The sequence below is a fragment of the Thermobia domestica genome, chromosome 17 (assembly GCF_964235325.1).
Source record: "Thermobia domestica chromosome 17, izTheDome1.hap1.1, whole genome shotgun sequence".
Classification (NCBI taxonomy): Eukaryota; Metazoa; Arthropoda; class Insecta; order Zygentoma; family Lepismatidae; genus Thermobia; species Thermobia domestica.
In genome coordinates this window covers 57,359,251-57,647,608 of record NC_137470.1, presented here as the reverse complement: position 1 = coordinate 57,647,608, position 288,358 = coordinate 57,359,251, and the positions used below count along the sequence as shown (strand labels likewise).

At 35.7% G+C, this 288,358-nt stretch overlaps 2 pseudogenes; one reads left to right on the top strand and one right to left on the bottom strand.

Annotated features, from left to right (window-relative positions):
* The first annotated feature begins 123,274 nt into the window (after window positions 1-123,274).
* Window positions 123,275-123,973, top strand: LOC145674593 (cytochrome c oxidase subunit 2 pseudogene; annotated as a pseudogene).
* Window positions 123,974-126,532: 2,559 nt separating this feature from the next.
* LOC145674029 (NADH-ubiquinone oxidoreductase chain 5 pseudogene) lies at window positions 126,533-128,269 on the bottom strand (annotated as a pseudogene).
* Between the last annotated feature and the right edge of the window lie 160,089 nt (window positions 128,270-288,358).

Here is a 288,358-nt window from a genome sequence, read left to right as displayed (position 1 = left end):
CGTAAGGTATTGGGGTGGTAGGATAGGATGGTATGGCTTAGCTGTAGTAGTGGGTATATATAACGAGCTGGCTTCTTGTATGGTAGTTGTAATAGTGTCAATAGTGGTGTATAAGGTCTCTTCAGAGGTGGGCTCGGTGAGATGAATGGTGCATTGAGTAATGTGATTACGGTACTCTTCCCAGTTAGCTTTGTCGTACCTAAAGCTAGTACGAGGCGGTACAAGAGAATGAGAGTTACGGACTGCGAATGGGTTGTAAATGACTTTAATTGGAGCATGATCACTGCCTAGAGTGTCTAGAATTTCAACTGTACAATGTGAGATGATATTAGAAGATGCAATGACAATGTCCGGTGTTGTATTCGAAATTGGGCGAGTGGCTTTCGGCAGATCTAATACAATACCTGTAGTGTGGGTCGTGATGAAATTGTGAAAGGTAGTTTTGTCGTGAAGTGAGCGGCTGTGCATATTGAAGTCTGCCATGATAAGGTATGTTTTGTAAGTATCTGATATATATTGTATAAATTGAGACGGAAGTGGATGACCTGGTCGTATATAGATAGTGGGCTAGGGTAATGATCACGTTTTTAAAGTAAATTGTGGTAAGCAAATACTCCGGCAAAGGTGCAGTCAGATAGTGATGTTGACGATATGGTAAGTTGGGAGAAAATCCAATGGCAACACCCCCGTTGGCACGAAGAGCCGGCGAGGGATTTTCGGCATGAAGCATCGTATAGCGCGGGATGCGACAACAGCGAGACTGCGTTAAAAAGGTTTCATTTAGCAAGAAAGCCGTTACGTGTTCTTCAAGAAGAAGTTGTTCAAAGAGAAGTTTGTTTTTCGGCAAAGAACGAATGTTTAGAAACAGAAAAACCAAAGCCATGATGAGGTTATGGGTTCGATATATTTTGTGATTTATGAAAGTGAACGGTGTTGCCAGAGTACGTAGCTGTGAAGGTGATATGAAACGTCGTTTTGGCTGCATGGATGATTTGTTGTAGTATGTGTGGTCGGATGAATTGATGTATGTTCTGTAGCGAAAGTGTTATGAAAGTGAGAAGTTGATCAAGGGTAACTGGTGATTCAAGCGGATGAGGTGTGTCAGTGGCCTGTGCCGGAGGTCGCAAAGGAACTATGAGTTCAGGATGTTCTTGAGCTGGTTCCGGTTTTGCCTTGCACTTATAGCTATACGTCGGGTGTTGTTCGTTACAGGTGGCGCTTTGCGGTGGCTGTTGGAGATTGGTGCAAGTTCGAGTGTTATGATGACCAGCACAGTAACCACATTTAATTGGATTCTTACAATCACTGGTGAGATGAGAGTTATAGGTCTGGCAACGTTCGCATCGAATCGGCATAGGAGCTGAAGATCTAGAAGGCTCTACTCGATGGATGTGATTGTAGATAGAGGCACCGTGTCCTAACAGCTCATCGATGGTGGCTTGATGTGGAGAAAGTACTCGAACCATATATGTAGGACCTCGATCGTTTCGAATCCTTAGCACCTTGTGGATGGTGTGTCCTTCATACTTGAGCTCGTCTTCAATTTCATCATCTGTGTAGGAAGGATCAACCCCACGAATGACGACGGAGAGCATCGGTGGACGTCTTGGTGGTGGAGGTTGCTTGCGCCTTGAAGTGGTAAGAGACTGAAGCTGTGCGTTCTTCCCAAAGATGTCAATTGGCACTTTGTTCTTGATAGTGCTGAGGAGTGTAGAATCACTAGTCTTGAGGATTATCCCATTTCTGGTGTGTACTATTTGAGAGATCGTAGCACGTGGCAGATATTTGCGTAACTGGATTGCTACCATCTTAGCATTGCTGAACTTAGGATCGTAGTCGGTAAGCAGCATGGAGTGAATTGGAGGTGAGCCGTCATCAGAGTTGGAGGTTCCTACATCCATCTGGTCAGACTCGGAAGCCGTAGTAGAATCCATGTGATGCTTCTTGGACGGTGGAGAGTGCTGTACTCTGTCGGCATAGGTGGTATGTTTGTCGGACGCTGGAGGCGATCTGGAGCGGATAAAAGCGTTTGAAACGGCTGAGGCAATGGACTCTGCAGAATCATGGCGTTTTTGACCCTTCGCTTTGCTGGAGCTGGCCGATGATTGGTCCTTGCGTGGTCGCACTTTCGTGTTATTCCCTGATGGGCCGGTTACCAGTAGAGGAAGACCTGCATGGGTACCTTTCCCTTTGTAGCCAGAAACTGTGCGCGGGTCCGCCATGGAAAATCTGTCCCTGGGCTACTGCCCAAAGTGTGTGTGCGTCGATGTCTGCTAATGGCTTGATGAAATGTGATGTTTGATGAAAGGTAGGACTACCCGTTTGGATAGTAGTCCAGGTGCAGATAGCTTCCAGTCAGACCTGTAGTACCGTTCGCCCTTGGCTGGATGAGTCTGACGAACGGAACTCGACAGAACGACGAGGAAAGAAAGCCGAGGATGAGGAGCAGGAAGGTATTTCCAAAAAGCAGCTGTTCTGACGTCTGGTACGTCACAGCTGATTGATCGATTAAGCAATCGATCGGAAGTATGTTGTAAAGTAGACGGTCACGGTCACGGTCACGGTAATGTTGTAGTTTTGTATAGAGTATCGGGCCAAAGCCCCTGACTCCATAAGTAGGACTGTATAAAAATATATAAAGATATGTTGGTAGTTAGTTGGAAATTACTATTGTTTTGTTATGGATGGAAGTCTACGTAAATAAATAATAGAGCTCTAAATAATTTCTTTTATATTTAAAATGATTCTCTCTGATAACGAAATATTATTTTTACAAGAAAGTATCAAATTGATGATTTAAATACAGCTATTGTATGTACTAACAGAAAGATAACAAAATTAATTACAATTTTTTATCTACTGCACACGTGTCTATTCAAGAGAGAATCTCTGAATCGTCTCAACAGAAGACTTTTACCCTGAGGCACCATCTGTGTACTTAAAGAAAAATGAAAGAGCTATTTTGACAAGAATATATTACATATTCGTTCGAACGTAGAAATTCAGTGTTTCGAAGTGCAAGCGGAAAAATTATAGTTTCAAAATAGTCAAACAGCCGCACTGAACTAACAACAGAAGCATAAAATAAGATGCACCAATATAAAATACACTTATAATACGATAATCAGCGGATGAAACAGCGCATCTGGTCCAAACAAAATTGCAATATACATATTAAATTATCATAATCTCCATTCAGTTATCAATCAATTGGTTTGACTCAGCTTTTCACCCAGAGGCGGATCTAGCCCGTGGCCGGGGGGACCTAGGCCCCCAGTTATTTGAGTGACAAAAATAATTCAAGCTATACTTATATATTTTTGAAATTTTATAGTAAACTCATAATATATACCTATCATAGACTGGGTTCTGGTTGCCCCCAGTTTTTAGCTTCTAGAACCGCCACTGTTTCCACCCTTCTCAATATTGGGCTAGACTTTTATTTGTACCATCTTTTCCCTATCCCTTTTAGGATTTTCACTTTTTGAGGGAAATTTTAGACTTTCAGTCAAAAAACTACTGCTTCCTTACTATTTTTGTAGGATCATGGTCCATACCTCGTTATCTTTTCTTTTTCACAATACAGCAGTTTATTTAATCGTGTCACTCGCTTGTCCGTATCACTAGCGGATCCAGAGGAATCATTTGGAGGGGGCGGTTCGCTTCCTGGAAGATGAGCGTAGCCTGAAAGTAACCAGAATTTCAATTTGCAAAAATGGGACACATATGAATCCAGATTGGGAGGGGGAGGGGTGTAAACTTGATTCCCAGATTATATTTTATGACCCGAATTTGTAAGTTTTTTTTAAAAAAAATGAAATTATATTCTTTCTCTAGATTTAAATTAAATACGCACTTCCGTTTCGGAGGAGTGGCGGTATCATGATTCACTTCACACTTAGTCACCACGATTTATCAGATGCGCTGTATTGGACAGTACTTACACAAAAGAAAGCGATATATTGACAAAGGTATTTATCCCGTCATCTGTTATCTGCCACGAAGCCTGTCCCATTTCTCCTCTCTGTATATAAATATAGCTTAACTTTGTTTCACTAAAGTGATCGCAAGAAAACATGAAGCTTGACATAAATCTATCAATTTCATTATCCAATAGAATGTGAGGGTATGTTCGGATCGTCGATCCGTATCCATGACTTTTTTCAGTGCCTCTCTGAGAGGGACATAATCTTTGATCTCTGGCGCTATGCGAAGAACATTTCCTGAGGGCGAGATGTTGAATTTCCGCTACGTTTCGTTTTTCACCATGATTTCAGTTTGTCAACATTGTTGACATTTTCTTAAGTAAGATTGCGGCTACATAAATCGTACCAAAATCTACTGATGTATCAAAGGTGAAGAAAACATTTCTATGATTGGTATAGAACCCAGGATTCATGAGGAGTTGAGGAGTCACTGACTGATAAACTTTGACACAAATGGAATTGTTCATTTTTCAAGAAAATCTCCCAACTGTGCTCAATTGATGTATTTAAAGAAGAATGTGTAAGGAATTCAATTTCTGGTACATCCAGGAATTTTTCACTTAAACAGTAGAGAGCAAGAAGACAAATATACGACATTATTACAAAAGTATAGACCTCTGTACATAGGGTATTTTGATTTGTTGGTTGAGTTTAACGTTCCACGGTAATGACATGACGGCTGAAGAAGATGTGCACTTACTGATTATAGTGGAATTCGAGCCACCTTTTTCGTTAAAATGTACTCTCACCGGGAATCGAACCTGGGACCATGAGCACCGTATAGGGTATTTTGTCCAAATATTTCTCTTTTGCAGTGGTATAATTGGGTACGTAAAGAAAAAAACGCATTAGACCAGATTAGGAACAGGGGGTTGGAAATTGGCTCTATTAGGTAATTTCGTAAAAGCAGCATTTAGAAACATGTATATTTATAGTTATAATTATACAACAATAAATCAATAAAAGTATATTATAGTAACCTTCGCTTAGGTGGGATTTCGCTCCCAGACCCCCAATTTGTTGGGAATACGGCTTCGCACAATATAGCAAATGCTTCTACGTGGTACTGTAGCATAATATTTCGCGTTCTCCCTTCTGTGTCTTTCATATAGAATTGGATTGAGCTAAAACGCTGTCACGAAATTCAAACACTTCACAAACATTTCAGTGAACCCTCACCTCTGTTTTTGCCCTTCTACGTTAAGTGGCAAAAAATGCTCAAATACATGTTTCATTATTTTAAATGAATAATCAAACTAGTAGCTTTCATATATCTAGCCGTAACTGATCCTGAGATATAGGCATCTTATAATAATAATAATAATAATAATAATAATAATAATAATAATAATAATAATAATAATAATAATAATAATAATAATAAGAAGAAGAAGAAGAAGAAGAAGAAGACAAAACGCTGAAATACGTATTAAATTGTTTTAAGTGAGAAGTCCATATACCAAATTCCATGTTTCTAACTTCAAAGATTCTTAGATATCTTACAATAATTGCAATCCCCGCCCTCTTTTCTTTCCACCTATTTCCCCATTTTAAGTGTCAAATTACTTTAAATGAGAAATCCAAACCCAAATTTCAAGTCTCTAACCTTAAGGGATTTGCAGAGATGACCATCTTATTAAAATAATTTCCACCCCTTCCCCCTTCCTTTCTTTGAATTTCCCCAAAAAAATCTTCCCTTAGTGGTACCCTAGATCACAAATCGTATCTACTGTCCGATTTTCAGTAATACATGGGCGAAATTTGTGTGCGTGTGTAAAATACGACATCCGATCCTAGTACACTCGCTTCTCAGTCAAATCCTCAAACGTCTAAATGACAGCGTTTGGCTTATTAAGCTAGAGATCCTGCATTGTCCTGTTTGAGGCAGCTCTATATCAGGGACGGATCCAGGACGGGCTTCTGGGGGGCGGTGGGTTGTATTACTGCTACTTAGAGCTACTTTTAAGAGCTCCAAACTCTGGAATGGCTTTTATTTATACATAAAATAAGAAAGTTTACTCTTCTGGGGGGTGATAGGCCCGATCGCCCCCCTGGGTCCGCCCCTGCTCTGTATACTCCCCAACACCCACCATACTCTTTAATGCACACTTATACACCGTCGTTTAGATTAATTAAATAATCGATTTAACTATATTATTCATTTTCAATATATAGAGTATAAGAGACAGGATTGTTCGCTTTAAGTGGAATCTGAACCATTTGTTGATTTTCTTTCTGCGGCTTAGTACATCAGCTGGGAACTAACCAGGAACTACACGTGCTGGAAAAAAAAAGTTATCCACTTGGGTATGAAAGGGCACATACAGTCCTTTAGCATTGAAGCCTTCGGAGGAACAATGGCAGAATCTCTTAGAAAGCTGAAATAGTCAGTGGAACGTCGAGATACTGGTAAAGAAAAGGACTTCGTTTGTGCGAAGTTGAGTGGAACAACGAAGTTCATGCACAGAAAGTCCTAGTTTATTTGCAAATTGAGGTTAAATCTTTTAAATTACCTCTCTTGTCGTCCTAGGTGAGTAAAAAACTACCTGAAGCTCTTTTAATGGACTTTTCTGCCGTTTTAGGTGGTTGTAAAATGAGCAAAAACCTTTGAAATCGCCTCTGCTATCGTCTTAGGTGGTGTGAAATGAACTGAAGCCTGCAAAATTGCCTTTTCTATACAATTTATTCAGAAGTGATTGTCTCGTTGTTCCTCCGGAGACCTTAATTTTATAAAGTAATACGGATTCTATTTCTTAAGTAATAATATACCTCTTCAGCAAGGACTTAATATTTTCCTGTGTCAAAGATAAGAAAAGGATTTTGGGGACATAGAACATATGTAACGTTACTCTGTATTTGTCATGTAGGGAAAACTTCAACTGGTACATCTTCAAGAAAATTAACAGGAAACAAATGAAAGAAAGGAAAGAATAGAAGTTGATTTGAAGTAATTTAGCCGAAGGATTCTACAGAAAATTACGATAACTTTTTTTCTCATTTTTCATTATTTAGTCCTAAGAAAAAACACCTTAGCACGTAAGAGAAATTATATCGTTCAATAGTTACAATTTCATATCTTCAAGACACAGAGCAGAGCAGAGCAGAGCAGAGATTTCTTGGCTGTTTTTGTGGTTGATTTAAGTACCGGGCTTGGGCCCTTGCCTTCCATTTGTGTTGTTGACTGTCGTTTGTTTTGCGTGCGTATTTGTTGTGAGAGAGGACGCAACTGTCGCGCTCCTCTTTTGCTGTTCCTATGTCAGTTTAGTGGTTGTGCGTTTTAGGGGTGCGGCATCTTGTAAGTTCGTCTTCTTGGGTTGGCCGTTCCTATGGTGGCTATGTGTTGGTGTGGTGAGGCTCTGATTGTCCTCCAGAAGTTGGCTGATCTGTGAATTCTGTAGTCATGTAGAAATGGGAGTTCCAAATCTTCATGTATTTGCTCGAGGCGAGTGTCTTTCGAGTGTCCAGTGATAGCCCTGGCTACTCTGTTCTGGATGACTTGTAGTTGGCTGAGGTGCGTTTTTGCTGCGTGTTGCCATGCAGGGTGGGCATACATCAGGATGGGACGAATGCTCATCTGATATATATGGCGTTTGGTTTTCAGGGTGAGGGATGGGGAGAGGAGTAGCGGTAGCAAGGCTTGATAGCGTTGACTGGCTTTCTTGGCGATGGAATGTATGTGGTGAGCAAATGTAAGTTTCCTGTCCAGTATTATTCCGAGGTATTTGGCATCATCTCGGTTCTGGAGGGGTGTTCCAGCCATGGTGATCCTGACGTGAACCCTTCTTCTGTTTCTTGTGAAGTTTACTACTGAGGTCTTCTGTTCGCTGACTTTGATCTTCCACTCTTCAGACCATCGGTGGAGAAGTTCGGCGTGTCGTCTGAGGTATAGTTCAGCGTATCTGATGTTTCCATGGCTGGCAAAGATTGCCGTGTCGTCTGCGAATGTTGCTACCGCTGTGTTGGGGGTTGTGGGAATGTCCGCCGTGTACATGGCGTAGAGGGTTGGGGATAGGCAGGATCCTTGGGGGACTCCTGCTAGGATAGGTCTGGAGGGTGTTAGGTGTCCTGCATGGGCAACACGAAAGGTTCTTCCTTGAAGAAAGGATTTGATGATTCTCAGAAGGTAGTGCGGAGTGCCCTGGAGCATCATCTTGTGAAAGAGGCCTTCGTGCCACACCTTGTCGAATGCTTTTTCTATGTCGAGAAAAAGCCCCAAGGTGTGGCCTCCCTCGTTGAATCTGTCACATATCTTCTCTACCACCCGTACCAGCTGCTGATCCGCGCAGTGTCCTTTCCTGAAGCCGAACTGGTGGTCCGGGATGATGTCATGATCTTCTATGAATTGCTGAAGTCTGCTCTGCAGTACTCTTTCAAACACCTTGCTGGTATGCGAGAGCAGGCTGATAGGGCGGTAGTTGGCCACAGCTCGTTAATTGTTCCTTTTCTTTATTTGTGTTAACAATAAACATGTTGGTTCTGTTGAATATTTGAGAAAGAATTATAACTTTAGTTTAACTTAGATAACACATTCCTTAAGTGTTACAGAAATATTTAAATTGTATTTTCTTACCTTGTCAAAAAATATAATTATTGTTTCTGAACCCAATACCGGCTGCTAAAAGTAAAGTGTGAAAATGTAAGAATCTAGTGAGCATCCGGAGAATTAAATTCACATTTATCACAAGAGGCATATTTATCATCATGCTTATAAGCTAACCCATCAGTTTAAAAATGGAACGTATCTAGAAGTATTAAAATAAGCTCTTTCTTGGCCAAATATATTATTTTATTATATAATAATCGTAGGGGCGTACCAGTAAATTTATCTTGGGGGGACCCAAGATTTTCTCAGAGTAACCAGAATTTAACATATATATTAAAAGAAAACCGAAAGTTTTGTTTCAAAATCTGAAAATAATAATAACTCACCATGGATAGACTACATGTATTATTATTATTATTATTATTATTATTATTATTATTATTATTATTATTATTATTATTATTATTATTATTGCTGCTATTATTATTATTATATTATTTTTACTTGAACCATTTTTTTTTGAGACTGGTCAAAATATGGATCTAGCGTCGAAGGAGATGTGCAAGTAAATTATTCACAGGAAAACTAAAAGTATTTTAGAAAGTCCATTTGTTTCTTTGTCTTCACGTATGTAAATAAAAGGTACGGTCCACCACACTAAACTTTTTCGTTTTAAATTCTTAAGCTAAACCATGTTATGCTGCAGTTATTATGAAACATTTATTTGGGAAATAAGAACAAAATTATCTTTGATAAACTTCAATCAAAGAAACAACTTCAAAAGTAAACTACAGTTTTTGGACCTTTTATGAAAATGACTATCATGTAATAGAATTATTTATTAAACATTTGATGACTTTGCGGCAAAAACAGGCGAAGTCCAAAAAATGAAAATGTAAAGGACAGTTTCCACTCATCCGATTTTCTTCAAACTTGGCACATATATAGTAAACCGAAAATAAATCGACACGTATTTTTTGTTTCTTTCGGAAAAGAGGGTAAGGGGGCAAAGGCCCCCTTCTCAAAAATGGGCCCTCTTGATTAAAAGGGCCACATGAAAGAAACGAAACTCTGCCGATGCAAAGATGACTTCACAGTAGGAAATACTGGTTTTGTGGTTTTTGCAAGAAATGGGTTGCAGGGACAATGTCCCTTTTCGAAATGACAAAGGATCAAGCACAATCCTTATGGAAATGGGATTGCGGTGGAATTGCTTTAAACCATGTTATGCTGTAGATATGGTGTTTCTGAGAAAAAGTCTCAATGAGCACAGTGACAAATCACTGACTGTTTGGCCACTACAGGGCCAATGTTTTCAAAACAGCCGAAGATAACGACATTCTGGTTTTCGGTAAAAATGACTAAAACCGTTATATGTTTTAGATGTTGTGATCCTGTGTAAAAGTCTTAATGGGAATAATCGCCTACCACTGACTGTTTGGCCACTAGGAGGTAACTTTCATGAAAGTAACAGAAGATGGTGATGTTTTGGATTTCGGTGAAAATGACTGAAACCGTGATATGTTGTAGATATTGTCATCCTGAGAAAAATACTCAATGGACATAACCACAAATCACTAATCGTTTGGTTACTACAGGAATACTTTCCTGATAACAGCAGAGTATAACGATATTCTGGATTTCGGTAAGATTGAGTAAAACTAAGATTTGTTGAAGATCTTCTCATCATGAGAAAAAGTCTTAATAGACACGTCCATCGAATTATTATTGTTTGGTCACTACATGCTCAGGTTTTTAAAACAGTCGGGTATAACGATATTTTTTGATTTCGGTGTAAATGAATGAAACTGTGATATGTTGTAGATGTCGTGACCCTGAGAAAAATTGTTTAGCGCTTTCCAAGGTTTTCCTTTGACCTACAAGATGAACATCTGAATGTTGCCTGTGCTTCTGTGTTCACATCCATTTTTCCGGTTGTGGGATCGGACTTTTCAGGGTTTCATACAATTTTACCGAAGTTCCGGAGTATCCTTACCTTCTGCTGTTTTAACCCCTATTTTTTGTCGTAAATTTTTTCGTATTCTTTTGTCGTGGGGTTTCACAGACCCCAATATTGTAGACTGTATCTATATTGAAAATTACCAGTAACAAATTAATATTACAATTTATAATGACCATCTTAGACTGTATCTATATTGAAAATGACTACTAACAATTTACTATTACAATTTACAATCACAACTAACTTAACCTAACCTAATATCGTAGATTGTATCTATATTGAAAGTCACGACTAACAATTTACTGCTACAATTTACAATGACCTCTAACCTAACCTAACAATTTATTATTTCGCTTAATATTTATTTAAAAAGCTAATTCTTTTCTGTTTTACAATTTAATCTTTATTAATGTTCAAAATACAATTTCACATTTGGTACATTTCAACCTATTTTTCATTATTACAAGAGAACTAAGTTTTCTCACGTTTATTTACATGTTGCAACAAATAACTGCTTGGTGCTCTGCACAAAAACGTTTGTTGCATTTTTCACAAACTATTCTACATTTTCTGTCCTTTTTCCTATCACAAAGATGACAACGCTTTCCTCTGTTTTCAGATGACGCTGAAATTGTTGAAATTCTTTCAGTTTTTGAGATTCCAAACTGTTTCATTGCTTCAGTCACTGATTTTGGTAACCGTGTTGACATCTCGCATCTTTGCTGCATGTAAGGCTTTACCATATCCTCGACAAGGCTGGTTATACGCCTCGCAGTGAGTTTATTGCATTAATCTGGATTTTGAATTTTGAAAATTATAGATGCATTCAGTGCAGAAACATCTATCTTATTGAAGAACACAGCTAATGGCCACATTCTTGTTTGCCGTTTTGTTGTCAATTATCTCACCATTTGGTCAAATTTATCCACCGCCCCATTGGTCTTGTTAAATCTGGCTTTTACTTACCTGTGTCAGATACAGCGGTATCATGATGCTGCGTGCTGAATAAAATCACAGCTTTGCATCTCTTAGGTGCATAACTTACGATCGTTAGGTCTCCGTTGAATCCGAAGACAGGTGTCAATGGACTACGAGATTTACTAGGTTGCATAAAGTACAGGATTTCACGTTTGTTCTTCTTCATGGTTCCAACGAGAGTGAGATTCTGAGTTAGCAGGAACTGAGCAAGTTCAACACTTGTAAAATAATTTTAAATAGTAATGTTCCTTCCACTTTTGAACAAATGTTTTGAATGTTCGATGACAAGGTTCTGAGCCAGATTCTTCTCCACAATACAGAGCTAATATTTTCGTCTGTTATAACAGTTCAAGGTCTCTTAGGTTCAGACATAATAAAGAACAAATAATTTCATCCGAAAACTAATTGTTTGGAAAACCAATTAGGCATACACTACACTACAATGATTGCTTACAAGGAGAGACGAAAACAGAGGTCACACTGGCAAATGAAGAAATTATTAACTTTTTCTTCTCAGGTTGGAAGAAATTGCGATCAACTAAGGTCTGTTATACATGACCAAACTTTCTGTTTGCTTTGCATGCCTCAAATTCTGGATGCCTGTATTCCTAATTCGATCAAATAACTTCACCAGTGGATGCAAGGTATATTCATTTGTAGATAACACAGTCCCATCTTCTAGATTGTCAATGATAAATTTGCCAGTCACACAAAGTTACGTCACTCCGCAATTTTCCAGTGATAATGTAGAGGGTAGGACTGTGCTACCTACAAATGAATATGCCTTGGATTTACCGGTGAAGACATCTAACTTGCCTAACTGAGGTACGGTCACTTGGTCGATTTGGTGGTAAACTAACACACATAAATAAGCTGAAAGAAGACAAACGTTCTCCCATCATCCTTATTTGGAAACATTCTGTGATTATTAGAGTAAAAGAAAAGTTAGAATCACAAATTTATAAATTGTCTTTTCCTAGTACTTTACCCCTGGCAACAGGCAATTCGCTCTAGTCCCTTAGCACCATCAACCAGTAACGGATCTAGGGGGTAAAATAGGGGGGAGGGGAAACCAGATTACAGTCTATGATAGGTATATCATGAATTTCCGCAAACCATTTTATTTTGAAAAATATATATAAATAGTAGCTTCAATTATTTTTGACGTTCAAAAATTTGAAGAGGTCTGGTCCACCCAGCCCCCGCTAGATCCGCCACTGCCATCAACAACAAAGTACAAACTATTTTGAATTCATTTTACACGAGGTTATTTGTCAGAAAGTCCCAGTAATAAATTTTAAAATTTCTTCATAACTATTAGCAAACTGACTCCCAGTTGGGGTCTCACAGACCCCACGACAGAAAAAGCAGGGTTGTTTACAAATAAGTAAGATAATTATGGCTTAGGCGAAAGAAAAATTTTTATAGTCATAAAATATACTGTAAAATTGAATTTCTGAAGATGTCAGAAACGTACTGTGTTTTAAGTATCAAAATAAGGAAGTAATCGAGCCGTATGACTCCTTGGGGTCTGTGAGACCCCACGACATAAAAATGGGGTTAAAAACTGCCAAACGGTCACTGATTGGTGGTTGTGTCTATTGAGATTTTTTCTCAGGATTACATCATCTATAACATATCACAGTTTCAAGCAATTTCACCGAAGTCCACGAAACGTTACCTCTTGTTCGGTTTAAGAAAGTGACCAGACGCTCAGTGATGGATGCTTGTGATTCTTCAGATTTATTTTAAATATCAGAATATCTACAACACATAACGGTTATAATTCCACCGAAATCCACAATAACGTTACCTTCTGCTGTTTTCTAAACTGTGGTGTTGTAGTGGCCAAACGGTCAGTGATTGGTGGTTGTGCCTGTTGAGACTTTTTCTCATGATCAGAACATCTACAACATATCACAGTCTCATTCATTTTCATCTAAATCTAGAATATCACTATCTTCGCCTGTTTTCAAAAAAGTGGTCCTGTAGTGGCCAAACGGTCAGTGATTTTTGGTTCTGCTGATTGAGACATTTTCTCAAGAATATTATATCTACAACATAACATGGTTTTAAGCAATTCCACCGAAATCGAATTTCCATAATGATTGTGCGGCGTTCTTTGTCATTTGGAAGGGGGCCATAGCCTCTGCGACCCTTTTCTCACAAAAACCACAAAAACTCGTATTTCCTACTTTGAAGTCATCTTTGCATCAGCAGAGTTTCGTTTCTTTCATGTGGCCCTTTTAATAAAGTGGGCCCATTTTTGAGAAGGGGTCTTTGCACCCCTTAACCAATTTTCCAAAAGAAAAAAATACGTGTCGATTTATTTTCGGTCTAGTATATATGTGCTAAGTTTGGATAAAAATGGACGACGAGAAACACTTATGAAGGTACCTCCTTTACATTTTCATTTTTGGGACTTAGCCTGTTTTTGCCCCAAAGTCTTTGTTTGTTTATGAGTTACCATCAAAATCGTATGAGTCGTATTTGAGGAAACAGTAGATAATAATAATACTAAAAAGGAAACTACTATTGTAAACATTTTGGTGATAGGTGATTAGGGAACATTATACACTTACTAACGACCTATGAACAAAATAATTTGAGTCGTTTTTATGAGAAAAACTCACGTACAGGAAAAAACTATCCTTGTGAGTTTTGTAGGGCAAATGAATTATGCCATATTGTTAGCTTATAAATGTGATATTAACAAAATCATCTTAGTTGTTTCTGGGAAAATTTTCCAGGACATTTACCACAAGAATAACTTTTTTTTTTAAGAGAAACGAGTTAACAGGTAACTCATGAAATATTTATTTACGAAATATGAACAAGATCGCATGCGTCGTTCTTGAGAAATTATTTCAGAAAACTAACTTACAATAATAAACTACCACTTCTGGATTTTTCTAGACGAGGTGACAGACATTCAATATTCGTTTCTCGTCTCGTAGAGATCATGAAATGTGATCACCATATCTCTGTTCTATAGTCTGTCAAAACTAAAAATGTTAAAAATAGAGAAAAAATAAGATCACTCTCAAATAATTAAGAAATAGTAATTAGGAATCAGATTTCTGGGCCTTCAGCATCTATGGCCTCGTTGACCCGTCACGTATAAGGGATGACTTCCCTCGGCGAGCAAACTATCCGGGGAAAGGGAAGGAAGATAGAATTGGGGAAGGAAGGAAGTGGGCTGGGACCTGTTTGTTAGATACCATCCCGGCATTTGCCTGGAGTGGATGAGGAAAACTCAGGGAAACCTCACCTAGGATTTCTGGCCTGAGAAAGCTTTTTCAATTTCTCGACGGAGTGACCCCACCGGGAATCGACTCCGGGACCGTAATCACGAGGGTGTTTTTTGGGAGTGTTTACTGAAATGCAAGTACGCTAGTAGTGGAAAACTAAGGAAAGACGAAAGGAACCAACAAACACGTGGTTTAAAATCAGATTCCGAGAGTGGATGGTGCTACACTTCAAATCTCAGACTCATTGGTTAATATTTCAGTTACTCGTTGAAAAGGCATCTAAGAGAGATGTAGGAGTTTAAAGATTATCAAACTGTGACTTATTCCATCAATAAAGTGCTCATACCAATCGGAATTCAATCGTATATCGTAGTTCATAGACATCGTGTGAGTGATTCAATAGTTTCATTTCTCTTCTGTAACACTGAGCAGCCGCTTTTTAAAATTCTAATCCAGCAAAGCATTGCAATTTCAGGTTTTGCTTGGAAACAGAGATTCTGATTCCATAGGTGTAAAGAGTTTGCATTATTTTATATTATTCTGCCATTCTTATTAATGATTAAAATGTAAAGGACTGTCAAATTCTGGGGATAATTGATCACTTGCCGTCCCTACTGATTTGACCCTTAAGCACACACACACACATACATACACATTGAACAAATTTATGACATGCAAGTTCCAAGCGTTTTGTTGAAATTACCTGTTTCCTTATATTCATTGTGATAATTTCGGTCAACAAATATAATTTCTTCAAAAGATGATGCAAAATCCCAAAATTAATTAAATGACAATTATTGCTTTCCAAAAGTATTTTTGTTATTTTTCCATTCCTAATATAGTTAAGATTTGGATTTTGGCTGGCCAGTTTGAAGTTCTTTCCTTATACTGTAATAAATAATATGAAATGAGAAGAATATTTTAAAAATGTACGCAAGTGTTTATTTGAACTAGCGACGTTTATTCCTATTGCATTCGTGCATTAATATCTGCAACTGTGTTTGGAACGCATTATGCACTTTTTGAAAGAGTACTAATGGACACAATATGTCTGTGACTCTGTAAATAGATTCTTAAATAATCTTAATGCAGAAATCCTTGTAGTAGGGAATCGAGTGGTTTGGAGCCTAGTGATTATTATTAATGGGGCGGTAGTCTGGAACAAGTAGGTTGTTAGAGATATTCTATCATGGAAGGAAGTAAAATTATTGTAGTTAAAATATCAGAGAGGGCTTGTAACAGTTAACACTTTCAATCCTAGGGTTATTTAAATTGGCAAAGTCCTGTGTCCTGGAGAAAATAAGGGTTACTTTTAAAAATCATATCTTCTTAAATTTTTACTCTAAATGGCTGAAACTTTCAGAAATAAAAGAAAAAGTACCAGTCTACTAGAATATCCCAGTTTCGGAACAAGAGCTATTTGAAAAATCATTGCAAACAATAACTTTGTTTATTGCAAAGTACTAATACTAAAGTTTATGAATGATAATGATATACATTCTTTAGTTCTCTTTATACAATGACTGAAAGATACTCTTGGATCAAATTGCCCAATAGATAATTTACAAAGCACTCAAAATTACTTTCTCAATAATAAAAAAGCATACAAAATTCATTTTTGGTTAGTATTTTAAATTTTAAATGGACGTGTCGTTCCCGAACGACACTCGAATTTAACGTAAGTTTACAGCCTGTCGTTCCGGAACTACAGTAGGACTGAAAGTGTTAAAAATCATTAACATATCAAACCAGGGTGAATCCAGCGGGTGAGCGATCGCCCCCAGAATAAGATGTTTTATTTTAAAAATAAAACCTATCCTTAAAAAATTCACCTTTGCATTATAAATGTAAAATTAAACCTATTGCCTTCGAACGACCACCCTCCAAACATTCGGCCTGCATATGCCCCTGTATCAAACTCTCTTTGTTTTCCATGCTAAATAAGGGACTTCCTTCAACTGAACAGAATTATTGTAAGAAATGTGAAACCGTGTAATTAACATATACAAATTAACACTTATGGGATTTATGGTAACTTTTATTACCATAGCGTAGTGTTATCTTTGACCGCTAATTTAGATCTTATAACAGGCATTTAAGACGTTTTTTTTTTTTTTTTTTTTTTTTTACTGGTCAAGTGAAGCATGGACCAAAGAACAACTCAGATGCGTTTTGGAACAAGATGCTGAACTTGGTGGTGCTCTTTTACTTTAAATTATTATTGTACTTAAAATTATCTGACCGTAGCATCCGCGCCGACTACGTGGGTGCTCCGGGGTCCAGCATCCAGCATCCAGTGTCCAACCAAGCAACGCACGCACCCTTTTCTTGCCTGTCTCTGCCTTAGTCAAAGGCAGTCCCCACAATAAAAATGGAACTATATTGTAAATAGAATCGGGCACACACCTTTATGACAGTGTTCATAAAAGGTTTTGACTGAAAGCAAATCAAACAAGAAATATCGAGACCCCCTGAGAACATAAAACACACCCCGCCACTGATATACACCTACATCAATTTCGGAATGTCGGCGCCGTTGGTCTGTAACTAAACTTCTTTTATAAAATTGTTTTGTGAGTACCGCAGAGTTTTGAAACATGGATTTTTGCATAGTAACTAAGAGAAGTCTTGACCCGACTACGGTAGGTCCCATAGTTTTGGAGCTATGGCACTTTAGGCTCGGTACAGACGTGCAGAAAAGTCTGTTGCGGGCCCGCAACAGACTCGAAGCAGACTCGTGCGGGCGTCTCAGCCCGACCACTTCACATAGACATAGAAAACAGCTCATTTTATTTTCAGCTGCAGTTGAATGAAGATGGAAATTGAAAAAAGAAAACGCTTTTTTTTGTATGCTTAGCCAGTAAAATCCTAAGTCAAAAATAGAGACGGTAGTGGGTTCATCCGTACGTAAGCTCACGACTGCTTAAAGGTGCATTTTCTTCCATGTTTATTGATTTGTGCAATGACGAAGAAAATTTCTTTAATTATTTTCGCATGAGCATCACTTCATTTGATGAACCCTTTTCGAAAATTAATGATAAAATTAAAGCAGAAGATACTTTCATGAGACTTGCGATACCACCAACTGACATGTTGGCTGTTACATTAATGAGTTGATTTGGAGTTTAACGTCCCGTTCGGCAGCAAGGCTATATGAGACGTGGACCTACTGATTAACGTGGAATCCGAACCACATGAGCTCCCGACGGGAATCGAACCCGCGCCTCCAACGCCAAAGCGCCTACGCTAACCACTTAGCCACGAAGGAGCTCTGGCTCTTACACTAAAGTAAGTTAATTATGTTAACTAATTATCGTTTGTAAGAGCACAGAAACTTAAGCATTCGGAGACCTAGAGCCTATTCATAGACATTTTTAGATGTTATTAGCGGCCACTGGCGTAGTTTAACAATTGCGTGACTAATTTCGATTTTTTGACAGTTGGTGGCTTTAAATTAAAAATGAGACATTTATTTGAAACTTCCCGAATATCCTGCTCAAGAGGGGGCGTTTCAATAATAGTTAATTTCCCTTTATTTATTCACAAATTACCGAAAGTGAGGATTCGCTTCAGTTAGAGATGTAAAATTCGGCATGTAAACTCATAATAAAAATAATGGAGCACAGATTTCAGCGTCTTTGAAAATTTTCTTTTGAACGGGAGATGGGGGATTTCTATAGTAGTGGGGTCCGGTGGCTCAGTGATAGAGTGTTCACCTCTGGTTCGATCCCAGCTTGCGTCAAATGGGCTTTGTGGTGCGAGAAGCACCGTGTGCGTGAGTTTTCTCGGGGTTCTCCCGTTTCCTCCCACTTTATTCATTCCACCATTTCATTCATTTATAATCATCATCATTGTTTCCTTTAGCTTACCCGGTATAAGCGTGCGACGTAAAACTCAAGGATTTTGTTTCATTCCTATAGTAGTGACATTTATATATTGAGAAAGTGTTCAATATGAGGACTCGCTTAGATTAGAGATGTGAAATTCTTAATGTAAACTCTTAAATAAAAATAATGGATTTAGTGTTTCCGAATAATCCATTTCTAAGGTGAGAAAAAGGAAAACATTTTTATAATTGTGACATTTAACGATAGAAGGTTTGAGGAAATCCAGAATATGTGTAGCACACCACAAGGAGGCAACGCAGCAAACGGAAGCAGAAACAGATGGGCTGATTATTTTGTAAGCAACATAGGTAGAGTTGCATGGCAAGATAACTTTAAGTTGTTCTTTATGTAAGAAAACATTCATTGTTATCTCTAGAATAGCAACGACGTGCACAATATTATCAATTGTACGAGAAACAAAACTATTTCTGTTACATCTCGAGCATGCTTTTTATTTTTTAACCACATGAGTACCCTGATGTTCAACAATTTTCGTGCTAACTCAATTTAAAAAAAGAAAAAATGGTACATTAACAAATAAAGACAACAATTGTCAGCCGAAAAACGATGTTTTTTCTTTCTTTTCTGTTCTGCTATTATGTTAATGGTTGTTTTGGACTTCAGCGTCCCTTTTGAGCACAGAGGCTATATAATACGTGACCTCGACCTAAAGTATAATGCAACGTACTTTATAAACAGTCGGTTCATTCCGGAGTGAGTGACAAGAAATCTCATCAAAGAAACTGCATTAACAATAAAGGCTTGTTCTCCAAGCGTATTTGTTTATTATCACAAAAAAGTATTCATAGCCTCGCTGCTGGAAAGGGACGCTAAACGAAAATCAAATGTAAATACTACATGAATATTAGATTTTTACATTGAAAAATAATAATAGTAGATAAAATTGCTGTTTTTCTTCTTCTTCTGTTTTTTCATTAAATTTCTCACATAAGGTTTCACTCACCTTATTCCATGCATCCTGTTTTTTTATTATTATTATTATTATTATTATTTCTATCTCTATACATTTCGCACTTTAAATTCTATATCGCCTGATATTTTTTGTACTTCGTTAATGAATAGTTCTTCATTCAGTTCTTCGCTTTTCATTTCTGCGAGCGCGGGGAAATCTGCACGTGTGGCTTGACTCATTGCCAGCAATGGTTTTCCGACCCGCTATACCTGTGCGGACTCGCTGCAAGCCAGCAGTCCCCGCAACTCAATTTTTGCCTGATGCGGGTCCGCAGCAGAGTCGTGAGAGAAAGTCTGCACGTGTGGCATGAATGATAAGAACCAATGTATTTCCGGCTCGCGCGGGTCAGCAACAGACTTTTCTGCACGTCTGAACCGAGACTTAAACTTCATTTTTTCATGTGTTCGGCAGCCTATAGCTCCAAAATGACGGATTTGTGCACCCAGGTTGGTCTATACTTTATGTCTTATCTTGGTGTCAGGAATCATCTCCCACGTTGTCGGTGTTATGTTTAAGCAACCTATATACAGAATTTAAATCTCCAACTTATGCGAATACTTGCACTGGGCAATCTGATGAAAGAAGCGAAATTTCAAAATATAGAAGGTCACCTTTAGAAACGGAATTTTCGAAAGCGTGGCAAACTTATTCCTTTATTTGCAAAATTTTACATCTTCAACTTAAACGTATTCTCATATCAGATATGTCTCAATAATAAAGAAAGGGACATTCTAAATATATTCAAATGATACCCGTCCCCCCGTCAGGAGCAGAATTTTGGAAAACGACGAAACACGTGTTACCTTATTTTTTTTTATCGAAGAGTTTATATGCAGAGTTACATCTCTAAAACTTCAGAGGTTAAAGAGATACACAATTATTGGCAATACATTTGATCCCCTCATCACCACCTTAGGATACATATTTCCAAAAATTATTCCTTGTTTGAGCTCTACCGTGGCTAAGCTGTTGTCGTACGTGCCTTTGTCGTGGGAGACACGGATTCGATTCCCGGTGGGAGCTTGTGTGCTTCTGATTCCATGTTAAAACTGTAGGTCTACGTCTCGTATAGCCTCGCTGCTAAAAGAGACGCTAAACTAAAATCAGATCAAATCAAATTCCTTGCTTTAGTGCCTAAAGAAATATTCTTTCTCAATTTGGCATTTATACCTATGATAATGGCCTGGACATATCTACTTGCGCATGGCGTGCGTATGGATGTACCTACCTAGGCAGTAATGAAATTTCTAAAATAGTTTACTTGTGTTCATATTCTGCTTAGTTTACGTTCTAGAAAATGACTTTTTCTTATAGCTTCCAATAACTATTTCACTATTAAACTCAGACAATATCTTGATTAGTTTATAGAGAACTCGGAAGTGATCTTTTACCGTGAGGATGAGTTTTCTTTGGAGGGAGTTTTCAGTAAACAATTATTATAAATTTGTTCATGGAGTAAATGTTGTAGTAATAATTGAAATGCAAAATAGATTAGGAAATTGGAACGAGAAAGATTAATTCAGTGGCTTATGCTTTTTATTATATTTTGTACTAGCACCAAGTACCCGCTTTGTTGGATTAAATTAATAAAAAAATAGTAATATGTTCCGTTAGTCATTCATTTTTTACTATTATTGAAGCCCTCTCTGATATCGGTCATTTTCTATTATTTTATTTATATCTCAGTCTCCCCTCCTTTAAGTTGGGGGGCTGAATTTTGATTTAAACAGCACTAGCATTGTCATTGTTCTCAGCGACATATCCCGAGAACCATGGATTCGACACTAATACCAGTCATTTTTGATCATTTTTATATCTCTTCCACCCCTCTCCAAGATGCAGCGTCAAGATGATATGACAAAAGCAATACCAAGTCCAAACCTCATTTATGTTGAAAATTTGATCCAGATCGATCGGGTTTTTCAAAAGTTATTAAGTCACAAACTTAGTCACTTTCAGTTTTATAAAAAAGACTAGCCTTTAGCTAGCTTAGGGCTCGGTCCCAAGGCAACCGTGTTTGTTCGACCTACAGCCTCTCGTCTTTTATGTATCAGCCTCTGCATTAAGAGCGAATTTCCTGCTTTGCTCGTAACATTTCTTGAATTTGGCCCAGCTGGAGGTTTCGCACTCTAGCACCCGTGTTTACTCGGCCTACGGAATCGCAACTTTTGAACTCACAATTCTACAAAATTCCAAGTTCTTTTTTCCTATTTCCGATATCTAAAAGATAATATTTTGTATCGCAAGAAAACGCACGTTTAAATATAAAGGTAGCCAAGAAAGTTTTGTCGCTTTTTCACCCACCACCTTCGAACATCGATATGTCACCAAAGACATACCTGGGATATCAAAATTAGTCCAAATTATCATCGATGACCTTCTACCAACGTTCTGGAAGACTTTAGATTCCATCGCGGTAGAACTTGGTGAGTCATGGCCCGAAGAAGATATCAAGTGCATCTTTCACCCCTACTAGGGATTTGAACTGGCGTCCTCCAAGGTGATTGTCTAAGGAATAGAACAGGTGAGAATCGGACGGTGCAATATCCGGGGAGTAAGGCGGACGCAATAGTGTTTCGCATCCAAGATTTAAAATGGTGTTCCGGGTCATCCTAGCCACATAAAGCTTATCTAGAGAAAGGAACACAGGTGTCTGTCGCGTTGCCTTCTAGTCCGGAGTCAGAATCGTGTGGGACACATCAACCCTACTTGTAGTGCTTCTCAAGCAGATGGAGGTACTGCCGAATGGTTTCTCCACTCACACTGAATTGTAGTCCCAGTTCCTCACATGTATGGCCACAATTTACCCCAATTGCAGCCTGAAGATCTTCATTTTGTACACACGTTGGTCTTCCGGCACGTCGTGTGTCTTCGAGTGTTTCGTCACCATCCTGAAACTTGTTAAACCACCGCTGCCCTCTCCGCGTAACCACGACACCCTCACCAAACACCTTTCACATCTTCCGCCTCGCTGTAGAAGAGTTTGACTCCAGTTTGAATTCTTACAAAATACAGGTCCGTATGCCCCTATGACGCTCTTTGGAGGTCCCATGTTCCCTTTGTTCTTACGCAAGTTCAAGGTGTAGCTTAACTGCCCGAACCACGTAGTATGTTGAATATACCCACACCAACAACTGACCCTCGCCTGAACTCCATTCGCATTCAACTCAAGGTGTGAGGAACCATTGAACACAGACCTCTACAAAAAGCGACTGAACTTTCTTGGTTACCTTTACAACATGGGAATTTCTTCTTCTCACCTTTTACACTCCTTAAAAAGTAAAAGAATATACTTATGGCAATTTTCATGAGGATTAGTTCCGAAAATCTGCAATCATGTCAAATGTAATAATTGTAGAACTACAAGGAAGTGCCCAATAATTTTGGGGTGTAAAAGGTGTCCCATATAAATAACATGGGAGAGATTTTTCAGTTCCCCATAAAACCACTCTACAGTTGGATTTTTTTTTATTTTTACTTGTTTACTTAGTTACGCTAACGTAAATGTACAAGCATGCCGAATTTCAAGTTTTTATTCCAATTACAAGTACCTAAAACATGAGATTATAGGTCCAAAAAACACCCATTTAAATAATATGGGGAAATTCTTCATCCCTCCTTTATACCCATAAAAATTAAAAATATTCTCTTTGGCAACTTTCCTATCGATTAGTCTCGGAAAGCTACAATCATTCTAAATTTCAACTTTCCACCTCAAATGTCAACCTTTAATTTGTGTCACCTAATGTAGTTTTATATATAGACAGGACTTTTTATACTCTTTCTTAGTTATTTCTCCGAGTGCTGCCTCAGTGTGTGGTAGGCGTATTTCTTTCATGTTATTGTATTATATAATCAGGGAAAGCTTCAGTTCCCTTGCAAAAAGAAGAGGGTAAAAACACTGTTGTTATAACTTACCTAGCGCTTCTACCTCAAAGTGCAACTAGTATCCAAAGAAGTAATCATATCCCTGTGAAATGTTTCAAATACATTAATAAATGTAAGACATTGAACAATTTGTAAGAAGAAAAAGTATTAAGACACGAACAATAGATTCCTTAACAGTTATTTCTTATTTGATGACTAACTATTGGCATTAGAATAAGTAGGAAAACCAACGCTAAGTATTTCTCATTTTAAATAGACACCTAGTGGGTTTCTAGGAAAGTTTTATGCTTCTTGCTCTTCATTGTATTATATCGTTCAGTTCAAGCAGTTGTTTAGTTTCATCTTAGTCTTTCATTTTATGGTGTTCAAAAACGTTTTTTTTTTAACCGGGCGAGGCGTTTTGGCTGTACACTCTTTATGCGCCAAATAGGAAATTACAATGCGATGTTGCCATTTACCTGGACTAACAACATAAGTGAATCAAGTTACTGCCTTCTACCTAACTTGTCGATGGTCATCCTCTATTTCAAACAGTAACTTCATTTACTTATGTTGTGGGTCCAGGTAAATGGTAACGTCACATTTTCATTTAACATTGGGCGCATAAAGAGTGTACAGCCTAAATGGCTCGTCCGATTTGAAAATTTCCTTCACTTTAATTGAATTTAGTTGAATTCAATTGAAAACATCATATTTGGAGACGTTTTTTCCTCTTACATTTTGTTGTAACTCTGATAATAACAGAGTTACCCTATGTCAGGGGACTTTTGAGATACCCTGTATACCTCGTCCTATGTAAATAGTGACTAATTACTCACTAGATATGAGGAAGATCTCCTCCGTGGCTAAGCGGTAAGCGTGCGCACCATTGGCGTGGGAGATTCGGGTTCGATTCCCGGTGAGGGCTCATGTGGTTCGAATTCCAAGTTAATCAGTAGGTCCCCTCTCACATAGCCTCGCTGCCGCATGTTAAACTCAAAATCAATTCAACTCACCTAGATATCAGCAATATTAGTTTTACTTGCCCATACGGACTGTTTCGCTAATAAACACTTTAAGATAGCCGTACGTGCAGCAAAATTTTTTTGTATTGCAGTAAAAAGCTATTGATTCTGACACCATACTGTTGGTGTAGACTAACACAGTGCTTTCCAACCTTTTTCGACTGACGATACACTTTAATAAACTGTCTGTGACATTGTGACACGCATGTTTGATATATTATGAACAATCATATATTTTATAATAGTGCAAGACTGTAAGTTTCTTTAAAGTGGACATTCTGGGTAGTACTGAGCTCATGTGGTTGAGGCGTTGCGTGGTACAGTCTGTCTTTAAAAAATAGATTTCAACAAATTATTAAATTCTAAATTTTCTATGGGCCACGGTGGCCCATCTTAACGAGGGGTGTGGAATCGGAGTAGAAATTGGTTGACATGGAAAAGTAGTAGAATACGACCAATTTTAGTATCCAGTCTATGGGTTTCGAGTTCGCTAAGATGAAAGGTGAAATATCGTTATCCCCCATTGGAATGAGGTTTGTGGAATTAGACTGCAAATCGATTGAAATATAAAAGTAATCGAAAACAACCAATATTAGTACCCAACCCTTTATTTTTCGGGATTGCTGAGTTTAACAGTGGACTCCCGATATTAGTTAAGTTCAAGTCCATCTCCCATTGACACGTGGAGACCGGAAGTCAGGGATCAAGGTGTGAAGGGGTGACGTTACATCTTTTTATCATTATGCTTTCATTTAAATAAGTACCATAAACGCTGAAAAGGATTAAAGTACAGGGTGTTTCAAAATGTATATCGATTATCTAAGGCTTTGTAGTATGTATTACATTTAACGTACAGTTACAAATGAAAATTCAGATGAAAAGCAACTCGTTACGTTTTTGCTGCAAGTGTTAAATATCCGCTACATTGGTAACACGGCACGCACCGAGTCCATAGGCGAGGAAGGCCTATAAACTTTCCTTCAGGATATGACAGAAAAAGCATTCAGGAGCTCCTCTGTGGCTAAGCGGTTAGCGTACGCGCTTCTGACGTGTGAGACCAGGGTTTGATTCCCGGTGGGAGCTCATGTGGTTCGGATTCCACGTTAATCAGTAGGTCCACGTCTCATATAACCCCACTGCTGAACGGAAGGCTAAACTCAAACAACAACAACAAAACACATTCAATTTAGGGAAGTTTCGTTGCAACTATACTATCTCGTGGAGATTTGTTGCCCACCCTAACAAACATTATGAATGTACACATTGCCACTTAGGTGAAATGTCGATTCATCACTGAAGAGGAGACAATTCAGATAATCTTCATTGTAATGCAGTAACATTTCGTTTGGAAAGTTGGCACATAAACCGTAGTTTTTAGGCTTTAGCTGTTGTAGCAACTGCAAACGATAGGGACGTAATTGTAAGCGGCTCCTTATAATTCTCCACACAGTGGGTTGTACTGTAACTACAGATTCAGTCATTGCATAATGTAAACAGAAAAGACTGTCTGCTCACCAGTCGCCATCTTTGGTACTAGCACTTTCTAACGGCAGACAGAGGAAACAGTTTATGCGCATGCGTGCGTACAAAACTGTTTGAGTTGTTCTTTCAGTTGATGTGTCCATCTTCTAATATAAATAAAATAAAGAGTTCGTGTGTCTGTTTGACTTTGTGCGGCATGGGGACCAGACCAGTAAACCGAGAGTTACCAAATTTTAATCACGGGTACTTGGTCCACGCCCCAGACCAAGATCAGGCTTCTCTTTTTTTTAATTCGAACCAGGGGGCTCATTGGGGACGTTTACCAGGATATGTAAAAGTACCGGTAGTAGAAAATGATCGATATTAATGTCGAATTCATAGTTTTCGAAGTTGCTGATATCAATGGTGAAACTCCGATCGTATTCACTTCCAAATTCATCCCATTGGGCTGTGGGCCGTTGGTCACAGAAGGAGGGGATACCGAGACAAGTAAATATAATCCAAACTGACCGGTATTAGTGTCAAATCCATAGTTTCCGCGGTCGCTGAGATGAATGGTGATACTTCTACAGGCGTTGACTTCCAAATACGGCCCCCATCGGCTGGGGGGCAGAGACGTTTTCTTTTTCAAAATTCGAACCAGGGTGTCTCAGGGGACGTTTAACAGGATATGTAAAAATAGTAGAAAATGACCGATATATTTTCTTCTTTCGTTGTTCAGTTTGTTTACATACCTATTTTAGCTAACTCATGCGAAGAATGGATATATCAGCTAGTTTTAAATAAATGTGAAAATGGAAAAGAACGGAAGCAGATATCATGATTGGGGCTACTCTCTTTTATTTCTCTAATAATGAAATATGATTTTTTCTATATTAACGAAAGTTCATTTCCGAATCATATCAGGAGCTGTACACTGCATCATATCAGGAGCACACACATTTACTTTCAACTTTATCTAAACGTATATCTCACTGTATCATATCTCACGGTATCATAGGAGCACACACATTCACTTTCAACTTTATCTCAACGTACGGGAGATTCTGTATGTTATGAAGTATCAGTTATGAAGTCAGCATTTCGTTGTAATTAAAACATGTGCGAATGGGGCAAAAGTCCGATCTTTTTCTGGGGCAAGAATCTGAATGCGGACTTTTGCCCCCAGCTCTCGAATTTGTAAATAATTTTATTCTTAAATTTAAATTCCAGTTTCTAACAGTAGACCTATTTAAATTCGTTTGCTACGTAGGCTTTCTTTAGCTTAACTAAAGTTATGTAGGCCTGTGTGGAGGTTAATTTTTGAATTTGGGCAAGCAACGCTCAACACTGTTTAGTTTACCGATGGCACCAAGGGCACTACTCATATTTCAGCGGTGTAAACAGATGCTAGGGTTAATAGTCAGTAGTGCAAACACATACTCGTTTGTATTGCTGAATCCATCTGTTGAGGTTTGAAAAGTGCTCTTGATGTCATTTCGTTCATCGGTGCTGAGAGAGATTTGTCCTTTGGTATTAGAAACACTACGAAAAAATATGGTTTAAATTTAAACAGATACCACATCTTTTTATGAAGGTCAAGAAAAGAAAAGAAAAAAAAATGCGTTGTCGCATTAGTTGGATGAATGTGCCATGGTTGGCTCTGAACTTACAATACACGTGTTTTTTTTTTCTGGGAGTGGTGGTAGTTTATTTTCTGATTCTTGTCAACAACGAACCTTTGTATAATTTCTTTTCTACAGGATGGTCCGTAAGTCTTAGTACAGTGGATTATTTTTTAAAAACATGATTAAAGCAAATCTGACTAGCGGAGGGTGGGCTTGGATAAAGGAGCTACCGATTGATGCATGCGTGGTGAATGGCGGCCATCTTGAATCCATGTAATTTTCTTAAAATGGGAAGATAGGCATGTGACACATCAATTAAGACTGTTTTTGCAAGGGAACACAGTCCCGCAAGCAGAAATGCGTTATCATGTCCAGTTCCAAAGTTATGGCGCCCCAAAGTTGACCGTTTTCTGTTTTCTTGCAGGAAGAGCGAGATGACACTGACGAAGCAGGAAAGAATTGAGATCATCCTAATGTCTGGGGAAAGAAGCAGTCGTGTGATTGCCCAGGACTTCAACGCGCACAACTCCAAAACACCTGCAATAAGCCACAACACCGTTAGCTACCTATATTAGGAAATTCAGTGTAACTGGTAATGTTGCCGACATACCACGATCATGTCCTTCACGAATCGCGACAGATGCGGAAACATCCACAATGGTGCTTGCTGCGAGTGTGAGAAATCCGAAGCGCAGCACAAGTCGATAACAGGCGTACCACGTGCTTCCGTGATGAGGATTCTCCATACGAACAAGTGGCATCCCTTCAAGCTGCAGCTTCTCCACAACCTTTCAGAGGATGATTCAGACCGGCGCATGGAATTCGCGAATTGGGATTTGTTACAATATGACTAAGATCTGCATTTCCCAGGCAGGATTCTCTTCACAGACGAGGCAAACTTTTATTTGGATGGGGAAGTGAATTGCCAGAACATGCGATATTGGTCGTATGCAAACTCACATGCGATCAATCCTTGCAAGAGGGTTACCCCTACTCATATCATGGTATGGTGTGACATATGGAACACGTCGATCATAGGACCCTTACTCATTCCTGGTACCGTAAATGGTGTCCAATATCTGGACATGTTACAGAAGTTGGTGTTTCCGTTGCTTCTCCGCCCTGATGCCATCTTGCCGCGATATTTTCAACAAGGTGGTGCCCCTCCGCAGTATGAGCTGTCTGTGCGGGAATGCTTGGATCTACATTTTCCTGGACGTTGGATCAGTCGCCGAGGCCCTGTAGAGTGGCCAGCCCGGTCGCCAGACCTCACTCCCTCGGATTTTTTATGGAAACACTTAAAACACCTGCTGTATCAGGAGAAGATTCGAGATGTTGCACTCCTACAGGGACGTATTCAGGACGCCTGTGATAGCATCACCCCTACTGTGTTGTTACGGGCTCAGGACGACTGGATTAAGAGACTCCGGTGTGTGCTACAATGCACGTGAAACATGTGGAGCATATCCTGTAGGTGGGACTTTCAGGCGTCATAACTTTTGAACGGGACATAATAGCGCATTTCTGCTTACGGGACTGCATTGCCCTGCAACAAACAGTGTTAATTGATGTTTCACTTGTCCTCCTTCCCATTAAAAAAACTGGATCCAAGATGGCCGCCATTCATCATGTGTGCATCAATCGGTAGTTCCTTTAACCAAGTCCGCCCTCCACTAGTCAGATTTGTTTTACTCATGTTTCTTTCCAAAATAATCCACTGTACAAAGACTTATGAACCACCCTGTAGTTTATCAATACGAGTCCTCCAACTCAATTCAAACAACAAACTGCGGCTTTTTGCCCCCGTTTACTCTAATATTCGTAATCAGGGGGGTTTCATGTGGACACCCTGCAATCAGGGAGGTTTCATGCATAATGGATAGAAAAAATGGTACATAGTAATCTATCTGTTCTGTATTTTAAGTAACTGTGCTTGAAAAAAGTTCCAAATAACTGTATCAACAAAAAAAGAAAAAGAAAAAGGAAGATAGAAAGAAAGAATAAACAAATAAAAATAAGTTGTACACAAAAGTACTTTGGAGTGGGGAAATTCTTATCCCTTTAAAATCGAACAGGAATGCACAGAAACGCGATTGTAATGCTGGCAGTAACATGGACACTAGATGGAAGACAGGACAGAGGAAATGCTGTGTTACAAAGGAAGGGATTTGCAATTGCACGCAAGTTATTAAGAAACATTTGTTTAAGAGGAAGATTGGGTAGACCTAAAAAGTCGTTGTTAACCTGAATCTCATTATCAAAATCCGTGTGTGTTCTCTATATCTCTTTCTCAAAAGTCCATATTGATGGTTGATGTTTTCTGACGAGTACCGATTTTTTCTGACGTGTAGACCCTATAACCATGACTCGGTAAATTCTGAGTCAACTGGATAGGGTTAGCGTATGCGTCTTCGGCGCAGGAAATCAGATTACATTACTACAGGAAGCTCATTTTCTTCGGATTGAACAATAAATTGTAGGACCATGTATCATTTACTATCAATTCTGAACAAGGCGCTAAAATCCATATCAACCGATCTAGAATAGTAGTGGTTACAAAAAACGGTTTTTCGGTTTCCAGTTTTCTCCAAAACCGGTTCGGTTTTCTCAAAAACTAGGTTAGTTTTTCATCCAAAACCAGTTTCAGTTTTTCCAAAGCTGGTGCTATTTACCACCAGAATAGTCTTTCGTTGTGTTCTCCGGAAACCGATTCCGTTTCCACAAAAATCGTTCCATGTGTTCGGTAAAAACCGAAACCGGCTTCAGTGAAAAACCAAACCGGTTTTTGGAGAAAACCGAAATCGGTCTCGGTGAAAAACTGGACAGTGTTTGGAGAAAACTGAAACCGGTTTCGATGAAAACCGAAATGTCTGTTTTTCGGATTTCGGTTTTTACAAACTGGTTTCTGTTTTTTTTTATTTAAAACAAACGGTTCTACCCATCCCTAATTTATACAGTGAAAATAGGGATCAATGGCTCACTGGTGGTTGTTCTGCTTGATGAATGGACTTGACTCTCTTATTAGATTTATTTAGATTTCCACCTATCTATGCATATGTGTCGGAAGTCGTAGAGAAATGTTGTTTTTCCGTCCGTCTCTTCACAGGCACCACAGCAAAAACGGTAAGAGATATCGGAAAGCGGCTTCTTAAAATCGATTCAGCGTCCCAAGAATACATTATATTTCTTCCTTTAACCTGCTATTTGAACCGGAAGTATTTGAAATAAACCAAACTTCCACCGATCACCCGCGGTATCACGTTCATACAGCCTTTAGCAGTTAATTTTTCGCTCAGCCACATGACACGGTCTAAGGGCAAGCACACTTCTCTTGCAAACAACCGTGAGGCGTAAATCCGTGTGAATGGCATGGTTGATTGTCGCTGCGATCTGCGGCATTTAGCAGTCATTGCACGGTGTGTGATTGGAGTTTTGGAGGTCGCCACACGCCTAATCACACGCAATAGCGGCGGAGCCTACTCACAGGAAGCTGGTTTCTAATTCGTCGCTTAGATGTGGTCGGCACAGGACTCCGTGCCGCATATCCTGTATAATACAATTCACAGTAGAAAGACCTACACGATGTATTTCTATGATGCGAAAAGCCGTGAACTTAGCGTATGGAAGGGCCTCAATGAACCCCTTACTACAATCCGTTCAGTTTCGGCGGAATAAGGCTACGCTAGTCAAGACATCACTTCTCGTGACTAATGAGACTAACGAGATAGTGTTGTTTGCTCTATGACGATGGGTTGCGCATTGACTTCGGCTCAATATACAGGGTGACCGCGTGACTATGTTACAAAATTTAAGGTATGATTCCTGACACGGAAACAAGAAAAAAAGTTCAAATAAACTTTTGTCCAGCGTACATAATTTCGGAGCTACAAGGTGCCGAAAGCGTGGGAAAATGACATTCAAAGCTCTATAGCTCGACTATGGTGAATGATAGAGCTAATGCGGCATGGTCACGTCAAAGACACCGAAGCTGCTGTATTCAAAAATGCTTAGGTCGAGATCGTGCAATTCGTGCACAAGGGATTCCCCAAAGGAGCGTAGGGATTCCCGGATAATCTGTCAAGAAAGATTGGTCGAAAAGGATACGGATGAATAGCTGTCCCAACTGCTAGCAATAATGCGTCTGTACTAAGTCGATATCTCGCACAAACACAAAATGGCGAACAGTTTTGTACGTGCCATATGTGGTTGCATAACGCGCACTAAATAATAGTGGGAAAATAAAAAGGAAAATATGAATAAATTGGTACAAATGGTAAATACATGATAGTACACTGTCCTGTTCGTTGTACGTATAGACGCGTTTAATAAAGGGAATAATCATGAAAAGTACTAAAATGTTATACAAACATCACACTAACATCGTTTTCTTCCATGTAGTTTTGTCATTGAAAGCAAGTAAAACTAAGGGGAAAAACCGAGGGATATGAGTGCTTTCTTCCAGGCAGAAATCTTATTTTATTTGAAGATACGAGCCGAGGATACTTTTTACGAGAGGGGGATTGTTCCTCCATCCCATGTTAATGTGACCACTGCCGGAGAACAACAGTAAAATATCCGTTTCTTATCATTAGCCGTAATGTGCGTTACCCGAACATTGAAAAAGAACAAGGAAAAACAATTTATCAGGACGTTTGTTTTAGTCGCTGCTTCCGATGTTTTGCAGGACTGATTCCGAGATTTTGTCTAGAATGCTTAACATGTCGTCATATTGTTATCGTTTAGAAGATATTTTGTTTTCACAGACGGTGTTATCACCTGAAGTACGCCACAGTTTGCAGGTTCGATCACAAGCATTTGTTCTTCCTTCTGTCGTAGAAAACAATCGAAGGTAAGGAAAGTATAAGACAACCCTACTAGAAGGCGTTGTGGAAGGTGGAAGGTCATTCTTCATGTGGTTTGTTCGTAGCGTACGAGTTCCTTAGTGTAGTTTGTGCTTTGCTTGTTCGAATGTGAGATCAAATGGAGTATTCGATAGCAGAACTTGCGGACATGATATTTGTATACCGTCAAGCAAATGGCAACAGTCGAGAAGCTGATAGGTTATATCGTCTGAAGTATCCACAAAGAAGACATCCAGCCCATACTATGTTTACCAGACTTTTTCAACGCTTACGAGACACGGGGAATTTACAACTTCAATACTACGACCAAGGAAGACGAAGAGCCACAATCACTCCGGACTTTGAAGAACAAGTGCTTGATCGTTTCGCCCAAGACCCAACAGTAAGTACCCGGAAAGTAGCACGTGAAATGGGAGTAGCACAAGATACTGTTTGGAAAGTAGTACACGAGCAACAGTTACACCCCTATCATCCGCAGAGGGTTCAGGCCTTACGTCCAACTGATTTTCAACCTCGCGTTCAGTTTTGTGAGTGGTTTCTCCAACGCTCTGTAATTGATCCGCAGTTTGCTTCCTACGTGCTTTTCATCGACGAAGCTTGTTTTACGAAAGACGGGATATTTAATAGTCACAATAGTCATGTATGGGCAGACGAAAATCCTTATGCAATTGTGGAAAGGGGTCACCAAGACCGATTCGCCATAAATATGTGGGCGGGTATTATCAGTGATCAGATAATAGGTCCATATTTACTACCACCACGATTAACTGCACCAATGTATACGAGATTCCTACAAGACATACTTCCAGAGTTATTAGAGGATGTCCCTCTCGGTGTTCGTCAACGGATGTGGTTTCAACATGATGGCGCCCCAGCCCACTTTTCAGCTAGTGCTCGAGAGTATTTGAATCAAACGTTTCGTGACAGATGGATTGGAAGAGGCGGTCCTTATAATTGGCCTGCACGTTCCCCAGATTTGACTCCACTTGATTTTTTCTTGTGGGGTCATGTCAAAACACTTGTCTATGAAACGCCTATAGACAACGCAGAAGAACTATTAGCACGAATACTCGCTGCCTGTGATACTATAAGAACAGCTCCTGGGTTGTTACAGCGGATGCGTCAGAACTTACTGCGACGCTGTAACGCCTGTGTTGAAGTAGAGGGACGCCATGTCCATCACCTATTGTAGGATAATTGGGAGATTTGTCTCGTTTACAGGTAATTGATGATGTTCTTGGCTGCATTCAATCCTGCTGTAAAATGTTGATTGAAGACATTATTCCCATTCTTGTGACTTTTGTTTTTAGGAAACAACCTCTTTTGCATTATGGTTGTTTCGCTCAGTTCTGTTTATTGGTTTTCAATGACAACAATACATGGAAGAAAGACTTTAATAGTGTGATCCTTTTACAACATTTTAGTAAATTTCATGACTATTACCTTTTATTAAAAGCGTCTGTTCAATAATAGGACAGCGTAATAACACGTATTTACCATTTGTACCAATTTATTCACATTTTTCTTTCATGTTTCCCACTCTTATTTAGTGCGCGTTATGCAACCACACATGGCACGTACAAAACTGTTCGCCATTTTATGTTTGGGCGAGATATCGACTTAGTACAGACGCATTATTGCTAGCAGTTGGGACAGCTATTCATCCGTATCCTTTTCGACCAATCTTTCTTGACAGATTATCCGGGAATCCCTACGCTCCTTTGGGGAATCCCTTGTGCACGAATTGCACGATCTCGACCTAAGCATTTTTGAATACAGCAGCTTCGGTGTCTTTGACGTGACCATGCCGCATTAGCTCTATCATTCACCATAGTCGAGCTATAGAGCTTTGAATGTCATTTTCCCACGCTTTCGGCACCTTGTAGCTCCGAAATTATGTACGCTGGACAAAAGTTTATTTGAACTTTTTTTCTTGTTTCCGTGTCAGGAATCATACCTTAAATTTTGTAACATAGTCACGCGGTCATCCTGTATATGAATCGACATCTGCATAAAATTAAAATGAAACTTAGAACTGAATAGGAAATTAATCTGCGGAACCTTTTTACTACAAACCAAACGCTGGAAAGTTCGCATCGTTCTGTATATTTATTCTTTTACTTCAAAATTTGATTTTTTTTCTGGGAAACGGACTTACTTCGTCCATGAGTGCCCATTTAAAAAGTCCAAAATTATTAGTTAAAGTGGGACTAAATCATCCAATTCTGTGATTTCTGTATCTATAACTCTGCTATGGGAAATCATAAATGTAGCAACTAATATATCAATAAAAATAAAGAAAGCTGTAATGAATTGCTAAATCCAATTGATCTTCATCTCGTTTTAAATTTTAAGAAATATAAAAAAAATTATAAAAGATAATATTCTATAGTTAACGCCTATGAATAAAATAGAACAAGATTAATGAACTGTGTCGTGCACCATCTGTTAAGTAAGTTTTGGAAACTACAACCATTTGTAAGGTACATTCGTAATTATTGCTGAACACTCAAGCTCTTAGAAATGACTAGAGTTGACTCGGACTTATTGGGGTAATAGAGGGGAGTTATCCACGATTTACTAAAAGTAAGGGTTAATCCAAAGGTAGGAACTAAAACGAGAAATATACACTACCTGTATATAATGAATAGAAAAATGCAGTATGGCAATTTACCTGTTTTCTACTTTCAGGAATTGTTTTTTACTAAGATTTCATATTAACTGCATCAACAAACAAAAAGAAATATTATAGGCAAAAACTGCAGGGATCTGATTTTTATCGCTTTAAAATCGAACAGAAATCCTCAGAAAAACGTTTTTAAAGCCGAAAGTAACAGGGACACTACGTAATGGACGGGACACAGAAAATGCTCTGTTAGGTAGGGACAGGGGCGGATACAGAAGGATCGGGGTTATTGCCCCCCCCTCCAAGAAGGGGAAACTTTCTTATTTTATATATATAAATAAATTCGATCCCAGAGTTTAGAACTCTTAAAAGTAGCTCTAAGTAGCAGTATTACAACCCACTGCCCTCTCCAAAACTCCGCCCTGGATCCGCCCCTGGGTGAGGAAGGGATTTGTAACTTCATCAGGCAGTAGCGTACGCAGGAGTTTATTTCGGAGGGGTCCCAAACTCAATATGAGGGTATTTAATATAAAAACTCCAAAAAAACTCTTAAAATTAGGCTAAATTTACACAAAAGTCAAAATTTGGGGGAGTCCAGACCTCCAGGACCCACCCCTTGCGTACGTCTCTGGCAGCAGGTTATTAAAACAATGGGGGAGGATGGGTCAGACACCTGAAAAATCATTGTCAACTCGAATCTCATTCTCAAATTCCAAGTCTGTTCCTCTCTCTCTCTAGTGTGTCTGCTGATGATACTTGCAATAGGTGTAAATATCTTTTTTTTTCTTTTTTGGCGAGCACCTTTTTAAGCTGCAACCCGGATAAGCCGCCACAGGTAAACCGTAGCCAACTGTATACTGTTTCTCCTTCGGCGCACGGGACCCAGAATAGATTCCCGGTTGGAGCTCATATGTTTCGGATCCCACGTTAAGCTGGAGGACGACGTCTGACATATTATCAGTTCTGAACGGAATGCTAAACTCGAAATCAACCAATCTAGGTAACGAGTAGAGGGAACAATAGCTCAGTGGGGTTTCTTCTGTTTGATGAATGAATTTGCAACTGTTATGACTTCCAAACTATACTATGCATAAGTTAAGTATCAGAAGTCTTTCAGAACGAGTATATCCGTCCGTCCATCCGACGTTCCATCTATCGACAGGTATCAGAGGAGAAACTGTAAGAAATATCGAGATGTTTTCTGAATCGTTTCATTAGCCAAAGAATAAACTCTATTTCTACCGTTAACAATCTATTTGAACCAGGTGTGGTTGAAATTAACCATTTCCGGTTTCAACGCTTATCCTCATAGAACAAATACGCTAAAAACATCGAGAAGCTTTTTTCTTTCAATCGGTTCAGAATCTCAACAGAACATACCATCATCATCCGCACGCTCTCCAAAAGGAAGTGGTTCAAATTTACTAGTACCACTAGTATCAATCTTGATTTTCATAGAAGTGCCGCGGTGGCTCAGTGATAGATTGTTCACCTCTGGAACATAGGGTCCCAGGTTTGATCCCAGCTCGCGCCAACTGAGCTTCGTGGTAAACAAATATCGTGTACGTGGGTTTTCTCTTGGTTCTGTTTCCTCCCACTTTCTTCATTCCACCATTTTCTTCATTTCTGATCATCGCCATCTCCTTTAGCTTTGACGGCATGACCGTGGGACGTAAAACTTAAAGATTTTATTTTATTTCTGTTCGTGAAATATTTAAGTTTTACGTCCCACGCATATGCCGGCTAGGCTAAAGGAGACGGAGATAATGAGAAATGAATGCAATTGTGGAATGAAGAAAGTGGGAGGAAACGGTATAACCCCGAGAAAACACATGCACTCGGTGTTTTGCCCACCGCAAGGTTCACTTGGCGAGAGCTGGAATCAAATCAGGGACCCCATGAAACAGAGGTGAACACTCTACCGTTGAGCCACCGCGGACCCGATAATGGATAGCGACAAGTGGTTTGTAACCATCAATTCAACGTCTCAAAAGAACATACGATCAACACAACATTCTGCCAAAATCAGAAATGGTTGAAATTTGCTAATAAATGAAATCTTTCAGCTTAACATCCCACGATTATACTCTTTAGGCTAAGTGAGTCGGATGAATTATGATGGAATAATTGGTGGAATGAGAAGGTAGGAGGAGATGGGAGTACTCCGAGAAAACGTATAAACACGATGCTGTCCACCGCAAACTTTCTTGACCGGGGATCGAACCAGGGACACCACATACCAGAGGTAAGCCCTGTACCATTCAGCCACCGTGCCCCGAAATTTACTATTGTTTCTGGTTTCAATATTTATTTGCATATTATTATTATTATTATTATTATTATTATTATTATTATTATTATTATTATTATTATTATTATTATTATTATTTTATTTTATTTTATTTTGGCAGGTTGTGCGTGCAGAGAATGAGCTTTGTCCCGACTTTTTTTCTTTCTGTTGAAATCAGAAGTGAGGTGAATCTACTATTTCTCGGTTACTACACTGATCGAGTAGTGAATGAAACGGAAGTAGAAAAAGACAGTTATATATATATATATATATATATATATATATATATATATATATATATATATATATATATATATATATATATATATATATATATATGGACTCAGTACCGCAGGAATTTGTTTCACCTCTGATTTTATTACTTTATTGCAATAGAAAGCGAAAGACATCTATTAGCACTTCCGATTTCAATGTGCCAATCTCCATAGAACAGAAAGCAGTATTAAATTCAGACATTTTCACCCGGAGGGGGAATATGAACTCCTCGGGGGGAGGGGAGCTTGGGTGAAGTAATTTCTACATTTTGTGATTGAAATTTTGAGTTTCTCCGGGGGGGAATGAATTTTCTTCGGGGGAGAGATTCCCTCCGGGCTACCCCCTGAATTCATCCCTGACAGAAAGAGCCAGAAACGTTGGGTAATGGCTTTCTGATATGGATCCAGCTTCCGAACTACTTCCAAGTTTGACAATTGAACTTGCATAGTTTGGAAGTCCGTCTGTCCTGTCGTCTGTCTGTTATATCATAGGAAAAACTGTAAGAGATACCGATAAGTGATTTCTCGTAATCAATTGAGAGTACCAAGACGCGCCCTAAGCTGGCCAAATGCTCAGGGGCGGATCCAGGGGGTGATCGGGGCGATCACCCCCCAGAAGAGGAAACTTTCTTATTTTATATATATAAATAAAACCCATTCCAAAGTTTGAAGCCCTTAAAAGTAGCTGTATGACAACCCACCGCCCCCCAGAAGTCGGTCCTGGATCCGCCCCTGCAGCTTGCAAAGAGAGAGAAAGAGAAAGGGTCAGTGGATGAACAAAGTAGATGGAAACATTGATCTCCAGGATTCAAAAGATGAAAATTTCAAGAGAATGTACTGATTATTTCATTATAATTCTTCCTTTACTATTATTCCTGGGGATTGTTGTTTACTTAATTGATTGTATATATACAGAAAGCTGTTATCTTTGATTTATAGATTTATTTGCAGATAAGACAATGTCATTCATTTTTCTGCACTTGAATATTCAAGGGAAGAAAAATGCAAGAGCTAATTCGGCTGTGGTAATTTTTCTCCTTTTCTAGATCTTACCAACTGATAACAGTTAGGTTGTGGTAATGGAAAGAGAGAGTTTTCTTTGTCGAGATCAAATCTATTGATAAGCGATTTAACGCTCATTTATATTCTTCTTCTTCTTCTTTTATTTCTTCAACAATGTAGTTTTCATTTAATTCCAAGAGATTTTATGAGAAAAGAAAACGTTTTTTTTTATGTTTAACTTTTCAGTTATATTTGGCGTCATGTAACTTTTACTTATCTTCTATTATTTTGAGTATTTTTGTTGTACAGGGTGTCCGAGAAGTCCTTCCCTGATTACAGAAATTGATAACTCAGGCTAGAAATAAGATAGAAATATGAAACTGGTGTTGAATTGTTTACAAACTATAAAAGTTTTTGTCTGTGTTAGGTTTGTTCTGTTTTACCAAGTCTCATTTTTTTGTTTTAGGTTTGTAGTACGTAAGTAAGAAGCCCGAGAAGCCATGCCAACCAACCAGGAGAAGGCACAGTGTGTCCTGTGGTACCATGAGACACGATCACCAACCACGGTGCAGAGACAGTTCCAGACAACATTTGGGAGGACTCCACCTGATGTCAAGAGCATTAAAGCCTGGTATGAGAAGTTCAAGAACACAGGGTCGGTTGCTGACCTTCGGAGGTCTGGCCGACCAAGACCCTCAGCAGAAACGGTGGAGACTGTGCGGCAGTCTTTTCTGAGAAGTCCTAAGAAATCGGTGCGCAGGGCCTCACGTGAATTACAGATGCCAAAAAGCTCTATCCATGACATTTTACACAAACGTTTATTGTTTCGTGCTTATAAAGAGCAACTCGTTCAGGCCTTGTTGCCCGACGACGGTTCACGTCGATATGACTTTGCGGTCGAAATGCTATCACGTATTGAGGATGATAATGGTTATCTCAGACGAATTGCCTTTTCCGACGAAGCGACATTCTTTGTCAGTGGAGTAATGAATCGCCATAATTTACGCATTTGTGGTTCAGAACCCCCCAGGGAGGTAAGGGAGTTCACCAGAGGCAGTCCAAAGGTGAATGTTTGGTGCGCGTTATTGCACGATCGAATTATCGGGCCATTCTTCTTCGCTGAGAATACCATCACATCTGCGGTGTACCTGGATATGTTGCAGCTGTATGCTGTTCCTCAGCTGCTTCAGTATCACCCCGATGTCGTTTTTCAGCAAGACGGTGCACCACCTCATTGGGGTTTGGACGTCCGTGCCTATCTCGATAGGACATTTCCTGGCCGATGGATTGGTCGTGATGGACCAACAGCTTGGCCTCCACGCTCTTCTGACATAACCCCATTAGACTTCTTTTTATGGGGTTATGTCAAGGATGAGGTCTACCGAACACGTGTACCAGATCTTGAAACCCTGCAGCAACGAATAACCACAGTCGTTGCATCGATCCCTCCAGTGATGTTGGCTAATGTGTGGATGGAAATTGAATATCGCCTAGATGTGCTACCAAGGGTGCTCATGTGGAAGTGTACTGATGTGACCAAAACTTTTATAGTTTGTAAACAATTCAACACCAGTTTCATATTTCTATCTTATTTCTAGCCTGAGTTATCAATTTCTGTAATCAGGGAAGGACTTCTCGGACACCCTGTATATTCCTTGTGTAGATGCTCAAGAATTTATTTCCTTCAGAAAGCAAAAAAAAAAAAAAAAAAGGAGCTTATTCTTCATTCATTCTAAATAATCTCTTTTTCATCAAAGCAGCTAATGAAAATGAAGCATATAGAGAGGACATCCCTCATAAATTTACGATTTCGGCTATAAACAGTGTTGCTAGTTCTGAAGATTAAAAAGTAGCGAGGTTGAGCTCCAAAAATAGCAGATTAAACTATTTGTAGCCCAAACATAAAACGAATCATTTTGCATCAATATACTTTTACTGATTGTACATAAAGCCTTATTAATTGAATGGAAACACCTGTAGTTGGAAATATGTCAGATGCCTGAGTTGACAACGGTCAGGCGGCGACCACAGTTTATATTTTATTTATTTATTTAACAATCACCAGATGCAGCTAAGAGGACATAGAATATAGGAAAGCCTGTTTGATGGGAGCATCCCATCGGCCAGGACCTGTTTTGTGGGTACAATCCCGGCATTTGCCTGGTAGGACTGAGGAAAAGCCTGGAAAATCCCTATCAGGAACGCAAACTGAGCAAAAGCCTAGTGTTGTGAGATCTGCAGACTGAAAAATACTAAAACAAGAATTGAACTAGTATCGAACATGTTAGATATCCCATGTCGTAAGCGTCGATGGGCAACCACCGTTGGGCAACTAGCGACATCTTGCTAAAAATTGGCGGCCCCGCAGGGACGATCTGCGGTGGCCCCACTTCCGTTTTGAAGACTATACCACCAGCGGCAGAGACGCGACGAAACGCCATTTACTTTATTCCCTTTATTTCGTAGTTCTCTCGTATTAACTTTCCAATGATCAGCGACAGTTCCCATCTAAATTCATACAATTATACACACTCATCTAAAGGTTTTCCACTTGGAGATATAGAGGTAGGGGTTACTCTTGACCCCCAGAGGTCACTTGAGAAACAATTCGACAGGAAAAAGTAATATATAATAATAACCGCATGCACATGACTGACGATAGTTTGTGTTGGTCCCTTCGCGTTTCTCCGCGACGAATCGAAGGAGCGCGGACCAAAATGAAGTTCTCGCTGCTACGCAGTGGTAACTTCAACACCACCACTCTAGTTATCTGATTTGACTCGACGAAACCCTGCTGCCAATGACACACTAGCTATATCGACGATTGACATTTACCGACAATTGTGCCACTAGGTGTTGGCGACGTTTAGCGCATGGGGTATAATATCATTATCGTTCATTGTGTAATAGAATACACCAAAAACAAAACTTTTATATTAAAAATAATAATGCGTGATTTCATATATGAACTAGCATTTGGCTAGCTGGAGGCTCATGTCTGGGGGCTCCTGGGGGAACCGCCCGGATGATCAGCCTTTGCATCAACAGTGAATTTCGTGAAGTTAATCTTCATATTTCCAGAATATGCCCATCCGGGAGTTTCGCCCCCACACATTGTATTTCCTCGGCCTACGCCCTAGCAACTCTTCAACCCACAATTCTATCGTTTCTCTTCCTATTTCAACTATCTAAAAGATAAGATTATTTTATCCCAATGAAACGCCCATTTAAATAGCATGGAAGTTTCTTCACCCCCCTTTAGACCTATAAAATTAAAAATATTCACTTTTCGAAATTTTCCTATCGGTTAGTCCTGGAAGGCTAGAATCATGCCAAATTTCATCATTCTAATCCTGCCGGAAGTACCTAAACAGTTTGGGGTGTAGAAGATATCACATATTAATAATATGGGAAAGATTTTTCAGTTCCCCATAACAGCGCTGTACGATTGGAAATTATTTTTTCGGATGATTCACCTAGGTAAGGCTAACAAGAACGTACAAGTCTACTGAATTTCAAGTTTCTATTCCAATTCTAAGTACCTAAAACATGAGATTATAAGTCAAAAAAAGGTCCATTTAAATAACACGAGAAAATTTTTCATCCCCTCTTTATACCCCCTAAAAATTAAAAATATTCACTTTTGGCAATTTTCCTGTGGGTTTGTCTGAAATGCTACAATCGTGTCAAATTTAATCATTCCATCCCTACTCGAAGTGCACAATAATTTATATCAGCTCATGTAGTTTTATATATAGTTAGGAAATGTACAAGTAGCAGTAGGGTATATATGTAGGTTCTAGGACACTTTTCCCCTCCAACCCCAAACCATCACAAATTACAAATCCGCCACTGACCATCGAACTTTAACAAAGAAGAATAGAACAAAGTAGATCGGATATTGTACACTGCGCACTGGCTTTTATGACATTTAAAATCAAAAACTTATATCTAAAACTTATAACTTATAGTGCTGTCTTTGATTGAAAAAATAGTTTTTTTGATCGAAATCGGATCAGAAATAGCTGAGTAATACGAACTTAAACTTTAGTATGTCTCATATGGTTGTTACATGTACATACACTTTCACCACACACATATACATATATTCAGTTGAGGAGAGCATGAGCATATATGTACATGAGATTTATAGCGCCTCTCTTTCCTTCTTCTCCTCACACTAACATACATATATATAAAATAGCCTTCTCATGCCAACAGAACATCTAGCTGCAGTAGACACCAGATGGAGCTGTTCTGACGTAATCCCACGGGATGGGACTACGCAATAACTATGACGCAATCCCACGGGATGGGACTACGCAATTGATACACGTCATATATCCTTCCACCTCCAGCAAGAGAGAGAATGACTTACATATAGCTCAAAATCATTTCCTCAAATAAAAGAAAGAAATTCACAACTCACAAATTGTACATGCTGTTCTCACTAGATCTTTTTTAGCATCAGTGTCTCCAACTCAATATTTTTTTCGGAGCGTTCCAGGATTTTAATTTTTCAAGATATCGCTTTAAAACATATCGGGATGAATTCACCCCATTACTAATAAATATGATAATTGTTAAAAGTGAGTTGGCAACACTGTCAGCCTTACCCCCAAATAACGTTAAAATTCAATAGTTCGGTCCCTAATTAAGCGATTTCAAAAATTCAAACGGCAAATGAATACTAATAACATAACCAATTTTATAAAATGCACAAATGGTTGCATAACTTACAGGATATGTATCCCTTTTTCAATATCTCTAGTAATTTTCATCATATCGAAAAATAAAAAAATACAACCATAATCACAATAAAGTTGTAAGACTTTTTTAAAGAACAACATTTTCCCGAAAACTCAAAAATAAACCCGTAAAAAATTCCCGAAATTTCGAATTTGCTATAACATCATCAAATATTAACCGATTTTCAAAATTCAAACGACAATCGATAGAGAAATAAATTGGCTATCTATCGAACGTTTTGTAGGTTGCATAACTCTAAGGATATACTTACAAAAACTCAAATAAATCCCTTATTTATACATATATCTTTAAAATTCAAACGGCATTGTGTTCTGTATATCCTAAGATCTTGATACTATAAAACACTTATACACTTAAAACATACTTAAAATTACAAGTTCGGATGTTGATAATGGAATCTTCTGCTAACCTCATTCTCAATAGGAAACAATGACTTCTTAAACTCTGTCCACTGTTCATAATTCAAGCTGAATAGACAGCCGTTAATATCGAAAACAACTTGAACTTCGGTCTGCACATTTTTTACAATTACATTGAAATTATTAGTAAGTATAAATTTGTTTTGAGGATCCATTCTATCCACTCTATTTTTTTACTTCTGACGACATATTTTCGATCACTTTTATTATTCTTTGGATTCACAAAACCGATCATCATTTAAAATTCACATACAGAACTCAACAGTTGGATAATTATCTTTTAAACCAGTGTATTTGATTTTTATTCTATCTTTAACGATCTCATCAATCATTTTATCTGTTAAGTGTTTTGTAAATCTAGGTGGAAGAAATACCTTAAACTCTTCACATTCAACTAAAATGCTCTTTCCAAACTTAGTTTTAATCTTTTCCATTTTCACGATCTTATATTCTGTATTTAATTCTAATTCTCTTAATCCAATAACTTGTTTTTGTTCAAGACTTCCAAGTTTATTTTAAAGCTCAATATGACTCGACATCGTATTTATTATATAGAAAATCAATGAACACTCTTCAATTTTTATCTTCACAAAATATATTTAATCATTTGAAGACTCCAAACGCCATCCGAGACACGTAGACGAAGAAGATAAGAAAAATTTTTCAGAAGTTAGGGGCATTGAATCAATGCCCCGTGTTCTCTTCATCATTTTTTATCAATTTCGTTTATGGAAAAATTTTCATAAACAATACAAACATACATTTAACTATCTAAAACTCTTCTACTACTTTCTCATTCTTGGGATCATATGTAATGTTCTTTTGTCCAATTAAAATCGCATAACATATAGTATTAGCAGCCACAGCTTCTGCAAAGTCTACTACAATCTTTATGTTTGTTCTCTCATTTGCCGATACATTCTTCCTCTTACTACAATTAATCACATACATTGGTCTGTTATCTAAAAACTCTTTAGGTTCATAGTACATTTCGGTATTGCCACATGTTATTCTCTTAAATGCAGTATAATCTTCATACATCTTAAAATAATCCTTGTTAGCAATATCTAAGTTTCTTGATTCTTTTGGAAACACCTCATTCCTCCCATTCTTAAGATAGATATTCTTTACCTTACAATGATCGAACTTACTTGTATCTGCTGTTTGTTTACCACTTCTATTAGTTTGGAACATTACAACTACGAAATCAGGCATATCAAATTGTCTAGAATTAAATTGAGTAGTAACATCAAACATTGATAAGTATGGAATGAAAACATGATTTTAGGTTCTTTAAGAATATTCAACTTTAACTTGTTTTCATAATTAGATTCGTATTCAACAATAGGCATTCTTATCTCCATACTTTTTATTGTTATTTTACCATCATGAGGAGCTGCTCCTGATCCACTCCATTTGTACAAGACATCGTTATTGTTGTTAGCTTTTGTAAATGTTATTCTCAATCCACCTTTCCACATAACCTCTTTATAATCACTTAGAAAGCCTGGAATTAATCTTAATGGATACAAAACACTAAAGTCCTTTCTTAGACCAAGTTTATCATCTGTTTCAAACCCTGCTTGTTTTAAATATTCAACTTCTGGTTTGGTAATCTTTAATGTTCCAATAGCGGTAGATGTTATTCCTGGTAGTTCAATCTTATCTATAACAACTCCATGCTTTCTAACCTCAATTTGAGAAAAGAAGAATAGTAAGAAGTTATCTACAAGTTTTATAGTATCATTTGCACCAAATGTTCCTCCAACTGATGCACCAACAACTTCAAAAGTCATGTGACAATCTGCTTTGTGTGGATGTATAAAGCACACCCCCACATCGAAATCAAACTCAATGTCTTTGTTACCTTCATTCAAATTATTAAATGTTCTTGTGTTAGCTTTAAAGCTCTGTAACTCGTAACTCTCAACACTATCCATTTATTATAAAGAAAATCTTGAAACAACGCTTTTATGGGATATACCCATAAAATAATCATACATAATAACATTTAAAAACTTATAATCCCCGTCCTAACTTAACCTTAGCATTCATAGCAGTACCAACCCCAAAAGCAGCCAATCGTTCACCAATTGACGCATCGCTACTAAATGCTCTTTTCCATGCTTTAGATTCTAGTTCCTTATCTGCAATATGTCTTGACTCTGTATCTTTATTGTCTCTGTAGTATATATCATGCTCTTTACAAGCCTCATCTAATGGGTTAATACCTTCATAACCTCTTTCTAACCTTTCTTGAAGCTTCATAAAAGGCCCGCAAAATCTGAAGCCTGGTATATGTAACTCCGGTACCCCCTTCATGTTTAAAATCTTATTCATTGGTCCTTTTCCAAGCTTCTCATCATTCCAGAATCGTGGTGGTAATGTATTTAAGATCTTAATCAAATAACCTATACCTTTTGGATCATTAGGAATAAATTGTGAAAGCTTATTATTAATCATACTCACTATACCAACTTTCTCATTATAACAGTTATTATTACCAGCCTTTTCTTCTCCATCTATAACTATTAACCGATCAATTAACTTTCTCACATCATCCATCCATACATACTCTTTAGGTATCTCTGTATATTGTTTAATTCCTTCTCCAGACATTGGTGTTTTCTTTCTTGGTGGTGTTGCAGGTAAAGATGGCTTAATATAATTATCCCAAATAGGCTTGAAAATAATAATGTACTTAGAACCTCTACTAGATGCTACTTTTTTTATCTCGATTATATTTTTGGAAGGCAGCATCTGATTCTATTATTATTTCCTTGTACTGTTCAAAATCGTCATCATCATAATCTTCAATGGTTTTATTAGTATTCATCGTTAACAATTCCCATAGACCTTCTGTTCCTTTATAAGTTTTACCATTAATTAACAAATCATCACCATTCACTTTAACTTCAGAATTTCCTACCTTATTTATTATTTTTCCATCTTCTTCTACACTTCTTATTCCAAATACACTATCATTTCTTTTACTATAATATTTTGTTGCAATCTTACCAAATGATTGGGATGTTGTTAAAGGCTCTACTCCTTCCACTTTGTCTTTAATTTGTTTTCTCATTTGTTTTATTTCTCCCGTTATAGGTGTATCACTACTACTTGGAGAACTATCATAAGTTATCTTTTTAGGTGTTTCTAGTAGACTAGGATCTATTGAAGCCGTCTTATGTACAACTGGAACAAGTTCAGTTATTAGATTTTTATTTTGTTCTGCTACTTCTTTGATCTCACTTCCCAAGTTTTGAATAGCATCAATTACAGGTTGTTCTTGTGTCTTAAATTTATCATATATACCTGCTCTTTCTATCTTCCAAGATTTGAAGCCCTTTATCAAGAACTCCTTTAACTTGATGTTCTTATTAATTTCTTTCTCATCCATTTATTATATAGAAAACGAACAAACGTATATACACGTTAATAAACGTCAATAAACGTGAAAAAACGTCAATAAACGTCAATAAAGTCAAACGTTAAAACGTCAATAAACGTGAAAAACGTCAATAAACGTAAAAAGTCAAACGTTTATAAAGTGTTTTATCTGGTTCCTATACTTGCCATTGTTTACCTACCTTGTCATATCAATTACTATAAAACCATAATTTTCTTGCCAACATTTTGAACATATCTCTTTAAATGTATCATAAGACATACCTCATCCAACAAACTCATTATACACATGTTTAAGATTAGTATCATCTTGTCTAAATATGCATAGGAAGTTAAAATTATCTCTTATAAGCTGTTTAGGTACTTTCGAATATGTTTGTGCAAGATAGAAACAGTCTAAATGTATATGCCTACGTCTTGTAAAGTAATTTCTAACAGTATCTTGATTCTCTAAAATGTAATCATCAAACACAACGACAGAGTATTTTTCACATTCATCAATAGGTACAATAGAATCATTACCGCTTAAGAACGTTGCTATTTGCTTCTTAAACTTTAGTTCTGTCTTTTCAAATCGATCTTTTAACTGCTCATACTTTGGCTGATTCATGCTTTTAGAATATATATAGAAGTAATTATTGTTTAACCAACCTGGCTGTAATAAAAAATTAAATAGCAAAAACGTCTTACCACACCCAGATGGACCCACTATAAGACATCGAATATCATCAGGTATAAGCTCTCCATTTCTTTTCTTAGGTGTTGTTTCTTTTATCATCTCTTTTACATCCCAATTAATAGTTTTCTTACTAATTTATTATAGAGAAAATCGTCTCTTTTATGATCTTATATCTTTAAGTTGTTCTCTGATCTTAAGGTTCCTGTGAACTCCCCCTTGTCCGAGCACTTCGCCTTTTCGCCACCAGATGCTCACTTTTTCATTTAGCAATCACTGCTGGTACCTCTACTGGGAAGAACTGAAAGATCGTACCGCTCAGTTTGAATGTGTCCAGGATATCCACACTTGAATTGGGCGGGGAGAGGAATCCAACAGTTTTTTTTTCGTGCACCTGCAGTCAGTCAGAGTCTATTTATACAAGCCGTGTTGTTCAGCCGCAGGGCAAAACCTCAACCATTGATGAGTAACACAAATCTTTCCTTTTTGCAGGTAGGAATAGAGTTTTGTACGAAAAACGGGAATTAGGTTGCAGAGAACGTCATTCACATCGCGTTGACAAATTATCTTTCGTACGTTTATCACATGAAACTCTTTTCTTTTTTTGATTATTACCAGAATATGAGATAAAAAGAACCTAAATGGTTCTTTGTATACAGACAAACAATACTAATATTTTCTTACATATCAGTATTATATGATTTTTTTTCTGAAGTGTATGATGCATGAAAAATTGACAAAATGAATTTTGACTTTTCTATTTGTCCCTATCCTTCTGAGTAGAGAGAATGATGTGGCGCAACTAAAGGGCCTGCAGGGCCCGCAACATTGAGAGGCCCAGAACAGAAAGAGGCCCATTTCAGTTTCGAAGTTAAACTTTATAATGTTAAGATGTTAAAAATTATGTGATGTTCCAACTATATCTCATTTTTACCTATGAAGACGGTAACATCTGAGCGATTATTTAGTAAATTAAATGCCAACAAAACTTTTACTGACCAGCGAAAACATTATGACCACTCGCTACTTTTTGAACGAAATCATCGGGCTGAGATAAGAGCTACAAGGCATAACACAACCGCGCGCCAAACACGACAAGAATCTCACTCGATTAGTCAGTGTGATGCTTGTGCCTTGAATGGGGAAGGACGACGATATATCAGGGTGACTAAGTGGCTGGGAGCTTCATTTCGGAAACAACGCGACTTGTCGAGTTTTCGCGATCTGCCGTGCTTATGTATTTCAAAGATGGGAAAAGAACAGTGAAACCAGCATCGAACCAAACAACAAAAAGTGGGACGACCACACCTCATTAAAAATGTCGGATGTCGTAGACTCTCAAATTTGGTATAGCAGAATAGACGAAAACTATAGCACAATATAATAATAATAATAATAATAATAATAATAATAATAATAATAATAATAATAATAATAATAATAATAATAATGTGCATTTTTTTGCATATGAGCAAGTTGTGACTCACTAGATAGAACATAGAAAGTCAAAACTGTTCTCTGTAAATTTTACGTGACTCATGAATGTGGAAAGAGGGGGTCCGTTTAACATTTTTGCGGAGAGGCCCATTCGTCCTTACTTACGCTACTGAGAGAATGTAAGGTAAAATAATAACACCAATATATATATATATATATATATATATATATATATATATAGATAGATAGATAGATAGATAGATAGATAGATAGATAGATAGATAGATAATCCTGGCGCAACAGTCCCTTGTGATCTGAGCCTGCAGCGGACTTATGTTTGTTAGTAGTAAGCACAACCACACCTAACGTCGCCGGCTGTCTAGATTGAAGTCCGCTATCTTTTAGTTTCCCAACTTTTCTCTCGATATTTGGTCAACACAGAAATGTTTGAGTGCCACATCGGGAATTAATCCCTGGACGATGCACACCGTATCACTTTCGCTAATCATTTGGTAAAATTCAGGTTAGGGTGGTACTGAATTAATTTTGGAATATGCCATTTCTCATAAAGTAAAGTTCAAAAGTATTGTGACATAATTAAAAAGCTCATTATCAACCACGTATTCTTGCCTCTAATATCTCTAAAAGTTTTCGAGTTATGTGTCAAAAACGGTTGAAACACTTGAAGTTAGTTTAGTAACTTGAAGAAGATAGTGGACTTATACATACATGATTAGAATTGCTCCAATTTTTATTTTTATTCTTCTTTCTCGTAAAGAAATACAAAATCATAATTTCAACCATTTTGGTACATTTTTCATAATTTGAAGCGCGAACAGCCGGTTTCTTTCCTTACGTTTTGAACTTGGGATTTATATTCTCCTTGTCACTTATCGTGAAAGTCATATAATAACATGGGTCACAAAGCTAGAATATCTTATGCGACAGAGGTAATGACAATTTTTGTCATTTCATCTCTCAAGATCTGTTAAATTTGACATTTATTGAATGATATCGGTTTTATAATACGAATAAATTTTTCGCAATAAGGTGCGTATAGTGGTCGTAAGAAATGGCAAAAGCTACCACTGACCTTTATAGTTTGACTCATGCTTTTTCGATCATGGTATTCCTCTTAAATTTTGCAAAGGACAGTATCATTTTAATTATCTTAACCTAATTTCCTAAAGCATCTCATTCGTACGCTAAAAGAAAGATTTCTATTTTTTATGTATAGGAATTCAGGGGATGCAAATTTATTCAAAATTCCTTTACAATTAAAGCCGCCTAAACAGATATTCCTTCGAGATTTCTGTATTTTGAAAACAATTCACGATTTCAGTTCTTTGTATTTACTTGTTTCCATGTTTATTTATATCAATACTGTATGATCAGTTCCCAGAATTATTTTAGTTCCCCGGTAAATCCATTTATAACAAGCTCCAAATACTGCTACAATTTTAATGTGGTTTCAGGAGAATCTGCATATCTCATCCTTTTGTTACTCTCTATATATTCATCCACTACGTAAACAAACATCAGTGAAAGAAAGAGGCTGAGAGCTAACATGTGCTCCGTGAGGAACGTTGTCATACCTTGCACTGATATATCTAGAGAGTCTAGTGTTGCCACGAGACGAAAAGAGACAAGACGAGACTTCTGGCTGTGTCGTCTCGTCTAGAAAAGATGTGTCCGTCTCGTTTCGTATCGAATGGTTCTGTCTCGTCTTGTGGCAACACCAGAAAGGCTGAGGCCCACAAAAGAGCTGTTAAACCAAGTGGTTAAAATTATAACTTTTAACCTAGTTTGGTTAACAGAGCACAACACAAAACACGACTGCAATCCTCCAGCAACGACTGCTTAGTTTCGACTGAACCCGTAATTACTTCGATAGGAACATTTGTCAATACCGTCAGTATAGACGAAAGGCAAGATTTCCCCATTTATTCTGATATCCTTTTTTCAGAACCCCTGGCGCCACTTCAACAAATAAGGAGGCCTATGTAACTTTCCCATTTAAAAAATGGCTTATCTTCGAATAACAGCATAAAAGGATAAAAAAGATAAATTTTATTGTCAAATTAGAATCTTTTTCCAAACTCAGTGTCGAGAAAGGCTGACACGTTTCTGTCTTGGTTCGGAACGAGAAAGACCATGAAACAATAGTTAGTTACTGATAAAATTGCCACTTCTACGCATACTTGTACTTCTATTAAATAATTTTTATACGTAGATATCTCCACCAGCCCCCGGAATAAAATCTTCTGAAACACTGATCTCAATGAACGCTTTATATTGTATTTGAATCTGGAGCACTATCACAAAATAATTAAACTTGAATCGATTGAAAAATGGAAGTGAAAGCTGTTTGTAAGAATCATTTTTAAAAAGTGCTTTAGGTATTAACTGTTCTTTGTAGGGTTTGAAACGTTGAATCATTTGGATCATTTGAAATAATAAAAGATGGTATACATTTCGAAGGCAAATAATTTATTCCGAGTTAATAAATTTTTAAGCAAATTCAGAAACTGTGTTTGTATTTTTCGAGACACGAGACAAGACGTTTTACGAAACGTTCGTATTGTATCGTGTCTCGCTTCAAAGAGTCCTGTCTCGTCTCGTTGCAACACTAAGAGAGTCTTACGCATTATCTTTCCAAGAAAATGAGGTAGAAACTTAAAAAGCACATTCAGTCAATTGTTATCATAGAATATACTATGGGCATAGCCGCTGATGTGTAGAAGGTGACACAGGCGGAATTTGTTTTTGGCGAGTTGGAGCCGTGGGGCTCTATTATTTGGATTGGAAACATTGGTTCAAAAATATTTTACATTTAGCATACATACATATACACATATCATACGCGCACACACACACATACGTACATGTGTGTTACATATACTTTAATTAATGTGTGGATCTAAGGACAAGGTCCGGTTCGCCCACCCAAAAACCGCCTCTGGGAGGTGGATTAGAAGCGCACCCCTGAAACATAGAATTATGATAATCGTAATCTTCTGAGATAGACTACCCCCCGAGGAACAAGTAAATAAATAAAAATAGTTTATTAATGTTTATCTTCCGTATACGATTAATTGAAAAATTTTAGTGTCTCAACAATGAGAGCCATATACAGGTGATCCTGCGTTCCTGGCGGAACTTCCCTAGTTGCGTACAAAATTTCATACTATAAACTCTTTTCGGCTCTCTCCCTCACGGTAGTTTTTTTTATCTATTATCTACTCCCTTGGAGTAACTGTTGCTCTGTATTTTCACGGGCTGGCAACCGTCAGAATGAATATCTTGGCTGCCTTCCCAGCTACCCAATCAGCATGCAATAGATACATGCAATAACAATCAAATCCCACACAAACTACTCTACCCATCAAATATTTTAACATGGAAAGTTCTTTTACGCAACGTATTTCGTTTGTTTAAAATGGAATAGACCTAAATACATCTTTTTTTAAATGTTCTTCTGGAGATTCGATAGCGAGACCGCTCACATCAAAAAATGAGAGAATTAGTGCTCTGACAGTCTGGTAGAAATACAACATGCCATATGTACATTATTGTGATTACATTGCTATTTATTCAATGATTATTTTGCTTAGAGTTTTCTTACTCTCCAGGGTACTCTTCAAGGATATACAATTACTCTTCACTTATGTCGCGAAAAAATATTCAGCTTGCAAATTTATTTCGAGAACTTCTCATTCCTTAATACATGTTTATACTCTCAATTTGTGCGTACAACCGACAAACTTACACAGAATCTCAACAGAGTTCAAATGTGAGGTGTCTGCTGTGAAACAAAGGTCAGTTATATGGGACGGGATTTTAGAGTGCAGCTCTAGGAACACTGTGGGCTTTTAGAGTGTAATTCTAGGAACGCTGTAGGGGGCCATCCCGCTCCACCTGAGACAAAAAAAAAAAAAAAGAATGAAAAGAAATCTGGCGGCACACAACTAATTCACACTGGTTACAAAGCAGGCACAACAAAGTTCTGAATGAAATATGTTCATTTTTTTGCACTATTCCATTTTCCGAACAATAACATTTACCGATGACTTGTTAGCCCCTCTACCACAGCCACCATGAAAACAAATTCAATCGGAATTTCGCCAGCTCGTTTGATCACGAATAATTATCGTTTGATCCCAAGCATAATGACGTATTACACACAATTTGGCTAGGGCTTGTTAGCCCTTGATAATCGGCATGTTCCATTCCATAGACATTTCAATCGTAAATAGGTAAGCAAAGTTTCGTTAGTTTCTGGTAGAAAGTATGACAGATAAAGTTGATTGTTTATTTAACAATGGTGGCCTCTAACAATGAAACTAACAACAACAACTGAAATCGACAAGTACCATTTCATAGATAACTCAGTGGTAATCCGATGGGTATGCCAAGTTTGGTCAGTTGGTGGTAGAAAGTGTGGCAGATAAAGTTGATTGTATATTTAACAATGGTGGCCTTCAACAATGAAACTAACAACACTCTGTGGAATCCACACGTACCATTCCCTAGATATCTCAATCTTAAATGGGTGTGCAAAGTTTCTTCACTTTCTGGTAGACAGTACGGCAGATAAAGTTGATTGTTTACTTAACAACGGTGGCCTCTAACAATAAAACTAACAACAATGTGTGAAATCGGCACGAACCATTCCAGTGATATCTCAATCGTAAATGAGTGTGCCAAGTTTGGTTAGTTTGTGGCAGAAAATATGACAGATAAAGTTGACTGTATATTTAATAATGGAGAAATCCAACGATTGTGTATTTAACAATGGTGGTCTTCAACAATGAAACTAACAACAATATGTGGAATCCACACGTACCATTGCCTAGATATTTCAATCTTAAATGGGTGTGCCAAGTTTGGCCAGTTTGTGGTAGAAAGTATGGCAGATAAAGTTGATTGTTCATTTAACAATGGTGGCCTCTAACAATGAAAGTAACAACAATAAGTGAAATCAACACGCACCATTCCATAGATATCTCAATCGTAAATGAGTGTGCCAAGTTTGGTTAGTTTGTGGTAGAAAATATTACAGATAAAGTTGACTGTATATTTAATAATGGAGAAATCCAACCAATGTTTATATAACAATGGTGGCCTTCAATAATGAAACTAACAACAATATGTGAAATCGACCCATAGCATTCCCTAGATATTTCAACTTTAAATTGGTGTGCAAAGTTTGGTCAGTTTGTGGTAGAACGTATGGCCGTTAAAGTTGATTGTTTATTTAACAATGGTAGCCTCTAACAATGAAACTATCAGCAATATGTGAAATCGACCCATATCGTTCCATAGATATCTTAATCTTAAATGAGTCTGCAAATTTTGTTTAGGTTGTTGTAGAAAGTGTGGCAGAAAAACTTGATTGTTTCTTTAACAATGGTGGCCTTCAACAATGAAACTAACAACAATATGTGAAATCGACTCATACCATTCCTTAGATATTTCAATCTTAAATGGGTGTGCAAAGTTTGGTCAGTTTCTGTTAAAAAGTGTGGCACATAAAGTTGATTTTTTATTTAACAATGGTGGCCTCTAACAATGAAACTAACAAAAATAAGTGAAATCGACACGTACCGTTTCATAGATATCTCAATGGTAAATGAGTGCGCCAAATTTGATTAGTTTTTGGTAGAAAGAGTGTAAGATAAAGTTGATTGTTTATGTAACAATTTAGAAATCCAAAGATTGTTTATTTAACAATGGTGGCCTTCAACAATGAAAGAACAACAATATGTGAAATCGACACATACCATTCCATAGATATCTCAATCGTTCATAAGTGTGAAAAGTTTGCTTAGTTTGTGGTAGAAATTATGACAGATAAAGTTAATCGTTTATTTAACAATAGAGAAATCCAACGAATGTTTATTTAACATTGGTGATCTTCAACAATGAAACTAACAACAATATGAGAAAACGACACATATCTTTCCCTAGATATTTTAATCTTAAATGTGTGTGCAAGGTTTGGCCAGTTTCTGGTAGGAAGTATGGCAGATAAAGTTGATTGTTCATTTAACAATGGCAGCCTCTAACAATGAAAGTAACAACAATAGGTGAAATCGACACGTACCATTCCATTGGTATCTCAATCGTAAATGAGTGTGCCAAGCTTGGTTAGTTTGTGATAGAAAGTATGGCAGATAAAGTTGATTGTTTATCTAACAATGGAGAAATCCAACGATTGTTTATTTAACAATGGCGGCCTCGAACAATGAAACTAACAACAATATGTGAAATCGACTGGTACCATTCAGTAGATATCTCTGTGCTAATCCGATGGGTGAGCCAAGTTTGGTCAGTTTGTGGTAGAAAGTGTGGCAGATAAAGTTGATTGTTTATTTAACAATGGCGGCCTCTAACAATGAAACTAACAACAATATGTGGAATCCACACGTACCATTCCCTAGATATCTCAATCTTAAATGGGTGTGCAAAGTTTGGTCAGTTTCTGGTAGAAAGTACGGCAGATAAAGTTGATTGTTTACTTAACAATGGTGGCCTCTAACAATGAAACTAATAACAATATCTGAAATCGACACGTACCATTCCCTAGATTTTGTAACGTCCATTAACCAGATTATATCCGTTTTTGCTTAATTTTTGAACTGTTTATTTTATATTTGATTGTTTTAATTTTATTAGTTGTATATGTTAACATTGGTGACGGTGGCGCCATCTATCGTTTTAGACACAAACTGTTTGGACGTTCTGAATAACCTTAAGCAACGTATCTTTTATATATTCTGTATCCATTTCACCATTTAATGTTATTATCATTTCTAATTGTTCTTTAAATGAGTTAATACAAGTGACAATGGTTTTATATTCATCTTTTCTTTTGCTTATGTTTAACTTAGAAGACAAACCTGTTATTATAGCACTTCCAGTTGCAAGAGATGTTGTTAATATTGAGTAAATTGTTACAGGTATAAAAATATTAATAAATCCAGTTGTTGCAGAAAGTATAACTGATAACCTGATCAAAGTGTAGTATGCATATTTAACAATTCGTTTTTTTTTCTCTTTTTCTTCTTTAAACTGTATTCTAACTTTTGAATGACATCTTCTATTAACTTGATTACTTTCTCTCTTGGAATATCTCTAGGTAAATCAAACTCATTCATTTATTATATAATAAATGGCTAAGGTATTTAAGTTAACGAGTGATACTTCTGTTTTAAAGAAGAAACTCCATTACGAATTAGACAGCAGTAGCAACTATTTAAGTATAGGACTAGTTGGGTTTTACAGTACATATCTAACTCCAAACATAACAACAGGAAAAACGGTTTCTCATATGGTGATAGATATGTTTTTATACCAGAAGGGCAATATAATATAAAATCACTTAATGAGTATTTAAAATCTCAATCCATCAACATAAAATTATCAGAAGATCATTTAAGAAATAGAGTTAAAATAGAAACTGATAGTAATGATGTTACAATTTTGGGTATAGGTACTGTCCTCGGGTTTAATGTTCTAGAATTTTTAGAAAAAAACGAAACACATATTGGAAGTAAGTTGCCAAAGTTTCATCCGTTTGATACTATAAATGTTCACTGTAATATAGCAGATGGTATGTTTGTTAAAGACACAGAATACGCACATAGAGAAACAGAAATTATAGCATCATTTAAAACAAATTCTGAGTTTAAACATAGTATCATTTACGAGCCTACTTATCCATTATTTTTAACTATATCTAAAGACAAGGTTGACAATTTTGAGATAAGGATAACAGATGAGAATGATTTCTTAATTGATTTTGGCGGAGCTACAACAACTGTACTTTTACAAACTAAGATTTTCTCTTAAATAAATAGGAAGATGTGTTCTATTAAAGGTTGTATGTTTAGCGTTCCTTACAACGAACTAAAGGATTTAAATATCGATCATGTATTAACAAAGAAACAACTTAGTGATAAATCTAATAAAATTAAAGAAGGTAAAGGAATGGATTTAACTTTAACTACTACACAAATGAAAAAGATTAAGAAAGAGCATATGGGTGGTTTTATTTTTACAATTCCGGCCATTCTAGCAGCTTTAGGAGCAGTTGGCTCATTAGCAGTTGCTGCAGCAGCGATTACTAAAACTGTACTTGATGCTAAGAAGAATAAACAAGAACTTGAAGAACAAAAGAGACACAATATGGCTATGGAAGAAAAGCAGGGAGCAGGTAAACCAAAGAAGTCAAAAAACTAAAACCATTGACCAACTTCGATATAGAGAGGTTGGTTAAAGAATTAAAGATAAAACGATTTAGAGGTGTATTTATGAGTGATGAACTTCCACAAAAACCCTATGTACATGAGTGTGGTATAGTTAACCTCGATAAATCAGAAAACATTGGTACTCATTGGATATGCTATTGGAAAGATAACAACATAAATACGTGTTCGATTCTTATGGTGGTGTTCCTCCTAAGCAGCTAGTACAATATCTTGGTATCAAAAACTTATTTTACAATGACGAACGAATACAAGACTTTAATTCAGTTATATGTGGTCATCTTTGTGTTGAGGTTTTAAATCTTCTAAATCAAGGGTATTCTTTTAGTGATGTTATGTATATGATTAAAAATGATTAAATATTATTAAGTTTAAGTACTTTTAGGTTTATATCCATAAAAGTTTTGTTTTAAGATAAATATGGAAGCTATACACAATAGATTTTTAGATTATTTTGAGAAGCATGAGGATGAACTATATGCACTAGATAGATTTAATTTTTATCAGTATTTTAAGTATGTTAGTAAGATAGACTTAAAAGATAAAAACAACGTATATACAGTTATTGATTTTTGGAGAATGTTAATACCTAAATTTTTGTACACAGAGGAAGAGTTGGTAAAGTTACGTCCAATAATTACCTTAAAGGAGTTGTTGTCAAATTATAGCTCTAGACCATTAAAATGCAGTAATTGTGGTTGTAAGTCATTAACAAAAGGTAGGAGTAGATACATTTGCGATAATTGCTTTATAGCGAATGGTTTTGTTTACAGTACTAATGAAGGAATGAGAGCTTGCGTAAGAAAACCATGGTATGATACTATAAAAAGATTTAAGTTGCAGTTATCTCGTTTGCAAGCTTTACAGGATAGAATTATTCCTGAAGATGTGTTCAAGGTGTTAAATGATGAATTTAGAGATATATCAAAAGATTTAATATCAACAAAAGATGTTTTAGAAGTACTAAAGAAAAACAAATACACAAAATATTATGATGATGTCTATTTAGTACACTATCACCATACCGATCAAAAACCATTAAACTTACGTCATATGGAAGAAACACTTATAAACGACTATGAAAAGTTACATGAGATCTTTATAGAACTGTATCCGAAAAGAGTATTGTTTATTAACTTAAAATGTGTTTTGTACCATTTGTTGAAAAAGCACGATGTTCATGTTGATATTGATTGTAAACACTCATCTAAACAAATAGAGATGTTAAAGAAATGTTTTGAAAAATTAGGATGGACATTTTCTGTATAATAAATGAGTATGGATATATTTGGTAATGTTAAAGATAGAAAAGATAATGATGATATTAGTGAAGAAAAATTAAAATTGTTGGAGAATTTAAATGATGTTGTTAGCGTAAGTCAACTTAGGTCAATAGAAACCCAATTAGAGAACGATAGAAAAAGATTTGAAGATGTATTAGAAACGTTACAAGACACATACGTCAAGAAAGAAGATTTTCAAAAGCTTAGGATGGATACTACTAAATTGATTATGCAGAAAGAAACTATACCCTTTTTATGTCGATTGAGAACTAAGAATGTTAAGGAGCCAATCTTTAAAATATTTAATCTTTCTAATGGTTACACATTTCTCTATAATGGGAAAAGAATACACATGAAATTAAGTTTGGATAAATAATTTTTAGACATATATTTAGGTAATACTTTGATTGAAAATATACCTTTTGGTTTTAAGAAGAATGATATAATAACGATTAAACCAAATAAAAATTCAGCTATGGAAGAAGGTCAGTTATTGTTTGTTGTAATGTATATAGAAAGAGAGGTTTCCTAAGGACGTTTGCTATATAATAAATATGGATGGTAACGCGTGGTTTAAGGGAAAGGTCGTTGCAACAATTTTAGAGTACAAAGACAACAAGAAAGCACTTGCTATTATAGACGATGAAGACAAACAAAACTTTACTAATATGGACAAGGGGGAGTTTTACCCCCCTTACAGAACGTTCATCCTCAAACAGTTTTTATCAACGAGTCTGGACTTTACTCTCTTGTGTTTTCATCTAAGAAGCCCCAGGCCAAGAAGTTTAAACGGTGGGTTACTAGTGAAGTGTTACCAAGCATAAGAGAGGTTTCCTAAGGACGTTTGCTATATAATAAATATGGATATTTTTGGTAATGTTAAAAGTATAATGGAAAAATCTGGAAACGTTTTTACATCCTGGGTTGATTTTAAGAATAAAAGATTGACTAATGTATCTAATGCTATCAAAACAAGATGTTGTAACATTAGAACAGCTTGAATCAGTGAAAGAAGAGTTTAATTTACTTACAAGAAAATAAATTGTTGAATTACCATGTCGATTGGCAGAAGATAATCTTGGGAAACCAGCCTTTTTTGTATATAATTTAGCTGTTGCCTACAAATTTCTTTATAGAGGTAGGTTAATGGATATAGAATCAAGTTTTAATTAACATTTTATAGATCTATTTTTAAATGACGCTTTATTTGAAAGTTTTCCATTACAATTTAATATACATGATCAGTCAACAATTAGACCAACCAAAGATTCTGAATTGAAAGAAGGTAAATTATTATTGCTTATTATATACATAGAAATTAAAGATGAAAACGAATCAAGTGATGATGACGATAATGTTAAAAGTATAGTATTAGGTAATGATAAATTTTAATTTTTTTGTTGATTTTTAATACAATAAATAATGATGATGTATTGTGTTAAGTGTAAGAAATTGACAGGTTCGGAGAAATATACCATTAGAATTGAACAAACAAAGAATGGAAGATATCTAAAGAAAGACATTTGTTCTGTATGTGGTGTTACTAAAACTCAATTCGTTAAAAAGAATGATTGACTATATGATGGTAAAGGTGTTAGAGAAGACATTATAGAAGAAATTCACAAACCATCTAGAAAAAACTTTGACAGATTAAGTGTAGTTATAAAAGGTATCGATGATCTTTGGCAAGCTGATCTTGTTGAAATGGATAGTGGAGTATTAAAAGGTGTTTTCAAATTAAATAGAGGCTATAAGTATCTGCTAACGATTATAGATGTGTTCTCTAAATATGCGTTTGCTGTTCCTGTTAAAGATAAGAGTGGTAAAAATCTTACAGAAGCATTTGAATCCAAATTAAGAACGAGAAAACATAGTAACTTACAAACAGATCAAGGTAAAGAGTTTTACAATAAAGAGTTTAAGAAGTTAATGGATTAAAATAAGATTAATCATTACTCAACCTATAGTGGTAAGAAAGCTTCTGTTGTTGAGAGATTTAATAGAACACTTAAACAAAACATGTGGAAGAAGTTTACAATACAAAGGAATTACAAATGGATAGAGATATTACCAACATTGGTTAGTGAGTATAATAATAGAGTACATAGAACAATTGGTTTAAAGCCTATAGAAGTTAATAAGAAGAATGAGTGAACAATATTGAAGAAAGTGTATAAGAAAGAATATAACGTGTTAAACCCAAATACAAATTAGGTGATTATGTCCGTATAAGTAAATCGAAAGGGTTATTTGAGAAAGGATATACAACTAATTGGTCAACAGAAGTATCTGTTATTAGTGAAGTTATTCCATCTAACCCGCCTACATATAGAATTAAAGATTTAGAAGAAGAGGGTGTACAAGGTAGATTTTACGAACCAGAACTATTAAAGACAAAACATAAGGATGAATACTTGGCGCAAAAGGTGTTAAGAAAGAAAGGTGATAAAGTATATGTTAACGGGCTAGGTTTTGATGATTCGCATAATAGCTGGATAGATAAGAGTAATGTTGTAGTGTAAATATAAATGTTGTCTTTTATGGAATAATAACCATAAAAGGCAAACACAAGCTAATTCAATGCTACTAAGCTATGTGAAGATGGTGGAAAAAGGTTTGATCACTGGTTAGAAAATAAAGAATCGGAAGAACTCATAGCATATATTTCCAGCGTCGGAATTCCGGCTGTGGAAATTATCAAAAATTGTAATACAACAGAAGAGAGCACTGGAGAAGAAATATGCACCTGCTCTTCTACATATCTAATAACAAAAGAAGATAAAGAAACAACGAGGAAAGAAATTTTATACATGGTTAGAAAATAAACAATCTAAAGAGTTAATTTCTTATATGAAATTAGAAGGCTTACATGCAAGCCAGCAAAACTCAACATATTATATAGAACCAAAAGGTATTCTTATATTCAATAAAACTTTATGATAACGAAATAAAGTTAAAAATAATAAATTTCTATATAATAAATATGAGTACTATGGATAGTTCACTTAGTTTAAATGATATTTGCTACTAACAAATTAAAGATGATTATTGGTACGGTTTGTTTGGTGACTTTAAACTAATTATTGATAAGAATACTGGTTACTTCATTGCTACTAAACTGTGTCAAGATGGAGGAAAGAGGTTTGATCATTGGTTAGAAAATAAACGATCTAAGGGACGAGTTGAATATTATGAGAAAAAGCATGGCTCCTGGAAAACCGGTGACCATTATCAGCCATTATGTGAGATTAGACTTAGTGGTACAGAAGCCAATAATGAAATATCAGGTACATATGTTTACAAAAAGATTCTTTTAGATATTGCAACTTGGTTGTCTGATGATTTCTATGATAGGTGTTACGATATTATTGAAGACTACTTCTCTAAAGACTTTAAACAATATAAGGATAAGAGCAAACGATTAGAAGCAAAGGCACAAGAGATAGAACAACAAATGAATCAATTACGTATAAACAATGAGAACCTAGAAAAAGAAAATTGACATCTTAAAACAATAGCAGCAGAACAAACAGAAGATCCACAAACAGTACATAAAATTATTATCCGTTACTCTCTGTGTTAGATGATTATGTAAGGGTGTAGTGATTTTGAAAGAGTTAATATTTGATATGATAAGATGGTGATAAGAATTCATTTGTTTGGGTAAAAACTCTGAAAATGATTAAATTAACATTTTATATATTAATATGAGTACTATGGATAATTCGTATAGTTTAAATGATATTTGCTATGAACATATTAAAGATAACTATTGGTATGGTATTTTTGGTGATTTCAAGTTGATTATAGATAAGAGTACAGGATATTTCAATGCTACTAAGTTGTGTCAGTTTGGTGGAAAAAGATTTGATAATTGGCTGAAAAATAAAGGATCAAAAGAGTTATTAGATTACTACAACAAACTTCGAAGTTCCTGGGATTCTAGGAACTTCAAAAACTCATCTTACACAGTAAAACTATCTGGTAACGAAATAAATAATCTAATATCTGGAACATATAATTATAAAAAGACATTTCTCGCTATTGCTTTATGGATATCACAAGACTTCTATGACAAACGCTATGATATTATCGAAGACTATTTCGTTTCTAATTTTAAACAAATTCAAGAAGACCAAGAAGAGCTGCAAACAGGATTACAAGAAATAGAACAACAAATGAATGAATTACGTATAAACAATGAGAAACAAGAAAAGGAAATAAATCATCTTAAAACAATCGCAGCACCATATAAACGATAATTCAAAAGATAATTGTCTAATCATATATAAGAAGAACAAACTTAATGATCCTTTCCCTTATTATGCTATTCGCTGTCAGAAAAGAAGCCTATATAAGCCTCTTAATGAAGCAGAAGAAAAATATCCGAATCATGTAATAATATACGAAAAGTTTAGAGATCCTAACAGTATTACGCTATTCAACCTAATGCAGCAAGAACTAGATATTCGTAAAGGTAAGGGTAATGAGTTTTGGACACCACTATCAGAAGAAGAATTGATTAACAGTATATATCGCTTGTATGATAGGTTATTATCTGATAATTAAGGTTATGACGTTTATGATATAATAATTAAGGTTACGACTTTTATGATATAATAATCATAAAAGTTAATTAGTTAAACATTAAACAAACCATCTGTTATAACATTGAATGCTAAATTCAATATACTACCTAAATCGGGATTATTATGATATTTTCTTATTATAACTCTCCAATCTACGCAATGTCTAAATAAATATATAAACTCTATAGAGAGGTGTTGATAAATTGAGATGTTATGCCAATTAACTCTGTCTTTGAACTCTGCAATAAATCCTTCTGTTAAATTTTGAAACAATGAAATTCCTTCCCAATCTACTTTGTCAGCGTAATCTCTTATAAGGTTTTCTGATAATTGTTGAGTTCCAGGTAAGCACTCCCAAGAAACTTTATCTGCATGTTTTCGTATAAAGGCTTCAGAGAGTTTGTTTCCATAAGATATAGCATCAAAATCAACTTTATCTATAAACTCATTAATAAATTCTTCAGATAGGTTTTGATTATACGATACTTCTTCCCAATCAACTCTATCTGCAAATTCTCTTATAAAGTCTTCTGATAAGTCTTGGCTTCCTGAAATAATCTCCCAATCAACTTTATCAGCTAATTCTCTTATAAACTCTTCTGATAACTTTTTCCATAAACATATTTCGCTCAAATTAACTTTCTCCTGATATTTGCGTATGAAATCTTCTGTAATGTGATCATAGTTATATTCCTCTTCATAATCATCATAACCTATAGATAACCATTGTTCATCAGTCAGTGAATCTAATATTTCATCAGACAAATTCATAACGTTTGCATAGAGAATGTTTTGTATGAGAAATAAGTTCTTTTCTTTAGTGGCTTTCTTGAACAAATGATCTAACATACCTATGGATACGCTAGAATTTATTTTGTCTTCATCATTATAGCCGCCAATATCTAAATGTTTACGTACACAATCAAATATAGGTTTGTAAGATAATATTTCCTTAGCACTAGTCATATTCACCTGTTCGTTTTTATTCTTAGATTTTTTTAAATTTATCTCATTTTTGCTGTTTTTCTATATATTAAATATGGATAAAAAATTTGATTTATTACATGATAGACTTAAACTAATTCATCATGATCTTAAACTCTTAGCAGCACTATTAGAGAAGCAAATACTGTTAAAGGAAAAAGAATTATTAATAATGCAACAAAAAACATCTGATTTGAGTAGTGATGATGAATATGGTACTGATGATAATGATGATGATGATGAGTAAGTTTACAAAAATGATTTAATTTTAATATGTGTATATGTAACTTTGATGGGTAATTCCCATAAAAGTCGTGTTCTAATACAACGCGTAATATGTAGACAATGGCAGGAGTGTATAATGTTAAGCGTTTTATTAGGATATATGGAAGTAAAAATAGTACAAAAATGAACAGAAATAATTTGGCGAACATAAAAATTGAGTATAGTAAGATTTTCTATATAATAAATAAGATGAGTAATTACAATAGATTTACCGTAATAGAGTTAAGACGACAATGTAAGGAGAAGGGGATCAGAAGATATTCCGGATTGAGGAAACATGAGCTAATAAACCTTCTTGAACAATATGATGATGAACAAAGCAGAAGACAGATTACAGATATATTCCCATTTAAACAAGAAATAATTGAAGAACCGAAACCAACACGTATACCTATAAAAGTAGAATTAGAAGAAACAGCACTGAAAAAGCGTTCACAAACTATTAAAGTTGAAAACATAGGTGGATATAAAGACCCAATAAAATTTTTAGATACAGGTGGAAGACTTGCTATTAACAAAATCAAAGAAGAATTAAAATTATACCCTGTTAAAGTAAATCTCGTTTTCATTTGTGACTATATTAAAGATAAAAAATACAAGAACGCAATTTTAAAACATCAAACGAAAGAATATTAGAATCAACTGACTTAAATGAATATATATATCTTATGCCAAAAAAAAGCTTCGTAGGGAAATGGAAGAGTTTGAAGGTAGAGGATCAGGATGGACACTACATCAAATTAAATACTTACAAATCAGATTAAACAAGTATGTACCATTAAGAGCTTCTTCCTATATTGAACTTCCTAAACCAATTAAAGATAAGAAAGCAGTGATTAATGTTAAAAATAAAGACAATAAATGTTTCTTGTATTCTATTGCAAGTTACTTAAAACCTGTTGAAATACATCCCGAAAGACCTTCACATTATAAACAGCTTATTAATGAGTTGCAAAAGAAGTATTGTGATAACATTGAATTTCCTGTACAATTAAAAGATATTCCAAAATTTGAAAGAAGAAGTAATATCTCCATCAATGTTTACAGCTATGACATGAACTATAATGTATATCCACTTCAAATCACAAAAAAATAAGCAGGAAACTCATATCAATTTATTATATGTAAAAGATGAGAAAAAAACAGTCATTTTTGTTGGATAAAAACCTATCACAATTAATAAGAAGTCAAGTGACAAAACATGAGGAAAAACTATACTTCTGCGATAGATGTTTAACGAGACACTTTCGAAATGAGAAGCAGTTGCAAAACCATATGCTATATTGTAAAGAGCATGAGGCTGTTAGAATAGAACTTCCAAAACCATACGACAATCAAATAGAGTTTCAACATTATAATGGATCATTAAGAGTTCTATTTGTGATAATTGCCGACTTTGAATGCATCTTATGTAAGTTAAAAATAGAGCATAATTGTAGTAAAACAGTAAAATATCAAAAGCATGAACCAATGAGTTTTTGTTACTATGTCAAATATTCAAATGGGAACTATAAAGCCCCTGTTAGTTATATAGGTCCAAATGCTGCAAAAGTATTTATTGAAATGTTACAAAAGGAAGCAATAGAAATTAAGGAAATATATAACAGGGTAGTTGATATGACCCCGCTTAGTGAGGAGGAAATAGAAGCTTATAACAGTTCGGTTACTTGTCATATATGTGAGAATAAATTGAATGACTTACTACCAGCCGTTGATAAAAAAAATAAATATATTAAGGCGATGGATCACAGATAGGATTTCAGCACACTCTCTTGTGAGACATCTATCGACGAAAAGAAAAGTTAAACTGCACATGGGACGCACCGCTACTGATGAAATGGCAAGGATGCGCAAGAAAAAAATAGTTCCTCCTACCGCGGTTCCTCCCATGTCAGTGGCCTTCAGTTCATTATTGAAAGCACATCGGGAAGCAAAGAAAGGGAAGGGGAGGAGATGGAAAAGGGAAGGAGAACACATAAGGCACAGCGGTGGAAAGGGACTTATTGCCTCGCCTTTGGGGGTTGTTTTTCTTTCTTTTTTTTTCTTCTTTTTACGTTTTTAGAAAGATACATCAGAAAACCTCTCTTCTGTTTCCCGTGGATATCCATTGAATTTGAAGTGTATTGTCTTGTAGCTGTTTCTTTTTGTGTGTGCGTATATGTGTATTTTGCGTAATTATTTGGATGTAGATTAGTGCTTTGGGTTCAGGGCAGTGCTGGACTGGCCACGTTGACTACTTAGCGATTACCAAGGGCCCAAGGAGCCCCACAGGGATCACGAGGGGCTTGGCCTGTAGGTCTTGGAAGAATTTTCGCGATCGCAAATGCTTTCTCTGAGTCAAAACTGTCAAAGTAACTGAAGTAACTTCACGATTACGTTTGTTTCAGTATTATTGTAACATTTTTTGCGATCTGTTTTGTACTATATATTTATTCAATACAGAAAATATGATTTTTGTCACTTACCATGCTTTGCAACTGACCTGTTAAGTTTACACACACACACATTATATATATATATATATATATATATATATATATATATATATATATATATATATATATATGGGACTTTTAAGGACCCGCGCCAAGGGCTCTTAACTTGGCAGTCCGACACTGGCTCAGGGTTCAAGCTTGCAGTCGAATAAGAATATAATATACTGCTAATAATTTTAATAGCTAATTTCTTTCTGTACATCAATAATTATCTCTCTACTTTATTCAATAACTCGCATATACAGGAAAATGAATACATGGATCAGAAAAAATTACAGGAGTGATAGATATAATATAATCGTGTCGATACACCTCGTCAGATCGCGTCAATAAGCATAGGGATACATAGATCTTATCTTCGGAACAGACCACTTTTTTTGTGTGTCTGTATTACGGTATTATTATTCGCTCAAAAACAACCGAGATGTAAGAAAGTCAATCAAGTTCATCAACTGTAATAAGTGGTAAGATTGAGAATGAATGATCAAAGTTCCTTGGCGACAGTATGTGAGAACATTAGAAGCTGTCGAGGTGTTTAACGTCATTATTAACTGTGTGAGATTCCATATGCAATATATAAAAATCCCATTTTCTCAAGGAGACTGAAATTCTAATTAGATGAGGTATGCTTGAATATTGGATTTGGTGCGATAACTCGAATTAGATTCCCAGTGTTAGTAAATGTCACCCTTACTCAAAAACACCCCTGGCTTTTAAAAGACGGGATTTCGCGAAATTCAACCTCTAAGGGGAAAAGAAAACTTTTTTGTTCTCCCATATTATGTCAGGCATGGAACTTAAAATTTTGCACATGTTGTGAGTGAACCTCCCTAGGTTTAGAAGAAGACAAAGTTATAGAAATGCTCTGTTATAGAAGAAAGTTGCAGAAATTTCTGCGTAATTACGACAGGAAACTTAATTCTAGACGTAAACAAACACATTTTTCACGAATGCAACTTTTACACAATACAAAAAAAAAAAGTCAATTTGCTATTCAGAAGAAATATCGTCCCTCATCGATTTTAACAGCTTCATTATAAGTAGGTACTGAAACAACAACATAATTAATCTAACTAAGTCGAAATTTCAACTTCGGTGACCCATAACTTGAAAGCCAACGCATTGCACACCATATTATTACATACACACTATTCTCGTCAAGCTCAACTACCATGTCAAGTTTAGTCAGTATTAGATGGGTTTGGGGCCGCGGGACTCAGTGGTAGAGCGTTCACATCCCACTGGTGCATGTGGTACTTGGTGAGATCCAGCGCTCGCCAAGGAAGCTTTGTGGTGCGTGCCCGTTTGTATGGGATTTCTCGGGGTTCCCTCGTTTCCACCCACTTTCTTCATTCTTCATTCCACCGTTTCATTCATTTTTCATCATCACCGTCTCCCTTAGCCTCGGTGCATAAACGTGGGACGTTGAACTTGATATTTCATTAGATGAGTTTGATCGATCGCGTACGATGTATACTATACTTTTGACTGATTTAAAAGACTAAATGAAGGACGAACAATAATAGTACATAAAATAACATTAAAACCTGACCACTATTTCTTACTTTACTAATACAGTAAACCCCCGTTAACACGAATTCCAAGGGACTGAAAAATCAGGAGTTCGTGTTAAAAAATTCGTGTTAACCGGGGATCAAAATTTTATTATTCGAATACATTTTCTCCATGCATACGCACTACAATATACAGACTATACATACCGCTATAGTATATTATGTATGTCATAGAAAACCCTAGAGATGGTATCGAGACGAGACTGAGTAGTCTCGGTCTCGTCTCGATTTCGAAAAGCATGTCTCAGTTCCAAATTCGAGACGAGACTGAGAGACAGTTTCGGGCTCCTCTCGATTTCGAAAAACACGGCTCGGTCTCAAATTCAAGACGAGATCTAGACTAGTTTCGTTCTGGGTACCATCCTCTGAAAAGTGAAAACACTACAGTAAGTTTATTATTCTATCTTTGAAGATTAAAAAAAAAAAGTTTACATTGCTACTACGTCCATCAATCCTATTTATAACATCAGTTTGCAACAACACAGAAAATTCACTTGAGGATAAAAGATTTTACATTTCAATAATACTGTAATACTGATTATAACTGTATTGCAGCTTGAAAAAATGTACTCACTGATCATTTTCTGGTGATAAATTCCTGGATATTCCGCTGTCGCAGACGGGAACGAAAATGTCTGGTAACCTCACGGTCAACTGTACTCATGGCTTCCGTCTGCCAAGCACCTGCATGTTCAGCGCTTGACGGAGGACAGAATCAAACCTCATAAGAGAGAAAAGATACCCGTTTCTGGTTTTTCTCTTATTTGTAAGGCAATTTTCGTGTGTATAAACACTGTATGACAAAAACTGATATCGAGTGAAATCTAAAATAAGAAAAATGATCTAAGAAAAGAAAACAAAGGATTGAAAGTTCATGTTAAATGGAAACATTTACTGACTCAAGGGACTAAAAATTAGTTCGCAATTCGTGCTAACCGAAATTCGTGTTAACCGATAAAACTTCCTATAAGATAACGTATAGCGATGCCGGGACCGAAATTTTGTTCGTCCTAACCGAGTGTTCGGTTTAAGCGAGTTCGTGTTAACGAGGTTATACTGTATTTTCTGTTTGACACCAAAAACTTTAGTAACTTCAACAAATAATTTAGCATAAAGCATACATGAAATATAATAATTAATGCACTATAAAATTAAAAATAATCCAAGCATTGAATATATTAACTCTATGGCCTATGGAACCCGAATGTTCAATGCGAATTTACAGAAGCTCTCGCTTAGACTACAATTTTAAAATAAATATTTTATAAAGTCTTCATGTAAATATGTGAAGACAATACAAAAAGGTTACACACCAAAACCTGTACATGCAATAAATAAAAAAAAAACACAGAATTTCAGTAACACTACAACAACGTATTTCGACTAAAATATTATAGCGTTTCAAATGGTACTTACGCCTTTAATAGTATCATTTCTACACAATTTACTGCAGAAAACTTAATTCTACATACAAATTACGTACTTTCTACAGAATGCAATATCATATATATATATATATATACTTCTACTTTTTTGTTTTTTTTTTTATTTCTTATTCTTAGCATCAGGGCTGTGCCGTGGGGGCGGGTCGAGCGGGACGACGGCCCCGGGCGCCAAAGTAAGGGGGTGAAAAATTCGGTAGAAAAAAGGAAAAAGATAGGAAAAATTGCTTGGAATATATGTATGGGGGCGCCGTCGTATATTCTCGTCCCGGGTGCTGATTTTCCACGGCACGGCCCTGCTTAACATCAATAATGTACTGGAGATCTCGAATTTTTAAGTTCCTTGTATGGCGAGGATCGATAATTTCAGGAAGCAAGCATTCCATATAAAATTTCTGAAGTTGCTGTTCCAATTTTTCTTCCCAGAACTTGTCACTACGAAGAATTTTTTGCACCAGCATTCCTTTTGGTGTCCAAAAGACAAAGTAACAATAATCTCGGCGAGTAATATGTAACTGTGCTTGAACCTAGTACATGAAGTTGTCATTGTCCTTAATACACATGCTACCATCAGGATTTATCGTGCAAAATGTAACCTTGGTTCTTACTGCCTCTTCTGGTGTCATGGAGCTTGCTGAAGACGGACATTTTACTTCTAATACAGAATCAACTCCAATAATACCATCTGGACTTGCGCCTAAATAGCACTTCTCGGCATCAATGAATAATCCGCAAGGATTTACCATGGTAGAAATAAGATATTACTACCATGGGATTTACCTTCATTCCATATTCTGCCTCGAACTGTTCTACAGCAAACGGCTCCTTCTCGATACCATACATCATTGCAGCGGTTCTGATATAGAGTATAAAAGGAATTTTATTATACTTTGGCAAGAAGTCGTCGATTTCATTTTGCAAATTCTGCCGAACGTTGAAGCTATAAGCCCTTTCAATGTGGATAACTATTGAAGGCTAGTAGTAAAATCAGTAATGCATTTTTGAAGCTAACGATTCTCTCTCTACCTCTCATTTTTTCAAACCGAGAATCAGCGGCAGAACATAATGATGGAGGATAATAATTGCCTGTCGAAGAAGCGTATACACATAGACGCATATACAATATACATTATATATATATATATATATATATATATATATATATATATATATATATATATACAGTGGCGTATTTACGATTTTGTTTCGGGAGGGGCTTTGCTAACTTTCGGGTGAGGCTTTGCCTGAAAATGTGAAAATTCTGCAAGATATTTCATATAATTTACTATAGTAAGTAAGATTTCTGGGGGGGGGGGCTTAAGCCCGGAAGCCCCCCCTAAATACGCCACTATATATATATATATATATATATATATATATATATATATATATATATAATATGCGAACCATTGGAAATGAGGGTTAGAAAGTGATGATCGAAGAAATTACATAAAAATTTTCCGGAATTTCACACATGAGGGTCTCTGCAATAGGCAGATTTCTAAAGAATTCTACCTACAATGGGGTGCGGATAACTACATGAAAAGATTATGTTCTTGTCAGGGTTTGTGTTCCTGGAACCTGCCAGCTTTATCTGAGGGTGAACAGAGGGTGGCTTTGTTGGCAATTGCTCGGTGAAATTTGAGAAGAAAGCGGGTAATGGAAAGGAAGGTGACTGAAAAGAAAAAGGACAATTTCCCTTCCGTTCTCTTTAGAAAGAGATGTTAAGGTCATTCACCTGCAATGAATGAAAGAATATGTAAATGGATTCATATTGCTCTGAAAATCATCACATCGCCTTTTTTAATTAGATGTTTGAAGCATAGCTCATTTTCTTTTTCCCTCTTTACTGCGGGGAAAATGTTTTACAGGCAATAATAATAATAATAATAATAATAATAATAATAATAATAATAATAATAATAATAATAATAATAATAATAATAATAAATACAAATAAAATTATATCTGCGAACACTGAATTGGTGCGGATACTCACGGTTGTTCGAAAACAATCTACATAACCGCTTCGGACAGATACCGGACACTGAGCACTCACAGGATATTCTTCGCGTAGAGGAAGAGAGATATTCCACACTAACAAAATAACAATAATAATAACAACCAGCCCTTTTTTCTGGCTGTTCGCAACGGTACGGCTTACTAGCACTTTTTGTGATTGAAACCTGCTTTAAAGAATTGAAAATATTAGAAATTAGTATGGGGAAATGGGAATAAATTATTCACTGACACTTCGTACAATGCGACCGTTTATTAAATCTAGTACAACTCAACATTTTATTGTTATCAACGTAGATTCTAAAGGTTTTAGGGACTCATCAGGGAGTGTACTATAGCTTGATTCCTTTTGCAAAGGCGACATTTTTTGGTTTCCCTTTTATTTATCCCCTTGATTTTTTTTTACATCCTTCGGAAGAAAATCAATTATAAAATCCGTATTTTTTTATCGAAAGTAAGTTCCTCAATCTAATAACACTTTAAAGAACATGAAACTTTACTCTGATTACATTCAAGTAATTTAAAATTTGATTGCGGAGAGCAATGAACTGTGATGGCATTCTCTCATCGATAAGGAAACCAGAAACTGTGAAACTTACGTCACCTGTACAGGTAATAGCAACTCGGAAGGAAATAATTGGAAAGGTTACTTTCAAAAGGATACGTATCCAGTTTGGCCGTTCATACATTACATACATTTTTGTCCTGGTTCATTTGTCAAATTCGACATATACAATCATTTCTTTGAAATGGATCTATTTGGGTTTGTAATAAACCTAATTCAATGGGAATGTCATTGACAGTTGTCAAATCGATAGGCATCTTAGAAACGAAGCAGAAAACACAAAAATGTGCTCACTGAACGATCAAAATGGATATATTCCCTATTGAAAGTTAACTCCTCAATTGTTGATATGTTTTCTTTGTAAAAAAATATTGGGTTCCAGAAAGAAAAACTAGGAGCTTATTGTAATATTACGATCTGATGACAGAATTACTATCACTAAATTATAAACATCTCTAGTTTCATAGCACATAGTTACGACATTATATTGACGCTACTTTAGACAGTACTCAATCTAATAATAATAATAATAATAATAATAATAATAATAATAATAATAATAATAATAACAACAACAACAACAAGATGGAATCGAATAACAGGCGCAAAGAAAGTAAAGAAACACGAAGGGCAGGACTATACTGATAGAGAATAACAAACTGGTAAAGCAGCGAAAATGAAAACAAGAGATAGAGAATACGGACAAATTTACACTGGTAAAACGAAACCTTTAGCCAGGGGAAGGAGAACATGAGGGACATAACAAAGTATAGTAAATGGTAACTATCAGGTCCCAGATTCCGCTCTCACCCAACAAACGTACACATAAAATTGAATAAAACACATATCTAACTTTTGTTTGTTAGCGGTAAAAATTGTCTACAAAGTTGAAAAATATTTAGTCTATAATAAGAAAACAAAAAAGTATTATAGAATATATTTGCCTTTTTTGCTTCTGTTCTTTATGCCAGTTTATTAAATTTTCTCTTCTTTTTTTTCTTTTGGCAGACAAAAACAATCTCGCTTTCTTCCTTTCTGGTGGCATGGTTTACGCTTTACTCTGCCCAATTCCCGGTCCCGCTCTCAGCTCTCCACTCTCAAATCGAGTTTGGCGCCGACCGCCACTTTACACCACCCGCATAAAGTCAAAGCAGAAGACCTGCGCGAGATGATATATCCTTCCGCGAGAAATATATGTCTTTCCCGATTTCGCCAACAGATGGCAGTATCGTATGCCGTTACATAAAAAGCCTGCAATTAGCTTCGAATTACTCTAATTACAGGCACAAATTCACAGTAACAATATAAATGGACTCATGTGTGTTATTGTTAAAGTGTATTCTTGACTTCTATCTTGGCACTTTATCATTTTTACCTTCTAAACATTACGAAATCTCCTAAGAATATTAATATTTAATTTTAATAACTTTTTGTTTATTACAAAGTAAATACAAATACTATTTTAAAAGTAGTAAACAAGAAAGCAAGACTGCATGATAAGTTATCAATTATCGTTGAGTTCATTTTCGTACTCGCTGTCTTAACCTAGATTTTTGAGTAATTCATATTCTGGCTATACTGTAATTTCTATGGATAGCAACACTGAAAATTCTTCTAATTCGTATTTTCGGGTGTAGAATAACATTGTCTATTATTGTGGTAAATTGCATTTCATTATCTCTTTTTACTTAGGAAAAACGAGCAAAAGAAAAACGGTGAGCTTTTGCATCATTTTTAGTAGTCTAGCCCCTTAAAGGGGAAAATACAGTTCTATAAGGATAGAGATGATATGAGTGAAAAAATAAAAGAATGGAAGCATGACTTAAAAAAGTGTTTGTATAAGATAAATAAAAATAAAGCAAAAGTAAGAGATCATGATCATTTAACTGGAAAGTTTAGAGTTGCAGCTCACAGTTATTGCAATTTAAACTATAAAAATCCCAACTTTGTTCCTGTATTTCTTCACAATTTAACTGGTTATGATACGCATTTGTTTATTAAGGAGTTAGCTTATGATACGCAGAAAATTAAACTAATTGCAAATAATGAAGAAAGGTACATATCATATGAAAAATATGTAAAAGCAGGACCAGAAAAAGATGGAATAAATTTAAGATTTGTTGATTCATTTAGATTTATGCCAAAGAGTTTAGGAGAGTTAACTAGTAATTTAAAACCAGAACAATTTGGAGAAACATTAAAGTTTTCCCGATTGATAAACTTGATCTAGTTAATACTAAAGGTGATTATCCATTTGAGTTTGTTGATTCATTTGAAAAATTAGAAGAACCCGTTCCACCATCTCCAGACAAATTTACAAACAGATTAACAGGAGAAAAAATGAGTCCTGAACGTCATAAGCTTCATGTACGAGTTTTCAAAGAAATCGATCTGAAGTTAGTGAGGGACTTAACTGAACATTATAACAAAACAGATGTCCTCCAATTAACAGATATATTTGAAAACTTTAGAGATATGTGTTTAAAGGCATATGGATTAGATCCTGCTTGGTATTATACAGCACCGGATCTATCGTGGGATGCAATGTTAAAGATGACTAAAATTAACTTAGAAATGTTGACTGATTATGATAAAATACTAATGCTAGAAAAGGGTATACGAGGAGGTATCTCACAATGTAGTAAAAGATATGTAAAAGCTAACAACAAATATATGCAAGATTATAATAAAGATGAGTGTTCAACATACCTAGCATATCTAGACGCAAACAACTTATATGGATGGGCTATGAGTCAACACATGCCTTATAAAGACATTAAGTGGATTAAACCTTACATAGATATAATGAACATTCCAGATGATTCAGAAACTGGCTACATATTAGAAGTAGATTTAGAATATCCGAGGTATTTACACAACAAACATTCTGATTTACCATTAGCTCCAGAAAACATGTGTCCACCAGAATCTAAACAATCAAAACTACTAACAACACTTTATAATAAGGAAAGATATGTAATTCACTATAGGAACTTAAAACTATATATGTCGCTTGGAATGAGATTAAAGAAAGTGCATAGAGTATTAGAATTCAAACAATCAGACTGGTTAAAGAAATACATCGATTTAAATACAAATATGAGAACGCAAGCTAAAAATAAGTTTGAAGAAGATTTTTATAAGCTCATGAATAACTCAGTATTTGGAAAGACTATGGAAAATATTAGAAATAGGCAGCCCATACAATTAGAGTGTGATCCTGAAAGAGTAGAAAAATTAATTGCAAAACCAAATTTTGATTACAGAACAATATTTACAGAGAATTTATGTGCTATACATATGAGAAAAGAGCGATTAACATTTAATAAGCCAATATATGTTGGTATGAGTGTATTAGAACTATCAAAACTATTAATGTATGATTTTCACTATAACACTATGAAGCCGAAATGTGGAAATAATATAGATTTATGTTATATGGATACTGATAGCTTTATATATGAGATTGAAACTGATGACTTTTATAAAGATATAGCAGAAATAGTTGACCAGTTTGATACGAGTGAATACGGGGAAAATAACATATACGGACTGTCACTAATAAACAAAAAAGTAATAGGTAAGATGAAAGATGAGAATAAAGGTAAGATAATGACAGAGTTTATTGGATTGAGATCAAAGATGTATGCTTATAAAGTAGAAAATAAAGAAGAGAAAAAAGCTAAAGGAGTAACTAAAGAAGTAATATCAAAGGAGTTGCAGTTTAATGATTATAAAGAAAGTTTATTTAAAAATGTAAAAACATATAAAGACATAAACTTCATTAGGAATTATAAGCACGATATATATAGCATAACCGTTCATAAGCTGGCACTAGATTCCTCGGACGATAAAAGATATATTATGCGAGATGGTATAAATACATTAGTTTGGGGTCATTATGGAATAGAGTAAAAGTGTAATTATGTATAGTGTAGTGCAGTGTAGTGTAGTGTAATTTTAGATGTAAGTTTTTATGATTTTAAATGTCATAAAAGCATATTCAATCTCATTTTGGGCTATTCTTCTTTGTTAAGGTACTATGGCTAGTGGTGGATTTGTAATTTATGACCGTTAGGGGGTGGAGGAGGAAAAGTGTCCTAGAACCTACATATATACCCTACTAGTAGCATTTTCTTAATGATAGAACGTACAAGACTACGTCCTTCGGGAAGGCTCTTTCGGGAGGACTTTTGTACAGAGTAGCCGTCTTGCCAGTCGTACCAACATGATTTTTTCTGTGCTAACACTAGAGTTCATGCTCTTTCCAGCAGAAGAACTTTCTGTCCTGCTGAAATACACAAAGTACTCTAATTTATAGAAAAACATGGAAGGCCTTTTAGGACATTACGTATTTCCGGAAGGGCATTAAGAGATATAGTCTGCAAATAATGAAAAGTGGCCCAAAAAGTATCATGTCGCCCAATTTGAAGTTTTGTTAGCAAGGGCACTTAAAAATAGCCCAATACGCTACTTGAAGCCCAATCTGGCAGCGCTGGATGTAAATTTATGATTTCTTTGATCTCCTAGATTTACTCTAAATATTTTCCCTCTTAAAATTCTTCTCGACCATATTTTCTATATTATTCTATATTTCTTTTTAGTTAGAACGTTATTTTATCTTCATTTTATTAAAAAATCTACAGTTTGGGAACAACATGGTGCCATTCGAAGTTCATCTAAAGCCTTTATTTGAATTCAGATATGGAAACATTTCAGATAAGAGCATTTCAGATAAGAGCCGCTCCTCAAAATTCAAGATAATTATCTTTACGGTTCTCTAGGTTGAACTGGCTATAGATAGGTATGGTAGTTGTGCCAAATACATCTTCCAGATTTCAAATATTTAGTTTCAAAATTTCACGGAATAGACATGGTAATTTTCCTTTCCCCCATCCTATGTTTTTTCCCCTCAAAAATCCTCAATGAGATGTCAAAATTTAATTGGCTACTATTTCTAAATTATACTTTTTGATTGGCTAAATCATCTTAATCACATTTTGGCCTAGCAGCTGTCCGCTGAATAGAGCCGAACAGCTAGCTATCTTCCCCTCCGAGCAGGCTTGCCAATCATACGATAATTTATCGTCATATGCAATAGTGGAAGCCTTAATGCTATATACGATAATTCCCTTGCAATAATATGTAAATATACGATAATTTTAGAACGTACACTTTTTTTTTCAGTTTTTCAACGGGGAAATAAATTGTAGAGGTGCATTAAATAATTATAAAACGAATACACTGAGCTTATTAACAGCCATTCCCGGTAAAATAAATCACTAAGTATTTGAAAATCAGCAAATGGCAACCCTGCATTCATTGTTCAAATTCAATTCCCTTTACAAGTGGTTGGAAATATTTTTATTGTCCAGAGTAATGCTAATAATTATTTTTAAAATGATGAGGATAGTGATGCAAATTTGAAGTTCGTAACTAAAGATTTGTAGAAAAGTTTATTACATATTATTGCTATTAGTAGTATTATAATTGTTCCTACAATTATCACGTGCATAATGAATATACGATATATATTTTTTTTTGTAATACACTATAATTTTAAAAATGAAAATTGATAATTGTGTTCTCTGAGGTTGGCAACTCTGCCTCGGGACTTCTCCAAGCATTCGAGTGTTAGCCTTCCTGAGATATGGAAGCACAATCAGCGTCCGGATCGAAGTTTAACAGAAAAGTGAATTTTAGATTTTTCTCTCTACTAAATGTTTAGTTGGAAAACGGTTTAAAGTCATTACTAAAACAACGACGTCTACAGTTATCACTGTAGGACAGTACCATTTTGAAATTACGCTAGACTTAACAAGATTTGTGGTTGGTGTGGGGCCGGTGCACACCCAGAATTTTTTGTTAGGAGGGTTCCAAGCTTGAGGTGAGGGGAATCCCATACTTACAAGCCACTACATCTATCTAGTATTGAATGGGTATTGTTCTGCATCCAAAAAGACGATAAGTAATTGTAAAATACTTCCACCTATATTTTCAAGGAGAAAAATGATAGAACTAGATTCATTTTATAAGAGAAAGATTACAGATGAAGTACAAGAGCAAATTTTCATGCTATATCAATCATTTCCTTGTTAAACAAGTAGAGTTTTGTTGAGAAAGTGTAAAATGTATGTTGAGTTAAGAAGTTTAGTGGGGTTTTGGGACCGGTGGATCCCCCATGGGTGCACCACTGGTGTCAGATCCAACTTTGTCCCTCCGCAATTTTACAAAGACAAAACCACATACATTAAGCACTTTTACGATCGTCTTCAGTTATTAGGACTAATGACGATATTTGTGGATAACATTTTCTCGCCGTTTAGTTATTGATAGAAAGTGCAATGAAATAAGGCTGATTAGAACCAATTTAAATTAGTCAAAACTTAAGAGCGAACACAGGAAGAAGTTGATTTTCTTGACCAGTTTTACACAGAGAAAAATCCATTCTCTGGATAGCGGTATATTGTACAAATATACGGTATACTCTGCTTACTATAGAAATCAGTATGGAGCATACGTTATCCGTATGCTACATAGGCACTGTCCTTAGGTGCTACATCATGCCGTTGCAGGATGTCTGACATCTAACAGTTTTCCGTATATCACATGTATATACTTATGTTACGTTCGTCAGCTATATGTTATATACGTCCATTTGTATGTGAGATCCTGACCGCCTACATTGTTTCATACGGAAAGTACGTATAAATGGAACACTTATACAGAAGGTATTATAAACATGCGTTTTCAGTTATACGTGTGCTGTACGTTAAGTCTAAAAACTACAGGAATTACGCATGTAACCTATCTTTTTAAGTACGCCACCTACAATATTTTTTCTCAGTGTAGATTTCCAAAGTATTCTATGTTACGCAAAGCCTTAAAGAATGTCTCTCTTGGACAAGTAGGCTATAATACCAGAGATAGTAAAACAATATTTTTAAACATCTTTATTACCACTTTTCTGAACCAGGGATAAAAGTGGATCTGAAAAGGTGGGGGGATGGTAGGTAGCGGCATGACGCCACGCCTATACCCTGCCTATCATTGACCATTGTAATATTTTTAGGAACTGGGAGGATGCCGTATATATCTTTTCGAGGTGGGGAAACGGTGTCCCCGAGCGTTCCCCCGCATTTTTATCCCTGCTCCGAACAGCAACAATATTTCCACACTGCTAAACCTAATATAATTTAAAGATTGGATGCATGGTAGCCATTTGCCAATTCTCAAATCGTTATTCATTTATTTTAGCGGGAATGAGTGTTGAAAGCCTCATTGTGTGTATTTTATAATTATTTAATTCTCACCTACAATTTATTTGCACATTTAAACAACTGCCAAAAAAAAGTGTGCGTTCTAAAATTATTGTATATTCATCTATCATTGTATATAGCATTAAGACTTAAATTATCATGTATCACGGTAAATTATAGCATAGTTGGCAAGCTTGGCAAGCATTGAAACCATCCAACTTCTAGTCGAATAATATTTTTCAATATACTTTTTCATGAAAGAAAAGAAGGAACTCAAAGAAGCTGCCGCACATAGCACATAAAATACTAGGCCTCTAATTTCTAACCGTGACAGTTTTCAAGACAGAAATCTTTTCTTGTTATTTTAAGAATTTTGTTAATTTACAAATTGCGATCACTACGAATACATTTAATCCAATTTTGTAATTCATTATTAATCAACGAATTACAACAGACTTAACTTTTTCACGTTTTGCCGAACTTGATGTGACAGTGCCATCTACTAAAGAATGAGTCAGAAAAAACCTGGCCACTTTCCTCCCTCCATATTTTCTAGTATATAAGATGAACATTGGCAGCACTGTGCATAAGCAAGGGCAGACTGTCGATCTTACTCACGAATAGATTGTCAGTTGTGAAGTGTGCATACTGTGGTAAAGAACGATGAGTCAGTTAGAAAAACGAAAACTAATTGTGAACAAATACCTCGAAAATCCAGGTATGTCCTTAAATAAATTAAGCAAACTCGTAAAATACCCTCGGTCTACTGTGCAAAATGTAATTAAAAAGTACGCACAAGATTTAACTGTTGAAAGAAAACCTGGCTCAGGTAGAAAACCGGGGACTAGCCAACCGAAGCTGGAGAAAAGGGTTACTGCATTGCTGCGTCAAAATCCTTATTTATCGGAAAGAGCAGTTGCTGGTGTGGTCAAAGCGTCCCAATCTACAGTGCACAGATTTAAGCAAGGAAAAGTTTACGATCTTTCAAAGTCCAAAAGGTACCTAACCGAGACGAAAAGCAAAAAGTGACGGCAAAATCCAGAGCAAGAAAACTCTATGATCAGTACCTTACTCAATATGGATGTTGCATTATGGACGACGAAACCTATTGTGTCGCTGATTTCAGTCAAATTCCCGGAAAGGAGTAGTACGTGGCGCTGAAGAGGGGAGATTTGCAGGATAAATTTAAACAACGGAAGGCATCCAAATATCCCAAACAATATTTGATTTGGCAAGCTATTTGTTCATGCGGTAAAAAAAGCAAAGCGTTCATCACAACAGGGACAATTAACGGCGAAATTTATACGAAGGAGTGTTTACAAAAACGCTTGTATCCATTTGTGATGTCATACAGTAACTCTGTTTTCTTTTGGCCAGATCTTGCTACCTCTCACTACTCTAAAGCAGCCACTGATTGTTATAAAGAAAAGGGTATCGTCGCAGTTCGAAGAGAGGCAAATTCACCAAATTGCCCTGAACTTAGGCCAATTGAAAAATATTGGGCCCACATTAAAAGAACATTGAAAACATCAAAAGGGAAGGCGGCTGACTTGAAAACTTTTCGTCGCAAGTGGACTGCAGCTGCCAATCAAATAACAGAAGAAGATGTGCGAACTCTTATGAAGCGGATTAAGAGTAATGTACGAGCATTTTTCCATAATTAGTTCTTTATAATATATTTTGTGTGTTTATTTTTTTTTAAACTTTATAGTCAACTAAAATATGCAAACGACCTTTCTTCTTTTCATTTCTTTACCTACTTTTTTGGTCAAAGTTACTGGCCAAGTTTTTTCTGACTCATTCTTTATGTTACTTGAGTACGACTTAGGGGCAAACAGTACTTAGTAGATGAAAGGGCTAGGAACAATTTGCGTAAATCACATTTCTATAATCACACCATCAAGCAGTAATGCCAACCCGTGGGAAAAATCCACTTTTGTGAGATTTTTACATTAATTTCTCGAAAACAGATAAAGCGAATTTTAGTCGCGATGGGCAATTATATGGGATTTTACATAAAGTCTAGTTGAGTTGACTTGAGTTGATTTTGAGTTTAACGTTCCCTTCAGCAGCGAGGCTATATCAGACGTGGACCTGTTGATAAACATGGATTCCGAACCACTTGAGCTCCTACCGGGAACAGGACCTGGATCTCCCGCGCTAAAGGCGCGTGCGCTAACCGCTTATTAATATAGTCCAGTCAATGAAGATGGTATAGAGGACATTGTCGGGAACATAATTTTTGACTGTACGGCTGTGTTTGGAGTAGTTAGGAGGTAAACATACTAAAATTCCCCGGACCTACAAGGTGAGCGAGGGTAGGAGGGGCGGGGAAGGTCAATTTTTGGGAAGGGTTTTCTCTTATATCTCGAAAACGGTGAGTCGTAGCGATTTTTTTTTTCAAAAAGAAAGCTGTGAAAATTTCCTACAAAATTGTTTCTACTTCTTTCTTCCCTATTCCCAATAGTTTTCGAGATATCCGCTTGCGAAAATCGCAAATTTTCACATATCGTTTCTTAAGGCAAACTTTGCATTTTAGTACCTCATCCCTTAACTTCAGCCAATCGATTCCCAACGGGAGCTCATGAGGTTCGGATTCCACGGTCAATACATTTACAATCCTGTAATAGTAGATCCCGTCTGATACACCCTCGCTGCTGAAAGGGACGTTAAAGTCAAAATCAACTCAACTTTGGAAAGGTGGACAGTGGAGGAGAATTTTCCTTTAAAGGCCCCTTATATTCAGGCATTAGGACTCGAGTCCAGTTTTTAACGCGAACTGTGTGACATTGCTAAAGAATCTGTTTAATTATAAGAGTGCTTTTATATTTCCTTAGAGTGATTCACTTTCGCTGTGACTACCGGTAATACTTGTAAGTGTTTTGTGTGTGATGGAGACATCCACGAATCTGCTGATGACGTTTTGAGAGTGTCAGAAAACGAGAACTCTTTTCACTTATAAAAGCAAGTAAGGAAAGGAAGGACAACAAGATCTCCCAGATACATGGTTTGAAATCCCTCCTAGTTCCTACTTCATGTCAGAAAAATTACACAACGACCCAAACCATTGTGGGTGATTTGAAGAGACATGTTGCATCAATAGCATCACAACCAACTGAAATAGTGAGTTTGGGATCATTACTACCAGATTCTGATTTCAAAACTAATGTTTTCTATGTGCTGATACTGTTGAGAATAAGGTAAAGAAACCCTGTGACAATCACACTGTCACGCAAAGATAGAACACTCCCTCTTTCCTCTGTCAGTTCATCCATAAAGATCAACGATGAAAAAGTTACAGTAGATCATTTCCTGCTTTTTCAAAGGATTTCAGTAATGAAAAAAAAGAATGAAGATTTTGAAGATATTTTTAAAGAATATGAATTGACCCCTTTCCCATTAGCCTTGTTCAATGAAGGTGGAACGAGAAAAGCCTGGGAGCGCAAGACGGTCAACCAACTCACCCCTGTACAGACTAAAGACCTCTTAGCACTCTCTTAGCACACTGTCTGAGAAATTGCTCCAATGGTGTCCCCGTGTTGGACAATGAGGAAGGCGACGCTGAAGAAAGAGAGTCCCTACCCATCCCTGAAGAGACAGAGTCCCTGGAAGACGTGTAAACTAAGGTGGAAGAAAATATAGATGAAGATATAGGTGCAAATATAGATAAGCAATACGATCCACCTCGTGAGCCAATTGCCGGAACTTCCAGTCCCAAGAAAACCAAAACAACAAAATTATCGTATGAATAGTTTGTCTATAAGTAGTAGAAAATGGATCGATCTGGGCCAGTTTTAGCCAACTCACAAGCCCCTGGGAAAATGACCACCGTGCACCGTGAGCCCACGGTCTTTTACGACCTCCATTTTAGGGGTGAATTCGTTCCCTTTTATGACCACTTTTTAGGGGGTGTATTCGTTCTCTTTTACGAGCACATTTTAGGGGGTGAACTCATTCCCTTTTATGAACACTTTATCAACCCTTATTTTAATATAGCAGAAATTACGAACACAAAGAAGAGAAGATAACACATAACACTACGTAACACACAGCAGAACAGATAACAGATAAGAATATGAAACATAGAAGGGGTGTATTCGTTCTCTTTTATGAGCATATTTTCCAACCCCTATTTCAACATGACAGAGACTACGAAACATGGCGGACATAGCACAGGGGGTGTATCCATTTTCTCCACCTCTAATTGAACATAGCAGAAATTACACTGAGAGTACGTAACACACAACATCCTCCATTTTAAGTTTGGACTCGTTCTCTTGTATAATTACTTTTCCAACCCCTATTTTAAGACAATGAATACCTATGTAACATAGCGATTGGATACGCTCTTTGAACCGATTTGGATGAAACTAGGCATATGGGGGTTTTCGACCATGCTGAGTACGAATATCATACCATTTTAGGGGTGAATTCGTTCTCTTTTACGAGCACATTTAAAGGGGTGAACTCATTCCCTTTTATCAGCATATTTTCCAACCCCTATGAACAAACAGCAGAACATCAGACTACGTAACATAACGAACATACAGAAGAGCAAATTGAACTCGTTAGCACATTTTAAGGGGTGTACTCGTTCCCTTTTTCAACCCCTATTTTAACATAGCACATAGCACAGCTAATAAAAGAACATGGTTTATTTCAGAAATTACACTGAGACTACGTAACACACAACATCCTCAATTTTCAACCCCTACGAACACATAACACTACGTAACACACAGCAGAACAGATAACAGATAAGAATATGAAACATAGAAGGGGTGTGTACCCTTATTTTAACATAGCAGAAAGTACACTGAGACTATGAACAGATAATACTTAACATAGCAAGGGTGTATTCATTCTCCAACACTTACGAACAAACAGAAGATCAGATAATACGTAACATTTCAAGGGTGAACTCGTTCCCTTTTCCAACCCCTATTTTAACATAGCAGATAGCACAGCTAATAAAAGAGCATGGCTTATTTTAACATAGCAGGCCTCCATTTTTAGGGGTGAACTCGTTCTCTTTTATGAGCATATTTTTCAACCATTATTTGAACATAACAGATAATACATTCGAACCCTATAGCAAAGATTCTTTTAAGGAGTGAACTTGTTTTAACCTATATTTGAACATAGCAGAGATGATTATTTAAAGAATGCGAAACTTCCGTGTTTTGTTATCAGTTACATAATAACTTCCGCCATATGTAGATAATTGTCATTACGTCATTTATCCGGATTTGAAAAAAGCATTGACCTAGTTTTCTCTTTAACAGACAATAACTTGTCATTCAACGATAGGAATCCCTGAACGTAATGTAATCAATCACAAAGGTATAAAAAAAAGAGGAGAATTCCCGAGGATGACTCATACTATTGCGCAATATGACGTAATCCTGTCAGACAGGTATAAAAGACTGACCGACATGTTTTTTTGTAATCATTTCATGTTTACCATGTGAAGCGTAAAGTTCAGATATTTTTTGTGTGTGTGCGTTTATATTATTAGTGTGGTTTATTAATAGTGTGGTTTTGTTTTCTTTTGTAAGTAAGACATTTTATAATAATACTATTAATATTATATTATAAAAACTCAGTTCAAAATTATTATAGTAACTTTGAAGAGTTAGTTTTTTTAAAAAAAAATGGCAACAAAAAAGGTCAAATCAAATATTATCAATTCTGATACTCTATTTAATAATAATTTAAAAAAAATTATTTTAAAATGTGATACTGATTTAAATGAGGATAGTGGATGTTTTTTAAAGAATAAAAGAAAAGACTGTTTAGATATATTACAACAAGAAAAAACTAAGACATCGTTTAAAGTAAATTTTTCGTTGGCTACAACTTTTGTAAAACCAGTAGATTTAGAAACATGTCGATTCTTTGTAAATAGTGGTAACGAAATTATTTTGCCGAGTACAAATTTGAATTCTATAATTGAAAAACTATTTAATAAAATTTTAGTTGAACAAGAAAATAGGGCAATTAAGAAATCAGGGTGGTCTTTATGTTCTGAACCAAACCATCACTTAGAAATTAAAATCAGTAAATATGATCCGCTTTCCGCTTCTTCTTTTATAAAATTACCTCAATGGATTTTATCCAAAAAGAAATGTGTTTTAAATATTCAAAATAATGATAATAGATGTTTTATGTACTGCATTCTAGCTGCGTTGCATCCAGTAAAAAAACATCCAAATCGTGAGAATAATTACATACAATATAGTAATACTTTATTACCATTATTTGAAAAAACCAATATACAATTTCCCGTCGAAGTAGAACACATAAGCAAATTAGAACATATGTATAATTCTGTATTTCCTAAGGAACAAATTTCCATTAATATATATGGCATTAACTATGATCATGAAACTATTTTCCCGTTACGTATAAGCGAAAACACATGTGTAGGTAAACATATAGATTTACTGTGTTGTGAAGAAAATTGCAACAGTCATTATTGTCTAATAAAAAATATCAATGCGTTATTGAAGAGTCATAAAGAGAAAACTTATGTAAAATTGCCTCAATGGATTTTATCCACAAAATGTGTTTTAAATATTCAAAATAACGATAATAGAAGTTTTATGTATAGTATTCTAGCTGCTTTATATCCAGTAAAAGAACATCCAAATCGTGTGAATAATTACATACAATATAGTAATACTTTATTACCATTATTTGAAAAAACCAATATAAAGTTTCCCGTCGAAGTAGAACACAAGCAAATTTGAACATATGTATAATTCCATATTTCCTAAGGAACAAATTTCCATTAATATATATGGTATTAACTATGATAATGAAACTATTTTCCCGTTACGTATAAGCGAAAACACAGCTGTAGGTAAACATATTGATTTATTATATTTAAACTCTCATTATTGTTTAATTACAAATTTAAATGGTTTAGTCAGACATCAGTTAGGTAGTCATCAAACATTTATTTGTAGACGATGTTTAATATCTTTTTATAACAAATCAAAATTAGATGAACATGACAAATTATGTAAAGAACACACTCCAACCAAAATTAACATGCCGAAACAAGGAGAAGTTTTAAAATTTCGAAAATTGAAATTGTTATTACAGAATGATGTGATAATAATTGCAGATATGGAAAGTTTATTAAAACCTATAAATAAACAAAGTGGATCTCATACAGTACAAATTCACCAACATATACCATGCAGTTTTGGTTATATTGTATGTTGGAGTAACAACTATATGAAATCAGATTTAGTTATTTATCGGGGAGAAAATGTATCGATGAAGTTTATGTCTGCTATGGAGAATGAATTAAGAAAAATCATAAACATATTAGATCAAGAAAAACCATTAATACCATTAAATAGTTCTCAGTTACAGGAGTTTAACCTATCCACTGAATGCTCAGTTTGTGATAGTAAATATACGAGTGACAATAGAAAAGTTAAACATCATAACCATTTAACTGGTCAATTTATTGCCACGGTATGCAACAAGTGTAATTTCCAAATTAAGCGTCAAAGTAATTTTATCCCTGTCTTCTTCCATAATTTGTCTGGGTATGATGCACATTTATTTGTGAAAGAATTAGGTTGCACCCCTGGAAATATTTTTGTAATTGCTGAAAGCACTGAGAAATACATAACATTCTCTAAGCACTTTAATTTTAATGGTAGACCTATCGAGTTACGTTTTGTAGACTTATTTAAATTCCTACCGTATAGTCCGGAAATTTGGTGTCAAAATTAAAACCTGAGCAATTTGTCTATACAAAGCAATATTTTTCTGATGAAAAGTTTCCTTTAATTCTTCGTAAGGGAATTTATTTCTATGAATACATAACAAATTTAGATACATTTAAAGAAACTGAATTTCCTGGAAGAGAAGCGTTTAGTAGCAAATTGAGTGGAACACAAATTTCCGAGACTGATTATCAATATGCAAAACTGATTTGGCGTGTGTTTAAATGTGAAAATTTAGGGGACTACCACGATCTATATTTAAAATGTGATGTACTTCTCACAGCAGATGTGTTGGAGAATTTTAGAAAGACATGTTTAAATGCTTTTTGTATTGATCCGATTAATTGTTTTACTGCACCTGGGTTGGCATGGCAAGCCATGTTATATAGAACAAAAATTGAACTTGAACTTTTATCAGATACCAATATGTATATGTTTGTAGAAAAATCGATTCGCGGAGGTATTACTCAAGCTGTGTTAAGGTATGTCAAAGCTAATAATCCTTACGTACATGATTTTGATGCGGAAAAAGAAAAATCTTATTTACTGTATATTGACATGAACAATCTCTACGGACTATCAATGATTGACTATTTACCATATGGTGGTTTTCGGTGGGAGGATAAAATTGACAACTGGGAAGACAAACATAAAATTATCAATTGGCCCACGGATAGTGAATGGGGATTTTTTTAGAAGTGGATTTAGAGTATCCAAATTATTTACACGAATACCATTCTGATTTTCCGTGTGCTCCAACTAATGAAGTTCCACCGAATGGTAAATATTCAAAATTACTATTGACACTTAAATCGAAATCGAATTATATCTTGCATTATAGAGTATTACAATTTTATCTAAAACAAGGTTTAATATTGGTAAAAGTACATAAAATATGATGGTTTCGTCAATCTAAATGGCTTTCATCTTATATTCAAGAAAATACTCAACGCCGTGCACATGCTACAATTGAATTTGAAAAAGATTTCTATAAGTTATTAAATAATTCTGTATACGGAAAGACTATGGAGAATGTACGAAAACGAATTGATATAAAATTAATTAACAATGAAAAAAAGTGTAAAAAATTAGTAGCGCAAAATCAGTTTGAAAATTGGGTAAAATTGGCTGATAATTTGGCATTGTTTCATATGGTAAAAAAATCGGTAACCCTTAATAAACCAATTTACGTAGGAGCGACAGTTCTAGAATTATCAAAATTAGCTATATATAACTTCCATTATAATATAATGAAACCGCGATATGGAGATAAATTAGAATTGCATATATGGATACTGACTCTTTCATTTACCAAATTAAAACTAACAATATTTATAACGATATAAAAGATATGAATGAGTATTTTGACACCTCAAATTATCCTGAAAATAATTCTTTATATAGCACACAAAATAAACACGTTTTGGGTAAAATGAAAGACGAATTAGGTGGAGTTCCTATGATTGAATATGTTGGTTTACGAGCAAAAAATTATGCTATAAAAACTGGTGAAAATAAAGAATTGAAAAAATGTAAAGGGATCAAGAAAAATATAGTTAAAGAACAAATTACGTTTGACGATTATAAATCATGTATATTTAAAAACGAAACGATCTATAAAACACAATTTGAAATTAAAAGTAAATACCATAATTTAACAACAAATCAGGTAAGAAAATTAGCATTAGATCCGTATGATGACAAAACAAAAATTTTAAATTGTAATATACACACTGTTCCTTGGGGGTATTATAATAATAAAGATGTAAAATGTACGATTTGTATATTGTAAATACGATATAATTTTTTTGGATATATTAGTATTAAAAAAAATGTCACAATCAGTTCGAGAACAAATAGTTGCAGAATTACATAAAAGTGCAAGACGAAACTATCCTCGAATACCCGTTATAAGGAAAGGGATTCATGATTTATGGCAAGCTGATTTAGTTGAAATGAATAGTGGAAAATTGAAAGGTCTAGCAAAAATTAATCGAAATTTCAAATATTTATTAACTGTGATAGATACATTCTCTAAATATGCTTGGGCTATTCCTGTGAAAAATAAAACTGGGAAAGAAATTACACAAGCATTTATAATGTAACCGGCTGGAGTTCGTGGTCCATGTTCGGGCTGTCATTTATTTGTAACCAACAGGTGTTCGAGTCGCTGTTCGGGCGTCATTTATCTGTAACCATCAGGAGTGCGTGGTCCATGTTCGGGCAGCTATTTATTTGTAACCGCCTGTAGTTCTGTTCGCTGTCCTCGGCTCGTGGTATTACCAATAAGTATACTCCTGATACTTTAACTTACCTGGACAGGACGACGAAGACCTCTCCAAGAAAGGTTACAAACTGTTTCCCAAAAAGCTCGTCGGTCTCAATAATATGAGCATTAGGCGCCGAGAGGTTCGGGCGTCTCGTCTCGAAAACCTTACGGACGATCAGACGGTCATCCAGACCATAACGCACACAAACATCACTCATACAAACAACGAAAACACACTGGATTAATTGACACTATACTTATTTATTAGAACACTATTTTGAAAAAAAAAATAAATAACGAAGAGAAATGAACACAACACTGGACACTAATAAATTTTGCCGCTGAAATTACGCTTTGCCCTTTTCGGGAAATAGAGCCCTTTCTATATATATATGATTATAATTCAGGTATCACTATAAATACTTTGCTCACACCATTAACACACTTGGGGGATTCGCACTGGGGAAAAGTTGTCTGGATCGTCCCACGATGAATCCAGTTGTTACGCTGAACAGTCCTGCAGCGTAAAAGTGAATCTTCAGCAAACACACAAAAGAAGATCTCCACAATGGAATACAGATATTGGAGGGCGCGTATGTAACATTTTAAACGCACAAGGTCTGAGGACCTGGGATTTCACTGATTGGGGCTAGCCGTAAGAAATCGTCCTTCACCGGCTAAATAGCTTGTGCCCCTTAACACAACTTATGTTTGAAGTTCAACGCGAGATGCGTGGTTTCATCTTCCAGACCTGGAGTCAAACTCCTCGAGCGTCCAAGCTCAAGCTACGGGTTGCAATGGTCAACGGAATAGTGTTGGCAGTTCATTTCAAAAATTACTCAGTTACTCACCTGTATGCACATACAAACAGAATACGGAAAACAATTTATGTTAATTTTAGTCAACTGCCCATAATGCACTAGACACTGCGATAACTTTGGCGTGAGAAAGTACAGATAACGGGCTGGAATACAACGCAGTTGGTGCCACTTCGGCTACTGGGACATCTGGTCAGCCCGTATTTCTCTAATCTATTGTAATGTTTCCATAAACGATTAAAGAAAGCACTTAATTCAGTTCCAAATAACTGCAGAATATATACTGTGCATATAATAAGTCAGGGAGAAACACTGAAATGGTTAGTCACTAACCAAAATGTTCTCAGCAAAAGCAACGTTTTAAATATATATATGAAAAAACGATGAAAGACTTCTTTGTCCAATTGTGTGGGAAAGAAGCAATTCCCACCAAAGAAAGAACTTATATGCGTTGCAGAATAAAGTATAAATCGAAAATAATAATCACTGTCTTCACGAAATATACAGGGCGTCCACAAAAAATCCTTCTATAACCTGGTAGCGGTTATATATGGTGTCTGAACGTGGAACGACCTGTCAAGTGCACACGTGGACAGGTTGAGAACCCTTGGTCGTCTGACGAAGTATGAATAAAATTAGGTCTTTCACCTGAAAATTTAAAATAAGTTAGTTGGCAACACTGTCATATGGTGTGAGACTTACGTGCATAGACGATGAATGGTTTTTCACCTGAAAAAGGGCTATTTAAAATAGTTAAAGAACTTGTTCACTCACTACAACATGATGAGGTTCCTGCATGAGCAATGTCCAATCCAAATGTTCCATAAAGTAATAAGATCCTCTTGAACAGTTGGTGCAGTTGGGTTTCCTTATCTTCCGTTTCTTCACATGTTGAAACCATGCTGTCTTCCTGTGTTGAGTATCCTCCGCGATTCTCCAACGATGAGTTGATGAGGGGAGAAGGGGAGTTTTTTTTTTTTTTAACACTGGTGTGAGAAACGAGATATGGTTATAACACCTGTATGATAACTTTTTTTTTTTTTTTTAAGTTCGCAGAAAGCGTTTATAGGGCTATTAAAATTCTTACCCTTTTTTTTTTTTTTAAATACAAATACTTTTCGTAAAATGTTTAAGTGTTCCGTTTCGATCACTTTATTTGATATAATATGAAGTAAATACGTTATAGGGCTATTTAAATGTTTTTTTTTTTTAAACACTAATAAATTCTTTTCATAAAATGTTTAAGTGTTCCGTTTCGATCACTTTGTTTGATATAATATGAAGTAAATACGTTATAGGGCTATTTAAATGCTTTTTTTTTTAAACAGTAATAAATTCTTTTCATAAAATGTTTAAGTGTTCCGTTTCGATCACTTTATTTTGTGTAATATGAAATAAATATACACACACGATAACTATTCATGAAAACATCGACTTAAAGAATTATCAAATATCTCAATAAAAATTAGTAAATATACTGATATCTGTATTTAAAATATCAAAATGTGAATGAATAAGCAAATAGCAAAACATATTAAGGTACTGAAATATTAAAATTATTATTAAAGTCTCGATATCACTATAATATATTTGAAAAATATCACAATCATTGAAAAAGTAAAATGAATGGAAATGTAAACACATGATAAACTGACAATATATAAACAAAATAAGGTTTTCACCTGTATGTCCATTTTTTTTTTTAACTGTGCCTCGTGTTGTTTGGCAGAAAAGAACGAAAAATCCTTTTTCAAAAATAAAAAAAATAAACTTAAGTGTCAAAATTGACGTTCATAGTAATCCCAAGAAATAAGCATGATTCTACATATCAAAGAAAAGATCGTAATTTCGTTGACATGTATGAAGAAAATTCGGCACGCCATAAGATCAAATGCCATCTGCTCGTCGTGAAAATCGAGACTTTAATTTAGTAATGCTCAATACAACAAATGATTTTATTCTGAAACAAAGTTATTATTAGCTTAAGCCTAAAATAATGGTTGTTGTTCACTTCCATAAACGTAAACATTGTAGGGTTACTAGAACATATGGGTATTATCTGCAAAAGAACTTATTAATGCAGCGTTGAAAACTATACGGTGTTGATCCAAGTTTTTCAAAGGTCTGAATCAAGGAAGTTGACTCACTAGTCCAAACATTCCTGAAAATAAATGGTCATTACACCATGAATTGACCAAAACCATAGGTGGGAAAAATGTGTAATACTACACGTACTTACACACACAATATGCCATCGACACCTGCGAGGCAAAAAAAAAAAAACTAGAAACGAGGAAGGCCTGCAACCCTAGGCACTTACAAAATTGTTTCTGCACAAAACTGAAATATAAACATTAATATTCAGTAAACTACGCGTATGTTCCCTGGAACATAACATACGTCTTCCACCTAGAAAAAATGTGTAAACACACAAAATACAAATGCTCTCGTAGCATCGTAAAGATATGTCTCTATAAGACAAAATACATGAGACCTACTAAGAGAAAAACATGAGATACAAACAAGAATATAGTCAACGACATTACAACTTTCTGGTTGGTCTGAAACATCCAATTAAATTCCCTACAAAACAGCTGTAACAAGCTTCCTTAGGCATCTTCGCTACAAAATTTTCAAAATGGTCTTATTAACATATTAAAATTCAGTCATCGAGCATATGAAATAATTGACAGAAAGTAATTCTCAAAAAACGTTATGGCTTCATACTGTCGGAAAAAAAGAAAATAAGTTTATTTTTCGGGATCTATATCAATATTTCTGAGACGGCTGAAACCTCATAAATAATGGGCCATGTCGATTTTTGAAGAAAATCATCCGTCATTGGCAGTATGGCTGAAACCTAAAGATTATATTCCAAAACCTTTGGCCATGTTGATTTCTGAAGGAAATCCTCCATAACAAAAACAATTTTACTAAAAAATTCCAAATAGTTTTGGGACATACTGTGACTAAAATATAACTTTCTGAAAATTAACAAAAGAAATTACAAAACCTTAACATACAAGTACACAATATAGTTACGATTCATAAACATTAAAATATTCACTGAAATGTTACTAGACATTAAAATATACTCTAAAAATCTAACCTAAGAATACGCATGCTTAGTTACGGGTTACTATCAAAATGAAAACGAAAATCTAAGATTAACACTAAAAAATAAATTTGAGATTGATTATGAATGTAGAATTTCATATTCTACGCATGAGATTACATACTAAGTTTCATTTACAAATACAGAAATATATACGTAACTAACAACTAAAAATTTTCTCATTCTAAGCATCTCGATATTTTTTTTTTCTGAAAAGAAAATCAAACATTAATTGTGAGTCATACGTATGATAACATGTTTAAGGATTAGGAAAGTGGGAAGGGATTCTAATTTTTTTTTTTAAATTTGAAAACAATAAAAATATATATATTATAACGCCAAAATATCTTCCCACTAGCTGGGAATACGGAACTGCGCCACTAGTTCAAGATTGCTTTTGGATAAATGCAATCTCCCTACGTATATAATGCGTTAATTATTTATTAAAAAATCTAAATTCAAACATCTGAAATGAAAACAAGAAAAAATTAATGACATTAAACTAATAGTAAGTCAGTGATAAGGTTTGCAACACTCATACACAGCGGACTGAGGTATGAAGTACTACACGGAGCAAAGACAAAAAGAGGAAAAGAATTAATCAGCTGTGTACCGTCCGTTATTCGTCGACATTAACAGGTGATCGAAAATGCAGCGATTATCTTATCAAAATAAAGAAAGAAAAACGTGTTATCTGCTCTTTGCTGAACAGTTAAAAGCTGGAAGCAAAAAGGAGTATTGAAAGAAATGCGTAATTCTTCTTTTCGTATCCAGGTGTTCTATCAAAAACTAAAAGCAAAAAGAAAGAAAATGAATACATGTTTATCGCTTAGAAATGCGTCGCTCGCCGAGGAGAAAAATTTGTATCAACACACAAAGTCTCGGTTACTTTTTTTTTCTTTTTCTATGATTACTGTTTCTACTTTGATAATTACGGTTTGTTCGTTTATTTCTACGATGGTTACTTCTACGTACAAATCTATGCTTAATGTCACACAAATTGCGGTTCCTGTCTCGTTTGTGAGAACTCAGGTTACGTGGCCGTGATTTACGACTTCTTTTGTATATGTTACTACCTTTTCGAGTGCGGTCTTGGTTCTGATTCCCTTTAAATTTCGTATTGTTTACGATCTGAACTTGGTATCTTTGCTTATTACAATAACTGTAACTTCGTTTACGCTTTTTCTCTCTATAGTTTGTGGTAGTTTGTTTTGTGCGCTTACGACCTCTGTCGTCTACAATCATATGTTCGTGGATTTCACTACTTCTGATACTACAAGTGGTGTTGCTAGATACTGAATGAATAAAATCATTATCGGATTTGTTACGAGGATGGTTTAGACTACCTGTCTCTGGTTGGAGTTCAGATTCCTGCGTTTCCTTTTCATTAGGAGTGTTAGTTTGTAGCTCAGGTTTCAATTCCAATGTTTTGTTTACACTAGGAATATCAGTCACTAACTGAGGTTCAAATTCCGGTGTTTCGTATTCAGTAGGAACATCTGACTGTAACTGGGGTTCACATTCCGGTGTTTTGTTTTCAGCATTTTCAGTTTGCTGACTATTTTCACGAAACACGTCCCGTAAAGCGTCTATCTTTTGACCTAATCCACTCTTTGACTCAACGAGATTCTCTTTCAAGCGAGCACAATTCTCTTTAAACTCAACACAGCTGTCTTTAAAATCAACTTTACTTTCCTTTATGTATCTCTCCATTTCTTCATTATTTTTATCTAGCTTTCGTTCTAACCTATCAAAATTCTCTTTAAATTGAGCAAAATTCTTTTTATTGTCTCTCATCGATTCTTCGAGAAGTGAACACATTCTAGTTATAATATCTACTTTCTGATGTTCCATTATGGACAAAAGTAAAATTTAAAACGTATGATTAGAATAAAATATATCACCAAAACATATGATTAAAATCACCTGAAAGAGATTTTTTTTTTTTTTCAGATTACTGGTACTAAGCTGAAAGAGAAATGATATATTAAAATATTAATCTTATATGTATATTCGAGCACCAACGGTCTCGATTCGGGTCGGTAGTTCGGGCGTCATTTATTTGTAACCGGTCCTGAGTTCGTGTCGCTGTTCGGGCGGCTTTTATTTGTAACCAACAGGTGTTCGAGTCGCTGTTCGGGCGTCATTTATCTGTAACCATCAGGAGTGCGTGGTCCATGTTCGGGCAGCTATTTATTTGTAACCGCCTGTAGTTCTGTTCGCTGTCCTCGGCTCGTGGTATTACCAATAAGTATACTCCTGATACTTTAACTTACCTGGACAGGACGACGAAGACCTCTCCAAGAAAGGTTACAAACTGTTTCCCAAAAAGCTCGTCGGTCTCAATAATATGAGCATTAGGCGCCGAGAGGTTCGGGCGTCTCGTCTCGAAAACCTTACGGACGATCAGACGGTCATCCAGACCATAACGCACACAAACATCACTCATACAAACAACGAAAACACACTGGATTAATTGACACTATACTTATTTATTAGAACACTATTTTGAAAAAAAAAATAAATAACGAAGAGAAATGAACACAACACTGGACACTAATAAATTTTGCCGCTGAAATTACGCTTTGCCCTTTTCGGGAAATAGAGCCCTTTCTATATATATATGATTATAATTCAGGTATCACTATAAATACTTTGCTCACACCATTAACACACTTGGGGGATTCGCACTGGGGAAAAGTTGTCTGGATCGTCCCACGATGAATCCAGTTGTTACGCTGAACAGTCCTGCAGCGTAAAAGTGAATCTTCAGCAAACACACAAAAGAAGATCTCCACAATGGAATACAGATATTGGAGGGCGCGTATGTAACATTTTAAACGCACAAGGTCTGAGGACCTGGGATTTCACTGATTGGGGCTAGCCGTAAGAAATCGTCCTTCACCGGCTAAATAGCTTGTGCCCCTTAACACAACTTATGTTTGAAGTTCAACGCGAGATGCGTGGTTTCATCTTCCAGACCTTGAGTCAAACTCCTCGAGCGTCCAAGCTCAAGCTACGGGTTGCAATGGTCAACGGAATAGTGTTGGCAGTTCATTTCAAAAATTACTCAGTTACTCACCTGTATGCACATACAAACAGAATACGGAAAACAATTTATGTTAATTTTAGTCAACTGCCCATAATGCACTAGACACTGCGATAACTTTGGCGTGAGAAAGTACAGATAACGGGCTGGAATACAACGCAGTTGGTGCCACTTCGGCTACTGGGACATCTGGTCAGCCCGTATTTCTCTAATCTATTGTAATGTTTCCATAAACGATTAAAGAAAGCACTTAATTCAGTTCCAAATAACTGCAGAATATATACTGTGCATATAATAAGTCAGGGAGAAACACTGAAATGGTTAGTCACTAACCAAAATGTTCTCAGCAAAAGCAACGTTTTAAATATATATATGAAAAAACGATGAAAGACTTCTTTGTCCAATTGTGTGGGAAAGAAGCAATTCCCACCAAAGAAAGAACTTATATGCGTTGCAGAATAAAGTATAAATCGAAAATAATAATCACTGTCTTCACGAAATATACAGGGCGTCCACAAAAAATCCTTCTATAACCTGGTAGCGGTTATAATAACAGTACTGAGAAAAGCAAACAAAAGCCCTAAATTTTTACAAACTGACAGGGGTGGAGAATTTTATAACTCAGAGTTTCAGAAGGCGATGAACCAAAATAACATTAAACATTATTCCACGTACAGTGATGTGAAAGCAAGTATTATTGAAAGATTTAATAGATCATTACGTAATTTAATGTGGAGAAAATTTACACTGCAGGGAAATTATAAATGGATTGGCATTCTGCCGGAATTACTACATAAATATAATAATACTATTCATTCCACTATTAAAATGAAACCTATCGACGCTATTAAAAAAGAAAATGAAAAACTTCTATTGACAAACATCTATTGCAAAAAGTTTTCTGTGATAAAAGGAAAAAGTAAATTTAAGATAGGTGAATATGTAAGAATTAGTAAACTTAAGTGTCCTGGTTTTGATAGAGGTTTTACACGCAATTGGAGTACAGAAATTTTTCGAATTGCTAAAGTTTTCTTCACTAATCCTCCGACATATCACTTAGTAGACTCAAATAATAAACCTATTGAGGGAAGATTTTACGGACATGAATTACAATTAACGAAATTTCCAAACAAATATTTAATTGAAAAAGTGTTGCGAAAGAAAAATAATAAGGCCTATGTGAAATGGTTAGGTCTGCCAAAAAGTGAAAATTCTTGGATTGATTTAAAACATACTATATTGTAAAAAAAAGAGAAGTCAAGAATTTATAGGTGAAGCATATCGTCACAAATATTTTAAATTCTAGCAATAGAGATGGAATGGAAAATTCCTTTTACATGTATGGTAGCAGGTCCTACAGGTTGTGGAAAATCATATTTTGTTAAAACATTTCTTGACCATTATAGTAAGTTATTTAAAAATATTGTATGGAGTTATGGTGAATGGCAACCGTTGTATGATACTCTTTCAAACTGTACGTTTAAAGAAGGTTTACCTCAAAATAATGAATTTCAAGCACATGAGGGTCCACATCTTGTTATTATAGATGATTTAATGCGTGAGTGTGACCATCGGATTGTAGATATTTTTACTAAGGGTAGCCATCATAGAAATATAAGTGTAATATTTATCACACAGAATATTTTTCATCAAAAAAAAGGAATGCGGGATATTTCGTTAAATTGTCATTATATTATTTGTTTTAAAAATCCTAGAGACCAAGCTCAAATTAATTATCTCGCACGACAATTGTATCCAGGTAATACAAAATTTATTCAAGAAGCATATCAAGAGGCAACTCGAATTGCACATGGTTATTTACTCTTTGATTTAAAACAAAATACTCCTGATGAGCAGCGAGTTCGAACAAATATCTTTCCAACAGATTCTTTTAATTATGTTTATGTACCTGTAAAAAAATATTAATTGTAATATGGTTTATATTCTAACAACTATTTATGCTTTAATAGCCGTAAAAAATGATTAGTAAGGAAAATGCACATATGTTAAAACTTTTAGCAAAGTCAAAACCGAAAGCACGTAAGGCAATTTTACAAAATGCAGATCCTGATTTAATTCGCTCTATTTGTGAATGTTCCTATAACGTATTACAGGGAAATGTTCCATTAAATAAAACAAGGATAAATAAGCTAAAAAATATAAAAAGGAACTGAGATATTTGGTGAAAAAAGGTCCGTCATTAAAACAAAAGAAAAAACGAATAATTATACAAAAAGGTGGTTTTCTTACTGCTTTGCTTGCACCTATTATTGGAGGTATACTATCTAGTTTAATTAAATAATTATGCAAAACGCACGAAAACTTATTTTAATCGCACCAGAAAAATTACATCATTATCAAACGATATCTAATCTTGATGATGAAATGAAAGAAATTTTAAATAATAAAAGTTTAAATGTAGAAGAAAAATGGACAAAATATAGAGAAGTCTTACAAAAATATTTAAATATAATTCAAAAACCGGCAGCAGTTACAACAACAGCAACTACTACCACTACTAAGGAGGAAGAAGAACAAGAGGACGAGGAGGAGGAGGAGGAGGATGATGATGAAATAATATCTACTCTCCCTGAAATTTGTAAACGTAAAGCAAGACCTTTATTACGTAAATTGAAACAAAATCCAAATATTCAATGGGACGATAATGGAAATGTGAATATTAATAATAAATTAATTCCAGGTGCAAATATAGTGGATTTGATATCCGATTTTGTTAGATGTCGTAAGAAAAATATTTCAGTTGCCGGCTGGAAACCTTTTGCTACATTATTAGCAAAAGCCAATATACCTTTAGAGTACATTGGTAATCCTCAACGAATAGATTATATTAGAAAACTAACAGAAGACGAAGAAGACGAAGAAGAAGATGGTCCTCCACCCCGTAAACGCAAATGGTGTACTTATAAGCAATAATAATAATAATATTCTATTGTAATCTATTGTTATTTTAAGTATATAGAAAGAAAGATGAATGAGCCCTACCTCAATTATTACATATATCAAGCAGGAGGTAATTATAACGTGTATAGAGGTACAGCATATCAAGAAGGTTATGGCATTGGTAGTTTTCTAGGAGGTTTATTTCGTACTGTATTTCCTTTATTAAAACAAGGTGCAAAAACTGTTGGTAAAGAATTAATACGTACAGGAATTAATGTAGCAGGAGATGTATTAGGTGATAATAGACCTATTGAAGAGTCTTTGCATGATCGATGGCAAGAAGCTAAAACAAATTTAAAAAACAAAGCTCAAAATAAATTTAATCAGTTGTTGGTAGGATCTGGAAGAAAAAGAAAGGAAGTTCATTTTAGTGGTGTGAAGCGGACAAAAAGATCCAAAGATATTTTTTGATTATGGAACAAAGTGATTTTTCCATATCTCACACTTCCTAGCAATAGTTCTATGGAATATTTTCCTCAAGATACTCTTGCTTGTTATACTACTAAATTATATCATCCTATTGTATTGGAGAAGGGAGTGTGGGAAACAGCTGTTGTTGAAGTACATTATGCAAGTTCATTTCAGAATGTTTCCAAATATACTAATAATATTTATTACCGTATCATGAATACAAAAAGCTGGAACATAACTAAAATCTTACCAGGACACTATTATCATGTTGATGATATTCTATCTCAAATTAATCATAAAAGTGATATATTAAATTTACAATTAAAAGTCAAAGCATCAGTGAAACGAATTGAGGTTAATAGAGTAATAAAAGATCAAGAGAAGCATATAGAAGTACGCCTATCTCCTGAACTAGCCCGAATACTAGGTTTTGATCATATTCAACAGGAAGATATTGCACTTGTTCATCATGCTCGTTATCCACCTGATTTACAAAAAGCGCTACCTACACTTATGTATATTTACAGTGATATTGTAGAACCACAAATGGTGGGTGACACCGTAGCTCCGTTGTTACGTATTATAAATACAAATATTACAGAGCATGGTATTAATAATGTACATAATTTTGATAATCCTCATTATGTCACTGTGCAACGTAAACAATTTGATCAAATTATTATTGATTTAAGAGATAGTACAGGTAATCCACTTCCTTTCCAATATGGCAGTGTATGTGCAAAATTACATTTTCGTAGACGTAATATGGTATTGTAAATTTTACCATGTGTGAATATTAATAGTAAGAAACGAAAATGCAGTGTGAGTGTATGAAATCAGAATTAGATTTATTTGCTGGTTTACCCACTCAAACCAGTATTATAGGTAATAAAATAGTTCCATATAAACCTGTGGCTTCAATAGCTGATAATGCACCAATAGAATTTGTAGTCCCCGGTCATGGGGATGACTATATTGACTTACCGCACACAATGTTATATGTTAAAGGTAAAATTACTAAATCAGATGGTTCTAATTTAACTTCTGCCGATAAGAAAATCGGCCCTGTAAATGATTTTCTCAATGCAATGTTCAGTGAAGTGCAATTATATTTAAATACTCAAATTATTTCCTACTCTTCACATACGTATCCATATCGATCGTATATTGAAAAACTACTAAATTATAATGCTGAAGCTAAAACAACGCATCTTCAAACATCAATGTGGTTTAACCCTGGAAAGGTAGCGTACGTAAAATTTACGTGCAGGTAGAGAATAATAGCCTCTCTTTTCCCCTCCCCTCGCTTCCACACCTCCGCAAGCCAGCAGTGCTTACTTGTGTTAGTTGCCGACTAGTTGGCGTCGGGTGTAAGTGGTCTCCGCGTTCTTTGTTCTGGGCGACTTTCTTTTTCTAAAACCTACACGTCAGTTTGACGTGTCGCTACCTTTAACCGCCTTTTTCGTACACGTAGATCTGACGCGTTGCTACCTTTAACGGGTGTTTTGTTGAATGCTTTGGTTCACTTTCGACTGTTTTCTGGGTGAAGACAGACACTTCAAAGACGAGAATAATGACAAACGTTTTGGACAATGAAGATGCAATATTGGCTGCTCTCGAAGAGGAAGAAGAAATTTCCGAAAATCTGGAAGAAGATAATTTAGAAGTTGAAGTCCATCCGGATTCTGATGAAAGGTGTTACGATAGTGATGCTGACCCCGAATACACACCGGAAGAAGGCGACTTAGATTGTGTAGAAGCAGTGAAGAACATTGAAATTTCTACTGCTCCAACTCAGCCTCGGGGAAAGAAAAAAGACAATTTTCTGAACGAAAGTAAAAGAAACAAAGACGAATGTTCCAACAATGTTGAGGAAAGATCTGCTGGAAGTGTTATCAAAGTACAAGAGGAAACATTGAAAAGCAAGAATGGGTTTGTTTGGAACACGACATGCCTAAAGAACAAGGGGAAGACACCGTCCAAAAATGTTATTCATTTACGGCCAGGACCCACAGCATCAAATAATTCCCGTCAAGCCACATCTTCTCTTGAATGTTTTGAACTATTTTTTGTGACGAAATTCTTGCGACTACTTTCCAATACACCAATGAAGAAATTGAGCAACAACGGAAGAAGTACAAAAGATCTGAAGGAAGCGTGAGGCATGTTTGTATGGAAGAGCTTCGAGCACTCTTGGGGATATTAATTTTATCTGCTGCCCTGAAAGACAATCATCTGCCCAGTGAAAAGATGTTTGATACGACCCTATGTGGAGATCGCTACAAGGCAACCATGTCGGAAAGGAGATTTAAGTTCTTGATAAACTGTCTCAGATTTGATAATAAAGAAACGAGAGAAGTAAGGAGAAAAGAAGATAGACTGGACGCCATATCTGATATTTGGAATATGTTTTTGCAAAGATGTCGAGATAATTACAAGGCTGGATCATACTTAGCCATTGATGAGCAACTTGTTCAATTTCGGGGTAAATGCCCTTTTCGAATGTACATTCCTTCAAAGCCCAACAAGTATGGTATTAAAATTGTGGTTATGTGTGACAATACAACCAAATGTATGGTTGATGCAAAAGTTTATTTGGGGAAAGGGACAGTGCCGCCAAAAACTCCTGCTGCAAACTATTTTGTGAATGACTTGGTGAAAACCATTCAAAATTCAAACCGAAACATTACCATGGACAACTGGTTCTCTAGTATACCACTGCTCAAAGAACTTCTCCAAAAGAAATTGACTGCAGTTGCAACTGTGAAGAGAAACAAACCAGAATTACCAGAAGAATTCACAGACAAGAAATTTCAGAATAGGCAAGAAGGATCTTCAATGTTTCTATTTCATGAAGATGTAACAGAAGTCTCTTATAAACCAAACTCGAAGAAGATGGTGTGCTTATTGAACACAATGCATGATGACGCCACTCTGAACGATCGCACAGGAAAGCCAGAGATCGTAATGACATATAATGCAACAAAAGGTGCGGTTGACACCATGGACCAAATGTGTCAAAACATAAACTGTGGTCGTAAGACACAGAGGTGGCCTCTTTATTTCTTCTATAATATGATAAACATCTCTCTGATAAATGGATATGTAATTTATCTTCACAACCATTTCAGAAGGAGTGGAGCGAATTCCAAACCAATGTCAAGGCAGGACTTCTGTATAGACCTGCACAAACAGTTAACAAGACCATGGCAAGAGGAACGACTGAGGGAAAGGACACTGAGTCGAGACTTGAGGATGACAATTGAGAAGGTTGTTGGAGACTATAGGAAATTACAGAAATCGCAACCAACAGCTGACCAAAGAGGAGCAAGAAAGTACTGTGCCTTTTGTGATGTAAGGAAAAGAAGAATGACGGATACTTACTGCGAATGTGGAAAAGCGATATGTGGGGAGTACCAGAAAAAAGTTTGCCCTGACTGCACCTAAATGCCAATGTGTTATATTGCTGTCCTTGTTTTCATTATACTTATTCAACATTGTATCCAAGGAGTAGATTTTTATAGATGTAAAATGTATACATAGTACGGTAAGTTTTTTTTTAAAAAAAGCACATTTGTAATTTCTTTTATATACGGTAAAATAAACAGACCTACTTATTAGATAGCCATTTGTGGAAACAAAACTATTCTTGTAATAGCAGAAAGTGTCCTGTTTAAGAAAAATAAAAAATAAAATATTTTAATAAAAACAAAATGATAAATAAAATAAATGTATACATTAAATATCACTCTTTTGTCCAGCGTTATGACCTACACGTCAATTTGACGTGTCGCTACCTTTAACGTACATATTGAGAACGCTACCTTTCTAGGGTTAAAGATACTGCAGGGCATATGGACAGTGTGGCCGATGCTAATGTAGGATTTAAACAACGTTCTCTTCTCACTGCTTTAAGTCAGTCATTTGAATTATTGGGCTATATTCATGCTGATATATTTAATCAGGAGAAATTTTTACTGAATGGTGTACAATTGCGTATTAAACTAATTCCAGCTAAACCTACATTTTGTCTAATGGGTGACGCAGATGCTGATGGAAAAGTTGTAATTACAGATGCAACATTGCTTGTGAAAAAGGTTGATGTATCACCGGCCGTTAAAATAGCACAAAATAAAGTATTACAAAATCCTAAATTTAGAATAAAATGTCCTATAACAAAAGTGCAGGTGAAGACAGAAACTCTGCCACAAGGAATTATGGATAGTACACTTCCAGATCTGTTTTCAGGCATAGTGCCTAAACGTATTATTATTGGTTTTGTTACTAATACTGCTTTCAATGGTACTTATCAAACAAATCCATTCAATTTTCAACATTTTAGTATGTCATTTTTTACATTGTATGTTGATGGAAATCCAATGCCCTTCAAACCTTTACAACCAGATTTTGATAATAAGCTATATGTACAAGCATATTCTACGTTATTTACAGGTTCAGGTATTTATTATTCTAATCAAGGTAATAATATTTCACTCGCTGAATATCCTAATGGTTATACTCTACTGGTGTTTGATTTAACTCCTGATTCAAGCGCAAGTGCTGCATTTCATACTAGTCCGCAACGGCAAGGAAGTGTACGTTTAGAGGTTCATTTTAAAGAAGCACTGCCATCTCCTGTAACAACAATTATTTATGGTGAATTCTCTTCAGAATTAGAAATTGATTTCCAGAGAAAAATATATATTAATTAAAGAAAATGTTAAATACAATTGAGCTTTATGAAGCATTACAACAAAATTTGCCTAAAGATCATTTTATTGGTGTGTATGCTGCTGATGAGTTACCTTTGTTTATTCATACATTTCCAGCCGCCATAATTATAAACACTGATTCTAGTGATAAGCCTGGTGAACATTGGGTTGCTGTTTATATATCTAATATGTGTGTGGGAGAGTATTTCGATAGCTATGGTATACCTCCCTATATACAACATCATATAAGGTTTTTAAAACGAAACTGTCTGTATTATACATGGAATAATAGACGTATTCAAGGTGATTTATCTCAATTTTGTGGACATTACTGTTTCCTATATTTAGCATGTCGTGCATCTGGTTATTCGATGCAGGATTTTTTAAACAAATTCTCACTCACTACTATTGATGCTAATGATATTATGCTTTATTCATTTATGAGAGTATGATGATGTTATTTTTTTAAACTCCGCCATTGCCGGTCCCAAGCCCTGGATGAGAAAGGAGGAGGGTTGGGGGTGTTCCTACCCCCGTAAAAGAAAGTAATGTTGGGTTGGAAACGAGTACACTTCTATTCTCTGCTATGTTAAAATAAGGGTTGGAAAAGGGAACGAGTTCACCCTGCTATGTTACGTATTCTTATGTCATTTCTGTTATGTTCAAATAATGGTTGAAAAATATGCTCATAAAAGAGAACGAGTTCACCCCTAAAAATGGAGGCCTGCTATGTTAAAATAAGCCATGCTCTTTTATTAGCTGTGCTATCTGCTATGTTAAAATAGGGGTTGGAAAAGGGAACGAGTTCACCCTTGAAATGTTACATATTATCTGATCTTCTGTTTGTTCGTAAGTGTTGGAGAATGAATACACCCTTGCTATGTTAAGTATTATCTGTTCATAGTCTCAGTGTACTTTCTGCTATGTTAAAATAAGGGTACACACCCCTTCTATGTTTCATATTCTTATCTGTTATCTGTTCTGCTGTGTGTTACGTAGTGTTATGTGTTCGTAGGGGTTGAAAATTGAGGATGTTGTGTGTTACGTAGTCTCAGTGTAATTTCTGAAATAAACCATGTTCTTTTATTAGCTGTGCTATGTGCTATGTTAAAATAGGGGTTGAAAAAGGGAACGAGTACACCCCTTAAAATGTGCTAACGAGTTCAATTTGCTCTTCTGTATGTTCGTTATGTTACGTAGTCTGATGTTCTGCTGTTTGTTCATAGGGGTTGGAAAATATGCTCATAAAAGGGAATGAGTTCACCCCTTTAAATGTGCTCGTAAAAGAGAACGAATTCACCCCTAAAATGGTATGATATTCGTACTCAGCATGGTCGAAAACCCCCATATGCCTAGTTTCATCCAAATCGGTTCAAAGAGCGTATCCAATCGCTATGTTACATAGGTATTCATTGTCTTAAAATAGGGGTTGGAAAAGTAATTATACAAGAGAACGAGTCCACCCTTAAAATGGAGGATATTGTGTGTTACGTACTCTCAGTGTAATTTCTGCTATGTTCAATTAGAGGTGGAGAAAATGAATACACCCCCTGTGCTATGTCCGCCATGTTTCGTAGTCTCTGTCATGTTGAAATAGGGGTTGGAAAATATGCTCATAAAAGAGAACGAATACACCCCTTCTATGTTTCATATTCTTATCTGTTATCTGTTCTGCTGTGTGTTACGTAGTGTTATGTGTTATCTTCTCTTCTTTGTGTTCGTAATTTCTGCTATATTAAAATAAGGGTTGATAAAGTGTTCATAAAAGGGAATGAGTTCACCCCCTAAAATGTGCTCGTAAAAGAGAACGAATACACCCCCTAAAAAGTGGTCATAAAAGGGAACGAATTCACCCCTAAAATGGAGGTCGTAAAAGGCCGTGGGCTCACGGTGCATGGTGGTCGTTTTCCCAGGGGCTTGTGAGTTGGCTAAAACTGGCCCAGATCGATCCATTTTCTACTACTTCTATAGTTTCAATGAATAGCTTAAGATAAGGTATTAAGTAATAACTAATTTCAAAGAAAATTAAATGTTATACGATCTTTATTCCTGAGAACTTGGCTGAAGTTAAGGGATGAGGTACTAAAAGGCAAAGTTGTCTATAAAAGTGAAGGAAAAAACCGATTTTTGAAAATTTGCAATTTTTCCAAGCTTATATATCGAAAACTATTAGGGACAAGGAAAAAAGTAATAGAAACAATCTTGTAGGAAATTTTGTCAGCTTTCTTTTTTAACATAAAAACTTTTTCGCTACGACGCACTGTTTTCGAGATATAAGCGAAAATCCGAAAAAAGTGACCTTCCCGCGCCCCTTCTGTCACCCCTCACCTTGTAGGTCCTGGGACTTTAAGTATGTTTACCTTCTAACTACTTCAAACACAGCCCTGAAGTCAAAAATTCTGTTCCCGACCTTGTGCTCTACACCCCGGTTTTGAGCTTTCATTGACTGGACTAATAGTTCATCGTCAGACAACAGAATTCTCTATGGAGGCGAAGGAGACTAATGACTCCTCAGTAGCTTGAAGTCAATGTTAATTGTCAAATTTTGTTACCGGAAAACGTATGCACGTTACTGTAGAAGTTACTCGTGATTCTCAAAAAAAAAAAAAAAATCCAAGACAGGTAAATAGTGTTCTGGTACTTAATAAATAAATTTTAAAAAAATACGGAAGAAGTAAAATATGAGATTAGAAACAATCAACTTAGAACTGACTGACGCAAACTGATTGTAGAGTAAAATTCTTCCAGTATCGTTACGTTCATTAAAAGATGATCTCACAAAGGTATGATGTGAATGCTAAATACTGCCAAAAATATACTTCTTTTCGTCCATATTTTCAATTTTCTCTTTCAATTAACGAAAATACTTAATCAAAAACTATTGGATAAATCCGGAGTTCAAAATTTACGAATAGGCTAGTTCACTCATATATTGAAGAAAGTGAGTGATATACAATATTTTTCATATTTTATATTAAATTTTGTAATTAGTTTACCGTGGGAAATTCAAGAAAAAAATAAAAATTTCTGCCTCTCGAGACGGGATTTTGTAATTTTTTAGGTTGGCATCAGTGCCATAAAACAGTGCAGGTTAAAGAGTTAAGGATGCAAGAACGGAGACAGTGATAATTACAGCTGCACTTATTCCTTGCGGGAGTGAAAAGGAAGGCCGGAGAAGTTTTTAGAAGGCGGCTTCTTTTTTGATACACTGAAAGAGATACTTCCTTATTATTTGAACTACAATAGAGCACAATAAGTCTGCGGGGACATTCAGGGAGCACACCAACACCGAGGGAAGTTTACCCTCTTGTCTCCTGTGGTGTTATCAATGAACAGAAGAGGTGTAAAAGACTGTTCGAAGAATAGAAAATAAAATATATACCTTACGACGCTGCTGTGGCTATTCCGTCATAAGATATGAAGAGATCTACTCGTAGTACGTATATATTTTCATATACGCATATAAAAACGTCCCAACGTAACTCTGGAACGCCTGGAGAAATTTCCACCAAACTTGATATACAGATGACTTACAATCTGAAAAAAAAAAATGTAGTGGGAATAAGACAATCCTAGTACCTTTAGAAAATCTGGTGAAAGAGTGGCATGTAAAAATAATGGAAAACGATCGATATTAGACTCAAATTCATAGCTTTTGGGACCTATGAGATGAATAAAGACATTTCCGATGCCATTTCAGTCCAAATTCATTCCTCATTGTTATGGGTGGGATGAAGGGGTGACATGTAAAAAAGTAATAGAAAACGACCGATATGAGTGCCGAACCCAAAGTTTTCGTGGTCGTTGAGGTGAACAGTGACATTCTTGATACCCTTTAAGTTCAAATTCATATTTTATGCCTATTCTAAGGGGAGAAAGAGTTCAAATAGTTTCCGTAAATCTATCTAATGCGAAGGACAGACATTTCAGCTAGTTTATGCATAAAATAAAGGTTGAGTTAGTATTATGTTTTAGAGAACAGAAAAATATCCATTCCAAACAAACTGACACGGTCTAAAATTAAAGAAAAAATTCTGTGAATAATGACCACTACCACTACCACTTTAATCTAACTTCTGCCCAAAATGGTCGTTGTTGCATCAATTTTACAATGTGATCTCATATTAGGTTTTAGTAGAATATCTGGTGCTCGCAGTAAAGTGCTTCCCGAATGCAGAACGAGATGGAAGCGTACTTTTATAGGAGAATAAAAGAGGTCTTACAATTAGATTTGTTTCTTAATTTTGGTTTTCTCTTGTCTGCTACTGTGAATTAAGGCAACCCGCAATATTTTGAGGCACTGAGCAGGTGGTTAGGCAGCCAAATCAACAGGGTGGTGTGTTAGGTTTTATACCCTACAACTGCATAGGAGCAATGTGATAGCTTGAAAACCGATCAATTTTTGAATCATCCGTCTCCGTTAGTCTATCGGGAATAATCGTGCGACGTTAAACTCAAAGATTTCATTTCATTTACATTTCCGGAAGTCGTCGAATTTACCAGTATTATTGCTTTCAACAGAGATTTTCATAGAGTAAAAAATATAAGAAATGTCGAAAAGCGGTTTGTTTACAATCGATTCAGCGTGTCAAGAATAGGTTCCAACGTCTCTGTTAACCCTCTATTCAAACTAGGGATGGCCACATTTTCCGGCAAAACGGAAAACGGAAAATATTTTTTCCGGAAACCGGAAAATTGAAAACGGAAAATTTTCCGGAAAATCGGAAGGCGGAAAATTTTCCGGAAAATCGGAAACGAAAAATTTTCCGGAAAATCGGAAGGCGGAAAATTTTCCGGAAAATCGGAAGGCGGATAATTTTCCGGAAAATCGGAAGGCGGAAAATTTTCTTGAAAATCGGAAGGCGGAAAATTTTCCGGAAAAACGGAAACGGAAAATTTTCCGGAAAAACGGAAACGGAAAATTTTCTGGAAAAACGGAAACGGAAAACGGAAAATGTGATTTCCGGAAACCGGAAAACTCTTTTTCCGGAAATGGCCATCCCTAATTCAAACCGAAAGTGGTTCAAATTAACGCTTTCTTGTTTCAGCCTTAATCTCCACAAAACAAATGTCGTAAGCGAAAGCGAGTAGGAATGTTTTTTTTTTTTTTTTAAATATGGATTTACGTCCGAGGAACAGGTTCTACAGGGGCGGACCAAAGCCAAATTTTCACCCGGACTAAGTGAATTTTTCGCCCCCCTTCCTAGTCCTAGCGTATATTTTACATTTTATTACAGTAATTTTAATATCTTAAACCCATTTTTCATAAAGAAAAATTAATACTTAAATCTATGATATAGCTCCGTTCTTTCTTCTACATGTCATGTCTACATTTGCTGATACAGAGTCCCCCCTAATAATGTGAAATTCCCTTCTTCGATTGTAGAATAGAAAAAAAAGACGATGTAATTGATGCTACTTTACAAGAATATAAACAAAAGAAAGTGGGTAGAAAAAACGTTATAAAATTTATTTTTGAGGCTCTTTTTGACGCCCCTCTGACTTTGGCGCCCTGGGCAGTTGCCTGGGTTGCCCCTGCCTTTGGTCCGCCCCTGAGGTTCTATCTTTAATCTTGTTACTCTATTGGAAACAGTAGTTATAGGTATATTACTTCAACTTTGAGTACTGAATTCCCATACTTTGGAAGTCTACCATAATTTAGATACGTTACAATTTTGACCACATGTACGTATAAGGAAGATGGGTATCTAATCCAGTTTTTTTTTCTTTTAATCGGTTGAAGGTATTTATTCAGCAGATGTTCTAATTAAATTTTAAGCAGGTCTGTCTATTAAGAATAGACAGGTCTGTCTATTAAGACAGTCAAATTTAGATTCTATTTTATTGATATAATCGGCAATACACTGAAAATGTGGAAGTAAAAGCTTTACAGGTGCACCACATGGCACTGCAACTCTCGATACGAAAATCAAATGGTCAAGACTCACGCCGCATGGTGTCGCTACAATCGGTAGTAAATAGAAATTGTTTATACTTATAAAAAACATTTTCCATTTATTCCAACAGAAGCACTGGTGATTACGATTGATTCTGAATTGCTACAATTCCTTATCTTGACAATAATGAATGGTTATTTAAATATGCTGTATTCAGAACTACAGAGTTTGTCCGGAAAGTACTAGAACTGAATATTTCCCACCAAAACGTGGTGAAGGAGGGGGATGCTACTACAATGGTTGGATGGGTGGGGGGTTTTATATACTAGCGAACAGTCGCCAGCAGTGATGCCAACCTGTGGGAAAAATCCCATATCGTGAAAGTTTTTCACCTTATTTTCTCGGAAAGGGATAAAATGCAGCATATATGGGATTTTTCTTGAAGATTGAAATTTACGGTTTATTCATTTAGATATTGTAAAAAGTGAGTAACACAGAGAAATTTAAGTTTTAATATTTCCTCTTGAAATGGGATTTCATATTGTTTCCGGTTGGCATCACTGGTCGCCAGTCGTCTCCAAGCCATCACGGAGTTTAGGTCGAGTTTAAGGTGAACCCATTTCAAGGTGCTTGTTATTTCCACGATGAATCGTTTGTTAGAGCAGCGTTACGCAGTGAAGTTTTGCGTCAAACTGGGTAAAACTGCGAGAGAGACCCATGACATGATCAAGACTGCTTATGGGGGTTATACCATGGGTCAATCAAGTGCTTGGAGTAGGGATGGCCACATTTTCCGGAAAAACGGAAAACGAAAAATATTTTTTCCGGAAACCGGAAAATTGAAAACGGAAAATTTTCCGGAAAATCGGAAAACGGAAATTTTTTCGGAAAATCGGAAAACGGAAAATTTTCCGGAAAATCGGAAAACGGAAAATTTTAAGGAAAATCGGAAACGGAAAATTTTCTGGAAAATCGGAAGGCGGAAAATTTTCCAGAAAATCGGAAGGCGGAAAATTTTCCGGAAAATGAAAATGTTCACTTGGAATAGTGACATTGGTCGTCTTACATTAAGAAATATAACGAAAAATGCTACGCGAAAACAACCTGTAAATGAGGCAATGATCTTCATCATCAAGTGCTAAAGAAACGCAACTCAAACTTAACAGTGGATAGGAGAGAAAAGGTCGAGTAAATCAGCGACGATACATTCCTTCCTCCTACACCTATTTGTACACTTGCTTAATCATGTACTTTTTTTGTTTGCGTGAGGGCTTGCAGATCATTCGTTTGCACCGGGAAATTCCCATCATGCGTGTGTTTCGGGGAATCCCTGATTATGCGTGTACCTGAGGGCAGAACTCTGGCAGTAGAGCTGGCAGTGTGTTATTAATATAACTGGTATGTTTATATTCCAACCATTTCTTCATTGCTTATCGTGATCACGGTGATCTGTCAAGGTCACAGATCCTGGGGGGCCGGGGGCAGCCCCCTCAAAGTTCATGTGGACCCCGCATTCTATTTATAAATATACAATATTTTGCACAATTTGAATTCAGTTTGTCTTAAAACCCTCATATATGCCTTCTGCATCTGAATGGATCCCCAAAGTTACAGAGAAATCGTCGCCCTAGATTGATTCTATACACTGTTAAAAATGGTTTCTTAAATTCGAGAAAATATTCCTCGTATTTGAGAGCATCCGTTTCTTACCTGTGCACCGAGTAATACATTCTTAAAAGTGAGATTTTGATTTTCTCAAATCATTTTGAGAAATAATGACTCAAATGCGAGGAATTCTGTCTCATTTCTAAGGGTGCAAATGCTTTCTCAAATTTGAGAAAAAAAGTATTTTTTCTTAAAATTGAGAAAGTAACATTTGAAGAAATGAGACGTATAACCCCAATTTGAGGAACACAATTCTCAAAAAGATTTGAGAAATATCTTCCTCAAAAGCGAGAAACGGTGCACAGAAACGGGGTTCTCAAATACGAGAAGACGAAAAAGGATATAAACCAAATATAAACATGCAAAAAAATTCAAACTATTAGTACACCCAGAATTTATATAAAATAAACACCTACAGTTATTCCATGAATACCATGATGACTTGTATTTTAAGTGCGTTAATTATTTCTACTACACACACAGTTGAACATTTTCCTTTTCATCACTGTCCAATTTCTCAAGACTTTTCTTTTTCATCGACGAGGTTTACTCGAGATTCCCCGTTTCCTCCAACATTATACCAACTTCTTGATAATTCAGATTGAAGAATTATCTGTCTACTTCAGAATAACGGCAACCAGTGGCGGCGATTGGACGTTAAAAGTGGGGGGGGGGCAAGTCATGATCTGAATATTTGTATATCAATGTTGATATACAAATTTCCCTGGTTGAAACTATAAACATTAATAGGCCATTTCAGAAAAGTGGGGGGCAGCTGCCCCCCTTTGCCTCCACTGATCTTCGTCCATGTCGGCAACAATTTCTGCTGGAGTGTAACGTCCGACGATTATGCTACGAAGCTCACGGAGACGTTATGATGATAATGAGCGAAAGTGCTGTAATGAAGAAAGTGAGGGAATCCCGAGAAAACCCATGTAAGATGTTTACTCACACTGCCCACTTGACGGAGGTGGAATCAAACTTGGGACCTCATGCATGCAGGTTAGTTCTACCACTGAGTCATCGCAGTCCAATATGCCTATTTCTCTACCATAAAAAATGTTGCCTACATGAGAAACACCATGTTCGTGGGCTTTTCCAGGATTCTCCAGTTTCTTCCTACAAGAAACGTACGCAGGAATTTATTTCGGAGGGGTTCCAAGTTCAATACGAAGACAAATTGCATTAAAATATGTAAAATTGCCCTTAAATTATAAAAAGGCATAAAAGTAGCGATTTCGGGGAAGGTCCGGAGTTCCAGGACTCAGCCCCTACCTTTCACCTTCTTCTTTACGGCAGGGGCATGCGACAGTTTCTGCCTCTCATAAAAGTGCTGAAACTCCACTGCTAAGGATTCAATTCAGATTGGAAACAAGGTCACAAACCCATGCAAAAATTGCCAAGAAACGTCCACATTTTCATTACACCATTACTATCCATCTCTATCCCTGTCTCTCTTAGACTTGGAGCACAATTGTCGGACGTTGGATTAAAAAATAAATGAAATTTTACTTCCCACTGTTGTGTTGGGTAGGCAAAAGGAGACGATGATGATGAGAATGAAAAAGTGGAGTTGAGTTGAGTTGAGTTTTGGGTTTAACGTCCCGTGCAGCAGCGAGGCTATATGAGACGTGGACCTACTGATTAACGTGGAATCCGAACCACATGAGCTCCCGCCGGGAATCGAACCCGGGTCTCCCACCCCAAAGAGAATGAAAAAGATAGTGGAATGAAGAGAGTGGGAAGAAATGGGAGAACCAGACCCGTATCCACGGGGGGCTAGGGGGCCGGGCCCCTCTAAACTTTGGCTGGCCCCGTAAAAGTTTCACGGTAGGCTTGCAAATGAACTATAATATGGTGGTGAAGTATCATATGATTGGGTCGAGCTCCCCCTAACTTCTACCTCCCCCCCAAATTTTGGTCTGGCTACGGGGTTGGGGAGAACCCCGAGAAAACCCATGCACACTGTGTTTATCCACCAGAAAGCCCACTTGCCAGAAGAGCTTGGAATCCTGGGATCAGAGCAAAGGCCTCATCGCACTAGAGGTGACCGCTCTACCACTGAGCTACCGCAGCCTCTACATTAAATTAAGAGCAAATGCGTTGGTATAGAATGCGTTGGTACAAAACGTTGGTCTTGTAAACCATTAATGAATAAAGATTCTAAAAGCATCAAGAGAAAGTACAAACTTATCTTTAGTCCCCAAAACTAATATTTTTATAAACTACCTCTTGAAATTAAAATAACCTGAATATTACTTATAATTTTAGTAGTTTTAAGATTTATTCTAATTCAAATATCTCACCTCCTATCAATAGGACTAATACTCATTGTCAACACTATTACTACTTGCCTAACTATCTCAACTATAAGAGAATCTCCTTGATTTTCTTACATTCTCTTCTTAGTTTTTCTAGGGGGCATATTAGTTCTATTTATTTATGTTACAAGACTAGCATCAAATGAAATATTTACCTTAACACCTAATCTTTTCCTACTAATTTTCCTAGTTCCATTGCTCCTAATTGTTATAATAATTATCGACCCCCTTCTACTACCAAATATAATTTCATTACCAGATCCACATCACTATACAACTAATTACCAAGAAATTCCTGGTATAAAATTTTATATAACATCAATCCTAATGAACACTATTATATTAGCAACATACCTATTTATTACATTAATTGCAGTGGTAAAAATTACTTCATTATATCAAGGTCCCCTTCGGCCTTCTAAATCATATGTCAACACCAATTCGCTTACATCACCCGCTTTTTAAAATTGCTAACAACGCCTTAGTAGATCTTCCAGCTCCTATTAACATCTCGTATTGATGAAATTTTGGCTCTCTTCTCGGCTTATGTTTAATTATTCAAATTGCCACAGGTCTATTCCTAGCAATACATTACGTATCAAGTATTGAATTAGCCTTCAATAGAGTAATTCACATCTGTCGAGATGTAAATTTTGGTTGGCTTTTACGCACCTTACATGCTAATGGAGCATCATTCTTCTTCATTTGCCTTTATTTACATGTCGGCCGAGGAATATATTATGGTTCTTATCTTTATCTCCATACTTGAAGAGTAGGAGTTGCTATTCTACTTTTAGTAATAGCAACCGCCTTTGTAGGCTACGTACTGCCTTGAGGTCAAATATCTTTCTGAGGTGCTACAGTCATTACAAATTTATTATCAGCTATTCCTTACCTAGGAACAATGCTAGTACAATGAATTTGGGGAGGCTTCGCCGTAGATAATGCTACTTTAAATCGATTCTTTGCTTTCCATTTTCTCTTACCCTTCATTGTAGCCGCTATATCAATAGTACATCTTCTATTCCTTCATCAAACAGGGTCTAACAACCCCCTTGGCCTTAATAGAAATCAAGACAAAATTCCCTTTCACCCTTACTTTTCAACTAAGGACACTATTGGCTTTCTAACTATAATAACAGCTCTAATATTACTCACCCTCTGAAATCCCTATATACTCGGAGATCCTGAAAACTTCACCCCCGCCAACCCTCTAGTTACACCAGTACATATTCAACCAGAGTGATACTTCTTATTTGCCTACGCTATTCTTCGCTCCATTCCTAATAAACTTGGAGGAGTTATTGCTTTAGTAATATCAATCCTCATTTTAATAATTATGCCATTCTTCCATACCAGAAAAATACGAGGCCTACAATTCTATCCCATTAATCAAATCATATTCTGAATTATAGTTAGCACAGTAATCCTTTTAACTTGAATTGGAGCCCGCCCAGTAGAAGATCCTTATATCTTAACAGGCCAAATTCTCACAGTCATTTATTTCGCTTACTTCCTGTTTGTGCCTTACCTCTCCTCTTTATGAGATTTCTTACTAAATAAGACTTAGTTCTTTGGCTGAGGATAAGCATATGTTTTGAAAACATACAACAGAGCAAAGCTCTAAGAACTTATTCTCAATTTAATACACTTAAATTAAAAGAGAAATAAAAAGAAGCTTTATACCCCCTAAAAATAAAAGATAATTAAGAGATAGAGGCAAAAAGCACTTTCAAGCAAGATATATTAATTTATCATACCGAAATCGAGGTAATGTTCCTCGTACTCAAATAAACCCAAAAGAAATAAATACTACCTTACAAAAAAACAAAATAGAAAAAATATCATGTCCCAGAAACAAGATACTAAATAAAGTTCTTATAAATAAAATACTAGCATATTCGGCCATAAAAATAAGAGCAAATCCCCCCGCTCTATATTCAATATTAAATCCGGAAACAAGCTCTGACTCACCTTCCGCGAAATCAAAAGGAGTACGGTTAGTCTCAGCTAAGCAAGAAGCAAATCAAACCAATGCCAAAGGAAACGTAATTCATAAAAATCATAACTCTTCTTGATAATAGCCAAAACTCAACAGTCCGTATCTTTCAGCCAAAAATACAAAAGATAATAAAATTAATGCCAAGCTAACTTCATAAGAAATAGTTTGTGCTACTGCTCGAAGACCTCCCAACAAAGAGTATGAAGAATTAGAAGACCAACCAGCAATTATTACAGTATACACACCCATACTTGTACAACACAAAAAAAATAACAAACCTAAAGAAAAAGTCAACATAACACTTAAATAAGGAATTCTTAATCATACTAACAAAGACAAAAATAAACTAAAAACAGGGGCTAAATAATAAGGATAGTAGTTAGATATAGTAGGAAATACTTGCTCCTTAGTAAATAACTTAATTGCATCTGCAAAAGGTTGAGGTAAACCACAAATACCTACCTTATTAGGACCTCGCCGAATCTGAATATAGCCTAAAACCTTTCGTTCTAATAAAGTCAAAAATGCAACCCCAATTAAAACACAAATAATTAAAATCAGGTAAGAAATCACACCTATAACATAATCATAATACATTATTACCTGGACTCAATTCATCCATTCTTAGATCCTAAATCTAATGCACTTATCTGCCAAAGTAATGACTATTATTTTTATTCTCTAACAATAAATATTATTAGTACTTGGTCCTTTCGTACTAAAGTACTACTTCCTAACTAAAGGATAGAAACCGATCTGGCTCACGCCGATCTGAACTCAGATCATGTAAGATTTTAAAGGTCGAACAGACCTATGTACTAAGCTTCTGCACCTAGACAAAATCTTAATCCAACATCGAGGTCGCAATCTCTCTTGTCGATATGAACTCTCAAAAAAAATTACGCTGTTATCCCTGAGGTAACTTAGTCTATTAATCATTAATAAAGGATCACAGAAATACTTAAAAGTAATTATATTAAGAAGAGTTTATTTTACCTTCTCGTCGCCCCAACGCAATAGTCAAATAGCAAATTTATTCATTACCAACTACAAAAATTAATATTTAAATATAAAGATCTACAGGGTCTTATCGTCCTCCTAAATCATTTAAGCCTTTTCACTCAAAAGTAAAATTCAATATTACAAATAAAGACAGTCTTCCACTCGTCCAACCTTTCATACAAGCCCACAATTAAAGGACTAATGATTATGCTACCTTCGCACGGTCAAAATACCGCGGCCGTTTAAAACCTCACTGGGCAGGTCAGACCTTTTATTTTAACAAAAGGACATGTTTTTGATAAACAGGCGGAGGAAATTTTTGCCGAATTCCTTTAATCATTCTCACCAATATACTAATAACACCATTATAAATTGTCTTAATTAATTTAAAACAATAGTACAATAATAAATTAAATGCAATAAAATATAATAAATAACTCAAATAAGTTATAACAAAATTACAAATGATGGCTACTTCTAAGCCCACATCTTTCATCTAACATAAAACCACATTATAAATAAACAAAAGTAAAGAGCAAATCCCCCTTACTGTTACTCACAGCAAAACTATAATGAACCAACCTCACAACAAGTCTAACTGTGGCTGAATTAAACCCAATTCTTGTACAACCAGATATAATAGAAACCGAAAGGCATCTCACCACTAAAATAAAATTCATAAATAATATGCCACCTACAATATAATAATACTTTAGCTCTTTCCATTTCGGGAAATAATTATATAATAATATTATTCAGTGTCCCCTGATACAAAAGGTACAACATCTCATGTTTTCTTCCTTCAAAAAAAATTTCATCTATTTAAACATTCCCTCACGGTACTAATTAACTATAATACTAACAAATTAACTCTATACCCTATACAATAACATCAATTAAAGTTGATTCACTTAATCTTAATAAAAATATGCATATATAATAAGTGTCTCCTTCAATCAAAATAATCTGAATTGCACAGAAACCTCCTCGATGTAAACGAATAGCTCAACTAACAAGCTCTATTTTGCTATTAATTCAATCTAGGTGCACCTTCCGGTACACCCACTATGTTACGACTTATCTCACCTAGACAAATGAGAGCGACGGGCGATGTGTACATATTTTAGAGCCATACTCATAATAGTAACATAACTAACATTACATTCAAATCCACCTTCATTTAAATAATTTCATAATAAAATCCGTATAAACATTCTATTGTAATCCATCTCCTCTTACTGATAAGCTGCACCTTGACCTGAAGTCTTCCTCAATAAAGGTAATGAAGGTCCTTGACCTCTCCCTAATACCTTCAACTACGGCGGTATACAAACTGCCGACAACAGTAAGTAAAATATATCGTGGATTGTCGATTACGGGACAGATTCCTCTGAACAGCCTAAAATACCGTCAAATCCTTTGAGTTTCAAGAACATAACTACTATTACCCAGGTATCACATTTTACATTAAAAATAATAGGGTATCTAATCCTAGTTTAAAAAATAATTTCATAGCTTCAAACATAGAACTCATTATTTTAAATAATAATTTCACCTAAAAATAAACAAAACAAGTTCTTCAATCTAAACTTATAACTATAGTTTAACCATCACCAATTCTTCCCTTCAACCCCCTCGTCTCACCGCGGCGGCTGGCACGAATTTCGCCGGGTCTCTTAAACCTTAACTGCTTCAAACATTAATTAATAAACAAAATCAAGTACTGCGACTAATAATACCTCATTATTTTACTTTAAGATCAATAATGCTTACTTCTTACCCAAAAGGTTACATGTACAACTAGTTAAACAAGAGAAGAAAAGCCAGGATAATACTTTACTGTTAATTCATAACGCTAAAATAAGTAATTATTAATTATACATTTAACCTAATTAATAAAAATTAGTATTAAATAAACCCTATTTTCCCCTTGTCTAGGATACAATTTTGTTTTTTTCCCCCCTCAAACAAAATTGTATCCTATACAAGTATATTTATTTTCTCCTTACACATATGCTGTAAAAACTAGCATATACTGGATACGTTAAGCTTATTAATATACCTTTAGCCGGTATCTCAGGCTAATTAAGAGGATTTAATAGATTTTCAAGTCTTAATTATTATTAATATATAATCCTTCTAAATTTAATTATCATAACACAATATTAATCTATTTAAATTCTCATATACCATTATAAATAATTATTAAATAATAAGATGCCTGATTAAAGGATTATCGTGATAGGATAAATCAAGTATTTCAACATACTCTTATTACACCTAAAAGAATTAAACTTTCACCTTTGACATCAAAAATCAACGTGCACCCTACACTAAGGTGTAGAAAGATAAGCTAAGATAAGCTAGTGGGCTCATACCCCGCATATGAAGATTACTCTTCTTTTTCTAATGCTCACTAATCCTAAGACTCTTTTATTTTCTAGAACACTTGTGTTAGGAACCCTTATTTCCCTAACCTCCTCATCATGATTTGGTACTTGAATTGGTCTTGAAATTAATCTCCTATCATTTATCCCCCTGATTTCAAAGACTAATAATCAACGTCACACCGAATCTGCTTTAAAATACTTTTTAGTACAAGCCATTGCAAGATCTTTACTTTTAATAGCAATCATTTTACTCTACATGGGTCTGCAAACTACATACTATTTAATCACTATTTCCTTACTTTTTAAAATAGGTGCAGCCCCTCTCCACTTCTGAATACCTGAAGTAATAGAAGCCATACTTTGAATAGACTGCATTATTTTAATAACATGACAAAAACTGGCTCCCCTTGGTCTACTTTCTTACAGCTTAAAACCTACAAATTTAATCTACCTAACCTTAACCTTATCCTTACTAGTAGGCTCAATTGGAGGCTTAAATCAAACATCACTACGTAAAATCATAGCGTTCTCATCTATTAATCACACTGGCTGAATACTTATAGCCCTACTATTAAGTGATATAGCATGATCCCTCTACTTCCTATTTTATGCCTTACTCTCAGCAATAGCAGTCACTCTCTTCGCAATAAACAAAATATTTCATATTAACCAAACCTTTTCTAATAAAATCGTTGTAACAACAAAATTAGCCATTTTTACTAGTCTTTTATCTTTAGGCGGCCTCCCACCATTCTTAGGGTTCTTACCCAAGTGAATCATCATTATAAAAACTGCTGAACAAATATCATTTATCATCCTCACCCTAATAGTAATAACAGCACTAATTACCCTTTTCTATTATATACGAATCGCCTATGCTGCTTTCATTATTAATCACCATAACCAAACATGAACATCTTTAGTGAAAAAAAATCAAGAAACATCAATTAGATCAATATTCATTATTACTTCATTAAGAGGCATAATCATTTTACCTCTAACTGTCAACATGTTTTAAACAAGACTTTAAGTTAAAAAAACTAATGGCCTTCAAAGCTATAAATAAAAGGCGATCTTTTAGGTCTTAGTATATTAACTACTACTCCGGAATTGCAGTCCGATATCATAAATATTGACTATAAAACCTAATAGGAGGTTTATTTAACCATAAATAAATTTACAATCTATCGCCTAGTGCTTCGGCCATCCTATTTAATTTCATTTGCAACGATGATTATTTTCTACAAACCATAAAGATATTGGTACAATATACTTAATTTTTGGGGCTTGAGCAGGAATAGTAGGAACATCACTAAGTCTTCTTATTCGAGCAGAACTTGGTCGGCCAGGTAGTCTAATTGGTGATGATCAAATTTATAATGTAATTGTTACTGCTCATGCTTTTATTATAATTTTCTTCATAGTTATGCCAATTATAATTGGGGGCTTCGGTAATTGATTAGTACCCTTAATACTAGGGGCGCCCGATATAGCATTCCCCCGTCTAAACAACATAAGATTCTGATTACTACCGCCCTCACTAACCCTACTATTAACAGGAAGAATTGTAGAGAGTGGTGCGGGAACAGGGTGAACTGTATATCCCCCTCTTTCTAGAGCTATTGCTCACGCCGGAGCCTCTGTCGATCTTTCTATTTTCTCTCTCCATCTAGCCGGTGTATCCTCAATTCTTGGTGCAGTAAATTTTATTACAACTGTAATTAACATGCGAACTCCTGGAATAACCTTAGAACGAATACCATTATTTGTTTGATCTGTAGTAATTACTGCTGTATTGCTTCTTTTATCCCTTCCCGTGCTAGCAGGGGCTATTACAATGCTCTTAACTGATCGAAATCTTAATACCTCCTTCTTTGATCCTTCAGGAGGAGGAGATCCAATTTTATATCAACACCTATTCTGGTTCTTCGGTCATCCTGAAGTTTACATTTTAATTCTTCCAGGATTCGGTATAATTTCACATATTGTAACCCAAGAAAGTGGTAAAAAGGAAACTTTCGGTGTTTTAGGAATAATTTATGCAATACTAGCAATTGGATTCTTAGGATTTATTGTATGGGCTCACCATATGTTCACTGTTGGTATAGACGTTGACACTCGCGCTTACTTTACTGCAGCCACAATAATCATTGCTGTTCCTACAGGAATTAAGGTATTTAGATGAATCGCCACACTTCATGGAGCACAAATAACTTATTCACCTTCAATCTTATGAACCTTAGGCTTCATTTTCCTTTTTACCGTAGGTGGCCTCACAGGAGTCGTACTTGCAAACTCATCTTTAGATATTGTTCTCCACGACACTTACTATGTAGTAGCACATTTTCACTATGTACTATCTATAGGTGCCGTATTCGCTATCATAGCGGGACTTATTCATTGATTTCCTTTATTTAGAGGAACAACAATAAACCCCACATGGCTAAAAATTCAATTCTTAGTAATATTTATAGGAGTAAATATCACATTCTTCCCTCAACATTTTTTAGGACTAAGAGGAATGCCGCGTCGATATTCAGATTACCCAGACGCTTATACTACATGAAATATAGTATCAAGTATTGGCTCATTCCTTTCTTTCATCGCTGTCTTAGTACTTGTAATTATTATATGAGAAGCCTTCGCAAGAGCTCGACCAGTAATCTTTTCGGATCAACAAACAACCTCTCTAGAGTGATTTCAAAACCTGCCCCCTGCGGAACATAGTTATGCAGAACTTCCCTTATTAACAAACTTCTAAGGTGGCAGATAAGTGCATTGGGCCTAAGCCCCAAATATAAGAATAATTGTCTTCCTTAGAAATGGCCATTTGAAATCAGCTAGGTCTTCAAGATGCAGCATCTCCTGTAATAGAACAAATAACATTTTTTCATGATCACACAATACTCATTGTGACCATAATTACAGTTCTTGTAGGCTATCTACTAGCCTCCCTTCTACCAAACACATATATTAACCGCAATTTGTTAGAAGGACAAACTCTAGAAACTATTTGAACAATCTTACCTGCCATTACGCTAATCTTCATTGCTCTCCCATCCTTACGACTCTTATATCTATTAGATGAAATTCATCAACCAGCAATCACTCTTAAAACAATTGGGCATCAATGATACTGAAGTTATGAATATTCTGACTTCTCCTTAACAGAATTTGATTCTTACATAATTCCTATTAATGAAATAAATCCCAATTCATTTCGTCTATTAGATGTAGACAATCGTATTGTATTACCTATTAACATTGATATTCGTATCCTAATTACCGCCGCCGATGTTCTTCACTCATGGGCCATGCCCGCCTTTGGTATTAAGGCGGATGCTACTCCAGGACGCTTAAATCAAGTAGCAGCCAACATTACACGCACAGGTCTATTCTTTGGTCAATGTTCAGAAATCTGTGGTGCAAATCACAGTTTCATACCAATTGTTGTTGAAGCCTGCCCTCACTCAGTATTCATTAAATGAATAACAAAAATAATACAAGAACTTTCATTGGATGGCTGAAAGTAAGCAATGGTCTCTTAAACCAAAAGATAGTAAAATAACAATTACTTCCAATGGAAAAATTAGTTAAATTATAACGTAAGCATGTCAAGCTTAAATTACTACCCAATAGTATTTTTCTATTCCACAAATATCACCCCTAAAATGACTTATCTTATTTATTATATTTTCCCTATGTTACCTTCTATTTGCATCTATTATATATTTTAATTCAAATACCCCCGATCCTTCCTTAAGTGACACTACTATTAAAAAAACAACTATAAATTGAAAGTGATAACAAACCTTTTTTCAACCTTTGATCCCTCTACTTCAATCATAAATATATCATTTAACTGACTTAGAACAGTAATTGGTCTTCTAATTATTCCAATCCCATTCTGATTCTTACCAGGACGACCAAACATTTTATGAAATAAAATTACCTTAACTCTCCATAAGGAATTCAAAACTATTCTTGGTCCTACTAGTTATCAAGGAAGAACTTTCCTATTTATTTCTTTATTCTCCTTCATCTTGTTTAACAATTTTATGGGCCTATTTCCTTATGTATTTACTAGCTCTAGTCACCTAACCTTCACATTAACTCTCGCCCTCCCTCTTTGAATAAGCTTCATAATCTATGGCTGAATCAATCACACCCAACACATATTTGCCCATCTCGTTCCTTCTGGGACCCCAGCCCCTCTCATACCATTCATAGTATGTATTGAAATAATTAGCAACATCATTCGGCCTGGAACTTTAGCTGTTCGATTAATAGCAAACATAATTGCAGGCCATCTCCTCTTAACCTTACTAGGTAATACAGGCCCTTCTTTATCTCTCTCCATACTCTCTCTACTAATAATTGGACAAATTGCCCTCCTAATATTAGAATCTGCCGTCGCAGTAATTCAATCATATGTATTTGCAGTTCTAGTTACACTATACTCAAGAGAAGTTACTTATGTCAGCACCACAAAATCATCCTTACCACCTTGTTGATCAAAGCCCTTGACCGCTTACTGGGGCCTTAGGCGCCTTAATTACAACTACAGGACTTACTAAATGATTCCATCAATATGACCCCTCTCTATTTTTCCTAGGCATACTAATCACACTACTAACTATAATTCAATGATGACGAGATGTAACTCGAGAAGGAACATATCAAGGATTGCACACTATGCAAGTTACATTAGGTCTTCGGTGAGGCATAATCTTATTTATTATTTCTGAAGTATTCTTTTTCGTCTCATTCTTCTGAGCCTTCTTCCATAGCAGATTAGCACCAACAGTAGAAATTGGATCCTTCTGACCTCCAGCAGGCATCGTGCCATTCAACCCAATACACATTCCCCTTCTTAATACTGCAATTCTACTGGCCTCAGGAGTTACCGTAACATGAGCTCATCACAGATTAATAGAGGGCAACCACACCCAAGCCACACAAGGCCTACTACTTACAATCCTCCTAGGCCTATATTTTACTGCTCTACAAGCATACGAATATTATGAGGCACCATTCACCATCGCAGATGCTGTTTACGGCTCAACATTTTTCATAGCAACAGGCTTCCATGGTCTCCACGTTATTATTGGTTCCACATTCCTAGCCACTTGCTTATTACGCCACCTTTTATCACATTTCTCTCCTACTCACCACTTTGGATTTGAAGCTGCTGCTTGATATTGACATTTTGTAGATGTAGTATGATTATTCCTTTACATCTCTATTTATTGATGAGGAGGTTAAGCCTATTTAATATATATAGTATATTTGACTTCCAATCAAAAAGATCATTAAATGAAATAGGCAATTAATACAGTCTTAACAACCGGTTTACTAACTATTATTATTTGTTTAATCGTCATAACCATTTCAACTCTTCTTTCTAAGAAAGTTATTAATGATCGAGAAAAAAACTCCCCCTTTGAGTGTGGATTTGATCCCAAATCTTCAGCCCGAATCCCTTTCTCCCTACGATTCTTCCTCATTGCCGTAATTTTTCTTATCTTCGACGTAGAAATCGCCCTTCTATTACCAATAACAATTACTATTAACAACACCAATACACTATCCTGATCTCTAGTTAGACTAGTATTCCTAGTAATCCTCCTAATAGGTCTTTACCATGAATGAAATCAAGGATCCTTAACATGAGCTGACTAACGGGACGGGATAATAGTTAACTATAATATTTGGTTTGCATCCAAAAGGTGTTGCTATCAACTTATCTCATAAGTAGGAAGCAAACGATTGCACTCAGTTTCGACCTGAGCCTTTGGCCTCTTGGCCCCTACTTGTTAGTTGAAGCCAAAAAGAGGCATTTCACTGTTAATGATATCATTGGGTTTATTCTCTCCCCAACTAAGGAGATGTGAAATTAATCAAGAAGAAGCTGCTAACTTTTATCTTTAGCGGGTTAGACCGTTAACATCTCTTAATATAAATAACATAACCCCCTTAGTATAAATATTACATTACCTTTTCGAGGTAAAAAAGAGAGTACTCTCAGGGAGTATTATTTAGGGAATATAATTCTTCTTAGTATCTTCAATACTATGCTTTCAATATAAGCTACCTAAATATACAAATATAAAGAAACAAAGGAAAATTGTAAAAAATAAAAAAATTAATAAATACATTTTAAATAAATTGTCTTGTGATTGTTGAATTAACATTGAACCGCCCCTAAAACTATTATATATGCCTTGAGCACCTAGACACTCTCTCCATCCTTGATCAATATTATTATAGTACACCCCCCCTATGTATAAAGGGAATTTAATAATATAATTTGTTGATAGGTAAGGTAAAAATCATATACTTCCTATCATTGTAGAGTTAAAATAAAACTTCATACACATTAAAGGCTGTCCAATAGAATAACTTGATAGTAAGATGCCAACTCACAAGCCTACAATACTCACAAGTAATGCACCTATTTTTAGGTATAAAGGTAAAACAACACAATTAACAGAAGGAAAAATTAATCAACTCAATGTTGCACCTCCTAAAATTGCTATTACTACTAATCCTAATATTCCCTTACACATAATTCAACCTTCATTATCACTAATAGAATGAATATTAGTACCCCCAAAGCCCTTACCTGTCAAATAAAATCTTAAACGCACCGAATAACATACAGTTAGGCCGGTAGAAAAAAATAATAAGAAAAAGCTGACTACATTAATTAAAGATAAAGAAGAAATCTCCAAAATTAAGTCCTTAGAATAAAAGCCAGCTAAAAATGGTATTCCACATAAAGCCAAATTAGCTACGTTTAAACAAGATAAAGTAAGGGGCATCTGACTTACAAGTGCTCCTATTCTACGGATATCTTGCGTATCTCCCACACCATGAATAATCGCTCCTGCACATAAAAAAAGTAATGCCTTAAATAAAGCATGTGTCAATAGATGAAAAAAAGCTAATACTGGAAATCCCATAGATAAAATTATTATTATGAGACCAAGCTGACTTAGAGTAGATAAAGCAATAATCTTCTTCAAGTCATATTCATAATTAGCACCAATACCAGCTATAAATATTGTTAGTCCTGATAATAAAAGTAATACATCGCCAGCATAAACACTTAATAAAACGTCTCTAAACCGAATTAACAAGTAAACCCCAGCAGTCACAAGCGTAGAAGAATGTACTAATGCCGATACTGGTGTAGGGGCGGCTATTGCCGCCGGTAACCATGCAGAAAAAGGAATTTGTGCACTCTTTGTTATTGCAGCCAAAATAATTAAACTAGAGATAATTACTATTTCATTATTATTTAAAACTCTATGCAAATAAAAAACATAATTTCAACTTCCATAATTTAGTATTCAAGCAATAGCTAATAAAATTGCTACATCTCCAATACGATTAGAAAGTGCGGTTAACATGCCAGCATTATAAGATCGTACATTTTCATAATAAATAACTAAACAATACGAAACTAAGCCCAATCCATCCCATCCAAGGAGAATTCTAATTAAATTAGGGGAAATAATTAATAAAACTATTGAAAGAACAAATATTAATACAAGTATAATAAATCGATTAAGATACCGTTCGGATCCTATATACTGCCCACTGTAATAAATTACCATTCTAGAAATATAAAGTACAAATCTTATAAATATAAATGACATTCAATCAAATAGAAGAGTTATAACAATTTTATTTCTATTAAAAGAAATAACTTCTCACTCAATAAATACACTATATCCATTAATTAAAAAGTTCAAACCTATAAGAAGTAAAAAAACACTCATTCTACTTAAAAGAGTAAAACTAGTTACACAAATTGAGAAAGGTCAAACCACGGCCTAAGGGTAATAAACCTTCTTTAGTTCCACAAACTAAAATTTTATTCTAAACTACTCAAGCACCTATAGCCATAGAAATCTCGGCCCGGCAAAAAAGATTAATAAATTTAAAGGTAATCAGTGTAACATCAATAATAAATACTCTCGTACACTTCCTCCTCAACAAGAATATAAATTAGAATAGGGTGTTCCATGTTGAGTATATGAATATAAATACAGTCTATAAGCGGCTCTAAAAAAAGATAGTAAGGCCAATCCTAACATACTCAACCAAGATCAACCAACAATTCTATTTAATAAACTAATTTCTCCTAATAAATTTAATGTTGGTGGTGCCGCCATATTAGCAATTCTTAATAAAAATCATCAAAGCCCTAGACTCGGCATAAAAGATAATATTCCTCGATTAATTAACAGTCTTCGGCTCCCTAAACGCTCATAAGAAATATTTGCAAGACAAATTCTATGCCACACAAAAAACTGCAAACGTGTGTCATTAAAACGATTACTGGTAACGAAAAGAGGAGGCGCCAATCTATGCTAGGTGATCAGTACAAAGTACCTTCGTATTACAGTTCCATAATAATAAATTACACTTTTGTAACGCTGTTTCTAACTACACAGATGACTTATGTATTCTTTGTTTCTGTACTTAAGCTATTTTGCACATTATAACGAATGGAGAAGGGTATAAAACAGTGACATGCCTCCCCGTTCTATTGTAATGTAGAAAACAACGTATCCTACGGGGCTCTAACCCGCCTTCACTTGTTATTGCTGCACTCGTTATTATGTGAATTGAGTATTGAGCTTTAATACATGTAGGAGGCAACCTGACTGCTATAGCCTCTATAACCTGTATGAGGGGGTCAGCGTTCTACACCCTAACGAATGTACTACAGCAACTTTTAGTCTATGGTAGTATGTTTACAATTCACCCAAACTTACGTTCGAAAGTTGATATGTATGATCCTCCTCGCCGCTGTCACATGACATGTATCCATACGCCACCTCAGTTGCATCACCTACTGCGTACTCATATCCATTCGCACTCTGCTACAACTGAAATCCTTTATCTCGTTTTCTGAATAGTAATTAAGCCCTAGCAATATTACTCCCTAGTAAAACATAGTAATATTATTTCGGTAAGATTGTTATCGTTATTTTTTAATCATCTATTATATTACAAATCACGCACTATTCCATTCTCATTTTTAAGAAGTGAGAAAATCTCATAAATGGGATCCTGGAAATTTGCCTTGAGCTCACAAATGAAAACACATTTGGAAATAATGAGACATTTTTCCTCAAATATGAGTAAACATTACTTATTTTGTTTTGAACATGCATTTTTCTCATTTCTGAGCAAGGACATTTTTAAGAGTGTAGAATCCACACGCAGTAGCATTGGCGGGAGTACACTACGTATTCCAACTGAGCTCAGGCGTTAGAACATCGGATTAACATTCAGAAGGCCGATGTTCGATTCGAGCACCCTATCGTCCCAATGGTTTTTTTTTTTTTTTTTTTTTCAAGTTTATTACTCAGTTACATCCGACCTGTGCCATAGACTTTTTAACCTTAAGATAAATTCAATTCTACTGATGTAATTCAATTTTACACTTTACCCTAGTGTTACCATCTTGCAACTATAAGCGTCACGAATTCCAAATACCGGTACTATTGACTATAAATACCATAGTATGTAGCACTACTTGAAACTAGCGCCAGCTATTCATATAATGATCTATTCCACATAATTCTCTTCGTAACTTTTCCCGCTAATTTCTCTTAAACTGAAGGACGATTCCACCTAGTCATCGATACATCAATTCAGTTCTCAATGCTGACTTATTATCTCTTTCTGTATGCATTTGAAAGTTTTACTTATTATTAGAGCAACCCAAGAGCATACAAAGCATAAAAAGCATAATAGCTATTTCCACATATGGTTGGTACCTTGAACATGGTTGTGGCTGTCTAAGGGTCCAGAAGAAACTAATTTTAAAAGCATAATTTTAGAAAATAAAGCATAAAGCATAATTTAAAAGATATAGCACAATTCTTTAAAAAAATCTCTTTAACTTCAAGTTTAACATACTGTATTAATATTTTTAAGAAACAATATTTACAATGCAAAATCATTGAGAACATAACAATGCGACAATGAAAAGCTTATTTTTATTTCTGTAACCTTTTTGGTCTAATCTTTTGACGTAGAGAAAAGAATACAGGAAAAAAAGAAGAAAACTTCCACCAACAATGAATAGTACACAAGAACTCCACACTATACTGTTATGTGTGCCTCTTGATTATTATTATTATTATTATTTCATAAACGTAGATGATAATCTAGGTGCTGCTACCTCTATATCTCAGATTATTGCTTCACCTGGCGCACGCTCAAATGCATCTAAAGTAACAGAAAGATCCCAGAAAAAAATGTTTTACAAATAAGGAAACATAGTAGAACGTAAGAAACAGAAAAGAATTCTGTCTTATCTCAGAGACCCTAAACCTTGTTCTTCCGCAAGAGCAGAGGTGCTTCATAGTAAATAAGTAATATGGTACCAAAGGATCTTCTTCCTTTGCCTTTCGTTGAAGCAATTCGGTTTCTTGAATTTATGAATGAAGTAGAACCAAGTTATCAGTCACCATCCAGGCAAACTGTGACTCGCCGTATTGAGGCCTTGTTTTCTAAGGAGAAGTGTGGCTGCGGAATCGATGGATTTGACAACAAATAGCTGGGCTTCGCAGGCTACGGAAAGTTATATTACAATCAGAGCCCACTGTATGCTTCCATCTAAGTTCAATAAGTTCAGTCCTTCAAATAATTGAAATAGAAGTGAGGCACTCAAGGGTAAACCTAACTCAGCACTTAGCATATGTTGCAGAGTAGTGGAACATTTTAGATAAAGTACATGCAATTGTCTATGACAATGCTAGTAATATCACAAGTGCGGTACGAGAACTTCCATATGCAAGCATACGTTGCTTTGCTCAGACCCTACAACTCTCTATAAATAAGGGACTTGCAATAGAGAAAATAGAGAAAATGTTAAGTGTTGTTAGTCGGATTGTTTCCCACTTTAAATATAGTACGTTGGCAACGTCAGAACTGGAAAAACAGTAAAGGTTATTAGGGTTGGAAGTACATTTCCTTATACACCAAGTTAAAACTCGGTGGAACAGCATACATGAAATGCTTGAGAGATTGATAGAACAAAGAAGAGCTCTTAACAATGAATTATCAGATAGAAATGTAACAAAGACGTCAGATTGCAAGAAGTTTAACCCTTTAAGGATGTACAAAATTTTAGACTTTCACTCAAACAGCTACTGCTTCCTTACTATTTATCGTAGCATCATGGTTCATACCTCGTTTTTCTCACGATAGGGCATACTTACCAACGGTACCACGGTATCATAAACCTTAACCGGAAAATCGAAAAAAACGGAACTTTTCTGAAAAAAAACACCCCTTCGTAACACTTGCGCCCCTCGGGCCCGTCCCCGGTTTCACGTAAGGATCTAAAAAAATTGATAAATACCCAAAGGTAGGTCTACACACAATCCTTATGCAAGTTTCAATCTGATATCTTGAAAGCTAAAGGTGTGAAAAAGTTTTGAAATTTGCCTTAAGAAAAAAAGTCACGTCCCTTCGCACCACTTGGCGCCGCCATTTGACCATCCGGTTCCAAAACGCATCTGCGGTGTTCTTTGGTCCATCCTTGACTTTGAAAAAAACGGCTTAAATACCTGTTATAGAACCTAAATAAGCGGTCAAAGACGGTAGTACGCCATGGTATATAAATATACCAGAACTCTTAAAAAGGTTAAACTTCCTACAGACTAGGGATGACCACATTTTCAGGGAAAACGGAATATAATTCTTCCGGAAACTGGAAAATTAGAAAGAAAAGACGGAAAATTTTCCGGAAAAACGGAAAATTTTCGGGAAAATCGTAAGACTGAAAATTTCCCGGAAAATCGGAAGACGGAAAATTTTTCGGAAAAACGGAAACGGAAAATTTTTCGGAAAACGGAAGTCGAAAAATTTTCCGGAAAAACGGAAACGGAAAATTTTTCCGGAAAAACGGAAACGGAAAATTTTCCGGAAAATCGGAAAACGGAAACATTTCCGGAAAATCGGAAGAGGGAAAATTTTCCGGAAAAACGGAAGACAGAAAATGTGATTTCCGGAAACCGGAAAACTCTTTTTACGGAAATGGCCATCCCTAGTTTGGAGTGGCACAAATAGTTTCGGGGTGAAAGAGAACAAATTGAAGATGAAATTGATTTCGAACATTTTTTTTGACTGCAAAGGAGTGGTTCATATAGAGTTTGTACCGCATGGTCAGACAGTGAATGGCGCATTCTACGTAGAAGTACTTGAAAGAATCAGAAAATGAGTTGCCTGCATCCGTCCAGCAATCGCTGGATCATGGAAGCTTCATCACGACAATGCGCTGAGCCACACCGCCTCTGCTGTCATGGACTTTCTGACCAAACTTGGCATCACACAGGTTCCGAAGCCACCCTACAACCCAGATTTCGCTCCTGCAGACTTCTTCCTCTTCCCCCGACTGAAAAGGGTTATGAAAGGACGGCACCATGGCTCGATCCAGGTCATTCAAGAGGCCGTAACGAAGGAGCTGAAGAGTATTCCAGTTTCTGCGTTCCAGGGAGCCTTGAGTGAGTGGCAGAGTCGTTGAAAACTCTCGTGTTGATGCAAAAGGGGAATATTTTGAAAACTATTAAGTCAATGTGTCAAAATTGTGAATACATATTTTGAAAAACAAAATCAGTCCTACTACTTTCCGGATAAACTCTGTATCACATTACAGTTAAGTTAGAACTAAGAGTATATTTGAAGTAGCAGATTCGTAGCTTTGCATCCCTTGAAAGACTAGATTCTTTAGAACGGTGGTTGGTAAATCTTTTCAAGGATACCGCCCACTTGCATGCAATTGTCCTGAGCGGCTCTCGTCAATTTACTCCCCCCTCCCACCCATGCACAAGGTGAACGTAAAACTTGGATGGAGCTGTCTAACAACTAGAGAAAAAATTCGATTCTCAAAATCAGCCTATATATGAGGGACTGGGGAAAACATAACGGTATGTCATATTTTCTTAACTTTCGAATAAATTGGGAAGAAGCTTGACTATTCCCATGCAATTCAATGCAATGACATACATCAAGCAAGCTTTTCCTGCAGGTACGTTTCACAAATAAAACTACCTAACTACTATTCAGTGATTCGATCGCAACCCATCTTACCTAACAAGCCAATTACAGCTACAGTGGCGTTTATCATTATGTTTTTCAGAGTCGCTCATATATATACTTATAAAGGGAAATGTTTTCCATAGATCGTTTTACCAGGGGCCTGCCCACGTGGGAGCCCACCAGGTCCAAACTTCCCCCAAAAAACTTCCGAACTCAACATAATTTGTACTTTCTCAATAAAACTACACTTGCTTAACACGGAAATGATTGATGTAGCATGAAAATTTGATCTTACACTTCATTTGTACTGTTTCTCTTCTAAAATCATTCTAGTTCTATCATTTACAACGAACTTAAAAACTTCCTTACTGAATTCTCTATGTCTGTCTGTTTGTTATTTGCGATTTTTCAATTTTTAAACCCTGCATTCGAGAGAGTATCAAAAACTATCAGAGAAAGTCATTAAATTTTTCGCGCCAATCTTACCGTTCCAGAGATATTGGCCAAAACAATGGCCGACTTCCAGAGATTTAAGGAGCCATATCTAGAGAGCCGTAATTTATAGGGAAATCATATTGGTGCTGATCAATATCTAAAAGGATGGTAAATATTTTGGTACCAAATAGTAACTGGTGGCTACTGTCCAACTGGCCACTGGTTTGGCCAATGGCCAGTTAGCCAGTGGATACAAATTAATATCGGTATCAAAATGTTTACCATTCTCTTAGATATTAATTAACACCAATACTATCTCTCCATGACTTACCGTTCCCGTGATATTCGCCAAAAATGGCCAATTTCTAGATATTTATGGAGTCATATCTCGGTAACCATAAGTTCCAGAGAGATGATATTCATGTTGATCAATACCTAAGAGGATGGTAAATATTTTGGTAACAAATAGTAACCGGTGACTACTGGCCAACTGGCCACCGTTCCCCACATATTGGCCAAGAAAGTTCGAATTTCTAGATATATATGCAACCATATCTCTAGAACTGTGAGTCATGGAGAGATGATATTTTGCTAGTTTTTGCGAGAAAGAGAAGAAGGTGCGGATAAAAAGATTTACTTCTACATCTAAGAACAATGACAGTTATCCTTCTCGCTCCATCTCTCCATTCTTTTTAAGTTCGTTCTGGCAATGCTCATGGAGCATTCTAAACTTTTTTTTTCTGAAAATATAGATGAGAGTATCTTATAGATATTTATCATGTCTTTAGATGCAGAATAATACCTGTTGAATAGTAAATAGACGTAGTGGCTTGTAGTATTCGGCCTTTCCTCAAAGATTGGTCCACTCCCAAAAAAAAATTTCTTGGTACGCAAGTAGTACTCGCCCCACCTGAGGCAAAATTTTCCGCCCCCTGGAGAGTGGCGAGCGCTGCCAAAATTTTGCGCCCCCGTGCGCCCGGCGCCCATTTTTGGGGTTACGTGGTATGACGTTATAGGGTCACGTGATGTTAGGCCATGCCTTTTTTGGGTTACGTGGTGTTAGGCCACGCCTTTATGGGTTACTTGGTGTTAGGCCACGCTTTTATGGGGTAGCTTTACCGAGGGGGGGCTGATTTTGTTTCCTTTTACGGCATAAAATTTTGAGGTTGTTACTTTTTAATGGAATACAGGTGTATGTATAGTTTACTTTGCGGTATATAATTTCAACTCTTGCACCCCCGGCGCCCCTAGGTCATATCCCGTCCGCCTTTATGGGGTAGTCCCACCAAAGGGATTTATTTATTTATTTTTTTACGGCATAAAATTTGGAGATTGTTACCTTATGATGGAGTACAGGTGTATGTATAGCTTATTTTGTGTTACTTGATTTTAACTTTAGCGCCCCTGGAGTGTGACGCCCGCTGAAATTTTGCGCCCCCGGCCCCTTTAGTTTACATAGTTTACGCTCCGCGTTTATGGGGTAGTTTCACGTATGGGTTTATTTTGTTCCCTTTTATGGGTATAAATTTGAAGAATGTTATTTTCTTTTTTACCTTATAGGATGCATATATAGCCTACTTTATTTTTGTTCCCTTTGATATGCCCCTGTGCACACCTTAGCATTACCTTTAGGATTACGTCATGGGGTCACGTGGTGTTAGGCTTTATGGGTAGACCTACCGAAGGGGTTGATTTTATTTTCTTTTATGGGTATAAAATTTTGGAGATTGTTATCTTTATTTCTTACCTTAGAAGTTGTATGTAATGGTTCGTTTCCTTTGATGAGTATTAATGATACAGTTTGGGGAATTATTACGTTATATGATTATATGGGGGTGTACTTAAAGTTATTTCCTTAAATTTGATAAGTACTTCGTGATCCATTTCGTTCCGCTTCAGAGGTGAACATGGATACCTTACATATGTTGATTATTATGTTATAGACATTGTATTCGTCCGAGTTCGACCTTGGTGTTAGTTTCAGGAAATGCTGAGTTTAACCTCCCCTCGCGACTAAGCGAAAATAATGATAAGAAATGGTGAAATGAGAAAACATCATAACCTTACTTGGTTGTGGATTGAAGCAGAGACCTCACACATCAGAAATAAGCGCTGAGCCACCGTACTCCATTGAGAAATTTTAATTTGTTGATTACTATGTTATAGACATTGCAATAGTCAGAGTTCGATTCTTGGTGTTAGTTTCAGGAAATGTTGAGTTTAACGTCCCTGCAAAACGATGATGAGAATTGATAGGACGAAACAGGGGAAAACATGAACTTACTTGACTGAGGATTGAAGCAGGTACCTCACACATTAGAGACAAACGCTAAGCGACCGTGCCCCATTGAGAAATTTTAATTTGTTGATTACTACGTTATAGAAAACGTAATGGTCCCGAGTTTGATTCTTGGTGTTAGTTTCAGGAAATGTTGAGTTTAACGTCCCCTTGAAACGATGATGAGAAATGATAGGACGAAACAGGTGGAAACATGAACTTACTTGCTTGCGGATTGAAGCAGAGACCTCACACATCAGAAATAAGCGCTGAGCTATCATGCCTATTGAGAAGTTTTTAATTTTGTGTGCGAGTAGTTTTTGCGTATGAAAAGAACATGAACAGATTATGTTACATTACACTTATCTGCTCGTTGTTACTCATAGAAGTTTGTTAGTGTGAAATTGCAGAATTGCTTTTACATCAGCACTTTTTCTCAGCTGACGGACTTTTAAAGCTCAACTTTACATTTATGTTAAAGACAGTTTCGTAACATATCGATGAGTGTTACATTTTTCATTCAAGTTTAAGGAAAATGAATCACATTTTAGATGTGTTAATTTGAATGTCGTAAGAAACTAACGAGTCAACGGTATGATGTCATGACCAGAATCGTGATACTAGATGTTCGTAACGATTGATGTGTAAGGAGAAAAAGGTTAATAATATCACAACCAATCAGATTGTTTCTTACATCACGTTTCGGCTCATGATACATGATGAAACATGTGTTTTCATTGGTTCTCTATGATTTCATTTATTAATTTCCTCGTTTCTGATTGGCTGATAGTGATGTGACTTTATAGTTGAACACGTTTCAGACATAAATAAAATTCTGAATTTCATTTTTCAAGTCCTACTTCCACGAAGATCTTGAAATTGAATAGGTGTACCTCTTGTGTCAGCGTGACTTTACTCCGTTCCTTGAATTTGAGGTAAGTTATTAAGAGTTTATCAACCGCGTTTCTTAATATCCGTGGAGTGCTTCTTAAAACGTATTACGCATGAGGATAACATTGTTATCACTGTTTTATTTAGCATGAAATATTTATTCTATGGGAGAACAAATGGAAGAATAATCATCACTTACTTAACCGGGGATCGAATTAGGAATCCCACACATTTGAAGTAAGCACGAGAAATGACATGGTTTGTTGATTTTGGTTTAGCGTCCCTTCAGCGTTAATGCTAGGAATACAGCTTAATGTTGAATCTGAGCGCATACTGGGTGTTGAACCCGGGCCAGAGATGCGTAACGCTAATCACTTAGCTATGAGGAAGCTCAGTTTCTGAAAGTTACCATTAACGTATACAAAATTTTAGTTTTCAAAAAACTACGCACGAATTTGTTCCCCTACAGCATGCCATTTAACAGTGAGACGTGGACCCTCAGTTTAATGTGGGATCTGACCTCCCGCTGAGAATCGAATTCGAGTCTTCCTTGCCTTAGCTAGAAAAAGCAAGCGCATGAGATTTTGTTTTCGTTTCATGTTCGTCATACGTTTCAAAGTTCAGTGTGAGGGACAAATGCTTACTACAATGATTCTCTCAGCACAGTTAGAGCCAATTTCATTCATTCTTTTTATCAATACAGAAACTTAGGTCAATTAATTACATGTTGATGTTGGCCTCGGGTTTTATTTCCAGTATGACGACAATAAAAATTTTTAACAGTAGAACTATTTGATATGTGATAATTCTTTTATGATTGATCGTGTAGTCATTTTGATACCGTTAAACGTGTTAGACATGTCTGATTTAGGAATTCAATTTTAATTCGTTCTTTTTTCTCTCGTTTTAGATATTTGTTTTCTTTGCCATTCCTTTTTTGTTTTACCTTACCTTTTTCCTATTTGAATATGGCTACTTCTGGGTTTACTGTTTTGCGAGAAATCAATAGACATTATCGGCGTTTTAATCTTGAAGGACGAATGCTGGAAATTCAAATTAATGCTCCGACCAGTGACACCGATATTGTTGAATGGGTTCAGACCTCCTTTCAACAGATGTTGGATTATTTATTGGAAAATGTCGACGAATCATAGATGGTTGGATTATCGATTTTATCTCAGGATGAAAAGAATAAGTCGTTTTATTTATCTTTTCGGCGTGCAAGTAATTTGACACTGGAGACTTTATGGGCTTCCTTTCCTCGCATCCTTCAAAGTAATGATAGTTTTCTCATGAACGAACCGTTCATTGTACATTTTCATCATGTGGATGTGCCCCGTGGTTTTGGATTGGTGCGTCAAGGTCTTTTATCAAACGACGAGTTACTAAAACGCAAGAATGGTATTTTACGTGTGAAAAACACCGACAAGTAATGTTTGGCTTATGCGATGATTGCTATTGGATTAAAAAAATATAAAGATAGAAATCAGAAACTGTACAATCAATATCGCAAACAGCTCAAGTTTGTTGTCATCCCAGACGTACTTGAACTTTTGTCTCGATCCTCAGTGAATTTAGACCATGGGGGATCCGTGGAAGAATTGCGACAATTGCAACGCTACTTGACAAATTATAAACTTACCGTATACACCAGCTTTTCCGGAGAGGATATTCTGTATGAAGGGCCTGGTGGCGAAGACAAGATTCCAATCAATTTAATGTGCATTAATTCTCATTATGACATCATTACGTCATTAACGTCTGTTTTTTCTACTAAGTACTATTGTGCTGCATACCACAAAAAATATGAACATCGTACTGCACACGTCAAGAACTGTTCAGTCAAATGTGAGAAATGATTGTAGAAACAGCCAAGCAGAAAGACCAATACGGAGAAGCAGTGTCCAGAATGCAATCGTGAATTTGATGGTGAAACATGCTTTACAAATGATCTGACTGTACCATATCATAAGAGCCAGCCAATATGCAAGATGGTAAAACAGTGTGCCAAATGTCTACGCATTTATTCGTTTGTCCATACAAGGGAAAGGGAACATCATTGCACAGATTATTTTTGTAATGTATGTCGTAAACACGTTATGTCTACCCACCAATGCTACATGAAGCCTGATACGACTCAATTAAAACCTGGAGTTCCATAAGTGTTACATGCCAAGAAGGATATGATTGTCTTTTATGATATCGAAGCCACACAGGATACTTTCTTCGATGAAAACACGTTCATTCATAAGCCCAATTTGCTGGTGGCCCAACAAGTATGTTACAACTGTATTCAAGATGGAGATATACATCATCCGTGTGAAGTTTGTGGACAGCGGGGAACATATTTTTCAAGATGATCCGATCAATGCCTTTCTTGCGTATTTACGTCAGCCACGACCCAACATCAAACTTATTGTATCTTTGGCACATAACTCTAAGAGATATGATGGTCATTTTATTCTTAAATCCTTAGTGGAAGAACATGAATTGAAACCTACTTTGATCTTGAACGGAGCAAAAATTTAAGCATGAAAGTGAATCACTTATCGTTTATTGACTCCTTAAATTTCATGCCAATGGCTTTAAGTAAATTATCCAAGGCATTTCATTTACCAGCGAGCAAAGGATATTTTCCACACTTTTAATACTACTGCAATTCAAGCGTATGTGGGAAAATTACCGGACATCCATTATTATGGTGCAGATGAAATGAAAGTCGATGAACGAGAGAAATTCATGACATGGTACAACGAACACCAGGACGATACGTTTATTTTCCAAAAAGAATTGGTGAACTATTATGTCCTGGACGTTAACGTACTTCGAATGGCTTGTATATCCTTTATGACCACTTTTGAACAAGAAACCCACGTCAATCCTTTCCTGGAGGCTATCACTTTGGAAAGTGCGTACAATTTAGTATTTCGACGAAATTTCTTAAAACCCAATACTATTAGCATTCTTCCTGCACGAGGATACCGTCACAGAAATAATCAGTCATGGAATGCTTTACAGTGGCTTGCCTACATGGAGGAAAAAGAGGGACATCAAATTCTGCATGCAGCAAAAGGGAAAGAAGTTTATGTTGCTGGTTTTCATCTGGAAGGCTACTACAATCATCCCGACACTGAAGAGGAACACGTGTATGAGTTTCAAAGTTGCAGAATCCATACCTGTACTCTATATGTCCCTACAGGCCGTGATCAGCCATTTATGAGAACTCCGAAGAAACAATGAACTATCGCTACGAGAGAACACAGCGTAAAATCAAATTATTACGATCCATGGGATATAAAGTACATGAAATGTGGGAATTTGGTCAAGTGTTAAAATCCAATCCAGCATTGGCCTCTTCTTTAAGCACACATCCTTATACTAATAAGACACCACTAAATCCAAGAGACAGCTTCTATGGTGGCCATGTTAATGCCATTAAATTGTGTCACGTCGCAAATGAAAATGAAGGCGAAGAAATTAAATTTTTGGATATCGTTTCACTGTATCCTTATGTAAATAAATGTGGACGGTATCCAATAGGGCACCCACGAATATATCTACAGGGAGATCCAGAAATGTCGGCCATTCAAGATGTAAACGGATTAGTGAAGTTAAAGATTTTGCCTAGCAGAAATGTGTTTCACCCAGTACTTCCATTTCGCTCAAATAAGAAGTTGTTATTTCCACTTTGTGCTGCCTGTGCCACAGCATTAAATCAAGATTCTGAATGCACGCATCCCGACAGTGAAAGAAGTCTAACAGGAACGTGGGTGTCCTATGAAATTCAAAAAGCCATTGAACTTGGGTATCAAGTCATTGAAATTTACGAAATTTGGGATTACGACATCACCGTATATGATCCAGGAATCAAGACTGGCGGATTATTCAGCGAATACATTAACACATTTTTGAAATGTAAGCTAGAATCTTCTGGATGGCCCGCCAATTGCGTCACCGAAAAAGAAAAGCAGCAGTATATTCAAATGGTACAACAACGTGACGTCATAACTTTGGATGCAGCAAATATAATGACAAATTCAGCACGTCGTAGTCTTGCAAAACTCTGTTTGAATGCCTTCTGGGGACGACTCGCTATAAGAGACAATTTCAGGCAAACGACCATCATTAACGGCCCCAAAGAACTGTATCAGAAATTAACAGCTCCAGATATAAAAGTCAACCAAATTTTACCTGTTAATGATTCGTTGTTATACCTTTATTGGCAGTACGAAGATGATGTTCCAGTACAAAATCACAATGGTAATGTTGTCCTTGGAGCATTTACAACGTGTCAAGCTCGTCTGGAACTCTACAAATATTTAGAATTGCTGCAAGAAAAAAGTACCATATTTCGATACAGATTCCGTGATATTCACGCAGCGACCATCAGAGCCCACAATAGAACCAGAAGTATTTCTTGGTTCAATGTCAAATGAACTGGAATCAATTGGACCAAAAGCATACATTAAAAAATTCGTGTCTGGTGGCCCAAAACAGTACGCCTTAGAAATCTACAACCCCGACACGAAATCAACCAGTTACGTAAGCAAAATTCGTGGATTCACACTCAATTATACAGCAAGTCAAAAGTTAAATTTCAATAGTCTGGAGCAAATGATCGTTTATCAATCCAGTGAAAAAAAAATCTCCATTAGCACGCCACACAAAATTTACAGAACCCACGATCATCAGCTTGTCACAAAACCTGAAGAAAAGAAGTACAGTTTCAACTATAAAAAACGCCGATTAATACCAGACACATACGAGATATTGCCCTATGGGTATAAAAAAAAAGCCAGAACAGAATAATAGCCATATCTTTCCCTAATCCCACCATCACCTCCCAAAGATGGGCAAAGAATCAACACGGGACATGCTTCAACGATGCACGAACGGAGACAAACTCAGATGACATCACCTTGCAGAAACCAGTGGAGAAAAAGAAAAGGAATTCAGGTACGTCACATTTGCTATTCTTTTTCTCACCTCACTTTCTCTTGATCAGTTAGTTTATGTTCTTGTTCGATTTAATAATCTGTTTTTCTTCTTTCACAGGAAACATATTAACATGTATATTCATATGTTTTATTTTCTCTTTACAGAATTTGTACCCGTCACGGACACGTCTTTCTTTGAAGAAATATAAATGCACACAAAAATGGAGAAAAAGAAATTCTGTATTCTATTTCCCATGCTAAAAATAAATGTACAGAAACATGAAAAAAATGTAATTCTGTGTTTTATTTCACATCCTAAATCAAATTCTTTTTCTGTACTGCGATTTCAATTTCTTTTTTCTGAATCAGTTTACCGGTAAAATAAATTTTCTGAAATCAATGTTTTGCGGAAAAAAATCAAACTAAATTTTTGTTTCAGAACTCTTTTTCGTGTACGAAATAAAAAAAAATGTGTACAAATAAAATTCTGTTTCAGAAAATTTTTTGTGTACAAAACAAAAACTGTTTCAGAAAAATTTTTATGTACAAACAAAATTCTGTTTCAGAAAAAAATTTTGTGTACAAAACAAAAATCAGTTTTCGTCACGAAACTGCTCTGACTAAATGAATCGATTCATTCTGATAGTGTTGGCAACACTGGAAAATCTCGCTAAGTATCGCTCAGGCACTGAGTTACAGCGAACACAACTAGATTCGAACCAACAACCATAAACATCTGGTTCATCTCTAAACACAGCCAACTAAACAATAAGATTATGTTTATACGTTTTAATGTCAATGCTTAGCACTGAGTCAGCAAGGTTTCCTTCAAGGTCAAAGTCGTACACGAAGTAAAAAAGATGACAACACAGACCTTCTATCTTTCTATATGAAACATAAACCTAGTGTGAAAACTGCTCACACCGAATTATGTAATGTAACATAACCTGTCCATGTTCTTTTTATACGTGAAATTGCTCGCACCGAAGTTGGCATGGTGGCTCAGCGCTTATTTCTGATGTGTGAGGTCTCTTCTTCAATCCGCAAGCAAGTAAAGTTCATGTTTCCACCTGTTTTTTCCTATCATTTCTCATCATCGTTTCAAGGGGACGTTAAACTCAACATTTCCTGAAACTAACACCAAGAATCAAACTCGGGACCATTACATTGTCTATAACGTAGTAATCAACAAATTAAAATTTCTCAATGGGGCACGGTCGCTTAGCGTTTGTCTCTAATGTGTGAGGTCCCTGCTTCAATCCTCAGTCAAGTAAGTTCATGTTTTCCCATGTTTCGTCCTATCAATTCTCATCATCGTTTTGCGGGGACGTTAAACTCAACATTTCCTGAAACTAACACCAAGAATCGAACTCTGACTATTGCAATGTCTATAACATAGTAATCAACAAATTAAAATTTCTGAATGGAGTACGGTGGCTCAGCGCTTATTTCTGATGTGTGAGGTCTCTGCTTCAATCCACAACCAAGTAAGGTTATGGTGTTTTCTCATTTCACCATTTCTTATCATTATTTTCGCTTAGTCGCGAGGGGAGGTTAAACTCAGCATTTCCTGAAACTAACACCAAGGTCGAACTCGGACGAATACAATGTCTATAACATAATAATCAACATATGTAAGGTATCCATGTTCACCTCTGAAGCGGAACGAAATGGATCACGAAGTACTTATCAAATTTAAGGAAATAACTTTAAGTACACCCCCATATAATCATATAACGTAATAATTCCCCAAACTGTATCATTAATACTCATCAAAGGAAACGAACTATTACATACAACTTCTAAGGTAAGAAATAAAGATAACAATCTCCAAAATTTTATACCCATAAAAGAAAATAAAATCAACCCCTTCGGTAGGTCTACCCATAAAGCCTAACACCACGTGACCCCATGACGTAATCCTAAAGGTAATGCTAAGGTGTGGGCAGGGGCATATCAAAGGGAACAAAAATAAGGTAGGCTATATATGCATCCTATAAGGTAAAAAAGAAAATAACATTCTTCAAATTTATACCCATAAAAGGGAACAAAATAAACCCATACGTGAAACTACCCCATAAACGCGGAACGTAAACTATGTAAACAAAAGGGGCCGGGGACGCAAAATTTCAGCGGGCGTCACACTCCAGGGGCGCTAAATTTAAAATCAAGTAACACAAAATAAGCTATACATACACCTGTACTCCATCATAAAGTAACAATCTCCAAATTTTATGCCGTAAAAAAATAAAGAAATAAATCCCTTTGGTGGGACTACCCCATAAAGGCGGACGGGGTATGGCCTAGGGGCGCCGGGGGCGCAAAAGTTGAAATTATATACCGCAAATTAAAACTATACATACACCTGTATTCCATTAAAAACTAACAACCTCAAAATTTTAAGCCGTAAAAAGGAAACAAAATACCCCCCCTTGGTAAAACTACCCATAAAAGCGTGGCCTAACACCACCTAACCCATAAAGGCGTGGCCTAACACCACGTAACCCAAAAAAGGCATGGCCTAACATCACGTGACCCTATAACGTCATACCACGTAACCCCAAAAATGGGCGCCGGGTGCACGGGGGCGCAAAATTTTGGCAGCGTTCGCCACTCTCCAGGGGGCGGAAAAATTTGCCTCAGGTGGAGCGAGTACTACTACACATCTACCAAAAGAAAACAAATAAAGAAACCAGGGGAAGGTTAATCGATTTATGATTTGTTTTCCGAAAATCATTAGAGAAACATTGGATAACTAACCATGCAGGAATATAAATCCATTTTGGACGAATGATTTTAACTTTGAGGCAAGGTATATTTTTATATAAAGCTAACCAAGAAAGTTCTGTCGCTTTTTGTGGAGGCCTGTGTTCAATTGGGCTTCACATCGTAAGTTGAATGCGAATGGAGATAAGATGAAGGTCAGTTGTTGGTGTGGGTGTATCCCCAATATACTACCTGGTTGTGGCAGTTCAGTTACACCGTGAACTTGCGTAAGAATAGAGTGAACATGGGACCTCCACAGAGCGTCATAAAGGCATGTATGCTGTACGAGTTCAAACTGGTGTCAAACGCCGCTGCAGCGAGGTGGAACATATGCCAGGCCTTTGCTGAAGGCGTCGTGAGTACGCAGGCAATGCAGCGGTGATTTAACAAATTTAAGGACGGTGACGAAATACACCAAAATGTATCATATGCGCGAAGACAAACACATGTACAAAATGAAGATCTGCAATCAGCAATGACCAGACATGTGAGAAACTGGGACTAAAATTCAGTGTGAGTGCATAAACTGTTCGGCAGCACCTCCATCAGCTTGTGAAGCACTACAAGTGGAGTTGAGGGGTTCCACATGATTTGACTCCGGGCCAGAGGGCAACGCGAGCAGACACCTATATTTCTTTGCTGTCTTGTCTGAAGAAGGGGCCATTTTCGGGCAGGTGTTGACATGTGATGAGAAGTGTGTCCTGCACGAAGCACCAAGGCGTCATCATCATTGGTTAGCATCCCATGAACCGCTTCAAAAACAGCCGAAACCAGCACTGCACAAGACGAAGGTCCTCTTGTGTGTTTGGTAGACTGCTCGCGACATCGTGCATCGGGAACTGGTACCAGCTGGTCAGAGAATGAATGCAACTGTGTACTGTCAGCAGTTGAACCGTATTCAAGAAAAGCTCAAAACTCTGGAGCCAACACTTCTCAATCACAAAGGGGTCCTCCTGTTACAGGATAACGCTAAGCCCCACGAGGCTAGTTGTCCCGGTACACCTTTCTACGCCTTGGATGGGAAACACTATTGCATCCACCTTACTCTTCGGATATTGCGCCGTAGGATTATCATCTGTTCCATTCCTTGGACAATCACCTTAGAGAATGCCAGTTCAAATCGCTAGTAGAGGTGCAAAATGCACTTGATATCTTCTTCGATTCACAGCCCAACAAGTTCTACATCGATGGAATCTATGGCCTTCCAGAACGTTGGTAGCAAGTCGTCAACGCGGATGGGGATTATTTTTGATCTTCCAGGCACCTCTTAGATGACATATCGATATTGGAATGTGGTTGGTGAAAAAGCGACAGAACTTTATTGGTTACCTTTATACTTCTAAGAAACTCGATTTTTGCTTCAAAAGAATAACACTAATGAAGAATAATTTCAACAAAATACTCTATTTGTGGGAGGGAATAGTATCATAATGTTATATAAAGGAACGAACAGATAGTCATGAATACAAACACCCAAAAACATATTTTCGATATTAAAAAGTTTACTAGCATCTTTTATCTTTGTTCGGAAGTATTGAAATGAGCTGTAGTAGCACGATGTTATGTAACCTTCCATGCTATTGTGTATTGTTGGTTGCATAAAGGCTTAGCGTTCAAAAATTTTACTCGATAAGTGCACTCACTCGTTGTAGTTCAATGGGTTGTCCATAAGATGGCGCTGCGGATGCTATAGTTTTAGAATAACTTGTGTGACTTACGTAGCACAGAAAACAAGTTTGTTCGATTTCTCAGCTTAGCAAATGAAATCGAAATGATTGAAATTCAAAGTCCCACGATTATGCCCTGTAAAGCTAAGAGAGACGATGATCAAGGCAAGTGAATGATGATTGAAAGCTTGGTGGAATGAGAATGTGGCAGGAAAAGGGAATACCAACGGATATGATGTTGTCCACCACAAACTTACTTGGTCGGGAATAGAACCAAGGATACCATGCACTCTACCACTAAACCACTGTGCCCCCGTTAGTAGAGTAGGGTAAGGTAGGGTAGAAGAGCAGAGTAGCTTAGCTTATTAAAGTAGAGTAGGATAGGATATGTTAGAAGAGATAAAGTAGTTTAGATTACTAGAATATGTTAAGTTAGTCTACATTAAGTTAGTAGAGGAGAATACAGTAGAGTAAGGTAGTATGACGTAGACTAAGTCACGGTTGCAGTCAAAGGTGGCCTGGCTCCCAAAATTTTCCCTGCCTAACAGGTCTTCATGCGCCACTTTGTGCTCTATTATTACACAAAATACAATTTAAATATTTGTAAGAGATGCATTATTTTAAATTCGTTTAACAGGGGGGGGTGCCCACGATAAAAAAATATCGACTTTCACTAGTCTCCCGAACAACGCATTTAACCGGGGTTATGTCCCGATACATTGCTGGCAGCACCGAGGCCTGTACTTAATAACAGTACCAGTATGGCACGATGCACGAAACGGTGAAGGTAGAAGGGGTTTATGGACTTTCCACCACACGACGATGTGCCCAACAGGCCTCGTGTAGTACGTGGCCAATCGGAAATTGTGAATACAACACGACCCCAGCCCTTTGGAACTCCTATACAATGCCCGCCATCAGAGCAGCAATGACATAGGACAATCCCTCAGTGGAGAGAAGTTTGGCCACAACTTCGGTATCTAAAAAGCAGTTTCCAACATCATCTGGAAGAAGTTTGCATTGTAAACGCGTTACAAAGCATGCTGAAATCACAAAATTCTATGAAACATAATTCGACTATTTTTATTGTTGGCAACGTTCTGTGGTCCATTTAAAAAATATGTGTGTAAAAAACGAGCTACGAACGTGTGATAAATAGAGAAACGTCTAAAAGCTAGCACGTGAAAATAAGATTGATAACTCAATGAGAAATAACAGAGAAAATATATATTTTTTAAGAGTGTGTTTGTGTATTTTTATCGAATCAAATGAAATGAAATCTTTCAGTTTAACTTGAAACGAGTATGCTTTGTATTCTAAGGGAGACTATAATTAAAGCAAGTGAACGATGATGAAATAATTCGTGAAATGAGAAAGTGGGACGAAACGGGAATACGTCGAGAAAACTCAAGGGGAACGATGTTGTCCACCACAAACTTACTTGGCCAAGGGTCGAACCAGGGACCCCGCGCACCAGAGGTAAGAGCTCTACCACGAAGCCACCGTGCTCCCATTGTGTATCTTTGTTTTTTCTATTACTAGAGAAAAGATAAATGGATATTATTCAGTTTTAAATTTAATCGGGGCTACTGAGAAACACGGGCTCACAAATTTGGAAAAGTTTAGAAGAAATAGCGCTACTGCACTACAGTTGTGCAAATTGATATGATTTAAAAATGCATGATTTAAGAGAAGTTATACAATATTGTGATCTCATTACTTTTTGTAAAATAAATAAAAGGGATATTTTTTCGTACTTTTTATACGCCAGAGGGCACGGTGGATCAGTGGTAGAGTGCTTACCTCCGGTGTGTGTGGTCTTTCGTTCGATCCCCGGCCAAGTAAATTTGTGGTAGACAACATCGTGTCAATGGGTTTTCTCAAGGTATTCCCCTTTCTTCCCACAATCTTACTCCACCAAATCTTCGTTAAAACGAAAGAATTTTGTAAGCTCGATATCCTTTTATATGCTGTTTTATTAATGCTTTTGAGCGACAATATAAAACAAGAAAAAATAGTGATCGTGGAAATAATCGACTTCCATATGTCAACGATTTACAATTTTTCATTGCTCCTATATGCTCACAGAGGGATTTCTGAATGCCTATTCGTCTGTTCACTTATCCATTCGTTCGTTCGTCTGTATACACTAAAGGCCATAGCATTCAATATATCTAGGGCGAATTTTAAACTTAGGGTTTTATAGGATTCTATAGAAGCATTTTTCGAATATTCTTTCTACCATCAAGAGCAAGTACTCAAGGGTGAAAAAAAATTACAATTTTCTCGGGAAAGTCTGTACGGATTTTGTTCATATTTCATTACTTACTTCATAATGTGACATAAACCATTTTTCCTGGGAAAATCAGATTTTGTCGGACGTTTCTCTTCGAAACTTCTCATGTAATTTTCTTTACATTTCATAGATGCATATGTCGTTAACAACATTATAATATGGCATAAACCGTTTCACCTGGAAAGTCCACAAGAGGTACAACACTCTTGGAGATGTCTTAATCAGGTCATTTCCTCAAAAACCGCTCAGCCAATTTTGTTCACTTACATAAATGTATATAGAAATGAAAGTCACTATGTTTGTGACTTCGCACCTCTTGGACCACCCGATCAATCTCCATCAAATTTTCAACTTAGATGAGGTTCGGTCCTGGGATGGCTTTTATCATTTCACTTTGACGTTGCAACTTGCTGAAGGGGAAATATTTTAAAACGATCGTAAATATCCGATATTAGTGTCGAATCCATAGTTTTTGTGTTTACTGAGATGAACAGTGACACTTTTGATGGCGTTTAAATCGAAATTCAACCCCTCAACAGAGCATGGGGAGATACAAATGATGGAAAATGACCGATGTCAGAGAGCGTTTATGTAATAGAAAAAGTGACTGACTAACGGAACATATTACTAATTCTTCTTATTTTAATTCAGCGAAGCGGATAATTGATGCTAGTCAATATCGAATATTTCCGTCATTTATATACAATCCATCATTTTCAAAGTAAAAATGCCATTTTTATGATGGCCCATATTAAAACTACGCACAGAATGAAAAGATTTTTTTTATACTATACTTTCTGTGATTCATATTTCCAGTAATTTTTATTTACTTTTTTAATTATTAAATACAGTTTATATAGGTGGCGCTACATTCCCAAGATTCTGGAAGAACAATCATATTGCAATCGTTTGCATTTATATATTTTCGTCCCTTCTAGAAATTTGCAGGTTTAATGCACTGTTGGGAATTTCTCATTCGCATTTGCATTCGGAATAGATGGAGGCACAACTGATTATTTTGCATATGAATTGCATGACACAAGCAGCCAGTACTACGGAGACTAGTGTTTCTCGACTGTCTAGTTACGACTTTATTTTTGTTAGTAGCAAGAGAGCGTATATTGTTAATTTAAGTTTGAGATGGATAAACATATCTAACATTAAAAATTATATTTAGCCTCATTCCAGAGTAGTTTGCGTCAACACAACGACAATTTTGCGTTTTACTTTGCTATAATCATGACAGGGACTATAATTGTTTGTTGCATGTTTTGCATTATGTAAAGATCTGCAATTTTTTGGAGGACCAATATGGAATGAGGTACATGCTATCCTTATTTCGTACGAGGCAAAAAAAAAAAACAACGTAATAAGCTAGCTTACTGTAACATTTTAAATTTTCTACGCAACTAGTGTGTTTACAATAACACAATAGTTTGGAAATAATTCAAAATAATCCAAGAAAACGCCAATGAAAATATAAAATGGTTTTAGCAATACAATATCCAATGTTAATTTTGTTTGGAAGGATCCAAAATGGCGGATAAATTGACCGTTAGTTTTCTTTATATAAGTATTTCTTGATTTAAGTCGAACAGAGAGTTTCAAATTCACACAAAAACACTAAACAGATAAAATCAATAGTATATTCATTTATTGAAAACAAATAATTGCAACTAAAATTTGCATTTCTTTAGTCCGTATTTGATTTATCTTATTTAAGGCGTTGCACAACACTGGAACTCTCACTAAGATCAGAGAACATATTAGTTATAAAAGTAGAAATGACGCTTTAGAGTTAGACAAACATACTGATCCAAGGAGCCTAACCTCTCTTGTGTATGTTAATGTGCTAGCTAGGACCAAGTGTAGCATACGCATTTGTGAGCACAGCACACGTACAACACTTAGAGGGTTGACGGAAGTTTTCACTTTCGGAGGGCAAACTTGCTTTTTGAATCTCATTAATAATCTTTTCTTTCATTTTCATCTTCATTTGGGCTTCGGCCCTAGGATTCATCATCACTATGGCGGACTCTGGCAATTCACTTGGACAATCGAATCTTGGTCGACATTCTGGCTTACCTCAAACTCTTCATACTAATCCAAGCACTTCACTATCACAACCGGCATACCGAGGACCATCCACTCGCACCCGGCATTTCTCGTGGGGAAACGAGCCTTTGCCAAACGCATCTAAAGATCGGCATCCATCTAACGAGTCTACACAATCTGCGAAACGTATACGGTCCCGTTCACCTCTCGCTTCAATGGATATCGAGGTCGATCCACAGCACAACACTACTGCGGTGTCTTCAAATCTTGTTTCAACACAAGCTAATATCGAACTTCATCACTTCCTTCTTACTGACTACGACGTTAAATACACAAATCCAAAAATGATCTTTCTTCAAATAATGAAGTACGTTCCTCGAGTACGAGACACCCTAGCTCAAATAGTTAAGACCAAAAATGGCTATATTCTTAAATCGAAGGATCCTAATTTTGGAATAACTATACGGAATAAAGCTTCTTACGAAATCTTTGGTAAGAATGCTAAACTGTCAAAACTAACGGACAAACGACAGAAGCAGCCTCCGCCACCTAGAAAACCGCCTTTTCTATCAGTTGTGATCAAAGGTGTTTCACCCGATCTGACAGATGCAGAAATTCAGGAGGAACTTAAACAAGAAGGCATTTCAGTTGACAAATGCATTCGCATAAGAAATAATAATGGCCCGACATATCTAGTCCGCATTCTGTCACAGCGACAAGACACAATTGATTACCTTCTTCGTTTTGGTGCACCTATATATAAGCGAATCCATCGGGTTGAACCGTCTAAGACTAACGGACCATTACCGATTCGCTGCGAAAAGTGTCAGATATACAATGACCACAATACAGCCAACTGTCCTAATCAACCGAAATGTGGCTATTGTTCGGGGCTCCATGACACCAAAACTTGTCCTAATCTCAAAGGGCCACCTAAATGCAACACATGTGGTAGTGGACTTCATCCCACGTACAGCTACCGTTGCAAAGCTAAACCAGCACCAGCACCTGAACGTCCAGAATTAACTGTGCCATTAAAAACAACAGACACTACAGTTCAACCCAATCAGTCCATATTACCTCCACTCACAGTAGAAGATTTTCTCCGCTTCACCAGTTTAGTTCTTCAAAACATTTTTCCATTCCAGAGAGCCCATATTACGCAACATATCATTTCTGCCGCAAAGTCAATTTTTCACATAAATCTTCATGCCACCTACTCCAACAATTATGTTCACTTCCATGTTGGATCTCTGGAAACTGCAGTCTAAATTCATATATATACTTTTCATTATGAAGATTAGTTTTCTCTTTGTTAATATTCGATCATTTTTCAACATAGACGTTTATTAGAAGCTCTGTTACTCGAGGAACATATCAATGTATTTGCACTCAATGAAACAGCGTTGAAACCAAATATATTAGCTCGCATTCCTGGATATCTACTACTACGTCATGATTATCATGACCACATGGCTCGTGCCCAAGGTGGAGTCGCAATAGGACATTCTCCAAAATATCCGATTAGAACATATACCCCACAAGCTTTCGACAATATCCCGGAATACCTTCTTTGTTCCATATACTTCCCATCAATAACCATAAATTTCAGCACAATCTATATTAGACCACGCCAACCTATACCGATAGAATATTTCAGATACATAGCGAATACCCTTTCCAATATCATTATCATGGCAGATATTAATATCCACAGTCGGAGTGCTCGAGAGAAAGATGAATTTCAACAGTATATAACTGATCATCATCTTTATATGCATGTTCTTCCTAAGCACACCAGGCCTATAAGCCAAACTACACCAGATGTTGTCATTACATCTCTGAATCTCATAAATAAGTGCCAGCTTGAAGTGCTTGATTCTATTGGTAGTGACCATCATCCAGTTAAATTAACGTTAACATATGGACTTCCAGCTCGTCCTGTTATTGCGCCTCGCTCTGTCTTGAGATACGATAAGGCTCATTGGCCTGAATTCCGACAAGAAATTGAGGATACTCTTCATAATGTAACACCACCTACGAATGATATCGACCTCGCTTCTTGTCTCAATACTATAACTACTGCAATACAACATAGCTCTCAACATCACATTCCAATAGAACAAGTTCATTCTTATAAACCGAAATTGCCTCCAAGCTACCTCGCACTTGCACAGAAGGCGCGACAACATCTTCGCGATTATTATCGAACAGGAAACCGTGAATCTCTTCAGCACCACCGTCAATGGCAACGCACAGTTAAGAACTATCTGGATGCATATAAACGCAGGAATTGGATTAAAACCTGTACCAACTTGTCTGAGGATGCACATCCTTCTCGATATTGGAAGCGTTTCAATCAACTTTCTGGAAAGAACACCAAAACTACCTATCCTCTCATTGACCATGGCACACCTCTGTTTTCGGATCAAGATAAAGCAAACGCCTTTGCTACTCAGTTACAGTCAGTATTTACTCCCTCTGCCGCTTCCACACGTTCAGAACGGATAAATATATCTAGCATCCCTGCTCTGCAGCCCTCCACAGAGCATGTCATAGATCCGGAACATCCTCTTACAGCACCTATCACCACTGCTGAACTTCACACCGTACTAAAGAGGAAAAAGAATACAGCACCAGGAATAGATAACATCTCTTACCGTCATATCCAAGAAGCTCCACAATCATTACTGGTCCTCCTTGTTGCAATCTTCAATTTCATCCTACAAACTGGTTACTATCCACTGGAATGGAAAGTATCGAAGGTCTGCATGTTTCACAAACCAAATAAGCCTATACATTCTGTCAGCTCATATAGACCAATCCAACTTACTTCAGTGTTCAGTAAGCTACTAGAGAAAATTCTCGTGTGCCGGCTTCATTCATATCTGGAAGAACGCAACATACTACCTATTCATCAAGCAGGCTTCAGGCCACGTTTCTCAATTAATGACCAATTGCTTCGCCTTAGCACTATAATCACAAACCAGTATAACAAAGCATTCCCATCATGTCTTATACTCATGGATTTAGAAAAGGCTTTTGATAAGGTTTGGCATAATGGACTAATTCAAAAACTTCAGTCACTCAACCTTCCTATGTGCTATTTGAGGCTCATTCATTCTTTTCTTACACATCGTATTGCTTACGTCACTGTTGGTAATGTGCTCTCTTGGCCTATATTTCCGTTTACTGGAGTTCCTCAGGGATCAGCTCTTAGCCCCTTACTTTATATACTTTATTCTTCCAACATACCTCCAACTTAAACTACCATATCCCACATGGCTCACCTATGAATACATCTCCTTTCCGAAAATTACTGAACATCTGGCAGAACTACGTATTAGATACGTCAACTCTCGCATACACACAGGTCATCCGCTCTTTTTAGACATCCTTCACTCCGACGCTCTCACCGACTCCACCTTTCGGTACAAACTTTCACCATTAAATATATTTATATCTATATATATCAACAACACGCACCTGACACCGGACGAACGAGAAATCTACGACATTTATTTCATTGGTGATCATATTCCTCATCTTTTTCCATTATTGCACAGAGATCCTCACCATTAACAAGGGCTTCCACCTGTGTTCATCAGTCCCGAGTCGCCCCGGGACAGAAGATATAACCCTGCATCTGTCTGATTAACACATTTATGTTTGTGACGTTCTAGCACTTCATCTCATTTCTCATCTTCATTACTTTACAATTTCTCTGGCCACATGTTGCACCTATTCCTTATCTTTGATTCTCTTGCACTATATCATATATATATGTTTTTTGCACTATATCATTATGTACTGTTACAGTTATTCTAGTTATATATATTATGTTTATTAGCATTAATAAAAATAAATGTAAAATGTTGATATGAAATTAAATGATGACGAGTTCACAACCCTCTTAATAGATGTTCCACTTCAGCTGATAATAAAGAATACCTCATAGCCCATCCCCTACCTTTTATTGCACCTATTTTTGTATATAAGAATCACATGCCAAAGAGAGGGCGTAACCCTCTGAGCGGCAGGAGGATAAAATCTATTACCCACAGACTCGAATTCTCTCTAAGAGTAATTATAATGTCTCTTCCTCCTTAACTAACAAAAAAAAAAATTAGAGTTAGACGTTCCAACGAAAACGGACGAATATTACACCGGTATCTGCACACATCTCCATTCATTGCCTATGGGCCACCTGATCCAACTCACCATCCTAAAGCAGGCGGAGAACCGGATGTGTTGGACATAGTTCTAAGCAAAGATACCATCTTAGCTACACGTCCTTACGTGATCTCAGCACTGGATTCAGATCATGATCCGGTCCTTTTCAAAATTTCGCATCATCATATCTCCCGTCCTGCACCCGCTCATATCTCCCGAACTACGAACTGGGATGTCTATAAGCAGGAATTAAACTCTTTACTCGACATAGCCGCTCGTCCAAATTCTCCTGCGGAAATTGATCAGGTGGTCGCCCATCTCACACTTGCTCTACGTACGGCTGACTCCCTTAGCACATCAATAATTCCTGACTCGCAGTCCGATCCACACTGTGACTCTCCAGTACTTCGTCTTTATATCCATCTCAAACGCTGGGCTCGAAGTACTTGGCAGCGCACTAGACATCCAGTCTACAAAACACTATGGAACACCTTAACGTGCAAAATCAAGACAATCACTAGAAGACAAACCGAGCAGTACTGGGAGACACTTTTTCGTGGGGTCACACTTAATGACACTAAAATCTGGCAGTATTCCCGCCTTTTCCAGCGCCGAGAGACTTCTCGTCAAACTCAAATACTGGTCCGCATGGGGTCATACATAACGACCAAGGGCAAGCAGACCTATTTGCTGCATCTCTAGAGCGCCAGTTTACACCTAATGCGACTCCTGTCGTTCCTCACATTCGGCAGGACGTTCGGGCCACTATGCGCATGCTCCATTTTCAACCAATACTTCCCCTGCCTGAGGTCGTAACACCAAGGGAAGTTGAACGTCAAATTTGTCACTTGTCCAACAAAAAAGCGCCTGGAGTTGATCAGATCCTCCCAGAACTACTGAAACATGGGACACGGAAGCTACTCCTCTATCTTGCTGCTTTATTTACAGGCATCCTTCAGGTTTGCTACTTTCCTCGTGCTTGGAAAGAAGCGAAAGTCATTCTTCTCCCTAAACCAGGTAAAAATCCGACTCTCCCAGAAAACTATAGACCAATTAGACCTATTATCTCATGTGAGCAAACTCTTCGAACGAGTGCTTCTCGCCCGACTTCACGAGCACGTCACCACTCTAGATATACTCCCCCACCATCAATTTGGTTTTCGTGCTAACCACAGCACAACAAGCCAATTAGTGAGGGTAGTCGACCATCTGACTACCTCTTTTAATCGACGACAATATATTGTAGGTGTATACCTTGATATCTCGAAGGCGTTTGATAAAGTGTGGTTACCAGGCCTCATTTATAAACTTCGCTTACAGGGTTTCTCTTTACCTTATCTCAATCTCCTCACTTCATACCTCTTTCATCGCTTTTTCCATGTCTCTGTGGGACAGACAAAGTCTGCTCCCAGAGCGGTCCCGGGTTCGATTCCCGGTGGGGTCACTCGGTCGAAAAAGTGTAACACGCTTTTTCAGGCCAGCCACCCTGAATGAGGTTTTCCTGGGTTTTCCTCATTCACACCAGGCAAATGCCGGGGTGGTACCTAACTTATAGGTCCCAGGCCGCCTCCTTCCCTCCCCAATCCTTTCTTCCTTCCCTTTCCCCGGATTGTGTGCTCGCTGAGGGACGTCATCCCTCAAATCGTGACGGGCTAAATGGCCTTAGATGCCGAAAGCCCAGAAATCTAAATCCTAAATCCTAAAGTCTGCTCCCAAACCAATTCAAGCTGGTGTGCCTCAAGGCGCGGTTCTTTCGCCTCTGCTTTACACCTTATACACCGCAGACTTACCCATTGTGCCACACTGTTTTCCTGCAACATACGCCGATGACACTGCTTTCTTTACGAACAGCAGCAATCTTCGTCTTTGCTACCACTACATGAAGCGCCAACTCAACGTCTTTCAACGTTGGGCTACCATCTGGCGCCTAAAAATCAACGCGGATAAGAGCGTTGCAGTCTGCTATAGCAAAACACGCAGCAGAGCCATCCATCGTTTATACTATGACAACATTGAAGTTCCGCACCGTCTGCATGCTAAATACTTGGGAGTTATATTAGATCGAGGCCTTACTTTTGGTCTTCATATCAGGGACATTAAACACCGAGCCCTTCGAAAATTGTCTGCCCTCTATACTATTCTGCGTTGCAGTGCCTTAAGTCATGAAACAAGACTCCACGTCTTTAAAATGGTAATTTTGTCCACAATCACCTACGCATGTCCAGCATGGCAACTTGCGGCACTCTGTCACCTGCGCACGATCGAGAGTGTGCAAACCAGGGCAGCTCGTATCATAACAGGCCATGACCGATATACGCGTAACCGTCAACTTTTAGAGGACTTAAACATATATCCTATCCGGGACGTGTTACATCAACACCATACTCGTTTCTGGGCCAACCTCCCCCGCCACGTCAACCCCGCTATAGCAGCCATTGGCACAGCGCATACACACCGACGAACTTACAGGACGCCACGGTTGTAGCATAACTATTTACCCACACTCTCCCCCTCACTGCGACAGTTGGAGCTGAAGGTCACATGACGTCGTCGTATCTCATATTCTAACTCACCCCCCACAGGTTTATTCATTTTCTTTTCTATAGCTGTCATCGAGTCAGGGACTTTTGTCCGATACTCGACACAAAACCACACTTTCAAGCTAAGCTAAGCTAAGCTAGAGTTATATATATAGATACTCTCGATCGATATTACATTCGATCTTAACAGCTGTGACGTACCAGTCGTCAGAACAGCTGCATTTTGATATCCTTCCTGTTCCTCATCCCGGGCTTTTTTCTGCGTCATTCCTTTGAGCACTACTCTCCAGACTAATCAAGCCAAGGGTGTGTAGTGCTACGGGTTTGTCCAGAGAACTGTTCCAACCTTGGTGGCTATCCAAACGGGTCACCTTACCTACATCATCTTTCATAATCATCACACACTGCATCTCGTTCGTTTTTCAATCTAGGGGCTTCGGCCCGCTTCCTGCTCTCCATGGCGGATCCACCTCAGATCACTGGGGCTTCGATGGATGGTCGGCATGGCGGACTACCTCCAGTATTCCTCGCCCCACTGGCTCAAGCCACAAAGGTGGAAAAGCGAAAGGATAGCACACGACATCGCAGAGCTTCTGAACGCTCAACTGCCTCCACCATCTCGAACGCCTCAAGTCGATCGCGATCGCCAATTCATTCCGAGAGCTATGCTGAGCGTTTAGTAAATTCACCGCCTGCTAAGAAACAGCATCTAAGTCAAACACCTTCAGTTGTCATGGACGCCGAAATTGCTCATTCTTCATCGTCATTTCGACATCCGAACAATCATCAAGTCATCCCACCAGGACCAGAGCTTCATTGTTTTCTTCTCCAAAACTTTGATCCGAAATACGACAATGTCAAGTACGTAGTTCTTCAACTTCGTAAATACCTTCCAAGTATCAATCTTACTCAAGTCGTTAAATCTCGCAACGGGATAATCCTTAAATCCACAGATCCACACTTCGCTACTACCATCCGCAACAAGGCATCTTTTGAAATCTTTGGAAAGAACGCTAAGATGGACACACTCAGTTCCTCTCGCCGTAAACAACCACCACCTCCGAAAAAGCCTCCTCTTCTCTCCGTTGTTATTAGGGGTGTTGATCCCACATACACGGACGAAGAAGTTTTCGAAGAGTTGAAATTGGAGGGCTTCACCATCACGAAAGTACTTCGCATCCGAAACGATCAGGGGCCCACTTATATGATGCGCGTCTTAACATCTTCGCAAGAGACAATTGACACCATGCTTGCACACGGTGCTCTGATCTACAAAAGACGTCATCGTGTGGAACCTTCTCGGTCATCCCCGCCACTTCCGCTTCGCTGCGAAAGGTGCCAAGCATATAATCAGCATACCACTGCCAACTGTCGCAACACTGCTATATGCGGCTACTGCACAGGCACTCACCCTACACGTACGTGTCCAAATTTAGAACTTCCACCCCGTTGTGCTACGTGCAACGAACAACATCCTACCTATAGTTACAGATGCAAAAGAAAACCTCAACCTGAAACTACTCGCCCTGAATTGGTAGCACCCCTCAGAACCCATGATTCGTCAACCAACACTGATTTCCCCATTGATTCAACTCCCGTTACTATAGATAAACTTCTCGCATTTACCACACTTGCCTTGCAGAACATTCACCCTTTTATCCGTCCACACATCCTCCAACAAATCATCCACGCTGTCCGTATCATCTTCCACGTCTCTTTCAACGCAACATACTCTAATACCGTTGCTCATTTTCATACGTCACATCTTCCGACTTCTTCTTAACAGCCAACTCTTACTGCATATCATCATGGCTTTAGTGTTTCTCTTTCTTAATATCCGATCCTTTTTCAAAAACAAACTTCTCTTCGAAACGCTTCTACTAGAAGAAAAAGTTAATGCATTTCTACTCAATGAAACCTTTTTCAAACGATCGGATACTAGCCATATAGCACGCTATAACATCCTCCGTTGTGACAACACCATTCCCGCTCAGCGAGCAAACGGTGGAGCAGCAATCGGCTTTTATCACAACCTTCCATATAGACGTCATTCTAGCCCAATTCTCAATCTCCCTGAGCACGTAATAACTACATTATATTTCCCGAGTATAGCCATCACACTCATTACTATTTACATCAGACCAGGTCATCCGATTTCTCTTAATCTTCTACAAGATATATCCAATACATATAAGCATTACATCATCATGGCAGATATAAATCTTCATAGTCGTTCAGATAACGAACGTACCATGTTCACGCAATTTGTTGGTTCAAATACAACAGGCATCATTCATGCTTTACCATCCCCATCTCGCCCTGTTTCTCAGACAACTCCTGATATAGTAATCACAACCAATACTCTTGCTTCCCATTGCACCGTTGACGTTCTAGCACTACTTGGCAGTGATCACGCACCTATTAAGCTGACGTATCGTCATACCCAGGCCACTAAATCTGCTCATCTACCACCTCCACGGCCAACACTTCGATACGATAAAGCTGATTGGCACAAATACCGCGACTACATCTCTCAGTCTTTACAACATCACACACCACCTGCTACAGAAGAGCAACTTTACGACAGCATCACTACTATAAACTCGACTCTTAGCCGTGCCTAACTGTATATTCCGACTACTTACTCTACTCCCTATAAACCACATCTTCCACCTCAATACTTATCCATGATTCGTCGCTCCCGTCAGCTATACCGTGATTACCTCCGTACTAGAAACCCTGAAACCCTCCATCATCACACTCAACTACAACGCACTGTTCGCAATTACATCAAAGCGTGCAAACTGCGGAATTGGGTTAAGACCTGCAATAATCTCAACGAAACCAGTCACCCAACCAAATTCTGGAAACGATTCAATGCTCTCTGTGGCAAGTACACCAAGCCTTCTTACCCTCTTCTTCATAATAATGTACCACTCCAAACTGATCTGGAGAAAGCTAACGCCTTCGCAGACTATTTGCAAGATATTTTTACACCTGCAGCATCCTCCACTCGCATCACTCCACATCCAACAAATCGCCTGAATCTCGCATCTCCTCACTTACAGCCCGACGTCACTCATTCCCTTCCGCCTCATCCTCTTACTACATCTGTTACTACCGCTGAAATCCTGGCTGTTGTTAATCGTAAAAGAAATTCCGCCCCAGGCTTTGATAATATTACATATCGCCACATTAAAGAAGGTCCATTATTGCGTCTCAATCTTCTTGCACTCATCTACACATTCATCCTTCGAACCGGCTTTTTCCCGACAGACTGGAAAACTTCCAAAACACTCATGTTTCTGAAGCCTAACAAGCCTCCTAGTGATACATCGTCTTACCGTCCTATCCAGCTGACATCCACTTTTAGTAAAGTCTTGGAGCGCATCATCGTTAAAAGATTACATCCCTATCTCGAAACTAAACATCTTCTTCCCATTCACCAAGCAGGATTTCGCCCTTCATATTCAATTAACGATCAGCTTCTTCGCCTCACCAGTCTCATCACCTCCCATTATAATTCCATCAAGCCATCTTGCCTTCTGTTGTTTGACCTGGAAAAAGCCTTTGACAAAGTTTGGCACCTGGCACTTCTTTACAAGCTCAATCATCTTAAACTTCCCGTTGCTTATATTCGTTTCATCTATCACTTTCTGGTTGGTCGCATATCTTACGTCTCCATTAATGGGCAGTTATCTCATCCCATTTTTCTTTTGTCGGGTGTACCTCAAGGTTCAGCTCTCTCACCTCTTTTATATATACTTTTTTGTAGCAGATTTTCCTCCACTTCCTCCTGATATATATCTTTTTCAATATGCAGATGACACAGCATTGCTGGCCTTAGGAAAGACTATTCGCCAGATAAATCAGGACCTGCAGGAAGCTATTAACCGTTTCACTCGCTGGTGCACTAAGTGGAGTCTCTCTATAAATGCGACCAAAACACAAGCCATCACTTTCATTCCACCACGCAAACGCTCCAAAGTCCACAGAAACCCATCATTGCTTTCTCTTCACGTTCATGATACTCTCATAGCTCCTACTCGCAAAGTTACCTATCTTGGCATAATCTATGATACACATCTCACATGGAAACCATATCTTCAGAAGATCGTGGCCAAAGCTTACCAACGTTTGAATCTTCTCAAGCGCCTCACCGGCACTACCTGGGGCCTTAAACCACATACAGTTCTCAATACGTACAAAGCTTTCCTGCGCCCGGTTCTTACGTACGGTTTTCCTGCTTGGATTGCTGCTCCACCCACCTTTTACGAAAAACTGCGCATACTAGAACGTCATGCATTCCGAATCGCACACCGCATACAGCTCCCCAGTCCGACCCGAGCACTATATTATCTTATCACTTTTCCAAGCATCACACACCATATTGAATCTCTTAGGCTGAAATTCATCACTGTCCGATATACCTCTCACCATCCTTTACTCATGGATACTATGCGTCATCATGAACTCCACCCTGTCCGTACTCGCTATGCCCATTCTCCACTCAGTCTGCTTTTCACTTTATACCGCTACACTCTACCACCTGACCATCCGGATTTGTATCTGCTCGAAGACTACCAAGTCCATACTCATCTACATCACATCTTTCCATCCTTCACTGCACGGTGACACCTCTTGTTTCTAACAGGGCTCCCTCCGTCTTCATCAGCCTAGAGATGCCCCTAGGCAGAAGATAACACACATTTGTCTTACTAACATACCCTGTGTTGTCCTGTGTATCGCACATCGCTCCATCTCTCATTCTCAATTCCATCAATCTGGTAGTCTAACTTTCACTTAATCAATAGTCATATACCTGTATAGTAACGTTTTACTCTTTGTCTACTTATATACTTTATCTCATCCTAATTTTTGTGCTTAAATTTTTCTCGTGATTTGCTCTATTATCTCACTTAGGTATATTTCTATCATTTCCTTTTTTATGTTCAGTCCAATAATATGCTATGTTCTTTATGTTATGTTCTTTACATTATGTTCATATATTAATGTAGAACTCCTCCTACCATTTACATATGATTATGATCGCAAAGGTCATAATGTCCTAGTTCTGGAACCAAAATAAATAAAAATTAATAAATTCCTCTTAGCCCAGCCATGCCTTCTTCCTCTACCACAATTCCTCAAATTCTCTCACCTCAGAGAGGGTGTAGCCCTCTAAAAAGACGCTAGCCTATGGCTAGCAAAAAAAAAAATAGAGTTATACACATCATCGAACCTAGCCTAGCTGGGAAGTGTTAATGTGCCCTCGAGGATATTGTGTAGCACACGCACAATTAAGACCAGCACGCATACGCTCTCTCTAGGATTGACAGTACTTTTCAGTGCTGGAGGGTGACATCTTTCACCATCTCATTTTTTCTACATCATTTTGTCTGATCATTGTTGTTTTCTTCTCATATTGCACTGGCTTCGGCCATTCCGCAGTCTTCGCGATCCGTGGGTGTGTCCCCTCTGAACTCAATGGAATGCAAGGGGACCAAACCCAGAACGGGTCCCAATTCTCAGAAACGATCAGGTGATACACTGCAATCGCAAAGTCAGAAAAAACAACCTCGATCATGTTCTCCGTTCAGTCAAGCATCTGAAAGTGACCTCTATGAACAAGCTATGGACATCGCTTCAAACAAACCTCCAGCAACCTTCAATTATCTTCTTACTAATGCTGACACCAAATACTCTAACCCTAAGCATATCTTAATCCAACTCATGAAATACTACCCGAGAGCCAATGTATCAGAAATAGTCTTCACTAAAAACGCAATCATCATTCAATCTCCAGACCAAAACTTCGTTTCTACAATCCGGAACAAAGCAGGCTTTCACATTTTTGGTGACAAAGCAAACATCCAAGCACTCTCACAAACCAGGAAAAAGCTACCACCACCACCTAGACGACAGCCCATGTTCTCAGTAGTGATAAAAGGCGTTCCACCAGGCTATTCAGACGAAGAAATCCTAGACGAACTACAACTCGAATGTAAATGAAGTACATAAATGCATCCGCATCAAGTGTGAATCAGGCCCCACCTATCTTGTACGAGTTCTTACACAATCCAAAGACACAGTAGACGATCTGCTTCAAAATGGTGCCTATGTTTATCGCAGACGCCACAGGGTTGAACCATCTCGCACATCATCCCCACTTCCTATACGCTGCGACCGATGCCAGACATATGCCTCACACCTAACGAAAAATTGTCCTAACTCACCCCGCTGTGGACACTGTAATGAAGACCATATAACCAACAACTGTCCAAACCTTAAAAAAACACCTCTCTGTAATACTTGCCATCAACAACATCCAACCTACAGCTACAAATGCCACCAAAAACCTGCTCCACCAACTGACAAACCTGAACTCTCACTCGCAAGCCGCACTACCGATTCCACTACAACTCCTACAAACTCCTTAAGAGAACCCGTAACAGTAGAAGACTTGCTTCGCTTCACGACGCTCGTTCTACAAAATATCCATCCTTTCTTACGCCCTCACATTCTTATGCAGGTCGACCAAATCGCTCAACAATTATTTGGCATACAACTGTCTGCCACTTATACAGGTCCACATGCTCACGTTTCTATAACATCTACCAAAACAGATCCAGAATGGCCATCTCTGTAAATACAAAATCCATCCAAACAACCTTTCTCATGTTATCAATTACCATGGCAGTCACCTTCCTCTTCCTTAACATTCGATCTCTTGTCACTCACAAAGCAGTTTTTGAACAACTTCTCCGAGAAGAAAAAGTACAGGCTTTTACTCTAAATGAAACTTACCTCAAACCTACCGATTATATCCGCATTCCTCAGTTTCAATTACAACGCCATGACTGTCCTAGACCTTATCAACGAGCGAATGGTGGCACAGCAATTGGAACCTATCATACTATTCCCTTCCGTCCTCATACTTTCCCAAATCCACATGATCTCCCAGAATATTCCATAGTCACACTATATCTTCGAACAAAAATCATTACTCTTTGCACCATATATATTAGACCAGGCCACCCTATTCCCTACGAATTTTTTCAATACATCGACAACACGTTCAGACATTATATAATCATGCAGACATCAATATTCATAGTCGTCCACAGACAGAGAAACATTTTCAAAACTACATTTCTAATATTCTAGCTGTCGACTACCATCATCTCCCATCGCCATCACGTCCAATAAGCAATACCTCACCCGACATAGTGATCAGTACTCCTTCTCTTACTATTCACAACCTCCGAGTTCTACCACCTTTCGGCAGCGATCATGCTCCGATACTCCTTGATCTTCTTATCACCACACACCCCAAAACACAACCCCCACCAATTCACATCTTTGATTACACTCATGCGAACTGGACTAATTTTCAAAACGATCTCACAACCTCATTGCAAAATCTACAGGAGCCCGCTAGTGAAGAAGAACTATATAACCTTGTGGACCAAATCACAACATCCCTTGACACAGCCACCCAAACCAACATCCCTCTTCGTACACGTCATCCGCACAAACCTCCAATACCTTCACAATATCAGTCTATCGTTGCAGCTTCTAGACGCTCTTTCCGTGACTTCCAACGTACACGCAATCCTATATCATTAGAACACCATCGTCGCTGGAATCGCATGCTCCACAATTACTTAGATGCCTACAAACGAAAACGTTGGATCTCAGCCTGCAACACTCTATCCACTACCTCGCACCCTACCAAATTCTGGCAAAAATTTCATCAGTTAACTGGCAAAAACCGTCATACTTCATACCCTATCATCTCCCATAACAACCCTCTTCAAACCGATACTGACAAAGCAAATGCTTTCGCCTCTTTCTTTCAAGACATTTTTACCCCAACCGCACAACCACTTCATCCAAATCTCACCCGCCGAGTGGAACATCTCGCAAACCCGCACGCTCCTCACCTCCAACCCAATCTTCACCACCAACTTACCGCTTCTCCTCTTAACGATATCATAACTCCTGAAGATATCTCCTCCGCCATCCGATCAAAACGAAACAAGGTCCCCGGCTTTGATCACATTACCTATAAACTCATCAAATCATCTCCTCCCATCCTCTTTTCACTTCTCGCAATCATCTACAACTTCATTCTTTGCACCGGATTTTACCCTCCCCAATGGAAAATCTCCAAAACTCTCCTTTTCATATAACCAAACAAACCTCCTACTGCACTCTCATCATACCGACCAATCCAACTAACATCAGTCCTAAGCAAAATCTTTGAACGCATTCTAGTTAGTCGTCTGCATACTCATCTTTCCGACCATAATCTCATACCTCTACATCAAGCCGGCTTTCGACCACATATTAGTATTTCTGACCAGCTTCTGCGCCTCACCACTGCTATAACAAATCATTATAATACCTCAAAACCATCTTGTCTGTTACTGTTTGATCTGGAGAAGGCTTTTGACAAAGTTTGGCATGCCAGCCTCATCGCAAAACTTCACTCCTTCAATCTTCCTATCTCATACATCCGATGTATACTTTCTTTCCTTTCTAATCGCATGACTTATATTAATATCAACCAATCCCTTTCCTATCCGATCTTTCTTCACTGTGGCGTCCTTCAGGGATCTGTCCTTTCACCTCTTCTATACATTTTATATGTCGCCGACATTCCCCCTCTCCCACCAAATGTCTCAGTATACCAATATGCAGATGATACCGCTTTTCTTGCCACATCTAATACTGTTCAAAACATAAATAAAACACTTCAGCAGGCAATTGACGCCTTTACCTCCTGGTGTTCCAAATGGCGCCTCACCATCAATTCACTCAAAACACAAGCTCTTATTTTTCTCCCACCTCGCTGCCGCTCACGCATCCATCGCAATCCTTCACTTCTTCACCTTAATGTAAACGGCACTTTCATCCGCCCATCATCACAAGTTACCTACCTTGGGATCATCTTTGATTTTAAACTCAGTTGGAAACCTCAACTACAAAAGATACGATAACAGGCAACGAACCGCTTAAACCTCCTCCGAAGGCTAGTGGGCACAACCTGGGGCTAACATACCGAAACAGTCATTACGACCTATAAAGTATTCCTGCGACCTGCTCTCACACATGGCCATATTTGCAGGATTTCTGCCCCTGATGAACTATATAATAGACTCGCCATCTCCGAAAGACTTGCTCTCCGACTTGCTTATCGTATCAAACTACCAGCACCGACTGCCGACCTCTATCGCCGAATCAACTTTCCAACAATACTTCCACACTTAGAAGCACTTCGCACTAAATATATTATAAAAGTCACTGCAGAAGGAAATCCGATATTCCTTGACACCTTTGAACAGGATATCATACATGATACGCCCCCACGTCACCAAGCCACTCCTCTAAAACATCTTCTCACTTTATACCATAACACACTAGACGACGATGACCCCCAAAAGGCCGACTTTGCCATCTATCATCCACCTCATCTTAGTCCATGCATTTATCCATCTTTGCACTAGTGTTCCATCAATGTTGCTAGCAGCGGGCTTTATCTGTCTTCATCAGCCCTGTGACGCCCCAGGGCAGAAGATAACCATTCACTCGTCCATACTAACATTACCCTCGTGTTTGTGACGTCTACCTGCACTTCACCTCATCTCTCATAAAAAAATAAAAAATTAAAAAAAATAAAAATAAAAAAAACTAAAAAAATAAATAAATAAAAAAGATGCCCAAAAATAAGAATGAAATAAAAGAAAAGAAAATAATGCTCCAAACCCTCAGTGGCAAAGATGCCCATAAATAAGAATGAAATAAAATAAAATAATGCTCCAAACCCTCAATGCCCCCTATAAATAAAGCAAATTCCCCATATTTATAATCCTCGTCCCGAAGAAAGGGCGTAACCGTTTGACCGGCTTAACCCCCAAAAAATGTAGAGTTATCTTAACTACGTCCATTTCCATACATCTCCACAAGAGACAGCCGTTTAACTCTGTACATTATGGATTTAGTCTTTCTCTTCCTTAATATCCGCTCTCTACCCAAGAATAAAACTCTATTTGAAGCACTTTTACTTGAAGAACACGTCTCAGCCTTCTTGTTGAACGAGACATTTCTAACGAAAACCATCTCATGTAACATTCCTCGTCATACGCTTGTACGTCACGACAACAGAGCACCAGCATTACGGGCAAATGGAGGCGTAGCAATAGGTTTTCGAAATCACATACCTCATCGCAATCACATTTGTTCCATCCCTCACCTCCCAGAGCATATAATCACTACCTTATATTTCAAGTCTATCATGATCACCTTCGCTACTATTTACGTTCGCCCAGGTCATCCTATTCCACTCGCATTTTTTAGTCACATATCTCACACCTATAAAAATTATATCATCCTCGCTGACATAAACTATCATAGTCGCACTCCTGCTGAACGCATACAATTCTCAGATCATATAACCACTCACACCACTGGCATTCTCCACATTCCTCCGACTCCTACTAGACCTGTATCAAATACCACACCTGACATTGCTATCACTTCAAATACACTTGCTGCTAAAATCACCCTTACAGTTCTGGACCTACTCGGTAGTGATCATGCCCCGATCAAGCTCTCATATCATATGGGAAATGCTCGACCTCACGATGCACCTCCGCCAATTCAAACTCCACGTTTCGACAAAGCTGATTGGAATCATTATCGCAATTATCTTACCACTGCCGTAGCTCATTTGCACCCTCCCAGTTCATCAGATGAGCTTTACACACATATTGAAACGATCACTTCAGAAATCACATATGCATCAGAACTGTTCATTCCCACCACCAGCTCCACCCCTTATCAGCCTAAATTACCTCCGCATTACCTCACTCATATCAAAAGTTCCCGGCAAGCTTATCGGGAATATATAAGAACACGAAACCCCGAAGCTCTTCAACTTCACCATCAACTGCAACGTTCAGTCAAAAACTACATTCAAGCATACAAACGCCGTCAATGGATCAAAACCTGTAATAACCTTACTGACAATGCACACCCTTCACGTTATTGGAAACGTCTCAACGCACTCTGTGGCAAGTACAGCAAAACCCCATATCCTCTCATCATCACGCACCATCTGACCAAGCTAAAGCAAACGCCTTTGCTGACTATCTACAAGACATCTTCACACCATCCCGTCATGACCACATTTTTGCTCATCCAGTCGATCATGTCAACACCGCACATCCTATCCTTCAACCAAATCTCAATCATATTTTGCCGGAGCATGAACTCACAGCTCCAATCACTGTTACAGACATCACAACAGTCGTGCAGCATAAACGAAACTCTGCTCCTGGTTTTGATTCCATCACATATCGTAATATCAAAGAAAGTCCTATTTCTCTACTTCTTCTTCTAGCCTCTATTTACACTTTTATTCTCAGAACTGGCTTTTTCCCCGCTGAATGGAAGATGTCCAAAACCCTCATGTTTCCGAAACCAAACAAACCTCCTAGCACAGTCTCTTCCTACCGACCTATACAACTTACTTCCACTTTCAGCAAAATTCTTGAGCGCATCCTTGTCAACAGACTTCATCCATACCTCCACGCACGTAATCTCATTCCTTCTTTTCAAGCCGGATTCCGCCCGTCTTATTCCATTAACGATCAGCTTCAACGTCTAACAACTCTCATTACAAATCACTATAATTCCGTTCGTCCATCCTGCCTTGTTCTGTTCGACCTAGAAAAAGCATTCGATAAAGTCTGGCACCTTGCACTTATTTTCAAACTCATCAAGCTTAAATTGCCCATGTCTTACATTCGCTTCATTTTCACTTCTTGGCATGCCGTATCACATATGATAATATAAACAACCTTCTATCACATCCTATCTTCCTAAATTCTGGTGTCCCAAAAGGCTCAGCTCTGTCCCCTTTGCTGTATTTACTGTTTGTTTCCGATTTTCCTTCTCTGCCAGACGACGTGTATACTTTCCAGTATGCAGATGATACAGCCTTCCTTGCACTTGGTCGCACCATCAACCATATTAACCTCATCTTACAAGAATCTATGAATCGTTTTTCACACTGGTGTCATAAATGGCACCTCACCATAAATGCTTCGAAAACACTGTCCATAGTATTTCTGCCGCCACGCAAACGCTCCAAGACCCACAGAAATCCATCACTTCTTTCTCTAAAAATTCAAGATACAGCGATCCGTCCATCCAAAACTGTTACTTACCTTGGTATCGTTTTTGACCACCATCTCACCTGGCTTCCTCATCTTAATTACATCAAAACCAAAGTATATAATCGTCTGAATCTCCTTAAACGTCTCACTGGCACAACCTGGGGCCCCACCTCAATCATGGTTCTCAACACATATAAAGCATTTCTCCGCCCTGTCCTTACATACGGTTTCACCGCTTGGCTCTCAGCTCCTACCTCGTACTACTACAAACTTGCAACATTTGAACATCATGCCTTCCGCATTGCCTACCGCATTTCTCTTCCCAGTCCGACTAGATACCTATATTCACTCATTACTTTCCCTACATTACTTTACCACCTTGAATCTCTTCGCCTCAAGTTCATCACTGTCCGATATATGCAGCAGCAACCACTTCTACTCGCCACTATGCACTACCTTGCCAATTCATCTGCTCGCCCTCGATATTACCCTCTCCCTCTCAATTTGCTGTTTACATTATACTGTTATACCTTGCCACCAAATCATCTCGACCTAGAACTATTGCAAGATCATCGATTGCATGTCCATCTTCCTCATATTTTTCCCTCGCATCAAGCACAGTGATTACCCTCTGTACCTAACAGGGCCTCCCTCGTCTTCATTGGCCTAGCGTCGCCCCTAGGCAGAAGATAACCCGCATTTGTTCTGCTAACATTCCCTACGTGTTGTGGCGTCATCTGCACTCATTTCATCCCTCATGATCATCTCTGCAAATAATATACTTTTAATCAACTTGTTCTGTAATCTATAATGTATGTATTGTGGCAGGACTCGATTTTCGAGGAAAATAATTTGTATATTTTTATTTTATTTTTATGTTTATGTCACGAAATCATTAATTAAGGTTATGGGAATTAAATGTTGTATATGTGAGTAAATGCAAGCTGCACAATCTCGCTAATGTTCGTGTCAGCAGTTTATTGTAAACACATGTGTATAAGAATGTCATCGTTGAGAGTCTGGCAATGTAGGAAGGAAATGTTGACAATGTGTCTTTCCTCACATTAGCCAGATTCTAGAAATTGTATAAAGTGAATCTGTAGGATTTCACGAATTTCATGAGATTACGGATGTACGGAGAATTGCTTAGAATCGGGAAATCAGAACGTGTCGAGGGTTGCAGTTTTGAGTTTTGACACATGGAAGGAATTTGTCTCTCCATGTGAAAACGGTGTTACACGTGCCGCAGCAGACGAAAAAGCAGACGATGGTAGTTGAACAACGCCAAACAAAACCGGAGGACGAGAAGGTTTTGAGAGAGTTCAAGGAGAGTGCTAAGAGAGTTCTGAGAGATCAAGGAGAGATCTATGAGAGTTCGAAGACAGTTGAGATTGAACAATTCTTGGAAGTCCATGATTAAGTTACCGTGATCATTCTGGGTTCGAGTTTGGAGAACCACGTTCTATTGAAGAATCAGCCAGATGATAGGAGGAGACAACACTTTGTATTCCAAAACATCATAACGACGCAGAACTTCGGCAGAGACTTGCATTGAGAGGAGCCATACCTCAATGCTCATTTTCGTTTTCCATCAACAAGGAGTTTCAGCTTAAAAGGAGCAGAGTTCGACGCCAGAACGACGTGGGAATACACCAGTTTTATCCAGGTATGTGTGGCACCGAGTCAGAATTCAAAGGCTCAATACTTGATCGTTCTGTACCTGTCTGGCAAATGAATCTGAATATCCGTCATAACTAATATTCTGAGATCTTACAGTTCACTTATAAGCTTAACGAAATACAGTGTTTTATTTTAAATGAAGTGGACGTATCTTTATTTAACTAATCCCCACATGAAAAACCTCTCACAAGTTAATCTTATAGTTTGTCCCACTCATTCTAGATGGTGAGTGGAAGGCGCCTAGTAGCACTCATCTTTGCATCCCCAATTAGGCACAGAGTGGCTAGGTTGTCATGGTGCAGATGCGTTGGGTTAATTTCCCAGTTAAAGAGTTTAAGCGTTTGTAAATTTAAACAATCGTAAATTTAAAAACCCTCCCTACCCGCCCATTTATGGTCAAGTATGTAAAATTAGTAACTTATATATTTGTAAATGAAACCCACCCATCCCACCCTCGCTTCGATTCAGTATAACAGTATAACAAGTGCGACGACTGAGTTCGATTCTCGTCTATATAACAGAAATGTGCATTAGTGATATTTTTATATTTAAATAACGTATTACGTTCATCAAACATAGTAATTTCATGGTAGGTTGTGTTATAATCTTTAGGTTAATAATAATAACACATATAGTGATAATATTACAAGTCTACAACAATAATAATAAGAGAAAAGAAAAATAGTGAAATAATTTTGTTGTTATGTGTATTCAGAACGTATAGAACGTATATAGCACACAGAACGGGATGCATGTATCAGACAGGATCTGATGAGCGGACGACGATTGTCGCTCAAGCGATCAACACGAGTGTAGCCGAGTAGACACGACGGCACACGATTACGTCAAGAGCCGCACGGATTATTTGCTCCGTTTCGAAGTTACGAGCAGAGCAGGCAGAATAACAAAGACAAAACAGTTGTTGTATAATAGATTAAATATAACCTACATTAATCTTAGAAGTAAACTATTTAGTATTTAATTAGTAGTAAATAGTAATAGGTTATTGCAATGTTGTCCTTAAAGAACAATCACAAGGTGCATTATCCTGTTCTTAAAGACAATGGAAAACCTGCGACGATGTTCAGTAAATCAAGGTACTATTCCTTAGATTTAGGAGTTTTAAAATATTTTGCGGAATATTATCCGACATACGACGAAACGAAGGAACAGATGTTTAGAGATAACGTTCTGGGTAGAAGATATAAGAACTATTAGATGATTGAATTCTCAGAGAAGAATTTCAGCGTTGATGATTTGGTAGAATTAGGATTCAGGAGACACTTTTTGTCTATAATTACTGGTATTTCAGAGACAAATACGTTGATACGAAACGCTATATTTTTTGCGATCAAAGAGGATCAACTAAAATATAAAGTATGTGCGTTATTCACTAGTGGTGCTAGTCAAGAACTGGTGAATCAATGGCTTGATCGTTTTAGGAATAGATTTGTCTGCACTCAGGCAGTAAAAATCTCAGATTTTATTAGTACCATAGCGTTATATGAGAAACAAGCAAAAATCGTAGTGGCAAGTGATAAATCGATGCTCGATTTAGTAGCTTTTGCATTGTTCTTTAAACAACGGACACCTTGGCTATCAGCCTAGAGATGACCAAGAAAGTAGAAGAATTTTGTGTATAGATATTAGTATTATTATTATTAGGTAGATATATGTATAGGATAAGGATATATTATTAGTAATTATTAATGTTTTAAGTATTTAGTTTGGTTATTAATTTGATTATAAGATATTTTGTTTTAGTAATAGAGGACATAAGTATATGGGTAGTTATAGTAGTATTATTAATATTGGAAGAGGAAAATCTGACTATCAATTGGTTTTATTGCAGTATGTCTTTATGGCATATAGTTTTAATGTAATTTTAATAGTGACGTAATAAAGAGAATAATAGTAGGTAAGACTATGGAGAAAAGAAAAGCAAAACAAAGGAAATGAAATATGAATGATTTTGTGATTAGTTTTTGCATTAGGATTTTAGATGTAAGAAAAGGCAAGAATGAAAAAAAAAAACAAGAAATGAATGATGCAATTGAAGTAGATTTAGTCTAGACATAAGTTAAAATTAAGAAATCCTGATAATTAGGCCAAACCTTTCATTAGGGGAAACTCTAATCAGGAAGGAAATCCCATTCTCTTCGAGTTAAAATTGGGCGATTACCGAACGTCGATGAGAATATTTTATTTATTATGCAACATAAGTCTTCCGTGAATGTTGAAAAGAGACACAGGAGTTGACTCGTACATCACGTGAAAGCCGTGCAATTTTTTTTTTTGGTGGAGATATCCTTCATTTTTAGCTAGTCCCTTAGCGTAAGATTAAAATTAAGATAGAAATAATTAGTGAGTAAATCATTCGACATTTTAGGGAATACTAGGATAGTCAGAAGAGAGAGAGATGTTAGTATTGCATCTAGAATATAGTAGAAATAGAAGATAGTTATATTCTTCTTGTTATAATATAAAAATTGTCTAGATTAATCGATTCAGTTGTATTAGTTAGGAAGAAAGAGGAAAAAGAGTTGGATTTAGGAATGTGAGTATTGAGAAGAAGGAAATTTTAGTGAAGATAGATTTAGAATGTAAATAATCATAGACGGTAGACGTAAAGAAATAACCACCAGTAGATCTATAACATAGACTATAATTAATAATAAATGTGGATAGAGAGAAGAAGAGAGAAATAATAAATAATGAATAATGTTTAATAAGTAAATAAGAGTAATAAGATAGAAGTAAATAATGAGTTTATAGAATAAGCATGCATCGACGAATAGATATATAGATAAATATGTATGCATATATTAGCGCTAGGAGTACTCCATGAGAATATAAGAAGTAGATATAGATATATATATATGAATAAAGCGCAAGAAAAGAAGAAAATGGAGAAATGTTATCGGGGACATGCAGAGGATTTTTCCTGCAGACGAGAAGCCCTGAACAGGTTTAGTACTGATTCGAGTTGGAAATATGAAGTAGTTTTAGACTTTCTTCGATAGTAATCCTTCTCACACGCTATAGGCCCTGTCGGCAATTGTTAAAATAATGTAATAATTTAATATGTTAATGTAGAAATAAGTATAGTATAATAAGTTAAGAAGATTAATAGTAATAAAAGTAAGATGAAGTGTTAACCTAGTGTAATTGTTGCGGAATGGCCATCCTAGACAATGTAAGTAGGCAAATAAGTAAATGAGTAAATAATAAATAAATAAATAGTCTATGGTTATGATCTAAGAGAATAAATAGTCACGTCTTCGATATTGAGAAAAAAAAAGAGGAATCACGTCACGATAATTCTATCAAAGTTAGGTATGGAGAAGAATTAAGTTTTAAATTTTTGAAAACCGGTCAGATTTTGTAAAACCTTGTATATAGATAGTTATAAATATGCTAACTGTAGCCAATTGTTGATTGAGATGATACGGCAAGTCAGGCTGCCGTATTTAACAACCAAAGCCTTCAGGATTTTTAGGAAATGGAAAATCCATCATTTTTCTGAATCGCAATCAATTTTTGTATGCAGTTAACAAGTGTTAGGGATAATAATAATTATAGGTTAAGAACAAGTAAATAGACATAGTATTTAAATAAATATATATTCGCGTGTAAATTTTTTTTTGGTACTTACCCATATAGATAATCCAGTAAATAGTCCATTGTGTAATCCTGTGTAATGTCCATAAAGGAATTATATCCATTTAAGTATATATCACATATTAATCAATAACATTTTCACTTTTAAACATTTTATCACTTTATAATATTTTTAATTTTTAATATATCACATTTTGAATATTTTAATCACGAACGGATATGCCAGATTGGTAGAGTAATGGTTGAGTACTAGTATGAATTTTGAATATCGGTAACACTACTACAGTGCAAGAGATCCCGCACGCAATCCCACGAATAGATGTCAAGAATTGGAACATTTTAGTGAATCCCAATAAACATTCGACGTAGATAAGAACATTCACGTACATCATGTGAAATAGTGGTTTTGTAAAATAAAGTGTTTTAAAACGAATAATGTAATAATTGCAATGGAATATTAGCACTCGATATTATCCAGTCAACGGTGACGCGTGAACAGAAAGGCAGGAAGTTAAGTTAACCTTGACAAGCTTGATTGAAAAACTGTTGATCTTGCAGTTACCATCCTGGAAGTAGATTCAGGATATCCAATGCCCTGCGGCAGGATTTTCTTTCCGTTCATGTTAAAATGTCAGTGAATAAAATTTTCATGAAAATAAAACAATAATATTTTCAAGTTTTACAGTGCAAATGTGAATATATTAACTGACTATGTTCTAAAAAACTATGTTATAAGTTTTTGTTTTAGATTTCCATTCACATAGCGGTGGATGTTGAACCATTACTGATACGGCCAATAAATTCATTGGTTGGCACGTATGGACAGTCAGAGTAATGGAAGTTTTGGTAATATGACACTCTAAAAGCGTTGTCGCTAAGAGGAGATAACTCAAGAGTACTTGCAAACTAACATATATGTATTTCTGAACAATCACTCTTGACAAAATGTGATGTGCAAGTATTTCAGAAGAAACTCGCTAGATGTCGCGAGGATATACTTTGCTACATTACATTTGAAATATTGTATTTTATAATTTTAGGAATTAAGAGAAAGATTAAAAATTCAAATATATATATATTTTTGAATAATTTTAGGTGAAGGAATATTGATTACTATTTATATAATTATTTTTGCATAATAATACATATTTTATTTCATTTCAAGTTTATATTTATCTTTCAATATGGTTTCAGTATATATCATGTACAGGGTGTTTATAGAAAATCGCCCTCTTACGATGTCGAATTTGGTTTGCGGAGCAACCAAAGTTTTAAGGGGAGGCCATGTGGCAGGACTCGATTTTCGAGGAAAATAATTTGTATATTTTTATTTTATTTTTATGTTTATGTCACGAAATCATTAATTAAGGTTATGGGAATTAAATGTTGTATATGTGAGTAAATGCAAGCTGCACAATCTCGCTAATGTTCGTGTCAGCAGTTTATTGTAAACACATGTGTATAAGAATGTCATCGTTGAGAGTCTGGCAATGTAGGAAGGAAATGTTGACAATGTGTCTTTCCTCACATTAGCCAGATTCTAGAAATTGTATAAAGTGAATCTGTAGGATTTCACGAATTTCATGAGATTACGGATGTACGGAGAATTGCTTAGAATCGGGAAATCAGAACGTGTCGAGGGTTGCAGTTTTGAGTTTTGACACATGGAAGGAATTTGTCTCTCCATGTGAAAACGATGTTACACGTGCCGCAGCAGACGAAAAAGCAGACGATGGTAGTTGAACAACGCCAAACAAAACCGGAGGACGAGAAGGTTTTGAGAGAGTTCAAGGAGAGTGCTAAGAGAGTTCTGAGAGTTCAAGGAGAGATCTATGAGAGTTCGAAGACAGTTGAGATTGAACAATTCTTGGAAGTCCATGATTAAGTTACCGTGATCATTCTGGGTTCGAGTTTGGAGAACCACGTTCTATTGAAGAATCAGCCAGATGATAGGAGGAGACAACACTTTGTATTCCAAAACATCATAACGACGCAGAACTTCGGCAGAGACTTGCATTGAGAGGAGCCATACCTCAATGCTCATTTTCGTTTTCCATCAACAAGGAGTTTCAGCTTAAAAGGAGCAGAGTTCGACGCCAGAACGACGTGGGAATACACCAGTTTTATCCAGGTATGTGTGGCACCGAGTCAGAATTCAAAGGCTCAATACTTGATCGTTCTGTACCTGTCTGGCAAATGAATCTGAATATCCGTCATAACTAATATTCTGAGATCTTACAGTTCACTTATAAGCTTAACGAAATACAGTGTTTTATTTTAAATGAAGTGGACGTATCTTTATTTAACTAATCCCCACATGAAAAACCTCTCACAAGTTAATCTTATAGTTTGTCCCACTCATTCTAGATGGTGAGTGGAAGGCGCCTAGTAGCACTCATCTTTGCATCCCCAATTAGGCACAGAGTGGCTAGGTTGTCAGTATGGTATGTTCTTTCCTATGTCTTGTATACCCTTTGCCTCACTGATAATTATGGTCGCAAAGACCATAATGACCTGACATCTGTAGTAATTGTTAAATAAAGTCTCATAGCCCAACGCCCGTCATTCCACATCCATATAATTCATATGCAACCCTTCCCTTAAAGAGGGTGTAGCCCTCTACAGGGTAGCTAGTCTGCGGGCTAGCATAAAAAATATAGAGTTATCTCCCCTGGTCATGGCACTTCATTTCCTGTTTCTCAACATTCGATCACTCATGCAACATTAAATCTTATTCCAACAGCTTCTGATAGAGGAAAATATTCATTGTTTTTTGCTAAATGAAACCCATCTTACGCCTCGCTTAAACCCGCACATCTCATGCTATACTCTTCTTCGCCATGATAATACCGCACCCGCTCGTCGAGCATGCGGAGGTGTTGCCATCGGCTTTTCACCATCCATTCCATATCGACAGCATTCTATTTATCTAGCTCCTCTTCCCGAACATCTCATCACTACGTTATATTTCAAAACCCTTAACATCACCGTTGCTACAATTTATGTTCGCCCTGGTCACCCCATACCATATCCTTTCTTTCAATATATCTCTCATCATTTTCATACTTATGTCATTTTAGCTGATATTAATTTTCACAGTCGTACTCCCTGTCAACAGGAACATTTTCGAACTTACCTCACTACCCATACTACAGGTTTCTTTCACGATCTACCACAACCCACACGCCCTGAAAGTGGCACAACACCCGATATCGTCATAATGTCCTCCAATCTACTCACCCGGCATACACTTACAGTGTTAGATCCCCTAGGCAGTGACCACGTCCCTATTGTTCTCACTCTGACACCTACTCCGCAACGCGCTCCTAGTCCAGCACCATTAATTCGCACGGTACCTCGCTTTGACAAAGCTAACTTGTCTGCCTACTGTGTCTGCCTACAAACACAGTTAGATTGTATCACCCCTCCTACAACAGAAGACGAAATGTATCACTCTCTTGATTCTATAACTGGCGCCATTCGTACTGCTTCTGCACAGTATATTCCTCAGAGCACTCTTCATTCCTTTCGTCCACCTCTTCCCCCACAGTATCTTCATCTCATCTATCGCTCTCGCCAACATTTTAGAGATTTCACTCGTACTGGCAACCTTGAAGCACTCCGCCTCCATCGTCAATATCAACGGATTGTGCATAACTACCTTGTCGCCTATAAACGCCGTCAGTGGATTAAATCCTGCAACCAACTTAGTATCACATCTCATCCTTCCAAATTCTGGAAGCGATTTCACCGACTAACAGGCAAAAGCCCTTGAACTTCCTATCCACTTCTTGATCACAATCAGCCACTCCAAGATGATCTCAGCAAAGCTAACGCCTTCGCCTCTTATCTGCAAGACATCTTTAGTCCTCTCCCTCCTGATCCTACCTTGCGTCGTCACCCTACAGACAGGTTACAGCTTTCTTCTCTTGCACTCCAACCCCATTCCACTCACACTCTCCCTCCAGATTCTGCCCTTACATCACCTATTACCGTCGAAGATATTCACCATAGTCTCCGTGGCAAACGAAACTCTGCACCCGGTTCCGATCGCATATCCTACCGCCATATTAAAGAAGCACCTTATGTCCTCTTTTACCTTCTGGCTACCATCTACACGTTTATACTGCGTACTGGATTCCTACCGACTCCTTGGAAAACCTCTACCACGTTAATGTTCTTGAAACCTAACAAACCACCTCATGCAGTCTCTTCCTATCGTCCAATACAGCTTACACTCGTTTTCAGTAAACTACTTGAACGTATCCTCGTCTCCCGTCTTCACCTCCATCTTTCAGTACGTAATCTCATTCCACTTCACCAAGCAGGCTTCCGTCCCCAATTCAGTATTAATGACCAACTCCTTCGCTTAACCACTCACATTACAAATCAGTTTAACTCTAATCAACCGTCCTCTTTAGTTCTATTTGATTTAGAAAAAGCCTTTGACAAAGTTTGGCATCTTGGTCTTTTCTATAAACTGTTTTCCTTTGATCTTCCTCTCTGCTATATCCGTTTTATTTTTCATTTTCTCACTTGTCGCCTTAGCTATGTTTCCATCAACAACCACTTATCGCATCCCATTTTTCTTCATTCCGGCGTTCCTCAAGGTTCATCACTCTCTGCCCTTTTCTATCTGCTCTATGTGGCGGATTTTCCCAATCTTCCTCCCAACATCAATCTCTATCAATATGCTGACGATACGGCGTTTCTTGCTGTTGCCCCAACCATTCATCAGATTAACCGTACATTACAAACAGCTATCGATACTTTTCTTTCTTGGTGCAGATACTGGCGCCTCAAACTCAATGCCGCTAAAACACAAACCATCATTTTCCTTCCGCCTGGCAAACGAACTAAAGTGTACCGCAATCCAGCTAACTTTCACGTTCATGTCGATCATGTTCCCTTGCAACCACAGAATACAGCTACCTATCTTGGCATCACCTTCGACCGGCATCTCAAATGGTCGCCTCATCTGAAGACCATCTGTAAGAAAGCCTATAATCGAATTAACCTCCTGCGCCGCCTAACCGGAACTACCTGGGGACTCACTGCCCACACACTCCTTACTACATATAAAATGTTCTTACGCCCCGTCCTCACCTATGGCTTTCTTGCCTGGATATCGGCCACCCCATCATTCTACGCTCGCTTGCAAATCCTGGAAAGACATGCTCTTCGTCTTGCTTTTCGCATTCGCCTTCCCAGTCCTACCCGAGATCTTTACAATCAAACACCTTTTCCGCACATCCTATACCACCTCCGAAACATTACGTCTTCGCTACATCTCACAACGATATCAATTTCACCACCCTCTGCTTTTCGATACAATGCATCAGTGCGCTCTCATCCGACCCCACACTCCACTCCGTCACTCTCCCCTCTCACTACTTTTTACACTCTACCGCTATACTCTCCCCCCTGACAGCCCCGATCTCATTCTCATCAATGATTTTATCACCGATACAGCCCCACCATGCATCATTCCATCATTTGCACAGTAGTCCTACTGATCTACAAGGGCTTTCCACTGTCCTCGTCAGATTCGGAGCTGCCCCCGAATCAGAAGATAACCTGCATTTGTTTTACTAACACAACCCGATGATGTGATGTCTAGTGCACCTCACCATCATCCCTATCATCCCACCTCAATAATGATTATGGTTAATGGCCATAATGTCCACAAACTCTACACGATGTAATTATTTCCCCACTCCTATGATGAATGAATAAATAACTGCTACCAAGTTATAATTTGCTTGTAAAATATAAGATTTAATAAAGTTGAATGAAACTCTAGAAACACACCCATCGTTCTCCACTCCTAGCTATTCCCTGTAACACACTTCCCGATATAAAGGGCGGTACCCTTTGGATGGGTGCTAGTCGTAGTCGGCTAGCAAAAAAAAATGTAGAGTTACATACTTTCCAGAGCTTATCTCTACAAGGCTCTGAAGCGTTACCTGGTAAGAGGTGACGAGTTTTGATTTTCCTTCCTTTTCCACATCCTCGGCCTTTTACTTTGTCATCCCGTGGCGTACCGTTTCGTCAGACTGATCCAGCCAAGGGCGACCGGTACATCAGGTTTGGCGAGTGAACTGCTGCATCTTGACTACTATCCGAACGGGTAGTCAAACCTACTATATCTAATATATCATTTCATCACCGCACTTTACATTACATTCACCTACACTGCCGTATTCACACCATTGGGCAGCCGCTCACGGACGGACCTTTTCATGGCAGACTCAGGCTCAGTCGGAGGTCGTAAGAACAAGGGAAAACACCATGGACTACCACAAGTTGTTAGCGGACACTCCGAGAGCTCTACGAAGGTGAAACTGCGTAAGGATCTATCTTCAGCTCGTTCTAAGAACACAACCAAGCATCATCTCCAACGAATGGACTCAGTAGGATCGATTGACTCAGCAGCATCTGTAATCTCTCATTCCTCCATCCGATCAAGATCACCGCAAACATCTAACAAGAATATTAGCTACGCCACCCGTCTTCAGCATTCTCCTCCTGCGAAGAAGCACCACCTGGATTCAGCAACAGACTCAGATTCAGGACCAATGGATACCGGAGCCACCGGATCCCACACCGACAATCAGCAGCCAGCTTCCACTCACTCGATGCTTCTCACAAACTTCGATTCAAAATTCAACACACCAAAGATGGTAGCTGTCCAACTTCGGAAATACCTGCCAAGGGCATCCATTGCACACATCATCCACACCAGAAATGGCATTATATCGAAGACAACAGATCCATCACTGTTCAGCACGATCAGGAACAAGGTACCGATCGACACTTTTGGCAAAAACGCGAAGTTGGAAGCACTCAACACACCTCGAAGGAAGCAACCTCCACCTCCACGACGCCCAGTTCTTCTTTCCGTAGTCATACGCGGAGTAGATCCCTCGTATACAGATGAAGAGATACAGGAAGAACTGACCCTGGACGGACACACGATCACCAAAGTAATTATGATTCGCAACGACCGGGGCCCTATTTACATAGTTCGAGTGCTCACCTCACAATAAGAGACTATTGACGAACTGTTAGCATCCGGAGCATCCATCTATAACCACACACACCGAGTAGAGCCTTCACGGTCTACCCCACCTATGCCAGTACGCTGCGAACGCTGCCAGCTATATAATTCACACCAGACGGTAGACTGCAAGAATACTAGTAAGTGTGGATACTGTGCCGGACCTCACAATACCCGAGCCTGTACCAATCTTCAACTACCTCCGAAATGCGCTACTTGTAATGAGCAACATCCAACGTACAGCTACCGATGTAAAGCGAAACCAGAACCTGCTCAGGAACATCCTGAATTGATCGTTCTACTGAGGCCTCCGGCCCAGCCACAAAACACTCCGCATCCGCTCAATACTCCTGTTAATCTAGATCAATCCGAGCCAACGGAAAACTCCTCCGCCACCTCTTCGTCCACCACTTCTCTCAGTAGTTATCCGAGGCATTGAACCCGAACTCACTGACGATGAGATCTTTGATGAGCTACGATACGAGGGCCTGGAAATCAAAAAATGTATTAGAATTCGTAACAACAGTGGCCCTACCTACCTGGTGCGTGTTCTGACCGACCAGCAGCAAATAATTGATCATCTTTTGGCTAACGGTGCTTACATATATCGCCGCCGCTACAAGGTAGAGTCTTCTCGCACGCCTCCACCGCTTCCAATACGATGAGAGAAATGCCAAACTTACAACGATCATTACACCCATAATTGTACGAACACCGTCAAATGCTGGTACTGTAGTGGCAATCATCTGACCTGAAATTGTCCCAATTCAAGCGCACCTCCTCAATGCACCACTTGCCCTGAAAAGCACCCTACATACAGTTATCGCTGCCGTGCCAAGCCCACACCTGCACCTGATAAACCAGAATTAGTAGCACCCATCAAAACTTCCGATGACAGCACCCCACCTGCAAACTCACTGACACATCCAGTCACAGTCGAAGACCTCTTACGATTCATAACTCTAACTTTACAGAACATCCTGCCATTTCTGCGCCAGCACGTCCTCAATCAAATCATTCACTCCGCTAAACTTCTTTACAATCTCACATTACACGCCACATACAGTGGATCCAACGTCCATTTCCAAATTCAACCCATTGAAACGGCTGTTTGAACATGTTCCGTAGTATCAGTACTATTTTCATACTACTGGTCCACACCATTATGACTTACAATTTGTTATTTTTGAACATAAGATCTCTTCTCACGCATCAAGTACTGTTTCAACAACTTCTTCTGGAGGAAAGCATCACCGCTTTTGCTCTTAACGAAACGTTCCTGGCTCCCTATATACCCTGCTATATTCCTAAATACGTTCTCCACAGACATGATGGTGCTCGCCTATTGGCTTGCAATCTCGCATTCCCCATCGGTCTATTATCCTACCTCCGGCTTTTCAGTTGCCCGAATACAATTTGTTCTCTTGTATCTCAGGAATCATACTATAGCTTTTGCAACAATCTATGTCAGGACGAGACAGGATATACCATATCAGTTTTTTCAATACCTCTCTGACACCTATCGTAAGTTCATTATCATGGGAGACATCAATTTTCACAGCCGGCCTCAACACGAAAAACAACGATTTTTGAATTTCCTCACGCTTAATACGACCGACCACTTCCATGTACTTCCTCGGCCAACTCGCCCCTCTAGCAATACCACACCTGATATCGTTATATACTCTAAAACACTCACCTCTCACATCAATATTGACATTTTGGATTCTTTGGGGAGCGATCACATTCCTATCGAGCTGTCTCTTGCTACAAACACTTCTCCACACCATACCATACCGAAGAGAAAAGTATATGTGTATCATCAGGCTAACTGGCCAGTGTACCAAGCGACCATCACCGCAGCACTTTCTGATACTTTAGAGCTAACATCACAACATGACCTCGACACTGCCGTTCAGCATCTCACTCAGACCTTACATACGGCTGCCGATCAACACATTCCAACCGCATATATTTCCCCGCACAAACCGAAACTTCCTCCACGATACCTTTCTCTCATAACTGCAGCTCGGCGTGCCAATAGAGAATACACCCGAAGCCGTAACTTAGAAGCACGTCGCCTCCATCGACAATATCTTCGCATCACTCATAACTACATAATCGCATACAAACGCCTTCACTGGACCAGAACTTGTAATAAACTCAACGAAACATCCCATCCTACCAAATATTGGAGATACTTTAATCAACTCGTTGGCAAATTTCAAAGGACACCATACCCGCTCGTTGTAAACCATCAAACACTCTCTTCTGATCAGGACAAGGCCAATACCTTTGCCGCCCACTTCCAAAATATCTTTACTCCCTTACCTGGCTGGCATACTCCACAGCGTTTACTTGCAGAAATCGATCGGTTATCTGAAATCGTGTTATCCTAACTTAACACATTTGCAACCACATCATAGTCACGCTCTGGAACTAAATAATGCACTCACAGTACCCTTCCAACCGCCAGACATCCAGTCCACTCTCCTTAAAAAACGAAATGCTGCACCAGGCTTTGATGGGCTTACCTATACTCTCATTAAAAACGCTTCTCCTGTTGTCTTCACCATCCTCAGTTTTAATTATACATTTATACTCGGTACTGTTTTTTCCCATCACTTGGAAGTACTCAAAAGTATTACTCTTTCCTAAAGCTAATAAACCACCCTCGGACGTTACCTCTTATCGACCTATACAACTGACGTCTACGTTCAGCAAAATATTTGAACGTATATTAGTGCTGCGTCGTCTCCACGATCACTTAGAGACTAACGCTTTTCTACCATTGCATCAAGCTGGATTTCGCCCCAATTTCAGCATTCTGGACCCCCTGTTACGTCTCAGCACCTCTATATACAATCAATCCAACCAGGGTCATCAATCATGTCTGGTTACATTCGATCTAGAAAAGGCATTCGATAAAGTTTGGCACCAGGGTCTTATATACAAGTTATACTCTTTCCAACTTCCTCTCTCTTACATACGAACTATACACTCCTTTCTCACAGGGATATTCATCTACAGGGTCCCCACTTACAGTTTATCACCATATAAAAGTGGGATATGTATATCTCTATAAAATATGTACGAGGAAAGAACACTAATTTTTCCGATAAAAATGAGCAAAATATTCCCTCAAATTAAGCTGAAATTCGACCAGTGCCGACCTTAAAATTAATAACCTCATAATTTTATATTCATCTACAGGGTCCCCACTTACAGTTTATCACCATATAAAAGTGGGATATGTATATCTCTATAAAATATGTACGAGGAAAGAACACTAATTTTTCCGATAAAAATGAGCAAAATATTCCCTCAAATTAAGCTGAAATTCGAAGAGTTCCAACTTTAAAATTAATAACCTCATAATTTTATATTCATCTACAGGGTCCCCACTTACAGTTTATCACCATATAAAAGAGGGATATGTATATCTCTATAAAATATATACGAGGAAAGAACACTAATTTTTCCGATAAAAATGAGCAAAATAATCCCTCAAACTAAGCTGAAATTCGAAGAGTTCCAACTTTAAAATTAATAACCTCATAATTTTATATTCATCTACAGGGTCCCCACTTACAGTTTATCACCATATAAAAGTGGGATATGTATATCTCTATAAAATATGTACGAGGAAAGAACACTAATTTTTCCGATAAAAATGAGCAAAATATTCCCTCAAATTAAGCTGAAATTCGACCAGTGCCTACTTTAAAATTAATAACCTCATAAATTTATATTCATCTATAGCATCCCCAATTACTGTTTATTACCATATAAAAGTGGGATATGTATATCTCTATAAAATATGTACGAGGAAAGAACACTAATTTTTCCGATAAAAATGAGAAAAATATTCCCTCAAACTAAGCTGAAAAACGACCAGTGCCAACTTTAAAATTAATAACCTCATCATTTTATATTCATCTACAGGGTCCCCACTTACAGTTTATCACCATATAAAAGTGGGATATGTATATCTCTATAAAATATGTACGAGGAAAGAACAATAATTTTTCCGATAAAAATGAGCAAAATATTCCCTCAAACTAAGCTAAAAAAACGACCAGTGCCAACTTTAAAATTAATAACCTCATCATTTTATATTCATTTACAGGGTCCCCACTTACAGTTTATCACCATATAAAAGTGGGATATGTATATCTCTATAAAATATGTACGAGGAAAGAACAATAATTTTTCCGATAAAAATGAGCAAAATATTCCCTCAAAGTATGCTGAAAATCGACCAGTCCCAACTTTAAAATTAATAACCACATAATTTTATATTCATCTACAGGGTCCCCAATTACTGTTTATTACCATATAAAAGTGGGATATGTATATCTCTATAAAATATGTACGAGGAAAGATCACTAATTTTTCCGATAAAAATGAGCAAAATATTCCCTCAAATTAAGCTGAAATTCGACAAGTGCCAACTTTAAAATTAATAACCTCATAATTTTATATTCATCTACAGGGTCCCCACTTACAGTTTATCACCATATAAAAGTGGGATATGTATATCTCTATAAAATATGTACGAGGAAAGAACACTAATTTTTCCGATACAAATGAGCAAAATATTCCCTCCAATTAAGCTGAAATTCGACCAGTGCCTACTTTAAAATTAATAACCTCATAAATTCATATTCATCTATAGCATCCCCAATTACTGTTTATTACCATATAAAAGTGGGATATGTATATCTCTATAAAATATGTACGAGGAAAGAACACTATTTTTTCCGATAAAAATGAGCAAAATATTCCCTCAAACTAAGCTGAAATTCGACCAGTGCCAACTTTAAAATTAATAACCTCATAATTTTATATACATGTACAGGGTCCCCAATTACTGTTTATTACCATATAAAAGTGGGATATGTATATCTCTATAAAATATGTACGAGGAAAGAACACTAATTTTTCCGATAAAAATGAGCAAAATATTCCCTCAAACTAAGCTGAAAATCGACCAGTGCCAACTTTAAAATTATTAACCTCATAATTTTATATTCATCTACAGGGTCCCCACTTACAGTTTATCACCATATAAAAGTGGGATATGTATATCTCTATAAAATATGTACGAGGAAAGAACACTAATTTTTCCGATAAAAATGAGCAAAATATTCCCTCAAACTAAGCTGAAAATCGACCAGTGCCAACTTTAAAATTAATAACCTCATAATTTTATATTCATCTACAGGGTCCCCACTTACAGTTTATCACCATATAAAAGTGGGATATGTATATCTCTATAAAATATGTACGAGGAAAGAACACTAATTTTTCCGATAAAAATGAGCAAAATATTCCCTTAAACTAAGCTGAAAATCGACCAGTGCCAACTTTAAAATTAATAACCTCATAATTTTATATTCATCTACGGGGTCCCCACTTACAGTTTATCACCATATAAAAGTGGGATATGTATATCTCTATAAAATATGTACGAGGAAAGAACACAAATTTTTCCGATAAAAATGAGCAAAATATTCCCTCAAATTAAGCTGAAATTCGACCAGTGCCTACTTTAAAATTAATAACCTCATAAATTTATATTCATCTATAGCATCCCCAATTACTGTTTATTACCATATAAAAGTGGGATATGTATATCTCTATAAAATATGTACGAGGAAAGAACACTAATTTTTCCGATAAAAATGAGCAAAATATTCCCTCAAATTAAGCTGAAATTCGACCAGTGCCAACTTTAAAATTAATAACCTCATAATTTTATATTCATCTACAGGGACCCCACTTACAGTTTATCACCATATAAAAGTGGGATATGTATATCTCTATAAAATATGTACGAGGAAAGAACACTAATTTTTCCGATAAAAATGAGAAAAATTTTCCCTCAAATTAAGCTGAAATTCGAAAAGTGCCAACTTTAAAATTAATAACCTCATAATTTTATATTCATCTACAGGGTCCCCACTTACAGTTTATCACCATATAAAAGTGGGATATGTATATCTCTATAAAATATGTACGAGGAAAGAACACTAATTTTTCCGATAAAAATGAGCAAAATATTCCCTCAAATTAAGCTGAAATTCGACCAGTGCCTACTTTAAAAATAATAACCTCATAAATTCATATTCATCTATAGCATCCCCAATTACTGTTTATTACCATATAAAAGTGGGATATGTATATCTCTATAAAATATGTACGAGGAAAGAACACTAATTTTTCCGATAAAAATGAGCAAAATATTCCCTAAATTAAGCTGAAATTCGACCAGTGCCAACTTTAAAATTAATAACCTCATAATTTTATATTCATCTACAGGGTCCCCACTTACAGTTTATCACCATATAAAAGTGGGATATGTATATCTCTATAAAATATGTACGAGGAAAGAACACAAATTTTTCCGATAAAAATGAGCAAAATATTCCCTCAAATTAAGCTGAAATTCGACCAGTGCCTACTTTAAAATTAATAACCTCATAAATTTATATTCACCTATAGCATCCCCAATTACTGTTTATTACCATATAAAAGTGGGATATGTATATCTCTATAAAATATGTACGAGGAAAGAACACTAATTTTTCCGATAAAAATGAGCAAAATATTACCTCAAATTAAGCTGAAATTCGACCAGTGCCAACTTTAAAATTAATAACCTCATAATTTTATATTCATCTACAGGGACCCCACTTACAGTTTATCACCATATAAAAGTGGGATATGTATATCTCTCTAAAATATGTACGAGGAAAGAACACTAATTTTTCCGATAAAAATGAGAAAAATATTCCCTCAAATTAAGCTGAAATTCGAAAAGTGCCAACTTTAAAATTAATAACCTCATAATTTTATATTCATCTACAGGGACCCCACTTACAGTTTATCACCATATAAAAGTGGGATATGTATATCTCTATAAAATATGTACGAGGAAAGAACAATAATTTTTCCGATAAAAATGAGCAAAATATTCCCTCAAACTATGCTGAAAATCGACCAGTCCCAACTTTAAAATTAATAAGCACATAATTTTATATTCATCTACAGGGTCCCCAATTACTGTTTATTACCATATAAAAGTGGGATATGTATATCTCTATAAAATATGTACGAGGAAAGAACACTAATTTTTCCGATGAAAATGAGCAAAATATTCCCTCAAACTAAGCTGAAAATCGACCAGTGCCAACTTTAAAATTAATAACCTCATAATTTTATATTCATCTACAGGGTCCCCACTTACAGTTTATCACCATATAAAAGTGGGATATGTATATCTCTATAAAATATATACGAGGAAAGAACACTAATTTTTCCGATAAAAAAGAGCAAAATATTCCCTCAAATTAAGCTGAAATTCGACCAGTGCCAACTTTAAAATTAAAAACCTCATAATTTTATATTCATCTACAGCATCCCCAATTACTGTTTATTACCATATAAATGTGGGATATGTATATGTCTATAAAATATGTACGAGGAAAGAACACTAATTTTTCCGATAAAAATGAGCAAAATATTCCCTCAAATTAAGCTGAAATTCGACCAGTGCCAACTTTAAAATTAATAACCTCATAATTTTATATTCATCTAAAGGGTCCCCACTTACAGTTTATCACCATATAAAAGTGGGATATGTATATCTCTATAAAATATGTACGAGGAAAGAACACTAATTTTTCCGATAAAAATGAGCAAACTATTCCCTCAAATTAAGCTGAAATTCGACCAGTGCCAACTTTAAAATTAATAACCTCATAATTTTATATTCATCTACAGAGTTCCCACTTACAGTTTATCACCATACAAAAGTGGGATATGTATATCTCTATAAAATATGTACGAGGAAAGAACACTAATTTTTCCGATAAAAATGAGAAAAATATTCCCTCAAACTAAGCTGAAAAACGACCAGTGCCAACTTTAAAATTAATAACCTCATCATTTTATATTCATCTACAGGGTCCCCACTTACAGTTTATCACCATATAAAAGTGGGATATGTATATCTCTATAAAATATGTACGAGGAAAGAACAATAATTTTTCCGATAAAAATGAGCAAAATATTCCCTCAAACTAAGCTGAAAATCGACCAGTCCGAACTTTAAAATTAATAACCACATAATTTTATATTCATCTACAGGGTCCCCAATTAATGTTTATTACCATATAAAAGTGGGATATGTATATCTCTATAAAATATGTACGAGGAAAGAACACTAATTTTTCCGATAAAAATGAGAAAAATATTCCCTCAAACTAAGCTGAAAAACGACCAGTGCCAACTTTAAAATTAATAACCTCATCATTTTATATTCATCTACAGGGTCCCCACTTACAGTTTATCACCATATAAAAGTGGGATATGTATATCTCTATAAAATATGTACGAGGAAAGAACAATAATTTTTCCGATAAAAATGAGCAAAATATTCCCTCAAACTATGCTGAAAATCGACCAGTCCCAACTTTAAAATTAATAACCACATAATTTTATATTCATCTACAGGGTCCCCAATTACTGTTTATTACCATATAAAAGTGGGATATGTATATCTCTATAAAATATGTACGAGGATAGAACACTAATTTTTCCGATAAAAATGAGCAAAATATTCCCTCAAATTAAGCTGAAATTCGACAAGTGCCAACTTTAAAATTAATAACCTCATAATTTTATATTCATCTACAGGGTCCCCACTTACAGTTTATCACCATATAAAAGTGGGATATGTATATCTCTATAAAATATGTACGAGGAAAGAACACTAATTTTTCCGATAAAAATGAGCAAAATATTCCCTCAAATTAAGCTGAAATTCGACCAGTGCCTACTTTAAAATTAATAACCTCATAATTTTATATTCATGTACAGGGTCACCAATTACTGTTTATTACCATATAAAAATGGGATATGTATATATCTATAAAATATGTACGAGGAAAGAACACTAATTTTTCCGATAAAAATGAGATAAATATTCCCTCAAATTAAGCTGAAATTCGACCAGTGCCAACTTTAAAATTAATAACCTTATAATTTTATATTCATCTACAGGGTCCCCACTTACAGTTTATCACCATATAAAAGTGGGATATGTATATCTCTATAAAATATGTACGAGGAAAGAAAACTAATTTTTCCGATAAAAATGAGCAAAATGTTCCCTCAAATTAAGCTGAAATTCGACAAGTGCCAACTTTAAAATTAATAACCTCATAATTTTATATTCATCTACAGGGTCCCCACTTACAGTTTATCACCATATAAAAGTGGGATATGTATATCTCTATAAAATATGTACGAGGAAAGAACACTAATTTTTCCGATACAAATGAGCAAAATATTCCCTCCAATTAAGCTGAAATTCGACCAGTGCCTACTTTAAAATTAATAACCTCATAAATTCATATTCATCTATAGCATCCCCAATTACTGTTTATTACCATATAAAAGTGGGATATGTATATCTCTATAAAATATGTACGAGGATAGAACACTAATTTTTCCGATAAAAATGAGCAAAATATTCCCTCAAATTAAGCTGAAATTCGACCAGTGCCAACTTTAAAATTAATAACTTCATAATTTTATATTCATCTACAGGGTCCCCACTTACAGTTTATCACCATATAAAAGTGGGATATGTATATCTCTATAAAATATGTACGAGGAAAGAACACTAATTTTTCCGATAAAAATGAGCGAAATATTCCCTCAAATTAAGCTGAAATTCGACCAGTTCCAACTTTAAAATTAATAACCTCATAATTTTATATTCATCTACAGGGTCCCCACTTACAGTTTATCACCATATAAAAGTGGGATATGTATATCTCTATAAAATATGTACGAGGAAAGAACACTAATTTTTCCGATAAAAATGAGCAAAATATTCCCTCAAATTAAGCTGAAATTCGACCAGTTCCAACTTTAAAATTAATAACCTCATAATTTTATATTCATCTACAGGGTCCCCACTTACAGTTTATCACCATATAAAAGTGGGATATGTATATCTCTATAAAATATGTACGAGGAAAGAACACTAATTTTTCCGATAAAAATGAGCAAAATATTCCCTCAAATTAAGCTGAAATTCGACCAGTGCCTACTTTAAAATTAATAACCTCATAATTTTATATTCATGTACAGGGTCACCAATTACTGTTTATTACCATATAAAAATGGGATATGTATATATCTATAAAATATGTACGAGGAAAGAACACTAATTTTTCCGATAAAAATGAGATAAATATTCCCTCAAATTAAGCTGAAATTCGACCAGTGCCAACTTTAAAATTAATAACCTCATAATTTTATATTCATCTACAGGGTCCCCACTTACAGTTTATCACCATATAAAAGTGGGATATGTATATCTCTATAAAATATGTACGAGGAAAGAAAACTAATTTTTCCGATAAAAATGAGCAAAATGTTCCCTCAAATTAAGCTGAAATTCGACAAGTGCCAACTTTAAAATTAATAACCTCATAATTTTATATTCATCTACAGGGTCCCCACTTACAGTTTATCACCATATAAAAGTGGGATATGTATATCTCTATAAAATATGTACGAGGAAAGAACACTAATTTTTCCGATACAAATGAGCAAAATATTCCCTCCAATTAAGCTGAAATTCGACCAGGGCCTACTTTAAAATTAATAACCTCATAAATTCATATTCATCTATAGCATCCCCAATTACTGTTTATTACCATATAAAAGTGGGATATGTATATCTCTATAAAATATGTACGAGGATAGAACACTAATTTTTCCGATAAAAATGAGCAAAATATTCCCTCAAATTAAGCTGAAATTCGACCAGTGCCAACTTTAAAATTAATAACCTCATCATTTTATATTCATCTACAGGGTCCCCACTTACAGTTTATCACCATATAAAAGTGGGATATGTATATCTCTATAAAATATGTACGAGGAAAGAACAATAATTTTTCCGATAAAAATGAGCAAAATATTCCCTCAAACTATGCTGAAAATCGACCAGTCCCAACTTTAAAATTAATAACCACATAATTTTATATTCATCTACAGGGTCCCCAATTACTGTTTATTACCATATAAAAGTGGGATATGTATATCTCTATAAAATATGTACGAGGAAAGAACACTAATTTTTCCGATAAAAATGAGCAAAATATTCCCTCAAATTAAGCTGAAATTCGACAAGTGCCACCTTTAAACTTAATAACCTCATAATTTTATATTCATCTACAGGTTCCCCACTTACAGTTTATCACCATATAAAAGTGGGATATGTATATCTCTATAAAATATGTACGAGGAAAGAAGACTAATTTTTCCGATAAAAATGAGCAAAATATTCCCTCAAATTAAGCTGAAATTCGACCAGTGCCTACTTTAAAATTAATAACCTCATAATTTTATATTCATGTACAGGGTCCCCAATTACTGTTTATTACCATATAAAAGTGGAATATGTATATATCTATAAAATATGTACGAGGAAAGAACACTAATTTTTCCGATAAAAATGAGCAAAATATTCCCTCAAATTAAGCTGAAATTCGACCAGTGCCAACTTTAAAATTAATAACCTCATAATTTTATATTCATCTACAGGGTCCCCACTTACAGTTTATCACCATATAAAAGTGGGATATGTATATCTCTATAAAATATGTACGAGGAAAGAACACTAATTTTTCCGATAAAAATGAGCGAAATATTCCCTCAAATTAAGCTGAAATTCGACCAGTTCCAACTTTAAAATTAATAACCTCATAATTTTATATTCATCTACAGGGTCCCCACTTACAGTTTATCACCATATAAAAGTGGGATATGTATATCTCTATAAAATATGTACGAGGAAAGAACACTAATTTTTCCGATAAAAATGAGCAAAATATTCCCTCAAATTAAGCTGAAATTCGACCAGTTCCAACTTTAAAATTAATAACCTCATAATTTTATATTCATCTACAGGGTCCCCACTTACAGTTTATCACCATATAAAAGTGGGATATGTATATCTCTATAAAATATGTACGAGGAAAGAACACTAATTTTTCCGATAAAAATGAGCAAAATATTCCCTCAAACTAAGCTGAAAATCGACCAGTGCCAACTTTAAAATTATTAACCTCATAATTTAATATTCATCTACACGGTCCCCACTTACAGTTTATCACCATATAAAAGTGGGATATGTATATCTCTATAAAATATGTACGAGGAAATAACACTAATTTTTCCGATAAAAATGAGCAAAATATTCCCTCAAATTAAGCTGAAATTCGACCAATGCCTACTTTAAAATTAATAACCTCATAAATTTATATTCATCTATAGCATCCCCAATTACTGTTTATTACCATATAAAAGTGGGATATGTATATCTCTATAAAATATGTACGAGGAAAGAACACTAATTTTTCCGATAAAAATGAGCAAAATATTCCCTCAAATTAAGCTGAAATTCGACCAGTACCAACTTTAAAATTAATAACCTCATAATTTTATATTCATCTACAGGGACCCCACTTACAGTTTATCACCATATAAAAGTGGGATATGTATATCTCTATAAAATATGTACGAGGAAAGAACACTAATTTTTCCGATAAAAATGAGAAAAATATTCTCTCAAATTAAGCTGAAATTCGACCAGTGCCAACTTTAAAATTAATAACCTCATAATTTTATATTCATTTACAGGGTCCCCACTTACAGTTTATCACCATATAAAAGTGGGATATGTATATCTCTATAAAATATGTACGAGGAAAGAACACTAATTTTTCCGATAAAAATGAGCAAAATATTCCCTCAAATTAAGCTGAAATTCGACCAGTGCCAACTTTAAAATTAATAACCTCATAATTTCATATTCATCTACAGGGTCCCCACTTACAGTTTATCACCATACAAAAGTGGGATATGCATATCTCTATAAAATATGTACGAGGAAAGAACACTAATTTTTCCGATAAAAATGAGAAAAATATTCCCTCAAACTAAGCTGAAAAACGACCAGTGCCAACTTTAAAATTAATAACCTCATCATTTTATATTCATCTACAGGGTCCCCACTTACAGTTTATCACCATATAAAAGTGGGATATGTATATCTCTATAAAATATGTACGAGGAAAGAACAATAATTTTTCCGATAAAAATGAGCAAAATATTCCCTCAAACTAAGCTGAAAATCGACCAGTCCCAACTTTAAAATTAATAACCACATAATTTTATATTCATCTACAGGGTCCCCAATTACTGTTTATTACCATATAAAAGTGGGATATGTATTTCTCTATAAAATATGTACGAGGAAAGAACACTAATTTTTCCGATAAAAATGAGAAAAATATTCCCTCAAACTAAGCTGAAAAACGACCAGTGCCAACTTTAAAATTAATAACCTCATCATTTTATATTCATCTACAGTGTCCCCACTTACAGTTTATCACCATATAAAAGTGGGATATGTATATCTCTATAAAATATGTACGAGGAAAGAACAATAATTTTTCCGATAAAAATGAGCAAAATATTCCCTCAAACTATGCTGAAAATCGACCAGTCCCAACTTTAAAATTAATAACCACATAATTTTATATTCATCTACAGGGTCCCCAATTACTGTTTATTACCATTTAAAAGTGGGATATGTATATCTCTATAAAATATGTACGAGGAAAGAACACTAATTTTTCCGATAAAAATGAGCAAAATATTCCCTCAAATTAAGCTGAAATTCGACAAGTGCCAACTTTAAAATTAATAACCTCATAATTTTATATTCATCTACAGGGTCCCCACTTACAGTTTATCACCATATAAAAGTGGGATATGTATATCTCTATAAAATATGTACGAGGAAAGAGACTAATTTTTCCGATAAAAATGAGCAAAATATTCCCTCAAATTAAGCTGAAATTCGACCAGTGCCTACTTTAAAATTAATAACCTCATAATTTTATATTCATCTACAGGGTCCCCACTTACAGTTTATCACCATATAAAAATGGGATATGTATATCTCTATAAAATATGTACGAGGAAGAACACTAATTTTTCCGATAAAAATGAGCGAAATATTCCCTCAAATTAAGCTGAAATTCGACCAGTTCCAACTTTAAAATTAATAACCTCATAATTTTATATTCTTCTACAGGGTCCCCACTTACAGTTTATCACCATATAAAAGTGGGATATGTATATCTCTATAAAATATGTACGAGGAAAGAACACTAATTTTTCCGATAAAAGTGAGCAAAATATTCCCTCAAATTAAGCTGAAATTCGACCAGTTCCAACTTTAAAATTAATAACCTCATAATTTTATATTCATCTACAGGGTCCCCACTTACAGTTTATCACCATATAAAAGTGGGATATGTATATCTCTATAAAATATGTACGAGGAAAGAACACTAATTTTTCCGATAAAAATGAGCAAAATATTCCCTCAAACTAAGCTGAAAATCGACCAGTGCCAACTTTAAAATTATTAACCTCATAATTTTATATTCATCTACAGGGTCCCCACTTACAGTTTATCACCATATAAAAGTGGGATATGTATATCTCTAAAAAATATGTACGAGGAAAGAACACTAATTTTTCCGATAAAAATGAGCAAAATATTCCCTCAAACTAAGCTGAAAATCGACCAGTGCCAAATTTAAAATTAATAACCTCATAATTTTATATTCATCTACAGGGTCCCCACTTACAGTTTATCACCATATAAAAGTGGGATATGTATATCTCTATAAAATATGTACGAGGAAAGAACACTAATTTTTCCGATAAAAATGAGCAAAATATTCCCTCAAATTAAGCTGAAATTCGACCAGTGCCTACTTTAAAATTAATAACCTCATAAATTTATATTCATCTATAGCAACCCCAATTACTGTTTATTACCATATAAAAGTGGGATATGTATATCTCTATAAAATATGTACGAGGAAAGAACACTAATTTTTCCGATAAAAATGAGCAAAATATTCCCTCAAATTAAGCAGAAATTCGACCAGTGCCAACTTTAAAATTAATAACCTCATAATTTTATATTCATCAACAGGGACCCCACTTACAGTTTATCACCATATAAAAGTGGGATATGTATATTTCTATAAAATATGTACGAGGAAAGAACACTAATTTTTCCGATAAAAATGAGAAAAATATTCTCTCAAATTAAGCTAAAATTCGACCAGTGCCAACTTTAAAATTAATAACCTTATAATTTTATATTCATTTACAGGGCCCCACTTACAGTTTATCACCATATAAAAGTGGGATATGTATATCTCTATAAAATATGTACGAGGAAAGAACACTAATTTTTCCGATAAAAATGAGCAAAATATTCCCTCAAATTAAGCTGAAATTCGACCAGTGCCAACTTTAAAATTAATAACCTCATAATTTTATATTCATCTACAGGGTCCCCACTTACAGTTTATCACCATACAAAAGTGGGATATGTATATCTCTATAAAATATGTACGAGGAAAGAACACTAATTTTTCCGATAAAAATGAGAAAAATATTCCCTCAAACTAAGCTGAAAAACGACCAGTGCCAACTTTAAAATTAATAACCTCATCATTTTATATTCATCTACAGGGTCCCCACTTACAGTTTATCACCATATAAAAGTGGGATATGTATATCTCTATAAAATATGTACGAGGAAAGAACAATAATTTTTCCGATAAAAATGAGCAAAATATTCCCTCAAACTATGCTGAAAATCGACCAGTCCCAACTTTAAAATTAATAACCACATAATTTTATATTCATCTACGGGGTCCCCAATTACTGTTTATACCATATAAAAGTGGGATATGTATATCTCTATAAAATATGTACGAGGAAAGAACACTAATTTTTCCGATAAAAATGAGCAAAATATTCCCTCAAATTAAGCTGAAATTCGACAAGTGCCAACTTTAAAATTAATAACCTCATAATTTTATATTAATCTACAGGGTCCCCACTTACAGTTTATCACCATATAAAAGTGGGATATGTATATCTCTATAAAATATGTACGAGGAAAGAAGACTAATTTTTCCGATAAAAATGAGCAAAATATTCCCTCAAATTGAGCTGAAATTCGACCAGTGCCTACTTTAAAATTAATAACCTCATAATTTTATATTCATGTACAGGGTCCCCAATTACTGTTTATTACCATATAAAAGTGGGATATGTATATATCTATAAAATATGTACGAGGAAAGAACACTAATTTTTCCGATAAAAATGAGCAAAATATTCCCTCAAATTAAGCTGAAATTCGACCAGTGCCAACTTTAAAATTAATAACCTCATAATTTTATATTCATCTACAGGGTCCCCACTTACAGTTTATCACCATATAAAAGTGGGATATGTATATCTCTATAAAATATGTACGAGGAAAGAACACTAATTTTTCCGATAAAAATGAGCGAAATATTCCCTCAAATTAAGCTGAAATTCGACCAGTTCCAACTTTAAAATTAATAACCTCATAATTTTATATTCATCTACAGGGTCCACACTTACAGTTTATCACCATATTAAAGTGGGATATGTATATCTCTATAAAATATGTACGAGGAAAGAACACTAATTTTTCCGATAAAAATGAGAAAAATATTCCCTCAAACTAAGCTGAAAAACGACCAGTGCCAACTTTAAAATTAATAACCTCATCATTTTATATTCATCTACAGGGTCCCCACTTAGAGTTTATCACCATATAAAAGTGGGATATTTATATCTCTATAAAATATGTACGAGGAAAGAACACTAATTTTTCCGATAAAAATGAGCGAAATATTCCCTCAAATTAAGCTGAAATTCGACCAGTTCCAACTTTAAAATTAATAACCTCATAATTTTATATTCATCTACAGGGTCCCCAATTACTGTTTATTACCATATAAAAGTGGGATATGTATATCTCTATAAAATATGTACGAGGAAAGAACACTAATTTTTCCGATAAAAATGAGCAAAATATTCCCTCAAATTAAGCTGAAATTCGACAAGTGCCAACTTTAAAATTAATAACCTCATAATTTTATATTCATCTACAGGGTCCCCACTTACAGTTTATCACCATATAAAAGTGGGATATGTATATCTCTATAAAATATGTACGAGGAAAGAAGACTAATTTTTCCGATAAAAATGAGCAAAATATTCCCTCAAATTAAGCTGAAATTCGACCAGTGCCTACTTTAAAATTAATAACCTCATAATTTTATATTCATGTACAGGGTCCCCAATTACGGTTTATTACCATATAAAAGTGGGATATGTATATATCTATAAAATATGTACGAGGAAAGAACACTAATTTTTCCGATAAAAATGAGCAAAATATTCCCTCAAATTAAGCTGAAATTCGACCAGTGCCAACTTTAAAATTAATAACCTCATAATTTTATATTCATCTACAGGGTCCCCACTTACAGTTTATCACCATATAAAAGTGGGATATGTATATCTCTATAAAATATGTACGAGGAAAGAACACTAATTTTTCCGATAAAAATGAGCGAAATCTTCCCTCAAATTAAGCTGAAATTCGACCAGTTCCAACTTTAAAATTAATAACCTCATAATTTTATATTAATCTACAGGGTCCCCACTTACAGTTTATCACCATATAAAAGTGGGATATGTATATCTCTATAAAATATGTACGAGGAAAGAACACTAACTTTTCCGATAAAAATGAGCAAAATATTCCCTCAAATTAAGCTGAAATTCGACCAGTTCCAACTTTAAAATTAATAACCTCATAATTTTATATTCATCTACAGGGTCCCCACTTACAGTTTATCACCATATAAAAGTGGGATATGTATATCTCTATAAAATATGTACGAGGAAAGAGCACTAATTTTTCCGATAAAAATGAGCAAAATATTCCCTCAAACTAAGCTGAAAATCGACCAGTGCCAACTTTAAAATTATTAACCTCATAATTTTATATTCATCTACAGGGTCCCCACTTACAGTTTATCACCATATAAAAGTGGGATATGTATATCTCTATAAAATATGTACGAGGAAAGAACACAAATTTTTCCGATAAAAATGAGCAAAATATTCCCTCAAATTAAGCTGAAATTCGACCAATGCCTACTTTAAAATTAATAACCTCATAAATTTATATTCATCTATAGCATCCCCAATTACTGTTTATTACCATATAAAAGTGGGATATGTATATCTCTATAAAATATGTACGAGGAAAGAACACTAATTTTTCCGATAAAAATGAGAAAAATATTCTCTCAAATTAAGCTGAAATTCGACCAGTGCCAACTTTAAAATTAATAACCTCATAATTTTATATTCATCTACAGGGTCCCCACTTACAGTTTATCACCATATAAAAGTGGGATATGTATATCTCTATAAAATATGTACGAGGAAAGAAGACTAATTTTTCCGATAAAAATGAGCAAAATATTCCCTCAAATTAAGCTGAAATTCGACCAGTGCCTACTTTAAAATTAATAACCTCATAATTTTATATTCATGTACAGGGTCCCCAATTACGGTTTATTACCATATAAAAGTGGGATATGTATATATCTATAAAATATGTACGAGGAAAGAACACTAATTTTTCCGATAAAAATGAGCAAAATATTCCCTCAAATTAAGCTGAAATTCGACCAGTGCCAACTTTAAAATTAATAACCTCATAATTTTATATTCATCTACAGGGTCCCCACTTACAGTTTATCACCATATAAAAGTGGGATATGTATATCTCTATAAAATATGTACGAGGAAAGAACACTAATTTTTCCGATAAAAATGAGCGAAATCTTCCCTCAAATTAAGCTGAAATTCGACCAGTTCCAACTTTAAAATTAATAACCTCATAATTTTATATTAATCTACAGGGTCCCCACTTACAGTTTATCACCATATAAAAGTGGGATATGTATATCTCTATAAAATATGTACGAGGAAAGAACACTAACTTTTCCGATAAAAATGAGCAAAATATTCCCTCAAATTAAGCTGAAATTCGACCAGTTCCAACTTTAAAATTAATAACCTCATAATTTTATATTCATCTACAGGGTCCCCACTTACAGTTTATCACCATATAAAAGTGGGATATGTATATCTCTATAAAATATGTACGAGGAAAGAGCACTAATTTTTCCGATAAAAATGAGCAAAATATTCCCTCAAACTAAGCTGAAAATCGACCAGTGCCAACTTTAAAATTATTAACCTCATAATTTTATATTCATCTACAGGGTCCCCACTTACAGTTTATCACCATATAAAAGTGGGATATGTATATCTCTATAAAATATGTACGAGGAAAGAACACAAATTTTTCCGATAAAAATGAGCAAAATATTCCCTCAAATTAAGCTGAAATTCGACCAATGCCTACTTTAAAATTAATAACCTCATAAATTTATATTCATCTATAGCATCCCCAATTACTGTTTATTACCATATAAAAGTGGGATATGTATATCTCTATAAAATATGTACGAGGAAAGAACACTAATTTTTCCGATAAAAATGAGAAAAATATTCTCTCAAATTAAGCTGAAATTCGACCAGTGCCAACTTTAAAATTAATAACCTCATAATTTTATATTCATTTAGAGGGTCCCCACTTACAGTTTATCACCATATAAAAGTGGGATATGTATATCTCTATAAAATATGTACGAGGAAAGAACACTAATTTTTCCGATAAAAATGAGCAAAATATTCCCTCAAATTAAGCTGAAATTCGACCAGTGCCAACTTTAAAATTAATAACCTCATAATTTTATATTCATCTACAGGGTCCCCACTTACAGTTTATCACCATACAAAAGTGGGATATGCATATCTCTATAAAATATGTACGAGGAAAGAACACTAATTTTTCCGATAAAAATGAGAAAAATATTCCCTCAAACTAAGCTGAAATTCGACCAGTGCCAACTTTAAAATTAATAACCTCATAATTTTATATTCATTTACAGGGTCCCCACTTACAGTTTATCACCATATAAAAGTGGGATATGTATATCTCTATAAAATATGTACGAGGTAAGAACACTAATTTTTCCGATAAAAATGAGCAAAATATTCCCTCAAACTAACCTGAAAATCGACCAGTCCCAACTTTAAAATTAATAACCACATAATTTTATATTCATCTACAGGGTCCCCACTTACAGTTTATTACCATATAAAAGTGGGATATGTATATCTCTATAAAATATGTACGAGGAAAGAACACTAATTTTTCCGATAAAAATGAGAAAAATATTCCCTCAAACTAAGCTGAAAAACGACCAGTGCCAACTTTAAAATTAATAACCTCATCATTTTATATTCATCTACAGGGTCCCCACTTACAGTTTATCACCATATAAAAGTGGGATATGTATATCTCTATAAAATATGTACGAGGAAAGAACAATAATTTTTCCGATAAAAATGAGCAAAATATTCTTTCAAACTATGCTGAAAATCGACCAGTCCCAACTTTAAAATTAATAACCACATAATTTTATATTCATCTACAGGGTCCCCAATCACTGTTTATTACCACATAAAAGTGGGATATGTATATCTCTATAAAATATGTACGAGGAAAGAACACTAATTTTTCCGATAAAAATTAGCAAAATATTCCCTCAAATTAAGCTGAAATTCGACAAGTGCCAACTTTAAAATTAATAACCTCATAATTTTATATTCATCTACAGGGTCCCCACTTACAGTTTATAACCATATAAAAGTGGGATATGTATATCTCTATAAAATATGTACGAGGAAAGAAGACTAATTTTTTCGATAAAAATGAGCAAAATATTCCCTCAAATTAAGCTGAAATTCGACCAGTGCCTACTTTAAAATTAATAACCTCATAATTTTATATTCATGTACAGGGTCCCCAATTACTGTTTATTACCATATAAAAGTGGGATATGTATATCTCTATAAAATATGTACGAGGAAAGAACACTAATTTTTCCGATAAAAATGAGCAAAATATTCCCTCAAATTAAGCTGAAATTCGACCAGTGCCAACTTTAAAATTAATAACCTCATAATTTTATATTCATCTACAGGGTCCCCACTTACAGTTTATCACCATATAAAAGTGGGATATGTATATCTCTATAAAATATGTTCGAGGAAAGAACACTAATTTTTTCGATAAAAATGAGCGAAATATTCCCTCAAATTAAGCTGAAATTCGACCAGTTCCAACTTTAAAATTAATAACCTCATAATTTTATATTCATCTACAGGGTCCCCACTTACAGTTTATCACCATATAAAAGTGGGATATGTATATCTCTATAAAATAAGTACGAGGAAAGAACACTAATTTTTCCGATAAAAATGAGCAAAATATTCCCTCAAATTAAGCTGAAATTCGACCAGTTCCAACTTTAAAATTAATAACCTCATAATTTTATATTCATCTACAGGGTCCCCACTTACAGTTTATCACCATATAAAAGTGGGATATGTATATCTCTATAAAATATGTACGAGGAAAGAACACTAATTTTTCCGATAAAAATGAGCAAAATATTCCCTCAAACTAAGCTGAAAATCGACCAGTGCCAACTTTAAAATTATTAACCTCATAATTTTATATTCATCTACAGGGTCCCCACTTACAGTTTATCACCATATAAAAGTGGGATATGTATATCTTTATAAAATATGTACGAGGAAAGAACACTAATTTTTCCGATAAAAATGAGCAAAATATTCCCTCAAACTAAGCTGAAAATCGACCAGTGCCAACTTTAAAATTAATAACCTCATAATTTTATATTCATCTACAGGGTCCCCACTTACAGTTTATCACCATATAAAAGTGGGATATGTATATCTCTATAAAATATGTACGAGGAAAGAACACTAATTTTTCCGATAAAAATGAGCAAAATATTCCCTCAAATTAAGCTGAAATTCGACCAGTGCCAAATTTAAAATTAATAACCTCATAATTTTATATTCATCTACAGGGACCCCACTTACAGTTTATCACCATATAAAAGTGGGATATGTATATCTCTATAAAATATGTACGAGGAAAGAACACTAATTTTTCCGATAAAAATGAGAAAAATATTCTCTCAAATTAAGCTGAAATTCGACCAGTGCCAACTTTAAAATTAATAACCTCATAATTTTATATTCATTTACAGGGTCTCCAGTTACAGTTTATCACCATATAAAAGTGGGATATGTATATCTCTATAAAATTTGTACGAGGAAAGAACACTAATTTTTCCGATAAAAATGAGCAAAATATTCCCTCAAATTAAGCTGAAATTCGACCAGTGCCAACTTTAAAATTAATAACCTCATAATTTTATATTCATCTACAGGGTCCCCACTTACAGTTTATCACCATACAAAAGTGGGATATGTATATCTCTATAAAATATGTACGAGGAAAGAACAGTAATTTTTCCGATAAAAATGAGAAAAATATTCCCTCAAACCAAGCTGAAAAACGACCAGTGCCAACTTTAAAATTAATAACCTCATCATATTATATTCATCTACAGGGTCCCCACTTACAGTTTATCACCATATAAAAGTGGGATATGTATATCTCTATAAAATATGTACGAGGAAAGAACAATAATTTTTCCGATAAAAATGAGCAAAATATTCCCTCAAACTAAGCTGAAAATCGACCAGTCCCAACTTTAAAATTAATAACCACATAATTTTATATTCATCTACAGGGTCCCCAATTACTGTTTATTACCATATAAAAGTGGGATATGTATATCTATAAAATATGTACGAGGAAAGAACACTAATTTTTCCGATAAAAATGAGAAAAATATTCCCTCAAACTAAGCTGAAAAACGACCAGTGCCAACTTTAAAATTAATAACCTCATCATTTTATATTCATCTACAGGGTCCCCACTTACAGTTTATCACCATATAAAAGTGGGATATGTATATCTCTATAAAATATGTACGAGGAAAGAACAATAATTTTTCCGATAAAAATGAGCAAAATATTCCCTCAAACTATGCTGAAAATCGACCAGTCCCAACTTTAAAATTAATAACCACATAATTTTATATTCATCTACAGGGTCCCCAATTACTGTTTATTACCATATAAAAGTGGGATATGTATATCTCTATGAAATATGTACGAGGAAAGAACACTAATTTTTCCGATAAAAATGAGCAAAATATTCCCTCAAATTAAGCTGAAATTCGACAAGTGCCAACTTTAAAATTAATAACCTCATAATTTTATATTCATCTACAGGGTCCCCACTTACAGTTTATCACCATATAAAAGTGGGATATGTATATCTCTATAAAATATGTACGAGGAAAGAAGACTAATTTTTCCGATAAAAATGAGCAAAATATTCCCTCAAATTGAGCTGAAATTCGACCAGTGCCTACTTTAAAATTAATAACCTCATAATTTTATATTCATGTACAGGGTCCCCAATTACTGTTTATTACCACATAAAAGTGGGATATGTATATATCTATAAAATATGTACGAGGAAAGAACACTAATTTTTCCGATAAAAATGAGCAAAATATTCCCTCAAATTAAGCTGAAATTCGACCAGTGCCAACTTTAAAATTAATAACCTCATAATTTTATATTCATCTACAGGGTCCCCACTTACAGTTTATCACCATATAAAAGTGGGATATGTATATCTCTATAAAATATGTACGAGGAAAGAACACTAATTTTTCCGATAAAAATGAGCGAAATATTCCCTCAAATTAAGCTGAAATTCGACCAGTTCCAACTTTAAAATTAATAACCTCATAATTTTATATTCATCTACAGGGTCCCCACTTACAGTTTATTACCATATAAAAGTGGGATATGTATATCTCTATAAAATATGTACGAGGAAAGAACACTAATCTTTCCGATAAAAATCAGCAAAATATTCCCTCAAATTAAGCTGAAATTCGACCAGTTCCAACTTTAAAATTAATAATCTCATAATTTTATATTCATCTACAGGGTCCCCACTTACAGTTTATCACCATATAAAAGTGGGATATGTATATCTCTATAAAATATGTACGAGGAAAGAACACTAATTTTTCCGATAAAAATGAGAAAAATATTCCCTCAAACTAAGCTGAAAAACGACCAGTGCCAACTTTATAATTAATAACCTCATCATTTTATATTCATCTACAGGGTCCCCACTTACAGTTTATCACCATATAAAAGTGGGATATGTATATCTCTATAAAATATGTACGAGGAAAGAACAATAATTTTTCCGATAAAAATGAGCAAAATATTCCCTCAAACTATGCTGAAAATCGACCAGTCCCAACTTTAAAATTAATAACCACATAATTTTATATTCATCTACAGGGTCCCCAATTACTGTTTATTACCATATAAAAGTGGGATATGTATATCTCTATAAAATATGTACGAGGAAAGAACACTAATTTTTCCGATAAAAATGAGCAAAATATTCCCTCAAATTAAGCTGAAATTCGACAAGTGCCAACTTTAAAATTAATAACCTCATAATTTTATATTCATCTACAGGGTCCCCACTTACAGTTTATCACCATATAAAAGTGGGATATGTATATCTCTATAAAATATGTACGAGGAAAGAACACTAATTTTTCCGATAAAAATGAGCAAAATATTCCCTCAAATTAAGCTGAAATTCGACCAGTGCCAACTTTAAAATTAATAACCTCATAATTTTATATTCATCTACAGGGTCCCCACTTACAGTTTATCACCATATAAAAGTGGGATATGTATATCTCTATAAAATATGTACGAAGAAAGAACAATAATTTTTCCGATAAAAATGAGCGACATATTCCCTCAAATTAAGCTGAAATTCGACCAGTTCCAACTTTAAAATTAATAACCTCATAATTTTATATTTATCTACAGGGTCCCCACTTACAGTTTATCACCATATAAAAGTGGGATATGTATATCTCTATAAAATATGTACGAGGAAAGAACACTAATTTTTCCGATAAAAATGAGCAAAATATTCCCTCAAACTAAGCTGAAAATCGACCAGTGCCAACTATAAAATTAATAACCTCATAATTTTATATTCATCTACAGGGTCCCCAATTACTGTTTATTACCATATAAAAGTGGGATATGTATATCTCTATAAAATATGTACGAGGAAAGAACACTAATTTTTCCGATAAAAATGAGCAAAATATTCCCTCAAACTAAGCTGAAAATCGACCAGTGCCAACTTTAAAATTATTAACCTCATAATTTTATATTCATCTACAGGGTCCCCACTTACAGTTTATCACCATACAAAAGTGGGATATGTATATCTCTATAAAATATGTACGAGGAAAGAACACTAATTTTTCCGATAAAAATGAGAAAAATATTCCCTCAAACTAAGCTGAAAAACCACCATTGCCAACTTTAAAATTAATAACCTCATTATTTTATATTCATCTACAGGGTCCCCACTTACAGTTTATCACCATATAAAAGTGGGATATGTATATCTCTATAAAATATGTACGAGGAAAGAACAATAATTTTTCCGATAAAAATGAGCAAAATATTCCCTCAAACTAAGCTGAAAATCGACCAGTCCCAACTTTAAAATTAATAACCACATAATTTTATATTCATCTACAGGGTCCCCAATTACTGTTTATTACCATATAAAAGTGGGATATGTATATCTCTATAAAATATGTACGAGGAAAGAACACTAATTTTTTCGATAAAAATGAGCAAAATATTCCCTCAAATTAAGCTGAAATTCGACCAGTGCCAACTTTAAAATTAATAACCACATAATTTTATATTCATCTACAGGGTCCCCACTTACAGTTTATCACCATATAAAAGTGGGATATGTATATCTCTATAAAATATGTACGAGGAAAGAACACTAATTTTTCCGATAAAAATGAGCAAAATATTCCCTCAAATTAAGCTGAAATTCGACCAGTGCCTACTTTAAAATTAATAACCTCATAAATTTATATTCATCTATAGCATCCCCAATTACTGTTTATTACCATATAAAAGTGGGATATGTATATCTCTATAAAATATGTACGAGGAAAGAACACTAATTTTTCCGATAAAAATGAGCAAAATATTCCCTCAAATTAAGCTGAAATTCGACCAGTGCCTACTTTAAAATTAATAACCTCATAAATTTATATTCATCTATAGCATCCCCAATTACTGTTTATTACCATATAAAAGTGGGATATGTATATCTCTATAAAATATGTACGAGGAAAGAACACTAATTTTTCAGATAAAAATGAGCAAAATATTCCCTCAAATTAAGCTTAAATTCGACCAGTGCCAACTTTAAAATTAATAACCTCATAATTTTATATTCATCTACAGGGACCCCACTTACAGTTTATCACCATATAAAAGTGGGATATGTATATCTCTATAAAATATGTACGAGGAAGGAACACTAATTTTTCCGATAAAAATGAGCAAAATATTCCCTCAAATTAAGCTTAAATTCGACCAGTGCCAACTTTAAAATTAATAACCTCATAATTTTATATTCATCTACAGGGTCCCCACTTACAGTTTAGCACCATACAAAAGTGGGATATGTATATCTCTATAAAATATGTACGAGGAAAGAACACTAATTTTTCCGATAAAAATGAGAAAAATGTTCCCTCAAACTAAGCTGAAAAACGACCAGTGCCAACTTTAAAATTAATAACCTCATCATTTTATATTCATCTACAGGGTCCCCAATTACTGTTTATTACCATATAAAAGTGGGATATGTATATCTCTATAAAATATGTACGAGGAAAGAACACTAATTTTTTCGATAAAAATGAGCAAAATATTCCCTCAAATTAAGCTGAAATTCGACCAGTGCCAACTTTAAAATTAATAACCTCATAATTTTATATTCATCTACAGGGTCCCCACTTACAGTTTATCACCATATAAAAGTGGGATATGTATATCTCTATAAAATATGTACGAGGAAAGAACACTAATTTTTCCGATAAAAATGAGAAAAATATTCTCTCAAATTAAGCTGAAACTCGACAAGTTCCAAGTTTAAAATTAATAACCTCATAATTTTATATTCATCTACAGGGTCCCCACTTACAGTTTATCACCATATAAAAGTGGGATATGTATATCTCTATAAAATATGTACGAGGAAAGAACACTAATTTTTCCGATAAAAATGAGCAAAATATTCCCTCAAATTAAGCTGAAATTCGACCAGTTCCAACTTTAAAATTAATAATCTCATAATTTTATATAAATCGACAGGGCCCCACTTACAGTTTATCACCATATAAAAGTGGGATATATATATCTTTATAAAATATGTACGAGGAAAGAATACTATTTTTTCCGATAAAAATGAGCAAAATATTCCCTCAAACTAAGGTGAAAATCGACCAGTGCCAACTTTAAAATTAATAACCTCATAATTTTATATTCATCTACAGGGTCCCCAATTACTGTTTATTACCATATAAAAGTGGGATATGTATATCTCTATAAAATATGTACGAGGAAAGAACACTAATTTTTTCGAAAAAATTAGCAAAATATTCCCTCAAATTAAGCTGAAATTCGACCAGTGCCAACTTTAAAATTAATAACCTCATAATTTTATATTCATATACAGGGTCCCCAATTACTGTTTATTACCATATAAAAGTGGGATATGTATATCTCTATAAAATATGTGCGAGGAAAGAACACTAATTTTTCCGATAAAAATGAGCAAAATATTCCCTCAAATTAAGCTGAAATTCGACCAGTGCCAACTTTAAATCTAATAACCTCATAATTTTATATTCATCTACAGGGTCCCCACTTACAGTTTATCACCATATAAAAGTGGGATATGTATATCTCTATAAAATATTTACGAGGAAAGAACACTAATTTTTCCGATAAAAATGAGCAAAATATTCCCTCAAACTAAGCTGAAAATCGACCAGTGCCAACTTTAAAATTAATAACCTCATAATTTTATATTCATCTACAGGGTCCCCACTTACAGTTTATCACCATATAAAAGTGGGATATGTATATCTCTATAAAATATGTACGAGGAAAAAACACTAATTTTTCCGATAAAAATGAGCAAAATATTCCCTCAAATTAAGCTGAAATTCGACCAGTGCCTACTTTAAAATTAATAACCTCATAAATTTATATTCATCTATAGCATCCCCAATTACTGTTTATTACCATATAAAAGTGGGATATGTATATCTCTATAAAATATGTACGAGGAAAGAACACTAATTTTTCCGATAAAAATGAGCAAAATATTCCCTCAAATTAAGCTGAAATTCGACCAGTGCCAACTTTAAAATTAATAACCTCATAATTTTATATTCATCTACAGGGTCCCCACTTACAGTTTATCACCATATAAATGTGGGATATGTATATCTCTATAAAATATGTACGAGGAAAGAACACTAATTTTTCCGATAAAAATGAGCAAAATATTCCCTCAAATTAAGCTGAAATTCGACCAGTGCCACCTTTAAAATTAATAAACTCATAATTTTATATTCATTTACAGGGTCCCCACTTACAGTTTATCACCATATAAAAGTGGGATATGTATATCTCTATAAAATATGTACGAGGAAAGAACACTAATTTTACCGATAAAAATGAGCAAAATATTCCCTCAAATTAAGCTGAAATTCGACCAGTGCCAACTTTAAAATTAATAACCTCATAATTTTATATTCATCTACAGGGTCTCCACTTACAGTTTATCACCATATAAAAGTGGGATATGTATATCTCTATAAAATATGTACGAGGAAAGAACACTAATTTTTGCGATAAAAATGAGCAAAATATTCCCTCAAACTAAGCTGAAATTCGACCAGTTCCAACTTTAAAATTAATAATCTCATAATTTTATATTAATCTACAGGGCCCCACTTACAGTTTATCACCATATAAAAGTGGGATATGTATATCTCTATAAAATATGTACGAGGAAAGAACACTATTTTTTCCGATAAAAATGAGCAAAATATTCCCTCAAACTAAGGTGAAAATCGACCAGTGCCAACTATAAAATTAATAACCTCATAATTTTATATTCATCTACAGGGTCCCCACTTACAGTTTATCACCATATAAAAGTGGGATATGTATATCTCTATAAAATATTTACGAGGAAAGAACACTAATTTTTCCGATAAAAATGAGCAAAATATTCCCTCAAATTAAGCTGAAATTCGACCAGTGCCTACTTTAAAATTAATAACCTCATAAATTTATATTCATCTATAGCATCCCCAATTACTGTTTATTACCATATAAAAGTGGGATATGTATATCTCTATAAAATATGTACGAGGAAAGAACACTAATTTTTCCGATAAAAATGAGCAAAATATTCCCTCAAATTAAGCTGAAATTCGACCAGTGCCAACTTTAAAATTAATAACCTCATAATTTTATATTCATCTACAGGGTCCCCACTTACAGTTTATCACCATATAAAAGTGGGATATGTATATCTCTATAAAATATGTACGAGGAAAGAACACTAATTTTTCCGATAAAAATGAGAAAAATATTCTCTCAAATTAAGCTGAAATTCGACCAGTTCCAACTTTAAAATTAATAACCTCATAATTTTATATTCATCTACAGGGTCTCCACTTACAGTTTATCACCATATAAAAGTGGGATATGTATATCTCTATAAAATATGTACGAGGAAAGAACACTAATTTTTGCGATAAAAATGAGCAAAATATTCCCTCAAACTAAGCTGAAAATCGACCAGTGCCAACTTTAAAATTAATAACCTCATAATTTTGTATTCATCTACAGGGTCCCCACTTACAGTTTATCACCATATAAAAGTGGGAAATGTATATCTCTATAAAATATGTACGAGGAAAGAACACTAATTTTTCCGATAAAAATGAGCAAAATATTCCCTCAAATTAAGCTGAAATTCGACCAGTGCCTACTTTAAAATTAATAACCTCATAAATTTATATTCATCTACAGCATCCCCAATTACTGTTTATTACCATATAAAAGTGGGAAATGTATATCTCTATAAAATATGTACGAGGAAAGAACACTAATTTTTCCGATAAAAATGAGCAAAATATTCCCTCAAATTAAGCTTAAATTCGACCAGTCCAACTTTAAAATTAATAACCTCATAATTTTATATTCATCTACAGGGACCCCACTTACAGTTTATCACCATATAAAAGTGGGATATGTATATCTCTTTAAAATATGTACGAGGAAAGAACACTAATTTTTCCGATAAAAATGAGAAAAATATTCTCTCAAATTAAGCTGAAATTCGACCAGTGCCAACTTTAAAATTAATAACCTCATAATTTTATATTCATTTACAGGGTCCCCACTTACAGTTTATCACCATATAAAAGTGGGATATGTATATCTCTATAAAATATGTACGAGGAAAGAACACTAATTTTTCCGATAAAAATGAGCAAAATATTCCCTCAAATTAAGCTGAAATTCGACAAGTGCCAACTTTAAAATTAATAACCTCATAATTTTATATTCATCTACAGGGTCCCCACTTACAGTTTAGCACCATACAAAAGTGGGATATGTATATCTCTATAAAATATGTACGAGGAAAGAACACTAATTTTTCCGATAAAAATGAGAAAAATATTCCCTCAAACTAAGCTGAAAAACGACCAGTGCCAACTTTAAAATTAATAACCTCATCATTTTATATTCATCTACACGGTCCCCAATTACTGTTTATTACCATATAAAAGTGGGATATGTATATCTCTATAAAATATGTACGAGGAAAGAACACTAATTTTTTCGATAAAAATGAGCAAAATATTCCCTCAAATTAAGCTGAAATTCGACCAGTGCCAACTTTAAAATTAATAACCTCATAATTTTATATTCATCTACAGGGTCCCCACTTACAGTTTATCACCATATAAAAGTGGGATATGTATATCTCTATAAAATATGTACGAGGAAAGAACACTAATTTTTCCGATAAAAATGAGAAAAATATTCTCTCAAATTAAGCTGAAACTCGACAAGTTCCAACTTTAAAATTAATAACCTCATAATTTTATATTCATCTACAGGGTCCCCACTTACAGTTTATCACCATATAAAAGTGGGATATGTATATCTCTATAAAATATGTACGAGGAAAGAACACTAATTTTTCCGATAAAAATGAGCAAAATATTCCCTCAAATTAAGCTGAAATTCGACCAGTTCCAACTTTAAAATTAATAATCTCATAATTTTATATTAATCTACAGGGCCCCACTTACAGTTTATCACCATATAAAAGTGGGATATGTATATCTCTATAAAATATGTACGAGGAAAAAACACTATTTTTTCCGATAAAAGTGAGCAAAATATTCCCTCAAACTAAGGTGAAAATCGACCAGTGCCAACTTTAAAATTAATAACCTCATAATTTTATATTCATCTACAGGGTTCCCAATTACTGTTTATTACCATATAAAAGTGGGATATGTATATCTCTATAAAATATGTACGAAGAAAGAACACTAATTTTTTCGAAAAAATTAGCAAAATATTCCCTCAAATTAAGCTGAAATTCGACCAGTGCCAACTTTAAAATTAATAACCTCATAATTTTATATTCATATACAGGGTCCCCAATTACTGTTTATTACCATATAAAAGTGGGATATGTATATCTCTATAAAATATGTACGAGGAAAGAACACTAATTTTTCCGATAAAAATGAGCAAAATATTCCCTCAAATTAAGCTGAAATTCGACCAGTGCCAACTTTAAAATTAATAACCTCATAATTTTATATTCATCTACAGGGTCCCCACTTACAGTTTATCACCATATAAAAGTGGGATATGTATATCTCTATAAAATATTTACGAGGAAAGAACACTAATTTTTCCGATAAAAATGAGCAAAATATTCCCTCAAACTAAGCTGAAAATCGACCAGTGCCAACTTTAAAATTAATAACCTCATAATTTTATATTCATCTACAGGGTCCCCACTTACAGTTTATCACCATATAAATGTGGGATATGTATATCTCTATAAAATATGTACGAGGAAAGAACACTAATTTTTCCGATAAAAATGAGCAAAATATTCCCTCAAATTAAGCTGAAATTCGACCAGTGCCACCTTTAAAATTAATAACCTCATAATTTTATATTCATTTACAGGGTCCCCACTTACAGTTTATCACCATATAAAAGTGGGATATGTATATCTCTATAAAATATGTAGGAGGAAAGAACACTAATTTTACCGATAAAAATGAGCAAAATATTCCCTCAAATTAAGCTGAAATTCGACCAGTGCCAACTTTAAAATTAATAACCTCATAATTTTATATTCATCTACAGGGTCCCCACTTACAGTTTATCACCATATAAAAGTGGGATATGTATATCTCTATAAATTATGTACGAGGAAAGAACACTAATTTTTCCGATAAAAATGAGAAAAATATTCCCTCAAACTAAGCTGAAAAACGACCAGTGCCAACTTTAAAATTAATAACCTCATCATTTTATATTCATCTACAGGGTCCCCACTTACAGTTTATCACCATATAAAAGTGGGATATGTATATCTCTATAAAATATGTACGAGGAAAGAACACTAATTTTTCCGATAAAAATGAGCAAAATATTCCCTCAAATTATGCTGAAAATCTACCAGTGCCAACTTTAAAATTAATAACCTAATAATTTTATGTTCATCTACAGGGTCCCCACTTACAGTTTATCACCATATAAAAGTGGGATATGTATATCTCATTACCATATGTACGAGAAAGGAGACTAATTTTTAGGAAAAAGATGAGCAAAATATGAGACTCACTGCTTTGCTGAGGTTTGCTGGTAGACTAACCAGTAATCATCATTCCAATCTAGTTTCTGTCTTTCTATACAATACATGATTTCGGCTAAATTAATATTTTCCATTGCACAAAACGAGATATTATTTCCAAATTAAAATTCATAATTAATTTTCAGTACATACAGAAAAAGCTTTTTAAATACAATACTTCCTAATCAGAATTCGCAAATGATGAGAGCTACTCCGTGGCTATATGGTCTGTGTACGCTTCTCTGACACGGGATATTCTGTTCGATTCTCGGTAGGAGCTCATGCAGTTTGGATCCAACTTGTCATATAGCCTCGCTGTTGGAGAGGTCGCTACTCAATCCAATCGAACATGATGTCTTTCGACTACTAATTTAACATTAAATTTAATAGTTGAATATTAGTACTTCCCCCCACACACACATGGAGATTGTTAGATAGATGAAGTCACACCTTTAGAATTACTCACGTTTTGATATTAAAAAGAGAAATATAACATGGCTTTCAATAGGATGTGAGCAATTTTCGAGAAACTGAAAATGTCACGCTATTTATAAAAGAGAGACAAAGCAAGAGAAGGGGATGAAGGAAGGTTAGGGCAACTAAAAGTATTGTTACTTCTAGACATACTTTCGGGCACTTGGTTCTCTTCGGTCGAATATAAATAAAAATGTCCCCAATAGCAAAGATAAATAACTTTTCACTTTCGTGAAGATCACTCCTTCAACAAATAATGTCCAAGTACAGCTTTTTGATATTCTGTTTTGTCCCACGCTACATATGCAATATTTTTAGGAGAAATCATAACCAGCATAGAGGCTAGAGGTGCCTAGAAGGTATATTGAATATAAAAAGTAATAATCCTGACTTTCAACAAGATACTATCTCTATATCTGTCTGATATAACTGAGCCAAAAATTGCGTTTGAGTATCGAAATTTAGTGAAAAGTTATTGCAAATTCGAGCACCTGCTGCTTGTTATTTTAAGTATTTCCTCAATATCACAAGCACTTGTAGCAAAATGTGTTCAGAAAGTCCCTATTTTTGTCACGTGACTTAATAATTACTCGTGAAAAATAAAATGTGACAAACCACAATACATAGCCTAATGTTTCGTTCTTTGTGTATTATTTCAAACCTCAGATTGTACACATATTTAAATTTAATTGACATAATAATCCTATTTCTCCATTAATGCTCACATACTAAGTCTAAATAGCACAATCATTATACCGCTCGTTTTAGTGTGCTCGCTTTCCACCCATAAAAGTTCTAGTTCAATCAAGGGTACCAGCTATGTTGAATACTTTTCAACATTTTATTATATCTCTTCATGATGGGGACTGTACGAACACTTACTTTGAAAACTTATGTAGGTTCTACACAGAACATACCTAACCCCAAAAATTGAAATGACACCCATTTGCAGAAAATAGGAATAAACACATAATAGTTCATGTTAACTTGTAGTATTCCATTAAATCATTTCTCAACCTTTTGTGGTGTGGCTAGTATAAATCTTTCCCAGATAAACGTTAACTTAAGGTATATTACCACAAAATATGGAATAACAATGAATACCTGACATTTAAATAATGTATGAGCTCCTCAGTGGATAAGCGGTTAGCGTACGCGCCTTTGGCGTGGGAGACCCGGGTGCGATTCCCGGCGGGAGCTCATGTGGTTCGGATTCCACGTTAATCAGTAGGTCCACGTCTCATATAGCCTCGCTGCTGAACGGGACGAGAAACTCAAAATCAACTCAACTCATTAATTAATTTATTTAACGAACGACTCAATCGTTTTACTGAGCTCTTTTGTGACTAAAGGGTTAGTGTACGTGTCTTTGGCGTGGAAGACCTGGGTTCGAATCCCGGTGGGATTCATGTGGTTCGGATTCAACGTTAATCAGTAGGTCTCGTCTCATATAGCCTAGCTGTTGAAAGGGACGTTAAACTCAGAATCAACTCAAGTTATATAGTTATACTATGTGTATAAGTATCATGTCTATTACTGTCAGAGGAATTTATATAATAATTGACGCAACTTCCTACTTAATAGTGTGTTATTTTAGTGATATTTAAACTAGTAGAGTTTCGAAAATAATTGATATTTAATTGTTTCAATTTCGTATAACATACAAGTTTGTTTACTTTTTCTTTTTACTTTCTGCTTAATTCTTTATAACTACGCTTCCTCACAGTGAAATATCCCTCATATAATGAATATAAGAACTTTGAGTATGGAAAACATACAATTCGATGGGATCTTTACACTGAGAGAATGAAACTTTAAAATAGAACAAACTTGTTTATTTTCTGAACCAGTATGGAAACTCTTCCGACTTAGATTGGTCAAATCACTGGTTCATAAGTTGTCAAACAAATATATATATATATATATATATATATATATATAAATTAATTTAAAGGAACGAATGGATTTGGTTCAAAGTGTATTTAATGAGTTAACAGTTTAAACTTCATTTGAAAAAAAAATCTGAAGTAAGATTGGGTAGTTCTCAATTCATTTTAATAAGCAGTTGGATGTTTGTAACAACATAGAAACCAGTCGTTTGGAATAGTTTAACTTTGTTTGAAATAACCTAATCTGAGTTGAATTGGAGGATAGGGAGTTGTGAGTAGGTAATGTTTGGACCGAATTTGATTACTGTAAGTTCGGAATTAAATAAATTAAGGTCTATATTATTGGAAAGCTTCGTGATAATATGCCAAATATCATAGCTATGCCAAATTCATGAAACAGCTCCAATCATTTGTAACAACCCATGTTATTCCCATATAACATACACCTGCAAACCATCCCATTTTTAGAAAAATTCAATATTTAGTATACTAAATAACTATAACTATTTTAATAAAACATTAAATTTATACTATTTTCCGTGATCAATTGTAGTTGCGCAAAAACACAGATCCATTTGCCTGTAATGGTAAGTACGGCATTTGGATATGAACTCTAAAAAGGAGGACAAAATATTACTAATATAAAGGGGACATGTAAATAGGTAATAGTGTAAAGCAAAAAAAGTGGGGGCAGCAATTACCTCCACGCCCCTAATCGCCGATGGACAGTACACCTGTTAATGATATTCCCAATTTAACTGAATTTTAAGACATTGATGAGGAATAATTTTAGTAGTATTTAATATATATACGCTTTTTTTAATAACTTCACTTCAGATATACAATTAGTTTCATTATATTTACATTAACTGTTAGTCATCCAACGATGCGTTCAAACATAGAAAATTCACTAGCAGTCATTACATTGGCCATCAACTTAAATTAATTGGTTTACAATTAAATAAATAAATTTTAAAAAAAACAACAACTTTATTATATTTAATTTGAACATGTGGTTTGGTCCGCTCATTTGAATCATACATTTTTTAATTTAAAAGTTGCTTTACATCGATCAAAAGTGTCTGCTTACTGTGTCAAAAGGTTTTCAGTAGACCTTACATTGAATGCTGTAAATTTCTTATATCTTATACAGTAACATGAAAGGCGGACATAGGGCTTATTTTGAAATTATACACTGAGAAAAATGTATGTGGAGTACGTAAAAACGTAGGTTACATGTGTAAATCCTGTAGTTGTTGGACTTACGGTACAACTAAAAACGTATAATAAAAGTATAACTAAAACATACTTTCCGTATAAATGTTTCAAATAAACGTACTTTTTGTACGAACAAAAAACTGTATATAAGCGGTCATGATCTCACATAAAGATATACGCATGTAACAAACAGCTGGCGTATGTAACATACGTATACGTATGTGGTACATGGAATACTGTTAAATGTCATACTTCCAGAAACGACATGATGTAACATCTAAGTGAGGGTAGTCTGTAGCATATGGATTACTTGTGCTCCTTGCAGATTTCCGTAGTAGACATAACGATTCCGTATATTCATACAATATACCGCTGTAAGGATAACGGACTTTTCTCAGTGCATTACTTAATAAGAATATGCGTCCGGTGAAGGGGAATGTTAAAAGCTAAACAAATTTTCTATATATATATATTTACAACAATGAGGAATATCACATTCGAATCGATAAGTGTCAGTAAACTAGACAAATGTTTAAAAGGAGGATGAAAAACAGAGCCGTAGCTAGAGATTACGGCGCCCCTACACTCATCTTATCAAGTTGTTCCTTTTTTCTTTTTTTATTTATCTTTTTTTGGCAAATAAGAAAAATAGCTGTTATACTACGTTAAATTTTTATCAAGCTGCTTGCACAGACAATTGAAACAACAAACAGTTATCATTCTGTATTCTTTTACAAATAAAAGCTGTTTTCAGGAGGCTTATTTTGGTCTTTTTGTTGAACTTCCAAAACTGCCTTTGGCTGTACAGAAATCTACTTTGAGAACAGTTATGAAAATTTACAATACTTACGTTTCATACTATCTATAAGAATTGAAATTTTAATATGTTTGGAACTATGTGTCTTAAAAAATGTTCTAAATGGGTAACAGTATCAATTTCCAGTAATAATTGTAAACTTTTGTAATTTTATTCTGTATGTGACCACATAAAGAAGATTTTAATTTAGATTGTTTTACAGTAAAAAAAACTTGTGAAATGTTACGGAAGCTCCGAAGGGACCTTCTCTGCGAATTTCTTAATATTGATCGATAAAGGTGAAGAATATGTTTAATGTCTGTAGTTGAAATCCAAAATATAGTTTGGCTACTACATATGCTTAAAATTATAGTACTTACTTAATTTCTTAATGACTAAAAATTTTGAATTTAAGGTTACTTATTAGTAATAAACATACAAAATATGCACACACGTTATATATAAAGTGTGTGTGTACTTTGTATGTATGTAGATAGATAAAAATATCACACAAGTAGATAAGTAAGAACAAAAAAGTCCTGGCGATACAAGTAGTTAATGGAGAAATGATCCCAATCGTGTCTTCACTATTTGCATTTTCCCATTTTGCCTTATGATACTTATCACAGGAAACGTCAACCAAAAATTGGTACTTAATGACTTCGTAAGGCAAAACGGGAATTCCCCTTTCGTTTTACAATAATTTTCATATATTGGTAGCCCTGCTTTAGCAAATATAAATGTAATTAAAATCTTCAACAGAAGGATACTGAAAAACTGGAAAGAAATAGGTTTCATTGAAAAAGATGGTAACAATGTAATGGATTCGAAATCAGAACTTAGAATTAATGATAACAGAGTAGGGGTGAAATGGCGAACTTGGCCCACCATCAAAATTTTGACCCATGAATCCGACCATTATTGCTCACGAATCCGGATTTTCGACACCGTACTGCAATTCAAGGGAACAAATTTATATCTAATCAGAGAAAAAAATAAAAAAACGAAAAGAAAATGAAAGAAAGAAAGAAGAAAAGAAAAACGCCATAAACATAGTCCTACAAATTCCGGATTGCGTGTTAGTTTTTGTATGTAGAACAGTAGAATCACTTTTAACATTATGAACATTACATGTATTTTTTTTTTTACCTCAATATCAATCGTTTATTCAGCCTACAGAAATAGAATTGAAACTCCTTGAAAACAACTTAACTTGGATAAGGAACGCAGAAAATTTTTGAAGAATGAAAAAAATCTTCACCGACGCTCAATACTTATGCGTAAAGAAAGACAAATTAAAATGATAGTTCTCATAATTAGGGATGGGCACGAGCGAGTTTTCTTTGAAACACGACTCGACTCGAAACAGACATCTTTGAACTCGACTCGAGAACTCGGCTCGAAAAATTTCCTCGAACTCGACTCGAAACTCGACTAGAATTTGGTTCAAGTTTCGAGTAGAGTCGAGCAAGAAGGAGCCAAATCGAGCCGAATCGTTTGTGTAGTTCAAGTACTCTCTTCAAATATCATACATACACAATACAATTATTATCAATGACACTACTACTACTACTACAACTTATAATAATAATAATAATAATAATAATAATAATAATAATAATAATAATAATAATAATAATAATTATTATTATTATTATTATTATTATTATTATTATTATAATGGCCGCCGTCACTCATTGGTAGGGCGTTCACCTCTGATGCATGGGGTCCCGGGTTCAATCTCTGCTCCCGCCAAGTGATCCTTGTGGTAGTCAAACACCGTGTGCATGGATTTCCTCGGGGCTCGCCCGTTTCCTAACACTTTCTTCATTTCTCCATTTCATTCATTTCTCATCATCCCCATCACCTTTAGCCTAGCCTACATAAGAGTGGAACGTAAAACGAAGATTTATTGTTATTACAGCGTTTTTGCTTCGCAATCGGAAAGTCCCATGCTCGAATCCAGAGTTCAGTATCGTGACTGAGGTTTTCCAGGGTTTTCCTCAGTTACATTAGGTCAATGTTGAGATGGTACCTTAAAATACGGACCCTAGCCGCCATCCTTCCAATTCCTTTCCCAATGTTGTTATTATTGTTGATTTGTTGAGTGCTCCACTGTAAGATGGCCTCTGAGATTGTATCTGGTAGCTTAGTAATAAAAAATTAAATATATCTCTCATTCACTTAATTCTGCAAAAGATGGCTGATGGTGGGCATGAAGTCATACGTTCCCAGGTACATATACACTACACATGTGATGCGTTAATAACGGCGTTATTTATTTAGTAGCAATTTTTATGTTCGGGCAGTTTTCAGCAGGAAATATTCACATAGTCAGATTGTGAAATTTGGAAAGTGTCCCGACCAACTTGACGCTTATAGTATTTACTGCTTTCAAACCAGGCCCGTAGCCAGCATGCTTTATAAGGGGGAGGGTGAAGAAATGAAGACTGAGGGGACAATGACCAAGACATCAAAGAATAGCATAAAATTGTACATTTATCTATTATTTACAGAATATGTGTTTATTTTTAAATTATCGCAAGTGTAATTTTGGTTTCATTTTTGGAAGCGTAATACAAGCTCTTTGTGAGATACTTTGTTTCATATTAATATTGAAAATGGAAGTATTTATTTTTCTAACATTACAACAAAATTATATTAAATCAATTTTAGGTTATATCAATTCAAAATAGAAATATATATTTTATTCAACGTTTGCACTAAATTTTCTACCCTCCAAAATAAGCGGGACACTGCAGTTTATTAATATTCACAACTAACATTATGGACTATGATACTGTTGTTTTGAAGTGCACCTGGTATCGTTGGATGCTTGTCATGGTAGCAAAAATAGGTTACTGTTTGAAAGTCATGAAATGGATAAAAACAATGAAAGATATTTGGGACATCTAGCGAGAAACATGATTTTACACAGAAATGAGTAGAATTCGTAAAGTTGAATTTAATTTTGTAAATATAATCGGAAGAATTTAATTGGTTTTGATTCAGTTTGAAAATTCTCTTCAGCGTCACTTTTAGAGGGGAAGAAAAGTATTTTATGTGGGGGCAGGACCCCCTTCTAGGCCCTCGCTGGCTACAGGTCTGTTTCAAACAATCCGAGACTCAAGAACATTTCGAGAGTATCGAACACTTAGAGTGTCTCAAACATTTCCATAGTCTCGAAGTGTCTCGAACAGTTCGACTCTCGAACAATTCAAGTGTTTGAAATTTTCGAGAATCTCGAACATTTCAAATGTATTCAAAATTTCGAAAGTCTCAAACACTTAGAATGTCGCAAATATTTCCAGTATCTAACACTTTAAGTGTCTCGAATATGTAGAATCCTGAACATTTCAAGTGTATTGAAAACTTAGCGAGCCTCGAACACTTAGTGTCTAAAACATTTACATAGTATCGAATCCTTCAAGTGTCTCGAACATTTCGAGTCTCGAGCACTTCAAGTGTCTCCAACATTTCGATAATCTCGAACACCGAGTGTCTCGAACATTTCGATAGTCTCGAACCATTAGAGTGTCTAAAACATTTTTATACTCTCGAACTATTCAAGTGTCTTCAACATTTCGAGTCTCGAACACTTCAATGTATTGAAAATTTCGAAATTCTCGAACACTTCGAGTGTCTCGAACATTTCGTGAGTCTCGAACCATTAGAGTGTCTAAAACATTTTTATAGTCTCGAACTATTCAAGTGTCTCCAACATTTCGAGTCTCGAACACTTCAAGTGTATTGAAAATTTCTAGAATCTGGAACACTTCCAGTGTCTCGAACATTTCGAGAGTCTCGAACACTTCGAGTTTCTCAATCATTTCCAGTCTCGAGCCGAGTGACTTGAAAGTTTCTAAAATTTAAAACACTTCAAATGTTTAACATTTCGAAAATTTGGAAAGTTCGATAAGTAGATAAAATTATTTTTTAACCACGAAACGGTTTAGAAATTTTATTGAATTGTTATTTATTACTCGATTGAGCTCCTCCGTGGCTAAGCGGTTAGCGTACGCGCCTTTGGCGTGGAAAACCCGGGTTCAATTCCCGGCGGGAGCTCATGTGGTTCGGATTCCACGTTAATCAGTAGGTCCACGTCTCATATAGCCTCGCTGCTGAACGGGACGTTAAACTCAAAATCAACTCAACTTATTACTCGATTATCGGAACAGCCCTATTTAATGTGACATAATACATGTAGAAAATTTCTCCCTTTGATGATCTTCTAGGGGCAACTATGGAATGGTAAAATCCTGCGTCCATGGTAGAATGAAATGCGTTCATGATAATATTTTCAATTTACGGTAGTTATCAGGAGGCATGGAACCAGCCACAGAGCTTTGGGGTGGACATGAATATGTTAGGGGGAGCAAAGTCATTAAAAATTCTATTACAAATATCTAAATTGTGTTTTTTGTATTGAGGTCTGGAGAGACCATGAAAAGTCTCGGGGGGCCAGGCCCCCTAGCCCCTCTCTGATTTCGGGTTTGGTTATCAGTCAGTATAGTATATTGAAGGAATATTAAAGTTTCATTTAAAACTGTTCTTTCATGTGCAGAAGTGTTTATTCATCTTTTCTCTCATTCATGTAATAAAAATAGATATAGGTAATATTTAATGTGTTGGAAATTAACCAAACACTCATGTTGTTCCATCCTCAAGTAGCAAAATAAAGGAAGAAAGAAAACAACTCCTTCCCACAGCTTGGTGATGTAAATATGGAAAAACTGACCGCCAAAGAAACTGCGTGTAGTGGGGCGTGGTCAAAAGTGATTAGCAGCTAGCATTTTACTACATGAATCAGACGGTCAGGTGGAATAAATTTCCTTCAACTTCACCGAAAGAGAACTTAAACAAGGGAAAAGAGAAATGTATAGTTCCATAAATCTATCAACCAAATGTCCAAATGTAGAAAATCAATTTGAATAGACAGCATAGACATCAATGTATACGGTTCACATAAAGAGGAATGAACAGCTGTAGTTTTCAAGAGATTACATTGAATAGATAGATTCTTATTCCACCCTTCTCCCGCCGACTACTTACATCTACTGGGTTTCCTGATGCAAGAGCAGTGATGACAGTTGGAGGGAAATGTTATTTCATATCGGCTGCGAAGAGGACATTCTCATCTATTCTATTATGTTTTGAAATTCATTCATTTTATCCAATGAACATGCTCTTTCACGAACAATTCTTCCACTGACTCATCAAAAGGTTGACGAACTTCGCCTACATCTAAGCAGATATAAGCGGCAAGTACATGCCAGAAGGAAATGACGAGATAAAAGTCGGCAAAGACACAATAAAACAGATGGATCTGCTACCACGGATTCCTGCTGCGAATTGACCGTGAGAAGACAACAAGTAATTTCCCTTTGCTACAAATATTTCTAGCACCGTGACATGAATTTGAAGTTTCAAAAACAAATATGTTGCTTTCAATATTCAATAAACATCATATTAGTAGTTATATAATAGTTTAATTGAAGGTCAATTCCGAACTTTCTTTTAACAGCCTGTTCATCAATTTATACATTATAATTAGCATACACATATTATTATCATCACATATTATTATACTATTTATATCTACTATATATTCATTTTCCATATTTCACTATTATTAAAAACCATCTTTATGCCATTGTAATTCGTAAAAAGCTGTTTTAATAATAGAAATTAGAATCTTTATTTCAATTCATATACATATAGGCATCATACAATAATCTATTAGACACGGTTTCATAAGACTGCTCATTATGTTATCTGATATATTAATTTTACACAAAATATAAAAGTATAAACTACAATTGGTAGAGCTTTGACGTTTAATTCGAGGCACACATATTTTAACGACACATTTTACTATAATCCATATTAACTAACTCACAAAATATCTTCTTTACTATATAATTTATATCAGTTTCTTTATCCAATAACGATTTGAAAAATTTAAATTTCATGTATATTTTAATTTTAGTATCTGAGGATACAGACTAGTGTCAAAATTTCCCTTGTACAAATACTATGTAACGCGCTGAGGTGTAACAATACAATAGCGGCGCATTACAGTTGGAGACACTTGAAGTGTTCGAGACTCGAAATGTTCGAGATACTTGAAGGATTCGATACTTTATAAATGTTTTAGACACTCAAGCGTTCGAGACTCGCGAAATTTTCAATACACTTGAAATGTTCAGGATTCTACATATTCGAGACACTTAAAGTGTTAGATACTGGTAATATTTGAGACACTCTGTGTTCGAGACTTTCGAAATTTTCAATACATTTGAAGTGTTCGAGATTCTCGAAAAATTCAATACACTTGAATTGTTCGATACTATGGAAATGTTTGAGACGCCCTAAGTGTTCGATACTCTCGAAATGTTCTTGAATCTCGGATTGTTTGAAACAGACCCGTAGCCAAGGAGGGGCTAGAGGGGATACTGCCCCCACATAAATTACATTTCTTCCCCTCTAAAAGTGACGCTGAAGAGAATTTTCAAACTGACTCAAAACCAATTAAATTTTTAACGATTATATTTACAAAATTAAATTCAACTTTACGAATTCTACTCATTTCTGTGTAAAATCATGTTTCTCGCTAGATGTCCCAAATATCTTTCATTGTCTTTATCAATTTCAAGACTTTCAAAGAGTAACCTATTATTGCTATCATGACAAGCATCCAATGATACCAGGTGCACTTCAAAACAACAGTATCATAGTCCATAATGTTAGTTGTGAATATTAATAAACTGCAGTGTCCCGCTTATTTTGGAGGGTAGAAAATTTAGTGCAAACGTTGAATAAAACATATATTTCTATTATGAATTGATATAACCTAAAATTGATTTAATATAATTTTGTTGTAATGTTAGAAAAATAAATACTTCCATTTTCAATATTAATATGAAACAAAGTATCTCGCAAAGAGCTTGTATTACGCTTCCAAAAATGAAACCAAAATTACAATTGCGATAATTTAAAAATAAACACATATTCTGTAAATAATAGATAAATGTACAATTTTATGCTGTTCTTTGATGTCTTGGTCATTGCCCCCTCAGTCTTCATTTCTTCACCCTCCCCCTTATAAAGCATGCTGGCTACAGGCCTGGTTTGAAAGCAGCAAATACTATAAGCGTCAAATTGGTCGGGACACTTTCAAAATTTCACAATCTGACTATGTGAATCGTTCCTGCTACGTTCCTGCTGAAAACTGCTCGAAATTTTACATTACTGCTAGGCAGGGGTGTAACCAGCAGGTTTATGTAGGAGGTGCCCGTCGTTCTTGAAGGGAGCTAGCTACAATGTACAAAAAGAACGTGTTGCAGTTAGTATTTTTGAGGCCTGAAAAAAAACCGGAAAATTTAGGTTTCCTTCCGGAAAGATAAAAACACTGCTTTTTAGCTTTTCTTCTTCTTCTTCTTCTTCTTCTTCTTCTTATTATTATTATTATTATTATTATTATTATTATTATTATTATTATTATTATTATTATTATTATTTTATTTATTTATTTATTTTTGCTTTTTCTCCATAAATTATATTCCAGGCAGTTTTTATCATGTTTAACCAAGAACAAACATTATACCTTTGTGCATAACTATTTCAATTTTAGCCCTTGTACACAGAACCTATCTATAAAGATAACCAAGGAAGTTATATCGCTTTCTCACCCACCACCTTCGAATATCGATATGTCACCAAAGGGCTAAGACGTACCTAAAAGATCAATCCCCATCATAAAATAGTCCCCATCAGCATCGATGATCTTCTGCCAACGTTCTGGGAGGCCATGGATCCCATCGCGGTAGAATTTTGTGGACCGTGAAGCGAAGATATCAAGTGCATTTTGCACCTCTACTAGGGATTTGAACTGGCGTCCTGTAGGGTGACTGTCCATGGTAGGTATGGTATCGAGACGAGACGAGACGAGACTGTGTAAGTCTCAGTCTCGTCTTGGTTGATAAGTAGCGATCTCGGTCTTGATCTAGTCTCGAGTCAAAAATCGCCGTCTCGGTCTCGGTCTCGTCTCGGTCAACAGATGCTTGTCTCGATCTCGGTCTCGGTCTCAAAGGCCAAGTCTTGGTCTCGTCTCGGGTCTCGTCTCGAAGGTCTCGAAATAAATAGTATGAATTAAAATTGTGAAAGTATTATTATCGTACAGTCTGTTGTTTCCGCTTCTTACTTTTTGCCTTCATTCTTGGCTTAGAATTATGGTATGATGTACCTCTTCGTAGCTGATTTGCTAGCGCTAATTCTTTCGATGTGTGTGTTCCAGGTTCAATCATCAGTGGGTATAACATACTTGGGACAAAACCCTAATAGTAACTCATATTTCACTTTCAGCAATAGACTTCGTCTCAAATAGTCTCAGTACTACCTATACAATTAACCTCTATTAAATGAACTCTAGTACTATACAGTAGTTTATTTCCTTCCTCTCAATCAGAATTGTTCGATACCTCCTAACGGATAACGCAACACATAACAGCACGATTGTATTTAATAGCACCGAAATTGAAATTTTACAATTTCTCAGTTATTATCAAAAACATTCTGCTTTGATTGCCATTTTAAAATCAGAATATAACGTTCATTATCTTAACAAATAGAGTAAATTTTTACTACCATATATTTTGTTTCAAATTGATCAAATGCTTTATTACCGTTTCACCTCCCAGTGTTTAGTTGACACTTTAAAACAAGCACTTCCTTAACCTTATGGTGGGATCTACGGCACTTATCTTTGCTATCTGTGGTCTCGAGTTGGATCACCAAACAAGTTAGATTCAAAGTCTTATGTTTCGTATAGTTCGCGTCTCACTTTAAGTACATTCTGTTTCTTATACAAGTTTATAATGTCGTAATGTATTATATAAGGATATATCCAGTGCCATAACATAGATTAAGCTTATTCCTGAGTTCTCAGCGGTGCATGTGATCTTTATTCGAGAAAACTAATCATGCGTTCATTACGCTGAAATTTTATATTGCTTGAAAATTACTTGCGAAACATGGACATACATATTATGTAAGTATATAGGTAATTCAAGCTATATGTATCTATTTTCTCTGTCCCGGCAAAACAAGTGATTCTTACTTCCTAATTTTCTTATGTATTATTTTTTTCGCTGCACGAGTTTCGTTAAATTTTGGATCTGTTTTCACCCTACCGTACCTAGTAAAAGTTATGTATACCTTTACATGAACTTTAGAGATAGACTATGCTAAGTCATTTTTTGGTCGAAATTGAGTTAAGGATACGTTATTAATAGACTATGTTCTTTCTAGTGGTGAACAATGTAAGTCAAAAAGCATCCTATTACTTTGTAACTACTTAGTATAGTTTGAAAACAGTCCTATAGGTCTTACTTAAGAAACTGGGTTTTCGCTTCTCTTGTAAAATTACGAAATTATGACTTGGTTTAGTTTACCTCTGAGGTCCAGATATAATAAAATCATAGCCATAATCATAATCAACCATTGACAATCCACTGCTGGATGAAGGTCTTTCCAAGTCTTCTCCACAACTATCTATCTTGAGCAGTTCTTTTTCAGGTTACTCCCCAGTTGTTCTTGATTTCGTCAAACCTTCTTGTATAAGGACGTTTCCTAGGCTGTATTTATCTCGTGGTATCCTGTCTAGAATATTATTTTTGTCTATCGATCATAATTTCTTGCAATATATCCAGCACAGCCCATGTTAAAAATTCTTCAATTAGTACCAGTCATTAGTTGCCAAATAATTCATTTCTATATATTTGGCCTACAAATAGTTCAAATCCGCTACTTTTGGAGCAAATACACGCTACTTTTTGATCTTCGAATCTGGCAACACTGACTCAATGATTTAAATTAACACAATGTGAGGACCTCCATTTGGTCTAGCTGCTAGCACGCCTGACTTCGGTTCGGTGGTCCCGAATTCGATTTCCGGCGTGGGTACAGTTGAACGACCGAAGTGGTTCGGATTCCATTATTATCATTAGCTCCACGTCTCCTTTAGACGCCCTAGCATAATCATGGGACGTTAAACTGAAACAAAACAAACAAAAAATCAACACAATATGTATTACTAACTGCAAGTCCTTTATTGCATATAGCTATATGGTATGGATCGAGTTTGAGGTGATCGGTGGTCAAACGAAAACAAGTGAAATGTAACTAGGATGTATTTAGAACTTTTAATTAAGCAAGGTTTTAATGTAAAGTGTGGACCAAACCTAGGGCTTACAAGGAACAACCAATATTACTGAAAAGTTATGTTACATTTAATTTCAGTTAGAATTTGCATTTACATGTATTGCTGGAACGAAAACTTCGACATTAATATTATAAATAGCCCAAGCACTATGAAAAACGTCATCTTTTGAAAACATTCTTCACCATAAAACAAATTACGAGTTATTAAAATATTTTGCATCTTAGTTACATAGTTACATTGTTTGCACTTATTTAGAATAATATTTAGAAATTTATTTAAGTTGGCAACACTGCTTAAAATAATGGATCTGCGACTTGTAATTAAAACCACCAAAAATATTGTTGTAATGTTATAGAAGCAACACAAATCCATTATTTTAAGCAGTATAACAATCACTATCCAAGTGTTTGGTATCTCTGAAACGGTTTGAAATAACAATCGTTGTAAATGACATCATGATCCCTTAAGTCTTTTGGAAGCATCTACATGATGAGAAGTGATATGTCAGCACGTTTTCGAAGTAAAGTCTTTAGAAAAGTTAAATTTTTCATTTCTTGTAACTTTGTTCCTTCATTCATTCGAAATACATTATAATAATCATAGTATTTGACGCTAAGATACAAATCATGAGCATTGCACCGTCTATGCTATTACAGTTATAAGAGGTCTCCAAAATGTTGATGTTAGTGATACTGTATTATCTTTTGTTACACTGAATAATGTATGTGGTATTAAGTTTTTATTTAATATCTAAATTAGAAATAGGTAATACCTTACATAGTGCAATTTGAGAAAATACAACTTTATTATGCGTTGGTAACACTACTTGTTTATATATACGCGTGGATAAAAGGGAAGGGCTATAGGGGCTATATCCCCCCTTAAGGCTCAGGTATACACTGAACACAATGAGCTTCAATCCTGCTTTACACTGGATAAAGAGGCAAAGTATGGATTAGCCCCTCCCTTGATCATATCCTGGATCCGCGCCTGTATATATATATATATATATATACAGAGAGAGAGAAATTACATACAACGGCAGTGGATTTTGTTTCGGGAGAGGTTTGAGGAACGGGTAACAAACATTTGTGTCGTACGTGCAATGCGAAAAAATGATTACAAATTTATTTCGGGAGGGGCTTGAGCCCGATACCTACCCCCTAAATATGCGACTGTACATCAGTCAACCGTTCCCATATTATCTCATACAGCAAAGAAACAAATTTTGAGTAAAGGCAAAATAACTATCAATATTCGAGACGAGACCGAGACTGACCAAGGTCTCGTCTCGGTGTCGTCTCGATTTATAGAGGTTTGTCTCGGTCTCGGTCTCGTCTCGGTATGTAAAAGTCCGTCTCGGTCTCGTCTCGGTATATAAAAGTCCGTCTCGGTCTCGGTCTCGGTACCATCCCTAGTCCAAAGAATGAAACAGGTAATAAACGGACGTTACAATGTCCGTGAAGTATGGCGAATGCAATACTGTTTCCCATCCAAAGCGATGAAAGGTGTCACGGGTCATCCTAGCTACGTGGAGCTTAGCGTTGTCCTGTAACAGAAGGATCCTTTTGCGATTCAGAAGTGCTGGCTCCAGAGTTTTGAGTTTTTCTTGAACACGGCTCAACTGCTGACAGAACACACGTGCATTGATGCTGTGACCAGCTGGTAGCAGTACCTGATGCACGATGCCGCGAGCAGCTCACTAAACACACAGGAGGACCTTCTTCTGCGGTCAGGACAGTGCGACAGAAGGACAGTGCTAGTTTCGGCTGTTTCATGGGGTGCTAACTAATGATGACGGGGCCGTGGAGGTTCGTACATGACCCACTTCTTATCACATGTCAAACCTTGTCCACAAATAGCTCCTTCCTAAGACGAAACAGCAAAGAAACACAGGTGTCTGCACGCGTTGCCTTCTGGCCCAGAGTTAAATCATGTCAGACCCATCGACAAAACTTGTAGTGTTTCCCAAGTTGATGGACTTGCTGCCGAATTTTTTCTCCACTCATACTGAATTGTAGTTGCAATTCCTAACTTGTCGGGCCATTGTTCGCTTCAATTGGTGTCTGAAGATCTTCATTTTGCACATGTGTTGGTCTTCCGGCACGCGGTGCGTCTTCGAGTGTTTCGTCACCATCCTCAAACTAGTTAAACCACCGCTGCACTGTCCGCGTAGTCACGAAACCCTCGCCAAAGGCCTGGTGTTTGAGGGAATATTTTGCTCATTTTCATCGGAAAAATTAGTGTTCTTTCCTCGTAAATATTTTATAGAGATATACATATCCCACTTTAATATGGCGATAAACTGTAAGTGGGGACCCTGTAGATGAATATAAAATTATGAGGTTATTAATTTTAAAGTTGGCACTGGTCGAATTTCAGCTTAATTTGAGGGAATATTTTGCTCATTTTTATCGGAAAAATTAGTGTTCTTTCCTCGTACATATTTTATAGAGATATACATATCCCACTTTTATATGGTGATAAACTGTAAGTGGGGACCCTGTAGATGAATATAAAATTATGAGGTTATTAATTTTAAAGTTGGCACTGGTCGAATTTCAGCTTAATTTGAGGGAATATTTTGCTCATTTTTATCGGAAAAATTAGTGTTCTTTCCTCGTACATATTTTATAGAGATATACATATCCCACTTTTATATGGTGATAAACTGTAAGTGGCGACCCTGTAGATGAGTATAAAATTATGAGGTTATTAATTTTAAAGTTGGCACTGGTCGAATTTCAGCTTAATTTGAGGGAATATTTTGCTCATTTTTATCGGAAAAATTAGTGTTCTTTCCTCCTACATATTTTATAGAGATATACATATCCCACTTTTATATGGTGATAAACTGTAAGTGGGGACCCTGTAGATGAATATAAAATTATGAGGTTATTAATTTTAAAGTTGGCACTGGTCGAATTTCAGCTTAATTTGAGGGAGTATTTTGCTCATTATCGGAAAAATTAGTCTTCTTTCCTCGTACATATTTTATAGAGATATACATATCCCACTTTTATATGGTGATAAACTGTAAGTAAGGACCCTGCAGATGAGTATAAAATTATGAGGTTATTAATTTTAAAGTTGGCACTGGTCGAATTTCAGCTTAATTTGAGGGAATATTTTGCTCATTTTTATCGGAAAAATTAGTGTTCTTTCCTCCTACATATTTTATAGAGATATACATATCCGACTTTTATATGGTGATAAACTGTAAGTGGGGACCCTGTAGATGAATATAAAATTATGAGGTTATTAATTTTAAAGTTGGCACTGGTCGAATTTCAGCTTAATTTGAGGGAATATTTTGCTCATTTTTATCGGAAAAATTAGTGTTCTTTCCTCGTACATATTTTATAGAGATATACATATCCCACTTTTATATGGTGATAAACTGTAAGTGGGGACCCTGTAGATGAACATAAAATTATGAGGTTATTAATTTTAAAGTTGGCACTGGTCGAATTTCAGCTTAGTTTGAGGGAATATTTTGCTCATTTTTATCGGAAAAATTAGTGTTCTTTCCTCGTACATATTTTATAGAGATATACATATCCCACTTTTATATGGTGATAAACTGTAAGTGGGGACCCTGTAGATGAATATCAAATTATGAGGATATTAATTTTAAAGTTGGCACTGGTCGAATTTCAGCTTAATTTGAGGGAATATTTTGCTCATTTTTATCGGAAAAATTAGTGTTCTTTCCTCGTACATATTTTATAGAGATATACATATCCCACTTTTATATGGTGATAAACTGTAAGTAAGGACCCTGTAGATGAGTATAAAATTATGAGGTTATTAATTTTAAAGTTGGCACTGGTCGAATTTCAGCTTAATTTGAGGGAATATTTTGCTCATTTTTATCGGAAAAATTAGTGTTCTTTCCTCGTACATATTTTATAGAGATATACATATCCGACTTTTATATGGTGATAAACTGTAAGTGGGGACCCTGTAGATGGATATAAAATTATGAGGTTATTAATTTTAAAGTTGGCACTGGTCGAATTTCAGCTTAATTTGAGGGAATATTTTGCTCATTTTTATCGGAAAAATTAGTGTTCTTTCCTCGTACATATTTTATAGAGATATACATATCCCACTTTTATATGGTGATAAACTGTAAGTGGGGACCCTGTAGATGAATATAAAATTATGAGTTTATTAATTTTAAAGATGGCACTGGTCGAATTTCAGCTTAATTTGAGGGAATATTTTGCTCATTTTTATCGGAAAAATTAGTGTTCTTTCCTCGTACATATTTTATACAGATATACATATCCCACTTTTATATGGTGATAAACTGTAAGTGGGGACCCTGTAGATGAATATAAAATTATGAGGTTATTAATTTTAAAGTTGGCACTGGTCGAATTTCAGCTTAATTTGAGGGAATATTTTGCTCATTTTTATCGGAAAAATTAGTGTTCTTTCCTCGTACATATTTTATAGAGATATACATATCCTACTTTTATATGGTGATAAACTGTAAGTGGGGACCCTGTAGATGAATATAAAATTATTTGATTATTAATTTTAAAGTTGGCACTGGTCGAATTTCAGCTTAATTTGAGGGAATATTTTGCTCATTTTTATCGGAAAAATTAGTGTTCTTTCCTCGTACATATTTTATAGAGATATACATATCCCACTTTTATATGGTGATAAACTGTAAGTGGGGACCCTGTAGATGAGTATAAAATTATGAGGTTATTAATTTTAAAGTTGGCACTGGTCGAATTTCAGCTTAATTTGAGGGAATATTTTGCTCATTTTTATCGGAAAAATTAGTGTTCTTTCCTCCTACATATTTTATCGAGATATACATATCCGACTTTTATATGGTGATAAACTGTAAGTGGGGACCCTGTAGATGAATATAAAATTATGAGGTTATTAATTTTAAAGTTGGCACTGGTCGAATTTCAGCTTAATTTGAGGGAATATTTTGCTCATTATCGGAAAAATTAGTGTTCTTTCCTCGTACATATTTTATAGAGATATACATATCCCACTTTTATATGGTGATAAACTGTAAGTGGGGACCCTGTAGATGAACATAAAATTATGAGGTTATTAATTTTAAAGTTGGCACTGGTCGAATTTCAGCTTAGTTTGAGGGAATATTTTGCTCATTTTTATCGGAAAAATTAGTTTTCTTTCCTCGTACATATTTTATAGAGATATACATATCCCACTTTTATATGGTGATAAACTGTAAGTGGGGACCCTGTAGATGAATATAAAATTATGAGGATATTAATTTTAAAGTTGGCACTGATCGAATTTCAGCTTAATTTGAGGGAATATTTTGCTCATTTTTATCGGAAAAATTAGTGTTCTTTCCTCGTACATATTTTATAGAGATATACATATCCCACTTTTATATGGTGATAAACTGTAAGTGGGGACCCTGTAGATGAGTATAAAATTATGAGGTTCTTGATTTTAAAGTTGGCACTGGTCGAATTTCAGCATAATTTGAGGGAATATTTTGCTCATTTTTATCGGAAAAATTAGTGTTCTTTCCTCCTACATATTTTATCGAGATATGCATATCCGACTTTTATATGGTGATAAACTGTAAGTAGGGACCCTGTAGATGAATATAAAATTATGAGGTTATTAATTTTAAAGTTGGCACTGGTCGAATTTCAGCTTAATTTGAGGGAATATTTTGCTCATTATCGGAAAAATTAGTGTTCTTTCCTCGTACATATTTTATAGAGATATACATATCCCACTTTTATATGGTGATAAACTGTAAGTGGGGACCCTGTAGATGAATATAAAATTATGAGGTTATTAATTTTAAAGATGACACTGGTCGAATTTCAGCTTAATTTGAGGGAATATTTTGCTCATTATCGGAAAAATTAGTGTTCTTTCCTCGTACATATTTTATAGAGATATACATATCCCACTTTTATATGGTGATAAACTGTAAGTAAGGACCCTGTAGATGAGTATAAAATTATGAGGTTATTAATTTTAAAGTTGGCACTGGTCGAATTTCAGCTTAATTTGAGGGAATATTTTGCTCATTTTTATCGGAAAAATTAGTGTTCTTTCCTCCTACATATTTTATAGAGATATACATATCCGACTTTTATATGGTGATAAACTGTAAGTGGGGACCCTGTAGATGAATATAAAATTATGAGGTTATTAATTTTAAAGTTGGCACTGGTCGAATTTCAGCTTAATTTGAGGGAATATTTTGCTCATTTTTATCGGAAAAATTAGTGTTCTTTCCTCGTACATATTTTATAGAGATATACATATCCCACTTTTATATGGTGATAAACTGTAAGTGGGGACCCTGTAGATGAATATAAAATTATGAGTTTATTAATTTTAAAGATGGCACTGGTCGAATTTCAGCTTAATTTGAGGGAATATTTTGCTCATTTTTATCGGAAAAATTAGTGTTCTTTCCTCGTACATATTTTATAGAGATATACATATCCCACTTTTATATGGTGATAAACTGTAAGTGGGGACCCTGTAGATGAATATAAAATTATGAGGTTATTAATTTTAAAGTTGGCACTGGTCGAATTTCAGCTTAATTTGAGGGAATATTTTGCTCATTTTTATCGGAAAAATTAGTGTTCTTTCCTCGTACATATTTTATAGAGATATACATATCCTACTTTTATATGGTGATAAACTGTAAGTGGGGACCCTGTAGATGAATATAAAACTATTTGATTATTAATTTTAAAGTTGGCACTGGTCGAATTTCAGCTTAATTTGAGGGAATATTTTGCTCATTTTTATCGGAAAAATTAGTGTTCTTTCCTCGTACATATTTTATAGAGATATACATATCCCACTTTTGAATGGTGATAAACTGTAAGTGGGGACCCTGTAGATGAGTATAAAATTATGAGGTTATTAATTTTAAAGTTGGCACTGGTCGAATTTCAGCTTAATTTGAGGGAATATTTTGCTCATTTTTATCGGAAAAATTAGTGTTCTTTCCTCCTACATATTTTATCGAGATATACATATCCGACTTTTATATGGTGATAAACTGTAAGTGGGGACCCTGTAGATGAATATAAAATTATGAGATTATTAATTTTAAAGTTGGCACTGGTCGAATTTCAGCTTAATTTGAGGGAATATTTTGCTCATTATCGGAAAAATTAGTGTTCTTTCCTCGTACATATTTTATAGAGATATACATATCCCACTTTTATATGGTGATAAACTGTAAGTGGGGACCCTGTAGATGAACATAAAATTATGAGGTTATTAATTTTAAAGTTGGCACTGGTCGAATTTCAGCTTAGTTTGAGGGAATATTTTGCTCATTTTTATCGGAAAAATTAGAGTTCTTTCCTCGTACATATTTTATAGAGATATACATATCCCACTTTTATATGGTGATAAACTGTAAGTGGGGACCCTGTAGATGAATATAAAATTATGAGGATATTAATTTTAAAGTTGGCACTGATCGAATTTCAGCTTAATTTGAGGGAATATTTTGCTCATTTTTATCGGAAAAATTAGTGTTCTTTCCTCGTACATATTTTATAGAGATATACATATCCCACTTTTATATGGTGATAAACTGTAAGTGGGGACCCTGTAGATGAGTATAAAATTATGAGGTTATTGATTTTAAAGTTGGCACTGGTCGAATTTCAGCATAATTTGAGGGAATATTTTGCTCATTTTTATCGGAAAAATTAGTGTTCTTTCCTCCTACATATTTTATCGAGATATACATATCCGACTTTTATATGGTGATAAACTGTAAGTGCGGACCCTGTAGATGAATATAAAATTATGAGGTTATTAATTTTAAAGTTGGCACTGGTCGAATTTCAGCTTAATTTGAGGGAATATTTTGCTCATTATCGGAAAAATTAGTGTTCTTTCCTCGTACATATTTTATAGAGATATACATATCCCACTTTTATATGGTGATAAACTGTAAGTGGGGACCCTGTAGATGAGTATAAAATTATGAGGTTATTAATTTTAAAGTTGGCACTGGTCGAATTTCAGCTTAATTTGAGGGAATATTTTGCTCATTTTTATCGGATAAATTAGTGTTCTTTCCTCCTACATATTTTATAGAGATATACATATCCGACTTTTATATGGTGATAAACTGTAAGTGGGGACCCTGTAGATGAATATAAAATTATGAGGTTATTAATTCTAAAGTTGGCACTGGTCGAATTTCAGCTTAATTTGAGGGAATATTTTGCTCATTTTTATCGGAAAAATTAGTGTTCTTTCCTCGTACATATTTTATAGAGATATACATATCCCACTTTTATATGGTGATAAACTGTAAGTGGGGACCCTGTAGATGAATATAAAATTATGAGTTTATTAATTTTAAAGATGACACTGGTCGAATTTCAGCTTAATTTGAGGGAATATTTTGCTCATTTTTATCGGAAAAATTAGTGTTCTTTCCTCGTACATATTTTATAGAGATATACATATCCCACTTTTATATGGTGATAAACTGTAAGTGGGGACCCTGTAGATGAATATAAAATTATGAGGTTATTAATTTTAAAGTTGGCACTGGTCGAATTTCAGCTTAATTTGAGGGAATATTTTGCTCATTTTTATCGGAAAAATTAGTGTTCTTTCCTCGTACATATTTTATAGAGATATACATATCCTACTTTTATATGGTGATAAACTGTAAGTGGGGACCCTGTAGATGAATATAAAATTATGAGGTTATTAATTTTAAAGTTGGCACTGGTCGAATTTCAGCTTAATTTGAGGGAATATTTTGCTCATTATCGGAAAAATTAGTGTTCTTTCCTCGTACATATTTTATAGAGATATACATATCCCACTTTTATATGGTGATAAACTGTAAGTGGGGACCCTGTAGATGAGTATAAAATTATGAGGTTATTAATTTTAAAGTTGGCACTGGTCGAATTTCAGCTTAATTTGAGGGAATATTTTGCTCATTTTTATCGGATAAATTAGTGTTCTTTCCTCCTACATATTTTATAGAGATATACATATCCGACTTTTATATGGTGATAAACTGTAAGTGGGGACCCTGTAGATGAATATAAAATTATGAGGTTATTAATTTTAAAGTTGGCACTGGTCGAATTTCAGCTTAATTTGAGGGAATATTTTGCTCATTTTTATCGGAAAAATTAGTGTTCTTTCCTCGTACATATTTTATAGAGATATACATATCCCACTTTTATATGGTGATAAACTGTAAGTGGGGACCCTGTAGATGAATATAAAATTATGAGTTTATTAATTTTAAAGATGGCACTGGTCGAATTTCAGCTTAATTTGAGGGAATATTTTGCTCATTTTTATCGGAAAAATTAGTGTTCTTTCCTCGTACATATTTTATAGAGATATACATATCCCACTTTTATATGGTGATAAACTGTAAGTGGGGACCCTGTAGATGAATATAAAATTATGAGGTTATTAATTTTAAAGTTGGCACTGGTCGAATTTCAGCTTAATTTGAGGGAATATTTTGCTCATTTTTATCGGAAAAATTAGTGTTCTTTCCTCGTACATATTTTATAGAGATATACATATCCCACTTTTATATGGTGATAAACTGTAAGTGGGGACCCTGTAGATGAATATAAAATTATTTGATTATTAATTTTAAAGTTGGCACTGGTCGAATTTCAGCTTAATTTGAGGGAATATTTTGCTCATTTTTATCGGAAAAATTAGTGTTCTTTCCTCGTACATATTTTATAGATATATACATATCCCACTTTTATATGGTGATAAACTGTAAGTGGGGACCCTGTAGATGAATATAAAATTATGAGGTTATTAATTTTAAAGTTGGCACTGGTCGATTTTCAGCTTAGTTCGAGGGAATACTTTGTTCAATTTTATCGGAAAAATTAGTGTTCTTTCCTCGTACATATTTTATATAGATATACATATGCGACTTTTATATGGTGATAAACTGTAAGTGGGGACCCTGTAGATGAATATAAAATTATGAGGATATTAATTTTAAAGTTGGCACTGGTCGAATTTCAGCTTAATTTGAGGGAATATTTTGCTCATTTTTATCGGAAAAATTAGTGTTCTTTCTTCCTACATATTTTATAGAGATATACATATCCCACTTTTATATGGTGATAAACTGTAAGTGGGGACCCTGTAGATGAGTATAAAATTATGAGGTTATTAATTTTAAAGTTGGCACTGGTCGAATTTCAGCTTAATTTGAGGGAATATTTTGCTCATTTTTATCGGAAAAATTAGTGTTCTTTCCTCCTACATATTTTATCGAGATATACATATCCGACTTTTATATGGTGATAAACTGTAAGTGAGGACCCTGTAGATGAATATAAAATTATGAGGTTATTAATTTTAAAGTTGGCACTGGTCGAATTTCAGCTTAATTTGATAGAATATTCTGCTCTTTTTTATCGGAAAAATTAGTGTTCTTTCCTCGTACATATTTTATAGAGATATACATATCCTACTTTTATATGGTGATAAACTGTAAGTGGGGACCCTGTAGATGAGTATAAAATTATGAGGTTATTAATTTTAAAGTTGGCACTGGTCGAATTTCAGCTTAATTTGAGGGAATATTTTGCTCATTTTTATCGGAAAAATTAGTGTTCTTTCCTCCTACATATTTTATAGAGATATACATATCTCACTTTTATATTGTGATAAACTGTAAGTGGGGACCCTGTAGATGAATATAAAATTATGAGTTTATTAATTTTAAAGATGGCACTGGTCGAATTTCAGCTTAATTTGAGGGAATATTTTGCTCATTTTTATCGGAAAAATTAGTGTTCTTTCCTCGTACATATTTTATAGAGATATACATATCCCACTTTTATATGGTGATAAACTGTAAGTGGGGACCCTGTAGATGAATATAAAATTATGAGGTTATTAATTTTAAAGTTGGCACTGGTCGAATTTCAGCTTAAATTGAGGGAATATTTTGCTCTTTTTTATCGGAAAAATTAGTGTTCTTTCCTCGTACATATTTTATAGAGATATACATATCCCACTTTTATATGGTGATAAACTGTAAGTGGGGACCCTGTAGATGGATATAAAATTATGAGGTTATTAATTTTAAAGTTGGCACTGGTCGATTTTCAGCTTAGTTTGATTGAATATTTTGCTCATTTTTATCGGAAAAATTAGTGTTCTTTCCTCGTACATATTTTATAGAGATATACATATCCCACTTTTATATGGTGATAAACTGTAAGTGGGGACCCTGTAGATGAACATAAAATTATGAGGTTTTTAATTTTAAAGTTGGCACTGGTCGAATTTCAGCTTAGTTTGAGGGAATATTTTGCTCATTTTTATCGGAAAAATTAGTGTTCTTTCCTCGTACATATTTTATAGAGATATACATATCCCACATTTATATGGTGATAAACTGTAAGTGGGGACCCTGTAGATGAATATAAAATTATGAGGATATTAATTTTAAAGTTGGCACTGGTCGAATTTCAGCTTAATTTGAGGGAATATTTTGCTCATTTTTATCGGAAAAATTAGTGTTCTTTCCTCGTACATATTTTATAGAGATATACATATCCCACTTTTATATGGTGATAAACTGTAAGTGGGGACCCTGTAGATGAGTATAAAATTATGAGGTTATTAATTTTAAAGTTGGCACTGGTCGAATTTCAGCTTAATTTGAGGGAATATTTTGCTCATTTTTATCGGAAAAATTAGTGTTCTTTCCTCGTACATATTTTATAGATATATACATATCCCACTTTTATATGGTGATAAACTGTAAGTGGGGACCCTGTAGATGAATATAAAATTATGAGGTTATTAATTTTAAAGTTGGCACTGGTCGATTTTCAGCTTAGTTCGAGGGAATACTTTGTTCAATTTTATCGGAAAAATTAGTGTTCTTTCCTCGTACATATTTTATAGAGATATACATATGCGACTTTTATATGGTGATAAACTGTAAGTGGGGACCCTGTAGATGAATATAAAATTATGAGGATATTAATTTTAAAGTTGGCACTGGTCGAATTTCAGCTTAATTTGAGGGAATATTTTGCTCATTTTTATCGGAAAAATTAGTGTTCTTTCCTCGTACATATTTTATAGAGATATACATATCCCACTTTTATATGGTGATAAACTGTAAGTGGGGACCCTGTAGATGAGTATAAAATTATGAGGTTATTAATTTTAAAGTTGGCACTGGTCGAATTTCAGCTTAATTTGAGGGAATATTTTGCTCATTTTTATCGGAAAAATTAGTGTTCTTTCCTCCTACATATTTTATCGAGATATACATATCCGACTTTTATATGGTGATAAACTGTAAGTGGGGACCCTGTAGATGAGTATAAAATTATGAGGTTATTAATTTTAAAGTTGGCACTGGTCGAATTTCAGCTTAATTTGAGGGAATATTTTGCTCATTTTTATCGGAAAAATTAGTGTTCTTTCCTCCTACATATTTTATAGAGATATACATATCCCACTTTTATATTGTGATAAACTGTAAGTGGGGACCCTGTAGATGAATATAAAATTATGAGTTTATTAATTTTAAAGATGGCACTGGTCGAATTTCAGCTTAATTTGAGGGAATATTTTGCTCATTTTTATCGGAAAAATTAGTGTTCTTTCCTCGTACATATTTTATAGAGATATACATATCCCACTTTTATATGGTGATAAACTGTAAGTGGGGACCCTGTAGATGAATATAAAATTATGAGGTTATTAATTTTAAAGTTGGCACTGGTCGAATTTCAGCTTAAATTGAGGGAATATTTTGCTCTTTTTTATCGGAAAAATTAGTGTTCTTTCCTCGTACATATTTTATAGAGATATACATATCCCACTTTTATATGGTGATAAACTGTAAGTGGGGACCCTGTAGATGGATATAAAATTATGAGGTTATTAATTTTAAAGTTGGCACTGGTCGATTTTCAGCTTAGTTTGAGGGAATATTTTGCTCATTTTTATCGGAAAAATTAGTGTTCTTTCCTCGTACATATTTTATAGAGATATACATATCCCACTTTTATATGGTGATAAACTGTAAGTGGGGACCCTGTAGATGAACATAAAATTATGAGGTTTTTAATTTTAAAGTTGGCACTGGTCGAATTTCAGCTTAGTTTGAGGGAATATTTTGCTCATTTTTATCGGAAAAATTAGTGTTCTTTCCTCGTACATATTTTATAGAGATATACATATCCCACTTTTATATGGTGATAAACTGTAAGTGGGGACCCTGTAGATGAATATAAAATTATGAGGATATTAATTTTAAAGTTGGCACTGGTCGAATTTCAGCTTAATTTGAGGGAATATTTTGCTCATTTTTATCGGAAAAATTAGTGTTCTTTCCTCGTACATATTTTATAGAGATATACATATCCCACTTTTATATGGTGATAAACTGTAAGTGGGGACCCTGTAGATGAGTATAAAATTATGAGGTTATTAATTTTAAAGTTGGCACTGGTCGAATTTCAGCTTAATTTGAGGGAATATTTTGCTCATTTTTATCGGAAAAATTAGTGTTCTTTCCTCCTACATATTTTATCGAGATATACATATCCGACTTTTATATGGTGATAAACTGTAAGTGGGGACCCTGTAGATGAATATAAAATTATGAGGTTATTAATTTTAAAGTTGGCACTGGTCGAATTTCAGCTTAATTTGATAGAATATTTTGCTCTTTTTTATCGGAAAAATTAGTGTTCTTTCCTCGTACATATTTTGTAGAGATATACATATCCCACTTTTATATGGTGATAAACTGTAAGTGGGGACCCTGTAGATGAGTATAAAATTATGAGGTTATTAATTTTAAAGTTGGCACTGGTCGAATTTCAGCTTAATTTGAGGGAATATTTTGCTCATTTTTATCGGAAAAATTAGTGTTCTTTCCTCGTACATATTTTATAGAGATATACATATCCCACTTTTATATTGTGATAAACTGTATGTGGGGACCCTGTAGATGAATATAAAATTATGAGTTTATTAATTTTAAAGATGGCACTGGTCGAATTTCAGCTTAATTTGAGGGAATATTTTGCTCATTTTTATCGGAAAAATTAGTGTTCTTTCCTCGTACATATTTTATAGAGATATACATATCCCACTTTTATATGGTGATAAACTGTAAGTGGGGACCCTGTAGATGAATATAAAATTATGAGGTTATTAATTTTAAAGTTGGCACTGGTCGAATTTCAGCTTAAATTGAGGGAATATTTTGCTCATTTTTATCGGAAAAATTAGTGTTCTTTCCTCGTACATATTTTATAGAGATATACATATCCCACTTTTATATGGTGATAAACTGTAAGTGGGGACCCTGTAGATGAATATAAAATTATGAGATTATTAATTTTAAAGTTGGCACTGGTCGAATTTCAGCTTAATTTGAGGGAATATTTTGCTCATTTTTATCGGAAAAATTAGTGTTCTTTCCTCGTACATATTTTATAGAGATATACATATCCCACTTTTATATGGTGATAAACTGTAAGTGGGGACCCTGTAGATGAATATAAAATTATGAGGTTATTAATTTTAAAGTTGGCACTGGTCGATTTTCAGCTTAGTTCGAGGGAATAATTTGTTCAATTTTATCGGAAAAATTAGTGTTCTTTCCTCGTACATATTTTATAGAGATATACATATCCGACTTTTATATGGTGATAAACTGTAAGTGGGGACCCTTTAGATGAATATAAAATTATGAGGTTATTAATTTTAAAGTTGGCACTGGTCGAATTTCAGCTTAATTTGAGGGAATATTTTGCTCATTTTTATCGGAAAAATTAGTGTTCTTTCCTCGTACATATTTTATAGACATATACATATCCCACATTTATATGGTAATAAACAGTAATTGGGGATGCTGTAGATGAATATAAAATTATGAGGTTTTTAATTTTAAAGTTGGCACTGGTCGAATTTCAGCTTAATTTGAGGGAATATTTTGCTCTTTTTTATCGGAAAAATTAGTGTTCTTTCCTCGTACATATTTTATAGAGATATACATATCCCACTTTTATATGGTGATAAACTGTAAGTGGGGACCCTGTAGATGGATATAAAATTATGAGGTTATTAATTTTAAAGTTGGCACTGGTCGATTTTCAGCTTAGTTTGAGGGAATATTTTGCTCATTTTTATCGGAAAAATTAGTGTTCTTTCCTCGTACATATTTTATAGAGATATACATATCCCACTTTTATATGGTGATAAACTGTAAGTGGAGACCCTGTAGATGAATATAAAATTATGAGGTTATTAATTTTAAAGTTGGCACTCGTCGAATTTCAGCTTAATTTGAGGGAATATTTTGCTCATTTTTATCGGAAAAATTAGTGTTCTTTCCTCGTACATATTTTATAGAGATATACATATCCCACTTTTATATGGTGATAAACTGTAAGTGGAGACCCTGTAGATGAATATAAAATTATGAGGTTATTAATTTTAAAGTTGGCACTGGTCGATTTTCAGCTTAGTTTGAGGGAATATTTTGCTCATTTTTATCGGAAAAATTAGTGTTCTTTCCTCGTACATATTTTATAGAGATATACATATCCGACTTTTATATGGTGATAAACTGTAAGTGGGGACCCTGTAGATGAATATAAAATTATGAGTTTATTAATTTTAAAGTTGGCACTGGTCGATTTTCAGCTTAATTTGAGGGAATATTTTGCTCATTTTTATCGGAAAAATTAGTGTTCTTTTCTCGTACATATTTTATAGAGATATACATATCCCACTTTTATATGGTGATAAACTGTAAGTGGGGACCCTGTAGATGAATATAAAATTATGAGGTTATTAATTTTAAAGTTGGCACTGGTCCAATTTCAGCTTAATTTGAGGGAATATTTTGCTCATTATCGGAAAAATTAGTGTTCTTTCCTGGTACATATTATATAGAGATATACATATCCCACTTTTATATGGTGATAAACTGTAAGTAAGGACCCTGTAGATGAACATAAAATTATGAGGTTATTAATTTTAAAGTTGGCACTGGCCGAATTTCAGCTTAGTTTGAGGGAATATTTTGCTCATTTTTATCGGAAAAATTAGTGTTCTTTCCTCGTACATATTTTATAGATATATACATATCCCACTTTTATATGGTGATAAACTGTAAGTGGGGACCCTGTAGATGAATATAAAATTATGAGGATATTAATTTTAAAGTTGGCACTGGTCGAATTTCAGCTTAATTTGAGGGAATATTTTGCTCATTTTTATCGGAAAAATTAGTGTTCTTTCCTCGTACATATTTTATAGAGATATACATATCCCACTTTTATATGGTGATAAACTGTAAGTGGGGACCCTGTAGATGAGTATAAAATTATGAGGTTATTAATTTTAAAGTTGGCACTGGTCGAATTTCAGCTTAATTTGAGGGAATATTTTGCTCATTTTATCGGAAAAATTAGTGTTCTTTCCTCCTACATATTTTATCGAGATATACATATCCGACTTTTATATGGTAATAAACTGTAAGTGGGGACCCTGTAGATGAATATAAAATTATGAGGTTATTAATTTTAAAGTTGGCACTGGTCGAATTTTAGCTTAATTTGAGGGAATATTTTGCTCATTATCGGAAAAATTAGTGTTCTTTCCTCGTACATATTTTATAGAGATATCCATATCCCACTTTTATATGGTGATAAACTGTAAGTAAGGACCCTGTAGATGAGTATAAAATTATGAGGTTATTAATTTTAAAGTTGGCACTGGTCGAATTTCAGCTTAATTTGAGGGAATATTTTGCTCATTTTTATCGGAAAAATTAGTGTTCTTTCCTCCTACATATTTTATAGAGATATACATATCCGACTTTTATATGGTCATAAACTGTAAGTGGGGACCCTGTAGATGAATATAAAATTATGAGGTTATTAATTTTAAAGTTGGCACGGGTCGAATTTCAGCTTAATTTGAGGGAATATTTTGTTCATTTTTATCGGAAAAATTAGTGTTCTTTCCTCGTACATATTTTATAGAGATATACATATCCCACTTTTATATTGTGATAAACTGTAAGTGGGGACCCTGTAGATGAATATAAAATTATGAGTTTATTAATTTTAAAGATGGCACTGGTCGAATTTCAGCTTAATTTGAGGGAATATTTTGCTCATTTTTATCGGAAAAATTAGTGTTCTTTCCTCGTACATATTTTATAGAGATATACATATCCCACTTTTATATGGTGATAAACTGTAAGTGGGGACCCTGTAGATGAATATAAAATTATGAGGTTATTAATTTTAAAGTTGGCACTGGTCGAATTTCAGCTTAATTTGAGGGAATATTTTGCTCATTTTTATCGGAAAAATTAGTGTTCTTTCCTCGTACATATTTTATAGAGATATACATATCCCACTTTTATATGGTGATAAACTGTAAGTGGGGACCCTGTAGATGAATATAAAATTATTTGATTATTAATTTTAAAGTTGGCACTGGTCGAATTTCAGCTTAATTTGAGGGAATATTTTGCTCATTTTTATCGGAAAAATTAGTGTTCTTTCCTCGTACATATTTTATAGAGATATACATATCCCACTTTTATATGGTGATAAACTGTAAGTGGGGACCCTGTAGATGAATATAAAATTATGAGGTTATTAATTTTAAAGTTGGCACTGGTCGATTTTCAGCTTAGTTCGAGGGAATATTTTGTTCAATTTTATCGGAAAAATTAGTGTTCTTTCCTCGTACATATTTTATAGAGATATACAAATCCGACTTTTATATGGTGATAAACTGTAAGTGGGGACCCTGTAGATGAATATAAAATTATGAGGTTATTAATTTTAAAGTTGGCACTGGTCGAATTTCAGCTTAATTTGAGGGAATATTTTGCTCATTTTTATCGGAAAAATTAGTGTTCTTTCCTCGTACATATTTTATAGAGATATACATATCCCACTTTTATATGGTGATAAACTGTAAGTGGGGACCCTGTAGATGAGTATAAAATTATGAGGTTATTAATTTTAAAGTTGGCACTGGTCGAATTTCAGCTTAATTTGAGGGAATATTTTGCTCATTTTATCGGAAAAATTAGTGTTCTTTCCTCCTACATATTTTATAGAGATATACATATCCGACTTTTATATGGTAATAAACTGTAAGTGGGGACCCTGTAGATGAATATAAAATTATGAGGTTATTAATTTTAAAGTTGGCACTGGTCGAATTTTAGCTTAATTTGAGGGAATATTTTGCTCATTATCGGAAAAATTAGTGTTCTTTCCTCGTACATATTTTATAGAGATATCCATATCCCACTTTTATATGGTGATAAACTGTAAGTAAGGACCCTGTAGATGAGTATAAAATTATGAGGTTATTAATTTTAAAGTTGGCACTGGTCGAATTTCAGCTTAATTTGAGGGAATATTTTGCTCATTTTTATCGGAAAAATTAGTGTTCTTTCCTCCTACATATTTTATAGAGATATACATATCCGACTTTTATATGGTCATAAACTGTAAGTGGGGACCCTGTAGATGAATATAAAATTATGAGGTTATTAATTTTAAAGTTGGCACGGGTCGAATTTCAGCTTAATTTGAGGGAATATTTTGTTCATTTTTATCGGAAAAATTAGTGTTCTTTCCTCGTACATATTTTATAGAGATATACATATCCCACTTTTATATTGTGATAAACTGTAAGTGGGGACCCTGTAGATGAATATAAAATTATGAGTTTATTAATTTTAAAGATGGCACTGGTCGAATTTCAGCTTAATTTGAGGGAATATTTTGCTCATTTTTATCGGAAAAATTAGTGTTCTTTCCTCGTACATATTTTATAGAGATATACATATCCCACTTTTATATGGTGATAAACTGTAAGTGGGGACCCTGTAGATGAATATAAAATTATGAGGTTATTAATTTTAAAGTTGGCACTGGTCGAATTTCAGCTTAATTTGAGGGAATATTTTGCTCATTTTTATCGGAAAAATTAGTGTTCTTTCCTCGTACATATTTTATAGAGATATACATATCCCACTTTTATATGGTGATAAACTGTAAGTGGGGACCCTGTAGATGAATATAAAATTATTTGATTATTAATTTTAAAGTTGGCACTGGTCGAATTTCAGCTTAATTTGAGGGAATATTTTGCTCATTTTTATCGGAAAAATTAGTGTTCTTTCCTCGTACATATTTTATAGAGATATACATATCCCACTTTTATATGGTGATAAACTGTAAGTGGGGACCCTGTAGATGAATATAAAATTATGAGGTTATTAATTTTAAAGTTGGCACTGGTCGATTTTCAGCTTAGTTCGAGGGAATATTTTGTTCAATTTTATCGGAAAAATTAGTGTTCTTTCCTCGTACATATTTTATAGAGATATACAAATCCGACTTTTATATGGTGATAAACTGTAAGTGGGGACCCTTTAGATGAATATAAAATTATGAGGTTATTAATTTTAAAGTTGGCACTGGTCGAATTTCAGCTTAATTTGAGGGAATATTTTGCTCATTTTTATCGGAAAAATTAGTGTTCTTTCCTCGTACATATTTTATAGACATATACATATCCCACATTTATATGGTAATAAACAGTAATTGGGGATGCTGTAGATGAATATAAAATTATGAGGTTATTAATTTTAAAGTTGGCACTGGTCGAATTTCAGCTTAATTTGAGGGAATATTTTGCTCTTTTTTATCGGAAAAATTAGTGTTCTTTCCTCGTACATATTTTATAGAGATATACATATCCCACTTTTATATGGTGATAAACTGTAAGTGGGGACCCTGTAGATGGATATAAAATTATGAGGTTATTAATTTTAAAGTTGGCACTGGTCGATTTTCAGCTTAGTTTGAGGGAATATTTTGCTCATTTTTATCGGAAAAATTAGTGTTCTTTCCTCGTACATATTTTATAGAGATATACATATCCCACTTTTATATGGTGATAAACTGTAAGTGGAGACCCTGTAGATGAATATAAAATTATGAGGTTATTAATTTTAAAGTTGGCACTGGTCGAATTTCAGCTTAATTTGAGGGAATATTTTGCTCATTTTTATCGGAAAAATTAGTGTTCTTTCCTCGTACATATTTTATAGAGATATACATATCCCACTTTTATATGGTGATAAACTGTAAGTGGATACCCTGTAGATGAATATAAAATTATGAGGTTATTAATTTTAAAGTTGGCACTGGTCGATTTTCAGCTTAGTTTGAGGAAATATTTTGCTCATTTTTATCGGAAAAATTAGTGTTCTTTCCTCGTACATATTTTATAGAGATATACATATCCGACTTTTATATGGTGATAAACTGTAAGTGGGGACCCTGTAGATGAATATAAAATTATGAGTTTATTAATTTTAAAGTTGGCACTGGTCGATTTTCAGCTTAATTTGAGGGAATATTTTGCTCATTTTTATCGGAAAAATTAGTGTTCTTTTCTCGTACATATTTTATAGAGATATACATATCCCACTTTTATATGGTGATAAACTGTAAGTCGGGACCCTGTAGATGAATATAAAATTATGAGGTTATTAATTTTAAAGTTGGCACTGGTCGAATTTCAGCTTAATTTGAGGGAATATTTTGCTCATTTTTATCGGAAAAATTAGTGTTCTTTCCTCGTACATATTTTATAGAGATATACATATCCCACTTTTATATGGTGATAAACTGTAAGTGGGGACCCTGTAGATGAATATAAAATTATGAGTTTATTAATTTTAAAGATGGCACTGGTCCAATTTCAGCTTAATTTGAGGGAATATTTTGCTCATTTTTATCGGAAAAATTAGTGTTCTTTCCTCGTACATATTTTATAGAGATATACATATCCCACTTTTATATGGTAATAAACAGTAATTGGGGACCCTGTAGATGAATATAAAATTATTAGGTTATTAATTTTAAAGTTGGCACTGGTAGATTTTTAGCTTAGTTTGAGGGAATATTTTGCTCATTTTTATCGGAAAAATTAGTGTTCTTTCCTCGTACATATTTTATAGAGATATACATATCCCACTTTTATATGGTGATAAACTGTAAGTGGGGACCCTGTAGATGAACATAAAATTATGAGGTTATTAATTTTAAAGTTGGCACTGGTCGAATTTCAGCTTAGTTTGAGGGAATATTTTGCTCATTTTTATCGGAAAAATTAGTGTTCTTTCCTCGTACATATTTTATAGAGATATACATATCCCACTTTTATATGGTGATAAACTGTAAGTGTGGACCCTGTAGATGAATATAAAATTATTTGATTATTAATTTTAAAGTTGGCACTGGTCGATTTTTGCCTTTTATGGAGGCAATATTTTGCTGTTATTTTCTGAAAAATTAATCGCTATATATATGAAAATTGAATTAGATATTATACATGTTAGCATATTATGTGCATATTAAGTTATAGACGTGAATCGTTATTGACATTGCACTAGAAGTACCGTGATTGGTTTTGATAGTACACATTTAACATGTATACTGGCAACCCTGGGTAATTTCGTTTTGTCTGCGGACAAATGTCTGCTAGAATCACCGCGGTGCATCTACACTAGTGAAGCACTAATGTTCTGTCTCAGTCAGCCGGTGTATATAACAGTAGTTCAGAATATATTATACTCGAAGTCACTGTAGGACACCAGACATTGCTTTTGAGTGTTGTGTATCGTCCCCCCGTACATCTTTCATAAACTTTGTTGACGATATTGCAAAACATTTACCCAATTATCAACATTGCATAATAATGGGTGATACAAATTGGGATCTTTTAACAACAAAAGACGAAGTCTTGCCATATCGGGATACGATCTCGTGCCTGAATCTTGCTATCTGTCCTCTTGGTCCAACCCATCACATAAGGAACTTAGCATCATGGATAGATGTAATATTGGTATCCAAGGAAGAACATGTAATGAGCCACGGTCAAATCCACACACCGGGCATCTCGTACCATGATATGCTATATATATCCTACAAACTTCGAGTTCCGCAATATAAAGCTAAATTCACATCATACAGAGACTTTAGGTATATGAATGAAGTAGACCTGAACATCGACGCTGCCGACTTGCCGTGGCACTCAATAAACTGCCTCCCTACAGTTGACGAGCAGGTAAATACTCTAAATTCTTTAATAATAAATTTGTATGATAGACATGCCCCTGTAGTTAAGAAACGCGTTTCGCGACCCCCATCACCATGGTTAACCGATGAATTACGTTCGTTAATGCCGCGGAGAGATAAAGCTTATAGAGCATACAGGAGACATGTTAAAAATAGTGATCCTTCCAGTGATAGCACAACAAATTCCAATAAAAAATTCGAAAACTATAGGATATTAAGAAACCGTTGCACTCAATAAGTAAGGAAGACAAAACGGCGCTTTGCCTATGAAATACTTGAATACGAAAATAATGGAGCAGTTTTTTGGAAACGGTTAAAAGTATTAGGTGTTGGGAGAAACATAGTCAAGAACGCAGTTAACTATACGCCAGATGAATTGAACACTTTTTTCTGTCAAAGCCATATGATACCAGCCTCCATGAAACTGCAAACAATGAATAATATTGTAGCTTCGGAAATTAACTCTCTGTTCTCGTTTTCTCACGTACAGCCTGCACATGTATTAAAAGCGATCCAAAGAATTAAATCTAAAGTCACTGGTACAGATGATATTTCAATAACCATTATCAGGAAAATCCTACCGCATGTACTTAATCCTATCACTGACATTTTTAATTACTCTCTTGCCACAGGTACTTTTCCCACAGTATGGAAACTCGCTAAGGTCCGCCCACTTCCAAAAAAGAACAACGCTGATAATATTGGAGACTATCGTCCTATCAGTGTCCTTCCCGTGCTTTCAAAAGTTTTTGAATATATTGTAAATGATCAAATTCGGGAATACTTAACAACAAATAATTTATTGGATACATTTCAATCTGGCTTTCGAAGAAATCATAGCACATGCACTGCACTAGTAAACGTAACGGAGGATATAAGATGGGCTATTGATAACAGAAAACTGACGCTCCTTACTCTTCTTGACTATAGTAAGGCATTTCAAACAATTGATTTTAACATATTACTTCAGAAATTATCATTATTGTTTAATTTTTCTGAATCAGTGGTTAAATGGTTTCATTCTTACCTTCACGAACGTAAACAAAGAGTAGTGATCAATCAGGATCACATATCGACATGGCATTGTATCAACAGTGGAGTGCCGCAGGGTAGCGTACTAGGTCCCCTTCTCTTTGCCCTTTACATTAATGATCTCCCTAAAATTCTCACATATTGTAAATACCATATTTACGCTGATGATTTTCAGTTATATGCTTCTTTTCCCCAACAAGATATTAATAATGCGATTGAGGAAATAAATACTGAGTTAAACAAAATCAGCGATTGGTCTACGGCTCATGGGTTAAAATTAAATGCAACAAAATCGCAGTGCATCTTAATTGGCTCCCCAAGAATTCTTTCTTCTATTAATATCCATCAGCTCCCAAATATAAAATTGTCCAATACTGTTATTCCATTCTCTACAACTGTCAAAAATTTGGGAGTCATAATAAATCAAAATCTCTCCTGGTCAGATCAAATAAATGGAGTTTGTAAGAGAGCATTTGGTGCCCTACATACGTTAAATCGACTAAGAAATTTTTTACCAATATCTTTGAAGATCAAACTTGTCAAGGTACTGGTGTTCCCACATCTTGACTATTGCGACTCAGTATATTCTGATCTAACAGAAAATCAATCAAAACGCTTGCAAAGAGTACAAAATGCCTGCATTAGATTCATTTTCAATATAACTTACAGGGAACATCTCACATTTTTTATAAAAAACTGTCATGGCTGACGTTAGTTGGAAGAAGAAATTTACATAATCTTACCCTATTGTACAAAATACTTACTACGTCAAAACCACCGTATCTAGCCCGCAGATTTTTATATTTATCAGACTTTCATACTAGAAGCACAAGATCACAACATAATTTCTTGCTCTCCATACCCAGTCACAATTCTGATTCATACTCAAAATCCTTCACAGTAAGTACTACACTCCTCTGGAACAGTTTACCTCAATTAATACATAACGTTTCCACAGTTGCCAAATTTAAAAAATCTGTAAATTCCCTTCTCTTGAGTAAAGATAAGGATACTGGTAGCACATGAGGCATCTTCGTTTTACCAGATTATTAATAACCCACATATGAACACACAACCAATAGGTAACCTATGTTAATTTGTACATCTTATGTTCATACTTCTAGTACAGCTATATGAAATATGCAATTTTAGTTTTATCCATGTTATTTTTGTTTCCTCTATTGTATACTATTTTTCAATTTTTGTTTTTGAAGTGCTTAACCATTTTTTACTTAAGTAGTATATTCGTTTGTTATGTGGTTCAGTACTCTTCTTTTGTAATTGTTAATATTTTCTATATATTGGTATTTTTTTTAATATATCTAATGTATGCACGTGGTTAAGTGCTCGGAGAAGGCTGCAGAGCCTTAACTTCGCCACGTAAAAGAAGTCATAAATAAATAAATAAATAAATGTTTGGTGTCGGTGCACTAAGAAGCACTAACGATGCACTAACGATTGCATTAGAAGAGACCATTAGTGGTTTTGAATTTGGCGGAAATTTGACGCAATTAAAAATTCTCCATAAATTTGTTATGTCAGTTTTGTAACATGTAATTGGCCATAATTGCAATAATAGTGCAGCACTAGTGAAAGTGCTATTTTTTCTCGAAGCAGTAACGATGTATTAACGAATGGAAGTAATGTTTTCATTATTGCTTGAAGTGAGGACGCCCCTGTCCCCCAAAGGTATTTTAATTGTAGCGCCTGTACTAATGAAACACTAAAGTTAGATGTAGATGCACTAACAAGCACTAACAATACACTAATGATTGCTTTAGAATTTGGCAAAAATTTGATTCAATGAAAAATTTTCTATAAATTTCTTATGTGAGTTTCGTGACATGTAATATGCAAGAGTTGCACTAAAATGAAGTAGTAACAAAATTTTTAGTGTTTTACAGAAGCACTACCAAATGGTACTATTTTATCGTTAATGTTTAAAATATGGGTGCGAAATTCACGTTGGACACCCAAAGTTTTTTTTACATGTAACACCTACACTAATGAAGCACTAACGCTAGGTGTTTGTGCTCTAGGAAGCACTTACGATGCACTAATAATTGCATTAGGAGAGGTAATTAGTGCTTTTCAATGTGATGGCAATATGACGCAATGAATAATTCCTCATGTATTTCTTATGGGAGTTTCGTGACTTATAATTGGTCATATTTACAATAATGTTGAAGCTTTAACAAAACTGTTTGTGTCTTCTAGAAGTACTAATAATCTACTAACGAATAGCACTGATTTTTTAGTTAGTTCTTATAGTGGTTGTTAGTTCATGTTATTTACAATTTTTTTTTATTTATAGAACCTACACCAATAAAACTCTAGCGTTAGGTGTTGGTGCACTTAGAATCACTAACGATGACACATTTTTCCATTAGTGCTTGAAGTGGCTGTGGCAGCATGAACTTAGCCCCGAAAAAAATATTACTTGTAGCATCTACACTAATGAAGCAGTAACGACGTCCGTGAACTTGGCCCCAACATGACGCACTAATGATAAATTTAGTGTCAATTGTTAGTGCATCGTTAGTGATTCTTAGTGCATCAACGTCTAACGTTAGTGTTTCATTAGTATAGGTGCTTCAAATAAAAACCTTTTTCGGGACCAACTTCACGCTGCCACAGACACTTCAAACACTAAGAAAAATAAGTGTCATTCGTTGGTGCTTCCTAGTGCACCAACTCCTAACGCAAGTGCTTCATTAGTGTATGTGCTACAAGTAGAAAAGCTTTCGCGGTCCAGCGTGAACCTAGCACCCACTTCTAGCACTAGTACCATTCATAAGAAAATTAAGTACCATTCATTAATGCATCGTTAGTGTTTCTAGAATACACTCATAGTTTTCTTAACTTAGAACTATTGATGTAGATATAGCTAATTACATCGAAAGAAACTCCATTAAGAAATTCATGGGGAATTCTTCGTTCCATCAAATTTGCGCAAAAATCAAAAGCAGTAATGATCTCTTCTAGTGCAATCGTTAATGCATCGTTAGTGCTTCTTAGTGCACCAACACCTGACATTAGAGATTCATTCAGCCTGAAGTTGGAACCCCCACTTCAGGCAATAACGAAAAAATATTGCCGTTCGTTAGTGCACCGTTAGTGCTTCTAGAAAATACTATCAGTTTTGTTAGTGCTTTACTATTGGTGTTTTTATGGTTAGTTACATGTCATGAAAATCACATAAGAAATTTAAAGGGAGTTTTTCATTGTGTCAAATTTCCACCAAATTAAAAAGCATTAGCGATCTCTTCTAGTGCAATCGTTAGTGCATCTTAGTGGACCAACCCCTAACGTTAGTGCTTCATTAGTGTGGGTGCTACAAGTAAAATATCTTTGGAGGTCAGCGTGAACTTGCCCCCACTTCAACCACTAACAAAGTGATTAGTGAATTCGTTAGTGCTTCAAGAAAACACTGACAGTTTGTACGGAATTTTATATTTCTAAAGTTGGCTGCTACCAAAGATCTAGAATAAATCCCAAAATATGGTAGTACTAACGATAGTACTTACTGCATTTAAGTGCACTAACGATGCATTAACGATTGCCGTTGACCCCATGTTTCTAAATCAACTTACATGCAATTTGATACTTCTAAAGTTGACCCCAGCAAATATCATGAACAAATCACCAATATCATGATCAAACTATAGTAGCAGTAACGTTAGTGCTTAGCGCTTTTAAGTGCATTAACGATTTACTAACGTTTGCCACTAAACCCATGATTCTACTTTAACTTCTATGGAATTTGATACTTCTTAGGTTGCCCCAACCAAAATCCTGAATAAATCTCAAACTAAAGTAGCACTAACATTAGTGCTTAGTGCGTTTAAGTGCACTAACGATGAACCAACGATTGCAGTTAACCTCACGTTTCTTCCTCAATTTGTATAGAATTTGATATTTCTGAAGATACCTGAGGCCAAAAGGACAATAGGAAAGCATAAAAACGAACCAAAAAAATAATTTCCCTTCTTCCAAAAATTACACTATATTTAATGAATAAGCCCACAAACTTTTGATTATTATTAATTAAATTGCAACCGACTTTAGTAGTACACCTGTCAAACAGCCAGTTGTTAGAGAAAATGCCAAGCCGCATCTGCAAATTACTATTATAATTATTATTATTATTATTAATCAAGATCTTCTTAAAACTAATAAAGAAGGTGAAGAATATGTTGCAGAACGACAACATCCAAATACAAGTGATATTTTATTTCTACGTTAAACTAAGACATTGAAAGATAAACGTTTCAAGATAAAATTTGAATTTAGTAAGTTTTAAATGAGCTGGAAACACTGTTCTCGGAGTCAGCTGCTTAGTAGAAGAATATTACCCAATCTATGTTAAGGGAATATAGATAATATTCTTCGGAACAAGAATATTGAATGAGATTTTATCAAGATATACGGCCACTGGAATTAAACAATGGTTTATTTAGCAGAGCTCTAAATAATTTCCTTTATATTTAAAATGATTCTCTCTGACAAGGAAATATTATTTTTACAAGAAAATGTCAAATTGATGATATAAACACAGCTAGTGTATGTATACACGACTCCAAAAGTGCATTACCACCTGCAATTCTCCTTTTCCTGCAATAGCAGGCAACCCAAAAAGCTCGGCGGTTGGGTTGGTCGCGAATTCGAAAGGCGTTGAACAAAACCTCAATTTTGTCACAAATATATCAGTGTGGCAAACTGCAAATAAGGGAATAAAACAAATTGTTAAGAATGACAATTTTATTATTGTGATGGAGTTGGATGACATCAAAAGTTACAAAATGACTTACTTAAGCAGTTCAAACAAGATGAATGGTAAGAAACAGATATAAGAAGAAAGCATTTCTCTCTTTCCCCCCGCCCCACCTAAAAAAAGAAACTCATAAAAAGAAAAAGTTACATAATATAAAAGTTTCATATAAAAACCTAAGAGCACAAAAACAAATATCTACACGAAACGAAAAAGAGACAAACACAGAATAGGGGACACCAGTGCCGTAGCAGACTTGCGGCCTTCCCATACAAGATAAAGAGACAAGACCCTAGTTGTAAACCCCATTGTTATAATAATAATAATAATAATAATAATAATAATAATAATAATAATAATAATAATAATTATTATTATTATTATTATTATTATTATTATTATTATTATTATTATTATTATTATTATTATTATTATGACTCTGCCTCAGAGCATAAATGCATATAGCGATCATGTGTGCACCTTTTGTCAATTAACGGTCCCAAAGGCCAAAAAGGATGGAAATCTCCAAGGAAGAGAAACAAAAAACTTTCTTACGGTAAATTCTAGTTCAAAGTTCGAAGTACTTGCTTTTCCACGTGATTTTTTGTTACTTTCTTCAGGGAACAAAAAGGTTCTAGCTCCTAAGAAATTACATAATATAAAATTGCAAATTTGCAAGTGGATGTATTTGCATTGGAATGTTTGGTAATAAAGATATTATAATTAGAAAACAATCTTGCAAAAAGTAAGTTTAATTTCTTTATCCATCGCAAGTCTTAGGGGACCTTTATACCTCGCATCCCCACTCCCCGAATATCGATATCGAAAATTTAGAATGATTATATTCATGTCCACATATTTGCGATATCGAATGTTGATATATGATAATATAGATATCGATGATAGCGATATATCGACATATCACAGGCCCAGATTCCGAGAAGTGATGCTTGAAATATACTGGAATCAACAATCAAATTCTTAATAAGTTTTTCATTTCCGTATCCAATGTTGAGGGGGAAGGGTGGGAGTCTGCTTAGCTACAGAGGCCATATCAATTGTGTTCTCAAACCAGCCATTACACCAGCTATTATCAAAGTGTTAAGTCAGCCATTGTCTGCGAGTTACCCCAGTTCCATTTGAACTTTGAATTGAAAACCTGAATTACAAAACATCCCAAGTCCACTCTTTTTCTTCGTATTTTTCGTTTTCTGTTTTTTATGTTAGCATCTATGTTTCAGGGATATTCACTTGCATAATACGTAAGTCCAAGTCAAAACTTGTTTTAAAAAAATAAAAATAATTTCAGCTAAACAGAATAGCATTCCAAGTATAATCTTCCTATCTTTCTTCTAAAAACAAAAAAGTACTCCGGTGGACTTCGGATGTTCTGCAATTCAGATCTTCAATTTTATTTAGGTCTTTAACCATCTTTAACTCGCAGGCTCCTTGCTTTCATAAAAAGCATTTGTTGTGTAGATTAAAATCAAAAATGAATTAATCTATATTCTTGGGAACTTATTGTTGCACCAACACACATATATACAGGGTGTAACAAAAAGGTACGGCAAAATTTCAGAGGTGGATTCCTTATGGGTAGACAAGCAAAATCGTTCATATGACCACATGTAGGGAAATGTATCATTACAGAGTTACGGCCATTGAGCCCCCTAATGGTGGAAATAGTCATATTCTGGTCGCTCCTTAATGTGACTCAATTTAAACCTCAATAACTCAGACCCTAATTAACCTAGGAAGATATTTTTGATATCTATGTATTTCTAAAGGACGATGCTTTCCGCCTATATATATAGGGTGAGTCAAAAGTCTTGGGCACCTGCATAAGTTTTAAAATCGACTGGAAAAGTAAAAAGTGATGATGGGAAAAGAGGTTTGATGAGGGGCTGCAACTTTTGGAGTGTATGTCATTCATGGCCGCCATCTCGAAATCCGCCATTTTGAATTCAAGTCTTTTCTTAAATGGGCAAGTGTATGTCACATCAAATAACACTAGCTTGAGCTAAGAAATTTAGTGGTGTAATTTGTTTTTTCTATCTTGTACAGTTTAGAAGTTATTAATGTTCAAAAGTGGGAAATTACCTTGACACTGACCCAGTTCTCTCTGTTCCAGGTGATCTAAAATAGGTCTGACACGTGAACAGAAGATCGAAACCATCCTTATATCAGTGGAAAGCAGCTACCGAACAATAGCGGCTGACTACAACCGACGGCACTCAGACAGAGAACCGGTATCGCCCAGCACGGTGGCTCACGTGATCACCAAATTCCGAGAGACGGTCTCTGTTCAATATAGGGCACATAGTGGGCGACCAAAGACTGCCACCAATGACGAAACTGCAACGGCGGTTGTTGCGTCGTTTGTGAAAAGTCCTACACGAAGTACCCGTCGTGTGTCCCTAGCATGTCCAATAAGCCAATCCTCCGTTATCCGGATATTGCACACCAATCAGTGGCATCCTTACAAACTGCACATGCAACATAAACTGAACGAGGATGACCCTGATCGCCGGTTGGAGTTCTGCATGTGGGCTACTGAAAAACACGAACTGGATCCTGCGTTTGTCAAGGGCATACTGTTCAGTGACGAGGCGTATCTCACTTTGAACTGAGATGGTAATCGACATAATTGTCGATACTGGTGTGGCGCAAATCCGATCTGGGTCGACCCGAGTCGAGAACATAGTCCAGCGAAGGTGATGGTTTGGTGTGGCATATGGGACACCCGCATCATTGGGCCATTTTTCAGTTACAACACCTTAACTGCACCATAGTATTTGATGCTGTTGCAGGATTTTGTGTTTCCTGCCACACTGAACGCTGACGGCATTTTCCCATCTTACTTTCAGCACGATGGACTATAGACTTGGTGTCCGTCAATGGTTGGATGAACAACTGCCACGGAAGTGAATTGGTCGCCGTGGTCCCGTGGAGTGGCTGCCCAGATCCCCTGACTTAACGCCCCTTGATTTTTATCTATGGGGACATCTTAAGCAGATAGTGTATGCTGAGACAATCCGTGATTTGAGACACCTGGAGGAACGCATCCAACAAGCCTGTGACCACACTTCAGGAGACATCTCCTCCGTGTGAGACTCCAGTCATAGTGGTTGCAGGGACTACAGTTGTGCATTGCACGAAATGGACAACACGTAGAACATGTGTTGTAGCATTCAGTATCAAGGTAATTTCCCACCTTTGAACATTAATAACTTCTAAACTGTACTAGATAGGAAAAACAAATTACACCACTAAATTCCTGAGCTCAAGCTAGTGTTATTTGATGGGTCATACACCCCCTTCCCATTTAAAAAAATGACGTGAATCCAAAAAGGCGGATTTCAAGATGACATACACTTCAAAAGTTGCGGCCCCTCATCAAACCTCTGTTCCCATCATTACTTTTTACTTTTCCCGTCGATTTTCACTTATGTAGGTGTCCAAGGACTTTTGACTCACCCTGTATATTTTATGTATATGTGGGAGTACCACGGTGGACATGGAAGGGTAATTACTCGTTTTTTGTTTGATTTTTGCATCAGCATTTTGGAGATGGCATTCCTTGGGGATACACTCATAAAATGCATATCAGCGGAAGGCTTAATTTTTGCAGAACACGTTGCTACCAAAATTACCTTCCTATCTTAATCAGAGTTTGATATATTAAGGTTTGAATTGAGACACATTAAGGAGCGACCAGAATGTGACTATTTCACACCAGTAGTCGGCTCAAAGGCCGTAATTCTGCAACGATGCATTTCCAGACACATGGTCATCGGAACGTTTTTGCTTGTCTACCAATAAGTAATCAACTCATGAAGTTTTGTCGTACCTTTTAGTTACATCCTCTATATACAAGATCCGTTTGTTGATTTACGAAATCACTTTTTTCCTCAAACAATTTACAAAAAGGGTCTTGAATGAGGTGGTCGCAGTAGTAATGACATCCCGTAGCGTCGTTACGTAACACACACAGTATAAATAAAGCTTCAAAACCACAAATTGCTGGTTCTGCCGCAGATAATTCAGTAAGGTATCTGCTTGTTGAGTGGGCAACCCAGATTCATATCACGGCTGGTACGGTTTACTTTTCTTCCCATTCAAAATATGTTTCTATATGTTTATATTTCTTCTTAATAATTACTTTCTTGCAATCTTAAATTAGTCGGGGTTAAGTAGTCAGAAGATTAAAATACATGCATGACTACTTTATCCGTGTGTGTGTACTCATATATGTATCTTTACATATTTGTTTCTTTCTTGGGGCCGCGGCGGCTCAGTGGTACAGCGTTCAACTTTTGTGCTTGGGGTCCGGGTTCGATCCCAGTCCCCGACAAGTGAACTTTGTGGTGGACAAAAACCGTGTGCGTGGGTTTTCTCGGGATTCTCCCGCTTTGTTCATTCCACCATTTCTTTCATTACTCATCATCACCGTCTCCTTTAGCCTAACCGGCATAATCGTGAGAGGTAAAACCCAAACATTTCATTGGTTTCTTTCTTTCAACTAGTGTTGCCACGAGACCAAGCAGAAACTTTTGATACGAGACACGAGGCGAGACAGACTACTTGTCCCGTCTCGTTTCCGAGACGAGACGAGACGTTTCTTGAAATGCCTCGTATCGTCTCATATCTCAAAAATGAAAAGACTCGGAATAAATTATTGCCTTCGAAAGTGTACCAGCGTTTATTATTTCAAATGAGGACTATCCTAAAAGAACAAGGAAGACCTAAAGTTATTTTTTAAATGATTCTTACAAGCAGCTTTCATTTCTATTTTCCAACCGATTCAAGTTTAAATATTTAGTGATACTGTTCCAGATTCAAGTAAAATGTTAAACCATTTTTTGAGATCAGTGTTTCAGAATATTTCATTCCGAGGGCTGGTGGTTATATCTATGTATAAAAATCCTTTATAGAAATACAAGTTCTCTTAATGCCAATTTCATCAGCAACTAACCATTGTTCATGAGTTTTCTCGTTCCGAACAAAGACAGAAACGTGTAGGCCTTTTCCTGTACTGAGTTTGAAATGACGATGGTTTGACAATAAAATTTAGTTTCGTTTTATTGTTTTATGATGTTATTCGAACCAAAGTCATTTTTGAAATCAGAAAGTCACATGGGCCTTCTTATATTTTGAAGTGGCGCCAGAGGTTTTGAAAAAAGGATTTCAGAATAAGTGGGGAAGGCTTGCCTTTTAACTGTACTGAGGATATTGACAAATATTCCTGTCGTAATAATTCATTACTGGAAACCATTGGCGCCCGAAAAATTTTTAAGGGCGTCACCTCCTTGATTGCTATATTACGCCTAATATTTAATATACGTAGTTTGCTATATTACACATATATTTTCGTGAGCAAGGGCGGCCGGGCCCCTTCCCCCTCCCTTCGGGCGCCCGTGGTCGAAACTAAGTAGTCGTTGTTTTAAGCAGTGTTTCTTCCAGACATGTTTTTGGGGTGCTGCCCCCTGGAACTCTAAGAGTACCCCCCACGGGGAAGACAAAATAATACATCTATAATAGAATAATACCTGCAGTACCTCCGGAATCCTAAATATACCCTCCTAGGAACATTTTTTCTGAAACACTGATTGGAAGATTGTAGTCGTGTTGTGTGTTGTGCTGATAACCAAACAAAAGTGGTTAAAAGCTGTAATTTTAACCACTTTGTATAACAGCTGCTTTTTTGGGCCTCATCCGCTCCATTGTTGCCACGAGACGAGACATTTCTCGTGTCTCGTCTCAAGAGACTAGACAGCTTGAAGTCTTCTCTCGTCTCATCTCGTGGAAACACTACTTTCGACCATGTGGGTTACTGCCTCGATCTTGGAAATGCCCTCGAAGGGATTGTGCTATGAATAACATATTTTATTCGAACTAATTGACTGACTCCGATGCAACATTGCTCCAATTTCGCCTTTTCGCAATGTAATGGAATAGACAAACATACGTTTATATGGTTACATGAAGGCTGTCCCGTGTTCGATTCCTGGTGGGGGCACTCGGTCGAAAAATTTAAAAGTATTTCAGGCCAGTCACCTTGAATGAGATTTTCCTTGGTTTTCCACATTCACACCAGGAAGATGCCAGGGTGATACCTTAGGTTTCAGATCACTTCCTTTCTTCCCCAATCCTTTCTTCCTTCCCTTTCCCCGGAAAGTGTGTTCGCCTAGAGATGTCATCCCTCGAACGTGACGAGTTAAATGGTCTCAGATGCCGAAAGCCCAGAAATCTAAACCCTAAATCTTAAATTTACAAAGTTACTTCTGGGAAACATTGTTCTTTCAAAATATATTTCTATATATTGATATTTATTATTATTAATTGCTTTCTTGCATCTTTCCTACATTATTCTAGATTAGTTACCATCGGTTAGTTTAGTCACATTATGTATAGGTAAATACGGTTACTTATGTTTACCGTTTCTTTTCTTTTTTTTCAAAATACATTCCTATCTGATCATATGTATTGTTAATAATTTATTTGTTGAATTTTTTAATAATTTATTTCATACACACAACAGATAAAACAACTCATACATTTTAATTACACAGCAAATAGTTCTTTGACATGGAGGGAAATCTCCTTTGGCTATAGGAGGATATAGTATTACCAATGGGGATTTCCCTCATTCCCCTTGTAATTCGCACATCGTCAACAGATATAGAACATTGTTGAACATTTCTTGAACCACTTCATCACACTCCTGGCCTTGTGACGGTGCATTATTTTGTCGAAAAATGCCACTACCGTTGGGAAACATGGTCGTCATCAAGGGGTGTACGTAGTCTGCAAGCAGTGTGCGATACGCGTCGGCCGTCATTGTTCCTTGCTCGAGCTATACTAGATACATGCTCCGTGTATGTCCCCCAGAGCATTATTATTATTATTATTATTATTATTATTATTATTATTATTATTATTATTATTATTATTATTATTATTATTATATTTGAAGTAAAATCAAATATCACGACATTCATTATTAGTTTTAATTAACGGAATTGAGCTGAAAATTAAATCTTGATTTCGAAAGATTAACCATTAAGTTTATGCGTTCGGTACCTTTCTAAAGTAATAAATACTGGAATTGGTTTCAAGGCTGTTTCTGACTGAATACTTTCTTCAAAATAATATTAAAAATTATAGAAAGATTTTCGACACATTCGAGTCGAGTCGAGATTTTTACGAAAAGTCTCGACTCGACTCATGTCTCGGCTCGAAAATTAGAGTCGAGAAATAAATTTGTCTTGACTCGTCTCGAATTTTACAAAATGTGTCAACTCGAATTTCAGTCCAGATTCGAGACATGTCTCGACTCGTGCGCATCCCTAAATATTCATATTTTAAATGTGCAATACTACCTCGCGAAAAGTGACCCCGAAGTTAATTTACCAAAGTCTACTTTCTTCTTGTTAGATTAGTGATCGTGGTTTAGGATAGATTATGTAAAGTCAGACATGATTATGTATGTTTACAATTTCGTTTCTTTCTTTCAAAATGCATTCCTATCTGTTCCCATTTATTATTAATAATTTATTTCTTGCATTTATTAATAACTATCAGAAAAACCCATTATTCGCATGGTGGCTGTATTTGGAAGTCAACGCCTGTATAGTATCACCGTTGATTTCAGCGAGTGCGAAAACTTTGGATTTGACATTAATATCGGCCATTTTGGATTATTTTTACGTGTCAGTTATCATCTCCGGTACCCTGATCCTAAACTAAGTGTGGTTAATTTGGAAGTTCATGATATCGGAGTTTCACCATTGATCTCAGCGACCGCCAAAACTTTGAATTCGACACTAATATCGGTTATCTTCTACTACTTTTACATGTCCCTGTAAACGTCTCCTGAGACTTCCTGGTTCGATTTAAAAAAAAACGCTTCGTCTTGATCCGGAACCTGGGCCAAGGTACCCAAGATCAAAATTTGGTAACTCTCGGTCCTCTTGTCTGGTCTCCAGGCAGCACACAGATACATACATACAGTCAGACAGACACACAAACAAACTTATTATTTTATTTATATTAGATTAGGCGTATTTCAAACAGTGCTTCTTCCAGAAGTGTGTTCAGGGGTACTGCCCGCCCGGAGCTCTGAGAGTGCCCCCCGGAAGAGACCAAAATAATACATCTATAATGTACTAAAAAAATAGAAAGTTATCGATAGTGTCCCCGGAATACGAAGTGTGCCCCCCTCCCCGGAACATAGTTTCTGAAAGAAACACTGATTTCAAACACAACAGATAGAACCAACGGCGCCGACTTTCCAAAATGTATGTGGGTGCATATCAATGGTGGGACGAGTTATATGTTTTCAGGGGTCTCGATTTTTTTTATTGATTTCTTTTTAGTTAAAATCTTTTATGAGCACTGTCATAAAGGGCTGTGATGTGATAAAGTAAAATATACCGGTAATATAAGGATAAGTTGGAACTGTCCTAGCTCAGTCGGTAACACGACTGAGTTAAACGTAAAGAAACAGGTTGAAACCCGGGTTCGAGTTTAATTTCTGTAATGCATATTCCCAACATATATAATCGTGGTATTTAGTGTATATTTTCAACAACTTACATGATGCACAATGAGTGCAAGATATTATCAAGTGATATTATCAAACGTTACTAAAAGAAAATACTACATTAATACAAATTAAAATGAAAGTATCATCATAAAAGAAAATAATTTTAATGGTATTGCAAAAAGAAGTTGCAAGGATTTTGAAAATGAAATCTTTGAGTCTTGCGTCCCACGGTTATGCCGGTTAGGCTAAAGGAGACGGTGATGATGAGAGATGAATGAAATGGTGGAATGAAGAAAGTGGTAGGAAACGGGAGTGCGCCGAGAAAACCCACGAGCACGGTGTTTGTCCACCACAAGGTTCACTTGGCGGGGACTGTGATCGAACCCGGGACCCCAAGCACCAGAGGTGAATATTCTACCACTGAGCCACCGCGCCCCCTGCAAGGATTTTGTTGTGGACGTAAAGTATAAAGTGACTAACTTAGTGTGTTCCTTGGTTGCATGTGCTAAAACACATTTGAAACAATCAATTATGTTTTAGAGTTTAGAAATTTTAACTCCCATCTCTATGTTTTAATTGTTTATTTTTTAATAGTGTCAAGCGAGAAATATTTATTTTATTATGTTTATTATGTTTCGAAACTAAAAATCTTGCCTGCAGCGCCCTGCCAAGATTATTTGTGTGAGTGCTTTAACCAGGGAACACCAAGGAGGCGGCGCACATAGACAGAACAACCCCTAGCATTTCTTACACAGTACAACGTTGTTTGGCATATAACGTTGCTCCTATACTAGCGAGTTCCAGCTAGTTAAACCTTTTATTAACAGCCGGAGGCAGTATTCTGTTATATCGTTGTAGTGAGTGGCGTGTTAAAATACTCCTAGTATCAGTTTTTTCATTGTTCGATTGACCTTGAAGGACCAACAAATGCCTTTAGAGGAATACAAGTTCCCTTTAATTCATGAAGTTAATATAGAAATGACCTTCAAACCTATGCTGTGCATAAATGCTGAAAGTCTTATAAAACGGTTTTGTCCATGTGTCTGTAGACCAGAGCCCTGCAAAGCCAGGCCCGAAGACCGCCCGGATGGATCTGTATTCTGTGTCCGTCTCGACCCGTTCCGGCCCGAATCTCGAGCCGGGCAGAGAATGGGCCGGACTCTAAACTGGTCGGGCACAAAGAAGCCGGGCTCTAAACGGGCCGGGCGTAACCGGCCTGAGAACATCCAAGTTGATAAATCAAGTCAATCCTTCAATATGTAATGGAAAATGAGAAATATGTCGTCATAATATTGCACTGTCTATTTGTCCTTCTCAAATAGGAAAATCGTGTGAAAAGTTACCCAAGGTTTGTTTTCTAGATCCCTATACTGTCTGTCTATTTGTTATTTGTGCTTGCTCTGTCCAGCCATGTTTATTATACAATAATACAGCTCATGGACATAAAAGTCTTATACTACACTCATTAATGCATTACAAGTAACAGAGAAGATATGTAAAACTTCTACACCATATGTGATACTATTACTACAACTACTACTGCTAATACTATTATTTCGATTACGAATGCTAGTGCTAATTCCACTATTGCCGCCACTGCTACTACTGTTACTATTACAACTACTGCTACTACTTATTACTATACTAATACGACAGCGAATACCACTACTGCTATTACTAGTAATACGAAAACAAAACAATGCAAATGAAATCTTCGAGTTTTACGTCCCACAGTTATGCCGGATAGGCTAAAGGAGACGGTGATGATGGTGGAATAAATGAAATGATATTGTGGAATTGATAAAGTGGGAGGAAACGTGAGAACGTCGAGAACCCCCACACACGGTGTTTGTCCACCACAAATTTCATTTGGCGAGACCTGGGATCGAACCAGGGACCCCATCCACCAGTGGTGAACGCTCAATCACAGAGCCACCGTTCCAGGAACACCTAATCCGCCCTGGCGTCTTGGTGATTTATTTTATCATAATATTTTGTTATATTTGTAGTATCATACTAGGATATAAAGAATACAGGAACATGTATCATCATTTGGTATTTGGCTTGCTAATTGAACATAACTACAAATTGCACTGATCTTATGAGCACGCCAGTTCACGGTTCTGGCCTCCGTGGTCTAAAGGTAGCGTACCAAGTTCTACTTAGTAGGTAAAGTACTTGACTTTGTCATACGTTCTTTAGGTAACTACGGCTCAGGCTGTATGGATGATGATGGGATGAATTGGTGGAATGCAAACAGTGGGAGGAAGCAGGACCACCCCGGAAACTCCCACGAACACGGTATTTGTCCACCACAAAGCTCACATAGCATCTGGGTGGTAGTTCTGTACGGATCCAATGAACTACGGAATAACGTAGCAGAAACTCCCTACTCTGTAAATATATACTGCTAATATTCGTAAGTTTCAAGCTTGTAAAAGAACGTAGCTGTTTTGTCTTTCTATTAAGGTTTACGATATTTCTATCGTATCTTGTCTGAGCTCCAAAACGAGAGGTAATACGTTTATTAATTTATGGTTAGGGATTGGTCCTTTAAAACATTTAATTAAATCGAGAGGTGATAGAAACATACTATCCCGCGAAAAACGTACATTTTCTTTTGTGACAGATGATAACACTACTTCAAGTTTCACTATTGAATTCATATTGTTTGGAAATCTTCGTTTCATACTGTGAAACGATACTCACTTCTTTTAGTTTCGTATTGGTACTGGTAACTCCTCTAATATATGCAACAAGTTGAAACTCTTCGTCATAGATTAAAAATGTAGCAACACACGTTGAAAGCGAGCTTGGCTAAATTCAGCTACTTCTTTTTTGAATAGGAATTGGTGGAAAGTATTCTTGAGATGCTGAATTCTTGGAGGAACATTTCCTTACGACTATGATATATTTTAAAAAGCCGTATCTTGATATCTCCTATTGTTTTGATTCCTGGAAACAAGAATTGAAATAGGAAATAATAGTTAATTGGAACCACTTCCTGTTGATCGTAAAAAAAACGTATCCTGATATTTTCTATTGTTTTGATCTATGGAAAAAAGAATTGAAGTAGGAAGTAATAGTTAATTTGAACCACTTCCTGTTCCGGTAGGGTGTTGACAATAATGACGGTATGTTGCCTAGAGACGGTAAATCGATTGGACAAAAATGTTCTATCTGTTACTGTTTTTGCTCTATGGCGAGGAACGTTCAAACAGAATATGGCTAATGTTAACAAATTCTGCTTTGATCAAAGCTGCCACGGAGATGGAGGAGGCTATTCTTGAGACGATGAATCGATTGCAAAAAGCCACTTTTTAATATCTTTTACCATTTTTGCACTACGGAAATCAGTATTGGAACAGGAAGTACTAGTAAATTTGAACAATTTCCAGTTTTAGTAGAGTTATATGGATAGTAACGATATGTTTGTTCAGAGGCTGAATCGTTTGCTTAAAACTGTTTCTAGCTATCTGCTGCCGTTTTCATTCTATAGCGATAAACGTTGAAACCGTTATTGAAACCAGAAGTTATAATAAATTCTAACTACAGCCGAATTTAGTATTGTAGATATTTGTCTTTAGACTCTAAATCGTTTGCAGAAACCACTTCTCACTATCCGTTATCATTTTCTTTATATATCGACAAACGTTGAAATCGGAAATGGCTAATTTGAAGCAATTCCGGTTTGAGTAGAAGGTTAACGGAGGAAATAAAATATGTTCTTTGGATACTGAATTAATTGCAAAAGACCACATCTTGAAGCATTTACTATTTCTATTAGGCGGAAATTGGAAATTGAAACTGGAAGTAATAGTAAATTTCAACCATTTATAATGTCGGTAGAATATTTTGTGTACCTATGATGTTGTCTCTAGATGGTAACTCGTTTTCAAAAATCAGTTCTCGCTATGTTACCGTTTTATGATATGACGATGAAAGTTGAAACTGTTGTTGAAACCGGAAGTAATAATAAATTTAAACCATTTTCAATTTTAGTAGAGATTGTGAATGACCATGATATGTTGCCTATACACGCGCAATCGTTTACAAAAAAACAAATAAAAAAATTCATGTATGTTACCGTTTTCATCTATGGGTTAAATGTTAGAACCGGAAATTGCTAATTTGAACCACTTCTGGGTTCAATATAAAGTTAACGGATGAGATGGAACCTATTCTATTCATTGGATGAAGAATCAATAGCAGAAAACCATTTCTCTATACAGGGGCGAATCCAGGACCGACTTCTGGGGGGAGCGGTGCGTTGTCATAATGCTACTTTTAAGGGTTCCCAACTCTGGGATGGATTTTATTTATATATAAAAAATAAGAGTTTCCTCTTCTGGAGGTGCCATCGCCCCGATCGCCCCCCCCCCTTGGATCCGCCCCTGTCTCTATATCACTTTCTGTCTTTGCTTTGGTATCTGTCAACAGACACACGGATGAAACCACTCTATAAGATTTCCGACTTTATGCACAGCACAGTTTGATAGTTTAAAACCTGTCTTTGGTTCCATAAATATTATTAACACTAACATATCAATGATACTCTTGTGTATGATTCAAAAAGTTAGCCGTGAAATTTAATCTAGATTGGAAGTAGTTGTGGAAAGGCCTCTTGCTATAACAGATTTGTGGGTGTTCAGATAAAAACAACATATTATTTCTATTTCACAACGGGTGAGTAATGCATAGGTCATTTCTACTGTATATCAACTTCACGGATCAAAGCGACTTGTGACTTGATGTGAAACCATTTGTTAGTTCTTCAAGGTCAATAACAACAAAATAGCTAATACTAGCACTACACGCGACCCATTACTTCGATAGAAGAGGCAGATTCAATAGACGTGTTTACGTATAAAAGAAGCCCTCCGGTACTTAGGCTGGGTGGAAACAACAACATTCTATGCGAAAGAACGCTGTTTGTTCTATCTGTTCGAGTTTGCTTGTGTGTCCGTCTATGTGCGGCCTGGGGATCAGACGAGTTGACAAAAAGTTACTAAATTTTAATAACGGATACTTTTGTCCAGGCCCCAGACAGGACCAAGTGGTTTTTAGTTTAAAAAATCGAACCAGGGGTCTCAGGGGAGGGGGACGTTTACCGAGACATGTAATAATATTAGAAAATTGCCGATATTTGTGTCGAATTCATAGTTTTCACGGTCACTGAGATCAATGGTGACACTTCAATTAGCGATGACTTTCAAAATCAGCTACCATTGCGTGCGGGCCGGGGTCACCGGGAGGGGGGAGATGTACAGAAACACGTAAAAATAATCCAAAATGACCTATATTAGTATCAAATCCTTAGTTTTCACGGTCGCTGAGATGAATGGTGATTCTCCCAGAGGCGTTGAATTCTAAATACAGCTCCCATCGCTTGGGAGCCAGAGGCGTTCTTTTTAAATTTTGAACCAGGGGGTCTCAAGGGACGTTTCCCGCGATATGTAAAAGTAGTAGAAAATTACCGATATATTTTCGTTTCGTTGTTCAGTTTGTTTACATAGATATTTTATCTGACCCATGTGAAAAGTGGTTATTTTCAGCTAGTTATTATTAAATGCAAGAAATAAATTATTTATAATATACAGGGTGGCCCAAAAGTACGTATACACTACCGTACTGATCAGCTCATTGCATTTTATATAATTTCTTATTTTTATCCATCAGGTAGACTTAGTTTCTTTATTATTTGTTCTTAATATGTTTTTACTTACATCTTAAGCTCAGAAGAGCCGAAGCAAATAAACTCATACACTAGAATGTTATAGTTGATCAATACAGAGGTGTATACCTACGTTTGGACTACGTGAACAGATAGGAGTGCATTTTGAAAGAAAGAAACGAAAATGTAAACATACATAACCGTATTTGACTTTACATAATCTATCCTAAACCGCGGTCACTAATCTAAGATAATGTAGGAAAAAATACAAGAAAGTAATTAATAATAATAATAAATATGAACATATAAAAATATATTTTGAAAGAAAAAAGTTCCCCTGGCAGAACTTGTTTACTCCAGACGCCGAAACGTTAACCAGAGTTGGAGTGGGTCGGTGGGTCGAGTTTTCTGTGTGGGACGTGGGTCAACAGCATGTGACCCACCACCCACTGTGACCCACTGCGACCCATCACCCACCATGATCCACTCTGCTCACTGCATTGTAAACAGTATTTTCTGAACAGCATATTTTTCCCCCTCGACTCTAGCCATAGAAAGTAAAAACTAAAAAGAAGAACATTGAAGAAGCAGTTGAAGTTAAATTTATATCATGGTAGTCACGGTGGTTCATATCAAGGACTGCCTAATATCAATATTAGGCAGTCAACTAATATCGATCGTTTTCGATTATTTTTAGAAATCAATCCTATATATAGAAAATGCCCCCCCCAACAAAAGGGTGTTTTAAAAAATGATATTGAGATTAGGGCCTAACTATGTATATGCCAAATGTAATTTCAGTTGACTTTGATGTTGATGATCACACATACATAGTTATATTAATTTTTTATATAATAATTCATACATTATAGGTGATTCAAAATAAAACAAGTAGTTAACTCCTCTAAAAACTCTTAGGCTGTGTCTGAAAAGTCAAGAAGTAAGTCCTATTGCTATTATTACAATTGCAAATATGATCAATTTCCTAAAGTTCTGCAAGAGTGCCTGAAGTTCTTTCTTCAATAGAAACAAATGAAAAAGAAGAAAAAAGAAGGCCTTGAAAGTAAAACGTAGACAAATTCACCAGTGCTCAGAAGAAGCTGTCTACAATGCACTGAGCAGAATGGGTTGGTGAGTCACAGCAGTTCGGTGGGTCAGCGTGGGTCAGAACGGATTGTTTGGTCCAAATGGGTCACGGTGGGTTGTGTGTCGCAGTGAGTCATATCCTGTTGACCCACAACCCACTTAAAAATCTTAATCCAATTGACCCACTGACACTCCATTATTTCAGTCATTTTTACCGAAATCCAGAAGATCAACATTTTCGATTACTTTCCAAAATTGGCCCTGTAGTGGCGAAACGGTCAGTGAGTAGTGGTTGTGCCTATTAAATCCTTTTCTCAGAATCACAATATCTACAACATATCACAGTTTCAGTCATTTTTACCGAAATCCAGAACATCACCATTTTAGCTTACTTTCAAGTGGCCTGGTTGTGGCCAAACGGTCAGTAATTATTGGTTGTACCCATTATTACATTTTCTCAGAATCACAATATCTGCGACATATCACAGTTTTAGTCATTTTTACCTAAATGCAGAACATCACCATTTTAGCCTACTTTCAAAAAAGTCATCTCGTAGTGTCCAAACGGCCAGTGATTATTGGCTGTGCACATTAAGACTTTCTCTCAGAATCACAATATCTACAACATATCACAGTTTCAGTCATTTTTACTGCAATCCAGGTCATCAACATTTTCGGTTACTTTCAAGAAAGTGGCCTGTAATGGCCAAACGGAAATTGATTAGTGTGTGTGTCCATTAACACCTTTTATCGGAATCACAAGATTTACAACATATCACAGTTTCAGTCACTTCTGTCGAAATCCAGAACATCGCCATGTTCCGTTACTTTCAAGAAAGTGGCCCGGTAGTGGCCAAACGGTCAGTAATTATTAGTTGTGCAAATTAGGACATTTTCTCAGAATCACAATATCTACAACATATCACAGTTTCAGTCATTTTTAGCGGAATCCAGAAAATCAACATATTCGATTACTTTCCAAAAAGTGGCCCTGTAGTGGCCAAACGTTGAGTGATTAGTAGTTGTGCCCTTTTCACAGAATCGCAAGATCTACAACATATCACAGTTTTATTTTTTCGAAATCCAGAACATCATCTTCGTTTACTTTCAAGAAAGTGGCCTGGTTGTGGCCAAAGGTCAGTGATTAGTTTGTGTGCCTATGGTGACCTTCTCGTGGAATCACAAGATCTATAACATATCAAAGTTTCAGTCACTTTTACCTAAATCCAGAACATCACCACGTTCCGTTACTATAAAAAAGTGGCCCTGTAATGGCCAAGCACTCAGTATTTATTGGTTGTGCCCATTAGGAAATTTTCTCAGAATCACAATATCTACAATATATCACAGTTTCAGTCATTTCTATCGAAATCAAGAACATCACCATGTTCCGTTACTTTCAAGAAAGTTGCCCGGTAATGACCAAACGCTCAGTATTTATTGGTTGTGCCCATTAGGACATTTTCTCACAATCACAAGATCTACAACATATCACAGTTTCAGTAATTTTTACCCAAATCCAGAACATCACCATCTTCGGTTACTTTCAAGAAAGTGGCCTGGTTGTTGCCAAAGGGTCAGTGATTAGTGGATGTTCCCATTGAGACCTTTTCTCGGAATCAGAAGATCTACAACATATCATAGTTTCAGTCATTTTTACCGAAATCCAGAACATCACCGTGGCCCTTTAGTGGCCAAACGCTCAGTAATTATTGGTTGTGCCCATTAGGACATTTTCTCAGAATCACCACATCTACAACATATCACAGTTTCAGTCATTTTTCCGAAATCCAGAACATCACCATGTTCCGTTACTTTCAAAAAAGTACTCTCGTAGTGTCCAATCGGCCAGTGATTATTGGCTGTGCCCATTAAGACTTTTTCTCACAATCACAATGGTTACAACATATCGCAATTTCAGTCAATTTTACCGAAATACAGGCCATCAATATTTTCGGTTACTTTCAAGAAAGTGGCCTGGTTGTGGCCAAAGGTCAGTGACTAATGGTTGTGCCTATTAAGACCTTTTCTTAGAATCACCACATCTACAACATATCACAGTTTCAGTCATTTTTACCGAAATCCAGAACATCACCATGTTCCGTTACATTCAAAAAAGTCGCCCTGTAGTGGCCAAAGGTCAATGATTAATTGTTGTGAATATTAAGACCTTCTCTTAGAATCACCACATCTACAACATATCACAGTTTCACTCATTTTTACCGAAATCCAGAACATCACCATGTTCCGTTACTTTCAAAAAAGTGGCCTAACGGTCAGTAATTATTGGTTGTGCCCATTAGGACATTTTCTCAGAATCTCAATATCTACAACATATCACAGTTTTAGTCATTTTTACCGAAATCAAGAACATCTCCATCTTCGGTTACTTTCAAAACAGTGGCCTCGTAGTGGATAAACGATCAGTGATTAGTGGTTGTGCTCATTAAGACCTTTTCCCAGAATCACAATATCTACAACATATCACCGTTTCAAGCAATTGCTATGAAATCCAAAATAACGTTAAGTTCTGCTGTTGGCAAAAATGTGGCTCTGTAGTTACCAAACGGTCAGTGATTGGTGGTTGTGCTTATTGAGACTTTTTCTCAAGATCACAACATCTACAAACCATCACAGTTTTACTGATTTTCATTGTAATCCAGAATATCACTATGTTTGGCTGTTTTGAAAAAAGTAGCCCTGTAGTGGCCAAATATCAGTGTTTGGTGGTTATGGCCATTAGGACCTTTTCGGAATCACAATATCTACATCACGGTTTTAGTATTTTTGTCCAAAATCTCGAATGTTGTTTTCTTAGGCTTTTTTGAGAAAGTGGCCTCATGGTGGCCAAACGGCCAACAATTTTTGGTTGTGTCCATTGAGACTTTTTCTCAGGAACATAATATCTACAACATAACACGATTCCAAGCAATTCCACCGAAATCCAATTTCCATAAAGATTGTTCGGGGTCCTTTCTCATTTCGAAGGAGCATTGCCTCTGCAAAACTTCTCTGTGAAAAACTTCAAAACCCGTATTTTGTACTTCGAAGTCATGTTTCCATCGACAGAGTATCGTTCCTTTAATTTGGTCCTTTTAAATCAAAGGTACCGTTTTTTAAAAGGGACCCTTTGCCTCCTTTAATCTGTTCTCCGAAAGAAACAAAAAAAAACATGTGTGCATTTATTTTCGGTCTAGTATATATGTGCCAAGCTTGAAGAAAATCAGATGAATAGAAATCCTTTTGAAGCTATCTCCTTTATAGTTTCACTTTTTGGACTTGACAAGTCGTTTGTCCCGAAGTCCTCAATTTCTTTATTACCTCAAATTGCACTGTAAATAAATGCACTTGCAAACTTGCAATATTATATACTGTAATTTCTTAGCCGATACAATTTTCTGTCCCCGAGAAACAAGAAAGCACCCCTCAAAAGCAATTCCTCGAACTTTCCCCTAGAATTTATCATAAGAAAGTTTTTTGTTCCTCTCTCTCAGAGATTTGCATCCCTTTTACCTTTAGGGCCACTCATTGACAAAAGGTACTTACATGACCGCTATATACAGACATGCTTTTAGGTAGGTCAGAGATTGGGAAAGTAGACGATTTTTAATAATAATAATAATAATAATAATAATAATAATAATAATAATAATAATAATAATAAATATTATTATTATTATTATTATTATAACAATTAGGTTTACAACTAGGGTCCCATCTCTTTATCTTGTATGAGAGGCCCACTAGTCAGCTAAGCATTTGGTGTTCCTTATTCTGTGTTTCTCTCTCTTTCTGTGTCGTGTGGATGTTTGTTTTGGGGTATTAGGCTTTTATATTAAACCTTTACATTATATAATCTTTTTCTTTTTTACGAGATTTTCTTTTGGAAAAGGAAAGAAACTGCTTTAATCTGATGTGTGTTTCTTACCATTCACCTTGTTTGAACTGCTTAGTTAAGATGATTTTGTAACTTTTATGTCATCCATTGCCATCACGATAATAAAATGGTAAGTCTTAAGAATTTATTTTATTCTCTTATTTGCAGTTTGCCACACTGATATATTTGTAACAAAATTGAGGTTTGGTGCAACGCCTTTCGAATGTGCAACCAACACAAGCGCTGAGCTTTTTGGGTTGCCTGCTATTGCAGGAAAGGGAGAATTGCAGGTGGTAATGCACTTTTGGAGTCGTGTATACAAACAGAAACATAACAAAATTAATTACATTTTTTTTCTACTGCACACGTATTAATTCAAGAGAGAATCTCTGAATCGTCTCAACAGAAGACTTTTACCCTGAGGCATCATCTGTGTACTTAAAGAAAAATGAAAGAGCTACTTTGACAAGAATATATTACATATTCGTTCGAACGTAAAAATTTAGTGTTTCCAAGTTAAAGTGGAAAAATTACACTTTCAAAATAGTCGAACAGCCGCACTGAACTAACAACAGGCGCATAAAATAAAATGCACCCATATAAAATACACTTACAATACGATAATCATCGGATGAAACAGCGCATCTGGTCGAAACAAAATTCCAATATACATATTAAATTATCATAATCTCCATTCAGTTATCAATCAATTGGTTTGAAGGAGATTTCCACCCAGAGGCGGATCTAGCCTGGGGCTGGGGGAAACTAGGCCCCCAGTTTTTTGAGTGACAAAAATAATTGAAGCTATTTGTTATATATTATTGAAAGTTTATAGTAAACTCATGATATATACCTATCATAGGCTGGGTTCTGGTTGCCCCCAGTTTTTAGCTTTGTTTCCACCCTTCTCAATATTGGGCTAGACTTTTCTTTGTAGCTTCTTTTCCCTATCCCTTTTAGGATTTTCACTTTTTGAGGGAAATTTTAGACTTTCAGTCAAAAAACTCTTGCTTCCTTACTATTTAGCGTAGGATTATTGTTCTTGCCTCTTTTTTAGGATACAGCAACATTTCCAATGGTGCCATTGGCTTCTCCGTATTATACATCAGAAACGGTAACATTGGGGATAACCATTGGGAGTGTATTTGAACTTTTTCAAAATTTGCGCCTCACTGGCCCAAACATGGGTCCACATAGGGATCTGAAAACCACTTGAAAAATAGATAGTTATATACACAAAGCGTGTGTAAAACCTCAATATTATATCTTGAAAACAGAGGGCTGAAAAATGAAAATCTGAAGGTGATCCATTTTATTATTTGCTTCATATATATATACATAAATATAGGCCTACGTATAAAAATAATTAAAAATTTCCTACAACATTACTATTTATTGTGGAGTAATGGTTCATACATCATTCTCTTCCAAATGAAATACCCTTGCAAAAGACCCTACTCACATGCCTATATCATGCATCAGAAGCGGGAAATTAGGGAAAATCCGGGGAATTTTCCGAAAATCTCCTTTTTTGGAAAAGTTGAGCAACTTTGGCCCAGGCCAGGTTTAACGTTGATATCTCAAATCACCTGAGAAATACATAGGAGTATATAAAATGAGTGTTCAAAATTTAAATCTGATATCTTGAAAAATAAGCTCGGGTGAATTTTTCTCGGAATCTCCGTGATTTGATATCTTGTCCGTCCATTTAATTTTCTTCGTTCTTCTATAGCACCACATTTTAAAAGCTTCCATTCTCCGTTTTTCCTCTTCTAATCTCCATGTCTTGCATCTATACAATGTTACTCTCCACATATATGCTTTTATCAACCTTTTCTTCAGTTCTATGCCAATATTTCCTGTTAGAACCCTCTGTTTCTCTTCAAATGTTTTTTTTTTTCTCCTGTATTATTTTGAATTTTATGTTTTGTTTGCATCTGTTGTTACTTGTCATGTCATTCAATAAGAAACAGAATTCCTGGTCTTAGAATAAAAATTGTAATATACGAGGGCACATATATATACGAGGGCAGATCGGAAAGTAACGCACAATATTTTGTTTTTCAAAAAAGTTTAGTATGTACCAAAATCAAACAAACAAAGCACAAATGAACTTACATCTTTGACCTACTTTTATACATAGTCACCAAGTTTCTCAATACATTTCTCCCAGCGTCGTACCGGTTTTAATGTGCCGCGTTTGTAGAAGTCCGTTTGGTTGGAGTATAGAAATCTGCAATCTTTTTGAAAGGCCCCTAAATCGAGTTTTTATATTTTTTACGGAATAAGCACATCATACGGAGTAAATTGTTGGTTTTGGTTTGGCTACACTATTTGAAGTTCTCAAAATATGGGGCGTACAAGAAAATGTTTGACTGTGTGAAATATATTGAATTTTGTGGATCAGGGGCCACAAAATTTTTGAACGGCTCCTAAATCGAGTTTTCGTATCTTTTATATACATTTCAGGTTCTTCCATAGGAAACCTGAAATAGGTTTAAAATTGACATAAATTGATCAAGAGCTCTCATGTGCAACAGTCTTGTCAACAATTTTACGTCCCCAGGCTCAAACTTTCTACGACGAAAGAGTTGAGTTGTGTGTGAGATTTCATCCTCGTGTATGTAACCAACACAACGCAACATCCTTTATCAACAGAGCAGAAGCCAGTTTAGAGATCGCAAAGATTTTCGAAGTGGCCATTAATTTCTGAACAAACATATTTGCAAATATAGAGAAGGATACGAAAACATTCAATAAGAGATGCTAAATTTGACCTCTTTCACAGCTTAATGTTAACCTCTGACTCACTAATTTCAAGCTTAGTTGAACTTCAAAAAAAAAAAAAAAAAAAGTATAGGAAAAGTCTTCAGAAGTTATTGGTCTTAAGAAAACATGATGATGAAAAACAGGGGCTTATTTACGATTTTGTTTCAAGGAGGGGGGGGGAGATTTTCTAACTTTAGTCCTGGAAATGTGAAAATTCTGCAACATATTTCATTTACTTTAATATAGTAAATAAAATTTCGGGGGGCTTAAGCCCAGAAGTCCCCCTTAAATACGCCACTGATGACAACTATGTAAAGTCTGCTTCCAAACCTACTGTGAGTACTTACTGTGAGTACTTCTCCTAATAGCTTATTGAATTACAAATTAGTATTTTACATTGCATGCTGTAATTTCATAAGTTAATTGTGTCAAAATATGCTTGTTTTTTTTCTTACTATTTGTAACAAGTGTGTCGTCTTGCTAGAGTCATATTTTAGTTGCACTTTAATAGATGAAGAGGTTATTCTACATCTTCACTTTGTAAGATTAGAAACTATAGTGCTGCCAAAATGTCTTGATCTGTGGCAAAAATACAAATTAAAGTTCACACTCTCGATACACCCACGCGTTGAACCAATAAGGGTTCAGCTGTTGCTAAGCGAGAAAAAGGAAGTGGAATTCCTTCAGCCGATAGCAGCACTTGGAATGGAAGACTAGGTATCAAGCCAATGTGGTATATCTATAATTCGTTTCCTTTGTTTCCTCAAACTACGCATGATTTTTTACTCTCACCCTTATAATTTTGTTAGGGTCAATGATGCATATTGAATAGTATATATTCCATCTTTCGAAATTTTTCTAATAATATTACACAAATATGACTCATCTAAGAATTAAGCAACGAACAGGTCACTAAAAGCATAGTTCTACTCCACGTATCTTCCACATGACGTCAGGACCGCAAAGGATGCTGGGAAAACACTACTTTACCTTATTATATGACACAGAGTAAGTATCTAATATCAAATTTGTGAAAATATGGCACAGTTTTTCGAAAAGTTCATTCATCTTAAAGGTAGAATAGCTTACGTCTGATTATAGGAACAGGGTACAAATAAAATGTTTGTACCTTTTGTTCTACGAACACACTTTTGTTTCTTGTTAAACACATCCCCAAACTCGGCCAGAAAACAGGCCCATAACTTTCCAAAAAAGAACGTGACGTGTAATGATGCCCATTCCATAAAGGGCTTTGCCGCAATCCCCAATGCCCATGACCAATGGAAAAACTTCAATAAATGACAACGGAATATTTGGCGCGTAGTTTTGAAGATAAACAACCTGTTATATGAAACGAGAACACAGCTTATCGCGGAATCTGCGACACATAAGTTCGAAGTACGAATCGACCTCGGGCTTACCGGGCCTGAAGAGCATTATTTAACCATATAGTCACGAGGGTATTCTACGAGTGTTTACTGAAATGCAAGTACGGTAGTAGTGAAAATCTATTGAAAGGAACCTACAAACACATGGTTTAAAATCAGATTACCAATCTTTCCTAGAGTGCATGATGCTATGCTACAAATCACACAGATTCATTTGTTAATATTTTAGTTACTCGTTGATGACACATCGAAAACCGATGTAGAACTTTTAAGTTATCAAATTGTGACCTATTTCAGGAATAAACTGAGCTCTTCGTGGCTAAGCGGTTCAAGAATACTTGCTTTTGGCATGTGAGACCCGGGTTCGTTTCCCGGCGGGAGCTCATGTAGTTCGGATTCTACGTTAATCAGTAGGTCACATCTCATAATGCCTCGGTGCTGAAAGGGACGTTAAACTAAAAAGCAAATCAAATCCAGGAATAAACTGCTCATACTAATCGGTATTCAATCGTATATAGTAGTTGACAGACATCATGTGAATGGTTCAATAGTTCCATTTCTCTCCTGCAACACTGCACAGCCCCTTGTTTAACTCTAACTATGCCAAGTACCGCAATTCCAGGTTTTGCTTTGGGGACGGAGATTATGATATTCCATAGGTGTAAGTGGTTGGCATTATTTTATACTATATTATTACCATTATAAGGGGCTGCGGTGGCTCAGTGGTAGAGCGTTCACTTCTGGTGCTTGGGGTCCCGGGTTCGATCCAAGTAAACTTTCTGGTGGACAAACACCGCGTGCGCGGGTTTCCTCGGGGTTCTCCCGTTTCCTCCCACTTTCTTCATTCCACCATTTCATTCATTACTCATCATCACCGTCTCCTTTAGCCTCACCGGCATAATCGTGGGACGTAAAATTCAAAGATTTCATTTCATTTTTGTTACTATTATATTATAATAATATTATATATATATATATATATATATATATATATATATATATATATATATATATATATATATATATATATATATATCTGCTCGTAAGTGCAGATAAATTATACGGTTGCAGAACAAAGTAATATGAATAACATGAAACAAAACCTAACAAAATAACTATTAACAAAAAAAAAAAAAAAACAAGTGATAAATCCCGTTACCGATATGTTTCCGATAAAACTTTCCACTTGGCTGATGGAGGCTGAATTTCAACGTAAACACAATCGGGTGTGTCACTATACGTCTGAGCAACCCTGATAAATATGGATTCGACACAAATATTGATAATTTTCTACTACTTTTACATGTCCTGGTAAAGGCCCCCCTGAGACCCCCTGGTTCGAATTTTAAAAAAAAAACAAAGATCGATTCGTCTTAGTTTGGGTCTGGGCCAAGGTATCCGTGACGAAAATTTGGTAACTCTTGGTCCAGTCGTCTGATTCCCAGGCGCACACAGACACATTGACAGACAGACACACACACAAACGAACTCTTTATTTTATTTATATTAGAAGATTAAAATGTAAAGTACCTTCAAATTCTGGTTATAATGTACCACTTGCGTCCCCACTGAAGTGACTCTTAAGAACACACACATACACAGATATTGAACAAATTTATTCCATGCAACTTCCAAGCGTTCTCTTGAAATTACCTGTTTCCTCATATTCATTGTGATAATTTCGGCCAACAAATATAATTTCTTCAAAAGATGGTGCAAAATCCCAAAATTAATTAAATGACAATTATTGCTGTCTTAAAGTATTTTTGTTAACTTTTGCATTCCTAATAAGATTGAGATATGGATTTTTGTTGGTGAGTTTAAAGTTCTTTCCTTGTACTGTAATAAATAATATGAAATGAGAAGAATATTTTAAAAGTGTACACAAGTGTTTATTTGAACTAGCGGCGTTTATTCCTACTTCATGCGTGCATTAATATCTGCAACTGTGTTTGGAACACATTATGCACTTTTTGAAAGAGCACTAATGGACGCAATATGTCCGTGACTGTAGTAGAGAGTCGAGTGGCTAGGAGCTTACTCATTATTATTAATGGGCGCTTGTCTGGAATAAGTTGGTTGTTAGAGATATTCCATCATGTGAGGAAGCAAAATTACTGTAGTTAAAATATCACAGAGGGATTGTAACAGTTAAGTCATTAACATATCAAACCATGGGCGGATCCAGCGGGTGAACGATCGGAGCGATCGCCCCCAGAATATTTTTTTTTTATTTTAAAAATAAAACTTATCCTTAAAAAATTCACCTTTGCATTATAAATGTAAAATAAAACCTATTGAATTCGAAGGACCGTCCCACCAAAAAAATTCAGTCTGGATCCGCCTCTGTATCAAACTCTCTTTGTTTTCCATGCCAAAGAAGGGACTTTCTTCAACTAAACAGAATTATTGCAAGCGAAGTGATATAGTGTAACTAACATATACAAATTCACACTTATGGGATTTATGTTAAATTTTGTTACCATAGCGTAGTGTTGTCTTTGACCGCTAATTTAGATCTTATAACAGACATTTAAGTCGGGTTGTTCATTGGTCAATTCAAGCATGGACCAAAGAACACCCCATATGCGTTTTGAAACCGGATGGTCAACTTGTCAGTGCTCTTTTACTTCAAATTATTGTTGTACTTCAAACTATATGGCCGTAGCCAAACTTCCTCTATAAAAGTTGTTGCGTGAGTACCGCAGGATTCTGAAACATGGATTTTTGAATAGGGCACATACTAGTTCCTAAGCGATGTCTTGACCCGACCACGGTAGGTCCCATAGTTTTTGGAACATTGAACCTTTGAAGTTCATTTTTTCTTCATGTTTTCGCCAACCTATAACTTCAAAAGGAAGCATTTTTGCACCCAAGTTGGTCTATATTTTTGTCTTAACTTGATGTCAGAAATCACCTCCCAAACGTTGTTGGTGTTGTTTTGAAACAAACACCCTGAATACAAAATTTCAGATCTCCAGCTTATGCGGATACTTACACGGAGGAATTTGGGAAAAGAAGCGAAATTTCAAATTATAGAAATGACCTTTGTTTTCCCCTTTAGAAACGGAATTTTCGAAAACGTGGAAAACTTATTCCCTTATTTGCCAAATTTTACATCTTAAACTTAAACGTATTCCCATATAAGATATTTCTCAATAATAAAGAAAGGGACATTCTAAATATATTGAAATGATACCCGTTCTCCCGTCAGGAGGAGAATTTTGGAAAACGACGAAACACGTGTTCCCTTATTTTTATCGAAGAGTTTATATGCAGAGTTACATCTCTAAAACTTCAGAGGTTAATGAGATACACAATTATTGACATTACATTTGATTCCCTCATCACCCCCTTAGGATACATATTTCCAAAAATTATTCCTTGTTTGAGCTCTATCGTGGCTAAGCGGTTAGCGTACGCGCCTTTATCTAGACCCGGGTTCGATTCCCGGTGGGAGCTCGAGTGCTTCTGATTACATGTTAAGCTGTAGGTCCACGTCTCGTATAGCCTCGCTGCTGAAAGAGACGCTAAACTGAAAATCAGATCAAATCAAATTCCTTGCTTTAGTGCCTAAAGAAGTATTCTTTCTCAATTTGGTATTTATACCTATACTATTATGGCCTGAGTAGTAATGGGTCAGTCACTTCTACTCCTTTTCTTTTCTTTTCTTTTCTTTTCTTTTCTTTTCTTTTCTTTTTTCTTTATCAAAAAATCAAATGTATATCAATCAAAAAATCTCTTGTACGCCTTATATCTGGAGAACTAAATACAGTGTAGGCAAACCCAAACTACCACTTAATTCAGTATAACGTGTTTATTCCGTAAAACAAAAACAAAAACAAAACGAAATTCGACGGGCCGTTCAAAAAATTTGTGGCCCCTGATCCAAAAACTAATTCTTGGCCAAAATCACTTACTTTTGATCAACTTTTTTATCATTCCTAAAATTCTTGTTATAATAGTTTTGATTTCATTAGCAATCCTATAATCCACCCCCTTTCCCAAGATGCGCCGTCAAGATAATATGATAATAACCGTACCAGGTACGAAACTCATTATTGTTGAAAATTCGATCGAGATCGGTCAGGTGGTTCAAAAGTTATGAAGTCACAAACATAGCCACTTTCAATTTTATAATATAGACTAGCATATATTACCCGCTTCGCCGGGTTGAAATGAATATTTAAATGCACAACTCCGTATCTCATGTGTTAAGTACCCGTGAAATATGCTTTTTTCGTTTTTAGTGACATCGATTTAAACAGCATCGGAAAGATCATTGATCATTTCGCCGACCCCGAAAACCATGGATTCGACACTAATATCGGTCATTTTCGATCATTTTTAAATATCTCTTCCTCCTCCTCCCCCAAGTCGCGGAGTTGAATTTGAATTTAAACAGGATCGAAAGTATCACTGTTCATCTAAGTAACCCAGAAACCTATAAATTCGACACTGGCCATTTTCGATATATATGTATGTATGTATGTATATATACTGTGTATATATATAATCACTTTCTCCCAATCCCCCAAGTGGCGGGCTGGTTTTGGATTTAAAAAGGATCTGAAATGTCATTGTTAATCTGAATGATCCCGAAAACTATGGATTAGACACTAATATTGGTCATTTTCAATTATTATTATTATATATAGCTCCCCTCCCCTCCACCATGCTGCGGAACAGGGCATCAGAATGTCACTGTTAATCTCAACTACTACTAGCACTATGTATTCGACACTAATATTAGTCATTTTCGATCATTTTAATATGTTTATCCCCCTCCTCTACGTTTACCCTCCCCCTCCCCAGCTATCAGGGCTGGTCTCTTTCTCTCATCGACCCCGAAAACTATGAATTCAACACTAATATTGATCATTTTTTGATCATTTTTAAATTTCTCTCCCCCTCCCCAAACCCTTAGGTATGCACAGCTCCCCTTCCCCCTCCTCCGTGCGTCGGCACAATGTATCAGAATTGTCACTGTTAATCTCAGCTACTTCTAAAACTTTGGATTCGACACTAATATTAGTCATTTTCGATCATTTTTAAATGTTTATCCCCCACCCCTACGTTGCACCCTCCCACTTCCCAACTATCAGAGATGAACTTGGATTGTAACAGCATCAGAAATGACGCTGTTTCTCTCGTCGACCAAGAAAACTATGTATTCAACACTAATATCGGTCATTTTTTAAAATAATTTTTAAGTTTTTCTCCCCCTCCTTCAACAATACGTTACATCGTCAAAGTGAGTAGCCTAAAGCAATTCGTGCCCCTAAACTCATATATCTTGAAAATTTGATTGAGATTCGACAGATAGTTCAAGAGTTATTTACAAAAATAGTCTCTTTCAGTCTTATATAAATTGATATATATATATATATATATATATATATATATATATATATATATATATATATATCACCCTCCTTCTCCTCCAGTACGTTGCCCTGTTAAATTTAAATCATAAAAACGATCCCAGGCCTGAACCAAATCTATGTTGAAAATTTGATCAAGATCGGTTCAGGAGATTTAGAGTCACAAACATAGTTATTTTCAATTTTATAATATAGACTAGCCTTTATCTAGCTGGGGGCTCCGTCCCCAAACCTCCGTCTTTTCTCGACCTACGGTCTCACTTCTCTTATGTATCAGAATCTGCATTAAGAGAGAATTTCGTGCATTTGCTCTTAACATTTCCTGAATTTGGACCAGCTGGAGACTCGGCCATCTGACCCCTGTGTTTACTCGCCCTACGGCCTGGCAACTTTTAAACCGACGATTCTGCCACAACTTTCTTTTTGTATTTCAACTATCTAAAAGATAAGATTTTGTATCCTAATAAAATGCCCATTTAAATAACATACGAATTTCATCTTTCCCCTTTTAGTCTCCTTAGAAACTAAAAAATATATACTTTTGGCAATTTTCCTGTGGATCAGTCCCGGAAAGCTATAATCGTGCCAAATTTCAACTTTCCACATCAACCGCAAGCACCCGTTATTTTATGTTAGTTCATGTAGTTTTATATATAGTTAGGATTTTCGATACCGTTTCTTATGTATTTCCCGAGTGCTGCGTCAGTGTGTTGTAGGTCTATTTCTTTCCTATTATTGTTTTATATAATCAGGGAAAACTTCAGATCCCTTGCAAAAAGAATAGGCGAAGTCACCCTTGTTATTACTTACCTAGCACTTCTAGCTCAAAGTGCAACTAGTATCCAAAGAAGTAATCATATCCCTGTGAAATGTTTCAAATACATTAATAAATGTAAGACATTGAACAGTTTGCAAGAATAAAAAGTATTAAGACACGAACATCACATTCGTTAACCGTTATTTATTATTTAATAACTAACTACTGGTGTTAGAATAAGTAGGAAATCAAACGCTAAGTATTTCTCATTTTAAATAGACACCTAGTGGGTTTCTAGGAAAGTTTTATGCTTCTTTGTATTAAGTCGTCCAGCTCAAGGGATTGTTTAGTTTCGTTTTAAGTTTTTCATTTTTTGGTGTTTAAAAGTACAAACAAATATTGTGTTTAAATAATTATAACATTTCTTCCAGTAAGATGATACTAAGGAAGTCTGTATTTTTTTGAAACTGTATTTTATATAAAACGAAGTACTGAATGAGTGACTGGCCGATCAGCATCAGGACCAAACCTAGACCTAGAACCTGGAAACTTTAACAGTGGACAGGATTTGTGACGGAAAGTTCCCTTAAAGAAATTTTTGTAAGTGCGACGGATGTTTACCATATCTAATAGAGTACGAAGCTGTGTTTTCGATTTTTTAGTGGAGAAAGAATTGTAGAAGTTAAAAATTTGCTATTGAGTATGTCACGCAAAAAAAAAAAAAAAAATCTGAGCCCGTAAAGTTAGAAAGATGAAACTCGGTATATGAGCTTTTTATTACAAGAAAAAAGAGAACATTTGTCCCAATTCCTTCTTAAATCTGTTTTGCGGAGGAAGAGATAGGATGAACTGTAAAAATAATATAAAACGACGGATATTAGTGTCAAATCCAGAGTTTTCTGGGGCGCTTTGATGAATAGACCACTTCGGACACCGTTTAAGTTCAAGTTTATCCGCCATCGTCGTGTGTGATGGGTGAAGAATATGTCCAAGTTGGTGAATGGCAGTGTTTAATCCATAATTTTCAGAATCCTTAACATGTTTAGTGACAGTCACGATGACATCTAAGCCCAAGTATAAGCAAAAAGGGACATCAGATTCATATAAATTGGCCAGGAGCAACGTCAAAGTACTTGCTCTTCGCTATTTGTTTTATTCTGATCGACAGAGTCAACGTCGAAGGTTTG